Below are 287,193 nucleotides of genomic sequence, written 5' to 3'. Positions count from 1 at the left end.
CCACCACAAGATGGCCAGCAGGGGAGGGCAGTTGGGAGCCAGCGGGCCTGCAGGGAAGGGAAGTTGGGGGGTGGGGGGCCGGACCCAGGCCTGCAGGGGAGAGCAATTGGATTTCCACTTGGTCTGGGATGTGTTTCTGTGTGTGTGTGTGGGGGGGGGGGGGGGGGGGGCGCGTTTCCAGTGTGGGGCATGTGCCTCTGATGATGCGTTTTGTCTGGTTCAATCTGTTTAGAGGTTGCAGGAATTGGTGGTGTGTTGTGGTCATGGTCAGTCCCCATGTTTGGGGCCTCCTTAGAGCTCCTCCCTCTGTCTCTCCATCCCTCCTCGCCCCCACACCCACCTGACTGCTGCTCCTCTCTCCTCTTCTCTAGGCCCTGAGACTTGCTGACTTATGACCATGGGTGCTGCCCGTGGCCACCATCGAACCCTTCCGGCTCCACATGTGGACTTTGATGTCTCTCTGGCGGGTTTCCAGGCCACGTGTCAACCTGGCCTGTACCTTGGCCCGGCTTTGAACAAAGGGCGGATTTTGTGTGATCTTTGATTTGCTTTTCTATTTTTAAAAATGTATTTATCAGTAGCATAAGGTAATACATGCTAAATCTAAATGTGGAAAACATGACCCTCCTTTTACTGAGTCATACCTCGCAGGTCACCGGGACACGTGACTCACAGAGAAGCATGTCACATGGCATTAAGTACAGGTGCTTGTGTTCCTGGGCAGGGTCAGAGGGGAAACGAAACTCTTGATCACAAAAGACTGGGTCCTGAGGCAGCAGCACGCAGACACTCCTGCATGGAAGGATGGCTCTGGTAAGACCCCAGAAAGCTTTCATTTCAAACCCCGCAGTCCTGTCAGTGGTGATAACATGGGTCTCCTTGCTGGTCCGCAGCTCTGGCACTGAGGGAATGCATGCTTGCCGAGGCCTGGGGTCCCTATTCCTGGGGTGGGAGGGCTCCCCAGAGCTTCCTGAGGAGGCAGGAATGGTGGGCTCAGGGGGGCAGCCTCTGCCCACTGCCTAGTCCTACTCCTCGGTCACACTGGCCTATGTGGCTGGGAGGAGCTGGGAGGGGAGGGACCAGGAGAATGGCTCCCAGTGGGTGGGCCAAGGGGGGGGCTGCAGGCAGGCCTTCTTGTCCACCCTCATCTCCAAGCAGCTTAGCTGTTCCCTCTGCTTCTCTTTCCGCCCTCTCTTCCCCATCAATATGTTCCTCCTTCCTCTGGCTCCAGGACAGTCATGTTTCCGAATGCTCGCCGCACCATGCAAAAAGCTTTTATTTAGTCTCTGCTACAAATATGTGAGCACATTTTCCTTGTCAGCCCCCCAAACCCAAATGGAAACCTAACATTGAGGCAGAAGTCCCCTGCACCGTCCCCCCTCCCTACCTTACATCCTCCCCCCCCCTCCTTGTCACAGTCCCTCCTGTGTGGCTCGGTAAGTGCCCTGCCAGGTGATTTCCAGTCCTTTGCACATGGAAGTGTAGCCACCTTTTAGTGCTGTTTTGTGGCTTTTGGTCATTCTTAACTTGGTTGCCTGAGTACAGCTTACGTAGGAAATGCTTGGATCTTTTCCTTTATTTACCAGCTTTCGAAATAATATGGCGATTCTTTGGCATCCTCCAAAGGTGACTAATGCATTTTAAATGTCATTATGAACACTTTGGTATCATTATTCACAATCTGCTGTGTTTCTTTTTGTTGCTCAAATTGTTCCATCTTCGGTCCGATTGTTGCATGATGCCGCTAGTCAAGAGCGTTCTCTCAACCGTCTCTCCCCAGCTGGCTTCTGGTTGGCAGCCATCCTCACGTCACCCAGCGACAGCCACCCACCCTGCTCATGGTGGTCGGGCCCTGGGACCCTGCTCAGCTGTGTCAGGGGAGGAGAGGTGCTGGCCAGCCTCTGAGTAATCCTAAAATAGAACTTGTATGATAAGGGCATTCTCTCATTTCCAGTGGGATGAGGGCAACATACTTCCTGCTCATGCAAACTCCAGAAGTCCACTGCCCTGTCACCAACTCCAGTTACGCCCTGGGTCCCCAGCTGGGTGTTGGCCTGGAGCCCAGATTTGAGCACCGCCCGCCCTGCCCCTGCCTGGGATGCTCTGAGATTGTTAAGGATGAAACGTTGGCAACATGCAGACCTAGTCTCAATCTTTCTCTTCTATTCACTAGATAAGGATCTATCATTCAGAAACACATAGGCTAGCGAAGGTGGCGACATTTATGAGGCATTTGAGACTTCCTGGGAGTCATATACTCACTCACTGACACCAACATGCTGTGGCATAACTTGTGTCTGCATGCTCATGTCTGCATACCTCTCGGCCACACCCTGTGCTGCACCCTGGCCCACATCTCCCCTCCGGACACCCAGTCTATCTCTCCTTTGTCCCTGGAGAGCTCAGGTCCAGCTCAGCAGCCCCAGCAAAGGAGGCCTTTCCGTCTGCGCGAGGAGAGCACCCTCTCCCGCTTCCTGCAGCAGCTGGTCAGAGGGAGCTCGCAGGCTGGTCTGGGCTCCTTCCAGGCCAGGTTCTAGAATGTTCCATGAGGACTAACCTCAGCCTCTCTCTGGTTTTTCAGTCACAGGCCGAACCGAAACCTGGAGACCTGATTGAGATTCTCCACGTTGGTTACCAGCACTGGGCCCTCTACGTGGGGGACGGCTACGTGGTGCACCTGCCTGCTCCAGGCAAGCTGCTTCCCCGCCAACCCCGGGGCAGAGGGGGTGTTAGCAACTGCACACTCTGGGCTGTCCGGCCCGGTGCCCGGCCTGGGGGCTCTCTGTGGCGGCTGCTCCTCTTCCTCAGCAGTGAGTTCGTGGAGAGGCGGGCTGCTGGCCTTTGTTCCAGGCGATGCTGGGGTTCACTTCCAGCCAACACTGTCCCAGGGAAGCACCATGATCAGGACACAGCGCATAGCGGGCTGCAGCGGCATGGAAGGAGGGTGGGCCTCCCGCCAGGAGATCCGTTTGGGATCCTGGGGCCTCCGTTTGCCTGCCTCTGACTTGCCCGTGTGACTTGCCCCCTGAGTTCAGCTGCACCCTCTGTAGAGCAGATGAGAACCCCACCTCCCAGTCGTGCAGGAGAGCATGGCGGGCGCAGGCAGGGCCTGGTGGGTGTTGGCCCAACCTCCCTTCCCTTCCAGAGCATCGTGGCATTAAAGCAAATGTTGAAGCTTGGGAACCACCAACAGCAGGGAACTGACCAAATAAAGACATGCATTTCATGTCTGATGGTGCGACCATTACAAGCAGCTTCAGCATGTGTGTGCATACACATGTGAATTTTAAAGCCAAGTGCAGGCTTTAAAAAAATTAGGCTTATTGAGGAATAACTTACTGTTTTATTTTTTTGTAATCCTCATCTGAGGATATTTTTTCCATTGATTTTTAGAAAAGAGGGTAGGAAAAGAGAGAGACAGAGACAGAGACAGAGAGAGACAGACAGACAGATAGACTCACACACACACACACACAGAGAGAGAGAGAAAGAGAGAGAGAGAGAGAGAGAGAGAGAGAGAGAGAGAGAGAGAGAGAGAGAGCAATGTGAGACGGTTCTCTCTCTCACACTCTCTATAGGATGATGCTCCAACCAACTGAGCCACACTGGCCAGGGTCAAATGCCCTTTTAAAAAGAAAATGAGGGAAAATAAGAATTGGTGAACTAACTAACGTGTACACACACACACACACACAGTCAGTGACTATGGAAGCTGGTCATTGGATGAACTGGCTGTTTTGGTATAATTGACATTATACCAACAGGCTTCCTGTGAGCCCAGCTCTATCTGGCAGATCCACCGGCCCCTCCCTGTGGGTTCCAGGGTCCATCACTTGCCTTCTCATTTCAGTTTTCCCAGAAGCCTGGGTGAAGCAGGAGGGTGGCATCCTGTTAGGGGCAAACCCGAGGATTTAGAGCTGGGAGAGTGTGGCAGTCACCTGACCCAGGCCCTTCAATACGTGAGTGAGGAAACCCACCAAGAAAAGAAGGGACTTGCCTGAGGCCACTCGGTGGGTCAGGCTCTGGGTGTGGTGTGCAGGTCAGGCCTGGGCTTGCTCAAAGCTACTATTTGAAAATTAGTAAAATTTCCTACTATGACCACATGTCCCCCTGGCTGCTACGGTCCCCCTCCCGCTCTGGCGGGCAGGCACCTGGCGTCTTGGTGCTGTACCACTCTGCCCATCCTGCATCTTTCACAGGCATCTGTGCTCACATGGGCCTTTAGGAGAACCCATGTCCTTTGCTTTAGAAACGAGGCAGCCAGACTTCTCCAAGGCCACCCGGTGTGGGTCAGCCTGTGTCTGAGTTTGAAGCCAGGCAGGGGGCTGGCCTTCCCACAGCTCATCCTCATGTGACGCCCAGGCAGTGGGGCTGCCTGCTTGCCCGCTCTTAGCCCCAACCATTGCCCTCTTTCCTCTTTGGGAACCACAGATGGAGTCACAGGCCCGGGGGCGGACAGCTTCATGTTAGTCCGTTCTGAGAAGACCCGAGTGAAGAAGGAGCTGCTGTCCGTGGTGGCCGGGAACGACCAATACCGTGTCAATAACAAGCATGACCAGAAGCGCTCCGTGCGGCCTCCCAATGAGATCAGGGGGCTGGCTCTGTCCCTGGTGGGACAGGAGAGGCTCTACAATGTGACCAGCGCCAACTGTGAGCACTTCGTGATCGAGCTGCGCTACAGAGTCCCCAGCAGTGACCAGGTGCGTCCTCAGCCTGTGTCCCTGCCCCCAGGAGCCAGACCACTTGCCCCGCTGACAAGTGGCTGGGCATCCATGTAGGCGGCCTGGGTGGAGGCGGAGGCATAAACGAGACAAAATAGCAGGGACAGAATCCCTGCCCTCGAGGGAGTGACAGTCGGGGTATGGATGAGAGTGGGAGATGTGTTGCTATGCAGACCAGTGAGGTTAAGGGGTGATGTCGCAGCCATGACAGTCACCCCTGGCCCCTCCCATAGCTCCAGAGGAGGGTTGTTTCATCCCCACTTTACAGATGGAGAAACTGAGGCTCATGGGCTTTACTAGCTTACCCAAACTCATTCAACCACTCGGCACTGTCTGGAGCACCTGACAGCCCTTGTGCAGAGGTGGGATTTGAATCCAGGTGCCTGATCCAGGAAGGCATCACAGAAGAGGCAGCGCCCACTGAATCTGATTTAATTCTTTTTTTAAATTGAAGCTGGAGATGACCAAGGAGTAGGGACAACAAGACGACAGCCCAAGGGAGGAGAAAAAGTGGGAGCCAGGAGGAGGAAGAGAAAGGTGACAGACGTTTTCTGCAAAAGGCTGGGGGGAGGGAGGCACACCTTTCGGGCTCTGGCCCACGGATCTCTGTCTCTCCACCCGACTCCGCAGCTCTGTCACAGAAACGCAGTCGTAGACGATCCCTAGTGGAGTGGTAAGGCCGTTCCTAAAGAAGTGTTTTATGAAAACAGCTGGTGGGTGTTAGAACTGCCCAAGGAAGAATGCACGAGGCCTGAGGAGTAAAGAATTATGACTTTATTCGGTCCCCTGGAAACCAGACGGGCTGAGCCCCAAATGGCACCAGCATCCAGAGACTGGGGGTCAGAGGTTTTCAAGGGCTCCAGGCAGGCTTTTTCTGGGCAGAGAACTCTCTAGGCGAGTCCTGAGAGGAAGGAGAATGGTCTTAGCAAGTGGAATGTGGTCTAAGCAAAAGGGAACGTCCATTGTGATGTGGCCTAAAGGTCAGTGCCCAGGGGAAGGGGTATCCGCTCACTCATTTGATCGGACCTGGCAGGGGGCTTCCTTGGGCCCCTGTGCCATAGTTTGCTGACTCCCGCTCTCAGATCATTTGAATCTTAAGTATGATTGTTTCTTCTGGGCTTGTTGGGTCAAGACTGGTGTATTTCCTCGTGGCCTTGGAAGACTGGAGAGGAAGACCGCTGGATTTCCATGTTTTTTTTTGGGTGACCTCTGCTAATATTTTAAACAATTAACTTATTTTAAATATTTGTGGGCTGCATTTCCCAGTCCTTTTAGGCAGAGAATGGTGTGGTCTTGAGACCTGCGACCTGCCTGCCCTTCCTGATAGTTCCATTGTGGGTCCCTCTTAGGGACACACCCGCTCTGTCTGGGAGGGCAGGGGCCTGCTGGCCCAGGGTATCTGCGTGGCCCTGGGCATGAAGCCAAATTGGCACAGGCAATCTCTCTAAGGCGCACTTTAAGACTAGTGCAGAAATCGGGAGGAAGAGAGCTGAAAGCTGCTCCAGAGCGGGTGTGAGATGGGGTGGTGGCGGTGGGATCCGCTGGGGAGGGTGGTGGGCTCTCAGGCTGCCTGAGGAGTCTTAGCTGGGGCTTGGGGGGATGGTTGGTGAGATCAAAGTGGTGAAGGAGGAGGAGGATTTGGGATCCTCTGAGGGCTCAGTGGAGAAGGAAAAGCTGTTGGGGGAGCAGCTGTCACAGAGAGAAGGATGTGAGTGTGGAAAAGCCTGGACATACAGGCCCTCAGACCACTTGCCTGCCTGTGGGGACTGTCAAGGTCGGTTGGGGTTCGGAAGTTGAAAGCGTTTACTGAGGCCAGAAGTCCTGCGTGAACTCCAGGGTCTGAGGCGTTCAGGTTGACAGCCTGGGTGTGGTGCGGGGATGGTCGACTGCCAGTTCCCCATGGTGACGGGTAGTGGCTTAAGGTCTGCTTCCATGAAGTTATGGCCGAGAAAGGCACCCCTGCCTCCCCCTAATGTTCACCAAAACGGATGGAGCCCCCCTCCATGACAGGTGTCCCGTGAGGAGAGGGGGCGAGGGAACCTGGTCCCCGGGACTTGTCCTGACCAGCGCTGGATTTCCATGAGGCTTGCTGAACAGTATCAGCCCAGAGCCTGGCTCCAAACCCAAATGACAGGTCAATCCCAACAGGAAAACAGACTGAAGCCACTTACCCGTGACCTTACATGTGTGTCCGGTGCTGATGTGGGAGGAGGCAAGGCAAGGAGAGGTCCAATCCCCAGTCACGGGCAGGACCCAGGCCTCTCCGGAGGGAGGCTAGGGGGGCCCACGTCAGTGTCGTGAGTTCAGCAGAAGTTCAGCAGAGCAGGAGCGTGGCTGGGGCCTTCCCAGGACACAAGGGTAGCTCAGAAGCCGGACGATCATGTCTCTGGGTGCCAAGTGCCAGGTTGCTGGAACCCTGCGATGGCTCTTATCAGACCCTCACTAACCCCCCCCCCCCCAGGTTTTCGCACCAAATGAAAGGTTCGAGGGGGCCGGGGTCACACTCTATGACATGAGGCCATCATGTATTAAGAGATTTTATTCCGGGCACCTGAGTACAGGTGGGCTGAGACCGAGAAAGGCATCCGCGAAGAGAGCAGGGAGAGAGAGGTTTTTATTCCTCCTTGCTGGCTGCAAGCCGCTCTGCTGACGTAAGGGTCCGGTCTGTCCTTGGTTCCTCCCATGCCAGGTGTCTCCTGGTTATCTGAGCTATGCTGTGCTCAAGGCCGCAAGCTTTCTGCAAGGTATCTGCGAAGCACAGTAAGTCTTTCTCTGCCCGTTTTATTCTCTTTGACCCTTCCATTCCCACTGCAAACATCTATGTCTTGGTTTCAATTCAAACCTCTGCAAACTTATTGTTCCAGGATGTGGGTTTGCACAGTGCATCAGCGAGGGCTACACTGATTATAGAGCAGCAGCCTCCTATCCCTGCTGGGGGTTGGCTTAAGCTGCCTTCACACTGTTCCTATAGTCACACATGCTGTCCCTATCCATTACAATGCGGTGTCAGGAGGGCCGGGCCTCTGCCTCCACTCCCGTGGGAGCCATGGAGCCTGGCTTCCCTCCATCCAGCTGCACTGATGCTGACCGGCCCTTTCCAAATCTTCATTTCACGGACTTCCGAGCCCCCGAGTGTCCCCTCCTTTGCACACCCTTTAAAACACCAGTCACCGCTGTGCCAGACAGAGTGGAGCTGAGGGAAGTCTGCTTATCGCTGGCATGTGGGAGCGTTTGAGTGAACGGGGCAGTGCGGGCTGTTCCTTTCCCAGCCGCTCAACAGCGCCAAGTCCCGATCCTCCACAGAAACCTGCCACGTGGTCTGGTTTGCATATTTTTTCTGTAGGCGGTGGAGGCTTAGGTAGGCTGGTAAGGACATCAGGCATCCTGGTCCCTGCCACTTGGCCGAGTGTGGGGTGGCTTTGCGGGAGTTCTCCCCACTGTCCCTGCTCAGTCTCCTCCTCTGTGCAGTGGGATCTAATACGGTTATGAGTGGGGGAGGGGGGTAGATTGAGACCATTGAGTGCCTGCGAAGTCCCGCCCAGTGTGCCAGCACAGCGCTGTGGGAGCGGGTGGCTCACAAGGCGTTGCCAAGTGCACGACCCTCAGGGATCATCCTGGCGTCTCCCCCACCTCATCCCTGTTTTCTGAGTATCCACTTCTTTGTCCAGAACCTCCCCGGTCAGCGCAGAGTGAGGTGATCTCACTCCATAAGCCGCTGCCCAGTCACAACACGAGATCCGCAGCTTCTCCACCGGAGCCCACGCCATGCCCAGGCCACGCTCAGCCCCTGGGCCCCCAGAACCATCCCAGCCCAGCCCTGGTCGTGGGAGCTCACAGAGTGGTTCCCTAACTCTGAACTGAACTTGCTCCGGCTCCCAGTAGCCAGCCCTAACCTATAGCGTCCGGCACTGCCTGTGTTCTTCCCACGCCCACCCCCACCCCCACCGCCCGCGGCTTCCTGAGCCTCTCAGTACCTATAGGGCCGCTATCTCCCTCACACTTACAGCTCCTTCCCTGGCCTCGTTCTCTCCCTGCCTCCTCTCCGCTCTCCTGGTGGCCTGTTGCCCTGCCCTGTGGTTCCACTGCAGGGGACATGGGTCTCTCCTGAGTGAAGGCTCTTGGTGAGTGTGCCCATGGCCAGGCCCTGACGTGGAGCCTGACGCCCCCTCTCTTGTACTGCAGTTCACCTTTTCGTTCCGGCTGACGGACATGAGGGTACTCGGCACGGTACTTGGCCTGGCAGCAGGTGTCGTAGGATCGGGCCGAACCATCGGGAACCTCATCGGGGCTCTATGGAAATGAGGCAAGCAGGAAAGGCAGTGAGGTCAAGGAATCATCCCAGCAGCAACCAGGTAGTGTGGAGAGGACTTGCTTAGCCAGCGGGGGGGAGGGGGGGGGGGGAGGGTGTAATATTGATTTCACTCTGTTTTATACTCATTTAGGCTAATGTTTTTAAAAATATGCCTTTATTAACTTTTTTTTTTTTCTGTTTTAGAAACAGAGGACGGGCAGGGAATAGAGAGAAACATCAATGGGAGAAATTCATCAGTGGCTGCCTCCTGCACGCTTCCTACTGGAGATCGAGCCTCCAGGAATTGACCCAGAGACCCCTTGGTTCATGGATCAACACTCAATCACTGATCCACACCAGCCAGGCCAGTGAGGCTGGTTTCCATGGGGCTATAGAAGCACAGGAAGATTTTATTTGGGGAAATACGGCCTGGTGCTATTAAAGACACAGTTGGGCTCTCTCTTGGACTCAATGCTTGTGTCCCCCTCATCCCTCCCCACTTCCCCCTCCGTTCTCATTGAGGCCCTAACCCCCAATGTGCTGGCATTTGGAGCTGGGCCTAAGGGAGGTCATTAGGTTCAGAGGAGGTAAGAAGGTAGTGGTGAGGGCCCGGGAGGCTCTCTCTCCATGTGAGGACATAGCGAGAGGGTCGCCACTTGCAAGCCAGGAAGAGGGTTCCACCAGGAACTGCCTCTGCCAGCACCTTTGCTGTGAACTTGTCAGCTTCCAGGCTGTGAGAAATAAGTGCCTGTCCCGGAAGCCCCCCAGCCGGTGGTATGTTGCCATGGCAGCCCGAGCTCAGGGACGGGGCTCTTCCCCAGCTGTCTGAGATGTGTCCTGGCCGTTCTCTGCTCTCCTCAGGTTTCGTCTTGGAGGGCGGGGTTACATGAGGGCAGGGAGACACACCTGTGAGGGACAAGAGCAGGGCCCATTGGCCTGCCAGGGTCAGGGCTCAGCAGCTGGAATCGTGTTGAGGATTCTCGGCCATGCATGTGACGTAGCCCCAGTGGCCGAGGCTTCTTTCCTCCTGATATTCTCTACTCCTCTTGGTTCTGGAATAATTCGTACCGTGATCTCCCCACTGTCACTAGTCCCTTGGCACCTCACTCCATGGCTTTTCTTTCTGCATCCGCTCAGCAGCATCTCTCCTCAATGCCTGCAACACTTGGGTTCCCTGTTCCAGCTCCTGAGAGAGAATCTGATTGGCTCAGCCTACCCCATCTCAGCTCAGCCTCCTAATGGGCTGCTGTGGAGTCAGGGGAGCACACTGAGCCTCTCGGTTCTGACTGATGGGGCCAGTCACATGGTTTGAACCTGACCCTGGAGGCAGAGGCAGTTTCACTTGGAGGGGACTGTGGGTGAGTCAAACTCCATGCTTTGGCACCCCTGGTCCAGGGGCACCCAGGGGAGGGGACAGAGCTGGCACCAACCTTGGGCCCCTCTAGAGCCGCTGGGAGTCTGGGTCTGGTTCCTGGTGAGATTTACTACCTAGAATTAGAGCCTGGAGCTCACATCTCTCAAAAGACCCCAGTCCCGGGATCCCCATCTCCCACTGCTATTGTCCTGTATGGAGGCTGACATTTCAGCCTGGGAATCTGAGCAAGGCCCTCTTTGGCTGCAAGTACAAGTCATTCTCTTTCTTCTTCAACCTTCTGATGGCCCTGACTTCATCCCAGCCTGGTCTTATGCACAGAGGGGATCGAGGGCCCCCAGCTTTCTCACCCACTCCTCCTCTCCTCCCCCCCAGACAGACACCTCCTCTGAGGAGCTGCCCTGAAGGCCCTGCCTGGCTCAGCTGCCACGCTCAGGGTCCCCAGCCCCTGGGATGCCACATCTCCCCACGTGACCCTGCTCTGCTGCGGTCCCTGTGCCTGTCCCACTCCCTCTGGGCTTTGAGCTCCATCAGGGGGTCCTGCGTGCTCCGTCCTCCCTCCCTGCACCTCCTAGGTCCTGAGAGGGACCTGGTTTGGAACAGGAGGGAAGGGCCTGTGGGAGCAGGAGGGCTGGAGGTCCAGGGGCCAGGCTCAGGCCAGGCAGGCCCAGAGTTGGTGTCCATCTTCAGGAGAACAAGAGCATTTCTCACTCGGAAATGAAATGATGGATTAAGGTAAGGCCTGGGCACCGTCCCAGAAGCAAGGCAGTGAGCTGGGGCTTGGTCTGGGGGAGGCAGTGATGCTGGTGGACTGAGCTCAGGAGTATGCAGGCACCTTCCCAGAATCACCCTAATTCCCTAGGAGCTCAGCACAGCTAGCTGCTTTTCCCCCACACACCAAGCGCTGGGCCGGCCCCTCCTGGGACTCAGTCTGGACTCCAGGGCTAGGGTGCAGGGGAGCTGTCCCCATCTGCCACCAAGAACCAGGCAGACACAGGCCTGGGCGGAAGAAGGAGGAGAACGGAGGGGCAGCCGCTAAGGCCCACGGCTAAATGTCCTAAAGGCACAGCCCGCAACTAAGATGGATCTGGACCAAGACGGCCTTGGTGCTGAGGCCGAGGTCTCTGCCCGAAGCCATCACTGAAGCACAGAAGAGGAGGCACGCTGATGAGTCCAGAACTGGGGTGAAATGGAAACAAACAATACTCAGTTACGACCAAAGGCAGAAGTAGAAAGAAAAGGGAATAGAGGAATCATGGGACACGTAGAAACCAGCACAGAAAACAACGAATTTCTAAATAATCCCGGGGTCACAAGAAAGCCCAAAAAAAGTGTTAAATTGAGGTGAGTAAATAAATATATACAAATATAATAAATACACAATAGGTAAAAACCCGTGGTGCAGGAACAGCAGCAGTGCGGGGAAAGGTGAATGCCACGCTGGAGAAGAGGAAGTCTCCAGTTAATATCCCAGCTCCCACCTCCAGAAACAGGAAAGGGAAGGATAAAACCGAGGCAAGCGCGAGGAAGGAAATAACGACCCAAAAACCAGTGAAATGTGAAACACAGAAAGAATAGAGAAAACCCAACAAACAAAAGCTGGATCTTTGAAAACATGGATCATGTCCACAAACTCTTTGGAAGATGAGAAAGGAAGAGAGAAGACGCTGGTGACCGGACTGGGAGCGGACGCGGCTGTGACTGCAGGGCCTGCGGCACCACAGGCACACGGGGGCTCCTGGGCGGAGCGTGGCACACCTGACATTCTGGGAGAAACGGACCAATTTCTTGAAAAAGCACAAGTACTCGCTCGCCTCCAAAAGAAACAGAAACCTCCCCTCTCTCCAGGGTGTGTCCACGCAAAGAAGTGTTCAGGCGCTGATCAAACCCACAGCGGAGGCCTCGAGGGGGACAGGCAGGAAGGTGGGCGAGAGCCAGGCCCACAGGCCAGGCCACAGGGGGGCAGCTGCGGGAGAGGGAGACCACAGCCGCAGGACCACCTGCCACGTGGAACCTGGGCCCGGGCCTCAGAGGCGGAGTCCACGGCCCAGCAGCTGCAGCCGGCCTGGGAGGAGCAGGCAGAGCCGTGTGGGTGCTCGGCCCACACTCACGGCCTCCGGGCTGGCACAGCAAGGCCCTCACCCTGAGAAGGAGGGGTGAGAGGAGGGCAGGGCAGGCAGAGGCCCAGGGCGACACTCCTGAAAGGCAGGTGGGCGCTCTGTGCCTCTTAGATGCCTTTCTGAGTGAGACTCCTGGAAACAGAGGACGCTGCCCGGAGGCCATTCTGCCTTCTCGGCCAGAGGATCCGTGGCCGTTGGACCCGGAGTCCGGAGCCTGCATGGCCCAGAGAAGAGGGAGCCGGGGCCATGGGGGTCATGCTGGGAGAGGGGGCTCCTTCCCGCGCCCCTGCACCCCTACACACAGCGCTCCCTGATGGAGAGAGGGCTCTGCCACATCCTCTGGCTGCGTCCCCTCCTCTGCAGGGAGGATCCCGCTCCGCTGCCCCTGCTGCCTGAGAGCTGGGTGGCCTCCTTGCAGCCTCCAGCAAAGCTGTGCCTGACAGCGAGGGAGGGGTGAGTGCAGCTCAGGTGCTGGCTGCCTGGCCAATAGCCACCTCCCCTGCCCACTCCACCTCCACGCACACGCAACACAAATGTGCACACACGTGCACCTTCATACACGCACATGCAACCACATCACTTACCTTCTCTGGGGTGCGCACAGCCCTGCCCTTCATTGGGCACCACGGGCCCCTCCACAGGCCTGGCTGGGCCCCGAGTGGCTGAGCCCACCAGGGGAGCCCCTGCCCGTTGCCCATGATGGGTTTTCATGGAAACAGGACGCAGCCGTGGACGGGGAAGGGTGGGGCAAGGCCCCAGGAGGCTGAGGGAGAGGCTTCCCTGCGCAGAGGAGAGGAGGAATGAAGAGCACCGCTTACTGCCCTGGGACCCCTGGAGGCTGCAGCCACAGCGACCAGCGCAGCGGACACCGGACCCGCAGGAGGGAAAAGCCTGGGCCCTGGTGCCTCCGGAGCTGTGGGACGGAGCCTGCGCCCTGCCTCCGCCTCCTGCTCCAGGGACAGCGGACGGCCAGGCTGCGGAAGCCGCTCTCTGGGAAGTTCTGTTTCTGCCACCCACATGCACCCCGTGCCAATGGGCCCTGGGATCCCCGGGGTCCAGGCACCCGCCTGCTGAGGCCTTCCCGTGGGGACCCACCCCGGAAGCTGCCCAGGGTTCCTGGCCTTCGTGGGGTGGGTGTCAGTTAAGGGCCCACGTGGGCCTGGGGCTGGCAGCGGGGCCTCTCAGGGCCGGCCGGCAGCGGGAGCACGTGGCCAGGGCAGGGCAGGTGTAAGGCTTCCCTCTGACCCTGACTGCTTCCAGGCCCGGCCATTCCCGGCCTTGAGGTCGGAAATCATGGCCTCTCCACATAGAGAAATGCTGACAGCCCTTTACGCCATTCAGTATTCAGTCCTTCTGAACAACAAGGGAAAGTGTCCACTTGGATACAAAACCGGTTGCACTTGGAGCAGAAAGCCAGACTCCACCTGGCTAACAAGGGCTTCGGCAAGTCCCAGCTCTCTCCAGAACCGGCTCCACAGGGGAGGGCAGCCCCTGTTATAAATGAGGACCTCAGGCTGTGTTCCTCGGGCTGGTCTGGCTCTCTAGGAAACAAGCAACCACTGAAGCCAGTCCACGTGAAGCAGGTGTAGTTTGAGGACTTCTGTTGAAAGGGAAGGGGATTCTGGGAAAACCCAACATCAGGAGCTATCATGAGTCTGAGCCTGCCAAGGCCTAGAGCTGAGAGGTAGCAGGGTCAAGGCAGTTGGGGAGACCAGGCCTGCAGGAAAGGACAGTTGGTGGCAACTAGGCTTGCAGGGGAAGACAGTTAGGGGTGACCAAGCCTGCAGGGGAGGACAATTAGGGGTGACCAAGCAGCAGGGGAGGGCCATTGGGGGCAACCAGGCTGGCAAGGGAGGACAGTTAGGCATCGATCAGGCTGGCAAGGGAGTGGTTAGGGGCAATCAGGCAGGCAGGCAGAAGTGGTTAGGGACAATCAGGCAGGCAGGCAGGCAGGTGAATGGTTGGGAACCAGCCTACTAGATTCAGGCCTAAACAGGTAGTCAAACATTCCTTGTGGGGTCCCAGATTGGAGAGGGTGCAGGCTGGGCTGAGGGACATACACCCCCGTGCATGAATTTATTGCACCAGGCCTCTAGTCTACCTAATAAAAGAGTAACATGCTAATTGACAGTACCTTTGCAACACCAGGTATGGTCAATTAGTCAGGTGCATGAATTTGTGCATGGGTGAAGTCTGGCCAACCTGGCCAGGGGGAGGGGACATGGGCAGTTGGCCGGTCTGCCTGCTGGTCAAACTCCTGGTTGAGGGGACAGTTTCTATATTAGCCTTTTATTATATAGGATATACACTGAGTGGCAAGATTATTATGTGTTCAGAGATCATAGATTTTGATTTCAGAGAGGAAGGAAGAGGGAGGGAGTGAGAAAAACATCAATGATGAGAGAATTATGGATCAGCTGCCTCCTGTACAGCCCACCCTGGGAATTGAGCCCACAACCTGGGTATGTGCCCTGACTGGGAATTGAACCGTGACCTCCTGGTTTGTAGGTCGGGTCCCCCTCCTCTGGGCTTGCCTTTGCCCAGCAGCCTGCGTGTGCCCTTCAGTATCTATTCCCTCCAGAGGGGCACCAGGACAGCAGGGCTCTGCTGCCCTCTGTGCTGGGCACAGCACCTCCAGGCTGTGGGAGAGGGGGGACACATCAGACAGGATGCCAGGAACCTGAGCCCAGAGGGGAGTCCCAGGAGATGGTGGGTGACCGGGAGGGACACAGCCCTGGCTGCCAGGCCCCACCAGGGAGAGAACGCGGGGGCTGGTGAAGGCCGGCGTGGTGCCCGTGGCAAACACCTCCTTCCACCCTGCGTGGGAAGATGAGCTCCCGGCTGGCTCCTGGGTGCACCGGGGTCGGGGGCGCGGGCTGGGTGGCGAGGGTGCGGGCAGCCTCAGCTGGGGTGGCATCCTGCCAGCTCTGGTACATAGGTGTCAGGGAGCCCAGAGGAGGGAAGGTGGTGGGGCTTTGTGAGGCCTCCAGGGATGAGCAGGGGGAGGTCCCCACAGGTACGCCCACCAGCCCACACAGCCCCCACAACCACATGGCCCACACAGCCCACACAACCCACACGGCCCACATGGCCCACACGGACCACACTGCCCAAACAGCCCACACAGCCCACACGGACCACACTGCCCAAACAGCCCACATGGCCCACACTGCCCACACGGACCACACTGCCCAAACAGCCCACATGGCCCACACTGCCCACACGGATCACATGGCCCACACGGCCCACACGGATCATATGGATGGCCACCCTGGGGCTCCCTAGAGGGCCTGACCAGAGCCTCCCAGCTAAAGACAGGAACCCCGCACCACATCACCCTCACCCCATGTTACCCAACCCCACAGGGGTTAAAGTCCAGGCTCCTCCTCATCCGCACTGTCCACACCCCAAACCCTCCAGCCTCCAGCCCCTGCCCTGGCCTCAGAACCCCCATCAGATCAACCCTACCCAGCTCCAGGGCCACTCCCTGAGGAGTCAGCCACACAGGCCACCTGGACCACAGCCCTGCCCCCACTTTCGTGCCCCACATCCCTGCCCCCCACAGCCCTGCCCCCCACAGCCCTGTTCCCCATAGCCTTGTTCCCCACAGCCCTGACCCCCACAGCCCTGCCCCCATACCCCTGCCCCCCACAGCCCTGCTCCCCACTGCCCTGCCCCCCACATCCCTGCCCCCCACTGCCCTGCCCCCCATAACCCTGCCCCCCACAGCCCTGCCCCCTACAGCCCTGCCCCCCACAGCCCTGCTCCCCACTGCCCTGCTCCCCACTGCCCTGCCCCCCACTGCCCTGCCCCCACAGCCCTACCCTCCACAGCCCTGACCCCCACAGCCCTGCCCCCTACAGCCCTGCCCTCCACAGCCCTGTTCCCCATAGCCCTGTTCCCCATAGCCCTGCTCCCCACAGCCCTGACCCCCACAGCCCTGCCCCCCACAGCCCTGCTCCCCACAGCCCTACCCTCCACAGCCCTGCCCCCCACTGCCCTGCCCCCCACTGCCCTGCCCCCCATAACCCTGCCACACACAGCCCTGCCCCCTACAGCCCTGCCCTCCACAGCCCTGTTCCCCATAGCCCTGCTCCCCACTGCCCTGCCCCCCACATCCCTGCTCCCCACTACCCTGCTCCCCACAGCCCTGACCCCCACAGCCCTACCCTCCACAGTTCTGCCCCTCACAGCCCTGCCCCCCACTGCCCTGCTCCACACTGCCCTGTCCCCCATAACCCTGCCCCCCACAGCCCTGCCACACACAGCCCTGCCCCCCACTGTCCTGTCCTCCACTGTCCTGTCCTCCACAGCCCTGCCCCCCACAGCCATGCTCCCCACTGCCCTGCCCCCATAGTCCTGCCCCCCATATCCCTGCCACACACAGCCCTGCCCCCCACTGTCCTGTCCTCCACAGCCCTGCCCCCCATAGCCCTGCCCCCCACAGCCATGCTCCCCACTGCCCTGCCCCCCACAGCCATGCCCCCCACAGCCATGCTCCCCACTGCCCTGCCCCCCACAGCCCTGCCCACCATATCCCTGCCACACACAGCCCTGCCCCCCACTGTCCTTCCCCCCACTGCCCTGCCCCCAACAGCCTTGCCACACACAGCCTTGCCACACACAGCCCTGTCCTCCACTGTCCTTCCTCCCACAACCCTTCCTCCCATATCCCTGCCCCCCCATATTCCTGCCCCCCAAAGCCCTGCCCCCTATATCCCTGCCCCCCACAACCCTGCCCCCACAGCCCTGTCCCCCACTGTCCTTACCCCCACTCTCCTTACCCCCACAGCCCTGTCCCCTACAGCCCTGCCCCCCAGATTCCTGCCCCGACAGCCCTGCTCCCCATAGCCCTGACCCCCAAAGACCTGTCCCCACAGCCCTGCCCCCCATATCCCTGCCCTCACAGCTTTGCCCCCACAGCCCTGTCCCCACTGTCCCCTTCGCCCCAGGGCTGGCCCCTCAACCTGGAGTCCCCACCTCAGGGTATCAGTGGTCATGCTGTGTGGCCGCTTCCCTGTGCTGACAGAGCCCTGTGCTGACAGAGCCCATCCAGAAAAGAGAGATCATGAGGAGCCTGCAGCCTGTCACTATCTGCAGGCGGCCTTGGTGTGTGAGGCTCACTCCCATGGGAGAGCTGTGGAATGAATGAATGACTCCCAACTCAGATGGAATGTAGCTGAGAGCAGGGGTGTCAGGCATGGGTGGTGGGCCCAGCTGAGCCCATGGCCCAGAGACCCACAGCCAACAGGGCTTGGCCTACCCAGAGTCCTACCCACCCACGGTCTGAGCCGGTGGGAATTTAGGGCTGCACATTGAGCACCTGGCTGAGAGTCACAAAAAGGCAGAAGACTAGATGGACAGGTTCTGAGCCTTATCCCGAAGCAGAAAGAGAGAGCAGTTGAAGGTGTGCTGCGAGTGTTTGTTAGCAAGCTAAGAGACAGGTGAACTCCAGAAGAAGGTGGGGGGCTGTTGATCAGGGTGTCCCTGACAGAGAAGCACCCACTGCAGGGCTGGGTCCCCTCCCAGAGCTACCTACGAGCTCGGATGGGGAAATCTAGCCATCTTTAATGGAAAAGTGGATCTTGGCAGAGGCCTGAATATCCACAGCCACAGTGACCACCAAGCAGCTGTGAGCCCCAGAAAACCAGTCCCAGGCAGCACTAACACTTGGACTCAAAAGAGTGCACCATCACATGGCGAAAAGGAGAGAGAACTACATAACTAGACATCCTGAAAAGAGAGATCATGAGGAAACAAAGAAACATCCGCATATGAAAGAAAAGCAGGCATCACCAGAAAAGGAAGTAAATGAGTTAGAAGCAAGCAACCTACCAGAGCAAGAATTCAGAGTAATGATCATAAGATGGCTAAAAGGAATGGAAGACAAATTTGACAATATGAGTAAGAACCAAGTGGAAATGAAGAAGAACCAAGAGGAAAGGAAGATGAACCAAGAAGAAATGCAAAATGACATCGCTACTGTAAAGAACTCAATAGAAAGCATCAAAAGTAGACTAGAAGAAGCAGAGGACCAAATCAGTGAGCTAGAAGACAAGATGGAAAAAAATACCCAATTAGAGCAGCTTCTAGAAAAAAAAAAAATTTAACTGCAAAAGGAGAGCCTACAGGAAATTTGGGACAATATTAAACAAAACAACATTAGAAGGGGTTCCAGAAGGAAAGGAAACTGAGGAAGGTATAGAAAACCTGTTTCAAGAAATAATGACAGAAAACTCCTGAGATAAAGAAGAAAAAACCCACACAAATCCAAGATGCTTGCAGAGTCCCAAGCAAAATTAATCCCAAAAGACCGACGCCAAGGCACATTATAATTAAATTGGCAAACACCACCAACAAAGTAAGAATCTTAAAAACAGCCAGAGAGAGACAGAAAGTTACATATAAAGGAACCCCCATCAGACTAGCAACTGATTTCTCCACAGAAACTCATCATGCCAGAAGGGAATGGGATGAAATATACAAAGTCATGCAAAGGAAGGACCTGAATCCAAGAATACTGTACCCAGCAAGGCTATCAATCAAAATGGAAGGTGAAATCAGGAGCTTCACAGACAAAAATAGACTAAAGGAATTTATCACCACCAAAGCAGCAATGCAAAAAATGCTAAAGGGTCTACTGTAAAAATAAAGAAATAGGAAGCAAAGAAGGAACACATGGGTATAGAATAAAAATGGTGTCAAATAAGTACCTATCAATAATAACTGTAAATGTAAATGGATTAAATGCTCCAATCAAAAGACATAGGGTAACAGATTGGATAAGAAAACAAGACCCATATTTCTGTTGTCTACAAGAAACCCACTTCAGAAAAAAAGACACACACAGACTGAGGGTGAAGGGATGGAAAAAAGTTTTCCAGGCGAACAGAAATGAAAAAAAAACCAAAACAAAACAAAAAAAAAACTGGGGTAGCAATACTTATATCTGACAAATTAGATCTCAAAGTGAAGGACATAACAAGAGATAATAAAGGCCACTTCATAATACTAAAGGGAGTAATCCAACAAGAAGAAATAACCCTGGTAAACATATATGCACCCAATACAGGAGCACCCAAATACATTAAAAAAAACAACTGCTGTAGGACATTAAGGGAGAGATTAATATCAATACAATCATAGTAGGAGATTTTAATACTCCACTGTCACCTTTGGACAAATCATCTAAACAAAAAAATCAGCAAAGAAATATCAATCCTAAATGACTCACTAGACCAGATGGAATTAATTGACATTTTCAGAACATTCCACCCCAAAACCACAGAATATACTTTCTTCTCAAGTGCATATGGGACATTCTCAAAGATAGACCACATGTTGGGACATAGGAAAAGTCTCTTCAAATTCAAGAAGATAGAAATCATATCAAGCATCTTCTCAGACCATAGTGGCATTAAGCTGGAAATTAACTACAATAAAAATAACACCAAGAAATCAAACACATGGAGACTAAACAGCATGTTATTAAACAAGGACTGGGTTTTGAGAGGGAAGTTCATATCTCTACAAGCCTATTGAAAAAAAACAAGAAAAAAATGGTAACAAATTATCTAACTCTACAACTCAAAGAGTTAGAAAAAGAGCAACAAGAAAAACCCAGTGTAAGCAGAAGGAAGGAAATAATTAAAATCAGAGCAGAGATAAATGACATAGAGACCAAAGAAACAATACATAAGATCAACAAAACCAAGAGATGGTTCTTTGAAAGGATAAACAAGATTGATGAACCTCTAGCCAGGCTAACCAAGAAACAAAGAGAGAGGACCCAAATAAACAAAATCAGAAATGAAAGAGGTGAAATAACAACAGACCCCGCCGAAATACAAAGGATTATAACAAAATGCTATGAACAACTCTATTCCAACAACCTGGACAACCTGGAGGAAACATACATATTCCTAGAAAAATACAACCTTCCAAAACTCAATCAGGAAGAATCTAAGAACATCAATAGACCAGTGACTTGGGAAGAAATTGAAACAGTCATCAAAAATCTTCCAGCAAACAAAAGCCCAGGGCCAGATGGCTTCACAGGAGAGTTTTACCAAACATTCAAGGAAGACCTAAAACCTATCCTCCTCAAAAAATTCAAGAGGAAGGAACACTTCCAAACTTGTTCTATGAATCCAGCATCACCCTAATACCAAAACCAGATAAAGACAACTCAATGAAAGAGAATTATAGGCCAATATCCCTCATGAACTTAGATGTCAAAATCCTCAACAAAATTCTAGCAAATTGGCTCCAGCAGAACATCAGAAAGATCATACACCATGACCAAGTAGGATTTATTCCAGGAATGCAAGGATGGTACAATATCTGCAAATCAATAAACGTGATACATCACATAAACAAATTGAGAGATAAAAATCATATAGTCATATCAATTGATGCAGAAAAAGCATTTGATAAAATCCAACACTCTTTCCTGATAAAAACTCTCAACAAGGTGGGAGTACAAGGATCATATCTCAACATAATCAAAGCTATACATGATAAACCCACAGACAACATCATACTCAATGGGCAAAAACTAAAACCATTCCCTCTAAGAACAGGAACAAGACAGGGATGCCCACTCTTACCACTCCTGTTTGACACAGTACTGGAAGTACTAGCCATAATCCCACTCCTAGGAATATATCCCAAGAAACTAGAAACACCAATCAGAAAGGATATATGCACCCCTATGTTCATAGCAGCACAAGTTACAATAGCTAGGATTTGTAAACAGCCTAGGTGCCCATCAGCAGATGATTGGATCAAAAAGCTATGGTACATCTACACAATGGAATATTATGCTGCCATAAAAAAGAAGGAATTCTCATCATTTGCAGCAACCTGGATAGAATTGGAGAACATCATGCTGAATGAAATAAGCCAGTCAATGAAAGAGAAACACCACATCACCTCACTCATTTATGGATAATAAAGAACATTATAAACTGATGAAACAAAAGATAGATATAGAGACAGTAAAGCAACAAGCGGACTGTTGCTTTACTGTCCGCTTGTTGCTTGTGGGGAGGGGAGGGAGATCTGGGGGAGATAAGAGATCAACCGAAGGACTTGTATACATGCATATAAGTACAACCAATGGACACAAAATTCTGGGGAGGGAGGGCATATATGGAGTGGGGGAATGGTATATGTAGACAGATAATAATTTAAATTAAAAAATTAAAAAAAAAATATGAAGAGAATGTAAGCAGCCTCTGGGACAACTTCAAGCTTACCAACATCCAAATTATGAGGGTTCCAGAGGAAGAGAGAGAGCAAGATACTGAAAACCTATTTGAAGAAATAATGACGAAAACTTACCCCACTTGATGAAAGAAATAGACTTACAAGTCCAGGAATTGCACAGAACCTCAAACAAGAAATCCAAAGAGGACCACACCAAGACACATCATAATTAAAATGCAAAGAGCAAAAGACAAAGAGAGAATATTAAAAGCAGCAAGAGAAAAACAGTTAATTACCTTCAAGGGAGCACCCATATAATTGTCAGCTGATTTCTCAGCAGAAACTATGGAGGCCAGCTGGGAGTGGCAAAAAAATATTCAAAGTGATGAATAGCAAGAACCTACAACCAAGATAGTGCTACCCAGAAAAACTATCATTCAGAATTGAAGGTCAGATAAAGAGCTTCACAGATAAGAAAAAGCTAATAGAATTCATCACTACCAAGCCAGTATTATATGAAATGTTGAAAAGTATTCTTTAATAAGAGGAAGAAGAAAAAGGTAAAGAGAAAAAATTATGAACAACAGATATGTGTCTATCAACAAGTGAATCTAAAAATAGAGTTAATAAAAAATCGAACAGAATAAATTGGTGAATATAATAGAATCAGGGGCATAGAAATGGAGTGGACTGACAATTCTCAGGGGGTGTGGGAAGAGACTGGACAAAATGCATACACCTATGGATGAGGACAGTGGAGGAGACATAAGGGCAGCGGATGGGGTGGGAACCGGGTGGAGAGGAGCTATGGTGGAGAAGGGGGAACAATTGTAATAATCTGAACAATAAATATTTATTAAATTTAAAAAAAAATCTCTCTTTGTCTTTTGCCCTTTGCATTTTAATTATGATGTGTCTTGGTGTGGCCCTCTTTGGGTTTCTCTTGCATGGGACTCTCTGTGCTTCCTGGACTTGTAAGTCAATTTCTTTCCCTGAGTAGGGGAAGTGTTCTGTCATTATTTCTGCAAGTAGGTTTTCAGTATCTTGCTCTCTCTTCTTCTGGCACCCTTATAATTCGGATATTGGTATGCTTGAGGTTGTCCCAGAGACTCCTTACACTACTTTTATATTTTTGGATTCTTTTTTATTTTTCAGTTGGGTGTTTGTTGCTTTCTCATATTTCAGATCTTTGACTTGATTCTTGGGGTCCTCTAGTCTATTGTTGAATCTCCACATATTATTCTTCATTTTAGTCCATTTATACATAATTTCTAACTGGTCCTTTAGCATTTTTTTTTTTTTTTTTTTTTTGGCATTCTCACTAAGATCTTTGAAGATCTCAATAATTTCCTTGATGTTTCTAGAATATTTATGAAAAACCTTACAACTGTGGTTTTGAACTCTATATCTAGTATTTTGCTTTCTTCCATTACTTTTTAGTGCCATGTTTCTTTGTCTCTGCATTTTGATTGCTATCGCATGTTTGTTTCTATGTATTGGGTAGCTGCTAAGTTTCCCTGAGTTAATAGAGTGCCCTTGGGTGGTCGGTGTCCTCTAGGGCCTAGTGGCTCAGCCTCCCCAGTCACCTGAAATGGACACTCTTGGTGCACCCCTTTGTGGGTTGTGTGCTCTTGGTATTATTGGGAGGAATTGCCTTCCAGGCCTATTGGCTGTGTGGACTAGCTGTGTCTACAGTGGAAAAGCTGCTGTGCAGGAGACATCCTTATGGGACAGCACTTGCTTCAGTGGAGCCTTGGTGCTCACTGAGTCTGCCCCTTGAGTGTGTCACTTATGCATGTGAAGGGTTATAATCTGGTCTGGTCTCACACTGACCACTGGGTACACTGACTCTTGGATCTCCATGGAGGTGTAAAGTCAGCCACTGCCTGAGGTCACGCAATAGGAGCTACAGAGAGATCTGCTGATTCCTCCTCTTTGAAAAGGGTTTAGACGTGCCCAGTCGAGGCCCCACTGTGAAGCAAGGCAGGCTGGTGCTGGTGCCAGCCTTAGGACTTGTATTGATAGTTTTGAGGTTTCCTATTCTAGCTGTAGCTTGTTAGACAAGTTTTAGGCTGAAAAAGGAAAGGCCATTTATATATAATAGCCATTGCTCACAGCTTGGTTGGGGTTGTAAATTGGGTGAGGAGAGGTCTAAGGGAATATTCAGGGTAGAGCAAACAGAAATAGCTGTCAGTCAGCCCTGCACCAGGGAGGTTCCAGCAAAGGAATAATGACCACTACTAGCATCTCCATGTGGAAGAAAGCTGCCCCCGCATTCTTGCCCCGATGCCAGACAGTCCAGTTTCTCCCTGTATTTTCCTGGGTCCGCAGAGCTTTGTGAGGCACTGGAGCTCAGCGCAAGTGGGAGCTTGTAAATTCAGTTGTGGTGCTGGCTTTTTAAGAGGAGCAGCTGGGTCTCTAGCAACCTGTGTGTCACTCAGCCCCAATCCACACTGTTTGTTTTTTCTTTTTTTTCCTTGCATTTTTTATAAAGGTATTATATGTGTACATACCTTACCAATCCCCCCCACTCCCATACATTCCCATTATCTCCAGAGTTTTGCGTCCATGTGTACATATCTTACCAATTCCCCCCGCCACTCTCATACCTACCCTCCCTCCCCAGAGTTTTGTGTCCATTGGTTATGCTTATATGCATGCATACGAGTCCTTTGGTTGATCTCTTATCTCCCCCATATCTCCCTACCTTCCCCACTGTAATTTGACTGTCTTGTTTGTTTCTTTACTGTCTCTGTATCTATCTTTTTATTCGTCAGTTTATAATGTTCCTTATTATCCATAAGTGAGTGAGATCATGTGTTGTTTTTCTTTCATTGCCTAGCTTATTTCACTCAGCATAATCTTCTCCAATTTTATCCAGGTTGCTGCAAATGATGAGAATTCCTTCTTTTTTATGGCAGCATAGTATTCCATTGTGTAGATGTACCATTGCTTTTTGATCCAATCATCTGCTGACTGGCACCTAGGCTGTTTCTAAATCCTAGCTATTGTAACTTGTGCTGCTATGAACATAGGGGTGCATATATGCTTTTTTATTGGTGTTTCTGGTTTCTTAGGATATATTCCTAGGAGTGGGATTATTGGATCAAATGGGAGTTCCATTTTCAGTTTTTTTAGGAAACTCCACACTGTTCTCCGCAGTGGTTGCAGCAGTCTGCATTCCCACCAGCAGTGCACGAGGGTTCCTTTTTCTCTGCATCCTCGCCAGCACTTGTCATTTGCTGATTTGTTGATGCTAGCCATTCTGATAGGTGTGAGCTGGTACCGCATTGTCGTTTTGATTTGCATCTCTTGGATAATTAGAGACTTTGAGCATGTTTTCATGTGCCTCTTGGCCTTCCTTATGTCTTCTTTTGAAAAGATTCTATTTAGGTCCATTGCCCATTTTTTAATTGGATCATTTGTCTTCTTTTTATTAAGTTGTATAAGCTGTCTCTAGCCGTTGGAGATTAAATCTTTATCAGTGATAACATTTGCAAATATGTTCTCTAATACAGTGGGCTTTCTTGTTGTTTTGTTGATGGTTTCTTTTACTGTAAAAAAGCTTTTAATTTTGATGTAGTCCCATTTGTTTATTTTCTTTTTAGCTTCCATTGCCCTAGGGGCAGTATCAGTGAAGAAGTTCTGTAAGCATCTGTCTGAGATTTTGCTGCCTGTGGATGCCTCTAGTATTTTTATGGTTTCCCTTCTTATGTTTATGTCCTGTATCCATTTGAGTTTATTTTTTGTATATGGTGTAAGTTGGTGATCTAATTTCATTCTTTTGCATGTATCTGTCCAATTTTGCCAACACCATTTATTGAAGAGACTGTCTTGACTCCATTGTATGTTTGTGACTCCTTTGTCAAATATTAATTGAGCATAGTGATTCTGGTTGATATGTGGATTCTGTATTCTATTCCATTGATCTATATGTCTGTTCTTGTGCCAGTACCAGGCTGTTTTGAGAACAGTGGCTTTGTAATACAGTTTGAAGTCTGGTATTGAGATACCTCCTACTTTATGGTTCTTTCTCAGAATTGCTATGGCTATTCGGTGTCTTTTTTTGTTGCAGATGAATTTTTCGGGAGTTCTTTCTAGGTCCGCAACGGTTTTTACAGTCCTAGTTCTTATGGCCTGGCCCATAGGGACTTCTTTTCCTAGCTATGGGACCCTGGGCTGGGGGATGGGGGAATCTGGGGCTACTTGCTCCTCTAGGTGGCCTCCCAAGAGGCGCTCTGCCTCAATTAAAAAAGCAGCACACCCGGGTACCAACCAGCCCATTCCATGCCTCTGCACATCCTACCAGTCCCAATGTGCTTTGTTCTTGACCTCTCTTGTTGTAGTACTTCCACCTAGCCACCTTACCCCGTGGTTCTGGATGATAGTTGTTCTGTATTTTATTTTATTTTTGGGGGGGGGGGTGGTGGTGGGGGTTTTGATATTTTCCCCTTCCCACAACCAGTTTTTTGGGGGGTTTTTTTTGTTGTTTTTTTTTTAAATATACTTTCCTATTCTGTATTTTAGTTGTAATTTTGATGTGGTTTTGGCAGGCAGCACATACTAGTACAGGTGTTTACCTATGCCGCCATGTTAGTTCCCAACTTAAGGCATGGCCTGTTTCCTTTTTGCAGGTTGGGGCTCCCTGTCTGGAGGACGTGGTGAGGAAGTTTGATGATGTTTACAGAAAGGGAAGCGAGGACAAGGGGAGTAGCAGCCTGTTCACCATCCTGGCCCTTTTGTATGATTTTCACCAGGTACAGTCTCTCCGCATCTTCAACATTTTGAGAAAACGTACCGGAACTTTCACAGAGAAAGATAAGGAACTGATCCTGTTAAGGCTGAGAAATGGGATTTTCATTGAGAAAAGACAATGCTGTGTCCCTGGCAGTGATCACGGAGACCAGGGCCAAAGCCAGCAGGGCAGACACCACAATCCAGGACCAGACCAGGGGACGATGGATCCCTTGACCTGCCTCCTAAGTGCTAAGTGCTCAGAAGCTGACCAGCACTTAAAAATAAGTGGGTGAATGTTATGTTTCATGTCCCAGCAATCTGTGTAGTCTGCTCTAGCGGTTAAGATATTTTTATTGTTAATAGGTGAACAAACCTTTTCCTTTACTGAGAACACGGACATTTTGTGAGTTTAAGAATTGATTCATTTAACACTCATCTATTAAAAAAAAAGTTCACTGAGGAAGGCCATGTGCTCGAGCTGAGGTGTCAGCCAGCTTGGACTTCTGGCACAGCCCCTGGACAGCCATGTGACCTGAGTAGTCCAAGCCTCAGTTTCCCCTTCTAGAACACAGGGCTGAGCAGAGCTCCTACCTCATCTCCTTTTCTGCAGATCAGAGATAGGGGATGGAGAGGAAGCTCCTAGAGGTGTGTGAGGAGCAAGAAGAGAGGTCGTGTGGGGCCCACAGGGGAGCAGGGCTGAGGCGGTTGCAAGGAGTTGGGCTTTGACTCTGGAGGCACCTGAAGGATTCTGAGTGGGGAAATGGCCTGGGAAGGGTTCATGCTAATGGTCGCCTTGTCTACAATGTAGAAGACAGAAATGGTCAGGCAGGGAGAGCCCCATTCAGAGCTCAGAGAAGTCTGGTGTAGGTCCAGTGCCGGGTTCATGTTAAAAGATTTCAGAGAATGGAGTCAGGATGGTCAGCCTGAGACCATCGGCGTTATCAGCAGTGATGGCCACATGCAGAGTTGGTTTGTTTCTTCCCAAGTTGAAGTGATGACAATTAGAAATGATGCTCTCTCCTTCTTCTGTTTACGTTTTTAAGATTCGCTATATTCTGGAAAGGCTGCTGGTCTTTAAGAACAGTGTCATGCAGAGGATTCTGGACCGTGAGCCTGAGCCGGTAGAGAAACAGAGGAAATTGCTAAGATCAGAGGTGAGTCACGTTGACTCCTAACTGCTTCAAGTTCCCTGTGGACGTGGCCCCACAGTGGAAGTGCGGGAGGTAGCTGGAGCTGTGGGTCAGGTGCCCGGCCTGCTCAGCAAGCGTCCGGAGGGATCCAATGGCAGCTGTGTTTCTGTGGTGAGACCCTGTGAGTGGCCCCTCTGCAGGGGGAAGCTTCTATGAGATAAGCACCCCCACACGTAGCCTGAGGGACTGGACTCAGCTAGGCAGCAGCATCATCATAGAGTCTTCTGATGCCTTTGGAAGAAGCCCTACCAGGACCAGAGGCGTTAGCCTATCAGGAGAGGAGCTTGTCTGCGTCACCTCCCCAGGTATTTTCACGTGGGGCAGTAGGGTAAACCACAGCCCTCTCCAGTCAGGCGAGGCCTCTGTCCTTCCTTTAAAAAAACTTTTAAGGGAATTTATATATATTGAGTTCAGAGAGGAGGGGAGACGGAGAAGGTCGATGATGAGAATCATTGATTCACTGCCCCCTGCACACCCCACCCTAGGGATGGGTGCCACACGCAGGGCATGTGCCCTGACCTGGAATCAAACCATGACTGCCTGGTTCACAGGTCACCGCTCAACCACTAAGCCAGGCCTACGAGGCTAACGTGGTGGTAAAAATGCTTGTATAAATAAAAGAATGGTATTGCAGGTTTACTTTGTTTAAGATATTCTTTGAAACTATTGGGGAATTTGTTAAGAATTTATAACTAAAAATTTGAAAATTACCTTCTAAGACATAATAGGCCCATTTTTTTAAAATCCTATTCCGAGGCTATGCTTACTGATTGGAGAGAGAGAGAAAATCATTGATGTGGGAGAGAAACATCAGTTGATTGCCTCTCATACACACACCTATTGGGGAGTGAATGCCCAGCCTCGGTATGTGCCCTGACAGGAAATTGAACCCACAGCCTTTCCTTGTAGAGATGATGCTCCAACAAACTGAGCTACACCGGCCAGGTTATGGGACCAAATTTAGGAAACAAAACCTTATATGACTCCAAAGATTTGTGCGTATCCGAGGTCCAACAGACAGCTCAGCCAGTGGGAGTTCATGGAACCCCTTGGTGACTGAATGAGATGCAATGTGTGCAAAGCGCTCATCGCTGTGCCAGGCTTGCACTCATTCTTGTGGTTTCTGTCGGCCTCATCCCGTTTTCTGTGTTGCTGTTAGGTCTTTTCCTTAACCTGTTAACCGGGGAATTCCCTTTTTAATTACGCAACATATAATGGGCATGTACTCTTTCACTAGCACGTGTTAGTACGTCACGCCCGGAGTATATAATTTCATATTATTTTTTTATACTTAAAATAAATGGAAAGACTATGAAATATATATATTTTTGTTTATTTATATATAAAGCAGAAAAGGAAATACAAAATTACAAACAAATAGAAAAGAATAGCAACAAAAAAATGGAAACATCGAATTAAAAAATATAAATTTTACAAACAATTATAAAGATTACAAAAATTATATATTTTTATTTAGATACACAATAGAAAACATTAAAAAGTTAACAATTATAGAACAATAAACAAAAGCACACAAGTAAAATAGAAATTTTGAGTTTAAAAAATTAAAATATAGATGTAAAAATTCAAAACTCAACTTCCCTGTGATATATTTTAAAACAATTGTTGATACATAGTGCTACCTTATAATCCAGACTCCAGTATGTACATTCTTTCCTAACTCGTTTTTTGTAGCAAATTTGGCATTTCCTGGATTTAGTTTTTCCTATAACGCTTTTCATTTGTTCTGGAAAATGCCTTTCAACTAAGTGTGGTGGTTTAGATGTTGAGCTACTTGTTGATGTCTTTGAGTGGGTTTTCACTATGTTGTTATCTACCAATTTCTCTACACACTCTATCAAAAAGTGTAATCAATCCAAATGACCTTTATCTTTTTTTATAAAATATATGCATTGAAGCAGCACATATCACTTAATCTTAGAAAATTTTTTCTTATAATTTTTTTTTTATCCTATTACAGACAGCGGTGTAGGCCACCATAACTCCATCTCCCAAATCTACACCGCCCATATTCTTGTTATATAATCCAGGACAACATTCGGTTTTTCTTGCCTTCTTCCTCTCTTTTCAATCATTGTCTTTTCGTCATTATGAATAGAACTGAGCATCCTTCTTTTTATCCTTCCATTTTAAAACCATAAGTTTGTCTTTGAATCTTACTATATGTTCATTTTTCTGTAATTTTTTTGTTTTTATTTCACTGGGGATCCCGACTCTGTTTATGCTCATTGTTCCAACAATGTCTGTATTGTTTTGACACAAGAGTTCAGCCAAATAAATTGACGTATAGAAATTATCAAAGTAAATCCTATACCCTTTATTCAGTAAGTCATGTGTTAACTCCAAAACAATTCTTGTTGAATACGTCCACCACTCTCACTAGCGAAATTATACTGATTCCCTCCGTGTCTTAAATTCATGTGGAGACATGTATGGATGACTAATACCTTTGTTGTTCGGAAATATATGTCCTGCCCGTTTCAGGGCACAACATATATTTCAAGGACGTATTCCTATGTCCTACCTGTACCCGATATTGTTTACTATTGATGTATTTATACGTCCCGTGAGGTTAACAGGTTAAAATAGGTCTACATTGATAAATTTTGCATCATTTCTCCAAAATGTTGGCCCTGAAAATTGGGAGCAAACAGTTTAAACTTTTATCATCCAGTTACTGTCTCATTGGTGTAAGCTCAACAATTCAACTGTTCTTGAAATTGTTACTTGCATAATATAAGAAAAATACTTTTTAATATATAAAGATTCTTTAAATTATATGTTATTTACTGTGTTCTCTGTTCACTACACCTACAAATTTGTTTTCAGGTTAGCTCTCATTTTCTTGGACATTAATTTAAATCTCATCATGCTTTCCACAAATGAAGGCTGTTAGATTTTTGCAATAGATTCTACACAAGGAATGGATTGAGGTAGTTATGAAACAGTAACCCCTCTAGGTGGATTTTTGTTGTTGTTCTTTTGTTAGAGGCAGGAGTAGAATATTGGGGATGAGCTATAATTATAAGGAATATTAATGGTGCTCTGCTAACCATGATTGTTCTGTTCTGATTAGAGAAAGCACGCTCTAATCTGGGGGAGAGTTGCAAACCCTGGGACCTGGGAGCTAATTAGGGAATGCAGACAGCCTGGTTTCTGAGAAAGACCTAGTTTAGCAACCTCATTGCCTGTCATCTGGTCCCTGAGCCACCCGCCCTCTGCCAATTCCCCAGCCTGGTTGCCTGTAATCTGTAACCACTATACTGTACCTACTTCCCCAGGGGATCTTTGTACTTCTACTTTCCCGTGGGATCTTTGTCCTTCTACCCAAGATAAGCAGCTGGATTATGGAGAGGGAGGTGTCCGGGGGAGAGTGAAAGAAGGGGGTACAACAGATGTTTGTGGTTGACCTGCTGTTCTCTCATTCTGCTGCATTAATGGAATAAATGCTCATACAGTGGTGCCTCGCATAAAGAACGCCTCGCACAGCGAACGCTGCACACAACAAACTTCATTTCATGATTCATACAACAAACTTCGTTTCACACAACGAAGTCGCCCAAGCTTCCACGACCGCTTTGCCCGAGCTTCCACAACTGCTTCGCCCGAGGAACACGAAGAAGAGCTGACAGCTGAAGAGCTCCAAGCACTTCTGGTCCAGCAACAGGACAATGCTCAAAGGGAAGCGTCATCTGATAACGAGGAGCAACAATCAAACAATCAACCAATCCCAACTGCTGACATCAAGAACATCCTGGTCAAATGGAAAGCAGTTCAGGAGTTTACCAATGCCCACTATCCGGATTCAGCTGAAGCAAACAGGATCAACGATCTTTACTCCGATACTCTTGTCCGTTATTTCCGGCAGATGTTGGAGAAAAGAGAAAAACGAACGACTTTGGACAGGTTTTTCATGAAACCATCGGCCAAAAAGCAGAAAATGGATGAAGATGTGCAAGATTCGGTAGACTCTACTTAGTCTGTCTTAAAATTAAAAAAATGTGTGTTTTTTTAAAAAAAAAAAAAATTATGTTTTTAGATGTATCTAAATAAAAAAAATTTATCTTTTTTATGTCATCTTAGCATATTTTATGCTACAGAACGAATTATTTTTTTTAACATGTATTGTTATGGGAAAACCCGTTTCACATAACGAACTTTTTGCATAACAAACTTGCTCCTGGAACGAATTAAGTTCGTTGTGTGAGGCACCACTGTATATGAGTCAATCCTATCTCTCCTTCATTGGCTCAAGTAGTGACCAGCAGCCTGGACCCATTGGTTGTCAGTTTCACTGTCAGCAGGTTCATAACAGTTATTGGAGCGGAATAATTAATACAAATGATAATTGGTACTCATCCCCACATCCATCATAAGTCGAAAGATTTCATCTACATAAAACAATTTAAATTCATCTTAAATTAAGGAGTTTAGAAATAATTAAAACACTTTTAGCTCATTGATTGGCAGCCTAAATGTTTAAATTCTGTTCTGAGTATACCTGTATATTTGTTCTCTAAATGTCTTTCTTGCATGGGCTAATTCAGTACTCCTTCCACAGAAAGTTATATACAAAATCCTACTGTTAAACTAATTTTCAGTCTGGCCAGCATGGTTCAGTGATTGAGCATCAAACTATGAACCAGTAGATCACAGATCCATACAGTCAGGGCAGATGCCCGGGTTGGGGGCTGGATCCCCATTATGGGGCTTGCAGGAGGCAGTAGATCAATGCTTCTCTCTTCATTGATGTCTCGCTCTCTCTCCCCCTTTCCTTTCTTCTCTGAAATATATATATTTGATATTTTATAGAGAGGAAGAGAGAGGGATAGAGAGTTAGAAACATCGATTAGAGAGAATCATTGATCAGCTGCTTCTTGCACACCTATTGGGGATGTGCCTGCAACCAAAGTACATGCCCTAGACCGGAATGGAACCTGGGACCTTTCAGTCCACAGGCCGACACTCTATCCACTGAGCCAAACCGGTTTCGGCTAAAGATATATTTTTTAATAAATACAGTATTTTCCAAATATGCAGCATTACTTTGTTCATTTTTGGTATAAAATACATATTGGTTAGTGATCTGTCAAATTGTTTTTTAGGCAGTTGACTGGTGGACTTCAGGGTTATATGTCTGAACACTTCACAGTGGATGAGGAGAAGAATTCCCGAGCTGTGCTCTCTGGGTAAGACTTTACAAAATAAAGTGAATGTGTTGCTCCCTTAAAGCAGTGTTTCCCAAACTTTTGACATACGTGTACTTCTTCTATAATTTTCATAACGCTGAGTACCCCTCGTACTCGTGAGAACGTAGAAATAGGCGCAGCGAAGCATGGTGCAGTGCATATCCCCACCAAACTCTTCCCGTACCCCTGGGGGGACTGGTACCACACTTTGGAAAACACTGCCTTAAAGGAATGTGTCAAATCTTTGTAATTTGGCTGATGGGGAAAAAGTAATTTTTCAAAACGTGGGTAGACATATTATAATAGAATGAAGTGGTTAGTTTCCATTTATAATGATATAGGATGTATAAATTAACCTTTAAGTTTCTTTATGTTTTATGTGGCCAGCTAGATCTGAAGTTTTATAGGGAGCTTGGCATAATTTTTGTGTATTCCAAAGCAGTTAGCATGGGGCGTGAGCCGCTGGCAGAGCCGTTTAGAATGCGGGGCTGGTGCCGTTTGACATGGTGGGCATGGAGACAGTGGAATGTTCGGTGCGTTGTGGAGTGGGTAGGAGTGGAGTTAGTTGGTGTGGAGTCAGTGGTGAGGAGTTGGTGGGAGCGGAGAGGGTTTTTGCGGAGTTGGAGGGTGCGGAGTAGTTTGGTGAACTGTCAGTTTGTGGAGAGCAGGTGTGAAAAGTCGGTGTGAGAAGAGCCGGTGGACATACAGTCGGTGAGTGCAGAGCCTCTTCCTGGGTGAGAAGGGACTCTCCCTGCCTCCCCCTTGGGGCTCTTGTGAAGACTGAATGAGCAAGGACAGAGGGCACCGAGCGCGGGGCTGGGGATGGGCAGAGAGACGGGGCTCAGGCGACTCCAGAGTCTGTGAGCTGACCCTTCCCTATGCCAGGCATTGATCAGAACCATACCCACTGGCAGTAGGTCCACGGCTTCCCTTCCACCAAGAAACTTGGGTTCTGGATCGTGGGGGTAAAATGAACACGAGGTGGAAAGGCAGGAGCTAATGCCCCCTCCAAGCTGATAGAACCGTGTGTGGGGCCAGGCTTGGAAAGCTGCCCACCGAGAGCAACGGACACATCCCGTGTATGTGTGTTCCCAAACTGAGAAGGCAGACTGGGGAGACTCAGCCCCCGAGGACACCCAGTGGTTCCGGGAGGGATCTGGGCGGGAGCAGAGATGAGGGAAAGAGCTGAAATGCTTCCCCATGTGTGCTGAGCCCTGGGACAGGAATATGCCCTAGGGCCTCCTCCCGTGAGGGGGCCTGTGAAGGGCCAGCCTTGGCGTCCCACACCAGATGTGCCTGACACGCTGAGGCCCACAGTCCTGTCTGCTGTGTCTCAGCCCTCATTTCCGGGACACTGTCCAGAGCTGTTGGTTTTCCAAGAGGACATGTATGACCTGTTCAGAAGGGAACTGTGTATTTAACAACAACTCGCCTGAATAGCCATTTATTTCCAGCTCCCAGATGAGTGGAGTGAGCGTGGAATTGAGAGGCCAAGGCTCAACCCTCAAACCGGGATAGCTCTTAGCCCCACCCCTTCCTGGTTAAGGAAATGGACTCAGTGAAGTCCCATACCTATCAGCAGGTCACTCATCCAAGCAGGCGAGGCTGTACACCTCAGACATTCTCACATCAGGGTACCAGAGATGGGGCAGTGTTAGGTTTATGTGGTGTGCTTCCCTGATTTTCTGCTCCTGCGGACACAGGGGCCTGCTGCCAGCCAAGAATCATTGGCTAAGCTCAGCGGCTTAAGTGGGCACCACAGAGGCCCTCAAAGCAGACAGGGCCTGCTGAAGGTGTGATGCCCAGGTTGTGGCTCCATGCCAAGGGGTGTCCTGTGGGAGGCAGGTGGTCAGTGATTCTCTCCTCATTGATGTGTCTATCTCTCTGTCTCCTTTGCTCTCTCTGATCAATACAAATATATTTAAAAGAAATACATTGGAGGTTCAGTGCATGAAATTCATGCTTTGGGGTTGGGGGCCGCCAGCCTGGCCTCCTGCACCTCTCCAATCTGGGTTTGCACCTCTCCAATCTGAGGCTCCCTGATCTGCAGGGATCAGGCCTATTATGGCAGTCAGCCATCCCTCTCTCAATCCAGGACTGACGGATCCTAACTGTTCCCCTGACTGCCTGCCTGCCTGACCACCCTTAACTACTCCTCTGCCAGCCTGATCCCTCCCTTACTCCTCTCCCCTGCTGCTGGTTTGATCACTCCTACCTTCTCTCCCCTGCTGGCCTGATACCCCAAACACCTGTGCTTTGGTCCCCTCCACCTTGGCTTTATCTAGAAGGACGTCCGGAAGACTACTGGTCTAGTTAGCATATTACCCTTTTATTAGTATAGATATAAAAACAAAAACATAACAAACAAACAAAAAAACCAAAAAAAAAAAAAACCATAGATAAGGCCTGGCTGCTGTATTGCTTTTCTGAAAGGATGGATGTAGGTGGCTGATGTGGCAAAAAGGGTCTCTGCCGGCATCTAGGATGTGCATTGAGCTGTGATTGGGGTCCCCATGGCCTTTCCAAGACATGTTAAACCAGCTAAGGGCCTCAGAGCTGCCCGTCTTCCTATCCTTGCTTTACAGCTCTGTGCTGTGCGTCACTTTGTTCAGACATCACTGACCTCGGGGTCTTCATCACCTACCACTGGGGCAGCATGTCTTAGTGGCTGTAGGTGTCCCAGCTGGGCCCGTGTTGGAGTCACTTCTGTGCAGCTGTGCGTTAGGAAGTGAGCAGGTGCATAGAAGCACTGTATCCAGGGGGAAGGAAGGCAGCTGCAAGGGGCAGGTCCTGCCCAAAGGGTGCCCTGCTGTGCATCCTCACCGACCCCTCTTGTTGTCCTAGGAGCCTGGAAGCAGCCCCCAGCCCTTCCTTGAGGAGCTGCTGGGGGACAACATGGCCCTGGAGGCGGTGCAGGGCCTAAGGATCAACGAGTCCGACCACCTGAGCGCAGAGCTGGGCCAGGTGTCAGAAGGTAGGCAGCAGCCCCTGGCGCTGGGGAGCCGGCCTGGCCGCAGCTTCTCCCTCAGCCAGGGAGCTGAGCCCTTGGCTCTGAATCTCCTGGGTCAGTCCATCCTCAGCCCAAGTCCATGGGGTTTGATTCAAGGGCCGGTTGGAGCTGTCAACTTCCTTCTCCCCATGGAAAACATGAAGGGTCTGGCAGCCTTGAAGTCAGGACATGGACTAAAAAGTCAGTGCTCCCAGTGTTCTCAGCTCCCATGCGAACAGTCCCAGGAGCCTTCAGAGGACAGCACGCTGACCCCAGAGGCTGTCTTACATCTGTCCGTGGGGGACTGAGCGCCCTGTATGGCAGGCACCCTCCCCAGCATTCACTAACCTGAACTATCACAGCAGGCTGGTCTGATTTCCTCAGTTCCTGTCCTCATCGCGCAGATGGGTGCAGTCTGCTCTGTCTCCCTGGGCCGGGGCTGGCTGCTCAGGGACCCCTCCTCCCCAAGGGCCTTACCCAGGTGTGGCAGGCTCTGGGCACACTCGCCCTAGAGGCTCTACCCTCCACAGACATAGTGGTCAATTTTCGTGGCCCCCACACTCCCAGCTGAGCTACCCAACACCTCACTCTGAGGGTTGGCAGAGACCATGCCATGTGTTTGCCTTCTCTGTTAGTGTCTGAAATCCTGACTTTGACAGTCAGGTTGGAACTTGGCAAAAAGTGGTTCCAGCAGTTCCAGCAGTCTTGAACTTTTCTATTGGCCTGTCCATGGTCACCTGCTCTCTTCTTAAACTCTGGGTGGCTCCCCAATGCACCCAAGAGGAGCCAGCAGAGGGGCCACAACCCACAGCGACAGCACCCTGCGAACAACAGAGGGAATCCAGCTGGCCGTCTCTGGTCTTTAGACCTAGGCTTCAGGAGGATGACCCTCTTGGGATGACCGTCCCGAGGCGGAGACAGAGAGGGGAGCGGAGGCCCTGGGATCGGGGCTCTCACACCACTTTGCTCTTCAGCCTCCAGGGCGACCTTGGCATTGGGGCAAAATTCCCAGGCCCCTCAGGACACAGTCCTGGAGCTGCAGGGCGACACCCAGGCCCCGCAGGAAAGCAACAGCAAGTGTGAGGAGCTGATGAAAGAGAACCGGCAGCTCAGGGAGCAGGTAACAGAGTGTGTGTGTTTGTTTGTCCGCAACATATGGGCCAGCCGGTGGCTGGGTGTGCAGTGGGGTAACAGGCTTGCGGGTTGCTTTAAAGCCAAGTTCACTTTGTGACCTGACTGGCACGAGCTGGGTCTTTGGCTCTGCAGGTGGCAAAGTTGGGGATCCAACTACAGATTGAGAAGGACACCAGCGAGCACTTGAGGAGCCTGAAAGAAAAGCTGGAGGGAGATCTGGAGCAGATGTTAAACCTCGTAGAAAGCCAGACGCTGCCCAGGTCACCGCAGGTAGGCCCTCCAAGCGCAGGGCCCCAGTGCCCCTGCATGCCAAAGAGAGCATCCAGGATCACAGCGTGTCCTGGTCATTGATCAGTGATTCCCGGTGACCAGTTCCCTCGCTCAGCTGCAGCTCAGACCTGCAATTCTCAGCCGTGGCAGGGCCCCAGGGCAGCTATTGCCTCCCTGGGACACTGGCCATCATGTTGTTGATGGACAGGACTGGGGAGCCGAGAAGGAAGTGCTGCTGGCTGTAAGGGCGGACGGTGGTTCTGTCAATATCAGGGTCAATTAGATGTTAGTGTTGTCCAGGTATTCTGCATCCTTACTGAGGTTCCATGTGCTGTAAAAAATACGGTTTTAAATGAGGTCAAAGAGGGCAGCCAAGGAGCTGATCCAGAGAGCTGGCTTCATGTGCCCTAAAGTTCCCATGTGTGGAGTTGACCCGGGACTCAGGTAGCCCATGTGATGGTCCGTTCATGCCCTGGGCCGTCCCAGCGCAGTTCCTTAAGCGCTGGGAGAACCGCACTCAGCACGGCTGGGTGTTGCCTGCCCCGAGGGTCCCTGCTTTTTTGGGGTCCACACTTGCCCTGCTCTTGGCCCCTCACTGGGCTTGTGTGTGCAGGGATGGGGAGTGTGTGGCTCCCCGGGGACTGTACCCAGTGAGGCATCCTCACCTTTTCCCTGTGAACCAGCAGGGGGCCGAGGTGAAGCAGCTTGAGGAGCTGGGGGAGCAGCAGAAGCAGCTGACTGAAGTCCAGAAGGCTGTGCTGCGGGAGCAGGCGACCAAGGCCTGCAGCAGGCTGCGGCAGGAGGTGACCAGGTAACAACCTCCGCCCTACAGTGGCATCTGCCGGGTTTCATTCCCACCAGCTCTCTTGAACACCTGCTGAGCTCAGCTCCAGTGAGGCCCCTGGTTAGGGTGCACTCTTACTCCCCCGCATCCTCCTTAACCCCCCCACACCCCCCCTCTACCTCCCGTTATGGTCACAGCTGATGGTCTCGGAGGAAGGGCCTCCAGCTGGTGGCTGGGAAGGAAGGACTTAGTGACAGCTGGGATGGAGCGTGGTTCAGTGTTGGAGGACCCCCCACACACACACGACGATGGTGATGACTGTGTCAGGCATGGGCACCTTCATCCTCTCACACCTGCGATCCCGGGAAGGACGTGTGCTTGCTCTATTTCATTCCCGCGTTCCCTGTGGGTGAATTCTCCTCCTGGCTGACATGCATTGTTGCCCCCACATCGGTCCCCGTGGCCTCTCAGGGGCCTGTCCAGAGGGGGAGACATGGGAGTCGCCTCATGTGCACATTTGCAGCTGCGGTTGCACAGAGGCCTCTGACTCCTGCCTGTTTCAGCTCTAACACTGCAAACGAGCGTCCCTTCGCAGTCCATTGAGGGCCATGGGTTCTATTTTCGTGCTTTTCGGTGGCGATGTTGCTGTGTGAAATGGCCCCGAATGGAGTGCCCAAATGCTGTCTAGTGTCCCCAATTGCAAGTTTCGCTGGGCCTTGTGGAAAATAGCCGAGTGGCACCTGAGGGTCCTTCTGGCCCGAGGTATGGTGCTGTTAGCTATGAGCATAGTAACCAAAGTGTAATTAGGTCTTGATTGATCGACAAAAATGTGCACAGAGACTCCAGGAACTGTTGGGACAGTTGCAGTTACACTGACTCAGTGCTCACAGTGGCTTCATAGGACATTATCCCGTGAATCGTGAGAATTGACTGCGTTATTATCCTTCCCCCCCCCCCCCCCCATAAAGATGAGGAAAGGGCTCAGAGAGAGTAAGTAAGATGTTCGGGTCAATCCTCAGTGTAGTGGCCAGTCAGGATTCAAATCCAGGTCTTATCTCCTCCCAGAGGCCTGACCACAGAAAGCCCTCCTTTGTGCAGCCTTGTTTGAGTAGATATTGGGGCTACAAACTCAGGTGCCTGCTGGGGCAAGCAGGTCCAGCAGGTGAGGGAGGAGTGTCAGCCGGAGGCCAGGCCTCCTGGAGAATGCACACCCTCTGAAGGCTGTCAGCTGGGAGGTAGGCCTGTGCTGCCGGGTTATCCTTTTATTTCTGCTTTTTAACAAAAATTAATCCTCATCTCAGGATAATTTTTGCACTGCCCTTCAGAGTGAGTGAAAGGAAGGGAGGGAGCGGGTGAAAGAAAAACAGCAAAGCGAGAGACACATCTCCTGGATGCTTATAGCACACACCCCTCTATGCCACAGAGCAAGCCCACAGTCACGTGCATGGCCCTGACTGGGAATCCAACCCGAGGTGGTTCCATACACACGCTGACGCTGACTCTATGGAGCCACACCTGCCAGGGACTTTGCTTTATGCTTTCTCACCAACCTCTGAGAATGGTGATAGCTGAGAGTTGATGTGAAACTTGACATTTTAAAATATTGAATAACTGCCAAAACCAGTTTGGCTCAGTGGATATAGTGGAAGCCTGAGGACTGAAAGGTCCCGGATTCGATTCTGGTCAAGGGCATGTACCTGGGTTGCAGATAGGAGGTGTGTAAGAGGCAGCTGATTGATGATTCTCTCTCATTGATGTTTCTAATCCTCTATCCCTCTCCTTTCCTCTCTGTAAAAACTCAATAAAATATATTTTTAAAAAATTAAAAAAACATATTGAATAACTAATTAATTCAAATTAAATAACAAAGTTGTGTGGGCCAATCAGGGGCCCTCTGTGTTCACATTGAGTCCGTGAACCTCTGGTCATTGAGATTTCAGGTATAAGCCTTACCCTCAGAAAGCCAGTCGGGTAATTATGACGATGATGTTGATGATGATGATGACGCTGTTGTCAGTGGCTTTACATAATGCTCCAGAATCTCACATTTTATTTGTGTCAGGAGTTGAAATCAGAAAGGGACTTGGCCTGGGGAGAAAAGCTGGGCAAAGACAGAGTTTCAGTGCAAAGATGTTCTGATTCCATGTTTTCCAAAAGTGTTTCAGTGCAAGAACCGTTTTATAAGGAGGAGGCTCTGCAAAGCCTTCCATGGGAAGGGCTGTCACAGGCTGCTCTGTTGAAGTGTCCGAGCCTGCCTGTCCTGTGTCCCCAGCCCACAGAGGGCAGCTGGGTGGCCACATAGAACCCCAGCAGACACAGTTGGAGAAGTGCTGACTGTGCTGAGCCCACATTTACATTGGACACCCTGAGGCCCAGAGAGGCGGTGGGTGTCATGGAGGGGCACACCTGGGACCGAGGCTGGGAGTCCTCCTCAGCCCTGGGCCCTGTGGCTCTCCACCCACAGACTGACCTCCTGGACCGAGCAGCTGCAGGCGGAGCAGGAGGAGCTGGTCACCAAAAACCAGGAACTACAGGCCTCCCTAGAGAACAAGCAGCAGAATTTTCAGATCTTACAGAACTTGTACCACATGATGATGGAGGAGCAACGGTCCAAGGAAATCGCTCTGACAAAGCTCAGTGTTCAGTGCGAGGTGAGAACTGGGGCTGGTGGGTCTCAGGACACCAGGACTGAGCCCTGCGCTGACGCAGGGGGCTCAGCCAGGTCCAAATGGGTCCTCATTGGCGTCTGTGCCCGAACACTGTGTGTGACTGTCACCCAGAGGCCGGGAGGCAGCCAGAGGCGTTTAACAGGCACAAGCACCTTGACTGGTGGGGATGTGTCAGAAAAGACCTTTCACCGGACCTTTGCTGTTTTGTTTTTTAAGCACATTTTTATTGATTTGAGAGAGAACAAGGGAGAGGGAGAAAGAGATAGAAACATAAATGATGACAAAGAAGCATCCTTCAGCTTCCTCCTACACCACCCCAGCGGTGGATATCACCCAAACTGGGCATATGCCCTTGACCGGAAAGGAACCCAGGGCTCTTTAGTCCGAGGTCCAATGCTCTATCCACTGCACTAAACCGGTTAGGTCCTGACCTTTGCTTTTGCAGAGTCAAGGCGGTGCATGAAGACAGCCAAGTGCAGTTTTCTCTGTGTCCTTTGGGCTAGGCTCTGTGCTCTGTGCTCCCCCAGTCATCACATTGAATTCTCGCGATGCCTTTGTGAGCTTCAAAGGGGCCTGTCCTCAGACCTCTAGGCAGTGCGTCTGGACTCTGATTGAAGCCAAAGTTTGGGCTTTCCTGCACCTCCCACCGGGTGATATTCGGAATCAGGAGTTGAAATACCTCAGCCCGAAATTCCTATCCAGCCCGTATTTTCTTTCCTTGATGTCAGAGACAGGAAGGAACAGGGTAAGAGGGATGGAAACATCAATGATGAGAGAATCTGTGATGGCTTCCTCCTAGGGATTGACCGCTCCTCGTGGGCGTGCTGCTTGAATAGGCACATCACCAGTGAACTCCTGGTGCTGGGAGGCCACTCCACCCACTGACCCACACCTGCCGGGCAGCTCATTAATGAGATTGATTACATTTCTTTTGAAAAATGGCTGTGAAGTCCCCAGAACCTGCTGTACACTTTGTACTTAGGGCACCTCTGAGCTCAGATGCTGCATTTCAGTGCTCAGCAGGCACACGTGGGTAAGTGGCTTCGGATTGGCCGGTGCACTTGGCCTCCTCATGTCATTGGCTGTGTTGGTCCTGCCGACGGGTGTGGTTCCTGCCAAAAAGGCCCTCTTGTGCACGTGGCCTTTCTTCTCTGGGAGCACTTTCCCAGCAGTGGAGCCACAGCGGCCTTGGTGTGGGACACATTGTTGATCTCTGTTTCAGTCGCTCACCCGCTATAGGAAGGACTTGGAAGAGGAGAGAAGGCAACTGTGGCGACAAATTGACTCCTTGAAAGAGCTGAACCAGACCCTCCTGGAAGAGCCTGCGGGGACCTGGCCTCAGAATAAGTAAGGGGGTGGGGTGACCGACACCTGTCCCCACGGCTCCGGGCTTCCCACTCCATGCCCAGCCTCCACATTCAAGGCAGAAAGCCCCCTGGCGCACTGGCATCCCCAGGGCAGGGCAAGGGGACAGACCATCTTCCCAGCAGCCCCGCCTCGCCTTTCCCAGGAATGGTCTAGATTTCTGCAAGGAGGGTGGTTACATTTTTCTGGTTTCCAAGACACGGCCCACTGCCAGCCCCTTCTTCCTCTGCTTTTGAGTTAAGCTCCTTTTAAAAAATAGGAGAGGTGAAAAGAGGCACCTAGGGAAGAGTTCCAGGTCACGGGCTGAGCCCTATCTGTGTCTCATTTCCCTCGAATGAGCTGGAAAGAGGGTTGTGGGTGCACCGTGATTGTCCTCCCTCTGCTGATATGACACGGACCTGGCTATAGGCCCTGCGAGGGGCACAGGACCTGAGACACAGTGGCCACGCACCAGCAGGGGTGATGGGATGTGAGCAGAGTGTGTGCACTGCAGACATATGGTGAGGAGCTCCATGGAGGTGTATTATCGAAGGAAGTGTGGTGGTGAGCGTCGGGGTTCTGCTGCTGACCCGCATGGGGCCAGGGCCAACCAGTGGGGCGGGAGGTGGGAAGGTGTGAAGATGGAGCAGAATGTCTGGTTGCAGGGAAGGCACACACAGTGGCAGGAGGGAAGGTGGGAGCAGGGGGCACTGAGATGTGGAAGGCGTCCATGCCTCGCTAAGGAGTAGGATTCACTGGGAGTTAGTTTTATGGGAGGCTGGTCTATCCTTTCATTTATTTACTTTTATTTCATTTTACTTATCCTCTATAATAAAAGGCTGGTATTGCAACTTGTGCCTCAACCAGGAGTTTGACCAGGGAACAGGGCCAGCCAGCCAACTGCCTGCGTTCCCTCCCCCAGATAGGGAAGGACAGGCCAAATGGGGCCCACTGTCGGTTTGGGCTGGCCAAACCCCACCCATGCACCAATTCGTGCACTGAGTCTCTAGTATATATATTTAGAAAAACATTTTTATTGTTTTCAGAGAGGAAGGGAGAGAGAGAAACATCAATGATGAGAGAGAATCATTAATGGGCTGCCTCCTGCACATCCCACATAGGGTATTAAGCTCACAACCCGGGCATGTGCCCTTGACCAGAATGGAACCCAGAACCCTTCTGTTCAGAGACCATCATCACTCTATCCACTGAGCCTAACTGGCTAGGGCTATTTTAATTTTTCTTAAACCTCACCTGGGGGTGGGAAAGAGAGAGAGAGAGAGAGACCTCAATATGCGAGAGAAACATTGATTCTTTGCCAGCCCACACACACCCCCACTTGGGCCCAGGGATAAATCTTCAACCCAGGTACATGCCCTTGACCCAGAATCAAACCATTGACCCTTAGGTGCTTGGGCCAGTACTCTAACCCCTGAGGCACGCTGGTCAGTGTTCACTCCTTTTCATCCAAATGGCCCACTGGGTCCTGCCCACTTGCCCCTCACCCCAATTCCTCACTGCCGGGAAGGGGCAAAGTCTGCCCGCCTGACCCCACCTACTATTAGCTCTTGCCGGAAATGAGGAGGTCCTGATCGTCCGGAAATGGGCCTTGGATGCACAATTGCCAGCACACATAGATGAGCATGGCACCTGTTCCGGTGCCTCCCAGGGACCCAGAGTGGAGGCTGCATGTGAAGTTCTGGTTCCCGAGAGGCTAGTGTGGTTTCTGCCACAGGGATCGCTTCTCCCCTCCCTGGGTCTGTGCGAATGAACTGCAAATGGTGTCCCATGCCCTGCGGCCACATGCGTTGATCATGGTGCTGGTGACACACGTTCCTGGGAACCTGGTGCAGAAGCCCTGGTTAATGGCCACTTTTCCGGCTGGAGGGGCAGTGAGGGTTGGCATGTCCTGAACCTCTCCTTCTAATAGGAGAAAGCCTGGGAGTCGAGGCGTAGGCTTCCTCAGATTCTTCCAACGCCAGAGACAAGGCTCAAGAGGACAAGCCAAGTCACCCCCAGAGAGCACTCCCGGGTCCCAGGAGGCCACCACAGCATTCTCAGGCAGGCAGGAAGACAGAGTCGCCCGCAGTGAGCCCCAGCCAAAAGGTAGGAGGCGCTGGCCTGGCTGCAGGAGTGCAGTGAAGGGGAGGATGGCAGGCCTCCCTCATGGGCAGGGCAGAAACATTGAGAAGCCAGCCGAGTGCGCACACGTGTGCTTAGAGCCTGAAGAGGGTGCTCTGCACACACCCACATCGGCCCCATTACGTGTGTGGACAGCCAAGTAGAGAATGTTTATGTGGTGGATCCTGGAATATCCAAAGCGGATCTCCCGACAGTTACGGCAGAGACAAGCTCAGGAGAGTATGTTTATGGGGTTTCTGGTCTCTGCCAGGCCTCAGATTAGCCATTTCTGCAGGGAGGTCCCGTGCATGTAACACGTCATGGGCATCCACCAGGTCTTCAGCAAGGCTCGGGCTCTGCTTTTTCCATCCCTCTAAAAGCATGTGTGGTGCTCCTCTCCCCCGGACCTGGCCCTGAGTCCTCCCATCAGGGGTTGCACATTTAGGGCTGTGGTGGGCGTAAGCCAGAGGTTCCAGAGGATTTCTAGCTGCATGTGCTGCTTGCATTTCCTGGGACCTAAGAGGCTGGCAGCTGTGAGCTGCCCGATTTCGTGTTCATAAAAAGAAAATGAATGGGCGATGGCAGTGACGGTTTGGTCAGCATTGCCAGCTTGCTGACAGTGACTGGGAGAGTGCCCTGAGCTGCATCCTGGATTCAGAGAAGTGCGGTGTGGTGGTGGTGGTGGTGGGGGGTGTTCATCTTACAACCAACTTAACGGAGCCATTACCGTAAACATGGTTTAGTTTTGAAATCCACTTGGAAATATCATTTTATTGGTAATTCTTTCCAATTAAAGAATAATATGCAAATTGAGTGTATCTCTGCTACACCCGCCAGACACACACACCAGCCTATGTGGTCCAAGTATGCAAATTAACCCAACCAAGGTTGCTGTGGCCTCAGAGAGAGCAGAAGTCCTGGGTTTCTCTGGAAATGGAGGAAACCAAGCTTTCTGCCTGCCTTGGCTTCTGCTAATGCCTACAAAATTTCAATTATAGAAGATGCATAAATCCCAACAAAACTGGTTGCAGCCACAGAGTGAGCAGTAGTCTTGGCTGTGCTGAAGGCTACAAAGTTTCAATTATAGAGGATAAATAGATGGGAGATACCAGGACCTCCTCTTGGGTTGATGAGGGGCGTGGCCAGCATGCAAACCACAAAAGGCCCCTGGCCCAGGCCACCTCACACCCAAGGGAACCACGACCCTGATCCGGGGCACCCTTCAGGGAAAACCAGCTGGCCCCCAGTGGTTCACCAGGCCTCTATCCTATCTAATCCTCTTATCTAAGAAATCAATTATATGCCAATTGACCATTACTCCAACACCCAAAATGGCTCCCCCATTGTGGTCAAAGATAACTGACCCCATGTGGACACAAGATGGCCACCACAAGATGGCCAGCTGGGAGGGCAGTTGGGAGGGACCATGTCTGAAAGGGAGGGCATTTGTGGGCAATGAAGCCTGTAGGGGAGGGCAGGTAGGTGTGACCAGGCCAGCAGAGGAGGGAAGTTGAGGGCAACTGGGCCTGCAGGGAAGGGCAGTAAGAGGTGACCAGGCTGGCTGGGGTGCGGTTAGGCTTCAATCTGGCTCACAGGGGAGTGATTAGGGGGTGATCAGGATGGCAGGCAGAAGCAGTTAGGGGCAATCAGTAAGGAAGGCAGGCAAGCAGTAGGAGTCAGCTGTCCTGGATTGTGAGAGGGATGTCCGACTGCCCATTAGGGCTGATCCCGGTAGGCAGTTGAACATCTTCAGATTGGAGAGGGTGCAGGCTGGGCTGGGGGACACACAACCCCTGTGCACGAATTTGCTGCACCAGGCCTCTAGTTCACCTGTAAACCCGCTAAACGTGCTCCCTGGGAAAGTTCAATTTGCTGAAGGACATTAGGACTTTGTGAAGATGGGGCCAGGCCTGAGACTCGTGCTCTCCCAGGGGCTGGGGTTACAAGACCTGACAGGACCCAGGGCCTGGGACAAGCCGCCCTGTGAGTGTGACTGGCGCACCAGCCTTTCCGGGGCAGTCACCACTTCAAGTCCTGCTGTGTGGCTCAAGATGCAGCAATGAAGTGTTTGGTCCCAGACCCACTGTCTGGGGACTGGTGCTTGCATTCCCAGCCTCTCAGGAGGCGAATTAGGTAAAATGCTCACATGCAGATAAATGATCATGAAGCTTATTGACGTATTGACATTGTTTTATCTAGAGGGTTCTGTAGCCTTAGGTTTTCATACTGGCCCTTCAAACTTTTTGACATGTTTCATGTCAACTTCTGTGATTGGCTAAATTGATTAGTGAGCTATAATCAGCCTAATTGAGTTAGCAACACTTTCTGAGAAAGAACTGCTTGACAGATCCTTCTGTGGTTGGATCCATGATGAGCAGGTCTGTGGTTGATGTTAGTAACAGCAATGGTGCTTTCTGGGCTCAGCGGCCTTTCTGTAGGTGGCCTGCCTAATCCCTCTCCTTGAGACTAGCTGCCAGGTGAGCTGGGCACGCTTCCTGTCCCCTGTTCAGAGCCGGGAAGGTGAGGCTAGACAAACGTGAGCACTGGCCCAGAGGACAAGTGTTGGAGCTGGGTTCTGAACTGGGTCTGACAGATTAGGGCCCGAACTCTTAACCTCTGTGAGCAGAGCCTGCACGTCAAGCTGCATTGGTCCCTGAAGATGCTACATCATCTTGGGGCACCAGCGCTGAATAGTGGGTTCCTTCTCCTTTGGTGTGAGCTGTGGCCAGCAGGTGGTGCTGTGGTGGCAGAAATAAAAGGGGCACAACCTTGCCCTTGAATCCTCAGTCAGAACAGGGATAAATCCCTTCTATTCATTCATGTACATGACGAGTTGGGGAAGTCAGACCCCTTGCCTGCTCTCATGAGACTATGATGTGAAGGTTGTGAAGGGCAAACCTACAGGAGAGGATGCGTCAGGATCTAAACTACGATAATCCTTGATTTTGTGGGTGTTTGGGCATAAAATATAGACATTTTTATTATGTTCCAGTTATCCTGCCATAGAGGCTTAGATGTTTAAGAATCATCAGTGAGCCGAAATGGGTTTGGCTCAGTGGATAGAGCGTCGGTCTGTGGACTGAAAGGTCCTGGGTTTGATTCTGGTTAAGGGAATGTACGTGGTTGCAGGCACATCCCGGGAGGGGGTGTACAGGAGGCAGCTGGTCAATGTTTCTCTCTCATCAACATTTCTAGCTCTATATCCCTCTCCCTTCCTCTCTGTGGAAAATCAATACAATATATTTTTTAAATAAAATTGAAAAAAAAATAAAAAGAATCATGAGTGAGCCCTGCCCGTGTGGCTCAGTGCTGATACTAGCATCTCAGGACCAAAGGGGCACAACTTTGATTTTCAGTCAGGCGCACATACCTCAGTTGCAGGATTGATCCACAACCACGATTGGGGTTTGTGAAAGAGGCAACCAGTGGATGTTCCTCTCTCACATCCATGTTTCCCTCTCTCTCTCCCTCCTTCCACCTATGCCCTCCCTTCCACGCTCTCTCTTAAAGATCAATGAAAACAATACCTTCCCGTGAGGTCTTTTTAAAAAAAAGTATTATGATTGAGTAGTTCGGGTGGACTACGTCACTGCATGCTGCAGGCCAGAAACATGCCCTAAGTGTCCCAAGGTCTTTGCAGAGGAGCAGGAGTTGGTTGTGTGTGAGCCAAGTTGTCAGGGACCCTGTCTCTAAAATGGATGAGTAAGCCCAGCTGGCGAGGCTGTGTTGGTTGAGCATCGTCCGGTGAACCAGGAGAACACCTTCTGATTCCCGGTCAGGGCGCATGCCCGGGATGCGGGCTCCATCCCCAGTATGGGGCGTGCAGAAGACAGTCAATCCATCTTTCTCATCATTGATGTTTCTATCTCCCTCTCCCTCCCCCTCTCTGACAATCAATAAAAACACATTGGACCAAAACATGGATGAGTAAGAAAAGCCGCTCCCTCAATCCATAAACACCTTGTTCAATAACGTTACCAGGTGACATGGGAAAGTGGTCGAACTCGTCATCTCCTCCAGCAACACAGAGTTCTCCTCTCGAGCTCCGCAGAGCACCAGCTCCAGGCGGCACTCCGTGAGCTCGGTGGAGTCAGAGCACAAGGGACAAAGCCAGTCCTGGTCGGAGTTGGGCCCTAGGGAACGTGGCATCTCTCCTGGGCCGGACAGGATTCTGATTGTCCAAGTACATTTAGCGAATTAGCGAACGTAGCGTCATTTGTCATTATTCAATTCATTCATTTGCTGTTTTCTGTGTTTTTTTTCTTTCCTCCCTTGGCTTAACAATTTAGCAACCGGACAACAAAAGAGTGCCTTTTGGAGCAGGAAGAAGAAGGACAAAGTCAAAGACCAGCCTCCCAGGGCCGGCTCCACTTTGTCTAATCTTCTATGTTTCTGCAAGAAATAAGAATCCCCCAACCTCCTAACTAGCCTCTCCCTTTTTTCTGACCCCGAAGATTTATAATCCTTCCCCTTTATCCCTGTCTTGACCATATACTCTTAATTTCTGAAACTTAAAAAAAAGAACAAAATCAACAACAACAACAAACAAACAAGCCCAAAGAAAATCAGTACTTATGGAAAAGAAAAAAGATCCTGTAGCAAATGGAAACCTCTATCGCCATGACTACAAGGCCATATCAAAGCAAAGGAGCCCCCATCGCTCTGTCTCCATCACTTCTGTGTCCTCTACTTGGACTCCAGCACTGGCCCTGCTTCTTGGGCTACCTCGGCCTGTTCCTCCCTCCGCCGGGTCCCGTGGGCGCACTGGGAAACTCGAAGTGTCTCTGGCTTGGCTGCTATCTGTCCAACTCCTCCTCGCTCTCCTCATGGTGAGTTGAGGCACTGGATGCCCGATTTCAAGTAGTAACACAAGGTGCTTCCGACCTCACGGTGGGTGTACACCTGGAGGAGCTGAGGGGCAGGGGCAGGTCCTGACAGAGTGAGGAGAGGGCCTGCAATCCGGACAGTGGGAGGGCTCTGGGCCCACAGCCCCCCAGGCTGCCTGGAGCCTGACGCTGTGCAAAACAGCCTTGTCCTCCTGCTCCTGGAACTCCAGCCACATGCATTAGCCACGTGTGTTCGGAGAGCCCATCCCGTCCCATTGTGAGGTAGCTGGAGGTCTTTAAGGGTTTTTTCCCTCAGGGTTTCTTAAAATTAGGGTTCTGTTTACCTTTGATAAGAGTATTGTTCAGAGCACTAAATGCACAGATTGCAGAAAAGCACAAAACACAAGGTGAGCTCCTTGTGCAGTAAAGGCACCACGCGGACATGAGGACTTCTTAAACCAAAGGCTGTTGGGGTGGCCACAGACTTGGTTGTCAAGTCCTAAGGGTGCCGTCCTGGCCCGTGAGGGCCCGGCCCACAGGTCTCAGTGGTCCTGAGCGGACACGGGTCAGGGTGCCATTAGGTCAGGGATCTGAGGACACAGCGTCACACAGCAGCTGTGCCCAGGACTTCATGTGCTGGCCTTGTGCCGACATTTGGTGGAGCCTCGTGAGTTGTTCCTTCACGTTCTCCCAGCTGCTCAGGGCCCGTGCTGTGAGCGAGGGTAAGAGTGAGGGCCGGCCTCCAGGGGCCTCGGCTCATGTCTGTGGCCAGGGCCTCCCGCTCAGACCACAGCTGCGAGGCACAGCCCCACTTTTGTCCCGGGCTCCGTGTACCCTACTGCCTTTGCTCTAGGCCTTTGTGTGGTCGCCCACCTTGGCATGGGATGTGGCAGCCCATTTTTCACTGTCCTTCTCTGCCCCAGGCCCTGGGCACCTAATACTGATGGGAACCCCCCGCCCCCCGGGGAGGCAGCCTGGACTGCACAGATGCCTCTGCTGACCCAGCCCCAGCCCTGGCGTCCTGACCAAGGTGCTGTGAGTGTTGGGGCCATGCTGGGCTGTGAGCAGGCCCAGCAGGAGAGGGAAGTTTGGGTGTGACCATTTGGACTGTGCAGGGGCGGTCCTAGGGGGGGTGGGGAGGCTCTCCAAGGACACTCCTGTCCTCACTCACTCCCGCCTCTCTGTCCTGCTCTCTTCTCTCTAGGAAACTCCCAGTTGCCTGATGACCTGCTAAGGTGCCTGGTCAGAACCACCACGCTCTCCCGACCACTGACCACCGGAGGCCAGCAGGCCCAGCTGCCAGGAGAGCAGGGAGGACGCCTCCAGCTCTGGGCCGGCAGGAGGACTGCCGGCCCCTCCGTGAAGCTGCTGGAGGAAGGGCAGTATGTGAAGCCTACCTTGAGACCTGCCTAGGCCCAGACCCACCCAGTGCACCTGAGGCAACCCCGCCTCCCAGAGCCTGTCTCAGGGCAGAGCCATAGGCCACGCAGCTGCCCGACCGCCCACACAGCTGCCCGCGGGCGCCTCCCTGAACAGGTTCTTCAGCCTGGCCTCCGCCCGGCTGCTTGGGGCCCGCGGGCCAGAGGCCTGCAAACAGGAGTCTCGCTTCAGCCGGAGGTTCTGAGGCCTCAGAGGACAGAGAACCAGCCAGCCACCCCCTGCCTCTCCTCCCCCAGGTCCTTCAGGGCCTGGGCCCCAATGCTGACACTTGGACCGGAGGCCCTTCTCACTGGCTCCCCAAAGGAAGAGAGGCTGGCTCCCCTGCTGCCCTCTGCCACAGCCCGCCATGGCCACAGGAGGCGGCGGCTCCAGCCCAGCACCGCACAGCCCCGGATTCCAGGACCGGCCCCAGCCCCAACACTCAGGGCAAGTGGCCCGGTGGCCCCTTTCCAGCGGACTTCAGCCTCTCCAAGTGTGACGGGTCCAGGGCAGGACCACAGAGAGGGCTCGTGGCAGGGCTTCCCGCCAAGGGTCCCTAAGAACACAGAGAGCAGGAGGCAATCCCACAGCAGCGTGGGCCCAGCAGACAGTGTCTGAGGATGGAGCGTGGCCATAGTGACTCATTTCCTGGGCCTGCAGCTCCTGAACCTTCGAAGCCCTGACCAGCCTTCTTTTTTTAAAAAAATTTATTTTATTTATTTATTAATTTATTTATTCTTATTTTAAATCAATTTTATTTTAAATAAATAAATTTATCATTCATATTATTCCAAAAGTTCCTCATTTTTATCCCCCTCTACCAGGTTCCCACCCCACCCTCTGCCCTTTCCCCACCCCCCATTGTCCTCATCCATAGGTGCACAGTTTATGTTTAGTCTCTTCCCACATCCAGCACTCCCCTTTTCCCTGAGAATTGTCAGTCCACTCCCCTCCCATACCTCTGATTCTATTATAATCAACATTTAATATTGTTCATCAGGTTTTTTAATTTCCTTTGTTTTTTTAATTAATGAACTTTTATATTTTTAAGAATAAATTTTAAAATCTAATAATTTTAAACCTTATTTTTTCTGCCCAAGAAACTGAGAAGCAAACTTGTTTACATGTAAACTCGCCCTTGGGCTATCAAAGGGTGTAGCCATTCAAATGTAAATAAACACATTGTTTAAAGATAGCTGCTGGCTGGAGTTGGATTACCTGTTCTGGGTGGGAAGGGCATGTCCTCCCCTTTCTCCATTAAAATTAAGGTGTTAGCTTTAAAACCTCTTTTTGGCAAGAGACCTTAAACTTTCAGAACTTTAAATTTTTCAGGTAGCAAATCAATTACTTAGCATTTTCTCAAATCAATAATACCTCCACATTCCCAAGGATACACTTCAAACAAAAGACACATCCAAATAGATCAACCAACCTCATCCAGACCCCACACAAGGCACTCAAAGATCAATACCCCAGCACTACAACAACTCAACACATCCAGATCTAAGCCTTCATCCTTGATTCAGCAGACCCTCAAGTTCCCCCAAAAGTTTCCAGCCATGTCTGAGAAGCAGCCCTGTGACATGGGCAGGTGAGGAGCGCGGTGATCCGGGCCCGGCTGCTCCGGGCCTGGCTGCTGTTGCTCGGGGCCTGCCTCTGTTGCTCCACGCCAACTACTGCCACTCCGGGTATGGCTGCCACTGCTCCTGGCCTGGCTGCTCCCAACCGACCAGCCTTCTGACCACCTGGGCCCCCTCTCCCATCCACCTCAGGGGCTGGGAGCGCCTTGGGAAGGAGGAAGGGTCCCTGCTGCTTCCATCTGCCTGGTAGTGACAGCGCTGTGCCACCCCAGGGTCACGCTCCCACCATGGCAGCACGCACCTGCCCCTCAGACACTGGTCTCTTTGGATCAAATCCACATTGGCCTGGGGCTGCATGCAGGACAATGACTATCCCACTTCTCCGAGGCAGACACTGTGAGCGTGCCCCTTAGACCACGTGTCAGGCACCGGACCTCCATGAAAGCGTGTGTGCGTGGCCGCAAGTGAGCAGATAAACATGCACGCATGCTCTCAGGGCTGGGCCCTCGTGGTCCTTAAGATTTACTCTGTCCCCAGAAGCATGTAATCCAGGGGAAGCCTAGACCGGCCAAACTACAAAGACCCGGGGTGGCCCTGGATCAGGCTCGCTGTGACCCCAGAGCATCGCCCAGCCAGGCCTGGCCCCATGCCCCTCAGCCGAGGCCCAGGCGCCTGCCAGGCAGGTGGTCTCAGGCCCTGCCTCTCTCCAGCTGGCTCCTGGGCCTCCCGGGACCTGCACCCTTCTCACTTTTCTACAAGCATTGGCTCTGCCAGGCCTGTGTCAGAGAAGCCCGCCCCTCCGTGCAGTGGCCACAGTGCCCAGGGGGAACGTGAACGGGAGGCAGGTACGGCATGACAGGTATGGGAGCTGAGTGCCCAGTGTCCCCATCGAGGGTGAGACTGTGGTTCATTATTTCTGAGTGACTTCCTGGAAGAAAACCAAACTTAATATGACATATTACACACTCATATAGGCACTCATGAAATTATGTGTTTTGAGGTGTCCCCCCCAAATGTATGTACCACAGGGTGTCCCCCAAATGTATGTACCCAGCATGTGCCCCCAAATGTACACACAGTTTAACAGCTGATACCTCCATTTTCACTCCTTTTCAGGTTAACGGATTTGACGGGATGGGTGGGGCCTGACAAAACTTTGAACAAAGAAGATGTATCCTCTGGACTTTCTTTTGGGGACACATACAGGGTGAAGGGTCTGGTCCCGCCCAGACCACAGTCCAGGCATCCAGGGCCGCTGTGGACAGAGGATGCACAGAAATACGAAAGCAGCAATTCTCACTGTTTGCGGTTCCATTGCTTCCTTAACAGCATCGCGTGGACCAGACTACCGGGGCCATGGAGGACAAACATCAAGAATCCTCCTTCGGTTCCGGGTTTGTGCGCATCTCTTTCAGCAGCTGCCCTCGATTCCTCGCCTGCTGGGCATTGGGTCCCTAAACTTTAACTCATATGTGTCCCCGTAGAAAGCCTCTTGGAAAATTGTTCTTCATCCAAATCTTAGTCTGTCTTCACCCATTTCTTCAAGTTGGTTAAACTTGAAAAGGAGTGAAAATTAAGTGCTTTAGCGGTTGTTAAAGTGTGTACATTTTGGGGGGACACTATATGTGTCCTTTCCACTCAGTGGGAGGCAATTTCCACCATGTGTCTAACCTTGGTATACCTTTTTGGGGGGACACCCTATATTTACATCCTGTGAGTGTCCTTTTCCATCTGACCTCTGTACCTGTTTTGGGGGACAGCCTGAATTTACATTGAGTGGGGACTCATTGTCCAGCAGCAGTCTCATCGCTTTCTAGTGTTTTGGGGGACAGCCTGTATTTACATCAGTTCCCGTCAGTCTTTGCCATGGGGAATCGCACCTGCTGTGTGCCTGTGGCCGGGTGCCTGCACGTTCGGGTCCTGTTGTTTCTGAGGTGCTCTTCCTGGGATGGGGTCGGCACGGTGAGGGGCTTCTGGAAGGAGGTTTCCTTTGGAGCTCATGTGCTGAGCACTGGACGTGCTCACAGGCTTTTCTTCCGAGTGCATGGAGATTGTACTGAGCAGCCATTAGTGCTAATGTCAGGATGGGTTGTAATAAAGTGAGTTGGAGTAGAATTGAGTTTTTAATAAAGTGAGTTGGAGTAGAATTGAGTCCTCATTTTCCTCTCCACTCATCACTGGCAGCGATGTCGGGGCTCCGGGCTCCCCGAGTCAGCCCCCAGGTTCCTGGGCCCTGGAATGCAGACCTCCCGGGGCCAGGCGGTCAGAGGATGAGGAAGGAGGCTTCCTGTTCACCAGGCAGCAGCCGTCCCAGTCCTGGGTGTGTTGTAAGTCAAATGAGTTTAATCCATTTTGATTTAGGGTTTATAGCACAGCAGGAGCTCAGCTCCAGACCATCCTTTGGATTTTCCAAGGCTACTCCACTGGGAAGAGGCAGAGGAGGGAGGGAGGCACCTGAGATCCCCCAGACCCACTCTCATGGTGGGCTGTCCAGCTGCCACCTGCGTGACCCTTCCTTCCTTACCAGCCTCTGCTGGCAGGTGCCTCCTCGCCCTCCTTCCCGTTCTTTCCCGTGGCCCAGCTCCTGTGGGAGCCACACTCAGTGCGCCGCCCTCCCCGTGCTGGACCCAAACTGAGCGCAGGCCCTGCAGGCCTCCTCCCCTGGCCTTGGGCTGCTGCAAGGTCTGACCCTTGCCAGGCCCCCCTGGGAGCACTCAGCCTCTGTCCCCGACAATCTCCCACCTGGGACAGCTCTCCAGCTCCCACTGGCCAGCCCCTGGGGCACTCCCCATCCCATCCACAGACACTCACTGAAAGCTTCCTGGGTGCTGGCTCCCGGGTTCCACCCTGGAGGCATTTCCCCTCCCACCCCCCCTGCAGGGATGACCACCTGCTCCCCTGGCACTGACCACTCCTGAGCTTTAGGCCTGAGGTTGGCTGCCTCAGACCCCCTGCCAGAGCTACCCCCTCTTCCCCTGACTCCTCTGGGCTCCCTGCTTACTCAAGGCACCAGTTGTCCATCACAGAAGCCCAAAGCTTGTGGTGCAGGAGGTGGGGGGTGGGGCCTCCTCTCTCTGCTTCCCACAGGTGGTAGCTCCCCTGAACTGGGAATGGGTCTGGAATCTGCCACCCTCTTAGCTGACTGTTCTCATCCCAGGTACGCCGACACTCCTGTCCCTGGGTCTTGGCAGGGACTTGCCAACTGGTCTGCCTGCCTCCCACAGCTCCTCAGCCCCATGGCACCTCTGGGCATCCACCGGTGACCTTCCTCTTTGAACTTCCCTCCCTCAGCCTCCACACTAGCTACTCCCATCCCTCTGGAGACTAAGTATTCCATGGGGCTCACCAATGAGTGCACCTCATCTGCTATCACCCCTCCCCCAGCCCCAGACCAGCTGGTGCACTCCCACAGCTTTCCCTGCAATCTTCCTGAGGCTGGGAGCACCTCTAGCCCAGGCCTCCCTGGGAGCCTCCAGACCTGTTCCAGCTTGGATGTCCCAAGTCACCCCCAACCCTAAATACTCAGCACACCGTTTCCCATCCTCCCACTAAAGCCTCTGTGAGCCTCCTCTCTCACCTAGTCCCCCGCACCCAGACCCTGCTGGGCAACACCCCCCCTCTTCCCCATGTCCCATCCATCACTCCCTCAGCTGCTTCCAATTCTGACGTCTCACTCATAGATCACCGAACCCAGGTGCTGGGCCCCTGGGCGGTACCACAGGGTCCTCTTGCTGAGAGGACACCCTAACCACCCCCCATGACCTCCATGCCCCCCCACCCTGCACTGGCTGGGAGCTGTGTGGTCTGGGGGTGGGAAACATCCAGGTGATGCTCAGGGCTGAGGTCTGCCTGCAGAGAGGGTGGGGTCACCTGTGGCCCCAGAGGGGCTCCCCTGGGAGAGCAGGACAGTGAGAAAATGGGAACAGGTCGGGCAAACCTCGAGAAGGAAGGATCCAGCCAAATGTTTACCAAACAACTAGAGGAAGAGGAGAAAATACCTTCATATGTACACACACACACACACACACACACACACACACACGCACACACACGTATATAAACATATGCGCAGCCCATTGATCCCCTTAGAAAGCTCTCATTGATTTTCACCAAATAGATGTACTTACAGCCAAGCTGTGCTTGCCCTCCTCTGACGGGTGAGTGTCGTTCCCACGAGAAGGTTGGGTGATGCTTTCTCTCCCGTTGGCAGGTAAGACAAGCGGAAGGTGTGTGTGGGATCCTCACTCTTTTGTTCACGATGTGAGTGACCGCTCAGTGGCGTAGTGCTTTTCTGGGTGCAATCCCGAGTCCCTCCATTCCTGTGATGTGTTTGCCCTGGAATGCCTACAGACATCTTTTTAAAACCAGGGAGACCATTTACGTGCCATAACATTCACTCAGGACACACTTGTAGGTTTAATCTTTACTATGAACATTTTCTTCATCACTTTCTCACATCTAGAGACAATAGGCACAGCAGAAAACAAATCAAGTCCTGGTTTGGTAACATTGGCCGATTCCTATGGTGTAAACATTTCCACCAGTGTCCACTTCAACCTGGTGACACGGTGTCCCTAAGCAGGGAGATGGGAATAGGTGTGCGGTGCAACCCTGCTCTATGATATCACCCCCACGTAGGTACAATAGGTCTGAGTAACCCCAAGAGTGTGGGTAACATGGAAACAATGGCAAGTGGAAAGCTTTAGGGTTTCTTTGTAAAAATATTTATTTTTATTGATTTCAGAGAGGATGGGAGAGAGACAGAGAGAGAAAGGCAGAAAAAGACAGAGAGAAAGACAGAGAGAAAGACAGAGAGAGAGAGACAGAGAGGGAGACAGAGAGACAGAAACATCAATGATGAAAGAATCATCGATTTGCTGCCCCCTGCAAACCTCCCCTTTCTGCCCCCAGCGCCCACTCCCCACGCCCCACCCACCAACTTCCACCCCCAGGGATCAAGCCTGCAATCCAGGCATGTGCCCTTGACTGAGAATCAAACCGTGATGATCAACCACTGTGCCATGCCAACTGGGCCAAGGGCAAGTTTTGAGAATTTATAACCTTTGTTTCCTTATTATGTTTTGATTGATTTTAGAAAGAGGAATACAGAGAGTAAGAGAGAGAGAGACTTGACCAGTCGCCTCATGCCCACACCCCTACCAGGGACTGAACACACAACCTGGGCCTGTTCCCTGCCTGGGAATGGACCTAATAACCTTTTGGGGCACGGGACAATCAATTCCCAACCCCCTGAGGGACACCAGCCAGGTTTACTACCTTTGTTTTTAATATAAATTATTCAAGCCCACATTCACATAAGCAGATTTTTAGCCACGTGGGATGTATCACGTGGCCCGTGAAGTCCCTGGAAACATGCATGGCTCTCCCAAGCCAGCACAGTCTGGTTCCAGCACAGCCAGGGGCACTGCCTGGCTGGGTGAGCTGAAGGGAAGGGGCCTGCGAGGGTGAGGGTGAGCCCTCTGCTGGGCGCACACCAAAGAGGACCTGCCAGAGGCACTGGGGAAGGGCTGCAGGGGGCCCAGGTCAGGAGGATGGGAGAAGAGCTGGCAGCTCCCAGACCTTCCGGAATGTTCTGTCGCAGGCTCAGTGGGTGGAGACCAGGGAAGACAGAACATTGGTGGCTGGCTGGTGAAAGGAGCTGGAAAAGAGGGTCAGGGTGACCTTGCAGCTTATAGTCCCCCATTATCCTTCCTTTCTCATGGGGCATCTCCATGCTGATTTCTCACCTACCAGATGGGCAATGAAAACCCTGGAAGGAGTCAATGAAGGAGGTGGGGGTGGCGAACAGGCGTCCTCTCTCAATTTGAGTGTGAGCTGGCACAGAAGTAGCTGGGAAACTTGCACTCACCCTTTCATTAAAATAGATCTATACATTTTCACTCAGCTATTTCTAGGATGACAGCCTATGAAAATCTGGCATGTCCTGCAAACTCTCTCTTTCTTTCTCTCTCTGTTCTCCTCTCTCTCTCTTCCTCTCTCTCTCTCTCTCTCTCTCTCTCTCTCTCTCTCTCTCTCTCTCTCTCTCTTCCTCTTTCATGCACACATGCATACACTCCTGCATCCTGTCCATACCACTTGCCCTGTATACACCCATCAGCCTGTGTGTCATTCATGGACTGTCTCATGTTTGTGACCAGGCCTCTCACCAGAAGCAGAGAAACAGAACTTCCTGCCCACCAAGGGCCCTGAGTACCTGTGGAGGGTGCTGGCATTCATTCAGGGAGCAGCTACTGTGTGCTACACCCCTTCTAAACACCTCGTGGGAATAAATGGTTTCATTATTTAGTTCCTGTTAAATGGGGTGAATGGCTCCTTCTTCCCAATTGGCCAGAGAGAAATCATTGCATGAGGAAGAGGCATGGGCGCCAGGGTGGAGGATAGAAGGGAGAAGCTGTAGAGACTTGGGTGGGGGCAGTGAGGTGCCCAGGGAGCCAGGGATGAGCCAGCTTTGCAGGCACCCCGCCTCCTGCTCCTCAACCCCAGCCTGGAGGCTGCAGCTGGGAGTCCCTTCCTCTCCTCTGGCTTCTCTCCAGGAGTGAAGGACACAGTGACCAGGCAGCTGGGCAGAAACCAGTGCTGCCCACTCTGCCTGTGAGATGCTCCCCCTGGAGATCAGGGCAAGGCTGGTCCTTCTGGGGCTGCAAGGGAAAGTCTCTCCCAGCTTCTGGTTCCTTGGCTTGGAGACCCATCCTCCGCACCCATCTCTGCACGTGTCCAAGTCACATGACCTTCTCTCTGCTAGTGACTCTCATTTCCCTCTTTCTTTTTTGTTTTCCTTTTTCTTTTTTTTTAATTTTCTTTTTTTTAAAGAATTTTAGTGAGTTTATTTGAGCCAAACTGTCAACATATGTCAGGAAGAAGAACCTCAATGGATTCAGAGAATGCTCCAAAGAATGGCAGGTTACATTTCTATGTCTACATTGCAATCAAAGGAGGGACATAGGTGGGTTACATGAAATTCATTGGTGATGGACTAAGCAGTGGGAAACCTCTGGGATTGGATAAAAAGTAAAACGATGGACTCTTAGGTAGGTGAGTGCAGGAACAATTAACATGATAAAGACGGAATTTGAGGAATCTGTCCTGGTGCCCACCACATTTGGTTGTGCTCCAGGGGTCATTTCCCTCTTTGGAGGACACCTGTCACTGCAGCGATGGCCCACCGATCCCAGATCTTGAAACACACTCTGACCTTGACATCTGCCAAGGCCCTATTCGCAATATGGCCACGCTCACTCTGTCCCATCCGCTTGGATTAGGGGACACAGCACACAGCCCAGAAGAGGTACCACACGGCACAGGGAGACACTGAGGCACGGGGCTGAGTGGAAACACCAATCTCAGAGCAGCAAGCCCAGTAGGAATTTCCCATAAATGCTGGCAAAGGCACGCCCAGGCACAAGGCACGTTTCCCTATGGGCCTGTTCTCTCCCTGTCCATGTGCCTATGCATGTCAAGATGTACGCCCTGCCACCAGCGTGGCCCCTTCCGTGCAGGGCGGGAAGAGGCCTGTGAGCCAGGAAACATTAGGGCTTTCCTGTAGGAAGGGGGAGCGCATCTCTGCATCACCCCTACTCCTTCCACACTGCTCTAACAGGAGACTCTTTGGGGCAGCACAGCATTTTGTGCTGCCCCCTCCAGCCAGCAGGGGTGAAAAGGGGCTCCTTGCAGTGCAAGGCCCACTGCCCTCTGAGTTCTGCCCGGAAGTCCCGCCCCTCCAGGAAGTCAGCTGCAGGCTCTCAGAGACTGCAGCTTCCTTGGGCTGGAACTGTGTGACCTCAGGGCCCTCAGGCCCTGCTGGGCCAGGAAGCCTGCAGGCAGATGTGGGCTTGGGGTCTGGTGGCTGAGCCCAGGGAGGAGCTGTGCCAGTGGCCTCGGAGGGCAGTCCTGGGGAGAGAAGCACTCACTGGGGAGTAGGTCAGCTTCTGGGGGAAGATGGGGAGCTGGAGCAGCTGGGCCCTGGGGCCAGGGCTGAGCACTGCCCAGCTCGGGCGCCCAGTTCTCCTGTCTTCAGGCCCTGCTCTGCTGCTCCAGAGGCCAAGGGGGCGCCCTCTGAGTCGGGGTTTGTTTGTGAGGAAGATGCCTCCGCACCAGGCCACCCTCCCAGCAGAGGCTGATGGAGCCTGTGCTGCTCTGCCAGTGTGGGCTGCTCAGGGCGCTGCTCCGGGGCGTTCCCGGCCCAGGGCCTCGGTGTGGGACCAGATCCTCCTCAGCCCGGGGCCTCGGTGAGGGACAGGATCCTCCTCAGCCCAGGGCCTCGGTGTGGGACCGGGTCCTCCTCAGCCCAGGGCCTCGGTGTGGGACCGGATCCTCCTCAGCCCAGGGCCTCTGTGTGGGACCTGATCCTCCTCAGCCCAGGGCCTCTGTGTGGGACCTGATCCTCCTCAGCCCAGGGCCTCGGTGTGGGACCTGATCCTCCTCAGCCCAGGGCCTCGGTGTGGGACCTGATCCTCCTCAGCCCAGGGCCTCGGTGTGGGACAGGATCCTCCTCAGCCCGGGGCCTCGGTGTGGGACCGGGTCCTCCTCAGCCCGGGGCCTCGGTGTGGGACCGGGTCCTCCTCAGCCCGGGGCCTCGGTGTGGGACCGGGTCCTCCTCAGCCCGGGGCCTCGGTGTGGGACCGGGTCCTCCTCAGCCCGGGGCCTCGGTGTGGGACCGGGTCCTCCTCAGCCCGGGGCCTCGGTGTGGGACCGGGTCCTCCTCAGCCCGGGGCCTCGGTGTGGGACCGGGTCCTCCTCAGCCCGGGGCCTCGGTGTGGGACCGGGTCCTCCTCAGCCCGGGGCCTCGGTGTGGGACCGGGTCCTCCTCAGCCCGGGGCCTCGGTGTGGGACCGGGTCCTCCTCAGCCCGGGGCCTCGGTGTGGAACCGGGTCCTCCTCAGCCCAAGGCCTCGGTGTGGGACCTGATCCTCCTCAGCCCGGGGCCTCGGTGTGGGACCGGCTCCTCCTCGGCCCGGGGCCTCGGTGTGGGACAGGATCCTCCTCGGCCCGGGGCCTCGGTGTGGGACCTGATCCTCCTCGGCCCCGGGCCTCGGTGTGGGACCGGATCCTCCTCAGCCCGGGGCCTCGGTGAGGGACCGGGTCCTCCTCAGCCCGGGGCCTCGGTGTGGGACCGGGTCCTCCTCAGCCCGGGGCCTCGGTGTGGGACCGGGTCCTCCTCAGCCCGGGGCCTCGGTGTGGGACCGGGTCCTCCTCAGCCCGGGGCCTCGGTGTGGGACCGGGTCCTCCTCAGCCCGGGGCCTCGGTGTGGGACCGGGTCCTCCTCAGCCCGGGGCCTCGGTGTGGGACCGGATCCTCCTCAGCCCGGGGCCTCGGTGTGGGACCTGATCCTCCTCAGCCCGGGGCCTCGGTGTGGGACCTGATCCTCCTCAGCCCGGGGCCTCGGTGTGGGACCGGATCCTCCTCAGCCCGGGGCCTCGGTGAGGGACCGGGTCCTCCTCAGCCCGGGGCCTCGGTGTGGGACCGGGTCCTCCTCAGCCCGGGGCCTCGGTGTGGGACCGGGTCCTCCTCAGCCCGGGGCCTCGGTGTGGGACCGGGTCCTCCTCAGCCCGGGGCCTCGGTGTGGGACCGGGTCCTCCTCAGCCCGGGGCCTCGGTGTGGGACCGGGTCCTCCTCAGCCCGGGGCCTCGGTGTGGGACCGGGTCCTCCTCAGCCCGGGGCCTCGGTGTGGGACCGGGTCCTCCTCAGCCCGGGGCCTCGGTGTGGGACCGGGTCCTCCTCAGCCCGGGGCCTCGGTGTGGGACCGGGTCCTCCTCAGCCCGGGGCCTCGGTGTGGGACCGGGTCCTCCTCAGCCCGGGGCCTCGGTGTGGGACCGGGTCCTCCTCAGCCCGGGGCCTCGGTGTGGGACCGGGTCCTCCTCAGCCCGGGGCCTCGGTGTGGGACCGGGTCCTCCTCAGCCCGGGGCCTCGGTGTGGGACCGGGTCCTCCTCAGCCCGGGGCCTCGGTGTGGGACCGGGTCCTCCTCAGCCCGGGGCCTCGGTGAGGGACCGGATCCTCCTCAGCCCGGGGCCTCGGTTTGGGACCGGGTCCTCCTCAGCCCGGGGCCTCGGTGTGGGACCGGGTCCTCCTCAGCCCGGGGCCTCGGTGTGGGACCGGATCCTCCTCAGCCCAAGGCCTCGGTGTGGGACCTGATCCTCCTCAGCCCAGGGCCTCGGTGTGGGACCGGCTCCTCCTCAGCCCGGGGCCTCGGTGTGGGACAGGATCCTCCTCGGCCCAGGGCCTCGGTGTGGGACCTGATCCTCCTCAGCCCAAGGGTTCAGCTCTCACAGAAAGTCACCGACGGGGATTAAAAGCCACAGACCTGACCACCTGCTGCAGGTCAGGCGTCCCCTGGACGTGTGCCCAGGAGGTCACTGCCCCCTGGGCCCTTCAGCCTTCCTCGTGGCAGGACGAACACCGGATGTGACGCCAGGGGCGCCATGAGCTCCAGGTCTGTGGTGCCAGGATCGGCCTGGTGGGACCCACAGTGTGTCCCAAGCCCTCACGGAGCTGCTGCTGCTCATGGATCCATCAGCCATCAGGTCTCTGCAGATCTGGGAGTCCCGCCGGAATTACCGTGTGTGCTCATGCAACTCCAGCAACATGGATGGTATTGCTCCTTTTCAATGCTCTGCTAAGTTATATTTTATATGAACACATCCAATACATTTGAGGAAATTTGATGGACTTGAGTCAGTCCATTCCAGTGTTGAAAACATTCCACCACAGCATTTTATACGTGAATTTTTCTTGGTGACTACAGCATTCTAATTTGTTTTTTAAAACTATTTCTATTGATTTCAGAGAAGAAGAGAGAAGGAGAGAAAGAAACATCAATGATGAGAGAATCATGGACCATCTGCCTCCAGCACACCCCACATTGGGGACTGAACCTGCAAACTGGGCATGAGCCCTGATCAGGAATGGAACCCCCACTTCCTGGTTCCTTGGTTGATGTTCCACAATTGAGTCATGCCCCTGGGCTAATGTCTCTTTTTTAAGTTACATTTGAACATAACGTCGTGGTTATAGTTTGCTGTTCAGGTTGATCGTTAGTGAGGGGCTCCAATAGGGAGTTCACAGATTACATTTATTATTTATTAAATAAAGAACATACCCTATCTACAGGCATTGGCCTCTGGGAGGTCATGGTTCCCTCCTGCCCATCTGTGCTTTCTCTGCAGGTTTCTAGCACTTAGTGTTTGCCCTTCAGCAGTGGCACGTGCATATGACACTCTGACCTTTGTGGCGGGGCTCCCTTGCCCCCACAATTGTAGAAGCTCCTGTAATCCACTCTTCTCCCATGCCCCTCCCTCCGGGTTCCTCTTCCTGCTCCTGTTCCTCAGAGTTTGATTTTTTCCATTTAGTGGCTGCATTACTTTTCCACCTAGGGCACAGCTGTTGGTCCTGCAGGTCTGCCTTTGGCAGGTCTCTCTTCCCGACTGCCCCTCCCCAGGGCTCCATGCCCGCACCTGGCCCTGCTCCTACCTCCTCCTCCAGGCTCAGCATTCACATCAGAATGAATGCTGTTGGATGTGCAGCGTTGCACACAGACATGTGCGGTGCTCTGTCTCCAAGGAGCCAGGTGGGTGCTGGCCAAGGCAGTCCACCTTGACTTAGGAAGTGAGAGGGTGTGCTTAGAGGCAGGTGCCAGTGCTGGGGTACGTTGCTCTGTGCTGCTTCCACCAGTCCCTGTGGCCCGATAGCAGTACTGCACACTCAGATGGGGTCTTAAAGTGTGTGCCCTGTGGGGGTGTGTATTCTACCGTGTGCATGTTGATGCGCTGATTTGAAAAGTACTGACTCTTCCAGCATAAACACTTCAGCTGGCTGGAAAAAAGGGTCCCTGACAGGAACTCGCTGCCACGAATGTCAAGTGTTTATGATTACTTATGGACTGTTTTCTTTTCCATATAAATATATAGTCATTATTGTTAAGATTATTACAGATATCCCTCTGATTCCCCCCATAGCTTCACTCCACCTTGGTCCCACCCCACCGTAGGCCCTTGCCACCTTACTGTCTGTGTCCATAGTTATTACATCTGAGAGTGCAGGGTGGGGCAAGGCAAACTCCTGACTCCATTTTGTACTGTGAGGCAGGGCAGAGCTATCCTCCATTTTGTAACTGGACCCTAGCCCTCACCCAGCCAATCAAGGTCAGCCAAAGCAGTGAGAGCACCAACCCAGGGAATGGGATGAAATATACAAAGTCATGCAAAGAAAGGGTCTGAATCCAAGAATACTGTACCCAGCAAGGCTATCAATCAAAATTGTAGGTGAAATCAGGAGCTTCACAGATAAAAAAAAAAAAGACTAAAGGAATTTATCACCACCAAAGCAGCAATGCAAAAAACGGTAAAGGGTCTACTGTGAAGATAAAAAAAGAAATAGGAAGCGAAGAAGGAGCACAGGGGGATAGAATAGAAATGGTGTCAAATAAGTTCCTATCAATAATAACTTTAAATGTAAATGGATTAAATGCTCCAATCAAAAGACATAGGGTAACAGATTGGATAAGAAAACAAGACCCATGTATCTGCTGTCTACAAGAAACCCATTTCAGAAAAAAAAGATGCACACAGACTGAGGGTGAAGGGATGGAAAAAGGTTTTCCAGGTGAATGGAAATGAAAAAAAAAAAAGCTGGGGTAGCAATACTTATATCTGACAAATTAGATCTCAGAGTGAAGGACATAAGGGATAATGAAGGCCACTTCATAATACTAAAGGGAGCAATCCAACAAGAAGAAATAACCCTGGTAAACATATATGCACCCAATACAGGAGCACCCAAATACATTTAAAAAAAAAACTGCTGGAGGACATTAAGGGAGAGATTAATAGGGCTGCACATTTTTCATAAGTTTTGGTATGTGATATTATCATTCAGTTCAACTTATTGTCTAACTTGAATTGTGATGTATTGGGGAGTTAGAAGTATATTTCATAACTTAAAATATAAGGAGTCTAGCTCTCTTCTGTTCCTGATTTCTGGATTAATTACAATGACAACAGGAAACATACTGTATATAGTTTCCATTCTTCCAAGTTTCTTGAAACTTGCCTCAGAGTACAGCATGGGCACTTAAAAATAACTGAAGTGTGCTCATCTGCTGCCATCTGGTGTGTATCTTGGGAATTGCACCTTAGTGCATGTCAGCAGGACAGGGTGGCTGAAAGAAATGTTATTTGGGAGTATATTACAGGACTTTTTTAAAAACTAAGACTTTCCTTTCATCAACAAACACAAGTGCTGGTGAGGACGTGAAGAAAAAGGGACTCCTGTGCTCTTCTCAAGGTGCAGGCACTGTGGAGAACAGTATGGTGTTTCCTCAAAAAATTAAAAAGCTACCATTTGACCCAATGATTCCACTTCTAGGAATATATCCCAAGAAACTAGAAACACCAATCAGAAAGGGTATATGCATCCTTATGTTCATAGCAGCACAATTCACAACAGCCCAGGTGCCCATCAGCAGATGAGTGGATTAACAAACTATGGTACATCTACACAATGGAATACTACACTGCTGGTGGGGGTGGGGGGAGGGCGCAGGGGGAAAAAAGCCCTAGCTGATTTGGCTCAGTGGATAGAGCATCCACCTGCAGAATGAAGGCTGCTGGGTTCGATTCTGGCCAACAGCACATGCCCAGGTTGCAGACTTGATCCCCAGTAGGGGGCATGCAGGAGGCAGCCGATCAATGAGTCTCTCTCACCATTGATGTTTCAGTCTCTCTCTCCCTCTCCCTCCCTCTCTGAAATCAATAAAGATATATATTTTTTTAAAGTCCTCACTGCTGTGAGGATTTTTTTTTTTTTTTTTTAAGAACTCCTACCATTTGCAACAGCATGGCTGGACCTGGAAAGCATTATGCTAAGCGAAATAAGCCAGTTGGAGAAAGATAAATACTATATAATAAAAGCCTAATATTTTAAGTGTTCGGTTGTCTGATTGCCCATTCAACCAATCAAAGCGTAATATGCTAATGATATGCTAAGGCCTCTCAATCAATCACTATGATGTTCATTGACCACCAGGGGGCAGACACTCCAGGTTAGCTTACTGGTAGGGTCCGGCTGATGGGGACTGTGTGAGATGGGCTGGACATGCCCACAAGCTTACCCCTGACGCCTCCCTGGCTGGCCAACTTCCTATGTCCCTCCCCAGCCCCAATCGTGCACAAGTGGGGTCCCTCAGCCTGGCCTGTGCCCTCTCAAAATCTGGGATCCCTCAGGGGATATCAGAGAGCCAGTTTCAGCCCAATCCTGAAGGTCAGATCGAGGGACTCCACTGGTGCATGAATTTATGCACTGGGTCTCTAGTCTCACATAATTTCACTCACGTGTGGAATATAATGAACAACATAAAGTGATGAACAAAACAGATCCAGAGATAGAGAAGCATCAAACAGACCACCAAACTGCAGAAGAAGGAAGGAAGGGAAGGGAGCTAAGAGGTCAACCAAAGGCATGCATATAAAGCATCACCAATGGGCACAGACAATAGGGGGGTGAGGGCCTGTGCTGGGGGTGGGAGCAGCCGGGGAGAGGTCAATGGGGGAAAAGGAGACATATGTAATACTTTCAACAATAAAGAATTTCTAAAAATCTAAGAACTTTCTACTTACCTTTTGTTACTGATTAATTGCTATTAGAACAAGAAATACCTATAATAATAAAAACATAATATGCTAATTAGACCAGACACCCTTCCGGATGTCCTTCCAGACCTTCCAAATAAAGCTGTGGTGGGCAGGAGCTGAGGCAGAGGCGGCCACCATGGTGGCGGGGACCGAGGCCAAGCCAGCTGCTGCCGCGGGGGGGGGGGGGGGGGGGGGCCAAGCCCCTTGCGCAGATTTCATGCATCAGGCTTCTAGTAACTTATATAATTTAAATTCTTTGAAATTTATGTGATCACTTAAAAAACATTTCCAAATGTGGTGTTTTGCTGCCTTCTTGTGTGCAACTTGGGAACAACATGTGGGTATCTTTCAGCAGGAAAGGTTGTTGGTTATCTGAGTGTTGAATCCAGTTTGTTGAAGTGTTTGACATCTTTGCTGAGTGTTTGTGGGTGGCTGCTGTTCTCACAGAGGTATGCTCTGTCTCTGAATGAGAGTGTTAAATTTATTCTGATTATAAAAGTGTCCAGTTTCCCTTGTAGCTCTGCTCTGTATACTGAGCAGATATGAAATGATCTCACATATGTACTGATCTCACATATGTACTGATCTCACATATGAAATGCTTGTGAATGTGGATCTTCCTGGTGAAATGGAGCTACTGATAGGAAGTGTTCTTTATTTAGAGTCATGCTTTTTGCCTTCATTTCTCCAGTGCTGTCATCTATTGTAATTGACATTTGGTTTACCAATTGCTTAATATAGTCTTCTTCCATTCTTTCACTTTTGATCTCTTTGTACCCATACATTTCAGTAGCTTTCAGTTTTATAATAGTTATGAGTGAAATGAATTTTTTCCCATTCAGTTGTCCCATCACCTTTTATTCTATAAAGCACTAGAAGCCAATGCAGGAGATCTGTGCACAGGCAGGGTCCCTAGGCCTGGCCAGCGATCCCTGCCAATCTGTTGGGCAACCAGTGGGGGGTCAGGGGTCCCTGATGGCACCTGCCTTGGCTGGCCTGGTGGCTGGGGCCAACTCCTGCATTGAGTGTCTGCCCTCTGGTGGTCAGTGTGCATCATAGCGATCAGATGTTCCATGGGTCATTTTGCTGTTTGGTCAATTTGCCTATTAGGCTTTTATTATATAAGATATTTTCCCACTGTTCTAAGGAGACATTTTTATTATACTAAATTTCCATATGTATTTGAGTCTATTCCTGGACTTTGTATTTTGTTCCATCAATTTATCATTTTTTTAAATTACTGTAGCTTTATAACACTATACACAATTCTATCTGGCCGGGGTATCATTTATTTATTAATTTTCTTTTTCAAAATTTTCTTTTTTTAAATATATTGTTATTGATTTTAGAGAAGGAGAGAAAGAAACATCAATGATGAGAGAGAATCATAGATCAGCTGCCTCCTGCACACACCCCACTGGGGATCAAACCCACAACCAAGGCATGTGCCCTGACCAGGAATCAAACTGTGACCTCCTGGTACATAGCTCAATACTTAACCACTGAGCCACGCTGGCCAGGCCAGAATTTTCTTTTTTGTTATTCATTTTAACATGTGAACTTAAATGAGCTTATTTTGGTCTTTAAAATATTGCTGATATTTTAATCAAATCATAATAAATTTATAATCAACGTTAGGAGAATTCTATCCAAGAATACAATACTGTCCAGTTGTTCAAGTGTCCGTTATTGGGGAGCATTGTAAAGTTTTCTTATACAGATTGTGCATTTTTGTTAAGATCATTCCCAGGCATTTATGTGTTTTGTTTCCATTGTATATTTTCTTTGATTATATACTTCATGTGCTGTTTTATTTTTATTTTAAAATATATTTTATTGATTTTTTTTTTTTAAGAGAGGAAGGGAGAGGGATAAAGAGCTAGAAACGTCGATGAGAGAGAAACATCAACCAGCTGCCTCTTGCACACCCCCTACCAGGGATGTGCCCGAAATCAATGTACATGCCCTCGACCGGAATCGAACCTGGGACCTTTCAGTCTGCAGACCGACGCTCTATCCACTGAGCCAAACAGGTTTCGGCACATCATGTGCTGTTTTAAAGCATATGTATTTATCTGCATGTTATCTCTCCCTTCTTCTCTGAAATCAATAAAAATATATTAAAAGAGTAAGATTATTGATTATTACTAAAAAATCAATCTAAACTTTTGTTTCTTCACCACATAAGCAAGTAATCAGACATTTTAGAAATACATTTCCATCATCATTTCCTGAACTAAGATTTTAAAAAATATATGGTAGCAATAATTTTTAAAGAGAGAGGAAGGGAAAGGAGAGAGAAGGAAACATCAATGAGAGAGGTATCACATCAACTGGCTGCCTCCTGCAAGCCCCCTTCTGGGGACTGAACCCACAGCCCGGCATACGCCCTGACCGGGAATCCAACAGCGCCCTCTTGGTGCCTGGGATAACACTCAGTCTACAGAGCCACACCGATGGGCTGAACTAAGATTTAACAATTGAAGTAAAGTAATTCATTCTCAATGAATATGTCAGTGAAATGTGGAACAGTCTACTCATTTGTCTTGTGGATGTAAACTTGTATTTAAAATTTTTAAAGTGGGGATGAAAAGGACCAAAATTTTGCATGGGGTACACTAATTTTAAGCTCATTGTTAAAAAATAAAAATGACAAAGAACTTATGATCTCCCATTTCTTTCTAAAAGATTTACTTGAAAAAATACGTATAGGAAGAGAACTTCACCAGGAGTTTCTTTTTTTAAAATTTTTTTTATTGATTTCAGAGAGAAAGGGAGAGGGAGAGATAGAAACATCAATGAGGAGAGAGAATCAGTGATCGGCTGCCTCCTGCACGCCCCATCTGGGGATCAAGCCTGACACTTGGGCAGGTGCCCTGACTAGAAACTGAACCATGACCTCCTGGTTCATGGGTCAACACTTAACCACTGAGCCACACTGGTCAGGCCACCAGGAGTTTCTTGAAGTTCCTATCTTACCGCTCCCTTCACCCCCATCCTATAGTTTTTGGGATTACTCAACAAAAATTAAAATGCCACATATCCTGTACTTTTTCTAAATATCACCCATTTCACCTCTACAATCTAAGACCCTGTTTCCCCAATTTCCAACATTACCTCATTGTCTTTGGCATTCATTTGTATGTGAGTTTTCTCTCTGCGTGTATTGACATACACATCTCTTGTTCATTTGATCATGTAAACTTGGTGGTTAGCCCAGGTGTTAGATTTACAAGGTACGAGGTAAATAGTTACTTTTAAATCCCCTACAGTTGTGAAGAGCCACCCGTGTGACCCCTCCAACTTTGTTCTTCTTTCTCAGGATTGCTGCAGCTATTCAGGGTCTTTTTTTTAATTTTTATTCCAAGTGAATTTTGGGAGAGTTTGTTCTAGATCTGTGAAATATGCCGTTAGTATTTTAATGGGGAGTGCATTGAATCTATAGATTGCTTAGGGTGGTATGGACATTTTAATGTTGATTCTACCAATCCATGAACATGATATGTTCTTCCATTTATTTATGTCTTCCTCTGTCTCCTTTTCAGTGCACCATAGTTTTCCCGTGTACAGGTCTTGTACCTCCTTTGTTAAGTGTGTTCTTAGGTATCTTAATTTTTTTGGTGCAGTGGTAAATAGGATTTTTTTTTAATTTCTCTTTCTGTGAGTTCATTATTGATGTATTTTTAAAAATCCATAGATTTCTGGGTGTTAATTTTGTATCCTGATACATTGCAGAATTCATTTATTAAGTGTAGTAGTTTTTTTATGGAGTCTTTGGAATTTTCTATGTACAATATCATGTCATCTATAGATAATGACAGTTTTACTTCTTCATTTCACATTTGGATGCCTCTTATTTCTTCTTATTGTCTGTTTGCTATGGCAAGCACTTCCAGCACTATGTTGAACAGGAGTAATGAGAGTGGGCATCTCTGTCTTGTTCCTGTTCTTAGGGGAAATGGTTTTAGTTTTTGCCCATTGAGTATGATTTGGCTGTGGGTTTGTCATATATAGCCTTTATCATGTTGATATATGCTTCCTCTATTCCCACTTTGTTGAAAGTCTTTATCAAGAAAGGGTGTTAGATTTTGTCAAATGCTTTTTCTGTATCAGTTGATATGGTCATGTGATTTTTATCTCTCTATTTATGCGATGTATCATGTTTATTGATTTGTGAATATTGTATCAGCCTTGCTTCCCTGGAATAAATCCTACTTGATCATGGAGTATGATCTTTCTGATGTATTGCTGGACCTGATTTGCTAGAATTTTGTTGAGGGTTTTAGCATCTATGTTCATCAGCTATATTGGTCTGCAATTCTCTTTCTTTGGGTGTCTTTATCTGGTTTTGGTATTAGGGTGATGCTGGCTTCATATAAAGAGCTTAAAAAGGCTCTTCCTCTTGAATATTTTGGAATAGTCTGAGGAGGGTAGGTTTTAGTTCTTTGAATGTTTGGTGTCTGGCCCCTGTGAAGCTGTCTGGCCCTTAAGACATGACTGCCTCCCCTTTACCTGCCTTTCATTTTGGAGGAGAAAATCAGCCTTCACTTCCATCCGAAGTTATGATATTCGTTTAACTGGAATGGCCCCATTGCTTAGCAAGGCAAATGCTAACTGAGACTTCCCAGAAATAAGCCTTTCTAGCAGCGTGGCACCTCAATACCAAACCGACAGGTTGGCCATCTCTTCCTTTTTTGGATTAATTTATTACCAAAAGGGAAATATATGCATGAAAAGGGGGCCCAATAGTAACCTGACAAACTCAGGGCAGGACTGCATGACAGCCTTGCTAACTCAGAGACCGAAAATAACCACTGAGAATGGACTCAAATTAAAATCTTATAACTAAAAGCAGCTTATAGGATAGAAACTTAGCTGACAAAGTTAACCTTTGCCTTAGATGACCCTGTCTACTTTCCTTTACACCTATGATAACATGTTCATTATAGTGAGAGAGAGAGAGAGAGAGAGAGAGAGAGAGAGAGAGAGAGAGAGAGAGAGAGACAGACATTGATCGGTTGCCTCCTGTATGTGCCCTTTCCTGTAATCAGACCTGCCACCGTTTTGTATGTCTGTGGTGTGTCTTTTCTGGAGAAAAGATTATTCAAGATCACCTAAAAAATTCAGTAGTTTGTTATTTTGTTCATGCATTTTATAAATTCTTGATTTGGAATAACAAGTGTTATTGGAGATTATTGTAATTATTTTCGTGCATTTCATAGGCTCTCTTTTTTGTTCTTTGGGTAGCTTCTTTTAGTGCATAGAGGATCCTAATATCAAAGAAAAACCATTAGTGTATCAATTTGTTATTGTTTTGGCTTTGGAAGAGATTGCTCTGATTCGCCAACATGAGCATCTCCTCATGTGTAAAATGTGTCATCATTACATAATTTTATAGTTAATTTATTCTGATGATATTATTTATCCCCATTTAGGTTAAGTTGGAATTTTAGAGGGAGAGAGTGAGTTGGTCATGGTCAGGGTCAAAAGTCAGGGGTCAGAGTTCAAGGTTCAAGGGTCAAAGATTAAGGTTCAGATGTCAAAGCTGATGGTTAAAACGTCAATGGTCAAGATGCAAGGCTTGATTGAGCATCAGGGTTCAAGAGTCATATCAGGGTTCAAAACCAAGGCACAAGTCTTGGGCACCAGCTGTCAGAGCTTAAGGGTCAGAGGTCAAAGTTCAAAATTCAAGAGTCAATGGTCAAGGATAAAAGTGAAATTCAGTCAGAGGTCAAAGGTCAAGAGTGATAGGTCAAAGGGAAGGTCAACATTTAAATGCACTAAGGCTTGAGATTTAGGCTCAATGTATGAAGGTTAAAGGTCAGACTTCATGGCTTGGTATTAAGGGTCAAGGGCCAGAGCTCAAATTTCAAGACTGATGATAGTAGCTTAGGGTTAAAGGTCAAAGCTTAGTCATCAAAGTCAAAGGCCAGAGATAGAAGTTCAGAGCTCATGGATCAGAGGTTAGAAGTCTAGGATAGGAAGTCAAAGTTCACATGATAAAGGTCAGAGGTTAAATTCCAGGAGAAAAGCTCCAGATCTGAGAGAACAGAAATCCCGGAGATAAGCAAAAGACCACAGAAAACAAAGAGATTAAGGAAGGAAGTGAGAGATACGAGGAAATGGCAAAATTTTGGAGAGAAGTGAGAGTTCAGAGAAAATGGAGAGAACAAGAAAAGAAGTAAGTGATCACAGAAAACAGAGAGAATGAGGAGATAAGTGAGCCATCAGAGAAAGTGGAGACAATGAGGCAAGAAGCTGGAGATCAGAGAAAACAGATTTAGGGTCAAAGTGAGACATCAGAGAAAATGGAGAAATTCTGGAGAAGAGCAGTAAGAAGCCGGAGTTCAGTGAAAATGGAGAGATTCGTGGGGAAGTGATATTTCAGAGGAAACAGAGATTCAGGAGGGAAGCACGAATTCAGAGGTAATGGAGAGAATACGGAAAGATTGAGAGATCAGAGAAAACAGAGATTTATGAGAAAAACAAGAAATCAGAAAAAACAGATTCCGGAAAGAAGCAAGAGACCTCAGGAAATGGAGAGGTTCTGGAATGAAGCGAGGGCTTAGAGGAAATGGATGACTCAGGAAAACCCGCTGGCATGTCACCAGCACCACTCAGCAAAAACTCAGAACCAGGACTCAGCAAAAATTCAAAACCATGACTTAGCATAATAAGTAAGGGGTGGTGGGAGTCGCAACACCCTTACTAATTGTGGAGTTTCTGAGAACAGCTCCCTCCCCCTCGTAAGGGATCATCTGTGAACATGCTAAGAACATCATCCCAGTAAGGGAGGATTTGCAATTGCTCCCTCTTGTGGACGTTCTGAGAACAACACCCTAGTAAGGTATTACCGTAGTTGATGTAGATCCAGGGGTCCTCAAACTTTTTAAAGTGGGGGCCAGATCACGGTCCCTCAGAGAGCTGGAGGGCCGGACTATATGAACTACTAATTCCTACTGTAACACCTCGGCTGCGCTCACTGCCCAAAAAACCTGGCGGGCAGGATCAGACTCCTCTGCGGGCCGCATGTGGCCCGCGGGCCGTAGTTTGAAGACCCCTGATAGGCTATGCCTCCCAACCTCTAAAGCAGGACAGTGTCAATTGCTGTTTTTGCCTAATTAGTTCTGGCAAAGACTCAAAGCCTCCAGAAACCCACCTCTGCCTGAAGACTGATTGGATTCAGTCTTGAGTAGCCTCAGGCAATCGTGCACAGGTGCTGGTGGAGGTTTTCCAACTGGCTGGGCAAATTGCTTCTGCTTGGAGCCTAATTGTTATTCTCAGCTTCTCAATGGGCCTAACAAACTCCACACTGTGGAGCAAGGGGTTTTCCCATATGATGGGTCAACTGCCGTCCCTCCAGGCAAAAATCGCCTGGTAGCCAAAGTCTGTCTTAGAAAGATGACCTTTGAAGGGGATAGAGTGCCTCAGCACAGGAATCCGGGTGTCTACCTTCTGACCTCTAACCCCAGAACCCCCAAGCCTGGCTTCTGCTTACACTGTTCCAGTCCACTCTGCCCTCCCTCTGCTGGAGCCCAAGGTGAGTGGCTGCACACTGAATTTTGTGCATTGGCCCTTTAAGAGGGTCTTGCATTTCCAGACCTCTCTCTCCCTGGAGGGAAGCTACGGGGGGGGTGGGGGGGGGGTGCGCGGTAGGGGGTTCAAACCAGACCAGAGAGTGTCCATGGCTGGAGGGAGGCTGAGAGGGAGCACTGGGTGTCAGCGGGGGGCAGTGCTGGGGCCTGGGAGAGCAGAGGCCAGGGTCCTGTTCCATCCCTCCTGATGGAGGCCCCAGGTGCGCTGAGACAAATGCCCCCCAAACTGCCGTGGTTGCTGGCTAGGCCAGGCCTCGCCCCTGCCCTACAGAAAGTCTGGGAATGGTGGACCACATTTGGGGCCCAGGCAGGGAGGCCTGGCGCCACCCCCGCCCGCCCCCCCACCACAGGAGAGGGTATCAGGGAACCTGCACAGCCCTGCTCACCTCTCCTCCCCGGAGTAGTCCTGGAGAGGGGTTCAAGGCTGGGCAGGTGGCTTGAGCTCTGTCCTGGCCCAGCTCTGAGGGCAGGTCCATTGGGGGCCAGCATCCACGGGGGGCCAGGTCCACTGGAGGCCAGGTCCATGGGAGGCCAGGTCCATGGGAGGCCGGGTCCACAGGAGACCAGCATTCATGGGGACCAGATCCATGGGAAGCCAGGTTCACAGGAGGCCAGGTCCACGGGGGGCAGCATCCATGGGAGACCAGGTCCATAGGGGGCCAGGTCCACGGGGGCCCAGATACATGGTAGACCAGCATCCACGGGAGGCCAGGTCCACGGGGGGCCAGGTCCATGGGAGGCCGGGTCCACGGGAGACCAGCATCCATGGGGGCCAGCATCCATGGTAGACGAGCATCCATGGGAGGCTGGGACCACGGGAGGCCAGGTCCATGGGAGGCCAGGTCCATGGGGGGCCAGCATCTATGAAGGCCAGCATCCATGAGAGGCCAGGTCCATGGGGGGCCAGGTCCATGGGGGGCCAGGTCCATGGGAGGCCAGGTCCATGGGGGCCAGGTCCATGGGGGCCAGGTCCATGGGGGCCAGCATCCATGGGAGGCCAGGTCCATGGGAGGCCAGGTCCATGGGGGGCCAGCCAAGCTTGTTCTCCTGGCTGAAAGGCTCCAGCCGCCTGGTCTGGCTCTCCCGCCCCAGGATGCGGCCTGGAGCCTCGGCACCACAGCCAAGGCCCTGCAGGCGCATGCTTCCCGCAGCTCTGCCCCGGCCGGGCGCCGCCTCCTGAAGCAGAGCTCTGTCCCGCGGCCTCTCCACACGTGAGTCCTCTTGTGACACGGGAGCGCTGGCCTCCCCTCCCACCCGCTGGGCCTCTTGGCACGTGGGCCTGCCGGCTCCCCGGTCAGGGTCCTGCCACCTCACATCCATCTGAGCAGGCCTAGGCCACCAGGTGGAGGCCGGGCCCTGGGCACTGGACACTGGGCACTGCGGGCATGACCTTGTGCCTGCAGTGACCCCTCTGGGCGGGGTGAGTGTAGGGGAGAGGGCGCCCAGGGGCCTGAGGGGAGACATCCAGGTCAGGGCTGAGGTCACCTTGCTGGAGATGTGTGACTGCTATTCAAGCTCATGGTGGTAACACTGCCAACTTCCAGCTCCTGTGGAAAGGGGCGGGACCTGCAGGAATGGGACCAATGGGGCCTGCCCTGTCCAAGGGCTAACCATGTCTCCCCTGGAAGGAGGCCCTGGCGCCCCAGTGGCTTGTCCTGGAGCCGGGGAGGGGGGGGGGGGGATGCATCGGATGGGAGGGCTGGGCTTTGGACTAGTCCTCCCATGCTTTGGACTAGGCAGCTATTAGCCAAAGGTCAGCACGCCATGTGATGAAGGCACTGGCCACGAGGTGGCGCTCGCATCCCGGCCACGAGGCCAGCGCTGAAAGCTGGCATGCAACCTGGAGACCCAGGAGCTTGCAGGGCTGAGCACAGAAGAGAGGGCTTCAGCCCAGAGGCCTGGAGCCTGTGGAGCGTGGGGCTCCGTGAGCCCAGGGCGAGAAAGAAGCCTCAAAGTGGGAGCCACGCAAGAACCTGGAGGTGTGGGCATTTGAGAGCAGTTCCCAGCTCTGCCGGACCTAAACCCGACTTGTGAGCGAGGCCCCAGGGAGAACCATCTCGCACATCCCAATGCATCTGTTCAGAGACACTTGGCAGGGCCTGTGGGCGGAGCTGGAGGGAGAGGGTCCTGGGGAGGAGGCTGTTTAGCACAGAAAACCGCAGGAGACTCCGAAAGCCCCCCCTGCAGTGGAAGGTGGAGCAGGCCACAGGCGGGCCCAGGGGAGGAGCACGGCCTAGCAGAGCCCTGGGCACTGCGCAGGGCAGTGGGGCGGTGAGCAGAGACCCTGTGTGTGTCCTGCTCCTCACTGCTGCTCCACACCCTCCCGATGGTCACACAAGGACCCCTCCTCCCAAAGCAGTGCCCTGATACCCCCACACACTGCCAGTCCAAGGGCAGCCTCAGCAAACCCGTCTTTCAGAGCTGCCCAGAGAGCTGCTGAGCCTCCAGGTCACCGTGAGCCCCCGGGTCACCGTGACCTCCCGAGTCACCGTGACCTCCCGGGTCACCGTGAGCTCCGGGGTCACCGTGAGCCCCCGTCCAGGTCACCGTGAGCCCCCGGGTCACCGTGACCTCCCCGGTGACCGTGACCTCCCCGGTAACCGTGAGCCCCCGTCCGGGTCACCGTGAGCCCCCGGGTCACCGTAAGCCCCCGGGTCACCGTAAGCCCCCGGGTCACCGTGAGCCCTGGGGTCACCGTGAGCTCCGGGGTCACTGATGAGCATGCTGTGGCCACACAGCTCTATCTGGTAACAGCGCCCTTTTACCAGGACCCTCTGCACTCAGTTTCTTAGTCCAAAGGAGTGACTACCAGTGAACTCTTATGTCGGATGGCAGGCCAGCCATGGGGGTAGAAGACATGGCCCCACAGTCACAACCAGTAAATTCAGTTCCTTCGGCCCTCGGACTCTTCTCTGGTTCCAAGGCCAAATCCTGCTTAATCCGTGGTGACCACGCCTCCACCTGCTGGCTGGATGCTAGTGCTCACCTCTGTCCTGACCCAGATCCCGTTTGAAACCGGAGCCAGGGACCTGGTGTGGCCCAGGAGGCGAGGTCACTAGCCTCAGGCGCTGTGGCACGTCTGCATCAGAGCCCGAGTCCTATCTCTCCGGCACCAAGGCTGGTGATACAGGAAGTCCTGGTCATTGTTGGCCATGACATTTCAGGAAGAGCAGATTAGCTCAGTCCAGTCTGATCAGCATTTGGCAAAATCTAGTGAAGCAAGTGTTCTGATTGCTGAGGGTTTAACGGGGATGTGCTTAACGCTTAGCCAACTAACGCCTCAGACAGGGTCCAGATGCCACTCAAACTGATAAATCCAACTGCATAACCGTTTTCAGGACTATCTCCTGTTGTTTTCAATTCTACCTTAACGGTTGCCACTCGTAGGCGCCCCGACCAGGGGTCAAATCTGAAACCTAGGGATGTGCTCTGACTGGAAATTGAACTCACAACCTTTTGGTGTATGGAATGACACTCCAAACAACTGAGTCACACTCTTTCATGTATTTACTGATCCTTAGATAGCCTTTTGTAAAACAGCTCTTTAAGTCTTTTGCCTATTTTTAATTGGGTTATTATTTTTACTGATTTGTAGAAGTTTTTTATTTGTCATGAATATGTCTTTTGTTGAATATGTATATTGTGAATATGTTCTCCTAGTTTTTAGTTTACCTTACTAAAGTTCTTCATGTTAATGAAGTCCAGTGTAGCAATCTTTTATTCCATGGACAGTGCTTCTTTGTGAACTTTTTAAGAAATCTATCCTATCCCAATTCATAAAGATAGTTACCTATTTTTTTCCTAGACACTCTGTGGCTTTACTTACCACAAGTAGGTTTATGAGTTATTTCAAATTAATTTTGTGTATGGTGTGAGAAAGGAAAAGAAATATTTTTTTCATATGAATGCCCAATTCATATGATCAAGAATCATTTATTATAAAACAATCCTTTCCCCCACTGAATTTTTGTTGGGCCTTTCCTAGAAACACGTTATCTCATATTCTTTCTGGGTCAATTTCAGTGATCTTTTGGTCTATCTTTGCACCACACTATTTGTATTTGTTTGATTTGCTATCACTGTGTAATGTTAAACCAACTTTGCATTCCTATAATAAACCCAACTTGGTTTTGATTTATTATCTTATTTATATATTGCTGAATACAACAAAGGAGTTGTATTCAATTTGCTGATTTTTTTGTTTGGAACTTTCTGAGAGAAAATAGACTTGGGTAGAATTTATCAGCTCTATCCCACTTAAGATTGGGGTTTTCTTTGTGAGATGGTTTTTACTTACAGAGTTGATTCCTTAAGTAGATATAGGATTGTTCATATTTTCTATTTTTTTCTTACATACCTTTTAATAACGAGTTTTTCTGGAATTTATTTATCTCCTCAAAATTTTAAAATATTAGCCTAGTTATTGGCAAATTGTGTAGTGGTTAGTGGGCTCTGTGTCTGTCACTGGAGAAGTGTGGACTCTTGTGTATGTTAACTGCCTGGCCTCACAGGAGTGCTGGGGTCTTTGCTGTGGTTGGGTTCTCGTGCTGTTGGGCTTGAAGAGTCAAACAAATCTTCCCAATTTACAATCTTCCTTCAGATGTGCTAATGCCTTCAACCAGGCTCTGGTATTAAATTAAATCCTGGCTCAGAGCTCTTAATCCCTTAATCTGAGGGTTTATTATTTCTGTCCTAATTTTAGTTCCATGTTGTTTTCTTTTTGGGATTGCCTCAGTGTTACTCAACCATATCACCTGTAAGTAGCTGAATTGTTTTCCAGAAGTATTGCACATTGACTCTTACCTACAGCATCAGAGTTCACCTCCCGGAGCTCTCCTGCTCTGATCATGTCCATTAGACAAGAACCCTCCGCGCCAATCTAACAGGCCCCACATGGCAGGAGCTGAGTTGGAAGCAATACACACTACAGCTTCCCTCCTGGCTCAGTCCTCTGAGTCTTACAGTCTAAGAAGACATGTTCTTTGCTCATAACACTCAATTTCTTGTTAAGGAATGGCTGCAAAAACCCGACTCACTTCTGTGTGACCGCATGCCCAAAGTTTCAAATCAAAATATGTCACCTATTTAAAATATATTGCATCATAAAAATCTTACCAAGTCACTCACCCATTCAACAAATATTTATTGATCACAGCTTAGGAACTAAGAACTGTTCTACGCCCTAGGTTTATGGCAATAAACAATAAGGCACAATCCCTGCTGTCTGGAGCTCTTTGCGTTCAATGCACTAACTCAGTGGTCAGCAAACTCACTAATCAACAGAGCCAAATATCAACAGTACAACGATTGAATTTCTTTTGAGAGCCAAATATTTTAAACCTAAACTTCTTCTAATGCCAATTCTTCAAAATAGACTCGCCCAGGCCATGGTATTTTGTGGAAAAGCCACACTCAAGGGGCCAACGAGCCGCATGTGGCTCAAGAGCCATGGTTTGCTGACCACTGCTTGACTAACTCCTATTGAGTTGGACATTCAATACTGCCCCTTTATAATATTTCAATATTTAAAATCAGAGGTGGTGTAGAAAAGAAAAGGCTTATGATCAGCTGTTCATACGACAATCCTTGACGCTTTGAAGGTGGGTGAGGTGTTTTTGGAGAGTCTGCAGCTGCACAGAGCCACGCCTGTGAATGACAGGGGTGACGCCATTGGTGAAGAGCATCTATCTAGCGCCCGGATAAAATACTGAGGCTGACTGCTCTGTGGGACTGGGTGCCACCTGAAGGCAGGGACGCTGACCCGTTCACCCCTCATTTCCCAGCAGCTGGCACACTGCCTGGCATAAGTGGGTCTTTAATGTAATTAAAAGCCACTCCCTTGGGAATCTCATCTAGTGTCTTTGCGATCAAGACAGAAATAACTCCCAAATGTATAACTCCAATGCAGAATTTGCCTCTGATATTCAATTGCCTTCTCATCTTACCTGGCTGTCTTCTAGATATCATTAACTCAATATGTTCAAAATCAAGTTGTTTTTTTTCCTTCTCTACCCCACTCCCAAACTGTTGCACCCACAGTCTGCCCACAATCAGTCAATGACAGCTTCACCTTTCCCTGACAGTTGCTCATGGTCAAAATCTTGAAGTCATCCTTGACTCCTTTCTTTCTCTTACCTCCTCTTCCTCCTCTTTCTTCTAAACTATATTTTTATTGATTTTAGAGAGGAAGAGAAAGGGAGAGAGAAATACCAATGACTAGAGAGAATCATTGATTGGCTACCTCCTGCATGCTCCCTACTGGGGATCAAGCCCACAACCTGAGCACATGCCCTGACCAGGAACCATGACCTCCTTGTTCATAGGTTGACACTCAACCACTGAGCCATGCCAGCCAGCAGCACATATTACATTGGCAGCACATGTACTGAAATCGGAACAATACAGAGATTAGCATGGTCCCTGTGCGAGGATGACAGGTACATTTGTTATATGCCTAAGCAACTGTTACCACCAGCCAACTGGCGGACCAGCTGATAGCTATGACGCACACTGACCACCAGGGAGCAGGCACTCAACAATGGAGCTGCCCCCTAGTGGTCAGTGGACACCCACAGCCAACCTCCTGCAATTCCATCCTCCTCCCGCCCCCCCCACTGGCTTCAGTCCCTCCTCCCTGCCAGTCACCCCCAGTTGCCAATCAGGTGGAGGGACCCCATCTGTACATGAATTCGTGCACAGGCCTCTAGTATCCTATATAATAAAAGCCTAGCCCTAGCTGGTTTGGCTCAGTGGATAGAGCATCAGCCTGCGGACTGAAGGGTCCCAGGTTTAATTCCAGTCAAGGGCACATGCCCAGGTTGCAGGCTCGATCCCCAGTGGGGGCATGCATGAGGCAGCCAATCAATGATTCTCTCTCATCATTGATGTTTCTCTCTTTCTCCCTTCCTCTCTGAAATAAATTAAAAATATATGTAAAATAACAATAATAATAAAAGCCTAATATGCACATTGTTCTACCAGGAGTTCGTCTGCTTGCTATGCTGTGTGCTATGCTGTGTGCAGAACAACAACAGCGGGACCATGGCAGGATGGTGGAGCTGGTGAAGGGGCAGTGCCCGGATACAGCAGAGTGCTTGGTGGGGCTGGGGGACTACAAGGCTGAGGGTGCAAGCTGGGGCTATGAACCTGGGGGCCCAAGCTGGGGCCCAATCCCCACAGGCCACCCAGAGGGACCCCACCCATGCATGATTTCATGCACTGGGCCTGGTGCATGAAATCATACATGGGTGGGGTATCCCTCAGTCTGGCCTGCCCCCTCTCACAGTCCAGGAGCCCTCAGGGGCAGGAGGCGATCCGGTGATCAGGGGAAGTTGACACCCCATCACACCTCTGCTGCTGCCACTGCTGGCAGTGCAAGCCTCAGCCGGCCCTGGTTACTTGAGCTTTGGGTGGCCTTGGTCAGCTGGGGCACTGAGGGGACTGGAGGACTCTGAAGGCAGGTGCACAGAGCAGTTGCCTGCCACCCCAGCAGGGCTGAGGGGACTGGGTGCCGAAATCTTGTGGCTGTAGGCACTGCCATCTTTGAGTGTGTGGCAGTCAATTAGCATATTCCCTCCTTATTATATAGGATACACACACACACACACACACTGAGTGGCTAGATTATTATGTGTTTAGAGATCATAATAATCTGGCCACTCAGTGTATATTTTTATGGCTCTACCTTCAAAATCTGTATTTCCAGATATTGTCTACTTCTTGTCTCCACTACTTTTCCTGGGTTGAGGCCACCATTACAACTTGTTTGTATTTTTATAAGAGTCTCCTGACGTATCTTTCAACTTCTACTTTTGCCACAAAACAGAGGCTGGTCTGTTTCCCCACAACCGCCAGACAGATCATGTAACTTAAGCATAAGTCACATCATGTAACTCTTCCAATGGCTTCCCCAATTGCTCAGGGCAAATTCCTTAAAACATATTTTGTCCCAACCACATTTTCTTCCCTCCCTTCAGCTCATTGTTCCAGCCACTCACTGCCCTCCTGGCTGATCCTTAAATGACAGGGCATGAGGCTCAGGACTCAGGGCCTTAGCACTTACTGTTCCTTCTGCATGGAATGATGTTCCCAAAAGGGCTCTTGCTTAAGGTGACCAGACGTCCCGCTTTTGGAGGGACAGTCCCGATTTTTAACAATTTGTCCCAAGTCCTGCGGTGTTTTAAAAAAGTCTCGATGTGTTAAAAAAAAAAAAAAAAAAAAAAAAATCCCGATGTTTGACTTTACTCTTGCTTCCTTGCCTCAAAGGTCACCTTTCTTGACCATCCCATTAAAAACTGGACCACGGAATAGCTCTTATTCTTCAGGAAACAGGGAAGCCGTGATTAGAAACGCAGAGCTAAACCAACAACCTGCATTCTTTCCTCCAGAACCCAGTGCCTCCCCCGTGCAAGGGTAGCGTGGAGAGCTCCCTTGCGGCAATCTTCCTTGTAAGGGATTAAGAGCCATAAGAACAGAGTGTGATTGGCTCAGCTCCCTGGATTTGCGGCTTTGAGGCGGCTTTGCCTAGGGAAAGAGCACTGGCTCCCCGGTCGCTGCAGGCGCCCGGAACCCAAAGTCAGGGTCTCGGTTTCCGCCCGGAAGGCTGCTTGCGCTGCTCAGGCCGCTCCCGGAGGAAGCTGCGCTGGTGCCAGGGTGACTGCGCAGGCGGCGTGGGCGGGGCCGCAGTCCTGGCCGGAAACAAGGCGGGCGGGTACGGAAGCGGAGGAGAAGGGGCTGCGGGGAGGGGGCGGGAGGCTGCAGGCCGGGAAGGCACGGCCGCGGGCCTGGGAGCGTGTCTTTGGGAGAAAGTGGCCAGAAAGCGCGGCCCGAGGAGTTATGGGGGAGGGAGGGTGGGTGACCGCCCTGGGTGCGCTGTGGGGAGGGAGGGTGGGTGACCGCCCCTGGGTGCGCTGTGGGGAGGGAGGGTGGGTGACCGCCCCTGGGTGCGCTGTGGGGAGGGAGGGTGGGTGACCGCCCTGGGTGCGCTGTGGGGAGGGAGGGTGGGTGACCGCCCCTGGGTGCGCTGTGGGGAGGGAGGGTGGGTGACCGCCCTGGGTGCGCTGTGGGGAGGGAGGGTGGGTGACCGCCCTGGGTGCGCTGTGGGGAGGGAGGGTGGGTGACCGCCCTGGGTGCGCTGCGGGGGAGGATGGAGCTGTGGACTGCGTTCCTAACCCTGCCGGTCTCCCTGGGAGGCCTCGCCTCCGTCCCTCCGGCCCAGGGATCTTCTTTCCGGGGTGGGGACACTCCAGGTAATGTGTGTGGATATGGGTGAGAGAGACGTTACCAACTTGCCAAAATAAACGTGGCATTCTTTTTGTTTTTTAATCCTCATCCAAGGAGTGAGGATGTTTTTTCCATTGATTTTTAGAGAGTGGGAAGGGGAGGGGGGAGGGAGAGGAGAGAGAAGCATCCATTGGCCCCCTTCCACAGGCGCCCCCACCTGGCTGGGAATTGAACGTGCAAGGAAGGTACCTCACTTGACCTGGATCTGACCTGTCCACTGGCCCACGCTGTGACCATTGAGCAACTGGCCAGGGCTGTGACATTCTTTTTTTTACATAATGCACAAAATGCTGTATCCTTTGATGGTATTAAAGTATTCTATAATTAGATCAATGCTAATGTCAAACACCAAAGAGTTGGGGATCAGTAACTGACAGTCTGGGAATAGAAGGCCTTACGCAGTGTAGATGCAAATAATTGATCTATTTTTATTGCTCTTGCAATGCCCAAATTCCAAGAATGTAAGTAGTTTGCAAGCACTCACATTGAGTGAAGGGATTTGTAAATTAGATTTAGGATGAGTTTTTGAAATTATATTGGGCCATATATATAAATGATTTTCTGATTCAGACTCTACGGTCTGAGGGGAAATCATTGAAACTACTTAGAAGATGATGCATTTCTTTTCATTAGTAAACACTTAAGATTTTTTTTTTTTTTTTTTTTTTTTTTTTTTTTTTTTTTTTTTTTCCGAGACAGTTTGGCTCAATGGATAGAGTATTGGCTTGGGGACTGAAGGGTCCCGGGTTCGATTCCGGTAAAGGGCATGTACCTTGGTTGCGGGCATATCCCCAGTAGGGGGTGTGCAAGAGGCAGCTGATCGATGACTCTCTCTCATCGATGTTTCTAACTATCTCCCTTCCTCTCTATACAAAATCAATAAAAATAAAAATAAAATAAATTTTAAAAAGAGTTTTTAATGTGTTGTGATAGCTTAGAGCAGTGTTTCCTAACCTCATGATGAGAATCACCTGGTGGAGTTGTTAAAATACAGATTCCTGAATCCCAACTAAGAAGTGCTAAACTAGAATTTTTGGGAACATATAGGTAAAATTGTATACTTAACTAGTGCTCTAACACAGATGTTATATACAGAGCACTAAGTTAGGAATGCAATTTTACCTATATGTTCTCAAAAATTCTAGTTTAGCACTTCTTAGTTGGGATTCAGGAATCTGTGTTTTAACAACTCCACCAGGTGATTCTCATCATGAGAGAAGGTTGGGAAACACTGGCTTAGAGGTTTGGAAGAAGGAATGTTAGAAAGATTGAGGGCTCTTAGGAGTATTTGCCGGAGATTTGCTTCATTTGATCTTTGCACAGTACCTTACAGGTCGCCACGTGCTTCCTTGCCCAGTATGTGATCGCCTCCTGTACCAGCCTGTGCCTATCTAGGACGGGCATGAAGGCCCACTGATTGAGGTTGCCAAAGTCACACAGGTGTAAAGTGTTGAGCCAGGACTTGAACCTGAGTCTTCTGGCTCCGGTGCTGATTTTACCCCAACACACTTGCCCTTTAAAGTAGAGACTGCCATTCTGTCCTGCACGACCTTGATAAGTGAGGCCACCTTCCCACTGGGAGTGCTGGGCCTGCTCTAGTGACACGCCTTCCAGGCAATCTATATATATAAAAGCCTAAGCGACCGTTAGGGCCAGACGACGGGTCTGGCCAGTCTCTGATGCGCACTGACCACCAGAGGGCATATGCTCAGTCCGCAGGCCGATGCTCTATCCACTGAGCCAAACCGGTTTCGGCGCACACACACTTTTCTGGGTAAGTACCTAGAAGTGAGATTACTGACTCGCAGGGTTCACATATCCTCGCTAATGTCACACCCTTTTCCCAAGTGGCCGCACCCCCGCTCCCAGAAGCAGTGGAGGGTCTGCCCCCACCACCCCACCCCCCAGCCCCGGAGCCCAGCGCCCCACGCCCCTGCCCTCGGTGAGCGGAGTGGTACCCGGGGCTGTAACGCGTCCTCCCCGGTTTGTACGGCGTGCAGCGCCTTTACCATCAGCAGCCAGTGTTCGCTGGTCACTGGGTTTCTTTGTGAAGTCCCTGCGCAGTGTTCGCCCATTCTGGCGCCGGACTGTTTCCTTCACCTGCGGTTCTCACGGATCCCGGCATTGTTTGTCGCAAACGTCGCCTCCCGCGCGCCGGCCCGCTGTCTTGCGCGCCGGGGAAAGTCGGGGCGAGCAGCCGCCCCCACACCTGCGGGGCTGCCCTGCGGCCGCAGCGGCCCAGCCACCCGCCTCCCGGACGGCGGGGGTCAGGGCGGGGCGGCCGCGCGGGCCCCTCCCCGGAGCGCGTCTCCAGGGCAGCGGCGCGGGGCGCGGGGCGGGGCGCACGGTCTCCAGGGCAGCGGGGCGCGGGGCGCGGTCTCCAGGGCAGCGGGGCGCGGGGCGGGGCGGGGCGGGGCGCAGGGTCTCCTGGGCAGCGGCGCGGGATGCGGGGCGTGGCCGGGGCGGGACCGCAGGCGGCGCGGGAGGATGCGGCCGGAGCTGAGCGCCGGGCAGGTGACGGGCGGTTGCACCGGAACAGGCGGGCGGCGCGCCCCGGGAGGAGGGCGGCCACACGGGGCTGGGGTGGGACCCTGGGAAGCCCGGAGGGAGGGAACCGATGGGGTGAGAAGGGCTCAGAGCGTTAGGACCCCGCCCGCCCGAGGCTCCGGGGCCCTACTTCCGAGCCGCTCGTCCTGGCAGGTCACGGCCAGACCCGGCCCCAGGCCCCGGGCCGTATGCCGCCCTGGCCGCCCGCCGTGCCCATCAGAGGTGAAGGGAGCGCACAGACCCGAGCGCCGGTGGCCGCGTGGGCCTGTCCGGGGCAGAGCCACTCCCCTCCGCTCCCAGGGCGAGCGCAGCGGGCGTCTACCCCCCCCCCCCCCCCCAGCCTGGCCGGCCGGCGGGCTGCACCGCCTGAGGCCCGGAGCTGGCGGCTCCCAGGCGAGGCCCCGCGGCCTGGGTCCTCCGTTCCCTGGCCTCTGGGTCAGAAGGTCAGACACTCAGTGGGAACGTGCCCCGCTGGGAGCCACTGCCCTCCAGGGCCGCCCCTCCCCGGGGAGTCCCCGCCACCCGAGCGGGGCCAGGCACAGCCCTCCGCAGGCCAGCCTCTGGCTTTGCCTCCTCGTGTCTCCCAAACTTCACTAATCCCTTAACCAAAAAGTGCGGTCTTCCATGGACATTTTTTATTGATTAACTTCAGGAGACACTATCTCACTTAAGAAAAGAAGGGAAATTGGAGAGAATAATTTCATGAAGGAGCATTTCCAAGTTGAAATGTAACAATTATCTTAAGCTTCTTTAAGATCCCAAGTACAGTGACTTGAAGTCTTAGGGCAGCGTTTTTCAACCGCTGTTCCGCGGCACACTAGTGTGCCGCGAGATGTTGCCTGGTGTGCCGTAGGTGCAGACAAGACAAGAAATTTATAATTTTTCACTATTTTGTTTACTTAATATTTCATAATAAAGTAATTATAAAATACTTTCTTTGTGTTTATTTGATTCCTATTCAAGAGAATTACTTTATATATAGTCAATATAGGCACAGAGTTAAATTTTTTAACATTTTCTAATGGTGGTGTGCCTCGTGATTTTTTTCATGAAACAAGTGTGCCTTTGCCCAAAAAAGGTTGAAAAACACTGTCTTAGGGTAACACTGGAGTTTTAAAACTTCCAGTTACTTGATGCATTTGCTGCTTTGTAAAAATATCCTAAAAAGCAGCAGTTGATCGGCTTCCCAGCATTAAAATAATACAGTAGAATGAAATAGATGTGTTTTTAAAATAAGACTCAATACAGCAAACCAGTCTGCTGTTAGACAATAACGTGTAAATATGTGGCTTTGTCTGTTTTGTTAATGAGGTGCTTTCCTCCATGGAATAGATGGTGTTCCCTAGCAACAGAGTCAACAAAGCAGTGCTAGACTACGAATGAGGCCGTGTGTTTACATTAAAATTGGGATCTGCCAAAACACAAGAGCAAGCCCTTAAAACGACTTAGAGGGACCCTGATGCTGAAGGTGCCGCTCCCTGACCCGCAGGAAGCAATGTGGCCTCAGGCAGAGCTAGCAGCCGGGAGAAGTGCCAGGTGAGATGGGAGGAAGCACCTCCAAACTCTCCTCAATCTGATGGGAACTCAGAGCGCCTTCCCAGAGTGCCTCAGGGTCTGACAGCCCTGAGACAGGGAGGGCGCGGGGTGGGGGGAATGACCCTGCGCCCATTAGAGCAGATCCCAGTGCCATCCAGGCCGGTCCCCCAGCACTCCCAGGGCAGCCTCGAGCAGGCGGCCTCTGCCCCGCTGCACTACTCAGCGGTGGCATTCACACCTGCCACACTCCTGTTGAACAGTTTGAATCATATATATATATGTATATATATATATATATACATATATATATATACACACACATATATGCGCATAATATGCAAATCAACCAGATGGCAGAACGACCGGTCAGTATGATGCATACTGACCACCAGGGAGCAGACTCTCAATGCAGGAGCTGTCCCCAGTCCACAGGCCTCGATTGCCCTATAGGGACCTGCTGGCCAAGCTCTTGGTTCCTGCCCCTGGCCGGCAGGCTCTGATCGCCTGATGGGAAACGGAGAACGGAGGGGAGGTAGTAGCAGATGTGGTCGGTGGGGAGCGGGGCCAGCTCCTGGCAGCCAGGGAAGATTGGCCCCGATTGCAGGCCAGGCCTAGGGACCCTCCCCGTGCAGATTTTGTGCGCCGGGCCTCTAGTTTTTCTACTAAAGTCGCTGAGGTTGATCCCGTGGCTGACCTCACCTGGTTACACACGCCTGTCAGCAGCAGCCTGCGTACCAGCAGGTCTTCCACTGAGGCACCGGCGTGGGCCAGGGCCCCAGCATCCTTCCCTCCGGGCAGTGAGGGCTGTGGAAACACTCACCCCACCCCATGCTGTGCACATGCAGCCCGGGCCCTGTTTCTCTCTCCAGGCATACAACGGGATAGGGCACATTTGTATCTGTGCCCTGTGTATAGAAACAGGTGCCACAGTCCTGGCCAAGTTACCCCGTGGCCTGCCCAGGCCTGCCGGCCCCGGGCCCTGGAGCTGCCCCTGACCCTCGCTGGTTAGCCCAGCCTCAGACGTGCTCCTGGAGAGAGAGAGGGCTCCACAGACCCTCCTCACACACAGAGGGAGCACACCAAGCCTCGGCCATAGAACACAGTTCCTGTCCTGTCTGCAGGTTACTACCGTGGGGATTAAAGACTTGACTAGTCACAGAGTAACAGAAACATCACTATTTTAGGTAACGCTCTTGTGAACCACAGCTCGAAATATTCAGCCACAACGTGAAGCTGCCTGCCAACAAGAGTTTCCTGGTGATTTTTGTGTTTTTTCAAGATGAGCCATGGTAGGTTAATTCCCAGGCTGTCCATTCGATCTCCTGTGCATCGTGCCAGCCTGAAGGCCCAGGCCGCAGCATCACCTTTTAAGAAAGAAGACTTACCTCTGATTTCAAAGGATTCCCTGGAAGCCGACTCGGAGAGCCTCAGTCAGGAGGGCTCCTCTCAGGCCGAGCGTGGAGCGCAAATCCGGGACAGCGCCATGGAGCGGGACAGCCTGGAGGACAGCTCTCCGGGGGACAGCCTGAGCGAGACGGAGGAGGAAGCCAGCAGCAAGGCGGCCCAGGCGGCCAGCAAGGACAGCCGTGCCCAGGACAAGGGCGCAGGCGGCAGGTCAGCAACTGGCTTGTTAGCAGTGGGGTCTCCGAGGCATGTTGTTAAGTGGTGACAGGTACCGTGCCACCAGGGTGAGGAGGGCGCTCACAGGGAGCACCCTGCAGTGTGAGATGGGTCTAAGGACAATGGGGGCCAGGTTATCGGCCACAGTTTTTTTGTTGTTTTTTTTTTAATTAAAAAAAAAATGCAAAAGACAAGGAGCCTGGCAGGATAACTCAGTTGGTTAGTGCATCGTCCTGATTCACCAAGGTTGCGGGTTCGACCTCCAGTCAGGACACATACAAGAACCAATTAATGAGTGCATAAATAAGCGGAGCTATCACCTGCAAGAATAGCTGCATTTTTATTTATTTACTTTTAAATATATTTTATTGATTTTTTACAGAGAGGAAGGGAGAGGGATAGAGAGTTAGAAACATCGATGAGAGAGAAACATTGATCAGCTGCCTCCTGCACACCCCCCACTGGGGATGTGCCCGCAACCAAGGTACATGCCTTTGACTGGAATCGAACCCAGGACCATTGAGTCCCCAGGCTGATGCTCTATCCACTGAGCCAAACCAGTTAGGGCAATAACTGTATTTTTATTGTTGAAGGTTATATGCAAAAGACAAGGAAAAGTATTCATAGAGGCGTCTGCTTTCCTTATGCTCCTCATTTTCTGTCCATCTCCCAAGTGTCTCCCCTGCTGTGGCTTCACCCTGGAGACACCCAGAAGGTGGTACAGAAAAATGCCACCTTGGAGAGGGCGGTCTTGCTTCAGGCCAGGCACTGCTCTTTAGTGTACAATGTTGTGTACAGTGATTGGCTGTCTCCTGCATGCCTCCTACTGGGGATGGAGCTTGAAACCGGGCAGGTGCCCATGACTGGAATCGAACCTGGGACCTTTCAGTTCACAGACTGACGCTCTATCCACTGAGCCAAACCAGCCAGGGCGCATCTCACTTTTTCTCACCCGTTAAATAAACCAGCCTCTCTCTCACGATTGCTATAAATGTCAGTATCTCCCAGGGCTTACAGAATCATATAAAGATTCAATTTCTAATAATCAGTATTGATGGAGCATTAACTTTATGCTAGATGCTGCCAAAAAGTATAAGAATAAATTTGTGCATTACTCCATTGTAATGAAAATATAAATGATATCATAGAGAATAGAAGTTAAAAGGTATTGATTAGAAAGAGGTTTTAGTGTGGTGGTGAAGTGCATGGAGTCTAGAACAGACCATCCGGTTCACATTTGGCCAAGTCCACTTAATCTCTCTGGCCTCAGTTTCTCCATCAGTAACAATGGGATAATAATAATGGCTACCTTACAGAGTTATGATGCCAATATATATATATGCATTGAGTGGCCAGATTATTATGATCTCTGAATGCATAATAATCTGGCCACTCAGTGTGGTGCACGGGTGGGGGCCAGCTGGTTTGACCTGAAGGGTGTCCCCAGATCAGGGTGGGGGTTCCCTTGGGGCATGGGGCAGCCTGAGCAAGGAGCCTGTGGTGGTTTGCAGGCCAGCCACGCCCCCTGGCGACCAAAACGGAGGCTCTGGTATCTGGAATGTATTTACCTTCTACAATTGAAACTATAGCCTTGAGTGGAGGCCTAGACGGGCAAGGACAGGCAGAAAGCTTGGCTCTTCTATTGCCTGGGAAACCCAAGCCTCCCTCCTGCTCTCTGTGACTGTAGCCATCTTGGTTGGGGTTAATTTGCATATTCACTCTGATTGGATGGTGAGCATGGCTTGTGGGTGTGGCTTGTGAGTGTAATGGAGTGATGGGTAATTTGCATACTACTCTTTTATTAGGTAGGATAGAGGCTCAGTGCATGAATTAGTGTATGGGTGATTCTGGCCAGCCTGGCCAGGGGGAGGCGACATAGGCAGTTGGCTGGCCTGCCTGCTGGTCGAACTCCTGATCGAGGGGACAATTTGCATAGGGCATGGCTGACGGAAGCCAAGGCTGTAGGCTCCACCCTGAAACCGCCCCATCAGGGAAGCTGCAAAAATGCCAAGACAAGGAAATAGATCACAAATGGAAGAAATGGAGGACAAAAAGCAACTGGATATAGAGTTCAAAACCACACTTATAAGGTTGTTCAAGAATCTCCTAGAAAAGGCCGATAAAATAAACGAGACCTATGAGGATATGAAAAGGGATCAACTGGAAATAATAAGGGATCAACAAGAAATAAAGAATACATTGTCTGAAATAAAAAATATTATACAGAGTCCTAAAAACAGAATGGAAGATTGCAAGAATCAAGTCAAAGATTTGGAACATAAAGAGCCAGAGGAAACTCCTCCGCAGAAGCAAGAAGGCAAGAGAATCCAGAAAGTTGAAGATAATGTAAGAAACCTCTGGGACAACTTCAAGCGAACCAACATCAGAATTATGGGGGTCCCAGAAGATGAGAGAGAGCAAGATATTGAAAACATACTGAAAGAAATAGTGACAGAAAACTTCCCCCACCTGGTGAAAGAATTAGACTTACAAGTCCAGGAAGCGCACAGAACTCCAAACAAAAGGAATCCAAAGAAGACCACACCAAGACACATCATAATTAAAATTCCAAGAGCAAAAGACAAAGAGAGAATATTAAAAGCAGCAAGAGCAAAGCAGGTAGTTACCTATAAAGGAGCACCCATATGATTGTCAGCTGATTTCTCAACAGAAACCATGCAGGCCAGACTGGAATGGCAAGAAATATTCAAGGTGATGAATAGCAACAACCTACAGCCAAAAATACTCTATCTAGCAAAGCTATCACTCAGAATCGAAGGCCAGATAAAGAACTTCACCAATTAAAAAAAAGCTAGAGGAGTTCATCACCACCAAACCAGAATTATATGAATTGCTGAAGGGGGTTCTTTTGGAAGAGAAAGTAAATAAAGATAAAAACTATGAACAACAAATACGTAACTATCAACAAGTGAATCTAAAAACCAGAAAAATTAAAAAAAAAATCTGATGAACAATATTAACTGGTGAATATAATAGAATCAGAGGTATGGAAGGGGGGTGAACTGACGATTCTTGGGGAAAAGGGGAGAGGGGGATGTGGGAAGAGACTGAACATAAACTGTGCACCTATGGATGAGGACAATGGGGAGTGGGGAAAGGGCAAAGGGTGGGGTGGAAACCTGGTGGAAGGGAGCAACGGAGGGGGGGGAAAGGAACATCTGTAATAATATGAACAATAAAGATTTAAAAAAAAAAAAAAAGAAAAGAAAAGAAAAAGGAAAAAAAAGAAAAAAAGCAGCTCTAGCTAGTTCGGCTCAGTGGATAGAGCATCAGCCTGCGGACCAAAGGGTCCAGGGTTGGATTCTGATCAAGGGCATGTACCTCGGTTGCAGGCTCCTCCCCGAGTCCTGGTCCTGGTAGGGGCTCTTGCGGGGGCAACCAATCAATGTGTTTCTCTGACATCGCTGTTGCCCTCTGTCTCTTCTACTCTCCCTAAAAATCAATGGAAACACCCTCAGGTGAGGATTACAAAAGAAAAAGAGGGAAGAACAGAATTAGAGTGAGGTGTGCGGCATAGTAAGGAACACTGAGCAGGCTCAATGGCAGAGCATCTGGACGCGGTGTAGGGCGGGTGGGCTGAGTGGGCCTGAGCTGGGCCATCCAGGTGCGAGACCAGCTCCGGCCACCGACAGGGCCCTCGTCCGGCCGGGACAGGCACGGGGAGGCTCCTCTGAAAGACAGATCGAGCCGGCTCCTGAGTCTCCCGTCCTTTCCATCCTCTGTCTTCCTCTGGGAATATTGAGTGGATTCATGCTCATACGCTTTTTAAGGATCTCAAAGTACAGTGATAACGCTGTCAGAACGACGGGGCTGAGGGCATGGGGCTGGGGAAGGCTTCAGCTGACGCCCGGTGCTCTGGCGGGAGATTGCAGGTTCCGGGAAGGGCAGAGGGCGGAGGGCAGTGGGGAGCAGGGTGCTGCAGGCTGGCACGCTTTGCATTAGGAAGACCACACAGGGACAGAGATTGCCAGACAGTAAAATCTGACAGCCACGGCACCTGTAACAGCAGCAGCAGCTTCTCTGCAGGCTCATCCGTAGCTTCACCCCATTCTTCCCTGAGAGCCTGGCGCCTGCTCCCGCTGCACAGCCAAGGTCAGGCTCACGCTGACTGCATAGAGCTGGGGGGGACATCGGTTGTTTTGCTGTTGATCTTGTGCTTTTTAAAACCCTGACAAAATTCTAACCTACAGAACAGCACCGAGAAGAGTGTCAGAACCCTGACACCGCATTTGTGTCAAATACACTTTTTAAAGGCGTGCAATGTGGCAGGAAACGTTTTCATTTTCCTCCTCAGAGACAGCCGACACATATTCCGCTTGGCAGTCTTCGTTCGTCTCGGTCTCTTCCCCACAAGCTGCGGTTAGTGGGGAAACACATACAAAGCGGGAGAACCGATAGGGCTCGGAGACAGGCAGTGGACACGGCGACCGGCGCTCTAACAGCAGCTGGCGCCAGAGCGCTCGTGAGGGGCCGCGCTGAGGCCTCGCCTGTGCCACGCCCCTGGCCCGGGGCAGCCTGGCGGGGGCCACGCTCCCCACCGTTGGAAAGGTCGTAGATGAGGCTTAAAGAGGCCACGTTACACCCGTGTCTTACATCTGCTGAGTGTGGAGCAGAAAACGCAGGCAATCTGCCTCTGTGCTTTAAGCCTTCTTTTTATTTATTTTATTTGATTTTTCCATCACCATCGAGCCCCTAGGCCAGTGGTTGGCAAACTACAGCTCACGAGCCACAAGCGGCTTGTGAGCCGCGGTTGCTGCTCTGTTAACTAATGAGTTTGCTGACCACTGACCTAGACTCTCAAGTCCAATGATTACGGGCTGTTGTTGTTCCTTGTGATTGAGCACCTTTCCCAGTGGTCGGCAAACTCATTATTCAAGGGAGCGGTTTGCCGACCACGGCCCTCTTCCACCCCAAGGCCACATTTTCCTTTTTGCTCCAGCCGGAGGGAGGCCTGGCCTCCCGGTGAGAAACGGCGGTGGCGGCTTCGTTACAGGAAGGGGAGGCCTTTGCAGAGCCCAGCAACCTGCCTGCACTTTTAAGACGGAGAAACCAAGGCGAGGACCCAGTAAGGGACCTCATTTCCCCAGAGCTGCGTCTTTCCTGTTGGAGTCGATGTGCAGGGACCCAGCTCTCACCTTGCCCTTTACCCAGGGACAATGTGAATCCCACTCAGTACGTTTCAAAATCAAGAATAATATTTACAAAAGTGAAAATGGTGGTTAGGACCCTGGTCTTCTGAGTCAGAGATCCGTAAAGAATGCCGTGTTCCTGCGATGGCTTTGCCTTGGAGAATGGGTCATGGTTTGAACATCAGAGGACACTTCCCCACTAAAGGGAAACAGAAGGATGGCATTCAGCCGAAGAATGCCTCAAAAACAGGATCCGTGTGAGGGGGCAGCTATGCCCCTTCCTCTGCCTCCTGGCGTCTCGGGAAGCTTGGCCAGGTGCATTGTTGCTTGGATCTGGGAGTTTTTGAGCCACGAAGTAGACAAATTCCTACCAGTCTTTCAATATAAATTCAGGAATGCTTTCCTTCTGTAAGGTAGAAGGCATTCTGGGACTGGCAGTTCCAAACATCAGTCATAGTCTTGCCTTAAAACCAAGGGAAATCTCTTTCTTCCGGCTTTTAGACGCGTTTTTAAGCTGCTGATAAGTCACTCGAGCCTGACTCTTGTGTTTTGATGTTACTAGCACCTCCTCAAAGCAATTACTCCCTGTGTCTCACCAAAGCCAGTTCAATGTGAATGGATTAGAGGAGACACTTTTCTTAATGGAAATTGGAGCTGCATTGACTGCAGTGAATGAATCCTGAGCGGAGAGAGGATCTTCACACGATCATCCTTAAGCCCACTCCAGAGCCAGCCCCTGACCCGCGCGCTGACGCAGAGAGAGATCAGTGTCATTCCTAGCGCATTAGGAAGGACCTGCTGAACCTTCACAAAACCTTTGAGAACATCCGAGAGCTGCAGCACAGCCCTGAGGAAGTGTGCTTGTGTATGCATGTAGTCTTGTTTACAAGACCACTCAAATGTAATGTGCCATTTGTAAAACTGTTTGCTTTGTACCTACTATCTCATTTTCCTTTGAGATGCTGTTACCCCCATTTTGCTGCAGGAAGTGAAGCTTTGGCAGTCGGGCCAGTGTGGGTCCTGACTCAGCGGCAGAGCCTGAGCCTCTAAGTCACTAGACAGGTGGTCAAAGGCTGATCGGACAAAGGATTCGATTTACCATCTAATAAAGATACAATGAATTTAACGTGGACTAAACTGAGGCCCGAGTACAGACGCATGTAAAATCATATTTCATTAAAGCCATACAAATATTTACAGGATTCGGCGCCCTCGGAATATGTGAGCATGACTGATAGGTTATTAGGGCAGCGAGGTCAGAGTCCCTGCACGCCCCCCCTTCCCTCAGAGACAGAAACGCTCCCGTCCCTCGAGGTCTGCAAGTGCCTCCTCGGACCACTGGGGGCCGGAGCCTGTAGGGAAGACCCCGTGTCCTGTCGATAAGCCCCCTTGTCCGGAAGTGACCGGGCAGGAGAGGCACAATGAGGAACTATTATAGAAATAAGTGGACTCCTCAGGCTTGTCTGATGTAAGAAAGGGGCTCAGCAATAAGTGCATTTTTACTGTTTGGGGTGGCATGTAATTTTCCCTCTCAAATGCTTCCCTATATGTTGTTTCGGATTAATAACACATGAACCGGTGCAGTAGGGAGTGAGGATTTCTGGGTCTTAAATAGCAGCACTGGCCAGCCCAAATAGATCTGGTAAAGACCAACCACAGCGCTTTCCTCGCCCCTCGGTCCCAGGCGGGTGGCGCTGTGCAGCGCGTGGGGAGCACGGAGCTGGGGCGGGCTGCTCCCCGGAGGCGGAGGCGCAGGGATGGCTGCTGCGCCGCTGGGAAGCACGGTGTTGTCAGGACCACAGGGGCCTTCTAGGGCCGCTTTCCTTTCCCTGGTTTCTGGCAGGGTTCCTCCCCGCTGACTTCTCTTGTCTCCGAGGTGGATTGGAATGCTGGCCGCTCACACATGGCACTCTGTTCCAGGTGACACAGTGTCAGGGGGATGGCCACAGCGTTTTAGTTATTTATTTCAGGTCACGTGGGCATCATTATGTCGGAGACGTGACTTTTGGTTACAGGCCGCAGCCATTTCTGCTTTACAGACCTTCCCTGGCTCGGAAGTTCTGCAGTGGCTAAGCCTGGGGTGCTCCCACTCCTCCCCCAAACAGGCCCGGTGCCATCGGCAGAGGAGTGGCGGGGAGGACCAGCTGTGCCAGGCGGAGTTGTGTCTGATGAAGGCAGGTCCATGGCCCTGGAGGCCACCAGCTCTTTCTGGCTGTTCCAGCAGCGCAGGGACGCAGCACCGGGCTGAAACAAGCAAAGAAATAGTGATTTTGAAACTCTACCAAGAAGAATATAAATTTACATCACCTGCCAGCCAGTCAGTTACCAAGAGGGCTGGGAAGGTTGCTGCCGAGTTCCTAAAGGGACAGTTGAGTTCATGCCTTTCCTGCTTTCAAATGTAGTTCTACTCCGGGACGAGTTGGAAGATATAGAGGCTTTAATAACAAGAATCACCAATGAATTGAATTTAAAGAAAATGCTTTCCCAGCACTTCCTGTGGACTGGAAGAAAGGAAGGCCTGGCCCGGGACTATGTGGGGGGCTTAAGAGCCGCTGAGGCTCCTCAGCCGGCCCCAGCTGATGGAGGAGGAGGAGCCAGAGGCCTGGAGCCGCACACTCCGCCCCCCGTTCCCACAGAGGCCGGCCTGCGTGTCCCAGGACATCTCAGCTCCCCTGAAACCCAGAGTGCGTGTCTGACATTGAAAATACAGCCGAAACCTGTTTGGCTCAATGGATAGAGCGTCGGCTTGGGGACTGAAAAGTCCCGGGTTCAATTCCGGTCAAGGGCATGTACCTTGGTTGCAGGCATATCCCCAGTAGGGGGTGTGCAAGAGGCGGCTGATCGATGACTCTCTCTCATCGATGTTTCTAACTCTCTATCCCTCTCTCTTCCTCTCTGTACAAAATTAATAAAATATATATATATATATATATATATATATATATATATATATATATATAAAGAAGAAAAAAAAAGAAAATACAGGAAGTCCTCCCTGGGGAAAGTGAAACACACGGAGTGTTACTAAGCCCCCACTCTGGACTCATCTCTAGGGAATGGGACGCGCAGGAGCCCCTGCTGGCGGCCCGGGGTCTCCCACCAGGTGAGCCACAGCAGGTCCTGGTGGGCAGTCCTTGCTCCCCAAAAGGCACACCTGCCAGAAGGGGGGTGCTCAAGGTGACATTGCAGCCACACCTGCCCTCTCAGACCATTTGTTTTCATGTAATCACATGTCGTTCTCATGTAACTCACAGGTTGTCCTTGAGCCACGGCTGTTACTGACAATTCTAATAATTGGGGGCAAATATCTGGTTATTTTAAGAAAGGACTTCAGTTGGAATTATCCAAGTTATATGTTTGCTATAAATAACATCCACCAGATAGCAGGCAGCCCCTCTAGTTTAGTGTGTTTCTGTAGACAGTCTTTGGCCTTCGGTTCATAAAACCATCTTTTTTTTCTATTAAAATGTGGTTGTTTTTGGCAGAATAAGTGCCTACATTCAGTGAAATTTCTGGGTTGTAGATAACCTTCCCAAAGCATTCCGGTGTATTTGAGGAGCCATTTTATTTCATACTTGCAAAAGTGATATTTCAGTCCTTTGGTGTTTTTATTTACTTAAAAGCTGTTGATAAAAGATTAAGATGAGCATACAATTCAGAAATCCTTGGAAACAATTGCCAATTTTATAGTTCTTAAAGAGCCATTAAAAACTTTACACTTAAATAAAAATTGAATTTGCTGTTCATATGCATGAAAGATTTAATGGCATATAAATTGGCAATAATTGTTCTGTTTAAAAGGATTAAATTAAACCTCAATCAATAATAACATGTGCAGTTTCAATTTAACCGGCTACTTAAAATAAAGTAGCAAATAAATAACTGCTCAGTGATTAGCAGCAATGCTTTCCTTCGCCTCATCAACAGGCAAAGTGGCCAGTTATTGAATATTTTATTATGTGTGCAAAGCATGTTAATTGTGCTAGAAATATGCTCTGATTTTAGCGATTTTTTTTATTGAATACTATGCTGAAGATGAGGCTCTTCATTAAATGGGGATTTTATTTTATTTTGTGTGAAGTTGTCACAGTCAGTAACCAAATGGGGTCCATTGGGGCCAGCAGATACCCTGGCACAGGCTCCAGGACGCCCATTCCCCGCCTGGCACCTGAGGGGCACCTGAGGGGCACCTGAGGGGCACCTGGCGCCTGGGGCCTGAGCAGGGACAAAGGGGTGGCGGCCTCACTGTCCTCATGCAGGGAGGGCGCTGCGCGCAGATGGCGCTGGTGAAGGAGCACTCCTCGCTCTCTCTGCTCGCCGACCTGGCCACAGACAATCAGCTGCTTCCGCACAAGCCCGCACAATGGCTCTTCAGGCTCAGCCATCGGGTCTGCTTCTGCAAAGGGCTTCGGCTCCATGCTCGTGGTTTGGCAAAACATAACCCCCGTTTGTTTCAACATACGACTTCCACCCAGAAAGGGTTGGGGGGGAGTGGTATTGTGGGGGGTCTCTGTAGGTTGGGGGGGCGCCCTGCCATCAGTGCTCGCAGAGCCCCGCGTTGGACAGCCGGTTCAGAGGCGTTTTCTTAGCCGAGGCCCCATGTTGTCTGGTCTGTGTCACAGCGTCTGCATTCCCCTGGCCGCTCCGCCCTGTCTTCCCTGCGTGATGTGCTCCTGTGCATTCAGAGCAGCTCTGCGGAGGCGAGGAGTCCGCTCCTTCGGAAGGTCTGAAGCGGGTGATTCTGCCAGTCTACCCTCTTCAGTGTTCCGAGTTATTGAGGTGTTTCATTGGGGAAGGGAGAGGGGGGACGCGGACCTGTCCTGCTCTCATTTCCCGAACCACAGTTCACACAGGTTCTCCTGGTGCCCGCGTCCTGGCAGACCACAGGCTGCTGGCAGATGTGCGCTCGGTGCCTCGGAGGCCACCGTGTGCCCTGGGAGAGAGCCCTGTGCGGGCCCAGCAGGAAGCGCGGCCCGAGCAGTGTCACTCGTCACGGCAGCGGGAGGGAGCAGGCAGCCCCAAGCAGGGAGCCTCCTGGCGATGCTCACTGTGTGTGAAGGGCATAGTTCTAAGCGTGCACAGGGTGTCCCCAAAAATGTATGCACAGTTCAATAGCTCAATTTTGAAAATGAAATGCTCTGTATAATAAAAGGATATGTGCAAATTGACCCTAATGGCAGAACCAGGTCGCTATGACACACACTGACCACCAGGGGCCAGATGCTCAGTGCAGGAGCTGCGGCCTGGTGGTCAGTGCGCTCCCACAGCGGAGCTCTGCTCAGCCACAAGCCCCGCGGACAGCGAAAGTGGTGGAGCCTCTCCCGCCTCCTCCGCAGCTAAGGATGTTGGACTGTGGCTTAGGCCCGATTCCCGTGGTGGACATCCCTCGAGGGGTCCCAGACTGCAAGAGGGTGCAGGCCAGGCTGAGGAGGACTCCCCCGACCGCCCCCGAGAGTGCACGAATTTTCATGCACTGGGCCTCTAGTATTTTATGAACACTGCCTTTATAATTATTCAGGATGTGTGTATACATTTTTTGGGATACCCTCTCTATATAAATTTGCTTAATTCGCTCACACCGTGAGGTAGCTGCTGTTGTTACCCATCCCTCTTTGTTGACGAGGAAGCTGAGGCACAGACAGTAAATAATGTGCCCACACAACTCAGTCCTGGGAGCATCAGGCACGAGCCAGGCAGTGGGTTGCAGACCCTCATCCTTAGACACTCTGCCATCCCGTTTCTCAGAACCCGAGCACTCCAGATTACTACTCAGAAGCAAAGCACCATGGGCTTCCCTGTGGCCGCAGACATTGCTCCAGTCCTCGTTAGTGCTGGTTAAATGTGACGACCAATCTGAGCGCCAGTGTTTTAGTATTCCTGCAGCGATGGGGGTCAGGCAGCCATTTCTGTCAGTCACTGAAGACTGCCTAATTTTTAAAAATATATTTTTACTGATTTCAGAGAGAAAGGGAGAGGGAGAGAGAGAGAGAGAGAGAGAAACAGCAGTGATGAAAGAGAATCATTGATTGGCTGCTTCCTGCATGCCCCCCACTGGGGATCAGCCTGCAACCCAGGTATGTACCGTTACCAGAATGGAACCTGGGACCCTATGGTCCCCAGGCCAACACTCTATCCACTGAGCCAAACCGGCCAGGGCCAGTTTTTGTAATGTAGACACTCCTCAGGTATGGAGTCTCTTGTGAGTTTATAATAGGATACTAGAGCTAGAGCGTTAGAATGGACTTCGTGATATCTTTTAGCAAGTGAATCTGGGGATCAGAAGCTAACACATTTCCAGTGACACATCCTCCTGTTTTAAATACCCATAATGCCCTGTATCTCTTCATGTTTCTCACTTGTCAGCTGGTTATCACCGTTGGTAGAACAGGCCTATCTCCACTGGCAGGGAAGGTCCCGCGGCCTGCGTCTGTTTTGCTCGCACCTCAGTCTGCAGTGCCAGCGCTGGGGAGCTGCTCAGTGTTGTTTGTTTCCTGGCCACGTGCCTGAGCAGGCAGCTCACTAGCTGCCATGAGGCAGGCCCGTGGACAGCGTGCGCTTCACCGCCCGTGGGAACAGCCGCCTGAGAAAGGGCAACTGGGTGGACGCGGAGCCCGGTGCCGGGACAGACGGCCAGGCCTGTGTCCCAGCCCCTCCGCTCGTTAGCTCTGCAACTTGTCAAAGTTACACGCGCTCTGTCAGGTTGATCTATTAAATGGGGATAAAATAGCACCTCCCTCATAGGGTTGTTCTAAGGAAAACCCAGCGACTGGCTGGAAGCATTCCCTAGGTCGGCATGCCATGGGATACGCCGTCTCCCCGGTCCAGCCAGCTCCGCGTCCTGCCGGAGCCTACGGAGCAGGCAGGGATCTCCAACGACCCGCCACTTCGGAAGGCTGCCAGCGCCTGCTTCAAACAGCGCGAGGACTGCCTGCTCCCAAACCCTCCCGGCCCTGTGGATACTGCCTTCCCAGCACCAGGAGCATTTGCGTTACTAGCACTTTGCTCTCCGTGAATTATTTTTGCTGATCAAATTCTCATAGGAGCTTGGCCAAGCCAAACCCCTCACAGAGTTTACAGCCCCTCAAGTTATCACCTCTCCTCCATTCCGAGTCTGCTCCTCCCTCCCCCTCCGCCGCCATCCCCGGGCCGGCCTTGTCCCTGGGAAGTGCCCTGGCCTCCTCCCCGTGCCTTTCACACGCTGTTCGCTCAGGCTGGCCCTCCGCGCCTCAGGCCTCCGCTGCCTCCCGGAGTCCGGCCTCCCAGGGGGTTGGGTGCCGCCCGAGCCCCAGGCCCTCATCGGGGCTCCCTCGCTCTCGGTTGCACCCCCTGTGGCTATGAGTCACCACTGCACCCCCCTAGCCCGGTGTGCACCCCGGAAACAGCTGTGGAACCGCTGAGTGAGCAAATGGATGAGGCACCTTCTGCCGCGTCCAGCAAACCACGGAGGAGGGTGAAGTCCACTCCTGCCTTCCTTTCAGCACCGGGTCTGAGGGACAGCGCCTTCTCCCCAGGAATGGTCTCTGGCAGCGTTCCTTGCCTTTCCCCCTGTACACACACACACACACACACACACACACGCACCATCACACACCATCACTCACACACGCACGCACGCACGCACGCATGTACACACGCACACCGTCTCTCTCTCTCTCACACACACACACACACACACACACGCACACACACACTGTCTCTCTCACACACACACACACACACACACACCATCACACACACATGCACACACACGCACACACCGTCACTGAGTGCGAGAGGGACCCTCACTTCCCAGGCGCTCCTTGCCTTTTCACCTGAACCACCCCGTACACACACACACACACACACACACACACACACACCGTCTCTCACACACACACACCGTCACACGCGCACACACACACATGCACACACACACACACACACACACACACCCTGTCACTGAGCGCCAGAGGAGCCCTCAGCCAGTCACTAATGCCTGACACTTTCCTGCGCGTTTAGGTTCTCGGTCACTACCACCGGCTTTTAAAGAAAGAATGCCTAATGCCACAGGGAGAGGCTCGATCATTTGAGAAACACGTACGCTTCGTCTACAGCCCTGCCGAATGGCAGGCAGGCCAGGGAGGGTGACGCCAGTCCTGGTGCCCAGCCCGCCTGGGCGAGGAGACCGGTCCCCACAGGGCGGTGGGAAGGAGCGGAGCACCGAGGAGGGACATGGACACTGAGCCCTGGGTGCCGTCCGGGCCATCCACAGAGCACATGTGACACACCCTGAGGGAAGCTGGCTCGGGGGTGGCATGCTCTGCCCGCGGAGGGACAGACCAGAACTCAGCCCCTGCCTGTCCGCTGTGCCCTGCTGGGCCGCTCCACCCCCTAGCACATGCCCAGGGGCCCTTGGACAGGCGAGTGGCAGCGCCCCAAACTGCTGTGAGCTCGGGTCCCGGGAAGCCACAGGGGACCCTCCCGGGCGCCCCAGGGACGTGGACGTCGAGGTGCCCAGCGAGGGGAGTCACACACCTGGACGGCAGCGCCCTGAGAGGGGAGAGGCATGTCGTCCTGGCGCGTGGCTGAGGAGAGTGCCCACCCCCTCCCCCGATGGCAGAGGAGAGCAGCGGGCCCTCCCCTCCCCCGATGGCAGAGGAGAGCAGCGGGCCCCCCCCCCCTCCCCCGATGGCAGCAAATCAAAGAAGTCTGGGGCACATGAAGGAGAGGCAATTAGCATCCGGGGCTCCATCGTTTGTTTACCCAGCATACATTACGTCCTCTGTGACGGGAGCACCGAATGGCATAAAAGCTGGCTGATTTGCATTTTCTTTTGGATTAGAGAATCGCAGGCACTGAGCTCGCGGGAGGAAAATCTCTCCGTCCCCAGCTTTTGAAGATCAAAGGGCCCATTACACATGCCCTGTCCCCAGCGTGCCTCTCCCTCTCGGTGAGACGGAGGAGCTTTCCGCACTGAGATGGCCCGGGGGCAGGGGAGGCCGTGGGGTCGGGTGGGCTGGGTGGCCTCCCCTCCAGGTCACTTCCCTCGGCCGGGCCGCCTGCTGGCCCTTCTGCTGGAACAGCGCTGCCTGCAGCATCCGGCTCAGCCGCCCGTCGGCCGAGGGCTCCGTGCTCAGACCTGACGGCCTGAGTGTGGCCCCAGCGCTTTGCAGTGAGTCGCCTTCTGGCTCCAGGGCTGGGGCTCTCTGTACGTGGTACATTTGACAAACTCTACCAACACAAGGTGCACTGTGAGGTAAAATCCTCGGCCTGGCCAGGGTGGCTCGGGCTGAGCATCGACCTATGCACCAGGAGGTCACGGTTCGATTCCTGGCCAGGGCTGGATCCCCGGAGGCAGTGCGCAGGAGGCAGCCTATCAGTGATTATTTCTCATCACTGATGTTTCTGTTTCTCTCCCCCTCTTCCTTCCTCTCTGAAAGCATTTTTTAAAAGCAGTCACTGAACAGGGGCTGGATCTGAGTAGGATCTCGGTGGGGATACATCTGGCTTTGCCCTGAAAGGGAGCAGACAGAGACGGGTGCCCAGGGGACCACCACCCTGGATAAGCAGCCAAATGCCTGCCTGGCCCACGGGAGCGAGAAGTCAGTGTATCTGCAGGAAGTCCTCGGCGGGCACAGCGAGAGGGTCCTGAGCCTCAGGCGCTGCTGGTTTAGTGTTAGAGACGCTTGTTCCGTTAGAGACTGACCGGCCTGGTTTCATCCCCCGTTTCTTAAAAAAATATATTTTATTGATTTTTCACAGAGAGAAAGGAAGAGGAATAGAGAGTTAGAAACATCGATGAGAGAGAAACATCGATCAGCTGCCTCCTGCACACCCCTCACTGGGGATGTGCCCGCAACCAAGGTACATGCCCTTGACCAGAATCGAACCCAGGACCCTTCAGTCTGCAGGCCGACGCTCTATCCACTGAGCCACACCGGTTCCGGCTCACCCCCTGTTTTAATAAACCGTGATAGTGAAGACCTTTCCACCCTCATGTGCAGCTTGGAGGCCTCGTGTGAGCCTGGGCGAGGTCTTCACCATGCCGACAGTAAGAGGAAAGTTATAGCCGAAACCGGTGTGGCTCAGTGGATAGAGCATCAGACTGAAAGGTCCCAGGTTTGATTCAGGTCAAGGGCATGTACCTTGGTTGTGGGCACATCCCCAGTGGAGGGTGTGCAGGAGGCAGCTGATCAATGTTTCTCTCTCATCGATGTTTCTAACTCTCTATCCCTCTCTCTTCCTCTCTGTAAAAAACCAATAAAATATATATTAAAAAAAAAGAGGAAAGTTATAGGAGGAAGGCTGAGGTTGATTTCACATTAAATGATCAACTGAACATAATGCATAGTGCGCACATTTATCTTGATCCAGTGTTGACACTTCTTTCTGCTCCGGGCAGCCCACCGTCCAAAGAAGACAAGTACTCGGACCTCCGCTACGACCCCAACTGGAGGAGCAAGCGAGGGGGCGGGCACTCGCCGGCCGCGGAGGCGTCGCCGTCGCCGGAGTCCGCGGGCGGCTCTGCCCACGGGCGCCCGCTCCTCCCCTCGGAGACGTCCCCGGGCCCGCCGGCGGGGGGCGGCCCGCAGGACCCCAGCCCGCCCAGCGACGCCTCTCTGCTCGGGAGTGAGTTCGTGAGTCCGAGCCTCGAGCACGGGGCCCAGCACAGCACGCGGGCCTCGGGGCTGAGCGGCCGGGGCCTGGCAGGGACGTCCAGCAACCTCTCCCAGTGCGTGCGCAGTTCAAGCTCACACAACGAGGTTTTCTGGCCCAGGTCACGGGGCCCGCGGCGAAGGAAGGCCAAACAGTTTTTTGTGGAAAAAAACAAGCTGACCTTGGGGTTACCCACCCCTAAAGTGGACTCTTATCTTCAGCTTCACAGTAAGAGAAGGGAGGAGAGTCACACGGAACAGGTACGTAGCTCCTTTCAGTGTCATCTGACACGCTAACTGGCATCCCTGTGTTGAATGGCTGAGAGCACTTCTCTGGGGCGGTGGTGTCACTGTGAACCCCTGGCGGGGGAACTCAGACGCCCTGCCCCTTGCCCCTCTTTGGGGAATGAAGGCAATCATCCCACAAGTTCCTGAGAGCAAAATGAAAGTTATGAATGGTTACAGCCTGTAACTGCTGTAATTCTATTATCATCATCTCCAAAATGCTTTTATTCCAGGGCCTGCAGGCATTTAAACGCATGCTCCAGGAGATGAACTGGACTAAGGTTTGACTCCATGTCGGTTGCCTTGGTTTCCGAGATAGCCCTGGGTCCCAGCCCTGCCCCAGCCCTCAGCACACTGGAGGGCAGGACACACTCACCCACAGCAGCTCACACTAGAAGTGACTGGTCAGAGCTGACGCCGGTCGGGTGGCCGTGGGGAGGTGGCAGACACAGCCTCTCTAACCCCCACGGATACCCACAGCACTGCCCTTTACTGTTAGCCTTCGTCTCCCCGTCTGTAAAGTTAGAACAATAGTCCATGTTCTCCCTTTCTCCTCTGACCGTTTGAAGATAAATTCTATCCCAGATGACGGATGTGAAATCTATTGAAGCCAGTAAGCTTTTAAGATGTATCTTTATTGTTGAGAGCATTCAGATGTCCCCCTTTTTTGCTCCATTGACCCCCTCTACCCCTCTCCCCCCTCCCCACTCCCAAGGCCTTCGCCGAATTATTGTCTGTACCCAGGGGTTATGCATGTGAGTTCTTCAGTCAGTCTCTCCCCACTCCCCACTCCCCACTCCCCCTTCCCCTGAGGCCCATCCGTCTGTCCCGGGCCTCCGCGTCTCTGGATCCGTTTCGTTCACCCCCATATACACCAGATCATGTGAAACTTGTTTTTCTCAGACGGAAGCCAGTAAACAGTGTTGTCTGATGGGCACTCAGAAAGACCCATCAGCCCTCCTCCTATTGAGTGTGTCTGTGGACTAAGAGAAGAGTGTGGCTGGATTGGTGTATCCACCACCCTTATTGGGGGTCATTCTCAAATACGAAGGAGAGGTTACTACATTAGATGGGGTTCCCTTAGGCCTCCAGGTCTAAGTTGGTGTCATTGAAGGTGCTGTACCCCATTTAATCTGTACTTCCTAATGGAACAGGAGAGAGGGGATGAACGTTTGTGATTGTTTTCTTGATTCAGAAATTCCTAAGGGAACACCTTTCCGTTGCTAGATGGATCTGCCCAACTCACGAATCACTGAAAACAGCCAATGAGATGCCCATATTTAAAGAAAGAAAAAGAAATCCTTTTATAGTCTTAAAGCATATGTCACATCCCTGTCTTTGTAGCTAATAATAAACTGAAGGCGTGGGTGTAGTATATTTAGCTGAATTATCAAAACAAGTAGCTGAATTCAAATAGAGTCTTCAACATTTTGACCCCGTTTTAGATGTGTAATGAACTTTTTGTTTCATAAAACATACATGAAATTTTGAGTTTTGACTGCTCACTTAAAATTATAAATACATTTTATAGTCCAATATATGTGAAAAATGTTTATAGCTCGTTATTTCTCCCAGACTAGGATACTTTTCATTATTTTTTAATGTGTTCTCAAAAGAAGCTGGTATAGGAGAGGCCAAAATAAATAGTTGTATTTCTAATGATAAAAGAGAAAATGTTTAATATAAGCTGTTTAATTGATGATATCTTAATTGCTATTTATCTTAGTAGTTATTGTCTGTGTCCAAGGGTTATGCATATATGCATCTAAGTTCTTTGCAAACCATTTCATTTACTAAACACTGTTGGGTCGCGTTGACTGTTGGTGGTGCCATAGCACAGTGTTCATTGTGCCAAGGAGGAGACTCTAACGCATCCTGGCTTTGAGCTCGTGAATTATTCTTTGGCCATTGACCTTGTCCATTGCTTTTTTCAGGTTCAAATATCTAAGGGCTGATTGCTAATTGTATTCAAAATTGCTTCATAACCATTTCTAACATATATTTCTTTCATCTTTACTCCTATTCTTTTAAAAATTAATTTGACCTAACAGTGATATAAGGATATATGTAACTTTTAAAATTATGTTACAGTCAGTAGCATAGAATATATTACCTTTAAATAATTATTTACATGTGACATGCATAGTCTTTTCTGCTAATACAGGTTGTTTATTCTCTTATAGGCAAGGAGCTATGCTTTGCACTTATTTTTAACTAAGTAACTAGCCTAAGGCACTGCACAGACGCCGTAAATATATGAGAATTGGAAAATGCCTCTCTTCCAATGCATCCAAACTTTGTTTTCCTTGGTGTGACTGGAAGTTTGTGGTGGAAAACGGTATTTCCAGAGCAGTGGTTTGAAATCCTGGCTGGATATGAGAATCACCCAAGAAACCACATTTTTAAAAAGTGATTCTCTGCTTTATCCAGACCAACTTCCATCTCTGAAGGAGACCTTCAGCATCAGTACTTCTTATTTATTATTATTATTTTAAATTTATCTTTATTGGTTTCAAAGAGGAAGGAATAGGGAGAGAGAGATAGAAACATCAATGATGACAGAGAATCACCAATGGGCTGCCTCCTGCACACCCCTCACTGAGACTGAACTTGCAACCCTGGCATGTGCCCTTGACCGGAATCGAACCCGGGACCCTTCAGCCCTCAGGCAGATGCTCTAGGCTAGGGCCGCATCAGTGCTTTTGAAAGAAGACCCCCGGCGATTCTGAGAGCCAGGGGCGAGAATATTGTTCAAGGCAGAGCAGAGCCCTCACCCTGGCCTTCACGTTGGAATCACCTGGGAAACTAAAAATACTGACTCCGTGGCCTGAGCCCTGAAATTCTGATGTGGTTTATTAGGGGTGCATGGGGGGTGTGTGTCAGAGCTCCCCAGGTGACCCCAGCGGCTGGCCAGGACCGCATCCCCGACCTGGAGCATGGGCCTCGGTCACTGCACCAGGAGGGGCATGTGAGGGCTGCTCAGACCAGACTCCTGGGCAGAACCCGGGCACTGCTGCCTTAGGGGGTGAGGGTGGGCCCAAGAGTTTGAATTTGCTCCTGGTTCTAGATCAGCGGTTCCCAATGCGGGGCACACGCCCCACAAGGGGGCAATTTGCTCTTCAGGGGGGCAACTTGAGAATGAGTTATTAACAGTGAATTTTTTAGCATTTCTTATGGTTCTAGCGGCCTCATATATAGTATACAGCTATATAGTGTGACATATTTGTGCATTTCAGTTCTCTATTTTATGTTTTGAAACTTTAGTTGCTGTTTTTTTATATCATTTCATATTATTATTATTATTTTAACAATTTCTTAGTGATTTCTTCCTCAGTACTTCAACTTTTCTTTCGTTCTTTTATTTTTCTCTTCATGGATGCCATATTCTTTGGAAGCTTGTTGAGACCAAGTTAATGGCCTTTTAGGCTTCCTCTACATGAATAGGAGTCACTTTTTGAATGATAAGAATTCTGTGTCACGGGGGTGCGTGGGGGGGTGCGTGGGAGAGGGCATCAGGATTTTAGCGATGCTTCGGCGGGGCATGGCCAAAACAAGGCTGGGACCACTGTTCTAGAACGTGCCGCTTCTGCAGTTAGGCCCACACTTTAAGAACCACGAGTCTTTTGCTTCTCAAACTTGAAAATGATTATGAGCTCCCCAGGGTCTTCCTGAAATACAGACTTTTCGGCTGAGACAAGAGTGCATCTCTGTAAGAGGAGCAAGGGCTGGATATAAAGAACATGACGCGTTTATCAGAGCCCTGAAGCCACCTGGGGCAGTGATGCACGAAGCGTGGGGACTTCTGTGCGTGGAGGCAGGAGGAATGGCTTGGAGGCTGCTGTTTCCAATGAGGCAGCATTCCTCCTGGAGGTTCTTCCCGTTCCAACGATCTGTTTCCCCTTCTAGTCTTTGAAAGAGATGACAGATGTCTTACAACTAGGGACATTGAGAGGATAAATAGCATCTATTGTGAACTGAATGAATACAGAAATCCCAATTACCATGCACACAACCAAAACACCCAGCTTTTTAATACTTGGTTTTGTTGCAAGCACCAGGCCAGGCTGCAGCAGACTAAGGCTCTTCAGGAGTGTATCGTGTTCAGGAAGATTTGAAAGTAAATCTAAGAAGTTAATATCCCAATAAAAATACTAATAGTTATTTTTAAAATAAAACTTGACAGGCTGATTATGAAGTTCATAAGACAAATTGGCTTGGATAATAAAAGAGCGCTCTGGAATTAAGAGTCATCATTAGAGAAAATAGCCCTACTAGGTAATATAGTATAGCATAAAGCCTGGTAATATTTTGTATATATACAGACAGAAAATGGAAGAACAGAATAGAAAATATAGAAAACCCAGTTACATATGGGAATGTAAGGTCTGAAACTGGATTTGATAAAGGCAGTATCTCAAGTCAAGGGTAACAATGGGTAAGCCACCTGGAGAAAAATGAAGTCATATCCATATCTCATATCATTTAACAATATAATTCTAAGTGGATCAGATATTTAATTTTTAAAAAGTAAACCATAAAAAAACTATGAAAAAATGGGAAATGTATCCTATTATCTTCAAATTATTTGAAATCTATAATCTATAGAAGACTGGTAAATTTGACTACAACATCAAATACTGCTATAGGAAGAAAGCTTATGAAAGTCAAAATATAAAGAACAAGCTAGGGAAAATATTTTAAACTTATATCACAGACAATTCACTGATATCTCAAATATCTAAAGAGCTCCTATAAATCAATAAGGAGACCAATACTCCAGGATAAAAATACACAAAATAAGCATATGAAAATATATCCAATCTCAGGGTATTATAAGAGAAATTCAAATTAATACCACATTGGCATTCCATTTTTCACCGATAACTAAACAACAAAATCCTCCAAGTTTGATGAACCGATAGGCAAAGAGTACAGTCAAGCTGGTGAGAGAATAAATAGTATACCAGTATGGGCCATGTATTAATATCTATTTAAAATACAAACACATACACCCCTTGAGAAAATAAGGTATAATGGCTGAGAGTATAAGCTTTGGAGACAGGTTGGATGACGCTAATGCCTGCTAGCTGTCTGTCTGTGGGCAGGTTCACTCACCTCTCAGTGCTTCCATTTTCTCATCTCTAAAACGGGATAATAGCTCTTAATAATCCTATTAAGGTTAAATAAAGGGGTGGGATATAAGATCTACACATTTTTATATCAAAATCTAGCTTATAAAAAGCACTATATACATGTTAGCAATTATTATTTTGTTTTACCCAACACATCCCACTCCTAGGAATTTAATCTTAGTTATATGTGTGCAGTTTTGAAATAACTTTTGTGTCAGATCATTTATTTCATCCTTATTTGTAATAACAAAAGATTAGAAATCACCCAAATGTCTACCATTTGGGGAGTACTAAGTAAATGATAGTGTCTCCACACAATAGAATACAACTGTAGCTGTTAAAAAATAAGTGATGATCTTTATGAACTGTTATGGACAACATACCAGGCTTTATTATTAAGAGAGAAATTAAAGGTGCAGGATAGTTTATACTGTATATACTATATTTTGTATATAGTATATACAGTATAAAGAAGTGGGGAGGAGAAAATATGTGTCATATTTGGTGGGTATACATAAAAAAAACTTGGGGAGGATAATTGATGGTTAGTGTATAGGGTGAAGAGGAACAGGTGGGGCACTCTGTACACTTCAATATCTCTTCGTTTAAAACATGCCTGTGTATTTACAGTTTACAACATTCGTAGGAATCCTTGTAACTTCATACCACTTGATTGCTCAGTTACCAAAATTGCAGTTTTTTTGCCTGTAAATAATGGCTCCTACGAATTAGAGAGAGAAACATTGATTTTTAAATTCAATTGCTCCACAATCCTTTGGCCATTTTTCATAGATCTATCGACTGCACACTAAAATGCACCGGGAAAGTCACCTTTGAAGACATGACAGGATCTTAGTCACGTGATGTGTGAAGCAAGGAGCTGCTGCACAAACCAGCACACACTAGAGGGCACCTGAGCATCGCACTGGACAGTCGCTCTGCTGGTGAATGCTCGTGCTGGCTCTCCTTTAGGATTTGTTCAATCGCCACAAGTCTTTGTCTGAAACCCCTTAGAATTTGAGTCAATTTATGGTCACCATTACAGGAGACAGTGTCTTGAAAAATGTCCTTCCTCTCCATCTGGATTCCAATGTGACTGCAGACTGAGGAGGATGAATTTAGTGCGGGCTCAAAAAAGGGCAGGCAGCCCTTACTCGAGTTATTCTTCTCTTTCCTGGTAATTTCTTGGGAAGAAATTACAGATACTTTGCAAATGTGGATATAGAAGACCTTAGCCTTCAAGGCAATAGGAAGCCATAGGTAGACTCCACTTCCCGTTCTGAGGATCAACCCACCTTTGAGGCTGTTACTGAGGCACCAGGTGGGTCAGCGAACAAGCTCTCCCCAGGGCAGGGGATGTAACTGAAAACAAGACGTATAGAGCCCTTTCATTTTTCTCTCTTCCTTTTTCTTAACGACTCAATTGGTTTCTTTGAATATATTTCAGAACTTAAAACCTAAACAAGGAACAGCCCTGGGCAGTGTGGCTCACTCAGCTGGTTGAACAACATTCCATGCACCAAAAAGTCAATGGTTTGATTCAGAGTCAGGGCACGTGCCTAGATTGCAGGCTCGATCCCCAGTAAGGGATGTGCAAGAGGCAGCTGATCGATGCTTCTCTCTCATCGATGTTTCTCTCATCCATCTCTCTCTCTCCCTCATCCATCTCTCTCTCTCTCTCTCTCTCCTTTTCTCCCTCCCTCTTTCCTCTTTCCCTTCTTCTCTCCCTCCCTTCCTATCTTTCTTAAAAAAATCAATAAAAAATTTGTAGTGTTCAGGAGTACAATTATATAATACTTCATCTGTATATTGTGTTGTCTCCTTCTGTCACCATTTACCCCCCCTTTACCCTCGCCTACCTACCCCACCTCTTTCACTCCGGTAATCACCATACTGTTTTCTGTCTATGCGGTTTTGTTCTTGTTTTTGCTTAATCTTTTCACCTTTTTACCCAACCCTTTATCATTTCCCCACTGACAGCTATCAGTCTGTTCTCTGTATCTATGAGTCAGTTTGCATTTTGTTAGTTCATTTTGTTCATTAGATTCCACATATAAGTGAAATCATATGCTATTTGTCTTTCTCTGACTGGCTTATTTCACTTAGCATAATCCTCTCCAGGAACTTCCATGCTGTTGCAAAGGTTAAGATTTCTTTCTTTCTTTCTTCCTTTCTTTCTTTCTTTCTTTCTTTTTTTTAATGACCGACTAGTATTCCATTCTGCTTTTTTATCCATTCATCTCCTGATGGGCACTTGAGCTGCTTCCAAATCTTGGCTTTTGTAAATAGCACTGCAATGAACATATGGGTGCATATATTCTTTTGAATCAATGGTTCAGGTTTTTTCAGATATATTTCCAGAAGTGCAATCTCTGGGTCAGAAGACAGTTTTTAATTTTTTGAGGTAATTTCATGTTGCTTTTCACAGTGGCTGCACCAGCCTGCATTCCCACCAACAGTGCATATGAATTCTCTTTTCTTCACATCCTTACCAACACTTGTTTTTATTTATTGATGAAAGCCATTCTGACGGTCATGAGATGATGTCTCATTGTAATTTCAATTTGAATTTCTCTGATGATTAGTGTCATTGAGCATCTTTTCATATGTCTATTGAGCATCTATCTGTATTTCCTCTATGGAGAAATGTCTATTCAGATACTTTGCCCATTTTAAAATTGATTTTAGAGAGAAGAAAGGGGGGGAGGAGAGAGAGAGAGAGAGAGAGAGAGAGAGAGAGAGAGAGAGAGAGAGAGAGAGAACATGGATGTGAGAAAGAAACATTGAGCATTGTCTCCCACACCTTGAATGAGAATCAAACCCACCACCGTTTGGTGTACAGGATGACACTCCAAATGATGTGTCATCCAGGATGACACTGAGCCACACCAGCCAGGGATGGCCCATTTTTTAATTGGATTGTTTGGTTTTCTTTGGTGTTGAGTTGTAGAAGTTCTTTATAAAATTTGATATTAACCCCTTATTAGATGTACGTTCTTCCATTTAATAGGTTGTCTTTTCATTATGTTGATGGTTCCCTTTGCTGTTGCAAAAACTTTTTAGTTTGATATAGTCCCCTTTGTTTATTTTTTCTTTTGTTTCCCTTGTCCAAGGTGGTGTAAAAGGAGGTCTAGTTCCAATTTTCCCAATACCATTTACTGAATAGATTGTCTTTACCCCATTGTATAATCTTGCCTCCTTTGTCAACAATTAATTGATGATAAAGATGTGGGTTTATTTCTGGGCTTTATATTCTCTTCAATTGATATGTATGTTTGTTTTTATGCCAGCACCATACTGTTTTGATTACTATGCCATTGTAGTATAGTTTGATATCAGGTACCATAATACCTCCAACTTTGTTCTTATTTCTCAAGTTTTTATTAAGAAAGGGTGTTGGATTTTGTCAAATGCATCAATTGATATGATTATGTGATTTTTGCCTCTCAGTTTGTTTATGTGATGTATCACATTTATTGATTTGTGGATATTGTACCATCCTTGCATCTCCAGAATCAATCCCACTTGGTCATGGTGTATGATCTTTCTAATGTATTTCTAAATCCAATTTGCTAGAATTTTGTTGAGGATTTTAGCAACTATGTTCATCAAGGATATTGGCCTATAGTTCTATTTTCTTGTGGTGTCTATCTGGTTTTGGGATGAGGGTAATGCTGGCTTCATAGAAAGAGCTTGGAAGTGTGCCTTCCTCTTGAGTTTTTTGAATGGTCTGGGGAGGATGGGTTTTAGTTCTTTGAATGCTTGGTAGAACTCCCCTATAAAGCCATCTGGACTAGGGCTTTTGCTTGCTGGAAGATTTTTTATCGCTGTTTCAATTTATTTGGTAGTTATTAGTGTATTCAGGGGTGTTTTTGTTGTTGTTGTTGTTGTTGTTGTTGTTTAGAGGATTTGTCCAGTGGTGTTAGTGGGGTATTAAAGTCCCTACTATGACTGTATTATTGTCAATCTCTCCCTTGATATCCTCCAGAAGTTTTTTTAAATCTATATTGGGTGTGTATATGTTTATCAGAGTTATTCATGTTGGATTGCTCCCTGTAGTATTATGAAGTGGCTTTCCTTATCTCTTGTTATACTGTATCCTTTACTTTGAGATCTAATTTGTCAGATATAAGTATTGCTACCTCAGCTTTTTTTTTTTTAATTTTTTTAAATTTTATTTCCACTTGCCTGAAATACCTTTTCCCAGCCCTTCACCATCAGTTTATGTGAGTCCTTTTTTCTGAGGTGGGTTTTCTGTAGTCAGCAGCTAAATGGTTCATGTTTTCTTATCCACTCAGCTATCATATGTCTTTTGATTGGGGCATTTAATCCATTTACATTTAAAGTTTTTATTTCCCTAGCTGATTTAGCTCAGTGGATAGAACATAGCCTGTGGAATGAAGGGTCCCAGGTTTGATTCCAGCCAAGGCCACATGCCTGGGTTATAGGCTAAATCCCCAATAGGGGATGTGCAGGAGGCAGTCGATCAATGATTCTCTCTCATCATTGATGTTTCTATCTCTCTCTTTCCTCTCTGAAATCAATAAAGAAATATATTTTTAAAATAAATAAAGTTATTATTGATAGGCCTGTGTTTCTTCTACCCTTCCTGTTTCTTCTTTTTACAGCAGCCCTTTAGCATTTCTTGCATTGCTAGTTTGGTGGTAATAAACTCCCCTGGTCATTTTTTTCTGTGAAGCTCCTGATTTCACCCTCAGTTTTGATTGATAGCCTTGCTGGGTACAGTATTCTTGGATTAAGACCATTGTTTTGCATGACTTTGTATATTTCATTCCATTCCCTTCTGGCCTGATGTGTTCCTGTTGAGAAATCAGTCACTAGTCTGATGGGGGATCCTTTATAGGTAACTTTCTGTCTCTCTCTGGCTGCTTTTAAGATTCTTACTTTGTTGTTGGTGTTTCCCAGTTTAATTGTAATGTGCCTTGGCATTGGTCTTTTGGGGATCATTGTGTTTGGAACTCTGTGAGCTTGGACTTGCGTGGGTTTTTTCTTCCCAATATCAGGGAAATTTTCTGTCATTACTTCTTCAAACAAGTTTTCTATTCCTTGCTCATTTTCCTCTCCTTCTGGCACCCCTATTTTGCAAATGTTGTTTTGTTTTGTGTTACCCGAAGGTTCTCTTAGGTTCTCTTCCTGTTTTTCAAGTTTTTTTCCTAGATGCTGCTCTGCTTGGGTATTTTTTCCTACCTTGTCTTCTAGCTCACTGTGCAGTCCTCCGCTTATTCTAGTCTACTGTTGATGCTTTTTATTGAGTTCTTTATTGCAGTGATGTCATTTTTCACTTCTTGGTTCTTCTTCATTCCTCTTGGTTCTTACACATACTGTTGAATTTGTTTTCCAACCTTTTCAGCGACCTTATAACCATTTCTCTGAAATCTCTATCTGACTTATTGCTTGCCTCCATTTAGTGATGATGCCTCCTATTCTTTCATATGTGGATTGTTTCTTTGTCTCCCCATGATCTCTTCTCTCTGGGTATCTGGTTATGTAGCTTTCTCTCTCCTGCGTTGACATAAAGGAACAAAATACAACACAACAAGGCAAAATGCAGAAGACACTGAACACAAATGTATTCATGATATTAATAATCCCAAATAAATGTGATCACCAAAGAAAAGAGAATTATGAGATAAAAAACAAAACAACAAAACAAAAGAGACTGCAAAAATGATACTGAGTAAAGGGGGGGGGGGAAGTAAGAGAAAAAAAATAAAGAGAATAAAAAAGAGGGGGAAAAAACTATTTATATATGGAGAAAACTCAGTAGAACAACTAATGAAAAAAAAAACTGCAAACAACTAACACCAGAGATGAATGCAAACTATAAACAACAACTAATACCAAGTGAGGAGAGGAAAAACAGAAGGAAAAAAAAAAAAAAAGAGGAACAATCAGACATACAACAAAAAAATCTAATTAACAATCAAATAAACAGCAACAATAGGATAGAGAGAAAGAAGGGCAAAACCAAACAAAATAAAACAAAAAACATTTTAAAAAAGCAAAACAAAAAAATGGAAGAGAGAGAGAAAATTGGATAGTGAAGAAAGAGAAGAGAGAAGTATGTATAGACTTGGAGCAGAGGATTTGAAATTAGATATGTTAGTAGGATGAATTTTTAATGGGGTAAAAAGAAGGAATAGGGAAAATCTTATAGGGTAAGAGAAATAGGACAACAAAGGGGAAAAGTGAGGGAGAGAGCATTGGCATAAAGGTAAAGTTGAGATAGAGTAAAATGATGCTAAAGGAAAAATGAAAATAGAATATAGAACATTAATCCCAAAAGAAAAGAAAAGAAAAGAAAATGAAACTTTAAAAAAGGTAAAATAATAGTAGTAATAATACTTATTAAAAATAAAAATATAGTCATTAAAAGGGTAAAATCAAGTAAGAAAAAAATTTAGTTTCTTAAGTAAAAAATAAAAAATGAAAATGTGCAGTAGTGAAGGTCACTCATTTCCTCCATTGTTATGTTTGGCACACCTGTTTCCTGTCAGGTAGTCAGGACAGTATTGAAGTTCCCTGCATTCCACTGTTCCTCTGTGTTGTAAACCACAATACTATTTTCAAGCAGGTAGTATTTCTTTGTTTCTCAGCCTGCCGTTAGTTAAATTTACACAAGAGTCAATTTGTGATTTAATCCCTGGGTTGCAGTGTGTCTGTATTGACATCCAGGGCTATAAGTTCCTCTCTACCCAGTATTTAGAATTTATTTTCCCTGCCGCACATAATACTGGTTTGGGGGAATGGACTTACCCAGAGCTGGTTTTCTGATAGTTTCTTCCCGCTCTGATCCCCAGGTTCCACAAAACAGCTTTCCCCTGCAGTCTCTGAGAGTGTTTTTAACTGGGTGATCCTACGCACTGGGCTTAGTAATCAAAAGCAAGGATTTAAAGAGAAAAAAGAGCCAGAGTAAGCCAGCAAATTTGTGATTTTTTTCGACCCGGCACAGCACGCAACTCTGCTCATGTCTCTGCCCAAGTCTTTTTCCCCTGGCACAACGCAGGCGGTTTACTGCCAGAACTTCAGGCTGCCTTTTTGTGCCCCACCCAGTTATGGGTTGATTTCTGGAGTTCCCCTCTGTCAGCAGCCTTATAGACCTCCTTCCACATTCGTGGACTATCCTGGCCCCAACGGCCGTGGATTTTGTGGGCACAGACTTGCTCTGAATCTCCAGATCTCGCTGTGCACATTTCTCCCTCCAGCCTGGATCATAGACCTCACCTCTCTCTGGGCGGAATCTGACCTTTCTGTGAGAAGGTGCAGAGCTTGTTGGAGTCCGAATATTTGGGCTGCTTGAGACCAGGTGTTCATGGATTCACAGCTGGTCCCTTGGTGTTGTGGTTGTAGGGTCCCAGGAGGTATCTGATTCTTCCTGGTTGAAGGTAAGGCTAGGCTTCTGATCACAGCCACTCTCCCCTTCAAGATGATGACGCGGTCTCTGCGGCAGAGCCGGTAGCTCTGGGAGAGATTTCAGCAGCAATGGAGGCTGCCCAGTCAGGGGAGCCCGGTCCAGCAATCCCCAACAGTCCCTTGGAATATAACTCACAAATAGACACACCCCTCTCCTTTCGTCCTCTCATTCACATACTGTCTTACAGCCTGCCTTCCCATCAGCAGCCATCTTCAATTGAAGCCTTCTTAAATTTATTGACACTTGTTATGTGTCCTAACATGTTATCGATCCTAGAAAATGTTTCTTGTGTGCTTGAAAGGAATGTATATTCCCCTGCTCTGGGGTGAAATGCTCTAAAGATATCAATCAAATCCATCTGGTCTAGTATGTCATTTAAGGCCACTCTTTCCTTGTTGATTTTCTGTCTGGAAGATCTACCCATTGATGTCAATATGATATTAAAGTCTCCTACTGTATTACTGTCAATCTCTCTATCAAGATTTGCTTTACATATTTAGGTGTCTCTAAATATATTTACAAGAGTTATATCCTCTTTTGGCTTATTTTATCATTGTGTTGTGTCCTTCTACTATAAAGCCTTTGTCTTAAAGTCTTTTTTGTCAGACATAGTATTGCTATCTCAGCTTGTTGTTGTTCTCATTTGCATTAAATATCACTTTTCATCTCTTTATTTTTAGTCTGTGAGTATCTTTCTTTTTTTAATATATATATTTTATTGATTTTTTTACAGAGAGGAAGGGAGAGGGATAGAGAGTTAGAAACATCGATGAGAGAGAAACATCGACCAGCTGCCTCTTGCACACCCCCTACCAGGGATGTGCCCGAAACCAATGTACATGCCCTTGACTGGAATCGAACCTTTCAGTCTGCAGACCTACGCTCTACCACTGAGCCAAACCGGTTTCGGCTGGTCTGTGAGTATCTTTCATTCTCAGGTAGGTCTCTTGTAGAGAGTATATATATAGGTCTTGTTTTCTTATTTATTCAGCTGCCCTATGTCTTTTGATTTGAGCATTTAAGCTACTTAAACTTAAAGTGATTATTGATAGATACGTATTTATTGGCATTTTATTCTTTAAACTAAGTAGCTATGTTTCCCTTTCTTCTTCTCCTTCTTCAATAAGATCTTTTAATTGTTCTAATATTGATTGGGTGCTAATAAATTGGGTGCCTTTAGCTTTTTCTTATCTGAAAAAGTCTTTATTTTTCTTTCAATTTTAAATGATAGCCTTGCTGGGTAAAGTAGTCTTGGTGGTAGGTCCTTGGTTTTCATCACTTTGAATATTTCATGTCAATCACTATGGCATGAATGTTTACATTTAGAAATCAGTTGACAGTCTTGTGGGAACTCCCTTGTAGTTAACTGTTTTTCTCTTGCTGCTTTTAAGATTTTCTCCTTGTCTTTTACCTGTGTGACTTTAATTCTGATGGCCTTGGTTTTGACCACTTTGAGTTCATCTTGTTTGGGACTATCTACACTTCCTGGACTTGTGTTCCTTTTTTCTTACCAGGTTAGAGAAGTTTTCAGTCAGTATTTCTTCAAATAGTTTCTTGATCCCTTGCTCTCTCTCTCTTCTCTTTATGAATTAGGAATTTATATTTTCCCTAAATTCCCTTAAACTGACCTCATTTTTTAGAATTATTTTTCCTTCTTGCTGCTATGATTGGGTGTTTTCTGCTACTTTGTCTTCCAAATCTCTGATTTTATCTTCTGCTTCATTCACCCAACTTTATTTCTTCTAGTGTATTCTTCATTTCAAATATTGTATTCTTTACTTCTGACTGGTTCTTTTTTTATGGTTTTATATCCTTTTTATGTGTACTATCTATCTCTTTTTTTAAGTTCTCATTGATTTCATCCATTTTCACTTAAGTTTCTTAAGCATCCTTAAAACCATTGTTTTGAATTCTATATCTGTTAGATTGCTTGCCTCCATTTCATTTAGCTTTTTTCTGGAGTTTTCTCCTATTTTTTCATTCGGAGCATGTTTCTTTGTCTCTCCATTTTGACTGTTTTTTTGTGTGTGTTTGTTTCGATGTAGTAAATAGATCTGCTATGACTACCAGTCTTGGTAGGATGGACTATGAAATAGGAGTCCTGTGGGACCCATTGGAAGTCTCCTGGGTCACCTGTGCTGGGTGCTCCATGAATAACCCTTGTGTGGTTATGTGGGACCTTCTGCTACAGTTGAGTGTTGATTGCTATTGGCCCATTAAGGCATGGCTGACTGTGAGGATCTATCTCAGGCTGGCTGACTGTGAGGATCTATCCCGAGCACAGTGTACAAGTGCTGTGCAGATGCTGACCACACAGAGCAGCTTTCGCCTCAGCAGGGTCTTGTTCCTCCCGCAGTTTCCCTGTGGATGTGCTGCTTGTGATCCTAATTGGATCCTGCTCTGATGTTGTCTGATGCTGGACACAGGTGTGTTTGTCTGGGGCTCCTTGGGAGAGACTCTGATGCCGTCCAATGGCAGTCACTGCCTGTGACTGGTGCTGGACAACCTGTTTGGAGCTACAAAGCTATCCATAGTTTGTGGCCTTCCCTGCAAGAGGTTTCCATCAGATCTATACAGGTTTAGACTGGATGCCAGTGGTGGGCAGCTCAGGCAGGGTACACCAAGTCTAGCTGCCACCCACTGGGTGCTTGCATGTCTTTGTGGTGAGTTGGGGTCTCAGGGAGTGGTCAGGGTGAGTCCAGTTTATCTGGCTCAAACAGACCAAGATTTGACATGTGAGGGAAGGCTGTCCACCATGTGGTTGTGCAAGGGAAGAATTTCCCCATCCTACAGCCACACAATTCATTCTGTCCCAGATTTTGCCAGAGCCTATCTCAGCCGGGCAGAGCCAGTGGGAATCAGGAAAGGGGGAGGTGCCTGTCAGATTTCATAGAAGTTGGGGGTGGGGGGGACTGGAGTGACCGTCCACACCCAAGAGCCACTTAACCCATTCTGGCCTGGATTCTTCCCAGACCTCAGCAGGGCAAGGCCACCAAGAGTCAAGAAGGTGGGGCCACCAAACACCCGCAGGGTGAGGCTAGCGCATCTCCCACAGGGGAGAGACACCAGTTGGTGCGTAGGGATGTGGGGGAATAGCCCCACCCCAGAGCCACACAGCTCCGTCACTGACACCCAGGAGACCGCCCAGGCAGCTGCTCCTCGGCAGGCTGCAGCCCCACAGGGTGAGGCCACAGGGGTGCCGAGGGTGCACTATCGCCTCCCCAGGCTGATGTGCAGGAGGGAGTGCTCCACCCAAGAAAGATGGTGTCTGTGGAGAGGGAGGATGGTTCCGTCTGCGGGATCTCGGCTGTGTCCCCTCAGCTCTCTCCCCAGAGCCACAAACCCCGTCTCTCCTCTGCCAGCCCTCTGTGGAGCCCAGGGTGAGTGGCTGTGAATGAGATTGTGTGCACTGGCCCTTTAAAAGGGTGCCCTTGTCTCTCGCAGACTCCCCTCTCTCCCTGGCAGAGAGGCGCCTGCAGATTTTCACAGCCAGATGTTATGTGGGTGCCTCACCCCGGCTCTGGGGCTCTGGGCGGGGAGCCTGGCATGGGGGGGGCTCTGGGGCTCTGGGCGGGGAGCCTGGCATGGGGGGGGGCTCTGGGCGGGGAGCCTGGCAGGGGGGGGGCTCTGGGCGGGGAGCCTGGCATGGGGGGGGGCTCTGGGCGGGGAGCCTGGCACGGGGGGCGCTGGGCTCTGGGCGGGGAGCCTGGCACGGGGGGGGCTCTAGGCGGGGAGCCTGGCAGGGGGGGGGGCTCTGGGGCTCTGAGCGGGGAGCCTGGCACAGGGCGGGGGGCTCTGGGGCTCTGGGCGGGGAGCCTGGCACGAGGGGGGGGGCTCTGGGTGGGGAGCCTGGCAAGGGGGGGGCTCTGGGGCTCTGGGTGGGGAGCCTGGCACGGGGGGGGGCTCTGGGCGGGGAGCCTGGCACGGGGGGGGGGCTCTGGGGCTCTGGGCGGGGAGCCTGGCACGGGGGGCTCTGGGGCTCTGGGCGGGGAGCCTGGCACTGGGGGGGGGGCTCTGGGGGGGGAGCCTGGCACGGGGGGCTCTGGGGCTCTGGGCGGGGAGCCTGGCACTGGGGGGGGGCTCTGGGCGGGGAGCCTGGCACGGGGGGCTCTGGGGCTCTGGGCGGGGAGCCTGGCACTGGGGGGGGGCTCTGGGCGGGGAGCCTGGCACGGGGGGGGGCTCTGGGCGGGGAGCCTGGCAGTGGGGGGGCTCTGGGGCTCTGGGCGGGGAGCCTGGCACGGGGGGCTCTGGGGCTCTGGGCGGGGAGCCTGGCACGGGGGGCGCTGGGCTCTGGGCGGGGAGCCTGGCACGGGGGGCTCTGGGCTCTGGGCGGGGAGCCTGGCACGGGGGGCTCTGGGCTCTGGGCGGGGAGCCTGGCACGGGGGGCGCTGGGCTCTGGGCGGGGAGCCTGGCACGGAGGGGGGGGCTCTGGGGCTCTGGGCGGGGAGCCTGGCATGGGGGGGGGGGAGCGGCTCTGGGCGGGGAGCCTGGCACGGGGGTGGGGGGGCGCTGGGGCTCTGGGCGGGGAGCCTGGCACGGGGTTGCGACCCACGCTCCTCGGGGGGACGTTTGCACCGGAGACGCCCCTCAGAGTCTCGGCCCCTGCCCGTGGGAGCGGGCCAGCCCTTTATGTGTCGTCTTTCCCACTATCTCAGTGCGGCTTCTGTACATCCTTGGCTATGAGATTTGCGTTCAGCTGGTCTTCTGCAGGGTGTTCTGGTTGGTTATTCCATATTTCAGTTTAATTCACGTTTGGTCCTGGACTGAGCAAGGTCTACCTACTCCACCGCCGTCTTGGATCTCCTCCCGCTGTGGAAGCCTGCGGGGCCGGGCCGCGGGGAGCTGTGCAGGCGCCAGGCCTCCCGGAGCTCTCCCTCCGCCAGGCGCTCAGGGCCCAGAGGCGCTCACCTCCAGCCGCTGACCAGCAGCCTGCCTGGGCGGAGGGAGGGCAGGCGCACAGGGGCCGGAGGAACCATTAACAGTGAGCGGGGCACCTGGTGGCCAGGGCAGGGAGGCTGCTCGCTGACGTTATTTGAGGTGACACGGAATGGAGCCGAGAAGGGAAGCTTCCGGGCGGGCTCTGGGGGGGCCGGGTGTGCCCAGAGGGGGGCGGGCTCTGGGGGAGCCGGGTGTGGCCCAGAGGGGGGCCAGGTCCGGGAGGAGCAGGCGGCCGTGGGGGGGCAGCCCGGGCTCAGCGGCCGGAGACGGCCGCACAGACCTGGGGCAGGTGGCCTCGGCCGTGCTCGGCGTCATCTCTCACGGGCAGTGTCCCCTGGGGGTTCCCGATCCCGACCACGGCGCCCCGACACCCAGAGGGAACCGGAGAGGGACCCACTCTGGGAACGGCCCCTCTCAAAGGGCCTCATTTCTAGGCCCCAGTGTCTTCGGGGAAAGAAATGGGCCCCCAGGGAGAATGAGAACCAGTGTCGCCCAAAGGGCAGCACCGACGTGTCCAGTGCCCATTCCAGGGGAGACTCCCAAAAGGCTGCCTGCTAACGGCACACACTGTGCGCCTCACATGCCAGGACCCTCACATGCCAGTCCCCTCACATGCCAGTCCCCTCACATGCCAGTCCCCTCACATGCCAGGACCCTCACATGCCAGTCCCCTCACATGCCAGTCCCCTCACATGCCAGTCCCCTCACATGCCAGTCCCCCTCACCTGGGCCAGTCCCCCTCACATGCCAGTCCCCCTCACATGCCAGTCCCCCTCACATGCCAGTCCCCCTCACATGCCAGTCCCCTCGCATGCTGTCTTTCAGACTCACACCTCAGAGTGGAGCTCGGGCCCTTCCTGCTGACAGCCTCACTCCCCGGCCCCGCCGGCCCCTGGCCTGGGTGGACCCTTCTTGCCGGCTTGTTCGGTGCCGCCCAGAGGCTCTGCCTTCTGAAGATGCTCTGTCCTCCCTGCCCACCTCCCTCCTCCCTCCTCACCACAGACCCCAGGGCACCGCATGGCACTGCTTGGTCCCCTGTCTGCCCGCTTCACGGCTCAGCTCCGCCGGCATGGACTGGCCCCCGGGTCCCAGCACACGGCTCGGCTTGCAGTAGGTGCTATTTCTGACAAAGAGGCGTCGTTTTTAACATTCTTTCTTTGACCCAGCACTTTATTATTTCCAAATAAAAAGATAAGAAGAGTTAACTGAGCTCGTGCCGTTGACGAAGTCCCGGGGTTTGTCACCGGAAGGCTGGCTGGGCCTGCGGTTGCTGATGTGGTTGTGACGGACGGACGGACGGACGGACGGAGTGAGTCCCAGACCCTCTGGGGCCTCCCTCCCCTCCAGAGCAGCCTGAGGCGCTGCCTCCACCAGAGGCAGGAGCCGGCGATGACCAAGCCAGACACCGTGTGGGAATGTACCGAGTGAGGCATTGCTCTCCTTCTCTATGATTTTGGATTCGGTGAAACTTTTTGTTGACTATAAAATTAAGCTTTACCTAAATTATGATTTTCTAATCACATTTGGTGGAAATATAGAATTCTCCCAGCGTGCTGGGGTTTTGAGTCCCGACTCTCCTATTCTACTTGTAAACATTGTTCTCCAGAGTGAGTGCGCTGTGTATGCTCATTGATTCCTGGGTTTGGTTTTCTCTGCCCTGCGCAGCTACAAGAGAGCTCACTTATGAAGCGTAATTTACATTGAACTTTATGGAATTTTCCATTCACGACTTGTTAAGGGTCTTTCTCGTCTGCGCCGTTCAGCACGTGGCGGCCTAGCTCCCGACTTGTGTGATCGATTAAGCGGTACTTGGTCACTGCGGCATCACTGGCCTGGGATCCATGAAAGAAAACTCTCCACATGACTAGTGCATGGCCTTTGCAGAATCACAACAACAACGTGCTTAATTGTCTGTAAGGATAGCTCTCAAAACTGTGCCCGGCGCCCTGCCGGCCGTGCTGCTCCCCGGCCTGGGCGCACTGTCCTGCAGCGGAGGCGGGCTCTTTCCTCTTCAGTGAGGGCCACTTTGCGCTGAGACTGAATCTGCTCTCCGGAGCTTCTGGCTCAGTGGGGAGCAGGCAGAAAGCAGTCGGTCCAAGTGATGCCTGCTGCGCTGGATGAACCCAGGATGAACCCAGGAGAGAAAGTGCCTCCATCCGTCAGGGGAGGCGAGAGGCCTTGACAAAGAGGCAGTCACTGAACTGTTTCTTTAAAAGAAGCAGGAGGTGCCCCGGCCGTGAGGCTCCATCGGTTGGACATCCTGTGCACCCAAAGGCCGCTGGTTTGATTCCTGGACAGGGTGCATGCCCGTGTGCGGGCTTGAATCGGGGAGGGAGGGAGTGAGCAGGAGGCAGCTGATGGATGTTTGGCTCTCACATCGATGTTTCTCTCTCCTTCTCCCTTCCTCTCTCTCTAAGAAAATTTATTTTAAAAATCTTTAAAAAAAGGAAGGAGAAGGCAACAGGTGTAGGTGGGCAGCAGAGGTGTTGTAGGCAAGGGGCGCAGGAGCGGGGTACAAAGACAGGAATGGGATACTGAGGAGCTAGAAGCACACAGACTGAGCACGAGCCTCTGTCGCACTGGTTAGGAACCGATAATCAATTACCCAAACAAAGTGTTTAAAGCAGAATGGTAACTATATGACTTAGAATACATCATATGTGCACTGGCCAGTTTCTTCCTGAGGAGGCAAGCCGTTCTGTCAGGGCAGACCCATGGCTCAGAGCCGGGCAGTCCTTCCTCCATCGGTCTGAGCACACCTAGATTCCCACACTGATTTCTCAAAGGAAAGTGAAACCTTAAAGAGCCATTGGAAACAATCTAAGAGCAGCATCTTTACAGGCTTTTGTGAATGTTCCCACCAATCTCTTACCGTTTTCCCCTCCACCTGTTATTTTGCCATTTGCTTCTGAGACATTCTAAATTATTTAACTTAGTTTTCATGAAAATAAAAACTCCATTCACATTAAAATTTCTCCACGTGATCTAATCTTTAAATAAGTTCCATAGTTTTAGTATATTCAATAGGAACAAACAGGTTCGGGAACAAAAGTGAAAGGCGCTTGGCAAACACAACTGGTGGAGACGGAAGCACAAAGGCATCCTATGACCAGCCAGGGGCACGCCGCTGGGGGTGTTTTCTGGGACATCTGAAGGAGGACTGGAAAGTATTGCTTAATCCAGTAAACTGCTTAAGGAGAAGACCAGAAGTCTACTTTCTCCACTCATTCAACAAAGCCCTGGAAGTCCTAGCCACAGCAATCAGACAAGAAAAAGAAGTAAAAGGCATCCAAATTGGAACGGAGGAAGTAAAACTGTCATTATTTTCAGATGATGTGGTGCTATGTATATAGAGAACCCTAAAGATTCCACCAAAAAAATCACTAGAACTGAAATTGGTGCATTTATATAAACCAGTAAGAAACTGTCAGAAAAGGAAACTAAGAAACAATCTCATTTACAATTGCATCAAAACAAAACAAAAAAAGACCTAACTACCTAGAAATAAAATTAACCAAGGAAGTAAAAGACCTCGACTCAGAAAACTAGACACCAAAGAATGAAATTGAAAAAGATACAAATAAATGGAAGCACATACTGTGCTCATGGATTGGTAGAATTTGCATAATTAAAATGTCCGTGATACCCAAAGCAATCTATAGATTCAACGCAATTTCTATCAAAATACCAATAACATATTTCACAGAACTAGAACAAAAACTCCAAAAATTTATATGGACCACGAAAGACCCCGATGGCCACAACAATCTTGAGAAAAAAGAACAAAGTTAGAGGTATCGCTCTATCGAACTATACTCCAAGGCCATGGTAATAGAACAGCACGCTACTGGCATAAAAACAGACATGTAGGTCAATGGAACAAAATGGAGAGCCCAGAAATAAATCCACGCCTATATGGTCAATTGATATTTGACAAAGGAAGCAAGAACATATAATGAGGTAAAAATAGTCTTTTCTATAAGTGGTGCTGGGAAAATTGGACAGAAACATGCAAAAAATGAAACTAGATCACGTTCTTACACTATATATAAGAATAAACAAAATAAAGACATAAAAGTAAGACTCGAAACCATAAAAATCCTAGAAGACAACATAGACAATAGCCCTAGTTGGTTTTGCTCAGTGGATAGAGTGTCAGCCTGTGGACTGAAGGACCTGAGTTTGATTTGATCAAGGGCACATGCCCGGGTTGCAGGCTCAATCCCCACTAGGGGGTGTGTAGGAGGCAGCTTATCAATGATTCTCTCACATCATTGATGTTTCTATTTCTCTCTTCCCTCTTCTTTCCTCTCTGAAATCAGTAAAAATATTTTTTTAAAAACCTCTGGCATTTAACTTAGCAGTATTGTATCTGATATGTCTCTCCTCAGGCAAGGAAAACAAAAGAAAAAAATTAACAAATGGGACTACATCAAACTAAAATGTTTTGCACAGCAAAGGAAACCATCAACAAAATGACAAGACAACCTACTGAACAGCATAACATATTTACCAATAATATATTCAATAAGGGGTTAATATCCAAAAATTTTTAAGAACTTATACAACTCTATACTAAAAAAACAAAACAAAAAAAATCCAATTTTAAAAATGGGCAAAGGATCTGAATAGACATTTCTTCAAAAAGGACATACAAGTGGCCAATAGATGTTTGAAAAGATTCTTGATGTCATTAATCATCAGAGAAATGCAAACTAAAACCCCCATGATATCACCTCATACCTGTCAAAATGGTGAGTAAAGTATATGATTATCTAACCACTCTGCTGTATACAAAGTCATATTTTTTAAAATATATTTTATTGATTTTCTACAGAGAGGAAAGGAGAGGGATAGAAGGCTAGAAACATCGACCAGCTGCCTCCTGCACACCCCGCACTGGGGATGTGCCCGCAACCAATGTACATGCCCTTGACCGGAATCGAACCTCGGACCCTTCAGTCCGCAGGCCAATGCTCTACCACTGAGCCAAACCGGTTTCGGCACAAAGTCATATTGAGTGAAAGAAGCCACAGCCCTGTGCTAAGGGTGGAGCCTCTCCTCGGCCTGATGTGGAATCCCCGGAGGATGTCCGCAACGGAGCAGGCCGAGTGCTGGGCCCACCCACGGGTCACACGTGGTCTTCACTGTGTCACAGGTTGCTGTAATCAACCTTCAGACAGGTTACCTGAGACATTCCGGAAACTCGCTCGTGTTTTTGAAAATGTTAATTTCTTCATCGTTAGCATTTATTTACTTAGAGTTTATTATGTGTCAGGCACTGCACGGGGACACATCATTAGAATGTGTCATTGGACAAAACAGACGAAAACCCCAGATCCTGTGGGGCTAGCCTTCCGTCGGGAGTTGGACGATAGGCACCCAGGAAAACCGGTGCGCTGGGATGTGATGGATCTGTAAGGAGAGAGATGAAGCCGAGCAGAGGGTAAGGCTGTTGGCGTAGGGGAAAATAAAAAGGAGGCGAGAGAGCTTGCCACGCAAAGAACACTCTGGAAAAGGGAGCAGCAAATATGAAGAGCAAAGGGCCAGAGGGCCTGGGGCCAGTGAGCAAGGGGAGGAATGAGCCCTACGTTCCTTTTGTGTTGTTGACGGTTGGCTACCTGGCTGGAGTACAAACAAAAATCTAGCCAGATAAACAAGTGGATTGTATGCACTCTGAGTTCAGTGAGCAACTCGCATGGATTTTTTTTCACTCAATAATACTTACTGAGCACGTATGTGCCCGGCATACACAGCCCCTGTGTAGCGTGTGCGGAGCATGCCTGCTGCTGTAGGCGCAGCAGCCGCCACAGAGTCCGTCCCTTCTTCTACTTCCTGGGCTCAGGCCAGAGGGGACACGAGCAGGATGACTGGGCGGCCCTGGTTACGGAAGGGAAAGCACAAACCTGTAAGGCAGGGGCTCAGGCGCATCCACGTTAACCTCCGGGCATCAGGGAGGAAGTTCTATTCCAGCCAAACCTGGACCGGGGGACGAGACTGGTCAGAGTCAGTGGGGGAGGGGGTTCCAGACTAAGATCAGCCTGAGCTTAGAGCACCGAGGACCACAGAACCTGGGGGGGGGGGGGGGGAGGCTGGAGAGCAGAGGGGGCAGGGCCTGATGCACTTTTAATTTTAAGTGTTTGCTGTGTGAGGGGGGCTTTCTAAATCTTTAAAGACGAGCGCCGTGGAAAAGCAATGAAGTTTTAAGTCGGTGACTGCATAATTAACTTTAGGTGGTACATCTCGACAGTCTCATGTAGAAAATGAGTGTAAGACATAATATAGCCAAAGGTTTCCCTGCCGTCCAGTTTTTATGGAGCACTTGCCTGCGAGGACCCTAGTACGTGTTCTATAGGATGAAGAACGTGGCCAACTGCAGAACCCACTATTTCATGTGCTTTGCCTCTGCACGGCTGAGGAAGTCATGGAAACTCCAGCGAAGCCAAAGGGCTGCCACATAGCACACGGAGCCTCACACATCCACCCTGCCCGGCCCCGCCTGGCCTCCTGCCGCTGGGCCCCGCCTGGCCTCCTGCTGCCCTGGGGACCAGCCAACATGCATCATGTGTTAGAAATCAAGCAGAGAGTGCACACTGCAGACCCTCGTTCGGCAAGTTAACAAGGAAGCCCTGAAGAGGGGGTTAAAGAACAGGTGTGTTCGTCCTGGCCCGTCTGGCTCAGTGGCTGGAGTGTTGGCCTGCGGACTGAAGGGCCCCAGGTTTGACTCAGATCAAGGGCACGTACCTCGGTTCCTGGCTCGTGCAACCAATCTACGTGTTTCTCTCACATCGATGTTTCTGTCTTTCCCTCTCTCTCTCCCAATCTCTAAAAAAAAATCAATGGAAAAATATCCCCAATGAAGATTAAAATAATCATAAGAGGTGTGTTGGAGTCATGGTAAGCAAACACCACATTTTAAAAACCAGAATCTGGCCTGTCTTTATTTGGAGATGTGCCAGTAGTTCGCGCCATCAAGGAATGAGAATCGTAAGGAACCTCGATTACCAATGTGTGGCTCCTCACGACATCGGAGTGAAGGTCAGTAACAACACTGAACAGGAAAGAAGGGGCCAGCTCTCTGGTGACGGCGGACCCCAGTGGCAACATACTATTAGACATGTTTCCGCGTGTGTCCATGCAGACACACCGGTTCACATGCAGCTCCCGGCGAAGCACCCACTCCCTGCGCGGTGCTGATTCCCGGGAGCCGAGAGCTCCTCTGAGAGAGCAGCAGCCAATCTAGCTCAGCTGTGCTCACTCTGAGTTGCTTTCCTACCTACAAACCCTCACATCAAAGTGAGGAACATAATGTACAATTTTTTAATGGCTCTAGACCCAGGCTCTCAGGCTCTGCTCCTGCCTTGCCTGGGTGTAAACACCTCATCGAGATTGCCTGCGCTTCGACAATAGCAGCCAAATGCAATTCGAGAACCACGAGCCTTTGAAGTCCTCCCAGCAAAGGCCGTTTTCCAGTCTGGGATAATGACATGCCATGATTGCTGTCTTTGTTGTATCTTTTCAGTAGAGAAGCAATTATAGGCCCCAATTTAACAGAATAGACATTACACAGCTTATGATGCTCAAAATGCAATTTCATTTGATCATTTTCTCAATTTGATTGGTATTAATAGAATGGTTCGCAAAAAAAAAAAAAAATAGCCGGCAGAGGTTGTGTCCCCTCCGCTTCCAAAGGGATAATGTGGAAGCATGCTCTGCTTCCCAGACGGAGCTCCAACAAGACGGCGCCACCGAGGCGTCCTGCGTCCTCCCTTCTCTGGGGAGGAAGAGTCAGGCGGTGCATTTTCAGTTCGTAAACTTTTACCAAAGCTACGCGTAGACCCCATCCTGCCAGTCTGCCCCTGTCACCAGGGAACGCCGGGACAACGGACACGCCCTCCACAGCAGCCCAGGGTGACTGCCCAGCGCCCAGCTTGTCTCCGGGGCTCCGGGCAGCAGCTCTCCGGACCGGGTCCGGGGTCTGGAAAGTGTTGTGGGGTCGAACCCTGGGTTCAAAATAAGACCACCGGAGGCTGATGATTAATTTAAAAAAGCAGGCAAAGAATTTATTGAACTGGCCAGGGCAGCTGCAAGAGCACCACACGCAGGTGGACCCTACACGACTGCGAGGGTTTAGGGGCAGGTAGTTATTTTTAAAGGTTCTGAGAAGGAAAAACCCCCATTCTACAACAAAGTGTTGTTTGGAATTTTCTGCTGTTCTTCCTAGATAAAATGTTGCTTTCTAGTTTGCTTTAGCCCGTTTGAAGAATGATGAAGGTAAACTTAGCTGTCTGACCTTGCAGGCCAGAGACCAGATATGCCCACAGTCTCCATACCATGCCAGGTGCATTTTTTTAATTGGATAGAACAGCATTGTTTTCGAGGCCAGCATCGAGATAACCACTAAGTGCACATAGGACTGGCTCTTTAATGAAAAAAAGGAAGTTCTGCCTGTAACCTTGCTTAGAATTTGAATTCATCCTATTTCAGAAAGGGCTGTTTCCTTGTCCGTTCAGCCTGCCTGTGTCAGTGGGTTCTGTTTTTTCTCACAACCTTAGCCTTCCCTTCCCCAAGACAGAGGTGACTGTCCTGTTCAGTGAGCGGGCTTCCCTGTGACGCCGTGGCGATGAGGGGTTGGAACGCTGTCATCATGAGGACAAAGATGTAAAACTTGGTCCTTTCTAACGCGCCCGGAGTTTCCCCCAGGCCCTGCCCCGCGGGGGCCCGGGGCGGGAGCAGGAGAGGTGGGCAGACCTTCGGCAGCACCTGTCTTCCTAACTCTCCATCTCAGCACGCCTTCCACTTGTCACGTGACGTTTCCCATTTGCAGAGCAGGTGACCATTCAGAGCCTGTTGATGGCTCCCCTGGGAATCAGGAAAATGCTTCGTCAGCTAGTTCATGTCGAGCTGGGAGTGACCATGGAAACTCAAGCATGACCAAGTTTTATTTCTTCCACTTTCAAATTAATCTCTAAGTATCTAAACTTCCACACCTCCTATTTGTCCCCCACACACATGTGTGTATGCTTTACATACATGCGTGTATGTGAGTACAGTAATTGTGATAAGTAGACATTCAGGTAGAGAAGGTCGCATTAAAATAAAGGAAACAAAATGTTCCCTGTGAGCAGGAAGGAATGAGGTTATCTTCAATGTCAAATGCTTTCTAACACTTAATAAATGTGTTTGCTTCTTTTCATACCAAATACTAGTCTGCATAATGAGAGGTACAGAAAGCAGTAGAGGGAGAACTGAACACAGACACGACAGATTCTAAACCCCTTCTTCCCAGTGTTACTGCCGCTTCTCACGCCACAGCGCCAGTGCACCCCCACCCCCACCCCTGGGGAAAGCTCACAAAACCCGGATAAACTCCTGACTGGGAATTCTGAAGTCGATCACATCAGAAAGGGGAGGCCACATGGCAGGGGATGGGGCCCAGCGGCCAGGGCCCAGCGCGAGTGGTGGCCCAGGAATCCGAGGCCGCGGCTCAGGGCAGGTTCCCACGTGCTGGGCTGCTTTCTGCCGAAGAGATTGGCTTGTTCCACATGACCTGGAGGACAGAGGGACAGGAGGGAGAGGAAGATGGGTTTCTGCTCACAGGAGGACCCTTGTGGCATGTGGGCTGCTCACGGGCAGAATCAGTGCTCATCGCCTGAAGCGAGATTAAGAACCTAACATTTCACTCCAAGGGGCGGTGGAAAGTACCAAATTTCCAACCAAAAGGGGATACTTAAAAGCACCTTTTTCTCCTCCCTCCCTTCCTCCTTCCCTCCCTCTTTTCCTCCCTCCCTCCTTTCCTTCCTTTCTTCCTTCCTTCCTTCTTTCCTTCCTTCCTTCCTTCCTTCCTTCCTTCCTTCCTTCCTTCCTTCCTTCCTTCCTTCCTTCCTTTCCTCCTTCCTTTCTTCCCTCCTTCCTTCCTTCCCTGAGGATCCTTAAAGCTGTACTAACACTGACAAACAGGTAACTTCTGCCAGGAGAGGGCATGCGTTTAGCAGCAGATGGGTGAGCATTTACCAGGGGGCACAGAAGGGCCAGCGGTTCCTGGAGCCTCTGCAGAATCTTTCCCAATATGAAGGCTGTGTAACTGTAACTTTGCTTCTGAAATGCTCCCCGAGGCCCAACATTCCACAGGACAGAGGCAGGCCTATTCTCTAATTTACAACAGTAGCCTGAAGAATTTGGGGACCCACGTCTTATAAAGCTGCCTTTATCAGTGGTTCCCACTGGCTGCAGGTTAGACCTGCATAAGGGGTGGTGGTTAAGGCCTATTGCTGAGTGGGGCCACTCCAGAGGTTCTGGCTTCATTGGTTTGGGGTGGTGTTGCACTGATATATTTTTTTAAACTTCCTAGTTTATTCTAATATCTTACTAACGTTGAGAGCCGCTGACCTATGTCCTTCAAACTCACTGAGTGCCAAACCAAAGAATTCTGCCAGTCAGAGATGACATTTCTAATAAGTGAGTTAGTTTAGCCAAGCTTTTAGACTCTGGGCTTACATTGCCTTCACTACTTCCCAGCTGTTGATTCTGGGCAAGTTACTTACCTCTGTGTCCCTCAGTTTTTCTCTTTTCCAACAGGCACTAATAATAACACCTTCCTGATAAGGTTGTTTGAGGATTAAGTGATAGATGCAAAGTGTTTGGGGAAGCTTCTGGCATACTGTAGGCATTCACTGTATATTAAATACTATCGTCGTCGTTTCTATTGTTGTTACCATCTTGCAGGGTTGCTTCGTTATATTGTTTTTTCTCCCATGCTTAGACATCATGTGCAGTATCTGGTTCCGCTAACTGTTGTGAGACCTGGTCCTCTGAGTGAGGAGAGCATTTAAAGTAATTAGTAGTGTGGCCTCAGGGCACCAATCTTCAGATCATGCCTGAGAGAGAAAACCGCTTATTCCCCTTTCTCCTGGGAACAGTCAGGTCCTTGAAGATGAACATGAATCCTTAAAATAAACTGAAAATAAAACCAGCACTCTTCCTAGGAACCGGAGCCCCAAGGTTCTGTGACTAACCCGAGGCCAGTTTGCACACTACATGCTTCACCCTCCTGATCTCCCCAATCGGAGTCTATCCAGAGTGCCGAGGAGATGGGAAATGCTTCTGATCCATCGATCCTGAAAACAACTGGCACCAAGTGCCCAACAGCTAAAGTTACTGCCGAATTGCAGTTTAGATGTGTTTTCCGGGAGACTGCTGAATATAAGTCAAGTCTGTGACTGACTTCTAGGGTTTATTCTTATGCCTGACAACAGTCACCCACCCTCCAAGGGGTAACACTGGCATCTGCTCAGAGGAGCCAGTGCTTGCTCAGCCAGCCCACCAGACCCATTTTTCCTAAAGGAAAATCACCATGTCACTCTCTACACATTCAAAGTTATAACCCCTTAGAGAAGAAAAGCATGGAGAAAATGCAAGGAAAAAAACAGTTCCAAAATACGTCCACTTCTGTGCTGCTCCTCTGTCGGTTTCCTTTGGAAGGAGCAGTTCATCCCAGGTGAGAGGGAACGTCCTCTTTGGGTTCCTCTTGTTTGGGACTCTCTGTGCTTCCTGGACTTGTAAGTCTATTTCTTTCACCAGATAGGGGAAGTTTTCTGTCATTATTTCTTCAACTTGGTTTTCAATATCTTGCTCTCACTCTTCTTCTGGCACCCCCATAATGTGAATGTTATTACACTTGAAGTTGTCCCAGACAGTCCTTACACTAGCTTCATATTTTTAGATTCTTTTTCTTTTTGCTCTTCTTATTGGATGTTTTTTGCTTCCTTGTATTCCAAATTGTTGATTTGATTCTCAGAATTCTCTACTCTACTGTTGAATACCTGTAAACTATTTGTTACTTTAGTTAGTGTATGCTTAATTTCTGGCTGGTCTTTTTTTATGTCTTTGAAATTCTCACCAAGATCCTTGAAAGTTTCACTAAGTCCCTTGATGCTCTCATTAATTCCCTTGAAGCTTTCATGAAGATCCTTGAGTAACCTTATAACCATGGTTTTGAACTCTGTATTCAGTAGTTTGCTTGCTTCCATTTCTTTCATTTGTGATGTGTTCTTTGTCTCTGCTTTTTGGCTGCTTCCTTGTGTTTGTTTCTTGTATTGGGTTATGAGCTGTTATGTCTCCTGGAATCAGTAGAGTGGGCTTGTGTAGTAGGGGTCCTGTAGGGCCTAGAGGCTTAGCCTTCCAAATTACCTGAGATGGGCATTCTAGGTGTGCCCCTGTTTGGGCTGTGTGCACAGTCTTGTAGTTGAGCCTTGATTGCTGTTGGCATCACTGAGAGGAGTTGACCTCCAGGCCAATTGGCTGTGATGACCAGCTGAATCTACAATGGAAGAGCTGTTGTGCAGAAGACACCCTTATGGAATAGGACTTGCTTCAATGGGGCTTTGCTGCTCACTGAGTCTGCCTCTTGAGTGTGTCGCTTGTGAATGTGTAGAATTGTAATCTGCTATGTCTGAATCTGTCCACCTGGTGCACTGGCTTCCTGGGAGGTACGAAGTTGGCCACTGCCTGGGGCTACCTGAGAGGAGCTACAGAGGTATCTGCAGATGGATGCTATTTGTGTTGGGCTTGGATGTGCCCAGGTAAGCCGAGCTGTGATGCAAGGCAGGCTGATGCTAGTGCTGGGTCTTGGGCCTCTTATTGATAGGTTTGGGGTACAACATCACCAGCTGCAGCTTATTTAAGAGATTTTAGGAAAGTCTGAAGCCTAAGCCAGGACAGACCATTCAAAGCTGCTGCAAACAGCTTAGGTGGGGGTGCAAATTGGATGGGAAAGCATCTCAGGGAATCACCAGGGTAGAGCAACAATGTGGGCCACCTTGATGGAAATTCAGATATGGCTGCCAGTCAGCCCTGCAATAGGGGAGGTCCCAGCACAGGAACAATGACTCCTGAGAGCACCCCACCTGGTAAAAAGCTACCCTGAGTTCCTGCCCCGATGCCAGACAGTCCAGTTCATCCCTGTATTCCCCCAAAGCTGCTCGGTGCTGGAGCTCAGAGGGATTGAGTATGTTTGTGCACTGGCCCTTTAAAAGGAATGCCTGGGTCTCCAGCAGCCTCCGTGTCCCTGCTGGTTTTTACAGCCCATAGTTGTGGGCACTTCTCTTCCCAGCTCTGGAACCCTGGGCTGGGGGTCTCGTGTGGGGTTGGGAACCCTTGCTCTTCATGAGCAGCCTCTGTAGAGACCATCTCCCTCCCAATTAAAAAATACACCACACATGGCTGTCAGACCAGCCCATTCTGCACCCCCACCCCTCCTACCAGTCTTAGTGTGCTTTCTACTTTACTTCACTGGTTGTAGGACTTCCATTCATCCTTGTGATGGTGACACTTGGATAAAATGCAATTGCCATATCACAAATTGACCTATAAGGCAGTGGAGTGGTTTTCCATGGTTATATTCTGACAAATAGAGCATGTGTTACATACCGTATTTTCTGGCGTATAAGACGACCCCTAATTTTACAGTTAAAACATAGGTTTAGGCCTATATTCGCTGCATAAGACTACCCCCGACTTCCGAGGCAACACCAGTTCTTTTTTTAATAGACCGCCTCTCTGACTCTGGCCCATCTGAGCAGGCTTTTTACTAGAACACAGTGTACATGTTCTGTACCCAAAGCTACACTGTGTTCTAGTAAAAAGCCTGCTCAGGGGGCGGAGCTTGAAGATGGCGACCGAACAGTTGGACTTGTTCTGACTCTGGTCCCAGAACAGATAAAAGTGGCATCTGAGTCGCTCAGGGAGGGTTGATTAGCAGCTGAGGGGCAGCCGAGGTCTCTAGGAAGCTAGGGAGCGATCCTCTGGACAGAATTTCCTGGCCGGGGCGGTGGCGGCGGCGACGGCGGCGGCGGCGCTGCGAGAAAGGAGTGGCTTCTCTGAGGCCGGGAAAGCCCACAGCGGAGAGGTCCATCCAGTAGCTGAGACGCCCGAGTTGGCGCAGGCGCGTGGATTCAAAGGAGTTCTTCGGTCACCCACGGAAAGGTCAGAGTTTGCGGGGAAAGCCTGAGAGATCGTGGTCCTGCGGCACGGCCAGCTTTGGTAGCCTGAGAGTTCCGGCCCCGCCTCCATGGAGCGCCCGCAAAGCTGAGCCCTAAGAAGGCTGCAGCGACACCTAGTGCTGGGTTTGGCATAAGCTTCCCCAGAAGCGGGAATTTTTTATTTTATTTTTAAAAAAACGCCAGGGGACACGGGACAGAGTGTTAAGAATCACGGCTGTCCCGCCAAGGGCGGAACATCTGGACACCTCGGCGCCTGATCCCCTTCAACCCCTAGCTTCGGAATACTAGGGAAGGTCTGCCTAGTTGGGCATATCCGGGGAATTTGCAGGGAGAAATTCCCTTCCTGGAAACAAGGGATCGGAGCCAGAAGAGATAGTCTGGGAGCCAGCTAGCACCCTGCCAGCTAGAGCCATAGAGAAAGAAGGCCAGAGCAACCAAAAAGACTGGGAGATCAAACCAGAAACACTGACACCTAAGAGCTGAATTACAAACTGCCCTTCTTTTTTTTTTCTTTTTTTTTTCTTTTCTTTTCTTTTGTCTTTTAATTAATCAAAAATAAATGGACACAAATAACTAAGATATAGCCTACTTAAAATTAAGGATTACCTTACAAAACTGAGGTGCAGTGGAAAGCTGGGAACTGCAAGACTGTCTGGTCCAAGAATCAGAAGTGCCAAATACATTAACTGAGGAAGTAAGGGACCTCTACTGGTCATTTTTATGCTAATTTTGCTATTCTTTATTTTATTTTCATTTTTTACATCTTTTATTTAATTTTCATTTTTCATATCTTTTACTTAAGAAACAATTTTTTTTCTTTTTTCCTTACTTGATTTTACCTTTTCAATTATTACATTTTTCAATCTCTATCACCACTATTACTACTGCTATTTTGCAAATTTTTTTTAAAATTTTTATTTATTTTTTTTCTCTCTCTCTCTCTTACCATTTAATTTTTTCTTTATTTTACATTAGGAGTAACCTTCATTCTATTTTAATCTCTACTATAGCATCATTCAACCCTATCTCAACTCAACCTTTACACTATCACTCTCTTACTAAACTTTACCCTTTAGTCTACAGTTTATCCTATCCCATTCTGGTTTTAGTTTTTCCTCTATTTTCTCTGTATACCCCCTGCTAAAGCTCTCACTATACTTATAGACCTAAGTTCCAACCCCTGATCCAAGTGTATAAATACCAATCTCTGCACTATATTAACTAGTTAAAAAAAAAAAAAAATCTGTTCTCCCCTCTATCCTTTTTGCATTGTTTGTGTGAAGGTTGATTATTGTGAATTTTTATGCTTTTTAGTGAAATTGTTATGCTTATTCCTGTATTGTTATTGTTGCTTTGTATTTTTTTTTAAAATCCTCTGTTTTTGTTTGTTTCTTTTACTTCTGTATATCATAGCCTTACTTAATAATAGTGGATATAGTAGTTTGTATTAATCTCCAAATATTGTTACTGGCATTGGCGGGGTCCAGAGGTTGTTCTTTGGCAATTTTCTCCACATATATATAGTTTGTTTCACATTTCTCTTTTAGTTTGCTTCTTCTCTCTCTCTCTCTCTCTCTCTCTCTCTCTCTCTCTCTCTCTCCCTCCCTCCCTCCCTCCCTCCCTCCCTCCCTCTTCTTTTTTTCCCTGTTTTCCAACTTCATTTTGTCATTATTTTTTCCCTCTTCTTCTTTTTCTATCTCTTTATCCCTCTTTTTTTTTAATTTACTTAATTTTTTTTTTAATTTTAATTTTAATTTTTTTAAAATTTTTTCTTTATTTTATTTTTACCTCCATTCCTTCTCAACTATCCCCTAAGTTGCCTTTCTCTAGTGGTCACCTTTATTAGAGGTTATTAATATTGTAAATACATTCCTGTTAAGTGCCTCTTGTGTTGTACCTGGTAGTGTTGTATTTTGTACCTCAAAAATCAACGCAGGAGAAGGAATACCACATAACCAGACTTCCTGAAAAGATGAGGAGACAAAAACATAGTCCGCACGTGAAAGAAAAGCAGGCATCACCAGAAAAGGAAGTAAACGAGTCAGAGGTAAGCAGCCTACCAGAGCAAGAATTCAGAGTAATGATCATAGCATGGCTAAAAAGAATGGAAGAGAAATTTGACAATAGCCAAGAAGAAATGAGGAAGAACCATGAGGAAATGAAGAAGAGCCATGAGGAACTGAAGAAGAACCAAGAAGAAATGAAAAGTGACATCGCTACCATGAAGAACTCAATAGAAAGCATCAAGAGTAGACTAGATGAAGCAGAGGACCGCATCAGTGAGCTAGAAGATAAGATGGAAAAAAATACCCAAGTAGAGCAACTTCTAGAAAAAAAGATTAAAAAGCAGGAGGAGAGCCTACGGGAGCTTTGGGACATAACAAAACAAAATAATATTCGAATAATAGGGGTTCCAGAAGGAAAGGAAACTGAGGTAGACATGTAAAAAGTATTTCAAGAAATAATGACAGAAAACTTTCCTGAAATAGAAAAGAAAAAAACCACGCAAATCCAAGATGCCCGCAGAGTCCCAAGCAAAATGAATCCCAGAAGACAGACTCCAAGGCACATTATAATTAAATTGGCAAACAACAATGACAAAGTAAGAATTTTAAAAGCAGCCAGAGAGAGACAGAAAGTCACATACAAAGGAACCCCCATCAGACTAGCAACTGATTTCTCAACAGAAACTTATCATGCCAGAAGGGAATGGGACGAAATATACAAAGTCATGCAAAGGAAGGGTCTGAATCCAAGAATACTGTACCCAGCAAGGCTATCAATCAAAATTGAAGGGGAAATCAGGAGCTTCACAGACAAAAAAAGACTGAAGGAATTTATCTCCACCAAACCAGCAATGCAAGAAATGCTAAAGGGTCTACTGTAAAAATAAAGAAATAAGAAGTGAAGAAGGAACATGGGTATAGAATAAAAATGGCGTCAAATGAGTACCTATCAATAATAACCTTAAATGTAAATGTATTAAATGCTCCAATCAAAAGACATAGGGTAACAGATTGGATAAGAAAACAAGACCCATACATCTGTTGTCTACAAGAAACCCACCTCAGAAAAAGAGATGCACACAGACTGAGGGTGAAGGGATGGAAAAAAGTTTTCCAGGCAAATGGAAATGAAAAAAAAGCTGGGGTAGCAATACTTATATCTGACAAATTAGATCTCAGAGTGAAGGACATAACAAGAGATAATGATGGCCACTTCATAATAATAAAGGGAACAATCCAACAAGAAGAAATAACCCTGGTAAATATATATGCACCCAATACAGGAGTAACCAAATACATTAAAAAACTGCTGGAGGACATTAAGGGAGAGATTAATAGCAATACAATCATAGTAGGAGATTTTAATACTCCACTGTCACCCTTCGACAAATCATCTAAACAAAAAATCAGCAAAGAAATATCAATCCTAAATGACTCACTAGACCAGTTGGAATTAATTGACATCTTCAGGACACTCCACCCCAAAGCCACAGAATATACATTCTTCTCAAGTGCACATGGGACATTCTCAAAGATAGACCACATTTTGGGACATAAGCAAAGTCTCTTCAAATTCAAGAAGATAGAAATCATATCAAGTATCTTCTCAGACCACAATGGCATAAAACTGGAAATTAACTACAATAAAAATAATCCAAAGAAATCAAACACATGGAGACTAAACAGCTTGCTATTAAACAAGGACTGGGTTACCAGAGAAATCAAGGAAGAAATTAAAAACATCCTGGAAACAAATGACAATGAAAACACAACAATCCAAAATCTATGGGACACAGCAAAAGCAGTTTTGAGAGGGAAGTTCATATCCTTACAAGCCTATTGCAAAAAACTAGAAAAAATAGTAACAGATGATCTAACTCTACAACTCAAAGAGTTAGGAAAGGAGCAACAAGAAAAGCCCAGTGTAAGCAGAAGGAAGGAAATAACAAAAATCAGAGCGGAGATAAACGACATAGAGACCAAAGAAACAATACATAAGATCAACAAAACCAAGAGCTGGTTCTTTGAAAGAATAAACAAGATAGATGGACCTCTAGCCAGGCTAACCAAGAAACAAAGAGAGAGGACCCAAATAAACAAAATCAGAAATGAAAGAGGTGAAATAACAACAGACCCCACCGAAATACAACGGATTGTTACAAAATACTACAAACAACTCTATTCCAACAAACTGAACAACCTGGAGGAAATGGACATATTCCTAGAAAAATACAAACTTCCAAAACTCAATTAGGAAGAATCTAAAAATCTCAATAGACCAGTGACTTGGGAAGAAATTGAAACAGTCATCAAAAAGCTTCCAGCAAACAAAAGCCCAGGGCCAGATGGCTTCACAGGAGAGTTTTACCAAACATTCAAGGAAGAACTAAAACCTATTCTTCTCAGACTATTCCAAAAAATTCAAGAGGAAGGAACACTTCCAAACTCCTTCTATGAAGCCAGCATCACCCTAATACCAAAACCTGATAAAGACAACTCAATGAAAGAGAATTACGGACCAATATCCCTCATGAACATAGATGCCAAAATCCTCAACAAAATTCTAGCAAATCGGCTCCAGCAGAGCATCACAAAGATCATACACCATGACCAAGTAGGATTTATTCCAGGAATGCAAGGTTGGTACAATATCCGCAAATCATTAAACGTGATACATCACATAAACAAGTTGAAAGATAAAAATCATATAGTCATATCAATTGATGCAGAAAAAGCATTTGATAAAATCCAACACCCTTTCCTGATAAAAACTCTTAACAAGGTGGGAGTACAAGGATCATACCTCAACATAATAAAAGCTATATATGATAAACCCACAGCCAACATCATACTCAATGGGCAAAAACTAAAACCATTCCCTCTAAGAACAGGAACAAGACAGGGATGCCCACTATCGCCACTCCTCTTTGACATAGTACTGGAAGTACTAGCCATTGCAATTAGACAAGAGGAGGAAATAAAAGGCATCCAAATTGGAAAAGAAGAAGTAAAGTTATCCTTATTTGCAGACGACATGATATTGTATATAAAAAACCCAAAAGACTCCATTAAAAAACTAATTGGCTTAATAAATGAATTTGGCAATGTAGCAGGATACAAAATTAACACCAAGAAATCTATGGCATTTCTATACACCAACAGTGAGTTTATAGAAACAGAGACTAAAAAAGCAATTCCATTTACCATCGCACCAAAAAAATTAAGATACCTAGGAATAAACTTAACTAAGGAAGTAAAGGACCTATACGCGGAAAACTACACGACACTGAAAAAAGAAATAGAGGAAGATGTAAACAGATGGAAGAACATACCATGTTCATGGATTGGTAGAATCAACATCATCAAAATGTCCATACTTCCTAAAGCAATCTATAGGTTCAATGCACTCCCCATTAAAATACCAACGGCATATTTCACTGACCTAGAAAGAACTCTCCAAAAGTTCATTTGGAACAATAAAAGACCCCGAATAGCCACAGCAATCCTGAGAAAGAAGAGTAAAGTAGGAGGTATCTCAATACCAGACTTCAAACTGTATTACAAAGCCACTGTTCTCAAAACAGCCTGGTACTGGCACAAAAACAGACATATAGATCAATGGAATCGAATCGAGAACCCAGATATCAACCCAAATCACTATGCTCAATTAATATTTGACAAAGGAGGCACAAATATACAATGGAGTCAAGATAGTCTCTTCAATAAATGGTGTTGGGAAAATTGGACAGATACATGCAAAAGAATGAAACTAGGTCACCAACTTACACCATACACAAAAATAAACTCAAAATGGATACAGGACTTAAACATCAGACGGGAAACCATAAAAATACTAGAAGCATCCACAGGCAACAAAATCTCAGACGTATGCCAAAAGAACTTCTTCACTGATACTACCCCTAGCGCAATCGAAGCTAAAGAGAAAATAAACAAATGGGACTACATCAAAATAAAAAGCTTTTTTTACAGCAAAAGAAACCATCAACAAAACAACAAGAAAGCCCACTGTGTGGGAGAACATATTTGCAAATGTTACCACTGATAAAGGTTTAATCTCCAACATCTACAAACAGCTTATACAACTAAATAAAAGGAAGATGAATGATCCAATTAAAAAATGGGCAATGGACCTAAATAGAATATTTTCAAAAGAAGACAGAAGGAAGACCAAAAGGCACATGAAAACATGCTCAAAGTCACTAATTATCCGAGAGATGCAAATCAAAACAACAATGCGGTACCATCTCACACCTGTCAGAATGGCCAACATCAACAAATCAACAAATGACAAGTGTTGGCGAGGTTGCGGAGAAAAAGGAACCCTCGTGCACTGCTGGTGGGAGTGCAGACTGGTGCAACCACTGTGGAGAACAGTGTGGAGTTTCCTCAAAAGACTGAAAATGGAACTCCCATTCGACCCAGTAATTCCACTTCTAGGAATATATCCCAAGAAACTAGAAACACCAATCAGAAAGGATATATGCACCCCTATGTTCATAGCAGCACAATCTACAATAGCCAGAATTTGGAAACAACCGAAGTGTCCGTCAGCAGATGATTGGATCCAAAAACTATGGTACATCTACACAATGGAATACTATGCTGCCATAAAAAAGAAGGATTTCTCATCATTTGCAGCAACCTGGATGGAATTGGAGAACATCATGCTGAGTGAAACAAGCCAATCAATGAAAGAGAAACACCACATGACCTCACTCATTTGTGGATAATAAAGAACATTATAAACTGATGAACCATAAGATAGATATAGTGACAGTATATCAACAAGTAGACTGTCAAATTACAGCGGGGAGGGGAGGAAGATCTGGGGGAGAAAATAGATCAACGAAGGACTTGTATACATGCATATAAGTGCAACCAATGGACACAAAACTCTGGGGAGGGAGGGGATGTGTGGAAGGGAGGGAGGGGGTCAAAAAAAATCAATAAAATATATTAAAAAAAAAAAACTTTAAACACTGGGTTCATAGAAAACATAATTAAAAGGGAAAATGTGAGTTCCTAGTACTCTAATAGGTAGTGTATCATTAAGATTTTTGGTTGTATGGTGCTTTAGCACTTACAGTTCTTTGATTCTTATATCAAAATATGAACACAAATATCAGATTAGATTCTCTATTGAAACAATCTGGTTATCTAGTGACTTTTGGGAAGACAAGTCAACCAACTAGCAACCTGGCAAACCAGCTTGATTGGATAGTATGCAAATTTGTAGTAGCATTATATAAAAAATATGCCCAGAAATTAAATTAATATGAATTCCAAAAAAGTAGGAAATCTTAATGAATAATTTTCAAAGCTGGGGGCTGAGTATTTATAGGCCATGTGATTCCACTGCCACCTGGTAGCACCACTTGTGCTTCGCTACAGAACTATTTACCCTTCTTGGTCATGCTCATGTTTTTCACCTGCACGGGAACCTCTGTATATGGTTCTGATGACTATTATACTGTAATTTTAAAATGCACCATTATTATAATTTAAAATTTATTTTTTAGGACAACATAGTTGTTGCTCAATAAATACTGGTCAATGGATGAATAAAAAAAAAAAAAAAAAAAGCCTGCTCAGATTGGCCAGAGTCAGAGAGGCGGTCTATTAAAAAAAGAACTGGTGTTGCCTCGGAAGTGGGGGGTAGTCTTATGCAGCGAATATAGGCCTAAACCTATGTTTTAACTATAAAATTAGGGGGTCATCTTATACGCCAGAAAATACGGTACTTTATAAGCTACCGGTGCAGTAGGAGAAGGTTTCCAATAATATTGCATTCTCCATGACGTCATCTTTTCAGAACTCCAATTGTTAGCTCATGTCCATGTTAGAGCACAGGCCGTTGAGCCCCTGTGGATAAGATAGCCTTTTTATTGGGTCCAAACACTATTTGTTTGTCTGGGTCAAAGATCCCCCTTTTTGTTGCCATTTCTTCTTCTTCTGTTGCTCTCCTTTTGAACTATAAAAGATAGTGTTCCATTGATTTAATAGGGAGCAAGATACATTCCCGAGTTGGGACAATTTGATTGTTTAATACTGCCTGTCTAGCTGCATCCTCAGCTACGTGATTCCCTTTGTTTTCATGGTGGCGGCTTTAAAATGTCCTAGAATTCTGATAATTGCCAATTGTCTTGGTTAATGTGTACCATCTAATAATTCTGCAACCTGTTATCCATTCTTCGTAGGCTGCCCTGAGGACCTTAAGAAACCTCATTGTTCCCATAACATTCCAAAGTCATGAACTACACAAAAGGCATTGTGATTATCAGTGTAAATATTGGCTATTTTAAACAATGTAAGTCAGATGAGCCATATGATTTCACTCATATATGGGATATAAAACAGAAAGCCACAGATTAACAAACAAGTGAACAGACAACAGCATGAAAGTTATCAATGGGGAAAGGGAGTGGAGGAAGGAGGAAGAAGGTAAAGAGGGTCAAACATATAGCGGCAGGAAGAAACTGGACTTTTGACTGGTGAGCACACAGTGCAAGATATACATAATGCATTATAGAATTGTACACTTGAAACTTATATAATGTTATTAACTAATGTCACCCTAAAAAATTTAATTTTTAAAAGCCAGGCAGGAATATATATATATATGTGTGTGTGTGTTGGTGGGTGGGTGGGTGCGCGCTATTTTATCTTTGGTCAATCAGCAAACTTGAGTTAGAGCCTTTATTTCAACTTTTGGAGCAGATCTTCTTTGAGGTCAATAAGAACTCTACATTATATCCACCAGGAAAGTCATTGCATATCCAGCTTGTAGTATCCCCACTCATCTCTGAGATGAGACCTTTCTGCAAGCCGAATTAAGTCAGCATTGTCAGCAGGAGTTCCCTGCAAATCATTCCTAAGAGCAATTGTGGGTGTTCATTTTATAAAGAAAGAAGTGAAGTTGCTGAGTTAAGACTGTTACATCAAGCAAACGGAATATTAGATGCAGAAAGCAGTGCTTCATAAGAAGTCAGTCAGCTGACAGAACATTTCTGAGTGAGCTAAGAGCTTAGGAAAGACTCAACAGCATGAGGAAGGTAAATGGTTAAAGGGAGCCCATAACCATCTGTATTTTCTGCATAACTTGGCAGTAGCAGGGATGGCCCACATACAAGGAGGAGCTCTTTTGCTACTGAGTCTAATTGTTGTCTCTGATTCCTGAATGTCCATAATGATCTCCATGTTTCTGAGTTAAAGCTCCTAAAGCATTTCCTTTATTTTCATGGGTAAAAAAGGAAGAAAGGAAGTTTGTACTTAGAGTCTCCCTAGGGAGAGCTATAGATAATTCTTCCTTAGAGCTTCTATAGCTCATTTCCCTTGGTGAGTCTATTAGACTAGGCTGATCTGATTTTAATAATCCATATAGAGATTGAGTTATTAATGAAAACTTTAAGACCCAGTTGCAACCATGTCCAGTCAGCTCTAGAAATCCCCTAAGCTGTTCTTAGATTTTGGAAGAGGAAAGACTAGAACTGCTGTGAGTCTTGGAGGGTTGACTAGTAGTTAATTAGAAGATGGGGAGGATCCAAGATGACTGCTCGGGTATACACCTAGCCGCAGCAGCTCACAACAATTTCAAGGGAATACAACTAAAATGTAGAGTGGACATTGCCCAGAGCTACAGGTAGTCGACTGACTGAAAACTCTACAATAGGAAGGAGGGAGAAAACCAGAAGGAAAATTAGAGGAGCTGAAAAAAAGCCTAAGGTACGGAGACATGCTGCGCGCTCGCACGCACGCGCGCGCGGAGAGGTCGCAGCCGGAGAGGAGGAGAGGGCTGGGTGCTGCCTGGCGTTCCCTAGCAGGAAGGAAATAGAACCCCCAGCCTGGGCTGAACCCCCGAACCGGCAGCGCTGAGCCCCAAGTTATGTGCCAGACCCTGGGGACCCAGGCTCCGGCAGGGGGAGACAATCCCGGGGGATGGTGAAATGCGGGGCCCCCGGAGTCGCGCGCACATGGCGCGCAGAGGACTGAATGTTGACTCTGATGCTGGATTACCCTAGCCGGAAGAAACAAAGCCTCCGGCGGCAGCTCTGAGCCTCAGCCCAGACCGCCCCGAACTCCAGGTCTGGGCCAGTCCCTGGGGACCCAGGCTCAGGCAGGGGGAGACGGAGCTGTGAGGTGGAGTCCTGGGAGCGCGGCGAAAGGCCGAGCCCCCGGAGTCGCGCACACTGTGCGCAGAGGACAGTCTGTTGACTCTGAACCTGGACTCCCCTAGTGGGAGGGAGAAAGAAAGCTCCAGACTGGAGGAACGCCACAAGGAGCAGGAGCCCCTGCCGGACACCAGCCAGCCGGGCGCCAACAAGGAGCCGGGCGACGGGGCCCCCAGTGGGGGGGGTGCCCCTGAGCCTTCGACTGCTGAGCGCTGGCAACGGAGCCAAGGATGGGGGCTGCTTCCTGGGCGGCGCCGACCCCGGCAACAGGCTGGAGCAGCGCGGGAGCCCGCTGAGAACAAAGGGGTGCCACAGGCCAACCTGCTGAGCTCCCAGGACAAGGAGGAAGAAACCAAAGAAGTTCTCAATGTGAAGAAATCAAGTGAGAGCAAATGATAGTAAAATTACTTAAGAAAGAATACAAAGAAGATCTTGAAAAATCAAAGACTAAGTCAGAACTCAACGCACCAGCCAACATTGCAACATAAATGCGTTTTGTTTTTTTTTAAAAAAAGAAAAAAAAAAAGAGGAAAAAGGGACAGAATGTTGGAACAGCGGCGACCAGGCCTAGAGTGGCCAGGCACAAGGCAGTGGCAGCTGGGCCCGGAGCAGCAGTGGCCAGGCCCCAGAGCAGCAGCAGCCAGAACAAGAGCATCAACGGCCAGCACTGGAGCAGCCAGACCTGGGGCAGTGGCAGCCAGGCCTGAGGCAGAGGCGGCCAAGCCCAGGGTGGCCAGTCCAGGAACACCCAGACACGGAGTGGCTGGGCCCGGAGAAGCCCGGCCCAGAGCAGCCGGGTTGGGAGCAGCCAGGCCCAGAACAGCAGTAGCCAAGCACGGAGCATCCAGGCTGGGAGCGGCCAGGCTTGGAGCAGCTGGGTCGGGTGCGGCCAGGCCCAGAGCAGCGGCGGCCAGGCTGGGAGTGGCCAGGCCCGGAGCAGCTGGGTCTGGTGTGGCCAGACCTGGAGCAGTGGCTGCCAGGCTGGGAGCAGCCAGGTCCGGAGCAGCCGGGTCTGGTGTGGCCAGGCCCGGAGCAGCGGCTGCCAGGCTGGGAGCGGCCAGGCCCAGAGCAACAGCTGCCAGGCTGGGAGTGGCCAGGCCCGGAGCAGCCGGGTCTGGTGCGGCCAGGCCCGGAGCAGCGACTGCCAGGCTGGGAGCGGCCAGGCCCGGAGCAGCCAGGTCTGGTGCGGCCAGGCCCGGAGCAGCGGCTGCCAGGCTGGGAGCGGCCAGGCCCGGAGCAGCCGGGTTTGGTGCGGCCAGGCCAGGAGCAGCGGCTGCCAGGCTGGGAGCGGCCAGGCCCGGAGCAGCAGCTGCCAAGCTGGGAGCGGCCAGGCCCGGAGCAGCGGCTGCCAGGCTGGGAGCGGCCAGGCCCGGAGCAGCCGGGTCTGGTGCGGCCAGGCCCGGAGCAGCGGCTGCCAGGCTGGGAGCGGCCAGGCCCGGAGCAGCCGGGTCTGGTGCGGCCAGGCCCGGAGCAGCGGCTGCCAGGCTGGGAGCGGCCAGGCCCGGAGCAGCCGGGTCTGGTGCGGCCAGGCCCGGAGCAGCGGCTGCCAGGCTGGGAGCGGCCAGGCCCGGAGCAGCCGGGTCTGGTGCGGCCAGGCCCGGAGCAGCGGCTGCCAGGCTGGGAGCGGCCAGGCCCGGAGCAGCCGGGTCTGGTGCGGCCAGGCCCGGAGCAGCGGCTGCCAGGCTGGGAGCGGCCAGGCCCGGAGCAGCCGGGTCTGGTGCGGCCAGGCCCGGAGCAGCGGCTTCCAGGCTGGGAGCGGCCAGGCCCGGAGCAGCCGGGTCTGGTGCGGCCAGGCCCGGAGCAGTGGCTGCCAGGCTGGGAGTGGCCAGGCCTGGAGCAGCGGCTGCCAGGCTGGGAGCGGCCAGGCCTGGAGCAGCCGGGTCTGGTGCGGCCAGGCCCGGAGCAGCGGCTGCCAGGCTGGGAGTGGCCAGGCCCGGAGCAGCAGCTGCCAGGCTGGGAGCGGCTGACAGGCTGGGAGCGGCCAGGCCCGGAGCGGCCGGGACCGGAGCAACCGGTCCCAGAGCAGCCGGGTCGGGTGCGGCCAGGCCTGTAGCAGCAACAGCCAAGTCCAGAGCAACTAGGTCGGGAGCGGCAGTGACCAGACCCGGAGCAGCTGGTTGTGGAACGAACCAGAGCAACAGAGGCCAGGCCCGGAGCAGCCAGGCCTGAAACAGCTCGCTCCTCGCCTGTACCTGCCCACGGCTGCCTCTCAGACATGGCTGGAAACTTTTGCGGGAACTTGAGGGTCTGCTGAATCAAGTGATGAAGGCTTAGATCTGGATGTGTTGAGTTAGTATAGCGCTGGTGTGTTGATCTGTGAGTGCCTTGGGTGGGGCCTGGATGAGGCTGGTTGACCTATTTGAAAATGTCTTTTGTGTGAAGTGTATCATTGGGCATGTGGAGGTATTATTGATATGAGAAAATGCTAAGTAACAGATTTACTATCTGAAAAGGGATTTACTATCGGGGAAAGGGAGGGAGGAAGAGACTGAACATAAACTGTGCACCTATGGATGAGGACAATGGGGGATGGGGAGGGGTCAGAGGGTGGGGTGGGAACCTGGTGGAGGGGGGAAGAAATGAGGAACCTTTGTAATAATATGAACAATAAAGATTGATTTAAAAAAAATAAAAAAAATTAAAAAAAATAAAGTAAAGGTTAATAAAGTATGAGAATAAAAAAAAAAAAAAAAAAAAAAATTAGAAGATGGCCAAGGTATTTTCCTTGGGTGAGCAGAACTGAAGCTTTGTCCCGTTATCACCAGCTGTTGTAACAAGTTGATTGTGTCCTTTTGGAAATCTAATAATGTCTGGGAGCATAAGTCATCTACATATGGGCTCAGAGTGGAATCTCCGGGAAATTCAATATCATTTAAATCAACCTTTAGTTTCTGAGAGAAATATGTGGGACTGTCTATACATCCCTGGGGGCATTACAGTCCCAGTGAATTGCAAAAAGATATTGACTGTCCTTTTCCTCAGAAATGCTGGAAAGTCTCTACATTTATCTATTACTGAAACATGCTGGCAATCTGCAGGATGGCAGAAAGAGCCTGCATGGGTTTGGGGCCACTGGATGTCTAGGAATAACAATTTTGTTGTAGTTCTGAGATCTGGTACAGATTCCCATCCTTTCCCATTGGGGTTCTTTACTGGAGAGAGTTTCACAGGGACTTGTGCATGGAGGTATAAGCTCGCTATTTAATTAATCTTTTATAATGGGCTTACTATGGCCAGTGCATTGGGTCTTGAAGGATATTGACAAAAGGATATTAGGTAGAAGCAAGGTATTGTCAATAGTTAGGCTGATAGGAGTAGCCAACTTAATCTTGCCAATATCCAGAGTTGAAAGATCCCAGAGCTCATGGGGACATCCTGTGATAAATGTTCAGTCTCAAGATTAGTTTCCTCTTTAAAAAAAAAAAAATAATAATATATATATATATATATATATATATATATATATATATATATGATTATATATATATATATATATATATATATATATATGCTTTTATTGATTTGAGAGAGAGAAAAGGAGAGGAAGAGAGAAACCTCAACAGGCCACCTTCTGCATGCAGCCCAGCAGGAGCAGGAACTCACAACCCTGGCGCATGCCCTGACCTGGAATCAAACTGGCAATGCTTCAGTGCACGGGATGATGCTCAACCCACTGAACCACACTGGCCAGGGCAGTTTCCTCTTTTCGAGGTGCCTCTAAAAGCATTACTTTCTCAATTGGTCTGCTTACTTCTAAATACATTTGCCCTTCTGAGAGAAGGATATGTGGGTGTCATGAGCTTCAAGGAAGTCTTGTCCTACCAGGTGTATTGAGGCAGGTTTGACCAGTAAAAATGTATGTTGCCCCGTAACATTCCCGAGCTGAAAGGGAACAGATTCTGCCTTAAAAAGACTTAATTGGTTAGCTATCCCTGCCTTTGTTTAGAAGTTTTACTCTAGAGAGAGGGGATGTGACGGGGTAGGGCTGAAAACAGATAAAGCAGTCCCGGCATGGATAAGGGCCTCGGTAATTTCCCCCTTTGTGATAATTCCAGTTTCCTTTGAAGACTGGTAAGAAGGGGAAATGCCCTCTCAGGATTTTTGGAGCAGCCCTATGCTTGCTTCTGTTCCCCTTTTTTCTTTTCTTTTTTCTAAATGCCATTCCGGTTTTCCGCCATCTCTCTCCAGATGTCCTGGCTTGTTGGAGAAATGGGTTCTTTCCCCAGTGAGTCCTGTGGGAAGGTCTGCCCTGGTTGCTTCATTATTGGAGCTGTAAATTCATGATTTTAGTAGCTTCCTCCTTTTCCTTCTCTTGAATAGTTTTAGATAATTCATCAGCCAGAACTGCTAGCTTATTAGCATGCATAGTAGCCCAGTTTAATTTATGCTGTTCAAGCAGAATTACAAACTCTTCATCTAATCCTTCCAAAAATGGCAACTTGAGAAATGGGTAATTTCGGTGATTATTAAAGTTGTCTGGAGACAAAGCTGAATGTTGTTTGAAAGTTTTCTTAAAGTGTTCGGAGAACTCAGGCCTGGTTTCGTCAGGTCTCCCCTTACATTGCTGGCTTTCCTTCCAGTCTCTTTTGGGGGCACCTAAGAGGGGCTTTGGTAAAGCTAGCGGGCTGGTTCCCTGCGTTCATCCTGGTCTCTGTCTTAAAAAGCCTTCTGAAGGCTTTTCCCAACAAGCCTTCCGAAGGCTTTTCCCAACAAGCCTCATGTAGCGTCTGTGCTGCCTTCCTCTCAGAAACCAGCAGGTGAATCAGTTGGGACAGGTCTGAAGAGCCAGGGTCCTGTGTCCTAATTGTTCACCAAATTCCTCGCAATCTGAAGGTCGTGGAGGGGGCGGGGGAAGATCTCCAGCGAGATTTCTTAATTGTTTTCCACTCGAGGTCACACAAGTTATTGCTGGTCCTCCCCTTCCTGGGACTGGCCTTTCCCTAAAGGGAGCCACCAGAATGCCTGGTCTTTCTAGCTCATCGTGGCTCAGCTATTTGTAGTTTCTTTTGCAGTCAGGGAAGGTGAAGGTAGGAGAGAGGAAGAGAAGAAATGGGGGTGAGGGCGGGGGAGAAAATAAGTCTAAGTCCACACTGAAAAGCTCAGAGCATAAGGGACAGAGTGGCGTGGTTGGGAAAGAGCGAGGAGTAGGGTTGGAAGCCATTTTTAATTCAGAGACAGCCTCAAACTCTTTACCAACTTCCTGGGGGAAAGAGTTTATCTGTGCCTTGTCTTGAGACTCCTAATTTTCAGTCAAAGTACGCTTCCCATTCATTTTGTTTCATTTTAGAGCTGTTTTTTTCCAGTTGTGCATGCATACAAATCAATTTGAACATATCAAAAGTTCCCCCTTTTAGTCATCTTAACCTATGGTCATTTTTGAGTTAAATCTTTTCTTTTCTTTAAATACTTACAAATGAAGCTCTGCATGGATTGTATGCGAATCCTCCAGGAGGCTGCCCCTTTGGGGCTTGTTGACTGTGGAGGCACCATTTCCTGTTTCAAATTTGGTTTTTGAAATCTGTGAATCCGAATGGGCTTATAGAAATACCATGTTGTGGGTTACAGGGTGCTGCTTGTGGGTTGACTTCCTTGGGGCTTTCACCTCCTGAGTCTCTGGGCCCTCTCCTGTGCCTGGTGTCCCTCTGGCGGTCTAATACAGCTGGGGCTGGGAGCGCTGAGTGACAGTCCTATGTGTGCGACCTCAGACCAGTCAGTTATTGTTACACTGTCCTGGGTGTCCCTGTGAGGTCACTTCGTGCCTTGAGGTTTCCCAGACGCCCCCTGTGATGTCAGGTAAGGAAGACTGCCCAACATTGGGGCTGGAGGGAGTAGTTGTCCCTCTCATTTAACTGGCAAAGATTTTTTTTTTTTATTCAGACTCTTAAAAAGCAATCCCATTTGAAAGACCGAAACATAAAAACAAACACCCCTTTCTCCTTTCTCTGGGTTAATTTTAATTCAACCAACCCTTGTCTTCTGGTGCCACCTCGAGGATTTTCTAAGAGCGGCTAAAGCAAAGTGAGGACTGCAACCGAAAGCAGGAAGGTCTGGGATTCCAAGAGAGACCTCGCCCGAGGCCACCAATCTGAAGCCCGGAGCCAGTGAGCACAGCGGGCCCCTGTGGGACCGGCAGCAGGTCTGTGTCCGCAGGGCGGTCCTGGGGGGTTTCTTTGGAATCCTGCTCACATCATCAAACAGAGGAACGGTTTGGAGTTTATTTGAGTCCAGGCTGAGGGCTAGCCCCGAAAGCAAAAGCTAAGTTTCCAAGTGTCTGATGAGTGGGCTCAGTTCCCCTGAGGAGGAAAAGGCTTTGGTGCTGGTCTGAAGGGGGGAGGGCGTGAGGATGGGGGCTTGGTGTGGAGTTAGGAGTTGCTTGTATCTGGTGTAGGCACAGAACATGGGAGCTAGCAACGTTGTGTCATTAGAATTCACTGGTGCATTGAAGCCGCCGGAATTGCTATAATGCCCCCGGTGGGTAGTGGAAGAAGAGAGACATATGTGTGCCCCTTCTGTAATTTTCGTAACGCTGATTACCCCTCGTACTCATGAGAACATAGAATTAGGCGCAGCTAAGCACGGTGCAGTGCATATCCCCACCAAACTCCGGTGCAATGCGTACCCCCACCAAACTCTTCCCGTACCCCTGGGGGTGCGCGGACCACACTTTGGGAAACACTGGTCTAGAACAAGGCCCTATAAAGAACAGCAGACGTTTGGGAGTGAGCAGAGGTAGAGGTAGAGAGCAGAAGGTGAGACTACAAAGGAATTGCCAGAGAGGTCATAAGCTGACTAGGATAAAACATTGTCATAAAACAGGAGACATGGAAATTTCAAGAAAGAAAAATCAGTGAGCAAGGTCAAGGTTAAGGTCAAACTGCAGAGACGACAGGTAAACATGCCACGAAAAGGGGGTGATATGTGCACTTCATAGATTCGAGTTTCAAATGATTCAGAGAAAACTGAATACCAATAACACAAACAATAATATAAATAATATATGTAAATGTGTGTGTTTATCTATATTTGAAGAGACAGACAAGGAATGATGACATGTGGCAATATGTTAAAAATTGGTGAATCTTGGTAAAAATATTTAGGAGCTCTCTCTGCTATTCTTGCATGGTTTGATCTAACTTTTAAAATAACTCTGAAGTTTGAAAAATAAAGAGTTAAAGAAAAAGGTACCCATACTATTAACAACTAAGAGGCTAAAACCGGTTTGGCTCAGTGGATAGAGCGTCGGCCTGCGGACTGAAAGGTCCCAGGTTCGATTCCGGTCAAGGGCATGTACCTTGGTTGCAGGCACATCCTCTGTAGGGGTGTGCAAGAGGCAGCTGATTGATGATTCTCTCTCATCGATGTTTCTAACTCTCTATCCCTCTCTCTTCCTCTTTGTAAAAAAAAAAAAAAAAAAAAAAAAAAAATCAATAAAATACATTTTTTTTTTTTAAATGAGAGGTTACTGGAGGCCTGAGCAGCACAGCTCGGGTGGGAGGTGGGAATAGCAGAGTGGCTTCGGGTGCAGAAGGGAGATGTGAGATGAGGAATGGAGTGCCGACATTTTCAAGGTGCTGAACGGTGGGTTAAGAGGGAAGTTTTAGCGGAAAATGAGATCAAGTGAGAGATTCTTTCTTCTTTGTAACATGTAGATGCTGAAAAATAGGTGAGAAACTAGAGATAGGGCATGGGAAGAAAGAAGTCATGAAGGAATCAATGTCCTTGAGACCATTTAAGCCTCTGTATTTTCATTTTTAAAATACTGATAATTGGTGATCATTCTCATCTTTTTTTCTTTTTTCTTTTTTTTTTTTAAATAAATCTTTATTGTTCAGATTATTACAAATGTATTCCTCTTCCCTCCCTCAATTGCTCCCCTCCACCAGGTTCCCACCCTACCCTCTGCCCTTTCCCCACCCCCCATTGTCCTCATCCATAGGTGCACAGTTTTTGTTCAGTCTCTTCCCGCACCCCCACTCCCCTTTTCCCTGAGAATCGTTAGTCCACTCCCCTTCCATACCTCTGATTCTATTATATTTACCAGTTAATATTGTTCATCAGATTTTTTAATTCCCTTGGTTTTTAGATTCACTTGTTGATAGTTACGTATTTGTTATTCATAATTTTTATCTTTATCTTCTTCCTCTTCCTAAATAACCCCCTTCAGCAATTCATATAATTCTGGTTTGGTGGTGATGAACTCTTTAGCTTTTTTTTTATTTGTGAAGCTCTTTATCTGGCCTTCGATTCTGAGTGATAGCTTTGCTGGGTAGAGTATTTTTGGCTCTAGGTGCTTGCTATTCATCACCTTGAATATTTCTTGCCATTCCAGTCTGGCCTGCATGGTTTCTGTTGAGAAATCAGCTGACAATCATATGGGTGCTCCTTTATAGGTAATTACCTGCTTTGTTCTTGTTGCTTTTAAGATTCTCTCTTTGTCTTTTGCTCTTGGAATTTTAATTATGATGTGTCTTGGTGTGGTCCTCTTTGGATTCCTTTTGTTTGGGGTTCTGTGGGCTTCCTGGACTTATAAGTCTATTTCTTTCCCCAGGCGGGGGAAGTTTTCTGTCACTATTTCTTCCAGTATTCTTTCAGTATCTTGCTCTCTCTCTCTTCTTCTGGAATCCCCATAATTCTGATGTTGGTTCGCTTGAAGTTGTCCCAGAGGTTTCTTACACTATCTTCAACTTTCTGGATTCTCTTATCTTCTCGCTTCTGCAGAGGATTGTCCTCTGGCTCTTTGTTTTCTAAATCTTTGTCTTGATTCTTGCGATCTTCCAGTCTGTTTTTAGGACTTTGTATAATATTTCTTATTTCAGACAATGTTTTCTTCATTTCTAGTTGATCCCTTATTATTTCTAGTTGCTCCCTTTTCATATCCTCATAGGTCTCATTTATTTTATCGGCCTTTTTTAGGATATTGTTGAATAACCTTATAACTGTAGTTTTGAACTCAATGTCCAATCTTTTCTTTTCCTCCATCTCCTTCCTTTGTGTCCTCCCTCTTGTCTGCATTTTATTTGTTTCTCTGATTTGATGGAATAGATTTGTGTGCTAGGTGTTCTGGTAGAGCCCAGTAGCACAGCCTTCCCAGTTACCTGTGGTGGACAGTCTTGGTGTAGCCCTTTGTGGGCTGTGTGTGCAGTCTTGTTGTTAAGCCTTGCTTATTGTTGGTATTACTGGGAAGCGTTGATCTCCAAGCCAATTGGCTGTGAGGATCAGCAGTGTCTCAGCTAGGAGGGCTTCTGTACTCCGCTTGGATAGGGCGGTGTCTCGGGGTGCCGCAGACAATCTTTGGTTCCCTGTCAGTCTTGCCTTAGAAAAGTCCTGTTCCTGGAGAGTTTTGGAAGATTGGTTGCAGGCGCGAGCACCTCTTTGGTAAAGGCGCAGACAAGCTTTGGATTCCAGCCAGTCCCTCCTTAGAGAAAGCCAGCCTCTGGGAGAGCTTCTGTGCTCAGCCACAGATGGGGCGGAGTCTCGGGTTGGTGCAGACAAACTTTGTTTTCCCTTCGGCTCCTCCCCAACTCCGAAGGGGCAGTAATGGCCTCTGGCTTCACACACCTCCGAGAGATCTCTGCCCACTGCCTGACAGTCTGGCCTCTTCCTGTCTGGGGCCGTCTATCAGAGCAATAGGCTGATTCTGTTTTCCTCTCGAACAAGAAAGCCAGCCAAGCGTTAGCTGTCCGCCCTCTCCGCGCTGGGAGTAAGCCAGTAGCGAACTCAGCCAGCCCGCCCTCTCTGCACACCGGGAGTTAAGCCAGCAGCAATCTCTGTCCGGCCCTTCCTCTCCCCGCACTGGGAGTAAGCCATCGCCTTTTCGCGCACACAGTTCTCCGTACCTTCACAGTTCCTGAGGTTCAGCGTGCCTTCTCTCCTTCCCAGATGGCAGAGCCTCCTCTCAGCTAACCGTCCGGCACTTCAGGGCAATGGCTCCCCCGTTTTCTAGTTCTAAATTCAAATTTGTTATGGTAGGCTGCATTCAGGTGTCTAACCTATGCCGCCATCTTGGTTTCTCCTCATCTTCTTTTCTTATTTACAAGCCACGCAATCCCTCTGCACTCACCTTCCCATATAGATCTTGCTGTCCTGAGTCATTCTGTGTGTCCTGAGAATTGTCACAGACCTTCCAAATTCCACTTCTATGTGTATCCAGAACTAGACACAGTACTTAGCGAAGGGTCTGACCCTTGCAGGTCAGTGAAATGGAACACACTCCCACCAACAGATCCTTCCTAGGCAAAAAACATGTTGTCAACAAAGAAATAGGAAATTCTCCAATTAAGAAAAGCTTCAAAAAGATGAAATAAGCCCACCTGGTGTGGTTCAGTGGTTTGGGCATCAACCTATGAACACCATCAGTTAGATTCCCAGTCAGGGCACATGCCCGGATTGTGGGCTCGATCCCCAGTAGGGGGTGAAGAGGTGGCAGTTGATCAATTATTCTCTCTGATCATTGATGTTTTTATCTCTCTCTCCCTCTCCCTTCCTCTCTGAAATCAATAAAGATATTTTTTTAAAGTTAGAGAAAACCAGAGGATATTTTCCTTTATGCCACTCTTAAATTACTCTCGAGTTTGTAGGCAAGGAAAATGAATGGTAGTGTGAAAGGTGTGAAGGATCTTTGACTAATCTCAAAGTCTTTGGGATCATATCCTATGTAAGCATCCCACGTTTTCAAAGAGCTATTGTTTTGGTTTTGCCTCTAACACCACCTTCCTCTAAAATCTGAACAGATGCTGAATATTAGAGCCAGTTGATAAGTATGCTCTAAATTTTCTTAATATTATCAGGTGAACTTATAACCCAACTTCAAAGTACTCATGTATTTGTTTCTTTAATAATTTTTTTAAATTTATATTTATTGTTGAGAGGATCCAAGATGGCTGCTCGGGTAGACACATAACTGCAGCAGCACACAACAATTTCAATGGAATACAACTAAAATGTAGAGTGGACATCGCCCAGAGCTACAGGTAGTCGACTGACTGAAAATTCTACAACAAGAAGGAAAGAGAAAACCAGAAGGAAAATCAGAGGAGCTGAAAAAAAGCCTAAGGTACGGAGACATGCTGCGCGCTCACACGCACACGCGCGCGCGTGCGGAGAGGTCGCAGCCAGAGAGGAGGAGAGGGCTGGGTGCTGCCTGGCATTCCCTAGCAGGAAGGAAATAGAACCCCCAGCCTGGGCTGAACCCCCGAACCAGCAGTGCTGAGCCCCAAGTTATGGGCCAGACCCTGGGGACCCAGGCTCCGGCAGGAATCCCAGGGGAGTGGCGAAAAGCGGAGCCCCCAAAGTCGTGCGCACTGCACGCAGAGGACAGTCTGTTGACTCTGATCCTAGACTCCCCTAGCGGGAAGGAGGAAAAAAAAAAGCTCCAGACTGGAGGAATGCGACAGGGAGCAGGAGCCCCTGCCGGACACCAGCCAGCTGGGCGCCGACAGGGAGCCGGGTGACGGGGCCCCCAGGGGGGGGGGGTGCCCCTGAGCCTTCGACCTCTGAGCGCGGGCAACGGAGCCAAGGCCGGGGGCTGCTTCCTGGGCGGCGCCAACCCAGGCAACAGGCTGGAGCAGCGCGGGAGCCCGCGGAGAACAAAGGGATGCCACAGGCCAACCTGCTGAGCTCCCAGGACAAGAAGGAAGAAACCAAAGAAGTTCTCAATGTGAAGAAATCAAGGGAGAGCAAAAGATAGTAAAATAACTTAAGAAAGAATACAAAGAAGATCTTGAAAAATCAAAGACTAAGTCAGAACTCAACTCACCAGCCAACATTGCAACATAAATGCGTTTAAAAAAAAAAAAGGACAGAATGTTGGAACAGCGGCGGCCAGGCCTAGAGTGCCCAGGCAGAAGGCAGTGCCAACCGGGCCCGGAGCAGCAACGGCCAGGCCCCAGAGCAACAACAGCCAGCACTGGAGCAGCCAGACCTGGGGCAGTGGCAGCCAGGCCTGAGGCGGAGGCAGCCAAGCCCAGGGTGGCCAGTCCAGGAACACCCAGACCCGGAGTGGCCGGGCCCAGAGAAGCCAGGCCCAGAACAGCAGTAGCCAGGCCCGGAGCATCCAGGCTGGGAGCAGCCAGATTCGGAGCGGCCGGGCCCGGGGCAGCCGGGCCAGAGCAGCCAGGTCTGGTGCGGCCAGGCCCGGAGCAGCGGCTGCCAGGCTGGGAGCGGCCAGGCCCGGAGCAGCCGGGTCTGGTTCGGCCAGGCCCGGAGCAGCGGCTGCCAGGCTGGGAGCGGCCAGGCCTGGAGCAGCGGCTGCCAGGCTGGGAACGGCCAGGCCCGGAGCAGCCAGGTCAGGTGCGGCCAGGCCAGGAGCAGCAGCTGCCAGGCTGGGAGCGGCCAGGCCCGGAGCGGCCGGGCCTGGAGCAGCCGGGCCCAGAGCAGCCGGGTCGTGTGCGGCCAGGCCCGGAGCAGCAGCAGCCAGGTCCAGAGCAACTAGGTCGGGAGCGGCGGTGACCAGACCCGGAGCAGCTGGTTGTGGAACGACCCAGAGCAACAGAGGCCAGACCCGGAGCAGCCAGGCCCGGAACAGCTCGCTCCTCGCCTGCCCCTGCCCCACGGCTGCCTCTCAGACATGGCTGGAAACTTTTGTGGGAACTTGAGGGTCTGCTGAATCAAGTGATGAAGGCTTAGATCTGGATGTGTTGAATTAGTATAGCACTGGGGTGTTGATCTGTGAGTGCCTTGGGTGGGGCCTGGATGAGGCTGGTTGACCTATTTGGAAATGTCTTTTGTGTGAAATGTATCATTGGGCATGTGGTGGTATTATTAATATGAGAAAATGCTAAGTAACTGATTTAATATCTGAAAAGGGATTTACTGTCGGGGAAAGGGAGGGAGGTAGAGACTGAACATAAACTGCACCTATGGATGAGGACAATGGGGGAAGGGGAGGGGGCGGAGGGTGGGGTGGGAACCTGGTGGAGGGGGGAAGAAATGAGGAACCTTTGTAACAATATGAACAATAAAGATTGATTTAAAAAAATTTATATTTATTGTTGAAAATATTAAATTTTTTTTTGGCCACTGACCCCCTCCACCCTGCTCCTGCCCCACCACCATCATTTCCTTGGACCTTCACTGCACCGTGGGTTATGCACATAGGCATTTATGTTCTTCAGTCAATCTCTTCCAACCCCCACCCCAAACCCTGCCTTCCCTCTGAAAGTCTTTTTTCTTCACCAGATTAGGGAAGTGTTCCATGCTTCTATGTCCCTGCATCTATTTTGTCCATCAGTTCATTTTGTTCATTAGATTTTGCATATAATTGAGATCTTCTCTGACTGGCTTATTTTGCTTAGCATAATACTCTTCAGGTCCCTCCATGCTGTCTCAAATTACACTTGGCACACAATATTATATTATTTTCAGGTGTACAACCTAGTAATTACTTCAATAAACCTAGTCTCCATCTGATGCCACACATAGTTTTTACAATATTATCAACTACACTAGAGTGGGGGGGGCGTGTTTCTTTCACAATCTGGGACTGCTGGCTCCCAACTGCTAGCCTGCCTGCCTGCCTGATTGCCCCTAACTGCTTCTGCCTGCCTGCCTGATCACCCCCTAACTACTCCCCTGCCAGCCTGATTTGCCCCCAACTGCCCTCCTCTGCAGGCCTGGTCTCCCCTATCTGCCCTCCCCTGAAGGTTCAGTCACCCCTAACTGCCCTCCCCCACTGGCCGGATCACCCACAACTGCCCTTCCCTGCTGGCCGACTTGTGGCAGCCATCTTGTGACCACATGGGGGCAGACATCTTATGTGATGGTTTGACAGTCAATTTGCATATTGCCTCTTTATTATATAGGATTCCTTACACTGTACTTTACATATACCTATGAGTATCTTGTAACTATTAACCGATACTTCTTAATCCCTTCTCCTTTTTGACACCCCCCACCCCAATGCCCTCTTTCACCTGACATCCATCAAAATGTTATCTGTATCTATGAGTCTGTTCCTGTTTTGCATGTTTGTTTATTTTGTTTTTTTAGATTTCACATATAAGTAAAATCATATGGTATTTATTTTTATCTGTCTGATTTATTTCACTCAGCACAATGCCCTCTAGTCTATCCATGCAGATAGCAAGATATTATTTTTTATGGATGAATTATAGTCCATTGTATATAATGAACAACTTCTTTACCCATTCATCTATGATGGACACTTAGGTTGCTTCCATATCTTGACTATTATAAATAAACATATGGATGTCTTTTTAATTTAGTGTTCTGGGTTGTTTTGGGTTGTTTTGTTTTGTTTTTCAGATACATACCCAGAAGTGGATTTGCTGGAACTTTCTTTATCTTTTGTTATAATATCTTGTTTTAAAGTCTACTTTTCTGATATGTGTTGCTTCCCCAGCTTTTTAAAAATTTTTCATTCCCATTTCCATGAAATATCTTCTTTCATCCCTTGATTTTCATTCTATGTGTGTCTTTCAATCTGAAGTGGATCTCTTATAGACAACATATGTATGGGTGTTGTTTTGTTATCCATTCAATTCTTGTATATCTTTTAATTGGGCATTTAAGCTACTTGAATTTCAAGTAAATGTTGATAACTATGTATTTATTGCCATTTTATTATTCATACTAGAGGTCCGGTCCATGAAATTCATGCACAGGGGGAGGGGTGTCCCTCAGCTCAGCCTGCACCCTCTCCAATCTGGGACTCCTCGAGGGATGTCTGACTGCCTGTTTAGGCCAATCCTGGTTGGGCCTAAATGGGCATTTGAACATCCTACTCACAGTCCAGGACTGCTGGCTCCCAACTGCTCACCTGCCTGCCTTCCTGATTGCCCTAACCACTTCTGCCTGCCAGCCTGATCACCCCCCTAACCACTCCTATGACAGCCTGATTGATGCCTAACTGCTCCCCTGCCAGCCTGTTTGCCCTTAACTGCACTCCTCTGTAGGCCTGATCACACCCAACTTCCCTCCTCTGCCTGCCTGGTCACCCCCAACTGCCCTCCCCTGCTGGCCTGATTGCCCAAAACTGCCCTCCCTTGCAGGCCAGGTCCTTCCCAACTATTTTTCCCTGCTGGCCATGTTGTGACAGCCATCTTGTGTCCACATGGGGGCAGCCATCTTGTGTGTTGGAGTGGTGGTCAATTTGCATATTACTCTTTTATTAGATAGGATAGAGGCCTGGTGGATGGGTGGGGGTCAGCTGGTTTGCCCTGAAGGGTGTCCCAGATCAGGGTGGGGGTTCTCTTGGGGCGTGGGGCAGCCTGGGCAAGGGGCCTGTGGTGGTTTGCAGGCCAGCCACACCCCCTGGTGACCCAAGTAGAGGCACTGGTATCTGGTATTTATTTATCTTCTATAATTGAAACGTTGTAGCCTTGAGCTGAGGCCAACGCAGGCCAAGGCTGCAGAAATTTGGCATCCTCCATCACCAGGGGCAACTCAAGCCTTCTGCTCTCTCCAGTTCCATTGCTACTTCCATTTTTGTTGGGATTTATTTATCTTCTATAATTGAAACTTTGAAGCCTGGGCCCACCAAGGCAGGCGGAAAGCTTGGCTTCCTCCATTGCTGTGGAAACCCAAGCCTCCTGCTTGCTCCATGGCTGCAGCCATCTTGGTTGGTTAATTTGCATACTCACTCCTGATTGGATGGTGGGCGTGGCTTGTGGGTATAGCAGGGTGATGGTTAATTTGCATGTTACTCTTTTATTAGATAGGATTTTAATCTTTTTTTTCTTCTTCTTAAAGAAAACCATTTAACATTTCTTTTAATACTGTCTTAGTAGTGATTAACTTCTTTAGCTTTTTCTTGTATCGGAAGTTCTTTATCTGGCCTTTGATTCTAAATGATAGCTTTACAGGGTGCAGTATTCTTGGGTGTACAGTAGATTCTTGCTTTACATTACTTTGAATATTTCTTGTTAATCTCTTGTGGCCTGCAGAGTTTCTGTTGAGAAATCAGCTGGGTCTTTATGGGATCTCCTTTGTCAGTAACAATCTGCTGTTTTCTTGCTGCTTTTAAGATTCTCTCTGTCTTTAACCCTTGGCATTTTAATTATGATGTGGACTTTTTAAGGTTCATCTTGTTTTGGACACTCTGCCCTTCCTGGGCATGTGTGTCTTTTTCTTTACCAGGTGTGAGAAGTTTTCCATCATTATTTTTTCAAATATGTTTTCAATTTCTCTCTCTTTCTCTTTCTCTTTCTCTTTCTCTTTCTCTCTCTTCCTCTTCCCCTACTCTTCTCTTCTCTTCTCTTCTCTTCTCTTCTGCACTCCCATGATGCTCAAAGTTATCCCAAAGGCTTATAAAACTATCCTTGTTTTTTTGGATTATTTTTTCCTTTATGCTGTTCTGATTAGGTGTTTTCTGCTTTCTTATCTTCCAATCACTGATTTCATCTTCTGCTCCATCTACTCTATGGAGTAATATAGTCTTCATTTCAGTTATTGTACTCTTTTTTTCTGACTAATTCTTTTTTATATTTTCTGTCTCCATTTCCATGTTTTTTATCTTTGTTGAAGTTCTCACTAAGTTCATTTACTCTTACTATAAGTTCACTGAGCATCCTTATAACCAGTGTTTTGAACTCCGCATCTACTCAAGGCTTCCCATTTTGTTTATTTCTTTTTCTGGAGTTCTGTTCTTTCATTTGGGACAGGTTTCTTTGTCTCCTCATTTTGGCTGCCTCCTGTGTTTGCTTCTTTGTTTTAGGTAGAGGTGCTATATCTCCTGGTCTTGGTAGAGTGGCCTAATGTAGTAGGTGTCTTGTGAAGTCCAGTGGCACAGCCTCCCCAGTCACTCAGACTGGGCACTCCAGGTATGACCTCTCTGTGAGCTGTGTGCACCATCCTGTTGTAGTGGAGCGTTGATTGCTGTTGGCACACCAGTAGGAGGTGTTTACCTCCAGGCCTATTGGTTTTGAGGCCTAGTGAGACCACAATTAAGGATCAGCTGTGCAGGCCTCACCCCACATAGGAGGACTTGCTTCAGTTGAGTTCTATGTCTGGTGACACCTCCCCTTGAATGTGTTGCTTGGGAAGTGGTTGTGTAGTGCTTTGGCATAGTCTGAAGCTGTCCACCAGGTACATTGGCTCCTGGGAGGTGCAGGCCAAGGTAAGCCACCCAGCATGAGCCACAGTGTGATGTGCAGATGGCTGCTACTTGTGCTGGGCATGGAGGTGCTCAGGAGAGGCCAAGCCAAGCTGTGAGCGAAGGCTGGCTGCTGCTAGTGCTGGACCTGGGGCCACTTAACAAGATGTATGGGGCCACCTAGAAGCCAGGACCTACTTGTTTTGGGTGCGTGAACCTTAGAGATGGTTTAGGAAAAGTCCACACATGAGCCGATACAGGCTGTTTGTATGAAAAAGCCACTGGAGGTGGTTTTGGTGGGCCTACAGGGGGGATGGGGTGGGGTATCAGGGAATCACAAGGGCAAGGTCAACAGTGTGAGACATTGAGGGAGACTCAGTTTATGGCTCCTGCCTGCTGGTTCTGCTGGGGGAGACTCAGCACAGAAACAATAGCCTCTGCCAGCACTTCTGTCTGGAAGAACGCCACCTCCAGGTGTCTGCGGTGCCTTTCAAGCTGCTTCCCCAGCACAGAGCTCAGAGGGAGTGAGGCAGAATAAGGCCGTGTGCAGGCCCTTTAAGAGGGACTCCAGCATCCTCTGCCTCACTCAGCCAAAATCTCTACTGCCACCTTGAAACTGGTTTGTTTTTTTTATATATATTAATATATTAATTTTAAGCAATTTAAAATATATATATATATATATATATATATATATATATATATATATATATATATATATTAATTGATTTCAGAGAGGAAGGGAGAGGGAGCGAGAGATAGAAACATCAATGATGAGAGAGAAAATCATTGATCGGCTGCCTCCTGCACGCCCAACAATGGGGATCGAGCTCACAACCCGGACATGTGCCCGGACTGGAAATCAAACCGTGACCTCCTGTTTCATAGGTTGGTGCTCAATCACTGAGCCATACCGGCTGGGCTCCACTGATTTTACAGCCAGAAGTTATGGGGACTTCCCTTCCTGGAACTGGAGCCCAGGCTGGGGGACCTGGTGTGGGGTAAGACCCCTCGCTTCTCAGTGGGGACCTCCATATCCAAGACACCCCTCCTGATTTTTCAATCACCATATGTGGTTGTGGGGCCAGCCTGTTCCATGTTCCTACCGCTTTTACCAGCCTCCATGTAGTTCTTTTTTATACCCTTACTTGTAGGCCTTCCCCTCAGCTAGATTGCAGCCTGTTCTGAATGATGAACTTCCTGGTTGAGATCAGAGCATATATTCTCCGCTCAGCTTGTGCCATGCAAACATCAAAGCCACGAAAGATGAAACATCTGGGTCCGCCTTTCACAGGGTTGGGGGAACTTCTCTCAGATGGCCCAGTGGGAACAGACATTAACTAAGGTCGGGTCTCACCAAGAAATTATCATCCTGGCATTAGGCACCGGGATGCCCGGGCACTGACAGTGCAGCCGAAGGACCCTGCTCTGTGTGTGCCAGGAAAACCTCCAGCCATTAAGCAGTTGCTCTGAGTGCATGCAGCATGGGCTGGCTGTGCCTGCGGGCAACAAAAGAACCCCATCGAGAGCAGATGAAATGAGGATTTCAGTGCTGACGGAGATTAAATGGCCTGAGAATGGCTTCGTGTATTAACTTCAGGGAACGCAGGTCTTACCACCTAACGTGTGACACCTGATGCCTCCATTGTAGGTTAATAAGTCCTGGGTAAACCACAGATCTCAAGTAGGCTACGGGGAAGTAAGAGAAATCACATCAAGCCCATAAGTGTCTTCCTTCCTGGGGACTAAAATGCCACCTCTGGGCACTTACATTTACGTGAATAGCACATTTAACACTTGAGACGAAGTTCCGTGAAACGATGAGTCCTTGACCTGTTGACAGTGCACCCTGGGAGGAACACTGCTGTCACCTGAACTGTCAGCAAAGGTGTAGCGTCACTAAACCCAAGATTTCATGTCTGTACCCAGGAAAAACATTCCTAATAGGTTTATTTTTTCTTTTTTGGTGGAAATGAGGAAAGAGAACTAAAGCAAGTACAGTTGGATGGCAGCAAAAATAGAGTTTCTGGTCACTTATTTCTCTAGCAATTAAAAGACTGAGCAGGTATGACAAAGAACGACCTTATCAGCATCAGTACATGTTTATAGATCCCAGCACACGGTCTTCTTGCCTGTCGCGGATAGTGATGCCAGCTATGAAAAGAAGAGCCACGTGCTTCATGCACACGCCTGTGAAACTAAACAACGGTTTCTTTCGGATCCACTGCAAGGAAGGGTGCTCGCGGGCACCTTTAGAGCCTTCTCACCCACATTCCCACGCAGCTCAAGGCACTGCCTGGGAGGAAGGGCTTGTCTTTCCTTTTTAAATCATCTATTTGAGAGAGAGGGGTGAGAGATCAGTTTGTCATTCCACTTATTGATGTATTCCTTGGTTGATTCTTGTGTGTGCCCTGACGGAGCTCGAACCCACAACCTTTCTCTGTGTGTACCACGACAACCCTCTAACCAACTGAACTACCCAGCCAGGGCCACAGCCTGTCTTAACTGGAATACAGAAAAGGACGTTTCCTTTTTTGGAGCATCACAGGTTAAAAATTAATTAATTAATTAATTAATTAATTAATTAATTAATTGTTTAGAGGAGCTAATCAGAATTTGGCCAATCCTCCAGAAATCTCCAATTCCGAAGAGAACATACTCTCAACTTCAAATTATAAGCCATTCTTACTTTAAAAATCTGATAAGAAGTAAAACTCTCTACTATGTTTTAGTCTCCCCCTTATCATTATAATGAGATTTCATTCAAAATAGAATACCACCTAATATTATACAAGTATAGGAAGAGTCTTAGCAATTATACCAGGAAAGTGAAATAAAAGTTGAATTCATTGCAATACTTTGATCATTCTTCATAGCAGGGTAAACCTTTTAAGCAAAAACATGACTTACTTACTTTAAGCCTTTTTTCTCAAATGATCCTGGAAACGTGCATATTTGGATGAATATTTTGTGGACTCAGACAACAAGCTTTCACACGCGTGTTCAGGAAGGAGGCATGAGCGCAGGTAGGTGCCATGCGGATGCATATGGCCACCGACTGTCTCCAGTGAGCAGTTAATCATTCTTTGCAATGGCTTCTTAGCTCAGCGAATTTTTCACAAAGTAATGAGTGCTTTATTCCTTGAAAAATATTTCTAAATGACTTAGTATGTAGTGTACCTATTATATCAGGAGTACATTTTGTTGTTACAAGACTTTGAAAAGCATGAAGACTGTTGTGCAGTTGAAATATTTCCCCCAGACATTTGATTGCCTACGTACAGGCTACATTAAGGAACAGAAGCAAAACAGCCCTTGTGGTCTCACAGACGTCCTATCAGAGTGCAGACAAAATCCAATTTGTTCCATTTGGTGAAGAGGTCATTTCTACAATAGCTGCTGAACTGCATGAGTAAAAGATATGATAAGTGAAGTGTATTTCATACTAAACTTGTGCTTGCTTGGTAAAGCAAATCATGTTCTTTCTGGTTAATATTTTTAAAATATTCATATTCGTTAAAGTAAACTTGCCCTACCCGATCTGGAGCATCAGCCTGCAAACTGAATGGGTCCCGAGGTGAATTCTGATCAAGCGCATGTACCTTGGCTGCAGGCTCAATCCCCAGCCCCGTCAGGACTCGTGTGGGAGGCAACCATTGGATATGTCTCTCTCACAACAATGTTTCTCTCTGTGTCTCCCATTCCTGTCCACTCGCTCGAAAATTTGTTAATCCTCACCTGGAAAAATATCCCCAGTTGAGGATTAACAATAAATAAATAAACTTAAATATTTTGCTTTTTCTTTGTATGCAGCTCTTTAGAAGTAAAGCTTCTCTCCCCACCCAAACTTAGTAACATTTCATTTTATAAGATTTTAAGTCAAAGTCTTATCCTTGGTAGAAAGTCCATCCATTCTAAACTCTCTATTTCTCTAGAAAATGTATAATCTAAAATCGCCAGGAGGAGTCGCCGGCCGTCTCCTCTCATGGCCTGAGACAGGAAAGAGCCTCTGTAGTCTGTCCCCTGTCAACGCCACGGTCACCTCCCTGCGAGTCTCAGCTCCCAATGAAACAGTCATTTAACTGTGTGAAGAGGGCCGATCTTTTATTTATTTTTTAATTTTTTTTTATTTTTAATTTTTTTATTAAATTATTATCTTTGTACATATACCATTGCCCCCCATACATGCCCTCCCTCCCCAGAGTTTTGTGGCCATTGGTTGTACTTATATGCATGTATACAAGTCCTTCAGTTGATCTCTTATCTACCCCAGATCTCCCTACCCTCCCCGCTGTAATTTGACAGTCTGCTTGTTGTCTTTACTGTCTCTATATCTATCTTTTGGTTCTTCCGTTTATAATGTTCTTTATCATCCATAAATAAGTGAGGTCATGTGGTGTTTCTCTTTCATTGACTGGCTTATTTCACTCAGCATGATGTTCTCCAATTCCATCCAGGTTGCTGTAAATGATGAGAATTTCTTCTTTTTATGGCAGCATAATATTCCATTGTGTAGATGTACCATAGGTTTTGGATCCAATCATCTGCTGATGGAGGGCCAATCTTTTAACTTCACATTAACCAGAACTATCTTTTTGGCATTACCAGGAACACTGGTCTCAATATGAAAGTGCGACATCAAGTCAGGAACCCGGAGGGCCATCCCCTGAAGCCGCCCGTGGCCAGCAGCCTTCCAGAAGAGCCGCCGGGCACAGGGCCCGCACACGGCAGAAGCACAGGCACGGCCGGAAGTCTTCGGTGATGGAGGAGCTGGTTTTCAGTCAGGGGAACCCGAAAGACACTCCCAGACGACACTCTCAGAACAAGCCTGGGGAGGCGTCCAGAAGGTACGAGGCAGCTGCGGTCACGCTTGCCCCCCGCGGTGACTTGCAACACTCAGGGGCTCCTAGGGGCCAGGGCCCCCACGGAGCCGCCCACAGATTCACTCCACCGCAGCAGACTTTTGACAAGGTGTTATTATACAAAAATGCTCCTGGCTACCACTCGGTGATGAATTTTAACAAAAAAAGAGGACGCAAAGACCAAGAAGAGGACAGAATTTCATACCAGCAGCTACACGTGAACACTCTTGCCCATATGGACTTGAACTACCCTAATGGACTCACTAAGAGACAAGTGCCCCTGCGTCACAAAGGCTCTCAGTCTGCTTCTAAAGTAAATGTTAACAGAGCAACTGAAAATAAGAAGCAACCCAAAGCAACTCACCCAGAGGCCAGATATAAGAACTTGGAAATATTATGGTAAGAATGCTGTTTTCGCAAGTGAATTTCTAGAGGAGAAAGACATGAGCGGAAGGATGGGAAGTGGCGGAGGGGGTGAGGGGGGGGGTGTGGAAGGGTCATGGCATGGTCAGAGGAAAGGAAAAATTTACCTAACAACATCCTTGGCTCCAATTTCTGCCTAAAATAGTCCACTTTTGATGTATTTTTTCTTTTTCCCTGTCTCCTCCACTCTAGTTAAACCAGAGTTTGGAGGGAGGGGAGAAGGAGAGAAAGACGAAAGACCCAGGCTTAGAATTTCCCTATCTGCCACTGGCCCCATCTCCCGTGGATTATGAAGATATACCAGCCTTATAAAAGGAGTTGGGGAATATGCCCCTGTTTTGCATTCTTTGGGATTCTTCCATTACTTGAAGATTTAACAGAATTGTTTGTAAAACTATTCAAGTCATATGTACTTTTGGTTTCACTTTGTTCTATTGTTTGTAGGTAGATTTCAACTTTCACGACTTACATTGATTGTGATACTCATATATTTGAATTGATTTCTACCATTTTGACTGGTCCTTCTTTGCATCTTTTTTTTTTTTAACTGATAGAATATTTTTTGTTACTTTTTCCCTAGAAAAAGGGAAACACATATATATTTTTCTATTGGAAATATATATTCTCTTTCTATTATTTTACCTTACTTAACTACATTAGTGTAAAATTAATATTTCCATTCTCCTCTAGAATATATTTTAGTATATGTGCTGCCGAAGCGAGCTCCTCTAGAATATATTTAATATCAATGGATCATTATTACCAGGTCACTATTTATGCCACACATTATATTTTTGTTATATTATCCAAAACCTTATATCTCCAAAAGTAATCTTACTTTTATTGTTATTTAGAGTCAGTGATGTTTTTATTCTTTTTTTTATAGAATTTATTGGACTGATATTTCTATATATACAAGCCTAATATGTTAAGTGTCTCACTGAGCAGTCAACCAACTAGTGTCTGTGACATGCACTGACCACCAGGGACAGATGCTCCAACCAGTAGGTTAGCTTGCTGCTATGGTCCAGTGGATTGGGCCTGGGTGAGACAGGGCCAGACAAGCCCTGGAGCATTCCCATGGTCATTCCCATGGTCCCTCCCCGGCCACTGGCCCCTAGAGGCCCCAAATGGGACTGAGTGAGATGGCCCTGATCAGTCCCGATCTCTGGCCAGGCGGAAGGACCCCACTCGTGCACGAATTTGTGCATCACACCTCTAGTTCGTTAATAAAATTATATAGGTTTCAGGTGTACATTCTATATACAGCATCTTTATGTTGTACTAGAGGCCTGGTGCAAGAAATTTGTGCAGGGGGTGTGTGTCCCTCAGCCTAGCATGCACCCTCTCCTTGAGGGATGTCCAACTACCCATTTAGGCATAATCCCGATAGGATTAGGCCTAAATGGGAGTTGAACATCCCTCTCACAATCCAGAACTGCTGGCTACCTACTGCTCACCTGCCTGCCTTCCTGATTGCCCCTAATTGCCCTCCTCTGCCAGCCTGGTCACCCCTAACTGCCTTCCTTTGCAGGCATGGTCACTCCTAACTGCCCTCCCCTGCAGGCATGGTCACCCCTATCTCCCCTCCCCTGCAGGCCTGGTCCCCCCCAACTGCTCTCCCATGCAGGTCTGGGTCCCCTCCCAGCTGCCCTTTCCTGCAGGCCCAGTCATCCCTAACTTCACTCCTCTGCCAGCCTGATCACCCCTAACTGCCCTTCCCTGCAGGCCTGGTCCCTCCCAACTGCCCTCCCCTGCTGGCCATCTTGTGGCAGTCATCTTGTGTCCACATGGGGGCAACCATCTTTGACCACATGGAGGCAGCCATCTTGTGTGTTGGGATGATGGTCAATTTGCATATTATTCTTCTGTTAGATAAGATAGAGGCCTGCTGCATGGGTGTGGGGTGGCTGGTTTGCCCTGAAGAGAGAGGAAAAGATAGAGAGAAATATCAATGTGAGAGAAGCACATCAATTGGTTGCCTCCTGCACACATCCTGACCAGGGCCAGGGCCGAACCTGGAACCAAGGTACATGCCCTTGACCAGAATTGAACCTGGGGCCCTTTAGTGTGCAGACCAACACCCTTCCACAGAGCCATACAGGCTAGGACCAATTTGCATTTAAAATGAATATTGATAAGTACATATTTATTGCCATTTTATTCTTTTAACTGTAGTCTGTTTCTTTTTCTTTTCTTCCTCATACTCTTTGTCCTTCTCATCATTGTCATCCTACTTCTCATCCTCCTCATTTTTATTATCATCATTATTAAAGAAGGCTCTTTAACATTTCCTGTAATACTGTTTGGTGGTAACAAACTCCTTTAGCTGTTTTTGTCTGGGAGGCTCATTTCTTCGTCAATTTTAAATGATAGTCTTGCTGAGTAAAAGTAGTCTTTGTTGTAGGTTCTTGCTTTTTATCACTTTGAATATTTTATGCCAGTTCCTTCTGTTTCCATTGAGAGATCAGCTGATAGCCTTATGGGAGCTCCCTTATAGGTAACTGACTGTCTTTCTCTTGCAGCTTTTAAGATTCTCTCTTTGTCTTTAATCTTTGACATTTTTATTATGATGTGTCTTGGTGTGGGCCTCTTTGGGGTCATATTGTGTGAGACCCTTTACACTTCCTGGGTTGTATATCTTTTTCCTTCAACAAGTTTGGGAAGTTTTCGGTTATATTTCTACAAATAAGTTCTCAGTCCCTTCCTCTCTCTCTTCTTCCTGTACTCCCATGAAGAGGATGATGTAACACTTTCTGTTTTTCCAAGGTCCCTTAATCTATCTTCATTTTATTTAATTCATTTTGCTGTTCTGCTTAGGGGTTTTCTTCCACTTTGTTTTCCAAATCACTGATTAGATCCTCTGCTTCATCCAACCTACTGTTTATTTTTTCTACTGTGTTCTTCATTCCTGACTGGTTCTTTTTTTATGGTTTCATGCCCTCTTTCATACTGTGGTAAGTTCCTTGAGCATTCTTATAACCATTGTTTTGAACTCTATTTCTGATAAATGTTTCCCTTCATTTCTTTCATTTAGCTTTTTTCCTGGAGATTTATCCTATTTTTTTCATCTGGGGCCTGCTGCTTTGTCTCCCCATTTTGGCTGCCTCTTTGTGTTTGTTTCTATGTATGAGGTAGGTCTACTATTGCTACCAGTCTTGGTAACATGGGCCTTATGTAGTATGTGTCCTGTGGGATGCAGTGGCACAGTCTCCTTGGTCACCTGTGCTGGGTGCTCCATGAATAATCCTTGTGTGGTTATGTGGGACCTTCTGCTGCAGCTGAGTGTTGATTGCTATTGGCCCATTAAGGCATGGAGTTGACCCTCAGGCTGGCTGACTGTGAGGATCTATCCCGACCACAGTGTACAAGTGCTGTGCAGATGCTGACCACACAGAGCAGCTTTCGCCTCAGCAGGGTCTTGTTCCTCCCACAGTTTCCCTGTGGATGTGCTGCTTGTGATCCTAATTGGATCCTGCTCTGATGTTGTCTGATGCTGAACACAGGGTGTGTTGGTTCCGGGGCCTCTTGGGAGGAATTCTGATGCAGTCCAATGGCAGTCACTGCCTGTGACTGGCCCTGGGCAATCAGGTTGGAGCTACAAAGTGATCCACGATCTGGCTGCCTCTGCTGGGCCTGGGGGTGCATGCAAAGGACCAAGGCCTGTTTCCACCAGCACCATGCTTGGGGACAGGTCAGCAAAAGGCCTACCATACCCTGAGATCTGCCTCTGCCTCCCTCTGCCTGCAGCTTCCTGTTTGGCCAGGTCACTGAAAGAGCCTCTGGCAGTACTTGAGTTGCAGGAGGTAGGTTCTCAGTGAGTCACCAGGTAGTGGCTATTGCTTCTCCCCAGGCTGATGCAGTGTGGAGGTGACTGCTCTGCCCACGAAAGACAGTGTGTGCAGTGGGGAGAGGGACTCAGCACAGGCATCCTGGTGCCTTCCCTTCAGCTTCCCCCCAACAGCCCCAAACCCCAGTCTCTCCTCACATGGCTTGATTCTGCTCCACCCTCCCTTCCCCGGAGCCCAGGGTGAGTGGCTGCAAATGAGCTTTGTGTGTTGGCCCTCTCAGAAGGTGCCTGTATCTTCACTGGACTCCGTCACTCTCTGGCAGACAGAAACCCCACTGCTTTTCACACTAGATGTTATGTGGACGCTTCTTCATGGCTCTGATGCTCTGGGCTGGGGAGCCTTGCATTGGGTTGAGACCTCACTTTCCTGAGGGGAAACTTTTGCAGCTGAGATATCCTTCCAGACTCTGAGCCATCACCTGTAGGAACAGGGCCAGTTCTTTGCACTTCTCCACCCTTCCTACCAGTTTTGATGTGGCATCGTCTGCAAATCCTTTGTTGTAAGACTTCTATTCAGCTCATATCCATTGGTTATTTAGATTGATTGCTCTGTATTTTAGTTGTAATCCCAGTTTGATCCTGGGAGGAGGTAACTGTAGCTTCCATCTACTCCACTACCATCTTGGGTCCCCTCAAGTAAAAGATGGTTTACATTTAACTAATTGTTAATTAATGTGGAGATATATATATATATATATATATATATATATATATATATATATATATATGGATTTCAGGGAGAGAGACAGAGAAACATCAATGATGAGAGAGAATCATGGACCAGCTGCTTCCTGCATGCCTCCTACTAGGAATCAAGCCCACAAACCAGGCAGGTGCCCTGACCGGGAATGGAACTATGACCTCCTGGTTCATAGGTCAATGCTCAACCACTGAGTCATGCCCACCGGGCATTGATGGTTTTGCCTCATATTCTTCCTTCTATTTTATTCTTTTTTCCTGAAGTGGATTCTCTAGAGGTTCTTTCAGCAAGTATTGTGTCACTGGTATGCTGGAGTGTTATCTGCCTCTAGAAGGGTTCGGGAATCTGGAGAAGGGGCTTTGAGTAAATGAATAAAGAGACTAGACATGAAATATGAATTTGGGAGGCATTTTTGGGGAGCCAGGATGAGTTCTCTGAGTCTCTGGACCCCTTGCTTTATATTAACCCATTTGCCCTATAGCAAAGCAGATATACATATGAAAGGTAGATGATCAGATTGGGGGAACTGCCCTCAGCTGTCTGGCAGCAGGCAGTAAGACAAGCAGTCTTCAGGTTTGGGGAAATGCTTTCAGCTATTGCGGCAGCAGGTACTATGAGTCAGCCCTGCTAAAGCCCCGAGGTTCCTCAGCCTTTCGGTGAACTGCTTGCCTTTATGACCTGCTGGAATCAGCTCCAGCGCTGGTAAACTTACCTGCATCACTTTATCCTTCATCTTATAGTATAGTTTAACCTGATAGAGAATTAACCTCTTCAAAAACATTATTTTTCTCTCTCCTAGTTTGTGTTCTTTTAAAAGTCTTTTATCAATATAATTATTCATTTTGTTTATAATCTGTTTGTTTTCCTCTTGTTTGTTTTAAGGTCTCTCCTTTGCTTTTAGTATTCTGAAGTTTCACAGTGAATTATCTAGGTATGAAACTTTAAATCCTAATTGTTATTCTTCTATGATCCCTAAATATGAGGATTCATCTCTTTTATAAATTTTGAAAAATTACCACCAGTTTTCCCTTTGAATATTATGTCTTCCATATTTGCTTTATTTTTCCTCTGGAAACACCAAATACATGTATATTAGATTCTTTTATTCTAGACTGTGCATCTTTTTTAACTCTTTATTTTTCAGCTGTTATCTCTCTGTGCTTCTTTCTGAGAAGTTTCCTCTGATGAGTTTTGCAGTGCAGTAGCTCTCAGCTGGGTTAATTCTCATGAATGTACCCATTGAGTTATACATTTTAATGAGGGTATTTTTCTGTCGAGAATCTTTATGTGGTTCTGATTAGAACCTTCCTGTTCTTTTTTTCCAAATATATTTCTCAGAGTTTTGATTTCTTCTTTCATATCTTTAATGATTTTAAACATGCTTACTTTATGAATGTTATCTAACATTCTATTATCTGAAGTTCTTAGAAATATTCTACTGCTTTGTGTGTGTGCATATTTGTCTGCTAACTCTCATACTTGGTAGAATATATCCTCATCTATTCTAGGATTTGGGATTGTCAGCTTATGTTCAGCTATCTTGTCTGTAGACTGCTAGGCACCCTGGGGTGACATTGTATTCCTCCAGAGAACTTTTTTATTTGTTTCCCCCATTACTACAGAGGCACCCTGATTCCAGGATCATTTTTATGTTAATTTCTTTGTGTTAAGTTGCCATGATTATATAAAGTAAAATTTAACCTAAATATTTTCCCATGGAAATTCACAGAATTTTTTTTTTTTCCAATTCAGAGCCTAGACCGAGACAGGTAGGCTTGCCCTGTTGTTTGTCATGGCTGGCCAATGAGCTTCTCAGCACGCCGCCTCTGCGTTGAGGATGCAGCTCTTTGAGGGTTGCAGCTTCATACAGGCATCTCCGACCTGATTCCCCGCCGCACAGGGGGCCATGGTCTCCCATGTCCAGCTCGTGTCAAACGTTAAAACTCAGGAGACGTTTTGGACTAATAGCTTCAGTTTATGCAAAATCTGCTTTACTTTTAGGGTTTTGTTTTTGTTTGAGTTGTCTTTGAAGATTCCCTGCTTTTCATACTAATTCAACTACTTGTTTTATTTAATCCAGCATTATTAGGTATTTTGGAGTGGAAAATTCTTTGACTTTTCAAAATGGTGTGTTTTTTTTTTCTTTTTAAAGTGCAATAAATGAAAGTTATAAATAAAAGCTAGATTAATCTAAAGATAAAAATAGCCCTAGCTGGTTTTGCTCAGTGGATAGAGTATCAGCCTGTGTACTGAACGGTCCCAGGTTCAATTCTGGTCAAGGGCACATGCCTGGGTTACAGGCTTGATCCCCAGTAGGGGCCATGCAGGAGGCAGCTGATCAGTGATTCTCTCTCATCATTGATGTTTCTTTCTTCCATCTCCCTTCCTCTCTGAAATCAATAATAATCCTATATAATAAAGGGCTAATATGCAAATCGACTGAATGGCAGAACGACCAGTTGCTATGACGTGCACTGACCACCAGGGGTCAGACCATCAATGCAGGAGCTCAGTCAGAAGCTGAGCTTATGGCTGGAAAGCAAAACAGTGGTCGTGGGAGCCTCTCCCACCTCCATGGAAGTGCTAAGGATGTCTGACTGACAGCTTAGGCCCGCTAGCCAACTGGACATTCCTCAAGGGCTCCTGGACTGTGTAAGGGCGCAGGTCGAGCTGAGGGACCCCCCAACCTGAGTGTACGGATTTCATGCACCAGACGGGCCCCTAAAATATATATATATGTATGTATTTTGAGTTAAGAAATTAATGTATGAAAAGGTCGTTAAAGTGATTTATGGAGTAAAAAATACATCAAAATAATGGTTGCTAAAGAGTGTTGTGCCATGTGTGTATCAGGTCTTATTAATAGATCTGTGCTTTTTCCCCATAAGGAACTTCCATCCTTCCCCGGACAGCTCCCCTGAGGAGGCTCCAGGCTCGCGGCTGGGGCGGCTCATGGAGCAGCACCAGCAAGCCTTGGCACAGCTGGCCGAGGTGCAGCCCGGCGCAGGGGCCTCGGCCAGGGTCATATTCCCACCCATTCTGCCAAGAACAGAAAGTGAATCCCAACTCAACTCAGAGAAAAGCCGAAGGAACCAGCTGGAAATAAGCCGCACCAATTCCGAAGGCTATCTGCTTCAACTGGAGAAAGGAAAAAAGAATAGAAAGCGCAGCATTAAGGTATCACAGCCTTTGACCAAATAACCGTTAGCTTGAGCTCATACCTTGGTTTTCAGCCGCGTCCTTACGGCCTGGGGTGGGGATGGTCACCCCTGAGCAGAGTCTCCTCCCCGGAGCCCACTCCCCCGCGCCTTCCTGAGGCTGCTGCACAGAAATGCCCATGGCCAGCTCCTTTCCGCTCCATCCCGGGAAGGGCCGCACCTGCAGAGGCCATAGCCCTTTGGCACCCGCTTGCACATCACACCCTCAGAAAAGCCCCACACCCACACCCCGCCTCACCCCGAGTCAGGGCTGAGTCTCAGCCAAGAAGAGGAGGTGGTTGAGCGAGTGGAAGTGTGTGGCCACTGCGAGTCCCCTCCGCCCACGGTCTCCCCACCCCAGACCAGCGGGCCCTCCGCTCAGCGGCTCCGGAGCCCATGGCAGGGGGCATGCCGGGCTTCCCTCAGAAGACTCAGCAGCACTAGCAGCTCTGTGCACCACGTCTCTAAGGCTGCGTCTGTGTAAAGAAGGGGAATGGGGGGAGGGAACGGCAAAGTGCAATGTTTCGGAAGAAATGAGGCCTGGGAGGAGCTGTTTTACGGCCTTTATCCCGTTGGGAGCACCAAGAACCCTCAGGAAAGATCACGTGCTTCAGGGGACGCAGTCAGGAGGAGCTGGAGGGGTGCTTGTGTTAGGGGGTGCTCTCCCTGGAGAGGCCTGTGATGGGATGGAGATGTGGATGTAAGGTCACTGGGGAGGGAGTGGGCGGGGTCACTGAGGAGGGAGGAGGGTCACTGAGGAGGAAGTGGGCGGGGCGGGGTCACTAAGGAGGGAGTGGGCGGGGCGGGGTCACCGAGGAGGGAGTGGGCGGGGTCACTGAGGAGGGAGTGGGCGGTGGGTGGGGTCACTGAGGAGGGAGTGGGCGGGGCGGGGTCACTGAGGAGGGAGTGGGCGGGGTGGGGTCACTGAGGAGGGAAGAGGGTCACTGAGGAGGGATGGGCGGTGGGCGGGGTCACTGAGGAGGAAGTGGGCGGGGCAGGTCACTGAGGAGGGAGTGGGCGGGGTCACTGAGGAGGGAGTGGGCGGGGTCACTGAGGAGGGAGTGAGCAGTGGGTGGGGTCACTGAGGAGGGAGGGGGTCACTGAGGAGGGAGTGGGCGGGGGGGGGGGTCACTGAGGAGGAAGTGGGCGGGGCAGGTCACTGAGGAGGGAGTGGGCGGGGTCACTAAGGAGGGAGTGGGCGGGGTCACTGAGGAGGGAGTGGGCGGGGTCACTGAGGAGGGAGTGGGCGGGGTCACTGAGGAGGGAGTGGGCGGGGTCACTGAGGAGGGAGTGAGCAGTGGGTGGGGTCACTGAGGAGGGAGTGGGCGGGGCGGAGGGAGGTGCTCGGTGATGCGGGTACAGCAGAGGCTGCAGCCCCGCTGAGGGGTCTGAGTGGGGCTGACCCTCAAAGGCGAGGGGCCCTCAAAGGCCCCGGCTTTGGCGACCCACCCGGACCAGCATGGCTATTGAGTGGCCCTGGGAAGGCTGTGACTGTGGCACAGGGAGGCCCCAGCTGTGACCTCACCACAGCACCCCAGGGGGGCACCCTCCCAGCGTGGGGGGCGCTCCCTCACTCGGCTTGGACGCGCCTTTGTGGGGTCCCAGCGGGGAGCTGTGGGGTGCTGGTGAAAAGAGAGCGGCGTGACCGTCGCAGCAGGTTCAGTCACAGGGAAGGGGGGGCACCGTGTAAAGGGCTTCCGCACAATGTGGCAATTTAAATAATTTAAATGGGGGGAGATGCCTGGGGGTCTCAGCCTGAAGAGGAAGAGGACCCAAAGGCCGACACGCCCCGCTGGGGTGGGCAGGTTCAGGAGCCAGCTGTGAGCGAGTCCCAGGGTGATGGAGAATGGACAGGAGAGCCTGCCGGAGCGTTTGGGCGCAGGCCCAGCCGCAGGGAGCCCCGCAGGACGCGCCAGGCCCGCTGCCGCTGCCAGGCTGGCCCCGGGCTGAGGACGGGGGAAGCAGGTGGCCGCGCCCAGGGAGCTTGTTTGTCATTTGAAAAAGGAGGGCTTCAGCCCTGGCCGGCGTGGCCCAGTGGGTAAAGCGTCAGCCTATGGACCCAAGGGTCCCAGGTTCAGTTCCCGTCAGGGCACATGCCTGGGTTGCAGGCTTGATCCCCAGTAGGGGGCGTGAAGGGGGCAGCCGATCAATGATTCTCTCTCACCATTGATGTTTCTGGCTCTCTCTCCCTCTCCCTCTCTGAAATCAAGAAAAAAATTATTTAAAAAAAAAAAAGGGGGGGGGGGGGATGGACGGCACAGAGGAATGTTAACGTGACCAGAGCAGCCAGGAGATGCCCGCAGGGGGTTACAGTCAGTGCATCCTCGGGCGGGGCCTCCAGAGGAAAGGAAAGAGCTGCTCTGAAGAGCAGAGAGCTGGGCCAGGCAGACCGTGAGTCCGTTCCAGAGAGAAAGCCTGGCCTGGCTGCGGTGTGGCTGAGGTTGGGGCTATGAAACACCAGCCCATTCCTGCCTCCTCCCCCCACCCCCCAGGCCTGCGGTGCAGTCACCAGCTCGCCCAGCCCACTGCCCAGCAGGCCCCACCCGCGCCCTCACAGCCACTGGGGGCCTCCCTGCTCCTCATCCTGACTCCACTCCCTCCCACCCTCTGCTCAGCTGGGCCTGCTTCCTGCCTCGGCTGTGGAGGGTGGAGCTGGGTGACCCCGTTTCACTGTAAGAAATGTGTTTCTGGGATCAAAGTACCCCCCTCCCCCGCGGACACACAGAAGCATCGTTGCACGGTGGGCTCTGCGGTGCCATCGGCACGGGAAGCACCTCATAAACAGCACGGTGTTGTAGACCAGGAAGCCAGACGCTCATTCCTGGGGAGTGCACCCAGGGCTCGGCACCACGCCCTCCACGTGGGCATGGCCTGTGTCCCCCCGCAGTCCGCTGCCAGGCTAACGTAGCTCACACACCCGCATCGGAGGCTGCAGGCTGCTGAAAGCGGGCGCTTTTGCTGCAGGGAAGGTAGTGATGTCCTCCCGGGGGGGCCAGTCGGCTCACGTCAGGACAGATTCCCCTGCGCTCACCCGGATCGCGCAGGAGGGCCGGCCCGGAGGGTCCTCAGAGGGAAGAGGGAGGCAGATCCCGTCAGGGCACAGGCACGCCTGGGCAGGGGGGCAGGTTCAGGCCGCCCAATGGCCAAGAATCACCACCCTGCCGGCCGCAGGCCGCCTTTGGTTTCCTGTGCATGTGGAAGGCATGTCTACACTAGACTTAGGCCCTTCAGTGTCATCCAACACAGTGCACACACCTTCATTAAACATGCCTGCTGCGGAAAGTGCCGGCCTAAGAAAGAAAACCCATGCTGGCTGGGCGGGTGAGTGGGGTAAGGACTCGGCCACCAGAGTTCACATCTCCCGCCTCCCATCTCCTCTCCAGCACAGGGACTCTGGGGCTTGGGCGAGTGCCCCGTGCACCTAAGTGCCCGTTTCCTCACGTGCGCAGTGAGGACTGCCCTTTTTGTGGGGTCGGGGTGGTGATGAAGTTACATGATGGAAAGCCTTTGCTCGCGAGGACCAAACAGCAGCCAGACGTCCTTTCCTTCCTCAATGGTCTGAACTGTTCACTGCGCGGCCCGGCGCCAGCACAGCGCAGGGCCGGGGCTGGGGCGGGCAGGAGGGAGGCGGGAAGTGCCTGTGCTGCTTCCCCAGCCCGCTCCCCGCCTGGAAACCCCTCCCTCCTGCCTTCCTTCCGAGATGGTGCAACCCCTCCAGGTCCACCTCCTCCGCCCACGCCTTCCCCGGTTCTGCCAAATGCGCAAGCACCTTGGTCCGGAAGCAGCTCCAAAGCTGGGCTGGTGCAGAGGGAGCCCTGCGGACAGCAGGCGGCCAGGCACCGACAGAGGATCTGTCCAGGTCTTGCCCGTTTGCTGATCAGCAATCTGTGGTCTCCAAGGGAATCGGCCTGAATCCCATTAAAAATCTGAGGATGCGTAGATAATAGGCCTTCTCCTCACTTCCGTGTGAGTCCAGGCATTGTCCGCGCCATCCCGTCCAGACGCCAGTGGGAGAGATAACCACGCCGCCCAAAGCACCTGCCGCAGCCCCAGGCGCGCTGCCCCCTCCCCCAACCCTCCGCGCGCTGCTCCCCGGGGCACGCTGCTCCCCCCCCCCCAACCCTCCGCGCGCTGCTCCCCGGGGCAAGCTGCTCCCCGCCCCCCCCCCCCCCTCCGCGGCGCGCTGCCACCTGGGCAGCTGTGATGGGCCGGCTGCTGTCGCACAGCCTGGGCGTCGCTGCACCGCTGCTCCCGAGAAGGGGTTTCCGTGGATTGAGTGTAGCAGCCGCAGAGCAGCTTCCTTCCTGTGCCTCCCCACCACCACCACCCCCCCCCCCCCAGTGTTTGAGCCTGATCTGTTCTGTGTCTCTCCTCTGACTGAAGGTGTTTAGAAAGAGCCTGCTGCACACACCCCCTACCCCCCCCCCCCCCCCCCAAGCAGGGCCATGACCTCCTCAATCGTTTCCAGTCGGGCACACAGTTGCTCCTCCAGGGGGAGAAGTGGGCTGAGTTACTGGCAAACCTCAGGAGCCTCCGCAGGAGACCAGAGCGGAGCCGCCGGGAGCCAGGTGGGGGCAGAGACCAGCTGGGACTGTGGCTGCCTCTGGGAGTGGAACCTGACAGCGCAGTCTTTGCTGGTCTTTTGTGTGTGTGTGTGGGGGGGGGGGGGGTGTGCATCAAGCCATTGTGAACGTCCAGTCTTGTACAGCCAAGGAGAAGTAAATCAAAGTAAAGTCTAGGGATTATTTTGTTACAAAGGCCTTTGAAGAGGGGGAAAGCAGATTAGTGGGTGCCTGGGGCTGGATTCGTAGGGGAGAAGGGGAGCGACTGCTCCTGGCTGCGGGGTTTCCTTTCAGGGTGGTGAGTGTGTTCCACAATCGGATTGTGGGATGTTTGCACCACTCCGTGGTAGACTAAATGACCACCGAATTGGGCAACTTCAAATGGGTGAGTCTTGTGCTGCGTGAAATACCTCAGCGAAGCTGTTAAAAAGCCTCCGTGGAAAGAGATCAAACAAACGCGCAGTGCTGGGCGCCAGTCAAGGTCACTGGACCCAAAGTTAAGTAAATCCGGGCTTTTCATGGCCAGTCACCCGGAGCAAACTCTGTTAGCCGCCGCTCTCCCTCCAGACCGCTCTGCTGGCGGCTGCTCCTGGAAGGGCGAGGAGCTTTGGACAGAGTCCTGGGCCCACACTCTTCCTGCCTGTCAGCGAGGCGAGACCCCCAGCTCCGTTTCTCTGCACCAACCAAGGCCTGTGTGTTCCCGGCGAGAGCGGGAGCCGGGACTGGGGAGCAGCGAGCGATTATTCACGCCCCACGATGGACCTGTGAGTCTGGGCGATGATTAAAGCTGAGCTGCTCAGACGAAGAATGGATTATGGGCCCAACACTTCTTTCTCATCCGCTGGGACAAATTGGATCTAGGACTTGGATGCAAGTGGGGTTCTCTCCTCCTCTTTTGTTAGTGGTTTACTTTGGCAAATAGACAGCAACCTGGTGATTGCAAAACAATGGTTCAGAAGACATGTCAGAAAAAGAACACGTTTTCAGTTGCAAAGTATATGATACTAGGGGCCCAGTGCATGAATTCGTGCACCTTCACAGGCTGCGGTGGGCACTGGGGCAGGTCTTGGCTAGGCCCCTCCTGCCACAGTCTCCCCCTACCCCTCCCCATCATCCCCTGTCTGCCAGCAGCCCTGCTGATGGAACAGAGTGATTGGGGCAGGTGCCAGCAGCTGCTGCTCACACCCGCTGACAGCACCTAGGATCAGGGTCAGCACCGGGTACCAGCACCGGTGTAAATGTCGGTGGGACTCCGGCATGTGGAGCAAAGAATTTTCAGTAACCACCAGAGGCTTGCCCCAATGACAGTGACCGGTGACCCGTCTAGGTCTGGCACCCCCACTCACCTGCTCTGCCATCCCGCCATCCTGACACCTGCCATGTTCCACACTCTGCTGCCTGCTGCCAATACCAGCCATGTTCTGTGCATACCCCCTGGTGGTCAGTGCACATCATAGCAACCAGGTGTTCGGTTGTTCCGCCGTTTGATCTATTTGCATTTTAGCCTTTTATATAGGATAGGAGCTCACTCACCTATTAAAAATTAACAAAAGTTTTTAAATGTGATAGTACCCAGATAATCCAGGTTTAGACCAAAAGAGCATTAGGGTTTTGTTTTGTTTCATTTTTTGTCTTTTAAATACCATATGATTTGTATTACTTATTTTTTTATTTTTACATTTTTCAATTATAGATTACTTTTAGTATTATTTTGTACTAGGGGCCTGGTGTATGAATGTGTGTACCTTGAAAGGTACTGTGGGCCATGAGTCTAGGTTGGGCAAAGGGCCATATCTCCGCCCATCCTCCACACCCCTGGCCAGCCCCTCCCACTAAGGCCCCTGGTCCGCTGTCTGCCAACAGCCCCACTCCCACTGCTGCCACTCCCATGCACTAACAGCACTGGCCCTGCTCACCTGCTGACAGTGCAGAGTGATTGGGGCCAGCACCAGCAGCGGGTGCCAGTGGGGCTGGCGCCATCAGTGGGTGCAAGTGTGGGCTACTGGCCCCGATTGCCCCTGAGGGCTTCTCCACCTCCCCCTAACCCTGAGGGCTTCTCCCCCTCCCACTGACCTTGAGGGCTTCTTCACCTCTCCCTGCTCCTAAGGGGCGATCGGGGCAGCAGCCACCACTCACACACGCTGACAGTGCCAAGTGATTGGGACCCGCGCTGGGCACCAACAGTGGTGCAAGTGCAAGTGGGGCTGGCGCCAACAGCAGGTATGAAGGCCTGGTGGGACCACAGTGTATGGGAGCAAAGAATTTTCAGTGACCGCTAGAGGCTCACCCCAATGACAGCAGCCTTGGTTGGTGCCCCCACTCACCTGCTCCACCATCCCACCTCAGCCGATGCCTGCCATGTTCGGTGCTCTGCCACCTGCTGCCAACACCCACCATGTTCCATGCGCACCCCCTGGTGGTCAGCACACATCATAGTGACTGGTGGTTCAGTTGTTCTGCTGTTCAGTCTATTTGCATACTAGGGTTTTATATAGAGAGATTGGTTTCAGGTGTACATCATAGTGATAAAACATCATATCTTTTACAAAGTGTTCCCCTGATATTTCCAGTTCCCACCTAACACCATATATAGTTATTAAAATACTAGAGGCTCGGTGCACAAAATTCATGCACCCTCTCCAATCTGGGACCCCTCAAGGAATGTCCAACTGTCCTAAATGGGAGGTTGGACATCCCTCTAACAATCCAGAACTGCTGGCTCCCAAATACTCACCTGCCTTACTTCCTGATTGCCCCTAATTGCTTCTGCCTGCCAGCCAAATCACCCCCTAACCACTCCCCTGCTAGCCTGCTTGATGCCTAACTGCTCCCTTGCCAGCCTGATTGCCCCTAAATGCCCTCCCTTGCAAGCCTGGTCACCCCTAACTGCCCTCCCCTGCAGGCATGATCACCCCTAATTGCCTTCACCTACAGACCTTCCCCCGCCCACCCCAACTGCCCTTTCCTGCAGGCCCAGTTGCCCCCAACTTCCCTCCTCTGCTGGCCTGGTCACCCCTAATTGCCCTCCCCTGCAGGCTTGATTGCCCCCAACTGCCCTCTCTTGCAGGCCTGGTCCCTCCCAACTGCTCTCCCCTGCTGGCCATCTTGTGGTGGCCATCTTGTGTCCACATGGGGGCAGCCATCTTGTGTATTGGAGTGATGATCAATTTGCATATTTACAACTAAAAGGCAGAACTACTACCACCCAGAACTACAGAAAAGTTGGCTGAGTGGAAGTTCCACAACTAGAGAGGTGAAGAAAGCACAGTGAGACTGGTCAGAGGTGCACGGGCACAGAAAGTGCTGGCACCTGGATGTGCTGCTCTTTTCATTGGGAGGGAGATACAAGCTCCTGCTTGCTCTGAACTCCAGTTCCGGGTGAGACTCTGGGGGACCCAGCACATATGGGGAGAAACTGGACCATCTGGCATTGGGAACATGAGGGCGGCTTTCTCAGAAGTGCTCACGGTGATCATTGTTAGGTGCTGGACGTGGAGACCCGGGGACCTCTCTGATGCAGGGCTGACTGACAGCCATTGCTGTTTGCTCTGCCCCAGTGACTCCCAGAGACCCAACCCACCCAATTTACAACCCCACCCAAGCTGTGCACATCGGCTTTTGCATATGAATGGCCTGTCCTTTCTCTGTCTAAAACCTGTCAAACAGCAGCTGGGTCAGAGAGCCTCAGAGCTTCTAAAAGAAGGCCCAAGGCCCAGCAGCAGCAGCCGGCCTTGCTTCATAGCTGGGCCTCATCTGGGCACTTCTAAACCCAATACAAAGAGAAGGAATCTACAGATGTCTCTGTAGCTACTGCTGGGCAGCCCCAGACAGTGGCTGACCTTGCACCACCTTGGAGATCCAAGAGCCAGTGTACCCAGTGGTCAATGTGAGACCATTCAGATTACAACTCTTCACATCCATAAGAGAGACACTCAAGGGATAGATTCAGTGAGCACCAAAGTCCCACTGAAGCAAGTCCTGCCCCATAGGGGTGTCTCCTGCACAACAGATCTTCCAGTGTAGACACAGCTGGTCATCAAAGCCAATTGTCCTAGAGGTCAATTCCTCCCAGTAATACCAACAGCAATCAAGGATTAACCACAATAAGACTGTGCATACAGCCCACAAAGGGGTGCACCATGAGTGTCCACCTCAGATGACTGGGAAGTCTGAGCCACTGGTCCCTATAGGACACCTACCACCAAGGCCACTCTATAATTCAAGGAGACTTAGCAGCTACTCAGTACATAGAAACAAACACAGGGAAGCAGCCAAAATGAGGAGACAAAGAAACAAGTCACAAATGAAAAAAATGGATGAAAAACTGGATATAGAGTTCAAAACCATGATTATAAGTTTACTCAAGAATCTTCTAGAAAACTCTGAAAAATTTAGTGAGACCTTCAAGGATATGAAAAAAGACCAACTAGAAATTAAGCATACACTGACTGAAATAAAGAATAATATATAGAGATCCAACAGAAGACTAGAGGATCATAAGAATCAAGTCAAAGATTTGAAATACAAAGAAGCAAAAAACACCCAACTGGAAAAGAATAAAGAATCCAAAAATATGAAGATAGTGGAAGGAGCCCTCTGGGACAACTTCAAGTGTACCAACATCCAACTTATGGGGGTGCCAGAAGAAGCGTGGAAGAAAGAGGGACAGAGAGAAATATCAATGTGAGAGAAGCACACTGATTGGCTGCCTCCCGCATGAGTTCTGACCAGGGCCCAGGCCGGGGAGGAGCCTGCAACCAAAGTACATACCCTTGACCAGAATTGAACCTGGGACCCTTCAGAATGCAGGCTCATGCTCTAACCACAGAGCCAAACTGGCTAGGGCTATGTGTGGAATCTTAAAGCAAAACAACAACAACAAAAAAAAAAAACACTCATAGAAACAGATCAAAGGGATGGTAAGCAGAAGGGAGGGGGTTGAGGATGGGTGAAAAGGGGAAGGGAATATAGTCAATAATATTATGATAAGTTGGCATGGTGACAGATAAATACTAAAATTAATGGGTGATCACTTTGTAAGGTATAAAAATGTCCAATCGCTAAAACCAATATAACCAATATAAGATTATATACCGACTATACTTAAATTTTTGTAAATGTCTTTTGTAGGCAACAACAAAAAAGGCACATTTTCAAAAACATAGTGATAGCAAAATACAGTGTAATGCCAAACTGCTTAGTGAAAAGAAAATTAAATAAATGGTATCATGGTGACAATTTTATAAAAATATGAACAAATAGATCTAAAGGGCAGAAACAACTGTGGTGGTTTTGCTGGGGGGTGACTCTCTTTAAGGAGAGTGTGGTTTTGAGATGCAGTCAATGAGTAATATTCACCTCAATGTTGTTGGTTTTTAATGATTTTACGGTGGTCCGAAGGCTTCTTTAGGAAAGTATCTTCTCTCACCTTTTAGAATTCTGTGCACGGAAAGAGTTTTGACTAAATGTTTGTCATTCTCGTTGGGCAGGCTCCATTTCAGAGCTTTCACCCCTGGCAGTGTAGAAGTGTTGCCCATGAGGCACATGCTGCTGGCTCCCCAGCATGGAGGGTCCATGGACATGTTGTGGTACCATAGAAACTTGGCCTTCAGCTACGAGTCTCAGAATTAACATGTACGGCAACTTCAAATACATGGGTTTATTTTTCTTACGACTAACCTGCAAGGAAGTAGTTGCTAGCATAGCGGTTCTACGTCTCAAAACATCAGAACGAGTGTTTGTATAATTCTTTTTCCTTTTCCTGGCTGCAAGATTGCCTCTGAAGCTCCAGCCGCAGAAGTCACATCACATGTCACCGGAGATGAAGGGAAAAGGGGTGGACTGCCCCAGGCCACATAAAAGCTTTCTCAGATGTCCCCTCTACCCAGCCCAGAAAATTGTCACTCATACTTCATGGGCCAGAGCTCAGTGCTCGGTGTCTTTGTGAAAAGAGTATTTGGCTCTGAGCCTCCAAAATGGGAAATGGCAGCAGAGACACGAATGGGTATGACCTCCAGGTAGTCCGCCAAGAGGCCTGTGTGGATGAGTTCACTGCCGAGGTCTGAGAGTTGTGCACGGTGACTGTATCTGACGTGATGACATGGAGGTGGTGTTGGTTACGCCTCTGGACTATCTGCCAAATTCCGTCTAAGGAAAGGCACACTGGGTGTTTGTGTGCCTTAGGACTTTATTCACAAGAGCATTTAAAATGAGAAGAGCACCATGCTGGGTCCCGAGATACAGACAGTGCCCTCCCGGCCCCGCAGCACCGCCGCCTCCGTGGGCTGTTCTTCCCTCTCCCACCAAACGCAGCACCAGCCCGGACGGGCCCTGAGAGAAGAACTGCCATCCAAGCCATCTCTGGGCATTGTCCTCTACCCTCCCCAAGGAAGGAAGCCAAATAAACTCACAAACTAAAAAAGAAAGATTTAGTTTCCCCACAAGGGCATCTGCTATAAGCAGCATGTCAATTTTTTGTTTGTTTTTAAAAAATATATATTTTTTATTGATTTCTGAAAGGAAGGGAGAGGGAGAGAGAAATAGAAATATCCTATATAATAAAAGAGTAATATTCAAATTGTCCTTTTGAGTTCAACAAGGGGGTGGGGCTGGCTGGCCAACCACCCACAGCCCCTCCCCTGGCTGGCCCTACCCACCCCAATCAGGGGCAGGCCAGCCAGACCCCACCTGTGCATGAATTCGGGCACCGGGCCTCTAGTGATGTTATAATATTCAAAAAACAGTAAGAGTCTAGGCATGACCTACACAGAAACTCCTTTGATTTAATGTGAGTTGGATATTTTAAAGGGTTTGATTAATTTTACCTAACTCTTATTAGTGTTTTTATCTTTGAAGGCACGAAGTAACATGAGGCAATTGATGATGACACTTGAACACAGTAACAGGCAGGAACAACTCAAATACTCTCCTGACTGTAGACTAGATTAAGATATTCTTCAAACTGATGCTTTTGACAAAATCGACTTGCTGCCCTAGCTGGTTTGGCTCAGTGGATAGGGCATTGGTTTGCGAACTGAAGGGTTCTAGGTTCGATTCTGGTCAAGGGCACATGTCTGGGTTACGGGCTCAATCCCCAGTAGGGGGCATGCAGGAGGCAGCCAATCGGTCATTTTCATCATTGGTGTTTCTATCTCTCCCTCCCTTCTTTTTTTTTTTTTTTTTTAAATATATTTTATTGATTTTGTACAGAGAGGAAGGGAGAGAGATAGCGAGTTAGAAACATCGACAAGAGAGAGTCATCGATCAGCTGCCTCTTGCACACCCCCTACTGGAGATGTGCCCGCAACCAAGGTACATGCCCTTGACCGGAATCGAACCCGGGACCTTTCAGTCCCCAAGCCGACGCTCTATCCATTGAGCCAAACCGGTTTCGGCTCTCCTTCCCTTCTATCTGAAATAAAAAATATATATATATTTAAAAGACTATACATAAATTAATATGTACATGTTACCAGTATATTAAACATGTTAACACCAAAATAGCACTTTGCTCACTTGAAATTTTTTATTAAAGACGTTCAGATTTCAAATATTTTAGAAGTGGACAGGTGAAAACATGTTAGCTAGCCAGCTACAAAACACCAACGAAACTATTTCCATAACTCCCATCGGAGCGGAAGGTTGTCAGGAAATACACCCCTCCCCCTCCCCTGCGTGCTGTGGTGGCTGTGAGGACTGTGAGGGCGGACAAGTCCTTAAAAGAAACTGTCTCTGTGAATGTGTTCCAGAGTCCCAAGCTGAAGGGTTATCAGAAAGGAGATGTGAAGCTTGGAGGCCTTGGACCTGACCTTGAGTCCATCAGAGACAAAGTGAGTGTGGCGTGCATATAGTGTGTCTTCAGGCTGGGATTTGCCCATCTGTCTTTTAGCAAAAATTGTATAAGATGCCCTCCCAGAACCGAGCCCTCGTTCGAGTGTGTCACTCTGAATAGAGACACTTCTGAAATATCAGCGGTAACAGAGACCCGGGCGTTCCTCTCGCTGTAAAATAAAATCACTCAGCAAGGTTGTGTTCGTATCCGTCCACCGTTCGGTTTTGAAGGCCCGGGCAGAAAAGGGGGGCGCCTGGAGAGAGCCGTGCGTGCACGCGTGCGGGGCTTTCCCCCGAGTCGGCTGGTAATTGTGCGAGCGGCTGCAGGGAGACACTTAGGGTGAGAGTGCCCCAGCCCAGGAAGTGCACCCACTTTATTCTCTCCGCAGTGAAAGGAGATCTTCATTTAATGTGTTTTAACTGCAGTTGCACTCAAGGCATAAAAAGAGAGTACAGTTCAAAGTTGGAAGCAAAAATGAAAATAAATTGGGTAAATGCAACAAAGAAGAGGCTGAATGTGATTTAGCCGCTATGAAGGGACCCCTGGGTGTGCTATGCAGCCACGTGCCCCCCTTCACACACACACACACACACACACACACACACACACACACACACCCTTACCCAGAGAGGCTGCTTCTGGGAGAAACATCAGCTTGACCGGCAGCTCACTGTGTGGCTGAGACAATGCCAGGGACGCTTTAATAGCAAACAGGGAGCTGGCAGGAGCAGCCATCACTGTCACTCTGTTTCTCTGAAAGATGCAGAAACTAAGACAGCAGAAGGAATACGCGAAGCAGGTGAAGGAGTACAACATGAAGACCCTCTCCCTCCTGTCCCACCCGCCGGCGGCAAAGCCCGAGAACAGCCCCGGCCTCTCCCGGCAGAAGGTGAGACCGCGGAGGCAGCGCCCTCGCCCTCTCCACTAGAGTGAAAGGAAACCTTTGTTGCCTCACAGCTCAGTGGGCCCCGCGCTCCTGGGCACAGGGCGTGTTTTAGCTGCTGCCGTTCCTGCGGCTGCCCGTCACACAGCGTGGATGGAGCGTGATAGCCACACACAGGGCGCGGCAAGGTTAGCCTTCTCCTCTTCCCGTGCTCATTGCCTTCACTCACTAGCTTCCTTCTCACTATAGTGCTCCGGGGTTGCCGCATGATGAAGATCAAACAGGGGTTTGGTTTCTTTTCTTTTTTTTTAAAATAAATTTCATTTTTACTTTATTTTTTAATATATTTTTTTGATTTTCACAGAGAGGAAGAGAGAGGGACAGAGAGTTAGAAACATCGATGAGAAAGAATCATCGATCAGCTGCCTCTTGCACATTCCCTACTGGGGATGTGCCCACAACCAAGGTACATGCCCTTGCCCGGAATGGAACCCGTGACCTTTCAGTCCACAGACCGATGCTCTATCCACTGAGCCAAACCAGTCCCGGCAGGGGTTTGGTTTCTCAGTGAACCGGGATTGGTGGTTTCTGCTGTCGGTTTTTTCTCTGCAGTGAAGTGAGCCTTCAGGCAGTGGTGTTTTCGTGCTCTTGATGGGGCCCGTGTCCAAACGAAGTCCTTCATTGTTTCTCTCAAGCTCATTCTCCTACATTCTCCCCGGGGGTGGTCACATACAGCTCCCTCTATCCAAGGAAAATGATTTCATGAAATGCAGATGCTCTCTCTCGCAGCCATAGTCCTCCAACCGGGCACCACGTGCAGGGAGGGTTCCGTGGAGACAGCTCTGCCCACAGGCCCTGCTCAGGCCTGGGAAGGCCGGCCCGGTGCCTGCAGGAGTGCGCGCATGTTCTCTCTCACCAACCAGCTCCTGTCTTATTCACCGCCTGCCTTCCTCAGGCCTGCGCCTCCTCCTCCTCCTCCTCCTCGGAGTCATCCTGCTGCCCCTTTTTCTCTCCTTCCCCACCCCGTTAATGCCCGCACACGGGATTCCAGGCAGCCCGTCTGTCCTGAGGAGCTCACGGGCGCTGCCGCACAGCGAGGACTGCAGCTTCTCTCTCCTGAGGGCGTTTGATCCCTTCTAGGGCTCCGTCCCATCCCTTCCTGGGGTAGCCACCAACAAACTCTGGTGAAAATAGAAAACTGACATAAAGGCAGATTTAGAAATCACATTTAGAGATAACATTTTATTGAAATGCCTTTCAGAACTGACATCGCTCAGAAAAGAAAAGAAAGAAAACCTGCCTTTTCCAGTATCCATGTTTAGACAGTATACGAAAAAAGAAAAATAACAATTTCTAACCTCTAATAAGTGCTTGCCAGACTTCTGAGAGGCCAGGGGCAGGAGCAGCTGGTGTCACAATGGCAGTGCGATTTTCAGAGTAAATCTTGGTCTACATTGGTAGCAAGTCCTCTTTGGGCAGAAAGGTCTGTAACATCTCCTTTGACAAGTTTGGCTTTATCGGGACTGCTGGAGCTAACTCGGTCAAACGCACGGCAAATCTATTTTCAAGCACTGAATAAGGCTCTGCTTTATAAATAACGACAGAAGGTACTTTAAATCGCTAATTCTTGTGTGGCTGGTTTATGTTGCTTAAGCTGTAAGTTAATTTTTCTGCATTATTTGCATTTTCCATTTGATCTCCAAGTCCATACACATCTTACTACATTATTGTAGCAATAGCCTCCCCTTATATTATCAATAAATATTCCCTAAGACCACATTTAATTTAAGGAATCCAGGGCTTCCGTTTCAAATAAAATTTCACCTGTATGCTTTCAGGCTTTGGAATACGCTAAGACCATCCCCAAACCCAAACCTTCAAATCTGGCTGACCAGGCATCAAAGGAAAAGAAAAATCCAACCTCTGCTGGAGAAGACACGTTACCGGAGATCTCCCTGCTGGGCCTCCTGCAGAGCAGGCACGAGCGGGAGAAGCAGGCCGTGGCCGCCTTCAAAGTCCTGCACATCGTGTAGCGCCGGAGGGACCCCAGGGCTGGCCCGGGCCAGGACGCTCAGCCAGCCTCTCCGCTCCGTGGTGACCCGTCTCATCAGGCGCAGTCCGTGTGTGTGCTGCGTAGGATTTAAAATGTGGACCCTATTCTATTGTGGCGCCAGAGTGCACTTTCTAGGAAGAAATTTTTTAATTATTTATTTTCAAATCAGTTGAACTTTGGGCCTAATAAGAACCAGAGAATAAAGCCTTTGGGTTTTATGTGGGATCTTTTTATTTCTTAAACAATCTGTACCCTTCCTTAGCAATGAAAACCATGAAGTTACCCAAAAATAAATTTATCAACTTGAGTTTCTCTCTTTTACATCCCTGGTAATAAAGAAAAAGCAGAAACTCTTCAGTTTCTATAAGATGTACTCAAATTGGACTAATGACCAGTATATTCTGAGATACCATTTCCAAAACATTTACAACATGTTTAAATTTAGCCAAGGTCTCACACATGAGACTGGGAGAGCCCTGGCCTGGGTGGCTTGCTTGGTTGCAGTGTCATCCCACACAACAAGAGAAGGCAGTTCGATTCCCGGTCAGGGCACAAACCCAGTATCCGGTTCAATCCAGTCAGAGCGCATGTGGGAGGCAAACAATCAATGTTTCTCTCTCTCTCTCTCTCTCTCTCTCTCTCTCTCTCTCTCTCTCTCTCTCTCTCTGTGTGTGTGTGTGTGTGTGTGTGTGTGTGTGTGTGTCCTCCTTTCTCTAAAAATTATCCCAATGAAAAATAAATAAATATAAAAATAAGTAAGTAAAATTAGAAGTGCAGATACATGGAGATGTGCCCACTCAAGTTGAACAATCCCTTGTTGTTCCAAAGAGCATCACTATAATTAGAAATCCTCCAAGTCCAGAGAGACCAACTCAGGCAGTTTGAGCCGCACTTTGTCAAAGCTACTTACTCCAGACTTCTAGTGAAGACAATGGCATAGATACATGTGGTACCTGAATCATCCCACAGCCACATCAAAACTACAAGTAAACTACGGAACAAGCATCATTCAGAACCACCTGGAATCTAGCTACATGGAAGTCATACATCTAGGGATTTAAAGAAGAAGCCACATTGAGACTGGTAGGAGCGGCAGAGATGTGGGACAGGCGGGTCCCACACACATGTGTGGTGGTTTAAAATCGAGAGGGCTTTGGCCAGGTAGCTCAATTGGTTAGAGCATTGTCTTCGTATGCCAAAGTTGCAGGCTCCTTTCCCAGTCAGCATATACAAGAATCAACCAATGAATGCATAAATAAGTGGAATAACAAATTGATGATTCTCTCTCTCTCTCTCTCTCTCTCTCTCTATCTATCTATCTATCTCTATCTCTATCTCTCTCCTCTGCCCACATGCACACTCTAACTCTTGCTCACTCTCACTCTGTAAAAAAATCAGTAAGATTTTTTAAATAAAATAAAATTGGGAGGGATGTCTCAGCTACAGAGGTCCCCCCTGAGGAGTGAGGGTTCCCAGAGCCAGGAAGAGAGGTCCCCATAACTTCTGGCTGTGAAAACCAGCAGGGATCGTGGCTGAGTGAGACAGAGGCTGCTGGAGTCCCACGCAGTTCCCCTTAAGGGCTCACACAGGGACTTACTCAGACTCACTCCCTCTGAGCTCCAGTGCTGAGCAGCAGCTTGAAAGGAACCAGGGACATAAAGGGAGAAACTGAATTGTCTGACATCAGAGCAAGTACTGAGGGGAAATTTTCTGCCAGAAAAATGTCCTGGCAGTGACCATTGTTCCTTTTTGGAGACCCCACCCCCCATAGAGCTGGCAGATGGGCACTATGTGTGGATCTCCATCAATCAGGTTCACACTCTTTGCCCAGATTCCCTGAGATCCTGCCCTGCCCAAGCCATTTCCAAGTGGCTTTCCCATACAAATGGCCTTTCGTGTCTCATGATTTGAACTTTTCTAAAATCTCTCAAATAAATAGATCTGGTGTCTGTGTATCCCATACCTCTCAATAAGTTACCCCAAGCCTGACACAGTGGCAGCTTAGCATCTCCTGGGTACCTCCCAGCCCAGCATAGGTGGCTATCTGCATATCACTCTATAGCTGTGCCGGCTGGCCCCAGGGAGGGCACAGGCCATGGGCAGACCTCGCACCTGGTAGACAGCTTCAAACCACACCAGATATTAACCCTTTACCTCCACAAGTGACACACTCAAGGGGGCAGACTTGGTGGGCACCAAAGCCCCACTGAAGCTAGTCCTGCTCTACAGGCTCAACTCCTGAACAGAAGTTCCTCTGCTGTAGTTGTAGCTGGTAACTTATGGGCCTGGGCCTCAATCCCTCCCAATGACGCCAACAGCACTCAAGGCTCAACTACAACAGGACAGTCCACACAGTCCATACAGGAGCGCCCCACTCAAGTGACTGGGGAGGCTGCACCACTGGACCCTATAGGACACTTGTTACACAGACCACTCTAACAAGACTGGGAGATGCAGCAGGTCTACCTAACACATAGAAAACAGACAAAATGCAGAGACAAAGAATCAGGTCCTAAATGGGGGGGGGGGGGGGAGGGGGGAGAAAGAAAAGAGAAATTTCCAGAAAAAAGAACTAAATGAAATGAAGGCAAGCAAACAGATCCAGAGTTCAAAACAATGGTTATAATGATGCTCATGGAACTTAGTGAGAACTTCAAAGGCTTGAAAAAGGACATAGAAACCATTAAAAAAAAAATGAGGTTGGTTTGGTTCAGTGGTTTGGTTATGGACCAAAAAGTCCCAGTTTCTATTACAGTCAAGGGCACATACCTCAGTTGCAGACTCCTCCCAAGCCCATGCCCTGGCTGGGGCATGTGCAGGAAGCAACCAATCAATGTGCTTCTCTCACATCAATGTTTCTCTCTGTCTTTCCCTCTTTTTCCACTCTCTTTAAAATAAAAACAATGCAAAAATATCCACAGATGAAGAATTAAAAAAAAAAAAAGAAAGAAAGACCATGTCAGAAATAAAGGATACACTAATACACTGACAGATGAATAATTTATAGGGAATTAACAGTAGAGTGTATGAAAATGAGAACCAAATCAGCTATTTGGAATATAAGCAAAAACAAGCAAACAAACAAAAAGCCACCCAATCAAAACAGCACACATACACACACACACACACACACACACACACACACACACACACAAAAAAAAAAAAAAAAAAAAAAAAAAAAGAAAAAAGAAACCAGAAAATATTAAGGATAGTGTAAGTAGCCTCTGGAACAACTTCAAGTGTACTAACATTTATATCATGGGGTGTGGAGGAAGAAGAGAGAAAACAAGAAATTGAAAAATAATGACAGTAAACTTCTCTAACCTGTGAAGGAAATATATATATAAACCTAAGTGACTGTTTGACCACTTGACCATTTGACTGGTAGCTATGATGCAACTGACCACTAGGGGGCAGACACTCAATGCACAAGCATAGAAACATGGAACAGACTGATGAATCTCAGAGGGAAGGGGGCACAGGGAGGGCCGGAAGAGAGTAACCAAAGATCTTATATGCACACTAGAGGTCCGGTGCACAGATTTGTGCATTAGTGGGGTCCCTCGGCCTGGTCTGTGGGGATCAGGCTGAAACTGTCAGTCTGACATTCCCCAAGGAGTTCTGGATTGTGAGAAGCCACAGGCCAGGCCAAGGGACCCACTGGTGCATGGGCCTCTAGGAGGCATATAAGTCCAGGAAGCACAGAGAGTCCCAAACAAGATGAACCTAGAGAGGTCCACACCAAGACACATCATAAGTAAGGTACAAATGGTTAAAGACAAAGACAGAGTCTTAAAAGCAACAAGAGAAAGCAGTTAGTTACTGATTTCTCAACAAAAACTCTGCAGGGTAGAAGGGAGTGGCAAGAAATATTCAAAGTGATGAACAGCAAAGAACTACAACCAAGAATCCTCCACCCAAGGAAGCGATCATTTATTGTAGAATCAAAGGATATATAAAGAACTTTCCAGGCAATAAAAAGTTAAAGGAGTTCATCACCATCAAACCAGTATTATATGAAATGTTAAAGGCTCTTCTTTAATAAGAAGAAAACAATTAAAAATATGAACAATAAAATGGTAATAAAGACATGTATCAACAACTTAAATTTTAAAATTGCCCTGGCTGGTGTTCTCAGTGATTAGAGCATCAGCTGACACACCAAAAGGTCATGGGTGCAATTCCTGATCAAGGGCACATACCTGGGTTGCAGGTTCAATTCCCAGCCCCTGTCTGGGCACATGCAGGAGGCAACCAATCAATGTCTCTCACATAGATCTCTCTCTCTCTCTCTCTCTCTCTCTCTCTCTCTCTCTCTTTCTCCCCCCCCCCCAACCCTCCTTTCACTCTCTCTAAAAAAGTCAATGGAAAAAATATCCTCATGCCTTAACTGGTTTGGCTCAGTGGATAGAGCATCAGCCTGGATCATGAAGGGTCCCAGGATAAATTCCAGTCAAGGGCACAAACCCATGTTGCAGTCTTGATCCACAGTAGGGGGCATACAGGAGGCAGCCAATCGATGATTCTCTATCATCATTGATGTTTCTATCTCTTTCTTCCTCTTCCTTCCTCTCTGAAAGCATATATGTATATGTATATTTAATATATATTTTTAAAAGAAAAAATATCCTCAGATGGTGATTAACAACAACAACAACAAAAACAAACCACACAAACAAAACAAAAACAAACAAAATAAATGAAAAGGCAAAACAGAAACCAACTCATAGATCCAGAGAACATTTTGACAGTTGACAGATGGAAGGGGTTAAGGGTTATGAAGTACAAATTGATTGTTACAATATAGCCATGGGGATATAAAGTAGAGCGTAGGGAATACAGTCAATAATATTGTAATAACTATGTATGGTGTCCGATGGGTATAAGATTTATCTGGATGATCACTTAGTAAGTTATATAAGGCCTAATAACCTAAAACTAATGTAATATTGCATATCAATTATAATTAAAAAATTAAAATGGCCCATCCAGTGTTGCTCAGTGGTTGAGCATCAACCTAGGAACCAGGAGATCACAGTTCCATTCCAAGTCAGGGCACATTCCTGGATTTTAGGCTCAATCCCCAGTAGGGGACATGCAAGAGGCAGATGTTGGAAGATTCTCTCCCATCATTGATGTTTCTATCTCTCTTTTCCTTCCTCTTTCTGAAATCAATAAAAACGTATTTCAAAAAAATAAATAACAAAAAAAATTTTTTTTAAAGCTACTTATTCCAAGTATATAAATTTGCTAGGCATTTTGCCATCACAAATATCTTAAAATATTATCAAATATGTGCTTTTACACAAAAAATTAGATAAGACAAAAGCATTCCAAAGTTTACTACTGAATGTCAATGAATATTTTGTACTTTTTTTTAATCTTTTGAAATTGAATGACCATTATAAAATTCCCAGATCTTAAATAATTCTAGATTATTTAAGTTTTTTTCTTATTTGCTTGTATTAGATTGTCATTACATCATTAGATGACCATATCCAGAAATGGACAATTTTAACAATGATTTAAGACAGACCTACTATGTGCACTGGTAGCATAGGACTAGCTTTGGAGATTTACTCCTATGTTGTATACGGTTTACATAAGCCATGATGTGGTATAAAATCTGCCTGTACTTAACCTTCTCTTAAAACTGGAAGCAATTAGAATTGCAAATATGGAAAGAAAACAAGTATCCAAAGATAAACACCAAAGTGACAACTCATGTTTCATTGGTGTCATACATGAAGAGTTATTTCAGAAAAATCAAAGCTCAAGCGGCTTCAGAATATATTTGTATTTTGAAGGAATACATAGGAACCTTCAGGGTACATAGTAAAGACTTCTTAGAAAGGTAACATAAAATGATTTTTACAGCCTTAAATTTAAAGTTATTCTGGAAGATAATATAAAGCCCATAGAGACACTTCTATATTTCTATATTAAAAAGACAGGGTAAATTTTTAAAATACTTCATTTCTATTAGAGTATCTTAAAATAATTTAGAGCTTGAAACAGGTTTTTTGTTGTTGTTGTTTTGTTTTGTGTTTTTTTTTTTGTTTTTTTTTTTATCAATTGTCCATTTTTCAGAAGAGAAAATGGAGACCCAGAAAGGACACATGACTGAGGGCGGTCAGTCCCTGTGCTAGTCATGGAGGAGCAATCAGGTCTAAATTCCCATCTTTCAACACCAAGGACAGCACAGCTGGGTTATTTGTCCATGGGAAGAGTAGGTTCTTGTTTTACATGTGGGCAAGGAGTATGTAGCTAATATGGATTCATTTTCAGACCTGAACGTCTGTAATTAATTCCATAGTCAGAAATCTGCATTACTACGCACGTTATCATAGTCTTAACATGTACAATCTGGCAACTTAGTTAGTTACTACACTGATAAAGTTTAAGAGACATGTATAAAGCAACTCAGCTTTTAACCATTTAAAGAGATACTATTTCAATTTTTTCCCAGAACTTTAAAAACCTTTCCTTAACTATATCTCTCTTAGCCTAAGCATTGTTAAGTCCTTCCAGCATTTTCACACATTACCCCACACTTAGGTAGAGCAGGTTATATATTATAATTCAGTTCATGGGCAAGCAACATTTCAAAGGATCTTTACTCCCAATGCAAGTTTTTAACGAAAGACTATAAAACATCAAAGTTCTTTGTAAATAAATAGTGACAAATGGCATCTAAAATGACTTTGGCTAGAAAAAAAAGAAATAGGGCATATTCATTAAATGTTTGCGGTTGAAATCACAGAATGGAACAAAATACCCCTTCATCTGGCCTCCAGTCACCTCACAGAGATACAATCCAGCAGGAAGAGAGTCCGCAAAACCAGTGAATGACAAACAATGTTTGCCGCTTCTTTGAAGTCAATTGTATCAGTGACAATAACATTGATCTTGCATCAACCCGAGTGGACCAGTGACCAATTTCTATAGTATTTCTGTTCCAGATATTTAAGAAGTAAAAACAATATGCCTACTGGAAAGCAAGGGACTTTACACTTAAGAGATACCATGATGGAGGGCCTGTATTTTACCAGACGTTATATATGGCAGTGCCTAGTCTGCCTAATCACCATGAACGGGGACCGTTAAACTACATATCATCTCACTATAGCACCTTTTTGTTTCAGCTTGAGTTTCCACTGAGCACATCCTCTTTCAGGGGCCTTTTCGACAAGTAGTGAATTGAATGACAGCTGTCTTCATGGTATTGTTTTTTACCGAACTGAGACTCTTGGGAGTTATCTAGAAACCAACTCAAGAAAAGACAATGTTGAGGAGTGAATAAAAGGTAAGCCTAGCAGAGGCGCCAATGCCTGACGCTTCCAACCGGGGCCTTATTACTGGCTAGTGGACTATCGTCAGAACGTCAGAGCAGCCGAAGCCGGTTTGGCTCAGTGGATAGAGCGTCGGTCTGCGGACTGAAAGGTCCCAGGTTCGATTCCGGTCAGGGGCATGTACCTTGGTTGCGGGCACATCCCCGGTAGGGGGTGTGCAAGAGGCAGCTGATTGATGTTTCTCTCTCATCGACGTTTCTAGCTCTCTCTCCCTCTCCCTTCCTCTCTGTAAAAAATCAATAAAACATATTTTTTAAAAAAAACACATCAGAGCAAGCATGCACGTGCACAGCCTCGCCTTAGTGAGAAAGTGGCCCTTCCCCGGGGGGCTATTATCTGGGAGTTGTTTGAAACACATGCAGTAATTATAAAAGCACTAGACCTCACTGAGAACTTTAGTTTACAGCAAATGGTCTACAATAGCAGACTAGATAAATTCAGGGGGGATTCTATTTAATTACTTATTGAAAAACAGCAGAAAAGGAATTAAATTTGTATGACAGTCTGCAGATATCAGGGCTAGTTTGGCTCATTCCAAGATGTACTTCAAAACATCTATAACCATTATATTAGAAGCAGCATTTGAAAATATAAAGTTCTTAAGGAAAAAGCAAAATTGCTCTCCTAAAAGCATCTTTTTAAATGATTCCCTTTTCTTTTAGAGTAAGAACCTTGAATGATACATATTTCATCTAATTCTCAAGAATCCATAGGCTCACTACAGGACGTCTCCTACTGCTAAGTGTGTTTTCATAACTTCTATTCCTAATGGGTAAGAACAGAGACAAAAAGATGCATGAATACTCCATTTCCCTCTTTAGTTGTTTTCCCAGGGAAGAAAGATTTAGCACAGTAGCACAAAGTGAAATTCCTTCAATATTGTGGGTTTTGTTTATCCATAGTGGCTCATTCCCTGCTCTATCCCTGATTATAAGGAGTTGTCTATATTGCCAGACAAAACTTGTATACTATAAAAGCAAAATAAAGGAGAAATATGTATCCCAATAAAATTTTTATTTAGACATTTATTCCACTTTTTAAAATATATTGAAGTGGGATCTCAGAATAGCTAAAAATCTGATAATCAGAGTTGTCCCTTCACCCCATTGCCTCCAGACTAAGTACATTTTTCTCTACTCTCCCTGTAGAGCGAGTACGCAGAGTATGAAGCAAAACCCCAGCTTTCTCACAAAGGTATAAGAAAACAAAACATACCCACTTTCCAAGCAAACATTCGGTCAATGAAAAGCAAAAGGTTTTGGAGAGCAGATTTTTTCATTCCTTTGTTTATTTCATTCCCCGTCTTAAGATTCCGATTCCTCAGGTTTGGTTACTAAATTTCAGCTTAGTGAAATAACTGGGAAAGTGGGTTTTCCCCGAATGGAGGAAAGAATCACATACCAGCTTTTTCAGCTCTCTGCTCCTCAGCACAGGGGCTCTCTGGGTATGCGGGGGCGGGGGGGGGGGGGGGGGGCTGGCTTTGTCTCCCTGCTGCCTCTCCATTGCCCTTTCCCTCTCCCTTTGCAACGTAAGTAATTAATTTTCAATAAGCTACATAAATGGTCTTCTGCATTTCAATAGTCTAACAGGTTGAGAGGATCGCAATGATATGAGCATTTCCCACAAACATATTCAGCGAAGCCTTGGAGATATCTGACAAGATTGCAGAAATGGCCTTTACTGAGCTGACAGCCTGAGCCCAGCCTGGTGCCGGGCTGCTCAGGGGGGTCCCGGCTCCTGTGGGAGATGTCCACATAGCAGACCCCCTCATGGGGCACATCTGACAGTGAAGGAAGGAACCTTCAGGAAGTCAGCATCCGACAAGCTCACAGGCTCTGCACGGGGTAATTTGGGCGCCAATGGACTGTTTCCTGGATGGTGCATTTGTCTCACAGAATAAACCTTATGCTTCTGCTTTTTCCAAACATCCACCGAAGTCACTCCCTGGAGCCTGGGTGGCCTTGCTGAGACAGGCAGCGTTCGGAAGCGGGGCTGATGGAGTCCCTAATTTGTTGTCTCTACGTAACATGGACGATCTCCATCACACAAACCTCAAGCACCAATTTCTAATGAAACCTTTAGATGAATATCAAAGAACAATTTAGCCGTGTCTAATATTTTAATTAGATTATATTCTCAATTTAACCCATTAAACTTCCTTTGATGATCCCCATATTTAGTGTTTAGCCTCAGATGCATGAGGTAATGAATACTGGACCTTTTGACTTAATGAGAATTTCGGCTCTTTCAGCCTGGGCCTCTTTGTATACCTTTTATTTTGCTGGCTATAGAGCTCAGTTAATTGGAGGAGTCTCTTGCCATCGCACATTAAGAGTATAAATTAGCATCCCCATTCTGATTGGAAAATGCAGGCAGGCAGCATTTCTTTGATCTGCGGATGGAGCTGAAGAAGACAGCAGCCCTTGAAAATGAGCTGATGGCCTAGTTATCATGGCAAAATGCAGACGTGCCCATGTGTCACAAAACACTTAATGTCTTAATTGATCACCTTCCAGCTCTCCCTGTCCTGTTCGTAACATTCTCATTAGAAGCATGTGTGATGTGTATGTGCGTGTGTGTGTGTGTGTGTGTGTGGTGTGTGTGTGTGATGTGTGTGTGTGTGCTTGTGTTTCTGTAGTTCTGTCTTACTTTCTTTGAGCATTCTTTCTGTTTCTTTACTCAGAGAATTAGGAACCTAGGTTTGAAATTAATCTGAACCAAGGGAAATGAAATAATATAAATTCCCTCACCTTGAAATTTTAAAGAATATCCTGCCGAAACCGGTTTGGCTCAGTGGTAGAGCGTTGGTCTGCGGATTGAAAGGTCCCAGGTTCGATTCCGGTCAAGGGCATGTACATTGGTTGCGGGCACATCCCCGGTAGGGGGTGTGCAAGAGGCAGCTGGTCGATGTTTCTAGCTCTCTATCCCTCTCTCCTCCTCTCTGTAAAAAATCAATAAAAAAAAAATTTTTTTTAAAGAAATTTTAAAGAATATCCTGTAAAATTACTGGGACCTTCCACAGAGATCCTTAGGGACTAACGCTAACTTCCAATGCCCGCTAACGCAGAGGTCCCAGCCACTGTGCTGCATCGCTGACGGCGGGGTAGGCAGGATGGTTTTGTGTTTGGCAATGAAGTCAGCCGTTTTTATCTCCTCTAACTGTGCAATCCTCCTGAACCTCAACGAGTCCAGTTTCAGAAAAGAAACATCGAGGTAAAAGATCAACACCTCCCTCACTCAAAGTAAAAGCCAGAGCAAAACAATCAGGAAATTCAAATGATGAGGTTTCTGGATAAATACAGTAGACTGAACACACATGCGTGCATGTGCGCGCGCACGCGCGCGCACACACACACACACCCACACACACACACACACAAAATCTGTTTCACTCTCTTGGCAAGCTCCCGCTAAAATCATAGTAAACAGTGTTTGTAAGGCATAAGCACATAAAAAAACAAAACAAAACAAAACAAAACAAAAAAACAGGAAAAGGGACACCAGATTTTGAAAACTGGAAAACAGATAAATGGGTTGTTTTAAAAAAAAAATTGGCAGACTTCAAAAATACTAAATTCTAACCTTGCAAAAGGGACACCCAAGAATCAATCTGATTTACACCAAAGAATACCCCCAAATGCTCAGGCTCTGATGGTGTCAGTTATCGCTAGAAGTGGGGGTAAGAGGAGGAGAGCGGAGCTAAATGAATGGCAGCTCCTGCACCCTGAGGGGACCTTGCAGGAGTGAGGCACAGGGGCTCTGAGGAGGCCAGTGTGGAACAGGTCAATGGCGATCTCTGCCGCTGCCTCAGAATGCCTTCAGCCTACAAAGAGGAATTTGGAAAATTCTTCTCCGGGAATCTGACCAGCCTGAGAGAAAACACCTAGAACTTCTGACCCCAGAGGTCCTCCAGGAAAGCTCAGAGTCAGCGAGTCCCACCACGTAACCACTGCTTCCTGCTAGCTTTTCTGCTTCTCCCACTGAAACACAAGCATGCACCCAGAGATTCCTGAGCGTCTCAGAATATTAGACAAAACATGACTAAAAAGAAGCAGGAGGAAAAAGAAATTAGAAGAGATCTTGTGAATTAGAGATATGGTAGCAGAAATTTAATAAAAACCCAAAGCTTAGAACATACCGTTGAGGAATTTTCCCAGAAAGCAAAATAGTAATAAATTTAAGAAATACATCCAGGGGGTAAAATCCAAATAATAGGAGTTCCATAAAGAACAAACATAGAAAAAGAAAAATAGAAATCATCGAAGAGTTAATTTGAGAAATCTTTCCATAACTGAAATAAATTAGTTTTCAGAATGAAAGGGCATATTGAGTATCCAGTGAATAAAAATAGACCTCCAACCAAGACACATAATTATAAAATTTCAGTACAATAGCTATAGAGTATTCTACAGACCTCAATACAATCCATAATAATAAAAGCATAATATGCTAATTAGACCGAACACCCTTCCGGACAAAGCTGCAGTGGGCGGGGACCGAGGCAGAGGCGGCCACAATGGCGGCAGTGGGGACCAAGGCCCTTGCACAAACTTTGTGCATCGGGCCTCTAAGTGAGTAAATAAAACAAGACACACAGAGAATCAAGAATCAAAATGGCTTTAGACTTCACAACAGCAACTGAAAGCTAAAAATCAAGTGAATGATGCCTTCAAATTTATTCAAAAGTATTCAAAAATTATTCCCCATTTAGAATTCTATACTTAGCCAAATAATAATAAAGCGTGAAACTAGAATAAAGAAAATTTTAGAGAAGGGTGGTCTCAAAGCACCTGCCTTTCACACACCAATTGGGAAACTACAGACTGCTCATCACCAAAATGAGGGGTTAAACCAAGAATGAGGAAATCAAAGGGAACTGTGATAAAGTGAAAGACACCCCCAGGATGGAGGGACGGGAGATGCACTGACACAAGAACCCAGAAGGAAGCAGACCAGAGGCTTTGGGAGATATTTATTCAGGTAAACAGAATGTTAACCACACATGAATATCTTTTTCTTTTATAAACAGAGCCTTTTTTATTTATTTTTATTATTGTTGTTTAATCCTCACCCAAGGATATTTGTCGATTGACATTTAGAGAGAGTAGAAGAGAGCAGGAAAGAGAGAGAAACACCGATGTGAGAGAAACACATCGATTGGTTGCCTCCTGCATGCTCCCTGACCAGGCTCTGTCCGGGGAGGAGCCTGCAACTGAAGTTCATGCCCTTGACTGGAATCTGAGGCTCTGTCCACTGAGCCAGACTGGCTAGGGCAACACAGGAATATCTTGGGGGGTGGAGGGTATAGACAAATGTGAAGAGCTTGGAGTTAAATTAGTAGCAGGTACACTAAAATTTAAGAATAAAACAGGACAAGTATCAACTCCAAGAAAAACAAAAAGTCTTGCAGAACAAGAAAACTAACCATAATTGATTACCTCATTTCGCTGAGGATTACACTTACATGTCATAATTATGATCTGACTAAAATTACAATATTGAGAGCATGGGGAAAAGAGAACTAAATCTTTATTTTTATGACATAAAGTACTAGATAATTCCTAAAATAAAAATACCAAAAAGCATCAGTTCAGCAAAATAATTTGGAAACATAAAGTAGATACCAAAATAATCAGACACTAGTGAGACCAGTTGCCTGTGTGGAGAGAATAGGGAGGGACAGGGGACTGCTTCCCTGTTGCAATAGCCCTTGCAGAATTCTGTGACTCTTCAAGCATTACACATCAATGCACAAACGCAAGTGTATGATAAAACTCACATATTTTAAAGTTAAAACTAGAGAACTTAGGAATTGAAGGAGAAAAAATAGATGGGAAAAGATCAGAGCAAGCATAACATATTCGCTTTTTGCTTTTAGCCTGTAAATTATGGAGCTCCTTCTATCTCTTACTCCCACTGCTTCCTACAGTCCATTTCCCATCCCAGGTCAGGTGCTGAGGAAGAAGACAGTCTAGTTAGCTGTTCTTTCACTTCTGGCTGGGATATTGGCAGGTGCACTTAATTACCCCATTATGAGTAGCCATGGAGTCTGGGGAGAGAATGGACGCACCAAATATTCAGATAATCCCCAAGGGTTAAATTAGTCAATATTTTTAAACAACTCTTTTGCTTACTCTTGTTTCAGAGGTATATAAGCTGTGTCTTTTTAAACTAAAATTTTTTAATGGAAGCTTAAAACCTGGATTTCCCTGGTAGATTCTGTACAGGAACAGGCAATGGAAGGTTCCCATGAGTTCTCACTTCCCTCCCTCCACGGGACCATGTCTGTCAGGGATAACAACATGCTGGGCAGGGTGTGGGTGGGCGAGGTGAGGGGCAGTAACAGGAGTTCCTCAATGACACCTCTGACTCCTGCTTCATCCAGCGCCCGCATGTCCTCTTTTAGTCCACACAGGAGGACAATGACAAAGGAAATAAGATGAACTTCCAAAAAACATTCCTTGGAAAGAGACAAGTAACCCTTTTTGTAGCACTGGTAATGGAGCACAAGACCAATACCTTTTGGTTAACCATGTTCTTACAATAGTCCTATGAAGTATCATGTCAAGAACCAAACTGGCCAAGGCTGGTTTGGCTCAGTGGTGGAGCGTCGGTCTGCGGACTGAAGGGTCCCAGGTTCGATTCCGGTCAGGGGCATGTACATTGGTTGCAGGCACATCCCCGGTGGGGGGTGTGCAGGAGGCAGCTGTTCGATGTTTCTCTCTCATCGATGTTTCTAGCTCTCTATCTCTCTCCCTTCCTCTCTGTAGAAAATCGATAAAATATATTTAAAAAAAAAAAAAAAAAGAACCAAACTGATATGTTCAGATGCATATTGTATTTCATGATCTTCCTCTAGCACTTTCACCTAAAATCTCACAGGAGGTACTTTCATATCTCTTATCTCTCATCCCCTCTCCACTTTTTTAAAAATGTTTTTATTTATTTCAGAGAGGAAGAGAGAGGGGAGAGATAGAAACATCAATGATGAGGGAGAATCATTGGTTGGCTGCCTCCTACATGCCCCCTACTGGAGATCAAGCATGTGCCCTTGACCTGAATGGAACCCAGGACCCTTTAGTCCACAGGCGAGTGCTCTATCCGCTGAGCCAAACCAGCTAGGGCTCCCCTCTCTATTCTGTATTGACTTATAAGGCACTCTCTTTGTTTTTCAGATGCCAAGTAAGAGATGTAATTCAATCATTAACAAAAGTAAGATTAGAATTTAAGACTCTAAGCTAAGCCATCTAGCCAGTGGCTGTGATGCCAGATCCGATTGTGGCTACACAATATTATAAAGAGGGTAATAAGAAAAGGATTTTATAAACACAATCACGGAGGAAAGACTGTCTGGTATGCACACTGGGAATTCTAAGAGAGAAGAGACATCTGTGATAGTGTCAACAATGAAAATAAAGTTTTTTTAAAAACTGATCTCTTGGTTTCTAATAAATATAACCTTTATTTTTAAAAACACAAAAAATAGAACAGAGAGAATATGACTGGAGAGAAAACATGAGAATCATTTCAGATTTTCATCTCACTCCTAAATACTTATTAAAAGTCACTTTTCTGACCTCTACATGTATTAATTCTATAACTCACCAAACTAGTAGGTTGTATGACATTGGACAAGTCAACATCTCTGCCCTTGGTTGTCTCGTCTGCAATTAAAGGAGAGTAGGCCAACATTTTGGAAATATAAAAATGTCAAGATTTGAAATAGCTTAGAGATCATCTAGCTTATCCTTCTGAATGTATGAAGCTCTCTGAAACAGTCCACTGGTTTCTCACCTTGGCTTGAGAGAAAACAGGGCTCATGTACTCAGTGCCTTCTAGGAAAGCCATTCAAGTTTCAGGTTTTTCTTAATCAGATGGTTTTTTCATAAACTGATCCAAGATCTCACCAGATAATTTCAAGCTAAATCTTTTTAAATTTTACATTTAAAATTGCTATGCAAAATCCTCTTCTCTACATAATACAAGGACAATAGTCCTACTGTCACTTTTATCAAAACATGAATTAGTTATAAGGTGTGATCATTAAAATTGGCCATTAGTTTTAATTCTGCCCCTGTCTATTGGACCTTGGCAAGATATTCATTATATCTGAATCTTAATTTCTTTGCTCATAGAATGAAGGGCTCAGAGTTTGTTAAATGTCTCTTCTAACATTTACGATGTCTTCCTGACTATATCTTTGTCCTGAACTCAGTGGAAAGTCACTTTGTTTTATTTTCAAGAATGGAGTTTTTTAGATTTCTTTAATGAAGAATATACTTTTCTTCTTTGTGTGTGTGTGTGTGTGTGTCTCTTGACTTTTCTAAATGTTCTGGATATAGTTATTTAAATTAGAGTGTATAACCTAAAATCTTATTCTTAGTGAGATGACAAGTAATTTTGATAAGTTGGAAATGATATTTCCTTTCCAATAAAAAGATGGTAGAATACTGGGATCTTAAAGGTCAGAAGGGACCACACAAGGTATTCAGCCCCGTCTCCCCCTAAGGAAGCAGTCCATAATAGGACATCCCGAATGTTTTGCCTTCCAACTTCTGCTCAAGCTTTCCTAGTGAAAGGAGTGCAGAGCTTTGCGGCGTTAGCTGGTTTCAGAGAAGAAGACATTCAAACGTCATTCAGAAGCTTGCTTTCCTAGAACGACCCATTGGTTCTGGTTCTGCTCTCTCAGCAGGCCAACACAGATATGCCCCTTCATACTTAAGCCTGCAACCATTGGAATACAATACCACAGCTACTCCTCTCCCCCCATCCTCTCCAAGGCTTTGCTTCTCCAAGCTAAAAGCTCGTGCTCCTTCATTTGTTGTTTTCCACGCCTTTTACTATCCAGCTTCCTGAACCTTGGATGAATTTTAGCTTATCAACGTCCTCTTTAAAAATGCGATTCCAAGAATATAACAAACATAATATAAAGTATTTTAATTAACTTATTATTTTTGCACATATATTGAGCCCACTTCAAGAAAACAGGAGTCATTGCTTCAGCTAAATATGTTTATTGCATGATTCTCTTAGCACCAGGAAGCATTCTCTTTGCTCTTTTTTCGTATCTCTTTGTTTCTAGTTATCAAATACATCCACATGAGTGGTGTCATGGATTCCAATTAATATTTCTTAGTGCCACTATCAGCTTAATACTGGGCTAAATGGTGTGTTGTTCATTTTTTATATTATTATGTCATGTGAGTAGAAATATTATCAAGAGCCCCTCTCTGAAATCTATGAAATGAAATCCATCACAAACAATATTAAGAACAAATATGAAAGAAATTATTTACTAAAATTGAGATTACATATAGAATGATTTTCCCTCCTTGGCTATTTTAAGGTATTTTTGCTCCTTCAGAATCAGACTTAACTATGTATTTCTTTCTTTGGTGTATCTTAATGAACACGATTTTGTCAGATCTTCATCACCAAGTGAAACTGAGTTTAGGCAAAATGCTGGATAATTCAGGCAAAACACCTTTTCAGCCTATAGAGGCTTAATCGGTATTGAAGGCCAAAAATAAAAATGTGATCATGTTACATTAAATTGTGTCTAGCCCCTACTGTCACTAACCCCCTGTGTATAGGAAACAAAAAGGGAAGGAAGAAGTAAGGAAGAAAAGGAGGGAGGGAGGGAGGGAGGGAGGAAGGAGGGAGGGAGGGAGGAAGGAAAGAGAAGAGAATAGGAAAAAGAAGAAAAGAAAAAAGAAGAACCATTAAGAGAACTTTGCAGTTGAACAGCTAGCCGACCATCTCAGGGAATCTGGTGAGAAAGCGATGCTCCAGGTCACAGCTCTTCGCTTCCCACTGAATCTCACCAGGAACAGCCGCAAAGGGCGGACCGGGTGGGGGAGTGAGCATCTTTCTGGTCAGTGCTCCTGACAAGGACGGACAGCCACTTCCTGGGCTCCAGGGCTCCTGCCCGTCAGCAGAGCTGTGCCCCCCCCCCCCCCCCCCCCCCCCCCCCCGTGCTCACAAAGCTTCCTGGCCACCTGCCCGCTCCTTAGACCCAAAGCCAGTCCTGCCCTTCTTGTGAGGACAGAAGGAAACAAGGAATTTCTGATTTTTTTTTTTTTTGCGGGGGGGGGGGGGGTGTTAACCATCTAATTTAATTTTGTAAAATTTCCCTCAAAACATAAAAATTATTTAATGTTCACTTTAAAAATTCTCCCCAAATCCCTTTTAGTAGCTGTTCTTCCTGGGATTGGAAGAATTTGAGGTCCCCCTGCCCCGATGTAACAGTATTTATTTTCCTTTCAGGAACATTCTTATTCACAAACCACTTTTTCCTCAGACCAAGTTGTTTGTGTTATTATAAAGCGCTTGTCAAAACCCCTGCTTTAAGACAGTACTGTCATTCTCTGCACAGAAGAGAAAAGAGAAATCTGAGCCTACATTTCTTTTAATAACGCATCTACCCAATCTAAATAAACGACAGAGGTGTTCCCATAAGTGATAGAGGCAAAATGCCAATCAATGCGTCGTTACTAGGAAACAAATGGACTGGGCAGGGGGATGAACAGGAGTCAGAATATACAGCTGGTCCTGACTTCGTGGGCAAATCCTCCCATCTTGCCGAGCCTTCACTCCCTCACCAAGGAAAGGGGAAAATGATGTTTGCGGCCTGTGACTCACAAGGTTGTTAACTGCTAGGAAGAACTTTGGGAAATAGAAGCAGCTATACGATGCTTATGTTTTTAAAGCAACAGTTTTACCTCCTAAGTGATGCAGAACGAATAAAGGTCTCACTCTGAGACTTATCTCTGCCTAAGATAATGATTCCCCAACAAGCCTACAGGAAGAAAAAGAAAAAAAGAAAAAAAAAAAAAAAAAAAAAAAAACCCTGCTCCTACACTCATGAGCTCACAGAACTTCTAGAAGGATCTTTAGGATTCACCCTGTTTTAGAGACATGAGGACCCAAAAGAGATTAAATGCAATGTAAACTCACACCGCTGTTGTCTACGGACAGGCACGCCCCATTTTATTGCGCTTCAGGGTCCTGGCGTTTTTTACAAACGGAAGCCAAGGCCTCGCAGCGGCCGGCGGGTCCCACGCGCTGCGCTCCTGTGACTCCCGCGGCCGGACCGCCGCCGCGTCTCCGGGGCATCCCCCGCGGAGCCCGGCCCCGCGGAGCCGCCCGCAGCGCCGCTCCGGCCCCGGCTCACATCCCCGCTCCGGCCCGGCTCACTTCCCCGCACGCGCACCCCGGGGAGCGGGAGGCGGAGGCGGCTGCTCCCGGGGCAGAGGAACCGGGTGGGGAATCCCCAGCCCAGCTCCAAACTCCGGAGACCGTCCTGTCTCCAGCCTTCCAGTCCACAAAGCTCCCCGGCCGCCCCGGCCGCGCGGGCGGAGCGGAGACCAGTACCCGATGGAATGGGAACCGGGCGGGCGGGCTGCTGGGGGCTCGGGACGGCGCCTCCCCGGCGGCGGGGCGGCGGCCCCGGGGCGGCCCCGGGGGGGCGAGCGGCTCCCAGACCTCCCGGTCTCCCGCGAGCCCCAGAGCCCGGAGGAGCCGACGTCCGGGGCGGGAAGGGGGCGGCAGGAGACCCCACGGGCAGCCCCCGCGGCCTCAGTGTCCCTGAAGCTCCGCGTGCCCTCAGACGAAGGAGAAGGAGCGGGCGTCCCCCGCACCGACGGGCACTCGCTAGGAGTGCGGGAGCCGGGGGCGCGGGAAGTGGCGGGACCGGCGCGCAGCAAAGTCAGGGAGCAAACCCGCTCGATGCGTTTTTCCTGCTCAATGTCCTGCGGCTCCCGGTGGGGCCGCTCACCGCGGAGCCGCGGGGCCGGCGCAGCGCGCGGGGAGGACCAGGGGGTCGGGGCGCAGCGGGTGGGGAGGTCCAGGGGGTTGGGGCCCAGCGGGTGGGGAGGACCAGGGGGTCGGGGCCCAGCGGGTGGGGAGGGCACGGGGAGCTCCGGCGCCCGACCCCGAGCCGGGAAGGCCGGGCAGACCCCCATGCTCGAGGAGACGGCGGCAGGAAGGACGCGCCTCGCTGGAAGGAGGAGCCGCTTTGGGGTTTGGGTTGGAGACGGCGGGGCCCGATGAGGCCGGTGGCGAGCATCCTGCGTCCGCCCCGTCCGGACCGGGAAGGAGCCGGTCGCGACTCCGCGGTTCCCCGTGGAGCGGAGGCCCGCCCGCCGGCCGACGCTCTGCCCGCGGGGCCGGGAGGAGGAGGGCGCGGGGCTGGGGCGGGGGCTGGAGGGGCCGGGGCCGCGTCCGGGGGAGAACCGCCCGCCGGGAGAGCCCAGCTGGCCGGTGAGCGCGCGGACGGCGCGGAGGAGCCGCCGGAGGACGCACCGCGGGGCAGAGCGGGAGGAGGTCGTGGTGGCGGGGCCACAGGGGCGAATGTTTGCCTTCGGAGCCGCCGCCGGGCCGCCGAGCCTTCGGGCGGAGGGAGCGCGCCGGCCCGGCCGCCCGCGCCTCCGCCGCTCAGAGCGCCCGCGGCGCCGCGCCCTCGTCCCCGATGTCCAGCTCGTCCTCCGGCTCCGCGGGCACCAAGGGGCCGGCGGGCGCGGCGTCGGGGCCGCGGGGGCTGCCCGCGGGGCTTTCGGGCCCGCCGGGCGCTTTGGGCTCATCCTGGCTCTTCCTCAGCTGCTTTTTGTGCTTCATCCGCCGGTTCTGGAACCACGTCTTCACCTGGTTTCCGGGAGAACACAGAGCCGTCACTCCCTCCCGCGGCGGCCGGAGCTCTGGGCGTGCGGGTCGGGTAGCCCCGGGGGACGCGGCCCCGAAGAACGAACCCGGGCGCGGGGCGCTGGGCGCGGGGGCGGCGTCGCCCAGCGCGGGGCCCTCTCTGCCCGCCCTGAGCGGGAGGCCGGCCCGGCCAGCGGCTCCCGGACGGCGGGAGGACCCAACGCGGTTGCCGCCGGAGGAAGCGCCGCGGACGGGCCAGCGGCGGCCCCGCACGTGGGTGCAGGTGCGGGGTGAGCGCGTGCGGAGGGTGCTGAGGAGGGTGCGGAGGGGAGGAGGGAAGCGGAGGGGAGGGGAGGGGAGCGGAGGGAAGCGGAGGGGAGCGGAGGGAAGCGGAGGGGAGGGGAGCGGAGCGGAGGGGAGCGGAGCGGAGCGGAGGGAAGCAGAGGGGAGCGGAGAGGAGGGGAGGGGAGCGGAGGGGAGGAGAGGGGAGGAGAAGGAAGCGGAGGGGAATGGAGGGGAGCGGAGGGGATGGGGCAGCCCCCCCCCCCCCCCCGCCCACCTGCGTCTCGGACAGGCTGAGCGCCGTGGCCAGCTCCACCCGCTCGGGCGTGGACAGGTAGCGCTGGATCTCGAACCTCTTCTCCAGGCCGGACAGCTGCGAGTCGGAGAAGACGGTGCGGGCTTTGCGGCGGCGGCAGTGCTTCCCGGGCAGCTCGGCGGGCGGCGGGTGCGGGAACAGCGCGGGCACTGGCACCCCTACGGGGAGAGGGGAGTCAGAGAGAGCACCCCACACACACCCCGCCCGCCCCCAGCACCCTGCGGCCCCAGCCCCCTGCGGCCGCGGGGCAGGGGGGTGCCCTCGGAGACTGTTAGTGGGGGGCCAGCTAGAAACCCCAACAGCGGCGGCGGGACGGAAACGGGCGTGTGGGCAGCCGAGGACTTGCTACTGGGCTCTCCTAGCCCGCGCTCCAGTCCTCTGCCGCCGCACCCGAGTTTTCTGGCAAACATCAAGTTTTCTGGCAAACATCAGGCGGCGCGGAGCCGTTTCCCTCCGCATCCCGGTCCCCCTGGCCTCCGCGGGGGTTCCAGGCCGGCGGGTCGCGGCCGCCGTGTCGCCCCAGACTCACCGCGCCGCCCCGGAGCCGCGGGCCCCCCGCTGCGGCCGAGGCCCGGCCCGCGGAGAGCAGCCCGGCCTCGCGCGTTCCGTGGTCAGACTCCGGGCGCCGGGGCCCCTCTTTCTAACGTGCTCGCTGCTTTCTCACTCTTTCCCGGACCCCAGCGAAGGCTGGCGCTTTCCCGGGCCCAGGCTCCTGGGCGGAGAGGCTCCCAGCGGGGCCGGCCCAGGCGCCGGGGGCCCGGGCTCGGGGACAAACGGAGAGGCAGCCGCCCGGCACTGGCCGCCTATGGGGGACACTGGCCGCCTATGGGGGGCACGGGCCGCCTATGGGGGGCACGGGTGCCGGCGGGGGGACACCGGCTGCCTATGGGGGACACGGGCCGCCTATGGGGGGGCACTGGTGCTGGCGGTGGGGGGCGGGGGCGCGGACGCCGCTGGGGCTTGGATGCGGGCTTTCCTCCTTCTGACCTGGGCCCGCGCCGGGTCCCGCTTCGCACACACGTTGAGCTGTGGTTGCGCTTCACAGCGGCCTGGTCTCCCCGGCCCCGGTCCCCGGGCGCAGGAAGGCCTGTCTGGGGCCCCGGGCTCAGGAAGGACTGTCTGCGGCAGCGGGTGCGGCCTTCCTCCCGGAGAGAGGCCGCACAACGTGGGCACCGGCCGGAGCGCTGGGCCTGCGGCTCCCGGCCCAGGATGCTTCGAAGCCCGGCTCCCCGGCCACAGCGCGGAGGGAGCTGAGCTAAGACCCCGAAAGGCAGCCGTGGGGAGTAAGAGAGTTAACGAGCAGCCGGATCAAGATGAACCCGACCCCGGCAGCCTCGCTCCCTCTTTTTTCCTTCCCTTTCTCCCTTATTCGGGCGCCCAGACCTCGGTCCTCAGAATCCCACCCTCCTTCCCTCCGCGGCGGCCTGCGTGGTGAGCGCCCAGCACCGAGGGGCCTTCGAGCGTCCGATGACAAAGTTGAGGTCTGTGCTAGGGTGACGGGCCTGGTCTCCCTCGGAGCAGGCAGGCACGGGGCGGGACTGAGAGCTGGACCCGGTGGCCAGGAAGACCCTGGCACCGCCTGCCACCAAGAGCAGCACCCCTTCCCGCCCCCCTCGCCCGCTGTTCCCCCATCATCCTGAAGAGCACGGTGAGAGGAGTCACCGCGGTGGGCAGGCCTCCCGGAGCTCTGCTGGCCCCAGCCTCGGCCCTCGCCGCTGCCTCTCTCTCCGGGAGGGAGGCGAGGGCCAGGCTGCCCGCTCGGGCCTTCTCTGGGCTCCCCCGGCTAGGGTCTGCGCCAGGAGGCCCGCCCTCTTGCTCCCCACACGCGGGACCCCCTGTCACTTACCCGAAGTGGTGAGGAAGTAAGGGTGGTGGTGGTCTCCCTTGTGCAGAGGGTGATGCGGGTGAGGGGCCAGGAGGGTGGGGGTGGGCATGAGAGGGTAACCATAGTCTAGCAGAGGCACCCGGGAGGCCAGGGAGCTGGCAAAAGGGTCGGCGGGCACCTCCCTGAGCGGCTTGGGCTTGTGCAGCAGGATGTCCTCGATGAAGAAGGACGTGGGCCTCTGAGAGGATGCCGGGTGCAGCGGGGAGGTGAAGTTGAGGTTCATCTTGATCCGAGCCCCCCAACACAGAGAGAAGGCCCAGGAGGAGGTGCAGGCAGCAGGCAGCGGCTCAGCACGCCTGGCCGGAGCCGACAGCCACCCCTCGAGGCTCGGATCTCCAGGCTCTCTCCGTCCCAGTCCCGGGCTACCCCTGCGCTGGAGGCGAGAGGACTAGCTCCTGGGTAGGTTGGGTCTGAGAGGAGGAGAATTGGCAGCTTGGAGAGGGAGCCAGGAGAGCCAATGGCGAGGCTGGCAGCAGCGGAGGGGCGGCGCTGGCGCGGGGCGTGGCGGGGAGCTGTCCGCGGTGCTGAATCCGGCCTTCCAGACCCGGGAGGGCCAAGGGGACCAGGTTCTTGCTCCTATTAAATTTCCCACCTTAATTTCTGGCCCTCCAACTGCAGGAGCTGTTTGCTCCCAGCTGTTTTTAAAGAAAGCTAAAAAGACAAAGTCTCTGTCCTCGGACAACTCCTCTTAAAAGCACTTAAAAGGCCCAAAGCAATAGAGATAAGGCACTTATTTTGGCATTCGGGTCTGAGTTGTAAAAATGTAGAAAAATGGCTCTGCATGGTGTGACTAAGCAGATGAGCTCATGGTTTGATTCCTGGTCAGGGCACATGCCCAGGTTGTGATCCCTAGTAGGGGGCATGCAGGAGGCAGCCAATTCTCTCTCATCATTGATGTTTCTCTCTCTCCCTCTCCCTTCTTCTCTGAAATCAATAAAAATGTATTTTTAAAAAATAAATATTTAGAAAAATGAAAGCAAAGGAGAAGTGAGAAGACAGTCCACATCTGATAGACCCAACTTAAATGGATGGCTGAGGGATGACTAGATTATTGAGGTAGATAAATAAAATGATGATCATAATATTCTTTGCCTCAGTTACAGAGAGTGGTGTGAGGTAAGTTATATCTGCATCAGTCAAGTAATATGGTCTGTGTAAATCTGTCCATGGCTACTCTTTTTTTTTTTTAATCTTGACATTTTGATCAATGTGGAGAAGGGAGGGATTCTTTTTTTAAATATATTTTATTGATTTTTTACAGAGAGAAAGAGAGAGAGAAAGAGAGTTAGAAACATCAATGAGAGAGAATCATCAATCAGCTGCCTCTTGCACACCCCCTACTGGGGATGTGCCCGCAACCAAGGTACATGCCCTTGACCGGAATCAAACCTGGGACCTTTCAGTCAGCAGACCGATGCTCTATCCACTGAGCCAAACCGGCCTTAGCTGTCCATAGCTACTCTTATCGCCAGTCTCCACCTCCTATCAAATTTTCATTATCTTCTCCTCCCTCCACTTGCAGGGCTTGCTATTTCTGCTAGACTTACCCTTTTCAACTTCCCCTCCCTCCCACATACACACATCCTATATAATAAAGAGGTGATATGCAAATTGACCCTCACACTGTAATGCCATCACAAGATGGTGGCACGTACAGCGGAGGAAAGGTTCCTATAATACAAGATGGCTGCACTCACAGTGGAGGCAGGGTTCCTGTATCGAGTGATCAGCAGGGACCTGCGGCTGTGTGGTGCCAGGCTGGGCCAGAGAACCTTAGGCCATGCCCCGCCCGGCGTGGTTTGATGGGGGACCTCAAGGAGTGCCCCCATCTCAGCCTGGGCTGGGGCACCTCGGGCCATGCCCCCACCCCAGCACCGGGCTGGGAGAGTTCAGGCCATGCCCCCATGCAGCAGGGCTTGACGGGGGACCTCAAGGCACACCTCTTGCCCCGGTGCCAGGCTGGGGGACCTCAGGCAACAACTCTGCTTGGTGTGTATTGGGGGACCTGAGGCTGCACCCCCTGCCTGGTGGGGCTTGAGGGGGTTGGGCCAGCCGGGTCAGGGTCTGGGTATTGCTCGATTTCTAGGAGCATGTGGGTGAGTGGGAACATGACTCTGAGTCCCACAGAATGCCCCAGACTCTGACAGGAGAGAGATTTTCATATACATTTTACTAATTTTCTTTCATCTCTGACACTTCTATTATAGAAAAAGGCAAATAGCAATATTAAAATATTTCCTCTAATTAATTCCCTTTTAATGTGCATGAATTTTGTGCAGCAGGCCACTAGTACTAGTATAATTATTCTAGGGTTTTTTGTCTCCCATTCCCTTTCCAGCCTTTCTTTTCATTTCCCTCCCTCCCGATATTTGTTTTCCTGTTTGTCTTTTTCTAATCTGTCACATTTATTTCCCTTGAGTCAATTTGCTAAAATGAAGTTGATCATCTACAGCACAGCCGGGCTAACTTTGGCTTCCATCTCCAAAAATTGCTCTAATTATTGGTGTTAAACTCAAGGAAATTAAAAGAAGCCACTTCTCTTCCATCTCCCCATTTTTTAAGCTCTAATTTGTTGAAATCTAGTTGTCATCACAATTCCAATCACCACTGCTAATAGCAAAAGTGTCTTAATAGACACCGAGTCCTCACAACCCATGCTATTAGATAATTAGAGGAGGTGTTAGGAAGCCAAGTGCTAATCCTTGGGCGCCTGGGTAGAATTTTCATCTGATCTAGCAGGTAAAACAAATTAATTACCAGAATCAATTAGGCCCCAAACTACAGTGCCGCAGGAAGCTCTGTGTTCCATATGGATGACCTGGTAAAAATGGTAAACAGACGAGAAGAGCCAGAGGAAGGAGAAAGAAGTGGGAAATAACTTTAAAATGAGATCTTAGCATGGAGGCATTTAAATAAAGTCAGAGTGCTTTGTCCTGAAGTCTGAAATGTGATTTTTGTTTTAAGTTCATCATGGTAAGAGCCGACGATGGAGAGCAGGCCACCGAGAGGGAAAATGCAGGCTCCAGCAGTTGCGCTGTAGTCCTTAGCCATGGTCCCGTCCAGTCATCCCCTTCAGCACTAGAGAGAAGCTGAGGAGGCTCAGACTCCTGTCTCCTAAGACCCTGAAGGCTGAGGGTTATTGAGGACCTACCTGCTCGCCCTCTTCTCTGTGCCAGCGCAGAGGAAGAGCACGGCTTTGCATTCAGCCTTGGAGATGGGAACTGAGCCTCATTGGGGTGGGGATGAACTTCTGCTCGGATGGTGCAAAGGAAGACTGTTAAGTGTCTGTTTGGGAGCAGGGCCAGTAAACACGTCTTTGTGAGACAGTTACCTTTGACCCAAGGCACTGCAGACGTTTTCTCAGTTTTCTCAGAATTTAGCCTTGAGCAGTGGCTGGCAGACTCATTAGTCAACAGAGCCAAATATCATCAGTACAAGGACTGAAATTTCTTGAGAGCCAAATTTTTTAAACTTCAACTTCTTCCAACACCACTTCTTCAAAATAGACTCGCCCAGGCCGTGGTATTTTGTGGAAGAGCCACATTCAATGGACTAAAGAGCCACATGAGGCTCTTGAGCCGCAGTTTGCTGATCCGGGGACTAAAGCATTTCAGAGTGTTCACCGTATCGGAGGAGGGAGGAGAAGGGAGGGGAGGGGATAGACCGCCTCTGGGTCCTTTTCTTTCCCCTATTTCACCCACCGGGGACTCAGCTCCCCGGTCTCCCCCAAGCTGAGGCTATTTCCCGCCCTGCGCTGCCCACCGCAGGGGAGGGGGCGGCTGCTCCTCACTCTCCCTCTCTGGGTCCTGCTTTTTCCGGGACTGGATTCCGAAGCCCAGCACCGCCCGCTCAGCAGGAACCTGAGAATGAGAACTAGACAGCTCTGGGAAGGGGCAGGGCCTGAGGACTGCAGGGGAGTTCTACTTCCCCTTTCCCTTTCCTGGCTGAGTGTGGGGGCTGCCAGAGGGAGGAGATAGGGGAGAAGGGGGTCCTAATATGTGACAGGACATGTGACTTTGGGTGGTGGGCACACAGTGCAATACACAGGATTTGCAACAGAAACCCACCCCTGAAACCTCTACATTCATGTTGACCAATGTCACCCCAATAAATTTAATTTTTAAAAAAGCTCCATAGGCTCACTGGTTGAACATGGACCTATGAACCAGGTCACAGTTTAATTCCTGGGCTGTGGGCTCAATCCCCAGTGTGGGGCCTGCAGGAGGCAGCCAATCAATGATTCTCTCTCATCATTGATGTTTCTATTTCTCTTTCACTCTTCCTTCCTCTCTGAAATCAATAAAAATATACTTAATAAATAAACAAATAAATTCTATATAATAAAAAAATATGCAAATCTACTGAACATTGAAATGAATGATTGCTATGATGCACACTGACTACCAGGGGACAGATGCTCAATGCAGGAGCTTCCCACAGCCCACAGGCCCCAGGCCAGCCAAGACGGGTGCGGGGGGCTGGGGGAGGTTTGATCATCTCATTGGTCACCCCACAGATAGGCCCTGATTGCCAGCCAAGCCTAGGAACCCTACCCAGCACAGATTTTGTGCACCAGGCTCCTAGTGAATGAATGAATGAATGAATGAATGAATGAATGAATCTCATGGCTGAGAAGGTAAACAGCCACCAGCACCAAAGCAGGCCTCTGGAGGGGACTGAGGTGAGAATAGGGGATCCATGGGAAGTGGAGGCAGACAGGAATTCCTAAGTCTACACCCTACTGGATGAGGGAGACCCCCTCCGCCCAGGTGCTCCAGTAACCACAGCCGGGCTTGCCACAGCACTCAGGTGGGCAGGTGTCCAGGCAAGTCCTGTCCCTGGAGAAGGTCCTTTGGGGTTGAGCCTCACATTCCTCTCAGAGCGCTCAGGGAAATCTTGAGGTCCAAGGAGCCGGGAAGTGTCCTTATGGTGCTGGGGCTTCTGAGCAGAAGCAGGGGAAGCTCCAGGATGCACAGAGCCCAGCCTCGCCTTCTCACGGGACTCATGTCGGGCCTCCTACTTCTGAGTGGGTGGCAGAGGCCGCCAGGAGGCCAGACCCTGCTTGAGATGCAATCCTGTTTGTCCAAGGTTTGGAGAAGAGGCATTCCAGAGCCCACAGGCCTTCCTCTGCCCACCTCCCTCAGGCCCTAGGGCCATTCAGGTAAGAGGTAAATGTCACATTTTTAGATAGCTTGTAACTGCTCAGTAGCCCCAACACCATAAGGACACTTCCTGGCTTTTTGGACCTCAATTTGCCCCTTAAAAGCAGAAGTGTTTCATTGCCTGGATTGTCTGTAAAGTCTAGAGCAGCACCGTTCAATAAAAATATGAGCCACATAGGTAATTTTACATTTTCTACTAGTCACATTTAAAAAGTAAGAAGAAATAGCCCTAGCTGGCTTGGCTCAGTGCCTAAAGCATAGGCTGGGGACCTAAGGGTCTCAGGTTTGATTCTGGTCAAGAGCATGTGCCTTGTTTATAGGCTCGATCCCCTAGGGCTGCATTAGGGAGGCAACCCATTGGCTTTTTTCTGTCTTTCCCCCTCCCTCCCACCCTCACAAACAAATAAATAAAAAATAAATAAATAAATAAATAAATAAATAAATAAATAAATAAATGTAAGAAGAAACAGGAAACAGGTGGAATATTGATATACTAGTGGCCCTGTGCACAAATCTGTGCGCCAGTAGCTCTCTGTGGGGCCTGGCCGCTCCGCACCCGCTTCCCAGAGGCTCTTTGTGGCCCAGAGGCCCATCCACAGCCGGTGCCTCCTCTCCACTTGGCAGCTCCATGCCCGCCCGCTGCCCAGAGGCCCTCTGCAGCCAGGGTGAAATGCTTGCCTTGTCACCGTGACAACGAAGCAAGTATTCCACCAGGCTGCTCACACTGCCCGCTCTCAGTGGCTGCCCCCCTGGGACTGGGGGACTCCAGCAGGGCTGAGAGGATTGGGTGCTGCCATCTTGTGGCTATAGGTGCTGCCTCTTTGTGACAGAATGACGGTTAGTTTGCATATTACCCTTTTATTAGATAGGATTTTATTTAATCCTAATATATCAAAAAAAATGTTATTATTCAACATGTAATCAATATAAATATTACTAATGAGATTCTTTTGCATTTCTTTTTAATAATAAATCTCCAAACTCCAGTGTGTATTTCACATTTTCTGCACATCTCAGTTCAGACCAGCCAGATTTCAAGTGCTCAATAGCCACCTGTGGCTCTTGGTTACCTGTTGGACAGCCCATGGCCAGTTAACTGTCACAATCCCTTCTATCCCTCTCCATGCAGATCGACATACACAGGGAAAATGGAAAGCAGTTCTGAAGCTAGTCCAGACATTGTCAATGCTTGCCATTCCTCCGTCCATTATATTAGATAATTACAAGCATTTATTGAACATCTACTATATTCAGGCTACTCACCACGCATCTTCCCAACCTCAGGAGATTCAATAAATTCACTCACATTACATTAATCTTTTATTCTCATTGGACTAAAAGTCTGTCACCCAGGACCGGCTGTCGCTGACACATAAAATCAGATTCTGTTCACTGCTCTGAGCAAAAAGAAAAGATCAAATAACTCCTCTCCCACCCCAATCTGCAAGACATGATAGAACTGCTTATGGTTTCAGCTGAGGAATTACTAATTAATTTAAAGAGAAGAAAGATGTTTCTCAGGGATGAAATAATTAAGCAACACTACTCTCTTTCATGTCAGTCTCGTCTGAAACTGTCCTCTGAGCTGGGACTTGGTTTCCCGAAGAGATAACCCTATTGATGATCAAAGGAAAAGACTGGTTCCATTAGCCAAGTTGCCTACACTGTGGCCTTCAAAATAAAGGGAGAAATGTATTTTAGAAGCAGCTGAGTAACACACTTTACTCGTAACATTTTTGTATTATATTGCTTGTTGTCTGTTTCAACTTACCTTCTATCTGAGTACTTTACTTAAGCACTACCAAAGTGGATGACATGTATAGAGAAGGAATGGAGTCATGAATGCTTCCTGCAAATGCATCTTCTTTTACACTGAGGAATGGGATGTGAGCTCACATGAGAACACATTCAAGGAGAGGGCACTTAAGTCACGGCATTCCTCAGATAAGGAGGACTAAGCCCGTCCAGTTTGCTCATTCAGGACTGGGCCAATCTTTAAGATCAAAAACTTTCTCTCTTTCCCTCCCCCCCCCTATTGAAATTTTCTATACTGCCTTTGGCATCTCAATTCAAAACATGCTTCATTAAGTTTAAGTAATTAAAGGTTTGAAATATGAGAGATCATATAGCATCATTTCTTTCTATTTTTTATTATTTTTGTTTTATTTTCATTGATTTCAGAGGGAAAGAGAGAGGGAGAGAGAAATAGAAACTTCAGTGATGAGAATCATTGACCAGCTGCCTCCTGCACGCCCCCTACTGGAGATCGAACCCGAAACCCGGGCATGTGCCCTTGACCAGAATGGAACCAGGATCTCTCAGTAGGCAGGCCAATGCTCTAGCCACTGAGCCAAGTTGGCCAAGGCCGTATAGCAGCATTAATCCTCTATGAGGTATATAGTAGAGTCTGAATGACCTTTAAATCAGTTTCCTATTAGAATTCTATCATTTTCCTATAGTCTCAGAAGAGTAGCCAAATACATTTACCAGGAAAAAACAAACAATAAGCTAACACAAATGCTTTTTAAATATTCTTTTCTTCCATGCTAAAGCAAATTCTATTATCAGAGTTAAAAATTAGCACTTAATGATACAATGTACTTTTAACAGTAATACCAAACTAGTATGCATAGTTTTGAAAGTAAAGGGGCAACTCTCGCCATTAATGTTTCTATCTCCCCCTCTCCCTTTCTCTCTGAAATCAATCAAAGTACTTAAAAAAAAAAAAAAAAGAAAGTAAAGGGGTATACCTTGCTACCACTATATACTGTAAATTTCTGATATAAGAGATTGTAAGACCTTTTCAAACTCTATTTTTAGGTACAAAGATAAGCTGGTAAACATTCCCAAAAAGGACCTCATGTGCAGAACTAAATTTTTGGTATGTTTTTGTTTAAATGCTAGATCATTTATATTTTGTTTGAAAATACTGTTCATGAGGTCAAATTGATTTTTATTCTTCTAACTCTCATTTTTTTTTAAATATATATTTTATTGATTTTGTACAGAGAGGAAGGGAGAGAGATAGAAAGCTAGAAACATCGATGAGAGAGAGTCATCGATCAGCTGCCTCCTGCACACCCCCCACTGGGGATATGCCCGCAACCGAGGTACATGCCCCTGACCGGAATCGAACCCGGGTCCCTTCAGTCCCCAAGCCGACGCTCTACCATTGAGCCAAACCGGTCTCGGCCTAACTCTCATTTTTAACACAGTGGAGTTAGTGGACCAAAAATATATGTAATAATGGAAGGTATAAATGTTGTCACTATTAGAGTATAATGTTGAATTTGTCTTACAATGATCAAGATGGTAGCTAATTTTAAAAGGAAGCAGAAGAAAAATATTGGAGAGATTTTCTTAAAAAATTTAAAATAGGAAAAGCCATTTTTGTATAACATATAAACCTAGATGCCATAGAAGAAAATATTAATAAAATTAACTATATTAACTTAAAAAATTCTTTATGGCAAAGCTATTAATAGCAAAGAAAAAAAGATGAACAATAAACTGGGAGAAAATATATGCAACTCATATCCCAGGCACAGGAATAATCCGTTGTACATAAAATGTTACTGCAGCCCTAGCCAGTGTGGCTCAATTGGTTGAACATCATCCCCGTTGGATTGCCCAACAGGGCACATACCTGGGTTGCAGGTTTGATCGCCAGTAGGGGGTGTGCAGGAGGCAGCCTATCAATGTTTATATATCAATGTTTCTCTCTCTCTACCCTTTCTCTCTATAAAAAATAAATAAAAACATTTTTAAAAATTACTACAAATCAGTAAGGAAAAAGATCAAGAGCACAGTTTAAAAATGGGCAAAGTATAAACCAAAACAACAACAAAAACACAAAACAGTTCGCACAAAAAAGAAAATATGACCCTAGCTGGTTTGGCTCAGTGGATAGAGTATCAGCCTACAGATACTGGTTCAAGGGCACATGCCCAGTTTGTGGGCTCAGTCCCCACCCAGTAGTTCAGGAGGCAGCTGATCAATAATTCTCTCATCATTGATATTTTGATCTCTCTCTCCCTCTCCCTTCCTCTCTGAAATCAATAAAAATACATTTAAAAGGAACGAAAATATAAATGGCCATTAAACATTTTTAAAGTGCTACTAATACTAAAAGTAAGACTAATAAAAGTTTAATTACACTCAGCATCATTAAGTACTGAATTAAATTTTTTAATCTGATTGATTTAAAATCCACTCTGTTAGCAAATGTTTTGGGGAAAGAATAACTCTCATACATTGATGCAAAGAATGGAAATTTATGTACTCTCTGTGAAGAACGATTTGCTTTAATTTTTATAAAATTTTATTGAAATCATCCATCAATTATAAGGAATGGGTGAAGGCTCCGTGCAAGACGCAGTATTAGAGCGGGGCCGTTGAGGGCGGTGGAGTTTGTAGGGTGAAATGGAGGCGATGGAACTGTTCTGCTCAGGGAGCGGCACACGTACTCAGGGGGGTGAGAGGAAGAACACACTGTTTTCAGCCCCTGAGCTTGCATCCCGGGCGTGGATTTGGAGCCATGTTTTGAAATGTAGCTGTGGTCTTGCTGGTAAGTACTTTGAAAGAGAGTCAGAGGCTTTCTTTTTACTTCCGAGGACAGGGAGTGAGCAGAGGGGCCAGTGAAGGGTGTGTGAGCAGAGGTGGAGTCTAGGAAATTTCAGCTCACGTCTCTATGCGTGAGGACAGGAAAGGACCTGGAAAGTCCAGAAAGAACGTTTTTGGTGTTTTCAGAAGTAAGTCCATTCAGCCAACAAAAAACCAACAAATATCTCTGTTATTCTGTGCACGACAGCAGCTCAGAAGGTACAAACCGCTTTAAGACGTTCCCGCCCGTGACAATGGCACGGTCTTAACTGCTAACTGTCTCTGTTCCCTCTGTCACCCAGTCCTTTCTTTGGACCAGGGTGGTGATTCAAATGCAGATCTGGTTACGTTGGTCCGGGCTTAACATCCTCTGATAGTATTTATGCGTATTTTACCGCAACAAAAAACGTTTTAAAAACTCATTGCTCTAGCCGAAACCCGGTTTGGCTCAGTGGTAGAGCGTCTGCCTGCGGACTGAAAGGTCCCGGGTTTGATTCCGGTCAAGGGCATGTACCTGAGTTGCGGGCACATCCCCAGTAGGGAATGTGCAAGAGGCAGCTGATCGATGATTCTCTCTCATCGATGTTTCTAACTCTCTATCCCTCTCTCTTCCTATCTGTAAAAAATCAATTAAAAAAATATTTTAAAATAAATAAATAAATAAAAATAAAAATTCATTGCTCTAAGCTCTTTAACATGCCATATTCTCTCTCATCCCCGAGTCCCAGTACATGCTACCCTCTCTGCCAGGAACACTTATTATCTAGCCATACTCACTCTTCTCTGCTTGTCTATACAATCCTCCGTGGAAAGAAACCGCTTCCTCCTGGAGGCCCCCAAAGGCCCCGGTGTGTCAGGGGCCCTGTCTCTATGCCACCATCTACTTCTGACATCATAATGTTTCTCTCTGCACGGCAACTGCCTCTTCTCATTTCCTTTCTTTTTTAATCCTTATCCAAAAAGTGAGGAAAGTTTTCCATTGATTTTTTTAGAGAGAGTGGAAGAGAGGGGGAAAAACAGAGAAGAACATCCATGTGAGAGAGACACATCAATCGGTTGCCTTCCACTTCTGTCCCAATTGGGGGGGTCAGGGGGTGGGGGGTGCGGGTAGAAGAGAGACGAATCTACAACCCAGGTATGTGCTCTTGACCCGGAATTGAATCCAAGGCCCTCTAGTATGCAGGCCGATGCTCTAACCATTTGGCACGCTGGCCAGGGCAACTGCCTCTAAGAACTTCTCTTCCTCAGTAGATCAAACCGCATACCCCAAGCACCTAGCTCAATGTCTGGCACATGGTAAGAGCTCACAGATGGACTCACTGACTGAATAAGTGGATAAGAAAGTGAACGCATCAGTGACAGAACCACTCAGGTGATCCAGCGGCAGACTTTGCTGGCAAAGAAGCAAGAGTTTCCTATTGTTTATAAAATGGCACAAATATGAAATGGGGCGAAGACCCCAGCTGGTAATGGCTGAGATGGCTGGTTATTAGATAACAAGCTGTGGGGAGGGTGGTTACTGTGACAACCTGTAAGCTTGTTAAACACCACGAGCCTAGAATGCACAAGGAAACCCAGACTCAAGTGAGTGCAAGACCTGTCAGCTCCATCTACCGTCCCTGGCCTATATAGTTCTTTGTATTTATTTAGAATTCTAGAATACTTAGGCTGGTAGAACCTTACAGGTTTGTTTTTGTTTGTTTCTTGTATTCCTTGTTATACAAAAAAGTTCCAGAAAAGGTAAGCGATTTGTCACGTGGCAAAGTAGTTGCAAAGCTGAGGCGAGGCCCTGAGCACTCCGCAGGCAGCCCAGCATTTCCGCCCCCGCACAGCGTGGCAGCCCTTCACCGCCCCCACAGGCAGGTTTACAGTTTCTCGCTCGGTTAAAATTGTCATCTGTTCACTCTGAACCTCATTCTGTTCACTCTGAACCTCATTCTGTTCACTCTGAACCTCATTCTGTTCACTCTGAACCTCATTCTGTTCACTCTGAACCTCATGCGTGCATTGTTCACTCACCCCTTCGGCGAGCACTCAGTGTTACCACAGGAGCACTGCGAGGAGCCGCCCAGAGCAGTAACTGTCCGGGGCCGGGCCGGCCCTCGCAGGGCCACGGCTGTGGAAGGAGAGGAGCTGGGGACGCAGAATGACAAAGTGTCACCTGTACATTACTTGCTGCTCCCAAACAAGGAAGTGCCGCTTTATATAAAGTGAGCAGGAGGCCACCACTGGCCCGGTGACCAACGTGAGCGTCCCTGAGAGGACAGCCAGACATCAGGGTGCCCTGGCGTGGTGCGAGCTGCAGGGCACACCAGCACCTAGGAAGCCCCCGCCAGTGTTCAGCCAGCATCCAATCAGGTTCACCCACTGCAAGTTACAGAAAATGCAAAGGACGGAAAAGCAATCTGAAGCCAGACTGCAGCCCTAGCCGGTGTTGCCCAGTGGATAGAGCGTCGTCCTGCAGACTGAAGGGTCCCAGGTTCGATTCTGGTCAAGGGCACATGCCCAGGTTGCAGGCTTGATTCCCAGTAGGGGGCATGCAGGAGGCAGCCAATCAACAATTCTCTCTCATCACTGATGTTTCTCTCTCCCTCTCCCTCTCTGAAATCATTTTTTTTTTAATTTTGAAAAAAGAGTGAAAATGCCATTCAACCATAAAAAGAAAGTTGAACAATAATAAAAGTTAGTGTCTGCTCAGTACCCAGGGTCGAGAAACCGGCACAGAAACATAGGTCAGAAGCTTTCTAGGAGTTTAATTGAGAAAAAAGGTCTCTTGGCAAGGAATACTTCCTGGAGGAGGGGCCTCGAGGGAATCAAACTGAGCGTGCCCTGGCAGGGCCAGCATCGGTAACCCTGGCAGAGGCAGCATCGGTAACCCTGGCAGGGCTGCCAGCGGCCAGTTAAGGCACACTTTCACCGACTCCCCCTGCGGCTGCAGGGGGGCCTGTCACTCAAACCCTCAGGGGTCCCAGCCTCATGGGCTGACTTAGCGGTAAAAGTTCTCTCACTGTTGTTGTATAGCATGAACCACAGCCTGACCTTCCACCCCGCCTGTGAGCTCCCAGCCAAACGATCAAAGCTAATGGCAAACACAGAGAGATGCTCATTTACGAAGGAAGGGCCTCCCTCCACTTGTTGCACCAGCTCAGGGGTCACCGCAGTCCAACCCAATTAGTGCTTTCTGAGCGATCCCGGGGACAGCGGCCCCAGGCCTGGCCCCGCAAAGCCACCCGGAGGCCCCTGAGAGCCGGAGCGCAGGCTTCTCTCCAGCTCATGGCGCCCATTCACCTCGCCCTCGTCCCTCAGAACAAGTGCAGCGGGCCCTCGGCAAACAAAACAGCAGCCGAACGGGTGGTGCTGCCATTTATATGCTCTGACTAATGCAGTTCCTGATTTCCCTTCCAAATTAAAAGCATTTCGCTTAGTACATTTTCAACAGACGTTGCTCATCTGCTCGATTAATGAGCTGGCTGTGAAAGCGGACTTGGGAAGCAATTTGAAACAAAAGGAGCTCGGCGTGCAGAGGCTGCGCCCGCCCTCCCTCTGCATCCTCCCTCTCCATCCTCCCGGGGCCTCGCTCGGCGGGCGGGCGGGGCTGGGACTGGCTGCGGGCGCTCTTCTGTGTCACCGCACTACATTAGGAATAAAACCTTCCACTTAAACACTTAAATGAAAACATCGAGAAACTAATTTACTGTTTGCAATCACATGATTTAAGCCGAAGCTGCCTTAATTTCCTTCCCATTTTGCTTCATATTCACGGTGAGCGCACACTAGATTGGTCTATGAAAAGGCTGTCTTCGCATCACAACACTTAAGACCTCTTTCATTTTCTTTCTGATTAAATAATTGAAATTCCTGTCAGGGCCTGCACTTTGCTGCTGCACAGACTTGGTGCGCGAGGAGAAAGCGCGGCCGCTTTTTGTCTGCTGTGGGGCCTGGGCAGCCGGCTCCGTGGAGGGCGGGGAGGGGCCCACGCCGCCCATTTCCAGACATTTCCTGCGCCCGCTGCCCTGAGCTGACAAAGCCGGCCAGCTCCGCTCCAACCGCCCTCGTCCACCTGGAGGCTCTGGCCCGCCGAGAGGAGCCAGCCACCTGGTGCCACGCCACCCCGGGAGAGGAAGCCGGCGGCCACGAGCGCAGACGGTGGAAATGACACACACCGATTCCAAACGAAGTGATCAGCCAGAAAACTCCATTTGCTTCCACGACAGACCCCTGCGGCTGCTTACGGGCGTGGCAGGGCCCTGCAGATCAACTCGGTCACCTGCAGTTCCTTCCCCTTGCAGGGCCTTGAGCCTCTGAGCTCCTTAGGGCCCCACACTGGTGACCGAGCCCGCAACCTGGGCATGTGCCCTGACCGGGAATCGAACTGTGTCCTCCTGGTTCATAGGTGGATGCTCAACCACCAAGCGACGCCGGCCAGGCATAAAAAACCCTCTGCCATTTCTCTGAGCACCCTCTTCCAAGACTAACGGTCCCAGAACCTGTCTTAGCCCTCTCACACTGAGCTCTGAGCTTAAGGAGTTGCCTGCCTTGAACTGAACATAAAATTCCAAATGCGGTCTGAAAAATGCTGGATAGAAATATGTACTGTATGCATGCACTGATTAACTCATCAACCCAACATTTATTGGTAGCAGAAACTAAGCTAGCCACATAGATGGGCAAATATATTAAACTAGTGACCCGGTGCATGAAATTTGTGCATGGGGGGGTGGGGGGGTGTCCCTCAGCCGGGCCTGCACCCTCTCCAATCTGGGACCCCTCGGGGGATGTGGGATCAGGCCTAAACTGGCAGTAAGACATCGCTCTCACAATCCGGGACTGCTGGCTCCCAACCATTCACCTGCCTGCCTGATTGCCCCTAACCATTTCTGCCTGCCAGCCTGATCAACACCTAGCTGCTCCCCTGCCAGTCCAATCACCCCCTACTGCCCTCCCTGCCAGCCTGGTCCCCCCACCCAACTGCCCTCTCCTGCAGTCCTGCTTGCCCCTTACTGCCCTCTCCTCCTGGCCTGATCGCACCTAACCGCCTCTGCCTCGGCCCTGCCACCATGGCTTTGTCCAAAAGGACATCTGGAAGGGCTCCCGGTCTAATTAGCATATTACCCTTTTATTAGTATAGATAGCACAATAAATGCCATGTAGAAAAATTACCTCTTCAGTAAAAGCACTATAGTTAATACTTCTTCATTGTACACTTGAAAGTTGCTAAGAGAGTAGATCTTAAAAGTTCTAAAAAAAACAATTTGTAACTATGTGAGGTGATGCATGTTATCCAGGCTTTTGTGGTCATTTTACAGTACATTCCTATGCGAAATCATCATGTTGTAACCTGAAACCAATGTACTATTAATGTGTCAGATCTCAATATAAAAGTAATTTTAAAATTCTACAATTAAAAAAAACAAAAAACCTACCTCTTGATTGTACATGTTGAAGGTTCTGCATGGCCAGCATTAATTCCAAGAGTCTTGCTTTCATCCCAGCCATGCTTTCTAGGGCTCTTCATCTTTTTTAAAAATATATTTGTGTTGGTGCCAAAACCGGTTTGGCTCAGTGGTAGAGCGTCGGTCTGCGGACTGAAAGGTCCCAGGTTCAAATCCGGTCAGGGGCATGTACCTTGGTTGCGGGCACATCCCCGGTGGGGGGTGTGCAAGAGGCAGCTGGTCGATGTTTCTCTCTCATCAACGTTTCTAGCTCTCTATCTCTCTCCCTTCCTCTCTGTAAAAAATCAATAAAAATATGTTTATAAAAAAAATTAAAAATAAATAAATAAAAATAAAAATAAAAAATATGTATTTGTGTTGGTTTCAGAGAAGGGAGAGGGAGAGATTGAAACGTGAACGATGAGAATCATCGATCAGCTGCCTCCTGCACACCTCCCTCTGGGGATCGGCTCTGCACCCCAGGCATGCGCCCTGACTGGAAACTGAACGGTGACCTCCTGGTTCAGAGGCCGACGCTCAGCCACGGGGCCACCCCAGCCAGGAGCGGCTTCTTCCTCTGTGCCTTGCTGTTACGGGTTTAGGGCCACAAATTCATTTTGCACCTTTGCCTGAGGAATTAAACAAAAGGTGAGGCAACTCCTTCAAAAAGCAACGGACACTTCTCTGTGCGGAACAGAAAGATCTCGGTGGGGCACTAACCCAGGCCCAGCACCAGGGCGGGGAGGGCATCTCAGGTGATGACGACAGTGAAGGGAGAGGAACAAGGTGAGGCCGGTGAGGGCGCGCCCTCCGGCCAGCGAGGAAGGCTTCTGGGGGGTGGCTGGGCAGAGCCTGCGCGGGAGTGGCGTTTGGCCCAGGGAGAGAAGCGCCCAAAGGCGGCCACGGGGGCGTGCAGAGGGCCTGCCCGAGGCCCAGGGAGGCCTGCTGTCACATGAAGACCCCACAGCCGGACGCCTCTCTCAGGCAGCGTGGAGGACACCGGCACTTCTTGTCCAGCTGTCAGGCTGTCCGGCTGTCAGGCTGTCCGGCTGTCAGGCTGTGGCCAGGCCCAGGCCTCCTCACCACACATCCGGGACTCCGTGGCCTTGGGGAGCTGAGCGAGCAGCCTCCCGCCTCAGACCTCCCGTCTGCTTCTCCTCTCTCTTCCTTGTGCTCCAGGGTCACTTTTCAGTGTTTGAGTCCTTTTGTCGCCATTTCTGAGCCTGCTGGACAGCTCAGCGAGTAGCATATTAGCCACACAGACCTGTCTCCCTGACGCTGCCACTGCTTCGCGCCGTGGGGAGGGTGATGGTGAAGAGGCACCACCAGGACGGCAGGGACAGGAACAAGCCAGGCGGCGGGACAGCGGCCGGGAGGACGGGCCCCTGGCCTGCTCCGTCCCACGGGCCGGCTCTCGCCTGTCCACACACAGAGCCACGGAGGGGAATCAGATCGAAGGTGGGTCCTGGCACCATTTCTGCTTTGCCAGGTGACCTCTCCCAGGGCCTGAGTCCCCCTAAGTGTGAAATGGACCTGCCTCCCAGGCTGCTAGTGAGCTCTGAGAGCTGAGGAGGCTGCTCAGACGCTGGGGTTACCAAAGGGTGTGGAAAACGCAGCAAAGAGTGAGGCGGGATATGTCCCCTCACTGGCTGAGCCACATGCCCAAAATTGCCTGCACAGAACTCCGGCTTCTGCTACCTGTGGTGTAGTGCCGGCCCCACCCACCTGTGGTGCATGGCACTGGCCCCGCCCACCTGTGGTGCAGTGCCAGGTCCCGCCCACCTGTGGTGCAGTGCCAGCCCCGCCCACCTGTGGTGCAGTGCCAGCCCCGCCCACCTGTGGTGCAGTGCCGGCCCCACCCACCACCTGAGCCACGGACCCAGGCCCAGGAGGGCTCAGACTGCAGCTCTATTGGATCTGGGTTCCTCCATGGGAGGGAACTCCGGGCTCTCTCCTTGGAGTGGACCAATGTGTTAGACTCAGTTTCCCAATGCTGGCCTGGGGGCCGGGGACGACACGTGACAAGGTTGTTAACGGAGATGAAGAGACCACGAAGGCCACTCCAGGCACCTTTCGTCGAGGTCAGTTTCTCTTGCTGAAAGGAGCTCTTTGTAGAGATGTGCTATTGGAGTGTATGTTCCCACCGCATGGCTGGTTTTCTTGTTCTGTCTTCCACCGGCACCCAGCGGCCACCGGCACCCAGAGGCCACCAGCACCTAGAGGCCACCAGCACCCAGCGGCCCCGGCACCCAGCGGCCACCTGATGAATGGCTAGTGAAGGAATGAACTATTTCCTTCTTTCCTAGTCTTGACATGGCCTTTCTCCTATGGAATGGTATTAACGGTGTCAGAGGTTTTTAAAAAACATTTTCCAGAGAAAAAGATTAAAGTATATAATTACTTTTCAGGAGGTTGATTGATCTGTTGTGTTTAAGTTGGGGAATCCCGGACTGGATGATCCATTAATTTGCTCCCAGTCCTTTAGCCAGAGAGGCAGCCGCATCTCACACCCGAGGTCTCAGAGGCAGGGCGGTCTGGCCGGACCTGGGACCACACGTTAGCCATACGTCACTGGAGCCCACTGTCTCCTCTGTCCCGTGGGGGTCCTGCCACCCCACCCCAAGGGAGGGGCTCGGACCACTTGCGATTCCCCAGCTCCAGAAGGCGGGGCTCGGGAGCTGTCCGGGCGGCGCCTGGAGAACTCCTCGCCGTCTGGGCAAAGATGCCAAGAGCAGCACTTGCCTCTGGGTTGGGCCGGTGCGTCGGGGTGAGGGGCCTGGACCACACCAGGCTGCGGAGGCTGAGCGGAGTGAGTCTTACTAGTAAAGCTAAACGTGTTTTATGTAAAGGATGTTCTTTAACATGTCTTTGGTATTAAATCTTTTTATTCTGTTATTATATGATGTGATAGTAGATGGTAATAATTTCTTTTCAAAGTTAGGAATTAGCAAAATCCCCGGATAAATCACTGAGAATCTACACCATTCCCAGGTGTATGTTCTCCCTGGTAGATGTGTAATCTCCAGCCACTGAGAGAGGACCTGTGTTCTCCCCGCCACAGCGCGTCAGGTGGGCGTGACAGTGAGGGGAGCACTGGCCGTGGGATGTGGGTCAGGGAGGAGAGCACTGGCCGTGGGATGTGGGTCGGAGAGGAGAGCATTGGCCGTGGGATGTGGGTCGGAGAGGAGAGCACTGGCCGTGGGATGTGGGTCGGGGAGGGGAGCACTGGCTGTGGGATGTGGGTCGGGGAGGGGAGCACTGGCTGTGGGATGTGGGTCGGGGAGGGGAGCACTGGCTGTGGGATGTGGGTCGGGGAGGGGAGCACTGGCTGTGGGATGTGGGTCGGGGAGGGGAGCACTGGCTGTGGGATGTGGGTTGGGGAGGGGAGCACTGGCCGTGGGCTGTGGGTCGGGGAGGAGAGCACTGGGTGTGGGCTGTGGGTCAGGGAGGGGAGCACTGGCCGTTGGACGTGGGTTGGGATGGGAGCACTGGCCGTGGGCTGAGGGTCGGGGAGGGGAGCACTGGATGTGGGATGTGGGTTGGGGAGGGGAGCACTGGCTGTGGGCTATGGGTCAGGGAGGAGAGCACTGGCCGTGAGACATGGAAGCTGGCACAGCCGTCCTGGGAGCTCGGGGAAGGGACGCTCTGTCCTCCCGCGGGACGGTGGGGTGGGCCGTGCTTTGCTGTCCGGGGGGCTGGCTGTGCGCTGTGGGCTGTTTAGCAGCATCTCTGGCTCTGCTCACTAGAGTGAGTAGCACCCCAGCCCGCCCCCCTCACAGCCTGGGGTGAGCGGGACATCATCCCGGGCTGAGGACCACTCCTCCAGCAAGCACCTCGCAAGCCACCCCTCACCCTCCTACCCCCCCTCACTCAGAGGCCCTCCTGCGGCTGCCCGGAGCCAGGCTGAGCCGGGTACGGGGTGCCCACTCTGAGGCCCTGCCTTGCCCCCTGGGCTCTCCTGCCGTCCGCCGTGGGCCCCCGGGGGCAGAGCTGCGTGCTCCGGCTGGAGGGTGGAGGGGCCCTGGCACCCACCACATTGGCTCAGGGGGAGGCCTCCCCTCACTCCTCCCCACCCCGGCCACGGGCGGGCCTGGCAGGGCACGGAGAGGTCAGGCCACTGGGCTTCCCGCTCCCCTCCTCCGTCTCCCGCCCTCTCTCCTCAGTGCTCCCTCTCTCGGCCGCCCCTGGAGAGGCCCTGGTGGGTGGTGCCCCCCTCCCACAGGCTCGGCCAGAGGTGACAGTCCAGGCTCAGGAAGTCCGAGCTGCAGGAGCTCCCAGCGTCCCGGGGAGAAGGACACGGAGCGTCACTCCTGAAGCTGCGGAGCCGCTGGGCACACAGGCCGCGAGGGGGACTGGCGGGAGCACCTTCCTCCGCATCGCATGCAGCGCACCGAGCTCTGGGGCTTCCCCGGCGCAGTCCTCCTGGGGCTGCCAGCTGGGCTCTTCCCGGGCATTGGGCACAGGGCCTCGCCCGGCTCCTGCAGGGTGTGCAGGCCGCGGAGCAAGTTCAGTACAGTTTCCTGGAAGCTGGAAGCAAATACCCTGTTTCCCCGAAAATAAGACAGTGCCTTATATTCATTTTTTCTCCCAAAGTTGCGCTAGGTCTTATTTTCAGGGGATGTCTTATCTTTCCACGCACTAGGTCTTATTTTCGGAGGATGTCTTATTTTCGGGGAAACACGGTAGGTAAATACATACATACATACACATACATACTAAACGTTCAATCCACAGTTACAGCTGATGTACCAGAGCAGATCTGTTTCAGGTGTACAACCCAGGGATCAGGCGTTCACGAAGTGAACACCCGGGAAACCTGTACCCATCGGGCAGCACGCGCAGCCATCGCAGTACTGCGGCCTCTGCCCGCTGACGAGAGCCCAGCAGCCAGATCCGCACAAACTTCCCAAACACCGCGGCACAGCGCTCCGCTCGGCCGTGTCTGAGCAGCAGCTCCCGGGCCTGCTCACCGCTCACTCCGCCTGCCGGGGAGAAGCGCCGAGATTCCTCACCCACCCCCAGCGCTCACACCGCGTGTTTCACCGAGATCGTCGCGGACACCCGCTGTGGGTGGTCACAAAGCTCCGAGGTCAGCCAGAGACAAGCTCACTAGAGCAGCTGGATGGCCACTACGGGGATGGGCTCCTGATCAGACTTCCACATGCTGCTGGCCAACCACAAAGTGCGGGCTGCCCTCGCTCTGCCTCCGAGGCCATTCTAAGCAAAGGCTGTGACAGCAGCTCGGAGCCCCGGCCTCTGCTATGGCTGCTGTCTTACAGGAGTGACTGAGCCACCGCCTCATCCAGCTGCTCCTCCGAAGGCCTTTCCTTCCCTGCACAGGGAAAAGGGGCTCTCGCCCTCGGCCTGCTCCTGCGCGTAGTTTGCACCAAATTTTAATGCGAACCACACTCCCCAGCCACTTCCTCCCGCAGAGAGGACAGCTCACCGCACACTCAGCCTGGATGCCGTCGCGGGGGCAAGCGGCGAGAGTGCCAGCGAGTTGGTGCCTCGTGAGTTTGTGTGTAGAAGAATGCACACGCTGCAATTAACTCCCAGCGAAGTCACTCCTCAAGTTAATTAGAAATGCAAAGTGTGAGTCTCAATGTTATGAGATTATAAAATGGCTTAATAATGGGAACAATGAGATTGGAGCATATGCATGCTGGCCATGTAAATATTTCATAACAGCGCCAATCTGCTTTCATTTGCCTAATCATGCCATTGATATGCAGCCACCAGCCTGCAAATAGAAAGGCTGAATTGCAACAGATCACCCTTCTAATGTCATAATTATTAATATTCGAGGGAAATGGAGCTCTGCACTCCGGATGGAAACGGCTGGGCCTTTTGAGTTGAGAAGGGATGGCACTGGGCGTGGGGGGAGAGCGTGGGGGGAGGGGGAAAGGAAGGTGACGGCTACACCAGCCCCAACGCCCCCACTCAGTTTACTGGCCCGGAGTGTTTAGGTAATTAGGCAGCTCAGCAAATAACCGTGATGAGAACGCTGGGAGAAGGGGCAGGGCACCAATGCCCCAGCCCCAATCAAGTGAAGCCGAGGAGGACGGAGAAGAAGCGCCCTGTGGCAGGAAGGGGTCCGTGCAGGAGGGTCAGTCAGTGCGGCCTGGGCTGTGAGCTGCGCAGGCGGCAGCCTCTGCTCCAGCTTCCTCTGCTCAGCACGGCCATCTCTGTGCACAAGCGTCTCCCGCACACAGAGCCGACCGCCCCGGGCCTCTGGGACGCGGTCCCTACATCCTCAGGGGATGCTTCGCGATGTCTGCTCTGTCACCGTCTCCCTTACCGGTCTGCTTCTCCGCTGCGTGAGGCATGTATGGTCCAGGCGCTCTCATCTCTGTGGCGTCGCGCAGCGCCACACGTGGCGGCTGGCGGTGGCACGGGCTCTGTGCCCAGGGAGCGAGAGGCTGCTGGGTGGGCATCGATAAGGCCGGGGTTTGAGTTTGGCCTGCACTGAACTTGGGCAAGTCACCTAACCCCGGGGTCTGCACCCCATTGTAACGGCTGTGGGCACTGTTGTAACGGCTGTGGGCACTGTTGAAGAAAGGCACGTCACTATGTATTATTCACACAGCGCCTTGTTTCAAAAGGACCTGGGCCAACCAGCAAACACTTAATAAAATATCCAATGCTACGCAGGAGTTTAAAGTGAACACGCTCAGCCTTAAGTTTCTGGGCTTCCTTCCGCTCCAAGCAGACCCTCCCTGCAGACCCTCCCTCGCCAGACAGGGCTGCCTGGAGGCAAATGCCAGACAGGCTTCCTGTTAAAGAAACTTTCTTTTTTTAATCCTCACCAGAGATTAACTTTTCCATTGGTTTTTAGAGCGAGTAGAAAGGAGGGAGGGAGGGAGAGAGAGAGAGAAAAAAAGAGAGAGAGAAGGTGCGAGAGAGGGGGGGGGAAGAGAGAGAGGGAGAGAGAGAGAAGTGAGAGAGAGAGAGAGAGGGAGAGAGAGAGAGAGAGAGAGAGAGAGAGGTGAAAGAGAGAGGGAGAGAGGTGAGGGAGAGAGAGAGAGAGAGAGAGAGAGAGAGAGAGAGAGAGAGAGAGAAAGAGAGAGGTGAGAGAGAGAGAGGTGAGAGAGACAGGGAGGGAGAGAGAGAGGGGGGGAGAGAGAGAGAGAGAGAGGGAGAGAGAGAGAGAGAGAGAGAGAGGTGAGAGAGACAGGAAGAGAGAGAGAGAGAGAGATGAGACTGGTTGCCTTCCACACTTGACCCCGGCTATAAACTGAGTGAGCAAGTTACTTACCGTCTCTAACCGTGAGTTATGAGTGTAGGCCGAAGCCCTGGCTGGTGTGGCTCAGTGGGTTGGGCGTCTCCCGGGCACCGTAGGGTTTCTGGTTCTATTCTGCTCGTGGGCTTGGTCCCTGGTAGCGGGTGTGCAGGGAGTAGTTGATCGATGCTATGCTCTCACAGCCAAGTTTCTCTCTTCTCCCTTCCTCTCTCTCTAAAAACCAATCAGCTATTGAAACTGAAGAGTTAGGCTGAGGAGCCAGACTGCCGTGGTTCAGGACCTGCTCTCCTGCTGACTGGCAGTACAGCTCTGCGTAAGTCCCCTAACCTGAGACTCTATTTCCTCATCTTTAAAAGGGACCGATGCTGACAATGGACTCCCTCTTCAGGGGACACTGTGAGCCTCAAATAGGCGAACAGATGTGAAAACGGCACCTGACACACAGTGAACGCTCAGTTACTGTCAGAATTGATGGCACGGCCGCCCACACCCCATTTCCACGGGTGTGTTACTGTGTGCACCGGGAACGGCAGCCGCTTTGCTCCGGTCTGTCACTCACCACCGTGAGGACAACACCCCGTGCCTCCGGCACAGACAAGGTCCCGGGAACTGAGAGCAAGGGTGACCGCGCCAGGCGCCTGCCTCCAGGCTCTGCCCTCGGCCGGGGCTGGTCCACGCTGGCTACTAATCATGCGGCCGCTGGCAGTTTGAAAAGCACTTTCTATTCTTTTTTTAATATATTTTTAATATTTTTAGGGAGGACGGGAGAGGGATAGAGAGGTGGAAACTGTTACGCTCCTGTGCTTGTTCACGGGAACACAATGTTATCAGTCCATTTGCAACTGAGGAAACGGGGTCACAAGGTCACGCCTCTGGCGGTGTTGGCAGCCCCAGGAATGGGTTTGGGGGGAGGGGGGGCTCAGGACCCCGGAGGGCACCCAGAAGGAGCTCAGAGAGTGGAGGGAGCGCAGGGTGCAGCAGCAAGTCGGTCCCCTTCCTCTGCCTCCCTCTGCCTCCCTCCGCCTCCCTCCGCCTCCCTCCGCCTCCCTCCTCCTCCCACCGCCTCCCACCGCCTCCCTCCAGGCTCCAGGAGATGCTGGGGGGGGGGGGGGTGCCCTGAGGGCTCCACCTGCCCCTCCCCCGCCGGCGCCGCTGTTCTGTCAGAGGGAAGGCGGTGAAGCGCTCTCCGCTCGCGCTGTCTGAGGAAGCTGCCTTTGTCACTCGGGCTTTTCATTCCTGCCACCGCTCTCCCCTCATTTAGTGGGAACGAGTCCCCCCTAATTAGGGTTTATAGTCCCCTGCAATTAGGCCCACTGGTGCTTTTGAATAAGCGACTTTTTAAACCTGTTTATCTTGTTATTGGGGCATCGGCCCAGGTGTGCCCACATATGAAGCAGGCACGGGTGTGGGTAGAGGGTCAAGGAGCTATGCTTGTTGGGTACACGCATGCGACGTCTGTGAGCACACAAGATGCACCTGCCTTTGTGTGCACACGCGGGCCGCGTGGTAATAAGGGACAGCACGTTAGGTGTGCATGTGAAGGAGGGCATGTGTGCGCAGGGAGTTCTAGTTGTGTGTGTGCCAGTGTGTGCGTTACGGGGAGGGAGTAGGGGGACAGCAAACTGTTGCTAAGCTCCTACCATCTCTCTCCAAAGAGTATTAATTTATGGTATTTCATGTCCGTGGGTTGAAAAAGTACAAAGATTTACCGTGAAACAGTCTCCCCCGCCATCCCCTTCTCCCCCAAAGCCAGTTGCTGTTCCAGAAACATTCCTCCCTCCACTCTCTGAGCTCACGGACTCTCCATGGCAGAGCAGGCAGGTGGCAGCTGCTCTGGCCTTGCCCTTGTCTGCTGTGAATGACCTTGGTCTGCCCCACATCTGCAGAGAGCATCCCCCGTATCCTTGTTGTTGATGATTTCAGAGAGGAAGGGAGAGGGAGCGAGAGGTAGAAACATCAATGATGAGAGAATCATCGATCGGCTGCCTCCTGCACGCCCCCCACTGGGGATCGAGCCCTGGACCTGGGCATGTGCCCTGATCAGGAGTCAAACCTGGGCCACGCTCTATCCGCGGAGCCAAACCGGCTAGGCCCCCCTATCTTTTCAATTTCTACGTGTGTTTGCTTCCCTACCGTTACCACCTAACAATACTCTTGTGAAGTACATACGTGTCTTCCCATTTGAAAAAATACACTTTTCTCTCACCTTTCCCTGAGGAAGCTCAGCTCGCCCAGGAGCACACTCACCAGAGCCATCGGCCACTTCGCGCCCTGAGCACTGCAGCCAGGCTCACCTCCGGGCCGCGGGGGCAGCGGGCGGGCAGCGGGGGCAGCGGGGGCAGGGCGGGAGCACAGGATCTGCCCGGGGAGTGAGGCCGCCGCGAGGTGTGAAGTCTGGCTGCCAGCAGCTGCCATGGGGGCCATGGCAGCTCCCCGGGTGGAAGCAGCCCAGCAGGATGCTGGGCACTGGCCCCAGTGGTGCCAGGCTGGGCATGACAAGCCCCCAAGCTCGGGGCTCACCTCAGCGGCCACTGCTCTTCTCACAGTCGGCAAGTCAGGGGTGGGGGGAGTGGGGGTGCTGGCTCCGATTGCGAAGCTGCCCTCAGCATGTTGCCCAGGCCGCACCCTCAGAAAGCAACTGGGTGGGAGGAGCCGCTGAACGCTCACCCAGGGCTGGCCACGGGGTCCTGGCTTGTACGAGAGTCCGTTATTCTTCATGGGGGTCTCTCTGAAGTGCTAGCTGAGTGCTTGTGTTCACTTATTTTATTTTATTTTTATTACTGCACTAGAGGCCCGGTGCACAAAATTTGTGCACAGGGGTGGAGGGGAGGGTGTCCCTCAGCCCAGCCTGCACCCTCTCCAATCTGGGACCCCTCGAGGGATGTCCAACGGGCAGTCGGACATCCCTCTCACCATCCAGGACTGCTGGCTCCCAACTGCTTGCCTGCTTGCCTTCCTGATTGCCCCTAACAGCTTCTGCCTGCCAGCCTGATCACCCCCCTAACCACTCCCCTGCTAGCCTGATTGATGCCTAACTGTTCCCCTGACAGCCTGTTTGCCCCTAACTGCCCTCCCCTGCAGGCATGGTCACCCCTAATTGCCCTCTCCTACAGGCCTGATGCCTCCCCCCAACTGCTTTCCCCTGTAGGCCTGGGTCCCCCCAACTGCCCTTCCCTGCAGGCCCAGTCACCCCCAACTTCCCTCCTCTGCTGGCCTGGTCACTCCTAACTGCCCTCCCTGCAGGCTTGATCACCCCCAACTGCCCTCCTTTGCAGACCTGGTCCCTCCCAACTGCCCTCCCCTGCAGGCCATCTTGTGGTAGCCATCTTGTGTCCACCTGGGGGCAGGATCTTTGACCACATGGGGGCAGCCATCTTGTTTGTTGGAGTAATGGTCAATCTGCATATTACTCCTATTAGATAGGATAGACGCCTGGTGCATGGGTGGGGGCCGGCTGGTTTGCCCTGAAGGGTGTCCTAGATCAGGATGTGGATTCCCTTGGGGTGTGGGGTGGCCTGGGAGAGGGGCCTGTGGGGTTTACAGGCTGGCCATCCCCCCCAGTGACCCAAACAGAGGCCCTGGTATCTAGGATTTGTTTATCTTCTATAACTGCAACTTTGTAGCTTGAGTGGAGGGCTGTCCAGGGTGTGTGGAAAGCTTGGCTTCCTCCATCTCCAGGGAAACTCAAGCCTCCCTCCTGCTCACTCCGTGGCCACAGCCATCTTGGTTGGGGTTAATTTGCATACTCGCTCCTGATTTGGCTGGTGAGCGTGGCTGGTAGGTGTAGCAGAGTGATGGTTAATTTGCATATTAATCTTTTAGTAGACAGGATAACAAATGGCCACAAACTCAGTAGCTAAAACAGCACTCATTTCTTATCTCCTAGCTCTGGAGGTCAAAGCCCAGGCAGACACACTGGCTGCTCTTAAGTTGTTTCAAATCAAAACTAAGATGCCAGGGGCCTGGGCTCGGACCTGCAGTCTCTGGGGAAGATCTGCCTCCAACCCCATTCAGTTTTGGCAGAGTCGTTCCTGTGGCCACTTGAGACTGAGCTTCCATCCGTGAGGGCCATGCGCTGAGGGGGGCTCTTGCTTCTAGGTTCCACTTTCAGGCAGCAGCAATGCATGAGTCCTCCTCCTGCTTTGCATACCTCCCACTCCCTCTTCTCTCACCAGCTGAAGAAACTGCTTTTAAAGGGCTCCTAGGATTAAACTGGAGCCTCTCAGACAATTTCCCAATCTCAAAGTCAGCTGATTAGCAACCGTAATTAATCTGAAAAATCTCTCTTGCCAGGCAACATAAGTTGATAGTGGGAAGTTCTGTGCTACGGAGGCAGCAGAGTGTGAGAGTTGCTAACTTGGTGTTGTCTGCCTCTTTCTGTTTTAATCCTCACCCGATGATATGTTTTGTTTTGTTTTTAAGATTTTTTAAAATTGATTTTTAGAGAGAGAGGGAGAGAGAGATTAGAAACATCAATGATGAGAAACATTAATCAGATGCCTCCTGTACGCCCCCTACTGGGGATCGAGCTCACAACCCAGGCATGTGCACTAACTGAGAATCAAACCAGTAACCTGAGCCACATTGGAGGATATGTTTTTATTGATTACATTTAGAAATTTAGGGGGAGAGAGAGAGAGAGAGAGAGAGAGAGAGAGAGAGAGAGATTGATGGTGAGAGGGAAACATTGATTGGTTGCCCCCATACCCGCCCAACCAGGAATAAAATCTGCAACTTTCTGTTATACAGGATGACACTCCAGCCAAAGGAACACCCAGCCAGGGATGTCTTTTTTGTTTTCGTTATTCTGGTTGGCCATCTAACACCATTCATTCAGCAAACATTTAGCAAGTCCTCTCTACTATGGACTGAATGTAGTGCACAGAGTAGGCATTCAATAATAAATATTTTTAAACTGATTTTCCAGATGGTAAAAATACAAAGCTCAATTACACATGAAATCTACCCACAGGAGCTTAAAAACATATGTGTAGAAAAAGACCGGTGGCCAGCATGTAAATAACACTCCACAATAGAAAAAGCAATAAGGCCATGAAGAGCTGCATGAGACTGCTAGACAAATTCAGAGAAGAGATAAAATGCTTTTTTATTTAGAGAAACATCAGGGAACACTGCCTGGACTGGGCGGCATTTAAATGGGCTCTGTAAGAATGCACTGGGACTTAGATGGAGAGCAATGGTGACAGCAACACTCCAAGCAGACAGAGAACATGAACAGATGACAGAGCATTCACAGAAGAAATCCAAGAACTGGAAACTAGCAGCTTTCTGGACACATTCAATGCCCACAAGTATTTTGTTTGGTCAACTTGAAGTTTTTTCACAGGGACCCAAAATATCAACCCAAGCCATGATGCTTAATTAATATTTGACAAAGGAAGCAAGAGTATTCAATGGAGTCAAGACAGTCTCTTCAACAAATGGTTTTGGGAAAATTGGGCATTTTCATGCAAATAAATGAAACTAGACCACCAACTTACACCATACACAAAAATAAATAGATAAAAGACTTAAACATAAGATGGGAAACCTTAAAAATTTTAGAAGAATCTATAGGCAGCAAAATATCAGACATATGTCATAGCAATATCTTTACTGATACACTCCGAGGACAATGGACTAAGGAGAAAATAAATGGGACGACATAAAAATAAAAAGCTTCTGCACACAAAAAAAAAACCATCAAGAAAGCCCACTGCCTGGGAGACCGTATTTGCCAATGTTACATCCAATAAGGGTTTAATCTCCAAAATTTATAGGGAACTCGTACAACTTAACAAAAGGAAGATTAAACCAATCAAAAAATGGGCAAAGGACCTAATTAGACACTTTTCAAAAATGGACATACAGAAATCCAAGAGACATATGAAAACATGCTCAAAGTCACTGGTCATCGGAGAGATGCAAATCAAACTGACAATGAGGTACCGTCTCACACCTGTCAGAATGACTAGCATCCACAAATCAACAAATGACAAGTGCTGGCAAGGATGTGGAGAAAAAGGAACCCTTGAGTGGTTGAGGAGGGAGGAAGCTTGCAGTCCCTGTTTCTGCTGACAGCCACAAGAAATTGAAGCAGTGCTCACTATATCCTAGATGCTTGAAATTTACATCATCTTCATCTCTGACCACAACTGAACAACAACACAGGCCAACAAGACATTCCTATGGATTATGCCTTTCTTTCCTCTTGATCTTGAAGCTATCCCCTGAAGTTCTAACACAGTACTCCAGACACTGGGAGGAATTAGAAATTGCAGGAGAAGGAACACCACATAACCAGACATCCTGAAAAGAGAGACCCTGGGGAGACAAAAAAATAGCCCGCACATGAAAGAAAAGCAGGCATCACCAGAAAAGGAAGTAAACGAGTTAGAGGCAAGCAACCTACCAGAGCAAGAATTCAGAGTAATGATCATAGGATGGCTAAAAAGAATGGAGGGGAAATTTGACAATAACCAAGAAGATATGAGAAAGAACCATGAGGAATTGAAGAAGAACCAAGAGGAATTGAAAAAGAACCAAGAAGAAATGAAAAATGGTATTGCTACCATGAAGCACTCAATAGAAAGCATCAAGAGTAGACTAGATGAAGCAGAGGACTGCATCAGTGAGCTAGAAGACAAGATGGAAAAAAATACCCAATTAGAGCAGCTTCTAGAAAAAAAATTAAAAAGCAGGAGGAGAGCCTACGGGAGCTTTGGGACAATACAAAACAAAACAATATTTGAATAATAGGGGTGCCAGAAAGAAAGGAAACTGAGGTAGACATGGAAAAAGTATTTCAAGAAATAATGACAGAAAACTTTCCTGAGATAGAGAAGAAAAAAACCACACAAATCCAAGATGCTCACAGAGTCCCAAGCAAAATGAATCCCAGAAGACCGACCCCAAGGCACATTATAATTAAATTGGCAAACACCAACGACAAAGTAAGAATCTTAAAAGCAGCCAGAGAGAGACAGAAAGTTACATACAAAGGAACCCCCATCAGACTAGCAACTGATTTCTCAACAGAAACTTATCAGGCCAGAAGGGAATGGGATGAAATATACAAAGTCATGCAAAGGAAGGATCTGAATCCAAGAATACTGTACCCAGCAAGGCTACCAATCAAAATTGAAGGGGAAATCAGGAGCTTCACAGACAAAAAAAAAGACTGAAGGAATTTATCTCCACCAAACGAGCAATGCAAGAAATGCTTAAGGGTCTACTGTAAAAATAAAGAAATAGAAAGCAAAGAAGGAACATGGGTATAGAATAAAAATGGCGTCAAATAACCTTAAATGTAAATGGATTAAATGCCCCAATCAAAAGACATAAGGTAACAGATTGGGTAAGAAAACAAGACCCATACATCTGTTGTCTACAAGAAACCCACCTCAAAAAAAAAAAAAAAAAAAAAAGACGCACACAGACTGAGGGAGAAGGGATGGAAAAAAGTTTTCCAGGCAAATGGAAATGAAAAAAAAGCTGGGGTAGCAATACTTATATCTGACAAATTAGGTCTCAGAGTGAAGGACATAACAAGAGATAATGAAGGCCACTTCATAATACTAAAGGGAACAATCCAACAAGAAGAAATAACCCTGGTAAATATATATGCACCCAATACGGGAGCACCCAAATACATAAAAATAAAAAATAAAAAAATAAACTGCTGGAGGACATTAAGGGAGAGATTAATAGCAATAAAATCATAGTAGGAGATTTTAATACCCCACTGTCACCCTTGGACAAATGATCTAAACAAAAAATCAGCAAAGAAATATAAATCCTAAATGACTCACTAGACCAGATGGAATTAATCGACATCTTCAGAACATTCCACCCCAAAGCCACAGAATATACATTCTTCTCAAGTGCACATGGGACATTCTCAAAGATAGACCACATTTTGGGACATAGGCAAAGTCTCTTTAAGTTCAAGAAGATAGAAATCATATCAAGCATCTTCTCAGATCATAGTGGCATAAAACTGGAAATTTTAACTACAATAAAAGTAACCCAAAAAAATCAAACACATGGAGACTAAACAGCATGTTATTAAACAAGGATTGGGTTACCAGAGAAATCAAGGAAGAAATTAAAAACATCCTGGAAACAAATGACAATGAAAACACAATAATCCAAAATCTATGGGACACAGCAAAAGCAGTTTTGAGAGGGAAATTCATATCCCTACAAGCCTATTGCAAAAAACAAGAAAAAATGGTAACAAATTATCTAACTCTACAACTCAAAGAGTTAGAAAAAGAGCAACAAGAAAAGCCTAGTGTAAGCAGAAGGAAGGAAATAACAAATATCAGAGTACAGATAAACGACATAGAGACCAAAGAAACAATACATAAGATCAACAAAACCAAGAGCTGGTTCTTTGAAAGGATAAACAAGATAGATGAACCTCTAGCCAGGCTAACCAAGAAACAAAGAGAAAGGATGCAAATAAATAAAATCAGAAATGAAAGAGCTGAAATAACAACAGACCCCACTGAAATACAACAGATTGTTACAAAATACTATGAACAACTCTATTCCAACAAACTGAACAACCTGGAGGAAATGGACATATTCCTAGAAAAATACAAACTTCCAAAACTCAATCAGGAAGAATCTAAAAATCTCAATAGACCAGTGACTTGGGAAGAAATTGAAACAGTCATCAAAAAGCTTCCAGCAAACAAAAGCCCAGGGCCAGATGGCTTTACAGGAGAGTTTTACCAAACATTCAAGGAAGAACTAAAACCTATCCTCCTCAGACTATTCCAAAAAATTCAAGAGGAAGGAACACTTCCAAAATCCTTCTATGAAGCCAGCATCACCCTAATACCAAAACCAGATAAAGACAATTCAATGAAAGAGAATTACAGGCCAATATCCCTCATGAACATAGATGCCAAAATCCTCAACAAAATTCTAGCAAATCGGCTCTAGCAGAACATCACAAAGATCATACACCATGACCAAGTAGGATTTATTCCAGAAATGCAAGGATGGTACAATATCCGCAAATCAATAAACGTGATACATCACATAAACAAATTGAGAGATAAAAATCATATAGTCATATCAATTGATGCAGAAAAAGCATTTGATAAAATCCAACACCCTTTCCTGATAAAAACTCTCAACAAGGTGGGAGTACAAGGATCATATCTCAACATAATAAAAGCTATATATGATAAACCCACAGCCAACATCATACTCAATGGGCAAAAACTAAAACCATTCCCTCTAAGAACAGGAACAAGACAGGGATGCCCACTATCGCCACTCCTGTTTGACATAGTACTGGAAGTACTAGCCATTGCACTTAGACAAGAAGAGGAAATAAAAGGCATCCAAATTGAAAAAGAACAAGTAAAGTTATCCTTATTTGCAGATGACATGATATTGTACCTAAAAAACCCAAAAGACTCCATTAAAAAACTAATTGACTTAATAAATGAATTTGGCAATGTAGCAGGATACAAAATTAACGCCAAGAAATCCATGGCATTTCTATACACCAACAGTGAAATTACAGAAACAGAGACTAAAAAAGCAATTCCATTTACCATTGCACCAAAAAAATTAAGATACCTAGGAATAAATTTAACTAAGGAAGTAAAGGACCTATATGCGGAAAGCTACACAACACTGAAAAAAGAGATAGAGGAAGATGTAAACAGATGGAAGAACATACCATGTTCATGGATTGGTAGAATCAACATCATCAAAATGTCCATACTTCCTAAAGCAATCTATAGGTTCAAGGCACTCCCCATTAAAATACCAACGGCATATTTCACTGACCTAGAAAGAACTCTCCAAAAGTTCATTTGGAACAATAAAAGACCCTGAATAGCCACAGCAATCCTGAGAAAGAAGAGTAAAGTAGGAGGGATCTCAATACCAGACTTCAAACTGTATTACAAAGCCACTGTTCTCAAAACAGCCTGGTACTGGCACAAGAACAGACATATAGATATCAATGGTATCGAATCGAGAACCCAGATATCAACCCAAATCACTATGCTCAATTAATATTTGACAAAGGAGGCACGAATATACAATGGAGTCAAGACAGTCTCTTCAATAAATGGTGTTGGGAAAATTGGACAGATACATGCAAAAGAATGAAACTAGATCACCAACTTACACCATACACAAAAATAAACTCAAAATGGATACAGGTCTTAAACATCAGACGGGAAACCATAAAAATACTAGAAGCATCCACAGGCAGCAAAATCTCAGACATATGCCAAAAGAACTTCTTCACTGATACTGCCCCTAGGGCAATGGAAGCTAAAAAGAAAATAAACAAATGGGACTACATCAAAATAAAAAGCTTTTTTACAGCAAAAGAAACCATCAACAAAACAATAAGAAAGCCCACTGTGTAGGAGAACATATTTGCAAATGTTACCACTGATAAAGGTTTAATCTCCAACATCTACAGACAGCTTATACAACTAAATAAAAGGAAGATGAATGATCCAATAAAAAATGGGCAATGGACCTAAACAGAATATTTTCAAAAGAAGACAGAAGAAAGGCCAAAAGGCACATGAAAACATGCTCAAAGTCACTAATTATCCAAGAGATGCAAATCAAAACAACAATGCGGTACCTGTCAGAATGGCCAACATCAACAAATCAACAAACGACAAGTGTTGGTGAGGTTGCGGAGAAAAAGGAACCCTCGTGCACTGCTGGTGGGAATGCAGACTGGTGCAACCACTGTGGAGAACAGTGTGGAGTTTCTTCAAAAAACTGAAAATGGAACTCCCATTTGACCCAGTAATCCCACTCCTAGGAATATATCCCAAGAAACTAGAAACACCAATCAGAAAGGATATATGCCCCCCTATGTTCATAGCAGCACAATCTACAATAGCCAGAATTTGGAAACAGCCTAGGTGCCCATCAGCAGATGATTGGATCAAAAAACTTTGGTACATCTACACAATGGAATACTATGCTGCCATAAAAAAGAAGGAATTCTCATCATTTGCAGCAACCTGGATGGAATTGGAGAACATCATGCTGAATGAAATAAGCCAATCAATGAAAGAGAAACACCATATGACCTCACTCATTTATGGATAATAGAGAACATTATAAACTGATGAACCAAGAGATAGATATAGAGACAGTAAAGCAATAAGCAGACTGTCAAATTACAGCAGGTAGGGTAGGGAAGGACTTGTATACATGCATATAAGTACAACCAATGGACATAAAACTCTGGGGAGGGAGGGTATGTATGGGGGGGGGCAATGTTAAAATATGTACACAGATAATAATTTAATTAAAAAAATTAAAAAAAGAAAAAGGAACCCTCATGCACTGCTGGTGAGAATGCAGATTGGTGCAGCCACTGTGGAAACCTTATGGAGTTTCCTCAAAAAATTAAAAATGGAACTGCCATTTGACCCAGTGATCCCTCTTCTAGGAATATATCCCAAAATCTCAGAAACACCAATCAGAAAGGATATATGCACCCCTATGTTCATAGCAGCACAATTCACCATAGATAAGATTTGGAAACATCCTAGAGTCCATCAGCAGATGAGTGGATTAAAAAAGCTGTGGTGCATCTACACAATGGAATACTACACTGCTGTAAAAAAGAAAGAACTCTTACAATTTGCAACAGCATGGATGAACCTGGAAAGCATTATGCTAAGGGAAGTATGCCAGTTGGAGAAAGATAAGTATCACATGATCTCACTCATTTGTGGAATATAATGAACAATATAAACTGATGAACAAAAATAGATCCAGAGACAGAGAAGCATTGAACATACCATTAGACCTCAGAGGGAAGCCAGGGCTGGGTGAGGGGTGGGTGGGTAACAGATCAATCAAAGGGCTTGTATGCATGCATATAAGCCCAACCCATGGACACAGACAGTAGGGGGCTGAGGCCTGTGCTGGGGGGAGGGAGCAGGCGGGGAAAGGTCAATGGGGGGGGGGGAGGAGGAAACATATGTAATACTTTAAACAATAAAAAATAAAATAGAAGACACAAATGGCCAATAGTTATTTTAAAACGTTTAAATTTTAATGCATTTTAGCAGGGCGTGCACTTCCCAGTGCTGTCTAGTCAACACCTCTTCCTGTTGTCTTGACCCAGCTCTTCAACCTCTTCATAGGCTTAGCTCCTGCCCGGCCCGGGCCTTGGTGTGGGAGCCCTGGGATTCACTGTCCTCAAGACTGCGCACAGGAAACCACAGTCCGGGCGGCCACGGGGCCCTCCGGGGAGGCCTCGCGAGAACCAGCTCTGTGTTCTCTCCAGGCTCCTCGCGGAGGCTGGTGCCCACGCAGCAGCTTATTGCGAAGACTGCCCACTGCGCTGCCAACAAATGTGGTCTTTGTTTTCCTCTGGGCTAGTTTTAGTGAAACGAAAAGGAGAGGTGCCTAAGGCTTGTAGGCAAAGACAAAGACAGAGACTAAATGGGTATTTATTGAGAGCTGAGCCGAAGACATAAATGGCAAAAATTTTCTTAACTAATTAAAAAATGCAAGTAGAACGTCTCTCCCCTTCTCAGAAATGCGATTGGTTCCTAAAGCCCACTTAACCACTGGAGAAGCTGACTTACAAAAAAAAAAAAAAAAAAAAATATAAGGTACAACGGGATGGCAGTAGACTCGGGGGCGCCACCTGGTGGCCTCTTTCAACCCAAGAGACAGGCAAAAGGATTGATAAGATGCTTGATCCCGGTAGGACTGACATTGGCATAGAAAACTCCCGCATGCGAAAATAATATTTACCAAAGGTTTTATTTGGGCTGAGACCACGCAGTGGGGAGCTCAGTGCAGTGGGACAGATGGGGATTCGGGCCTTTTAAAGCACCTGTGAGGCTCTCCCCAGAGCCCGGAGGGAAGAGGTGCTAGCGGGAGGGCTGCGGGAAGGAGCGATCAGAGCTCCAGTCTCCCTCCAGCCTCTGCTGGGCCCGCTGGGAACCCTTCTCCAAGGCTAGTGAGCGGGAGGGAGACTATTCCATATCCACGATGTTTCCCAAAATATTTGTACCAATATGGTTTACTTTTTAAAAACATGCATTGACTTTATTACAAATTAATAACGTAACCACAAAAAAAGGGTGTGGGGGGGGACTTTGGAAAGTAATCTAAACTATATGAAGAGAACAACTGGAGAGAACACAGTATTGTGCTCTAGTAAGTTTATCTTTCAAATAAGTTATAGTTTAGCAATTCTGAAACTGCTTTGCGTGTAATCTAAGATTGAGCAAATAAGTAAATATATTGTTAATAATAAGCACCAGGTGTTTTCACTGTTGGAAGAAGGAATTATAAATACAAAAGGGAAAGACTAGAATGAACTCTGAGTGTTTGGATTGAATTCAACGCATCAGTATAAACTCAAGGTATTCAATAGACAGACTGATGTGGAAGTAAAGATGTGTGTGTGTGTGTGTGTGTGTGTGTGTGTGTGTGTGTGTGTCACACATGAATATATTTCCTAGCTCTGCCCACTGAGTGAAGACAATGACCCCTGGTAGCAGTGAGCACCTAGTGCTAAGATTTTTGTTTCTAAGTATTATTCTCCAGTAAAAAGGAAGCAGGCCTTCTTTAAAAGACGGCTGACTACATCAGGGGGCAGGGCGTACAGAGTGAGCCTGGAACAGCGTGTGGCCCCCACCAGGAAGGAGGTACTCAAACATGATGGGTTGCAATAACACAAGCTAACTTGGTGGAGCTTCACAATCTGGGACAATTTGGGCAACAAAATAAAAATGATAATGATTGCCCAAACCGGTTTGGCTCAGTGGTAGAGCGTCGGTCTGCAGACTGAAAGGTCCCAGGTTCGATTCCGGTCAGGGGCATGTACGTTGGTTGCGGGCACATCCCCAGTAGGGGGTGTGCAAGAGGCAGCTGGTCGATGTTTCTCTCTCATCGACGTTTCTAGCTCTCTATCTCTCTCCCTTCCTCTCTGTAAAAAATCAATAAAATATATTTTTTTAAAAAATGATAATGATTAATTATAATCAACAGAATAAAACAAATATTTAAGTGTCTATATTGATATCAATATGATTTAATCTAAAAGTAGATAAATGTAAGAAAAGGAAAAGTTCTTTCTTACACTCCAATTAATAAATGTAGAAAGGATGATGGCAATAGAAAATCATCAATTGCAAATATCACAGTAATAATTGTTTTTAGAGAAGCATTATCAAAAGATGTTACAATTTGCCCAAGCTGATTTGGCTCATTGGATAGATTTGGCTCATTGGATTTGGCTCATTGGATAGCCTGCGGACCGAAGGGTCCCAGGTTCAATTCCTGTCAAGGGCACATGCCTGGGTTGTGGGCTTGATCCCCAGTGGGGGTCTACAGGAGGCAGCCAATCAATGATTCTCTCTCATCATTGATGTTTCTATCTCTCCCTCTCCCTTCCTCTGTGAAATCAATAAAAATGTTTAAAATTTTTAAAAATGTTAAAATTTATGGTTAAAAATATGACCAAAAACAGGATATTCATGTAGTTTCAGAGTATCTCTCTATAATATACTTATTAATTACCATGAGAAATATAATAAGTTCACAGTAAGAAAAAAACTGGCATATATCTCCTGAACCAAGGAGTGAAGTTACTGTCACCAGTGATGAAGCATACAAACAGCATGGTATATGAGAAGGACATGCCATGTATGACGTATCCTTACCAAAATGCAGAACCAAACGTTAATCCTGAGGAAACTCATACAAACCCAAACAGAGGGATAGTCTGCAGCTTAACTGACCAGTGCTCTTTAGAAGCATCAAAGATATGAATCAGTTTTTTAAAAAACTAAAGAGGCATGACAAATAAATGCAATGGGTAATCCTGCATTGAGGCCTAGAGACCATTAATGAAAATCAGATAATTTCTGTAATTGGTTAATGGAATAATAGTTAATTCCTGGCTTTATCATTGCATTATGGTTATTAATATGCTAACATTTGGAGAGGTTAGGTAAAGAATATATGGGAGTTCTTTGTAACCATTTTTATGATGTTTCAAAAATCTTACATTAGCCGAAACCGGTTTGGCTCAGTGGTAGAGCGTCGGTCTGCGGACTGAAAGGTCCTGGGTTCGATTCCGGTCAGGAGCATGTGCATTGGTTGCAGGCACAGCCCCGGTAGGGGGTGTGCAAGAGGCAGCTGGTCAATGTTTCTCTGTCATTGACGTTTCTAGCTATCTCTCTCTCCCTTCCTCCTCTCTGTAAAATATCAATAAAATATATATATATATATATATATATATATATATATATATATATATATATTTTAATATATTTTATTGTTTTTTACAGAGAGGAAGGGAAAGAGATAGAGAGCTAGAAACATCAATGAGAGAGAGTCATCAATCAGCTGCCTCTTGCACACCCCCTACTGGGGATATGCCCGCAACCAAGGTACATGCCCTTGACCGGAATCGAACCCGGGACCCTTCAGTCCCCAAGCCGACGCTCTATCCATTGAGCCAAACCGGTTTTGGCTATATTTTTAAAAAATCTTACATTAGTTCAAAAATGAAAAGTTTAAAAATCAAAGAAGGATTATTGATCAACTACTATATAAAAGGCACTTGCCCAGAGCACCAGTTCTCATTATATATAACCTGTAAATTAGAGATCTTTCAACAGAGTGTCAGGCAGCTATCAGGGCATTGTTCTATTAGGTAGAAACCCTATAACTTTGTTCAGGCATTGATTTTTTTTTTTTTACATTAAAAGTCTATGTGCTACTCTTCCCACTGGGAATACAACCATGAATAAACCTGACATAAGCCTTACTTTCAATGGACTAAAAATCACAAGGAAATATAATTAAATAGTCATATATAATGCATACGAATCTGCAGGCAGCATAACATAATATGACAAACTCTAACACCATGTTGTCAATTCAAATCCAAGCTCTACTAGCTGTGTGACTTTGGGAAAGTGCTAGGCCTCTCTGTGCCTCCATTGTTTCATTTGTATAATGAAGATGATAAAATAGCATCTACACCTATGGTTTCTGTGAAATTTAAGTCAGTTAATTTTATAGAACACATGGAGCGGTGCCTGGCATGCAGGAAGCATTAGACAATGAACGGGGCACGTGGTGAGTGGCATCTGGCCCCCTGTGCGGAGAGGAGAGCACGTAAGAAAAACGTCCCAGAGCAAGTGACGTAAAAAGTGAGCTTCAGAATGATCAGCCCTGGCAAAGGCCAGGATGAGGCTGAGCAGAGAGACTCACAATACTGAAAAAAGATGCAGTGTCTGGGGTGGGGAGTGGGGAGAAAGCGATCAGATAAGCCGGGAACAGATCCTGGGTTAAGTTTGAACTTCACCTTTAAGGCTTTGTGACCATTTTGCCTTTCAGAGAGATCTCCAAGGCAGCGAATTCACAGGGGACCGTGCTGGAACCACAGTTAGGAAGTGCCACCCTGCCCAGCCCTCCGCCCTGGCAGAGCCACTCTGGACGCTGGCAGTGGGAGCAGCAGGAGCAGTGGGGAGGGCCCGGCCCTCCAATGCTACCACATCCATACTCTAGCTATGGGGGCCTCCTCGGCCTGGGCAGCCCGGGCCTGGCTTCCGCCAGCTTCATGGAGCAACAGATGCAGGGACAACTGAAGTCCAATCCTGAGATGCAGATCATGGAGAAGGCCTGGTCCAGGACGTGATGTCCAACCCTGACCTGATGGGCCGCATGACCACGGCCAACCCCCAGATGTGGCAGCTGATGGAGCGGAGCCACATGCTCACCAACCCCGAGCTCAGGAGGCAGACGACGCGGCTTGCTTGAAATCCTGCCATGGTGCAGGGATGGTGCAGACCCAGGACCCGGCCCTCAGCAACCTGGAGAGCATCCCACCCCCAGAGGTGCGGCGCCCGCGCACTGACACCCAGGAGCCCGTGTTCAGGGCTGCCCGGGAACAGTCTGGCAGCAATCCCTCCTCTTCCTGGCCGGGGACTCTGACAGCTTGTCTTCCAGCCACTGAGGACTGAGATCGGGAGCCCCCCAAGCCCCTGGCGCCCTCACCCACCACCTCCCAGGCCCCGGGCCGGTGGGAAGGACATCGGAGGATCGGGGGCCAGCCAGGGGCAGCCTCGAACCCCTTGGGGATCAATACGCTAGCCTGGGGTCCGGGGCGTTCAACAGCCCGGAAAGGCAGGCCCGGCTCCGGCAGATCCAGGGAGCCCGGCGGGTGCAGAGCGTGATCGCTGCCCCCACACGCTCAGCGTGATGCAGACCCTCGCCCAGAACTGGCCGCTATTCACGGGGACCCCCAGCTCCAGGAGCGGCTCCCAGGCTCCCTCTCCATCCTCACCAATCCCGTGCCAGGCAGGCGCTGCTGCAGGTCCAGCAGGGATGGCAGGCCTTGCAGGCTGAGGCCCCCAGGCTGACACCCATCCTCGGCTCCTTCCGGATGCCCCGGACCCTCGCACTCTCAGCAAGCAGCAATGCCGGGCCTGCACCCGAGGCCCCCACCTCCTCAGCAGCCCCGCCAGCCACTTCTCCTGGGGCTGCAGTGCTCGGCAGCAGCTCGTGCAGCAGATGATCCAGCTTTTGGCAGGAAGTGGAAACTCACAGGTGCAGACGCCGGAAGTGAGATTCCAGCAGCAGCTAGCCCAGCACAAGGTCATGGCAAACCTGCAGACACTAATTGCCACAGGAGGGGACATCAGGGCGGCCATTGAGAGACTCCTGGGCTCTCGGCTCTCCTGATCCTGTGGCCATCCCTCCCGCTTCTCCCTTCCCTGATGCCAGCTGGCGGTTCCTGCCAGCTCCTGCCTCTGCAGCTTGTCATCCCTGTCCTCTCCAGACACAGGATGGCTTCACAGGCGTGGACCCCAGCCCCGAAGCTCTGCCTGAGAATTTTGGTTCTACTACCTCTCTCACAGAACCTCCTCTCCTGCTCCTGTCTGAGCAGAACTATTGAACTGTCCTCACGGTTCTGTCGATTGGCCTTTGCAATCCTCACGCTTCTCAGCGGCAGCACAGAGCTGGAGGAGCCGACTCTGGTTTATTGGAACATGGTCTTCCGCCTGCTCCACTCTGGCTCTGCCTGTCCATGTTACTCTTCTTTCTTTCCCCTCCCCTCCCCCTCCAGCCTGACCAGGGCTGCACCTTCATCCGCCGAAGGAGGGGCCGGGAGCCGGCTGAGGTTTTCCTCCTCGCCCCCTGGCGAGCTTTCTGATGGGCCTGTTGGGCCTCCAGGGGAGGAACGCACCTGTTCTTCCGGTCTGGAGGAGGAGCTAGGACACATCCTTTGAACTAGGAATTAAGCAGCCCTGGACCCGCCCCGCAGAGCCTGGTGCCAGGAGAAGGGCCTGGGGTTTCTGGAGAAAGGGAGTGGGCAAGCAGCCGGAGGAAGAGGCTTGGAATAGAACTGACAGGAATGGAAGCACTAATTGCTCTGTGAGGCAGGAGAGTCCTGCTTCAGGCAGAGGAGACTTGGAGATGCTCATGGAGCTTGAGTTGAAAGGGGCTCAGTGAAGCTAAGGGAGATGGCTCACAGGGGCCATATTGGCTCCATCTCCTCAAACACACATGCTTATGTACACACACACACACACACACACACACACACACACACACACGTGCGCGCGCGCACACACGCACATTTCCATGAACCCAGGACCTGTCTGTGTTCCCAGGTACCAGTGATTTGAGTCCTCCTGGAAAGACATGGTGTGGATTGGGATCTGGCTCAGCAGGGACGGGGGAGGGGGGTGGGGGGTGGGGGGTGGTGGTGGTGGTGGTGGTGGTGGTAGTGGGGTGCATGTGGGTTGAGGAGAAGTGAATTCTTTGCTGATTTCTGGTTCAGAGCTCCCCCACCAGAGAAAGAGGCTAAAGGGCTAGGAGTATGCACAGCCAGGGAGCTGGGTCCCTTGGCCTACGGATGCTGTGGATACCCCTTCTGCCAGGGCTGTGACCCACACCCTGACACTCCTCCCTGATTGCTTCCAGGGAAGCAACCACTGAGCCACACCTTCCAGGCCTTCTCTTTGTTTCTGATGAACCTGGCAAAAGGTTTGTCAACCTTGTTTATCTTTTCAAAGAACCAGCCCTTAGTTTCATTGATCGTTTGTATTGTGTTTCCAGTCTCTATGTCATTTATTTCCACTCTGATCTTTATTATTTCCTTCCTTCTACTTACTCTGGGATTTTCTTGTTGTTTCCTTCCATCCTTCCTTCCTTCCTTTTTAAATGCTATTGACTGATTTTAGAAAGAAAGGAAGGGAAGAAGGGGGAGAAAGAGAGAAACATCAGTTTTTTGCTCTACTCCTCCATACATGTATTGGTTGATCTTGTATGTGGCCTGACTGGGGATCAAACCCACAACCCTGGCATTATTGAGACAATTCTCTAACCAACTGAGCTCCTTGGCCAGAGCTGCCGTTCTCTTTCTAATTCTTTTAGCTGTAGGGTTACATTGTTTATTTGAGTATCTCTCTTGTTTGTTGAGGTAGGGCTCTAAAGCTATGAACCTCCCTCTCAGGACTGCTTTTGCTGAGTCCCATACATTTTGGGTTGTTGTGTGTTCATTTTCATTTCTTTCCAGGAAGTTTTTGATTTCTTACTTGATCTAATTGGTAATCCATTCATTGTTTACTAACATACTATTTAGCCTCCATGTATTTCAATGTTTTTGAGTTTTTAAGGGAAATTGATTTTTAGTTTCATGCCATTGTATCCAGAAACTTTTCGATATGATTTCAATCTTCTTGGATTTGTTCATACTGGGTTTGTGTCCTAACGTGGGATCTACCTTTGAGAAGGTTCCATATGCACTTGAGAAGAAAGTATATTCTGCAGCTTCAGAATGCAGTGTCCTATAAATATCAACTAAAGCCGACTCATACAGTGTGTTGTTTAAGGCCTCTGCTTCCTTGTTGATTTTTTTTTGTCTCGAAGATTCATCCAGTGATATCAGTGGGGTGTTAACACTATGTTTGTATTGCTGTCAATCTCTTCCTTAAAGTTCGCTAAGAGTTTTTTATTTTTTCCCATATGTAGGTGCTCTTATATTGGGTGCAAATATGTTTACACAGGTTATATTTTCTTGTTGGATTGTCAGTCTGTCCCAGGCATCCAGGACTCTAGACCTATTTTGTTTGTCAGTTTATGTTGTTCACTAGATTCCACATATAAGTGAGATCATGTGGTATTTGTCTTGGTCTGACTTACCTTGCTTATCTTAATACTCTCCATGTCCTTCCATGGTGTTGCAAAGGATAAGAAATCCTTCTTTTCTAAGGCCACATGGTATTACATTGTGTAAATGTACCACAGCTTTTTATCCACTCATCTATTGGTGGGAAAACATACTTTCCAATGATAAGGGTATAATTTCCAAAATATACAAAGAACTCGTACAACTCAACACCAGGAAGACAAACAGTCCTAGTAAAATGTGGACAAAGGGAGCCCTCACTGGTTTGGCTCAGTGGATAGAGGGTCGGCCTGCGGAAGGTCCCAGGTTCAATTCTGGTCAAGGACATGTACCTAGGTTACAGGCTCCTCCCCAGCCCAGGCACTGGTCAGGGCATGTAAGGAGGCAACCAATTGATATGTTTCTCAGTCTTTCCCTCTCTCTTCCACTCTTCCTAAAAATCAATGGAAAATATCCTCAGGTGAGGATTAAGAACTATATATATATATATATATATATATATATATATATATATATATATATATACTACAAGCCTGGTGCACCGATTCATGCACACTGAAAGGAAATTAATTGGAAGAAATATATTAGAGGCTGGGGAGGGACAGCAGGAAATTGGCCAGCAGTGGAGGGACCACAGCAGGGTTCCAGGGCATGTCCAGCCTTTCTCGTCCAGTCCCAATCAGCCAGACCCCAGCAGCAAGCTAACCTACCAATTGGAACGTCTGCCCCCTGGTGGTCAGTACATGTCATAGTGACTCGTCAAATGTCAACCGACAGTCAGATAATTAGCATATTAGGCTTTTATTATACAGGACTAGAGTCCTGGTGCATGAAATTCATTCAGGGAGAGGGGTGTGTCCCTCAGCCCAGCCTGCACGCTCCAATCTGGGACCCCCTTGAGCGATGTCCGACTTCCCACTGGTATTGGGCTTCAATGAGCAGTTGGACATCCCTCTCACAATCCAGGACATCTAACTCCAACTGCTCCCCTGCATGCCTGATTGCCCCTAACCACTCAGCCAGCCATCTCGATCACTTCCTCACCACTTCCCTGACAGCCTGATCCATGCCTAACTGCTCCCCTGCTGGCCTGGTCACCCCTAACTGCCCTCCTCTGCTGGCCTGGTCTCCCCTAACTGCCCTCTCTTGCCAGCCTGGTTGCCTGCCCCCAACTGCCCTCCCTTGCTGGCCATCTTGTGGTGGCCATCTTGTGTATTGGAGTGATGGTCAATTAGCATATTATATCTTTATTATATAGAATGGGCAAAGGGGGAAGGGTGGGAGCAGAATAGAGGGAGTCAATGGGGTAGGACATCTGTAATACTTTCAACAATAAAGATTTTTTAAAAATTTTAATGAGCAAAGGACCTGAATAGACACTTCTCCAAAGAGGACATATAGATGGCTAACAGACATATGAAAAAATACTCAATGTCACGAATCATCAGAGAGATGCATATTAAAATTACAATCTGGTATCACCTCACATCTGCCAGAAAGTCTACCATCAATAAAACAACAAATAGCCCAGCCAGTGTTGCTCAGTGGTTAAGCATTGACCTGTGAACCAGAATGTCACAGTTCAATTTTCAGCCAGGTTGTGGGCTCGATCCCCAGTAGGAGGCATGCCAATCAATCTCTCTCTCTCACTGGTGCAAATCGAACACTGTGTTTCCATTGTGATTGTCGATTGTGAATTTGGTTGACACTTCTATTATAGAGTGATATTAAATATTTCTTCTAATTAATTTCCTTTCAAAGTGCATAAATCCGTGCACCGGGCCACTAGTTTTTCCATAACTCTTTAGCCAGGACGGACACTTTGTTTATGATTAAGTGAACTCAAGTGTAAGATGTGGAAAACAAAGGAAGACAGGGGTATTTATTCCAGGTCTTGTGTGTTCCTTTCTGAAACCTTACACTTGGATTTCAGAAAGAAATGCACGAGACCTAGAATAAATACCCCTGTCTCCCTTTGCTCCCTCGTCTGTAACTTCACACCCCCTGCTCCCCAGTAGCTCAAAACACACCAGTGCCACTCCCCACAGCTCTTACAGAGGCTCCAGCTCCCCGCTCGGGCGTTCAGCACGGCTGGACGTGAAGCCAAAGGAAGCTGGGAAGATATCTCCGGGCTCTGGAATGAGGCCAGCTCTGACTGTCCAGAAGATGGTCTCCTTCTTCTTAATGTTATGGGTTTCACTAGAGCAGCATCATCTGATTGTACAGCGCTTAGGAGTTCTGAAGCCTGTTAACATAAATCCCATACGTGCCTTTAATTAGTAACAGATAGCCGATATACATAACGTAATCTTAAACATGTCTAAGCGCTGGTTTTCTGAACTTGTTCTCAGCACAATAGACCATCCTCACATCAAACTAAAAGGCCCGCCATGCCGCCTCACCTGCTCGCGATGCGCGGCCCAGCTCCTAAAAGCTCCGCTCCCACAAAGCGCCGCACCAGCAGATGCGAGCCGTCAATACGGAGGCCGGACCCCGGGGTGAGGAGTGGCCGGAGGCGAGTCTTGGTAAACAGCTCAAATTGGCTCTTACTCCACAGGTGACCCCTAGTTTATCTGGGTAATTGTAAAGGGCATTTTACAGCAAATCAATTAAATGAAAATCTTTTAAACCCTTTTTAAATGGAGGGTCCGCGGGAGGGCGGACAGGGCCAACCTTTGTAAGCTAACAGGTGATTTTAATTGGAACCAGCAGCGTGACACCACGTTTCCGACCCGTTCGGCAGAGGCAGGGAGAGAAATCAATACATTTCCATCAGAGCGGGCCTCCTGCGGCCCTGTAAGTAGAAAGGAGACACGAACCCCACTTAACGGCTTCATCAAGCACCTCACTGATTCCCTAACAGAATTAAACAGGTTGCAGGCCTCTCACTGTTCTCCTCCAAACGCCCGGGGTGCTGGCTGCCGCGGCGACGTGGGTGCCACCCCGTCTCTGTGAGGACAGGCTTCTCTCCCCGCCCCCCTACCCCCCCCACCCCCCCTTCCACCCCAGACTGACAAACCCCTGAGCCGGTCCTAAGTCAGCGATGGCAGCCACACCCTGACCCTCTTGGAATCCAAGCAGAGCTCCAGCTCCACTCGGGACGCAGGCCTCCGGGGGCAGCGGCTCCGGCTCTGACTGGCTGTGTGACCTTGGGTAAGTCACCTACACCCCGATGTGCCTGCCATTTCTCCGCTTTGGAGGGGGCAAAGCGATACCAGCCGCCCACCTCACTGGGTTGCTGTGAGACTCGAGGTTGTTGTGTAGCAACATACACGTTCCCGCCAGGATGGGCACAGGAAGCACTGCCGCGGCCGCCGGGCACCGGGAAGAGGCACCAGCTCCCGCAAAGCGAAGGCGGCTCAGAAGCAGCTGCCGAGGTGCTGCTTTCCACCTGGGGTGGCCGGAACCCGCAGTCTGTGAGAATAGTGTTACCGGGGGGGGGGGGGGGGGGGGGGGGGGGGCAGACACGCATTCTGTGTTTGTTTTATTAAAATCTTTATTGTTGAAAGTATGGCATAGCCCTCCTGCTCCCCCATTAGCCTCTCCGCCCGCTCCCCCTCCTGCCCCCCCCCCAGGCCACCCTCATTCTGGGGATTCCTGTTAGCGCAGGCTTTACAAAAGCACCGGCTCCTAACCCCCCAGGAGTGTGTGCATGGACTGTTTGACCAGGAAACCTCTCTGGGAACAGTCCACCCTAAGATCACAGGCCAGCATCCCAACGACCCGCACGCAGTTCATGGTGGCGGCGGTAGCTGCAGGTGCGAAGGCGAGGACACAAGGCCGGTGCCCCGGGGACTCGCTGGGTGCCCCGGGGACTCGCTGGGTGCCCCGGGGACTCGCGGGGTGAGAGGGCTGCCGCCTGCCGGGGTGAGGCTGTAGGGCGGAGGCGGGACTGAGCGCTGGCGGGCGGCACTCCAGGACACGCAAAGTGGGAAAAGCAAGAATGGAGCACACGTGTATAGGAAATGGCACCTTTTTCAAAAAGTAAAAGAGGAAACAAGTGAAAATACACATATGTAGTTGCTTATATTTGCAAAAACAAACCCTGGGAAAGTAGGTCAAAAGCTGACAAAAGCAGGGGAGGCTGGCAGGGGCATAGCTGCAGGTGAGATCTCTGTCAACATCCCCGTAAAAATGCGACTTTAGAAACAAATATTTCATCTACTAAAAAAGTGTTTTTATGGGGTTTTTTTTGTATAAAAATATAATGCCCCAAATTAAAAATGAACAAAACTGTAAGTCAGTTTGGTGAATAAACACTCAGCAAAAGTAATTATTCCAGGTGGTTTTAGATCACGGCAACAGAGGAGCATATTCTAACGACGGATAAAGCTGGAGAGAAATGGTTAGTAACAACACTGGTTTGGTTATTCTAAAACTATTTTATTTGTTGTAGAATAATGCTAACAAGTAATTATTATACTAAAGTTTTCAGGAACCAAGATTTTCAATATATGGAAGAAGGATTAAAGAGTGAAATTTAAAAGCTAGTTAGGAGCGTGGCAAGTAGAGGTCATGCAAGGCCTTCTAATCTCTGCCTTCCTCTCCTTCGGGGGCACGAGCACACACTCCAGGGGGGCCAGTGGCTCACACACAGCAAGCCTTCCCTTCGCTCCGGGTTCTCGCTCACTGAATGTCTGACAAGCAGCAGAAGCACCCTCCGCTGAGGGAAAGGACCGCTTAGGCAAGAGTCCCGAGATCAAAATCCTCGGGGGAGGGCCCTGAGCAGAGCCTGGGCCTAGCAACCAGGCAGTTTCCGGATTCCTTGCTCCCGGGCTCCCTCCTGCGGCGGCAGCGGCTGAGGACCCGGCTCCCCCGGAGGCCAGGCCAGGCCCCTTCAGGGCGGGAGCGGGGCGTGAGGGCGGAGCCGGGCCCCCGGCTGTCTGGGCGGGAGCACCTCACTTCTGCTGGACTCTGCTGGTCCAGGAATAGCGCCCGGATGTCCCAGGTGCCAGGGCTGAGGCGGTCTCCACCGCTCACAGGGAAGGCCCGCGATCCTCTGTGTCTCCTTTGCATTCGTCCAGTCCACCATCTGGCCACCTCGCTTGCAGCTCCTCTCGTCCAGGAACGGAGTCTCTGCCCCTCACTCCGGCCTGGCGGGGCAGGTGTCCTGAGTGGGCGCCAGGCGACGCTGGGCTGCAGTCTGAGCAAGGCCTGGCCTCGCCCTCTTGGCACTGCCTTTGCCGGGAAAGCCTGGTAGACGCCAGGACGACCAAGACCGCAAGAAAGAAACCCGCAGGCCCACCAGAGCTCAGAGCCGGACAGCCCCGGGAGCCGCTGCAGAGGCAGGAGAGGCGGGAGCTGGTCAGACACACAGAGGAGGCTGCGGGCGCTCCGCACAGAAGCTGCACAGCCAGGACCACGCAGGCTCCAAGGCTGGTGTCCAGGCCTCTGGCCGCACCGTCCAGGCAGTCTGAGGGCCACTTCCGAGTGCAGCCAGGGACACCTCTCGTCCTCTCTGGGTGTGCTCCAAGGACTTGCTCTCTCTGCTTTTATTTTATTTTATTTTTAACTAGAAACCTGGTGCATGATATTCGTACCCGGGGCAGGGGGGGGGGCGGTGCGGGAATGTCCCTCAGCCCAGCCTGCACCCTCTCCAATCTGGGACCCCTTGAGGGATGTCCGACTGCCTGTTTAGGCCCGATCCCACCAGGATCACAATCCTGGACTGCTGGTTCCCAACCACTCGCCTTCCTCTGCCTGATTGCCCTAACCACTTCTGCCTGCCAGCCTGATCACCCCCTAACCACTCCATTGCCAGCCTGAGCAACACTTAACTGCTTCCTAGTTGGCCTGATTGTCCCTAACTGCATTCCCCTGATGGCCTGGTCACCCCTAACTGTCCTCCCCTGCAGGCCTGATCACCCCCAAATGCCCTCCCCTGCTGGCCTGGTCCCCCCAACTGCCCTCCCCTGCTGTCCTAGTTCCCCTCAACTGCCCTCCCCTGTAGGCCTGGTCTCCCCCAACTGACCTCCCCTGCAGGGATGGGTCCCTCCCAACAGCCCTCCCCTGCAGGGCTGGGCCCCCCATACTGACCTCTCTTGCTGGCTGGTCTCCCCCAACTGCCCTCCTCTGTTGGCCTTGTTGTCACCCCCAACTGCCCACAACTGCCCACAACTGCCCTCCCCTGCCAGCTATCTTGTGATGGCCATCTTGTGTCCACATGGAGGCAGCCATCTTGTGTCTTGGAGTGATGGTCAATTTGCATATTACTATTTTATTAGATAGGATTTTAATTTTTTAAAATATATTTTTATTGATTTCAGAGAGGAAGGGAGAGGGGGGATAAAAACATCAATGATGAGAGAGAATCATTGATCAGCTGTCCCCTGCAGGTCTCACACTGAGAATCCAGCTCACAACCTAGGGATATGCCTTTGACAGGAATCGAACCCAGAACCCTTCAGTCTGCAAGCCAAAGCTCTATCCATTGAGCCAAACTGGCTAAGACTGTCTCTGCTTTAAACCTTCAAACCCAAGCCCAGGTAGAATAGTTCTCCTTTCTTGCTTCCTGTTAACACGTCTGAGGAACCCTGAAATAAACAAACAAACAACATTGCCAAAACCTCCAGAGGAACCAAAGAGACTAAAATAAAGAAAAACAAGAACATAATCATCTGTCTTATCTGGCTTGGCCCGAGGGACTGAAGGGTCCTGGATGCAATTCTGGTCAGGGCACATGCCCAGATTTCGGGCTCAATCCCCAGTAGGGGGCGTGCAGGAGGCAGCCCATCAAAGATGCTCTCTCATCATTGATGTTTCCCTCTCCCGTCCTCTCTGAAATCAATAAAAATATATTGGGGGAAAAACACACACAAGACTGTAATCATCTAAATGACAGGAGTTCCCTCCGTCCTTCCTCTCCTACGCTGGGAACTCTGCTCCTGCTGCAGACGCACGTGCGCATTGAGCACGGTCCTCGCCCGGAACCTCACATTTAGACATTTCTCCGGGGAAGTCTGATTTGGGGAGACAGCGCTGCACGGTGTTAAATATTATAAATTAAAGAGTTGCACAGTTGAGCCTCTTCGTTTGCAATGTAGATGATGGTGTGGATTAAATGCAAAAACGCGCGAATAGTATTTAGCATAGTTGGCACATAATAAGAGCTCAATACATGTTCATTGTTAATAACAAACTGAGAACAGCACCATGCCCACAGAGCCTGCCACGCTGCCTGGCAGATGTGAGGCGTTCAGTACGTGTGCTCTGAGACCGTACCCGGGGGCCAAGGAGCTCGAGGACACCAGCCATGAAGTCACCTGCCGAGGTCACCTGCCACCCTGCCACCTCCAAGCAGAGCTATACGTTTCACCGTGTGCCTGTCCCTTTAAGTCTTTCTCCCTAAGTGTTGCCGTCGTACCTGACTGAGCATAAGTCTTGGGGAGAAATATTCAATCAAAGCTCCCCGTCTGACTCCCATTCCAGCCAGAGATTGGTGAGCGGCTGCCTGCCTTCCCAGGGCCTGTGACAATCTCAGCAAACAGGCTTTTAAATTAGGCAGTGATTTGGAATGTAAGTGAGTGCATTTAAGATGATAAGAGACAGAGAGACCCTAATGGCTGAAATAGTTGTCATATCACAAGTAAACGGAGTGTTTCGGGGAGTCGCTAATATAACTAATTCTGTCCAAATCCTCTCCGCTCTGCGCGGAGATGAGGTCAGCGCGGGTTCAGCCAGCCCTCGGGGAGCAGCCACCGGGGACTGGAGAGAATACTGATGGAGGCGGCCCGGCTGCCTTCCTCGGGAACCAGGCCCCGTTGTTCACAGGAGGCTGCGGCTGCCCAGCGACAGAGGCGGCGCTGCCCGCGGGGAGGCGGAGAAGCGTGTGCGGCCCAGACAGGTCTCCCAGACAGGGGAGCGCGCTGGCCGCGCTGGCCCAGTGCTGCGGGGCCGGAGAGAAGCTGGAAATGATCTGAGGCAGCTCCCTCCCCCCACGCCCACCCCCAGGCTTTTATTTTTGTTTGTTTGTTTGTTTGTTTGTTTTCAGAGAGGAAGGGAGAGGGAGAGAGGGAAACATCAATGATGAGAATCATCAATCAGCTGCCTCCTTCACGCCCCCTACTGGGGATCAAGCCTGCAACCCAGGCATGTGCCCTGACGGAATCAAACCATGACCTGGTTCTAAAGCTGATGCTCAACCACTGAGCCACGCCGGGTTACCTCCCAGGCTTGAAACTCCTCTGCAGCGAACCCAAATTATGTCAGTCAAACCTCTTCTTGACTGCTCCCGGAGGCGGGCCTCACCACCCGAAGGCAGCCGTTTCCATCAGCAGCCCCGCCCTGGGCCGAGCTGGCATGGGCTGTCAGCGGCGGGCCTGGCGGATGGCGGCGGTGCTGCGAGTGCCCCGGCTTCAGGCTGAACCTGACTGCAGCTCGACCGCCATCCAATCTGCGCTCAGATCTCCTGCGGGAACAATGCCGCTGAGACTCCTGGGCTGACGGTGGAGTGCTGTCTGCCCAGGGCCTCTCACCACCAAGGGTGAAAGGTCAGCTCGCCTGAAGCTCACCGTAATGACGGCCAGCAAAGTTGGATTTTGGCATGATCTCAAAATAAATACCCACCAGCCACAGAGAAATGCCAGCCAGGCGGAGGGGATGTTATCGTTCCGTCTGAAACGGCGGGCAGCATGGGGGCCACGCCTTCTCCAGCACACCCTGAGGCATTCGTAAACGAATGTGTCTGTGATGGCTGGCGTGAATTTCATTCTTCATCAGATATGAGGAGAAATCTGCGATGACCCTAGCTTCCTTCTATAAAAGCAATTCTCCTTGAAGTTTTCTTTTGAAAATATGCTCTTAAAAAAAAAGAAATAGCCGAAGCGGGTCTGGCTCAGTGGTAGAGCGTCAGTCTGCAGACTGAAGGGTCCCGGGTTCGATTCCGGTCAAGGGCATGTACCTGAGTTGTGGGCACATCCCCAGTAGGGGGTGTGCAAGAGGCAGCTGACATTTCTATCTCTTTATATCTCTCCCTTACTCTCTGTGAAAAATAAATAAAAATATATTTTTAAAAAAAAGAAAGAAAGAAAGAAAAGCGAAAAAAGCATAACATTAAATGACATAAATTTTAAAAAATTGTCTAGAGCCAAAACCGGTTTGGCTCAGCAGTAGAGTGTCGGTCTGCGGACTGAAAGGTCCCGGGTTCGATTCCGGTCAAGGGCATGTACATTGGTTGCGGGCACATCCCCGGAAGGGGGTGTGCAAGAGGCAGCTGGTCGATATTTCTCTCTCATTGACGTTTCTAGCTCTCTATCTTTCTCCCTTGCTCTCTGTAAAAAATCAATAAAATATATATATTTTTTAAATTGTCTAGAACAAGTATATGACATTGCATTTTCAAAGCACTCATTCATTCGATTTAAAATTTTAAATATGCCACAATTTTTGTGATCTCAGTTTGGCATTTCTTAGCATCTTGAGGGCCTCTAAGAGGCTCTGTCCTGCCTGCGTATGTGATTACTAGTGGCCCGGTGCACGGATTCATGCACATTGAAAGGAAGTTAACTAGAAGGAATATTTTAATATCGCTGTTCACCCTCTATAATAGTGTCAGAAATGAAAGAAATTAGTAAAATGAATATGAAACTTGTCTCTGGTTCCAGGGTGTGTCACCAGAGAACCGCCGCTGTCAAGTCACGGCAGCTCCTGTGTTGAGTGTCTGCCCCCTGGTGGTCAGTGCACATCATCTGTACTGGCCTGTGGGACAGTCGGATGGTCACTTAGCCTTTTATATATATAGATTGTTGTGATAAAACTGTGACTGTTATAGAAGGTTTTATGGATTATGCGAGGTATCTAGAGTAGTCAAGCTTTTAGAAACAGGAAGTGGGTGGTGGTGCCAGCCGCTGGGAGGAGGGCGGGTTGGAGCAGCTGTTGGTTCATGGACACAGAGCTCCAGTCTCTCCCCCTCCCTCCCACTCTCTCAAAAAATTGGTGGGAAAATATCCTCGGGTGAGGGTTAAAAAAAAGAATCCCAGACCAAACACCAAAAAGCAGAGTCTAAAGGAATGGGTTTGGAGCTAGAGACAATAACTTAATAACTGGCACAATGGCCCCAAAATTACTTTATGCCACTTCAATTCAGCTATGGATGCCAGTTCTGACCTCCAGACAAATACTGAAATATTCACATGCTTCAGTCATTCAGACACCGCTGTCCTCCCCCTCCTGCTTTCCTTGCCCACCCTCACCTCACAGAGACTTCTGTGGGTCTCTCCACCGCGGGCTCCGGAGGACAGGAAGTCTGTGAGGTCCCCCGGCCTCACCCCCCCGGAGTCAGCGTCACTCCATGACACCCGGGTGCCTCCTCAGCACTGATGTGAATGGATAGATTGCGCTAAATGTGTTGAGTTCAAATCAAGTGGCCTATCCAGTTCAGCAAATTGCCTCACCCATTCCTTGACATGATAACACGCCTCCCCACCCCCCGGCCTGGCCGCCCCCGCCCCCACATACTCCCACCCCCGGAGAACTCTCGATCCCTCACTCAAGGGAGTAAGTAGAACCTGGTACTTGCTCTTAGGAGGGAATTATATTTTAAATCAAGCATGTCAAACTCTCGGCCTGCGGGCTGCATGCGGCCCACAATGAATATTTTTGCGGCTCAGCCAATATAACGGTATGTAAGAAATGTCTTTTTTTTTTTAATTTTTTTTTTTTTATTGATTTTCCACAGAGAAGAAGGGAGAGGGAGAGAGAGCTAGAAATGTCGATGAGAGAGAAACATCGACCAGCTGCCTCCTGCACACCCCCTACCAGGGATGTGGCCGCAAACCAACGTACATGCCCTTGACCGGAATCAAACCTGGGACCTTTCAGTCCACAGATTGACACTCTATCCACTGAGCCAAACAGGTTTCGGCTGTAAGAAATGTCTTAATAAAAATTTTCTAACTTAATTTTTGCAATGTCCTATCATACATAATTATTAATAACAAACTACAACATTCGCTAACGACTGGTTACTATCATCCTGTTGCATTCATTTCCCTTACCTGCCTTAAGTGCAGGCGCACCATCTCTCTCCACTAACACCAGCAGCGGATATTTTAGCAGCCGATGGCCATGTCATTAGTTGTGGACTGACTTGTTTGGTGTGCGAAACAGGAAATATTTCACTTTCATAGAACAAGAAAAATAGGTTTATTTGCGTTACTCATTAATTTGTGCAGTTGTTCGGTGTCTGGTAAGTTAATGTTCAAGAAAAAAATATTAACTTTTATTAAAATGTTCTATTTTATGTTAACCGTTACTCATTTATTTCAGCCCTTTGTATTCTGCATGTCTCTATCGAAATAAACCTACGTTTCTCTGAAAATGGAAGCTTTTGTTGTTGCTTCTTGCGGCCCACAGAAACTTAAACCTTGTTTATTTGGCCCGTGTCAGCCTTTGAGTTTGACATGCTTGTTGTAAATCAAAGCGCTTTTCAGAAGAAAAACTTGTTGAGGTTTGCACAGCCAGGGAATATGGTGCCTACACCCCGAGCTCTGACTCCCATTTCCTGATCCCCAGACAGCAAGCCCGAGAGGCCACGTGAAAGTGCAGAGACACGGTGCCAATCTCGGAGGATCCGCTGACAAGTGGAGGGGACAGCCAGGCACACAAACTTCTCCAGAATGTTTGAAACGTGCTACTAACGGGGAAATTGTGTAGGGAGCCTGAGCCAGGGAGTCACCAGCTTTACCTAAGAAAGTTCTGGAGAGAAAAGATTTCAGCTGGCTTCTGAGGAATGAATGTATTACCGGGTGGAGAGGAAAAAGGCAGGCATTCTAACTCCCCGGGATTTTATCTCTCTTGGCTCTAACTATCCATTCTTCCCAGGCTCTCAGATAACCACATCTTGCAGCACTTCTTACTACTTCAGGTTCTCTCATTCCTAAGCGGTGAGGCCACACTCCTGGTTCATTCGCACTAGTTCCCGCCTTCGTCCTGGCCTCTGCTGGAAGTTCTGTTGTGGGTCCCAGCACGGACCACCAGCTGAGGGCAGTGTTCCTCTCTGTACCACACTCAACAAATGGATCCTTAATGGGATCACAATACCAAACCCAACCTATAGGCATTTATGAAAAACTCAAAGTTAGTATCATACTCAATGGTGAAATATTAAATGCTTTTCTCCTAAGATCATAAGCAAGGCACGGTTGTCCATTCTCACCATTCTAACCAACAGTTTCCTGGAGATCCCAGCCAAAGCAATAAGGAAAGAAAAAGGAGTAAAAGGTGGAGAGGTGTACAGATTGGAAAGGAAGAGATAAACCATCCTTACTCACAGACAACGATTATTGCTTAAAGAAAAATAATCGTAACTCCACAAAATCATTACTAGAATTAATAAGTGAATTGAGCAAAATCACACAATTCATGGTCAGTATTTAAGTTCAATTGTATTCCTACAAAGTAGAAGCAATTAATAGGAAAGTAAAATTTAAAAAACAGTACTATATACAATAGCACAAAAATGTAATTAGATACCAATATATCAAAAGATGCAAGATTTCTTCATTCTAAACTATAAGACATTGCTGACAGAAATTTTAAAAGACCTAAACAAATGAAGAGGTTTATACTATGTTCATATGTCAACTTTACCCCATTTAGTCTATAGTCATTAAAATCCCAATTATAATTCAAACAGGCTATTTTTTTATTTTTTAGAAATTTAGGTAATTTTTAAAATTTACATGGAAAAGCAAAAGATCTAGAAGATTCAAAACAAACTTAAAAAAAGAAAAACAAAGTTTTAAGACTCATTATAAAGCTATAGTAATCAAACGGAATCAAACACAACCTAGCCAAATATAACTTTCCAGTTATTTATTACTGTGTGACAAATCACCCTAAAATAGTAAATTAAAACGATAATAATAATTTGATTTGCTCTGGAACTGGGAGTTGACAGGTCTCAGCGTCTCTCCTGCAGGGCAGCTGAAGGCTCCTTCGGCGAATGTCAGAGGGCCAGATGGAAGCAGCATGGATTTAATTATCCGAATCTTGGAAGTCACCCAGGGTTACTCACCCCACATTCTCCCCATTTGAAGATAGACCCTGAAGACCGCCCACATTCAAGGGAGAGGAATTCGACTCCATTCCTTGAGGACAGCAGTGTCAGGAAAAATTGTGACTGTGTTTTAAACCACCACACACACCAGACCAGGGAAGGACCTGAGATAGAAATCACTCCTGACCTAAAAGGAAGTGTTTGGAGACAAGAGGGCACCTGATAAAACCGTGGGAAACGCCACGCGGGACCCTGAGCTCCCGGGTCTCCGGAGGAGGTTCTCCGCAATGGCAGGGGGGGGCGCTGAGGAGCTCGGGCCGAGAGCGGACTTCCTTTCCTCCTGGTACGCTTTGGCTTCCGTGGCTCGCTGAGGCCCGTACTTCCTGTGCCTTCTCTCTTTCCCTGCCCGGTCTTTGAGCACGCTGCTCCCAGGGAGAGGGAGCCCTTCCTCTGGACTGTGACCGGCTCCTGAGCCTGCAGGTCAGTCCAGCAGCTGCCTCTGAGGGAAGCCCAGCTCCCTGCATTGCCGCTTCCCAAGGCTCAGCGGGGTCTTGCTGCTGCTGTTCACCGGCCGGTCCGTCTGCCCTTAGCAGAGAAGAGGCAACCCGAAGGCACAAGGCAGGGCTCCGCACTCCTTCTACGCACGGCTCCCCGGAGGACTGATGGATGGCACGGTGAGGGTGTGGGATGTTCTGAGCTACAACAGGACTCCAGCCTCCCAGGGGAGTGGCTGCCAGCTCTCTCCCTTTGTCCCGGGGCCCGGGCCTCACCTCCTGCGCAGGCAACCAGAACGGGGTGGGGCAGACCTGACCCAGCGATTAGCTAGTCCTCGGTGCGAACAGCCAGCCGTGCAATCTGCTCAACCGTAGCCTCCCCTCCAACCTCCCCAAGTCAGCCAGCGTCCCTCCCAGCTCCTCCCCGAGAGCAGATCGACCTGCTTCCCGCTAAAGCTATAGACGCAGGAATAGGAGGGGGAACGGGTCAAGGGTGGAACAATTGGTGGCAACGAGACCACCACATTAAAGCTGCAGACCTTGCCCTGGCCGCCCGGCCCAGGCTGGGGAAGGTTCATGGTTGATACCCATTAAAGAGCTTAATGAAATAATTACAATTCACACCCAGAGCATCAGAGAATCAATCGCGGGAACTCTGGGCCACTCTGGTGGTGCCATCCCGCTGGCCTCACAGTTCAGCACAGCAGGCGGAGCGGCGGAAGCAAATGCAGCGGACAAGAAAGTTGCATTAAAAAGGGGCAATAATAGATTAAAAGCTGCCAGGGTCCTGGCGACTGGCCGTTATCCTTTATTCCCTGCCTCACCCGCCACCGCCCCCCTCGGTGCACTATTAGCCCAGATCGATGGGCTGTCGATCGGCATCACCAGCTCCCCCATTAATGCGAGCTCACAAAGGAAGCCTGGCCCCATGTCCTCACTTCTCTCGCTTCCAAATGACCACATAATGCAGGCGCGGGCAGCCTGTGCCCTGTTAATACACACCATTTGCCGGGATTGGACTAAACATTTCACAGATAAAGATTTCATCAGAGACTTGATGACAGAAATAAACGGCTGCCCACGGGGAAATCACGGCAATAATAGAATTAGGCAGTGCTTGGCAGCCCCGAGGGACGGCGCTGGTGAAGGCAGAGAGGAGCAGGCCGCAGCTGGCGGTCTGTGCGGGACCGCTCCCGGGAAGGGGCCGGTCTCCTCGGCCCCTGGGAAGAACAGGTGCTGGCGTGTGGTCTGGGGCTCGCGGTCTGTGTCTGTGCAGAGCCGGGAGGGTCTGTGTCCCCGGGAATGTGACCGTGTGGGCTGAGCTGTGTCCCCCCTCCCGGGAAAGACAGCGGAAGTACTGGCCCCAGGAGCTCACAATGGCTTCACCTCATTTGAAACAGGGTTTTCGCAGAGGCCGTCATATCTGACAATGAGGTCATTCGGGTGGGCCTCATCCAGCACCACTGGTGTCCTTACAAAAGGGAAATGGCAGAGACAGACGCACAAAGGGAAAGCCACGTGAAAACACGGGGAAGAAGGCGGTCATGTGACTGCAAAGCCGCCTCGGAGCCCAGGAGCAGCTAGCTGAGGCCAGGCACTGGCTCTCAGGTCCCTGGTGCTGTGAGGCAGCGCATTGCTATGGTTTTAAGCTACACAGTCTTTGGTGCTTTGTCATGGTAGTCTTAGGAAATTTTAAAATAATTATGTAATTAATAGTTAATGAATAGTTCATAATAGCCTTTACTGAGCACTTAGGCAGATAAAGAGCTTCACAGATAAGGAAAAGCTAAAGAAGTTAATTACCGCCAAACCAGTATTATATGAAATGCTGAAAGGTATTCTTTAATAAGAGGAAGAAGAAAAAAGATAAAAATTATGATCAACAAATACATATATACCAACAAGTGAATCTAAAGATCAAGTGAATTAAAAATCTGAGGAACAGAATAAGCTGGTGAATATAATAGAATCAGGGGCAAAGAAAGGGAATGGGTTGATAATTATCAGGGGGAAAGGGGTGTGGGGGTGCAGGAAGAGACTGGATTATAGGTCAGGTACAGAGCAAATGCTCCACATATACTGGCTCACTAGGTCCTCAAAACAAATCAAATGGTTGAGTATCATAATCCCATTTCATAAGTAAAGAAACTCAGTTTCAGAAGGAATAATTTAAGGTCACACACCTAGTAAACAGTGGAGTAGACAGAATATGAGAAGCACTAAATCAACAAACAAGAGATTTCTAAATATTTTCTAAATATTTTCAAGTGGTTACTTGCCTGTAGCCTGCTTTCTTTTCAATCCAATCTAAGTTTTTCAACCCCTCGATATAAAACCTGAATCTACTTGGTTTGAGAGATCAGTATCTCAAATGACATAGATAGGAGCAGCGCAAGGGGTGGGGGAAGTGGGGGGATGTTGATCAATGGGTACAAAAGTCCAGCTAAAAGATGAACGAATCACTTCTGGGGATCTAATGTGGAGCACGGTGGTCATGGTTAACGACACTATTATATTCCTAAAAGCTGCTACAACAGCAAATCTTACATGTTTTCACCACAAAAAGGAAATGGCAACTTTGTGAGGTGATGGAGGTGCTAACCAACCCTGCTGTGGTCACCATTCCACAATAGGTAAGTGTATCAAATAAAAACTAAACTTATACAATATTATATATGTCAATTATATGTCAATCAAGCTGAGATAAAGAAGACAACACAGCCATGATCACTCCATTCCTTGAGAGTAAGAATCTTATATCTTGCCGAGACTGGTTTGGCTCAGTGGATAGAGCATCGGCTTGGGGACTGAAGGGTCCCGGGTTCGATTCCAGTCAAGGGCATGTGCCTTGGTTGCGGGCATATCCCCAGTAGGGGGTGTGCAAGAGGCAGCTGATTGATGACTCTCATCGATGTTTCTGGCTCTCTGTCTCTCTCCCTTCCTCTCTGTACAAAATCAATAAAAAATATTAAAAAAAAAAAAAAAAAAAAAAAAGAATCTTATATCTCATCTCACATTCCTATTGTTCCTCCTCCTCCATCTTCCCAATTACCACAGCAGGACATACTCATATCATTTCCATTCCCCCTCTCTCTCTCCCTCCTACTCTCTCCCCCTCCCTCCTCTCTTCTCTCCCCCACCCCCCCACTCTCTTGGAGAAGTCAGCTCTGCAGCCTCTTTCTTTTCTTACCTTAAAAATATCTTCCCACTGAGCTTTATCTTTTTCCCCTCCATGTTTCAAAGTCTGTCTGTGTCCCCTCCACACCACACCTAACAGGTTTGGGAATAAAAGGCAACCCCCCAAGCAGGGCACGTGCTCAGCTCCCTGGGAATGCCTGGAGTGGACGGTGAATGTCTGGGGCTGACTTCCTTCCTCAGTGTTTGCTCTCCTTCCAGTTAGGAAACTTGTGAAGCAAACAAAAAGCACAAAGCTTGGGTGTGGGGCAGGTAGAAGACAGTAAAAGGGGGATAAATGTGATGGAAGGGGTGAACACACAATACAATACAGGGAGGGGCAAAATTAGGTTTACAGTTGTGAGTACATACTCAAAACAGAGTTTATTCTTGTACTGTTATTTTTTAACTAGAGGCCTTGTGCACAAAATTCATGCAGAGGGGGGCTGTCCCCTCAGCCTGGCCTGCACCCCCTTCAACCTGGGACCTCTCGGGGGATGTCAGAGTACCGGCAGTTAGACATCTCTTTTACAATCCTGGACTGCTGGCTCCTAATCGCTCACCTGCCTGCCTGTCTGCCAGGTTGCCCCCAACTGCCCCCTCCCTGCTGGCCTGGTCGCTCCTAACTGCCCCCTTCCCCTCACCAACTTGGTCACCCCTTACTGCCCCCCATCCCGTGCTGACCTGGTCACCCCCAGCTGGCCCCCTCTGCCGGCCTGGTCGCCCCTAAGTGCCCTCCCCTGCCAGCCTAATTGCCCTCAACTGCCCCTTGCCATCTGTCTAGTCACCCTTCACTACCCCCCTGCCAGCCTGGTTACCCCCAACTGCACTTCCCCTCTTCCCCCACCAGCCTGGTTGCCCCTAATTGCCCCCACCCATGCCAGCCTGGTCGCCTCTTACTGACCTCCCTGCCAACCTGATCACCCCCAACTGCCCCCTCTGCTGGTCTGATTACCCCATGCAGCCTGCTTGTTCAGTTGTTTGGTCATCCCTCACTAACCCCCCTGCTGACCTGGTCATAGGCAGCCATCTTCTGAGGGGTTAATTTGCATATTAACTCTTTATTATATAGGATTACTGTATTATTTTCCATACTTATTTTTGCCCCATCTGTATACAGATTACAGATGATGTATTATAAAGTGTACACCTGAAACCCATAATTTTATTAACGAATGTCACCTCATAAATTCAATACAAGTTTGGGAGAAAAAAATAAAAGCATAAACCTTTGTTAAAAAAACAAACAGCTGAGACCGGTTTGGCTCAGTGGATAGAGCGTCGGCCTGCGGACTGAAAGGTCCCAGGTTCGATTCTGGTCAAGGGCATGTACCTTGGTTGTGGGCACATCCCCGGTAAGGGGTGTGCAAGAGGCAGCTGATGGATGATTCTCTCTCATCGATGTTTCTAACTCTCTATCCCTCTCTCTAAAATATCAATAAAATGTATTTAAAAAAACAAAACAAAACACTGGCAACTTTCCCCATCTGCCCTAGTAGCAATTTTATAAATAGCTACTGCCATCTAGTGGACAAGGTGTCCTTACAGTCACATACAGACCTCAAATGAAAATTGTCCCAATTTAATCCTCACCAGTCACTCCATGCTCTCCTAACAAATTCCAAAACACCATTTTTTCACACCATTTTTTTACTATGAAAGCTAAGTCTTAGAACATTGTAGGTACTCAATAAATATTGTTTGAGAAAAGGATTGACGGCATCATTTTAGTTCTTTAAATGACATTTTAAGTACATAAATATTACAGTAGTTAGTAGTAACTTTATTGTACCTTTAAAGATAAAAGTTATTTCTTGCTCTGGCCGGTGTGCACAGTGGTTAGAGTTTCAACCCATGGACCAAAGGGTTGCAGGTTTGATCCTGGCCAGGTCAAGGCTTCTGCAGGAGGCAACCAATCAATGTGTCTTTCTCACCTCTCCTCCCTTCCTTCCCTCCCTCCTTCCACTCTCTAAATAAAAAAAAATAAAAATAAAAAGCAATGGAAAAACATCAAGTGAGGATTAACAAGTTGTTTCCTTAGTAGTTTAAAAGTGTAATGATTACTGTTGGGTAACCCAAGCTACAATATGAAAAATACATTTGAAAGTCAGCCATGTTGCCGAAACCGGTGTGGCTCAATGGATAGAGAGGCAGCCTGCGGACTAAAAGGTCCCAGGTTCGATTCCCGTCAAGGGCATGTACCTTGCTCGGGGGCACATCTCCAGTAGGGGTTGTGCAAGAGGCAGCCGATGGATGATTCTCTCTCATTGATGTTTCTAACTGTCCCTCTCTCTTCCTCTCTGTAAAAAATCAATAAAATATATATTTTTTAAAGTCTTTATAAAAAAAAAAAGTCAGCCATGTTATTGCTCATTCAGCTGAAACCAGCCTGTAACTGGGCGTGAAGGCCGAGGGCACGCAAGTTTTTGCTCCCTCTTCCCAACCCAGTAGCCCTGTGCAAATTCAGAACCAGGCACCTAGGCCACACATTCCCTTACAACCACCGCCTTACAAGAATTCATGCAAAAGTAACATTGTTCTTGCCACCTTCCATACTTATGCACACAGAGCTAGACTATCCAGCTGATCTTCCCATGGAAGATGGTTAGAATCGAAAGTGGAAGCCATTTGCTGACACTAACCTGAATGGAAAATGGTAGACATTGGTGTTCCTATGGCCACCTTCTCTGCGTCTTTTAAGCTTTCTCCGGTGAACAACTTATATACCGTATTTCCCAGCCTATAAGATGATCCCCTAATTTTACAGTTAGAACAGGTGTAGGCCTATATTTGCTGTATAAGACTATCCCCCCACTTCAAAGAAAAGACTTACCTTGCCATCAAGATCTGCAGGTAATTTTTGTGCAATTTTGGTCTTTTGCCCCCGATTTTCGGTTGAGTTTTTTTCGTTTCAAAAGTCGTCTTACACGCCGAGAAATACAGTAATAATCTCTCCAGGGTCTGCCCACAATCATCGGCTATCTTGTACACTGTAATGTCACTGTTGGGGTCTTTTTTTATATATATATTTTGATTTTTTTTTTTTTACAGAGAAAAAGGAGATAGACAGCTAGATGAGAAACATGAATCAGCTGCCTCCTACACAGCTCCTACTGGAGATGTGTCCACAACCAAGGTACATGCCCTTGACTGGAATCGAACCTAGGACCTTTCAGTCCGCAGGCTGACACTCTATCCACTGAGCAAACCAGTTAGAGATGTAATGTCACTTTGTAATTGTCCGTAATTCATCTTGTGCCCGTCAGTCTCTCCTGCTACCCTGTAGGCACTTACGACTGGAACTGATCTTCACTAGCTTTGTGTCTATTCCCCCAAACAGGCTCAGCCGCCACAGAAGCCCGATTAAAGGAAAACAAAGCTCTTTTGAATCACTTGTATCCTCAAAACCCAGCTGCTTAGCTGTCTGCTTGCAAAGGTAAGTCTGTAATTGTGAATCCCAAGGTACTGGGAAAGTGTAAAAGTGAACTCAGTCTGGCTAAGGTCACAGTTCAGGGCACATACCAAGCCAGGATGCAGGCTTGAGCCCCAGCAGGGGGCATGCAGGAGGCAGCCAATCCGATTCTTAGCATTGACATTTCTATTCTCTCTGTCTCCCTTCCTCTCTGAAATCAATAAAAACATAAAAAATGAACTCACAAATGCTGAGACTAAGTTAAGTACATAATTGCATGTATATACTTCACTTTTCCCCCCAGTAAGCATGAAGCCCGAATAAAAATACAGGTTTTGGAGTAAAGTTCTGTATTGAGATGAGCTGGGCACTTTTATAAACTACACTACTGTGCAGGGACAAACATGTTTTTGTTTTTAAACCTTTAAATATAATCTTTAATAAAAAAAGGGGGGGTCATAATGGATGAGGAAGTGGCAACATGCTTTTTTACGAGCCCTACATCTCTGACTATACCCATCTCAGCTCATTTTTGGCTCTTCATATGAGCGTCTTGAGAGTATTAGTTCATCAGCATAGTAAGGCAACAGCTATTAAAATAATTTACCTATGCCAAAACTGTTTGGCTCAGTGGATAGAGAATCGGCCTGTGGACTGAAGGGTCCCGGGTTCAATTCCGGTCAAGGGCATGTACCTTGGTTGCGAGCACATCCCCAGTAGGGGGTGTGCAAGAGGCAGCTAGCTGATCGATGACTCTCATTGATGTTTGTCTCTCTCGTTTCCTCTGTAAAAAATCAATATAAAAAATAATTTCCCTAATATAGTCAAAGGCTTTTCATTTACATAATTACAAGCAAGTTAATTACCAAAGGACACATATAGCTATTTTTATGTTTTTCTAACAAAAATGTTTGAAGTTTTTTAAGGAACCTCAATGCCTTAATCTCCTCCCCCAGGGTAACTGGTTAACTCCTCTCAGCAGCTGTGTACTCGTCTTATTTGGATTAACTAGTAATTTCCACCCTCCTCCCCAGCCCTTTTCTACTCCAGGATTACCAATGTGTTTCCTCCTGTCCACATGAAGGAAACTGCCATTTTTCTCTCCCACTTGTTTCACAGATGCAACAGCAGCTTTTACGAATGGCAAGCAGCCTCTTGGTTATGCTCACTGAACTAGGCTAATGGTGAGAATTATGGTTATTGGGTTAGATCAGATTATAGCCTATAAAACTTGTTTTACATTTTACCCAAGAACTGTAAGAGGAGCAGATAGGTGGGTTACTCAACTAGAACCTTGCTTGTGACGCCTAAACTTCTAAACTGACCACCTGAGTGGGCACCACCAGACCATGAATAACAAGTATCACCTTGTTCAGGCTCGAGTAAATGGAGGTCCATCTGGACAGATTCACAGAAACTTTGCTAACATACAACTCAGTGAATAAAAAACCATGAAGGCTTCTGCTCCTAAGCAGGATTGTCCACTGTAAACTAATTCGACTCCGACTCCTCCTCTCAGCCTATGAACTTGAGTGTTAGGCCGACTGATCAAAACCTATTAGCTACTCAACACCTTTCCAAGTTAGATTCCAAGGTGAGAAGACTTACCACAGCCAGCTTAGCCCTTGACTAAGAAAAACCAGTAAAACCTGCCCCGAGCAGGGTTTCTGGTGGGAGAACCCCTTTTTACTACCCAGGTTCAGAATTAACATTGAACTTCCACTCAGGCACAAATGACCATGTGTCTGCTCAAACTGGCTGTCCTCAAAACTTCAAAATTTCCTGGGGCGGTGAACACACAACATGCAGGTGGTATTATCCACCTGAACCTGTTTTAAGTTTTATATTAACCATTTGTCACTCCCAAAAAATTAAAAGTGGGAAAACCTTTAGGAATTGTTCAGTGTTCAATTTTATTCCAACTTTGAATTCCAATTTTATTCACTTTTTAACACTCATTTCCCAAGAACTTAATCCTGAAAGGAATTACCATATTTTTGTGTTGACAGCACCATTTACTAAATGAGGCCAAAACTCAAAGTTCTCCCCATTTCATTTAAACCTTCCTTAGGAATTTAACCAGAGTAATCTATACTTACCCCAGGTACTGTGTATAAATACTTCGGCCAGAGGGAAATCACACCCTAGAAGTGAGTGCTGCCTTTATAAAACATGAGCCAGGCAGTTGTATGTTGCCAATTTTAAATAGTTTTATTTAAGACATCGCATTTTCCACTTTACAATACAGTTATAAAGTGCATTATGTTTCCTTTCCCTGTGCACAGTCCGTATTCAAGTATCAAGAATGCCCAGTTATTTACTATAGCAGCTTAACTTTTAAAACTGCCAAGGAATTTACTACAAATTTGGGTCCTTCAATATTTTGTGTGGAACAATGCTAGATCTATGCTCAAAGCTGGCTTAGTCAACCTCTTCAATGGTGGGCCCAGAGGAGGCACCGCCAGAGGGAGGCGCTCCGCCACCGGGGAAGCCCCCAGGCATTCCTCCTGGCATGCCCCCTGCACTCTGGTACAGCTTGGTAATGATGGGGTTGCAGACCTTTTCCAACTCTTTCTGCTGGTGTTCAAATTCTTCCTTTTCTGCAGTCTGGGAAAAGGAGAACAAGATATTTTACCATCAAAACTTAAGGAACCTTTATGCACCCAATGCAATCTGATAAGCTACCAGATACAGAAGCCTGCCATCACTCAATCTCAGGCCACTCAGACATCCAAGGAAGGAAGCTAGTTGCCAACACAACTGAATTCTGGTGGAAACCGCGAATGTTTGGACCATTCATCATTGTGACCTCTCTGAATTTACTGAAGCTCTAGGCCCACCCACAGTTTCAAAAAACTACATACCTGGTTCTTATCAAGCCAGTTAATGATTTCATTGCACTTGTCAAGAATCTTCTGTTTGTCCTCATCATTGATCTTGCCTTGAAGTTTCTCATCCTCAACAGTTGCTTTCATGTTGAATGCATAGGATTCAAGTGAATTCTTGGAAGACACCTTGTCCCGCTGCTTCTCATCTTCTGCCTTGTACTTCTCAGCTTCTTGGACCATGCGCTCAATGTCTTCCTTGCTCAGACGACCTGTGGCATTTGGACATGGTCTCCATTTGAAAACTAGTCTACAATCCCCATCTGACTAAATATGCCCTCCCGCTGAACACTGCATATCCCTAATATTGAATTGCAAGTCCAGGTGGCTTTGACACACTCAACATTGTGGTTTAACTTACCCTTGTCGTTGGTGATGGTAATCTTGTTCTCCTTTCCTGTACTCTTATCCACAGCAGAGACGTTGAGGATGCCGTTGGCATCAATATCAAAAGTGACTTCAATCTGAGGAACACCACGAGGTGCAGGAGGTATGCCTGTGAGCTCAAACTTGCCAAGCAGGTTGTTGTCCTTGGTCATGGCACGCTCACCTTCATAAACCTTGGTAGGAAATAGAAATTATTAGAAAATTACTAACTTTCTATGTCATTTCCAAGTATAACTTCAATTAGGAAAGACTGGCCCGCTCAGACATCCAAGGAAGGAATTGGCCAACACAAGATTTCTGGTGGAAACTACGAATGGTTTTGGAATCCATCATCACAGCGGGCCCACTCATCCCCCACCCCACCCACCCTTATACCCAGGGCGAGGTAAGAGGGACACACACCTGGATGAGCACGCCCGGCTGGTTGTCGGAGTAGGTGGTGAAGGTCTGTGTCTGCTTGGTGGGGATGGTGGTGTTGCGCTTGATCAGGACCGTCATGACGCCGCCAGCCGTCTCAATGCCGAGGGAGAGAGGGGTGACATCCAACAGCAGCAGATCTTGAACATTCTCAGATTTGTCTCCGGAGAGAATGGCTGCCTGGACAGCTAGGTTAAAAAGTAGTTAGTTTTAAAAAAGTGCTGCACAATTCATTTCCCCATTAACTAATCCCTCTATCGCTCAGACATCCAAGGAAGTTAGGCTATCATTAGCGAAGCTTTTAGTGGAAACTACGAATGTTTAAAAATCCTTCATCACAGCGAGTCAGTTTGAGCTATTAGAACTGTTCAACTGGGATAGCTGGATTACCTGCACCGTAAGCGACAGCCTCATCAGGGTTGATGCTCTTATTCAACTCCTTTCCATTGAAGAAGTCCTGGAGGAGTTTCTGAATCTTGGGGATACGAGTAGAGCCACCCACCAGGACAATATCATGGATCTGGGACTTGTCAAGCTTGGCATCCCGAAGGGCTTTCTCTACAGGGTCCAGGGTGCCACGGAAAAGGTCAGCATTCAATTCTTCAAATCGGGCACGTGTGATAGAGGTATAGAAGTCGATTCCTTCATAGAGTGAATCAATCTCAATACTGGCCTGGGTGCTGGAAGAGAGGGTACGCTTAGCGCGTTCACAAGCAGTACGAAGGCGACGGACAGCCCTCTTGTTCTCACTGATATCCTTCTTGTGCTTGCGTTTGAACTCGGCAATGAAATGGTTGACCATTCGGTTGTCGAAGTCTTCTCCACCTAAGTGGGTGTCCCCAGCTGTAGATTTGACCTCAAAGATGCCATCTTCAATTGTGAGGATTGACACATCAAAGGTGCCACCTCCCAAGTCAAAGATCAGCACGTTTCTTTCAGCTCCAACCTGTCATTAGAAGACATTGTTACCTATATTTCTGCTGCGTCTCAACTTTTTATTAAGGTTCAAATTTAACGTTAAAGTAATGCAGATATGCAGCACAAATGGTACACACCTTTTTGTCTAGACCGTAAGCAATAGCAGCGGCAGTTGGCTCATTGATGATTCTAAGTACATTGAGACCAGCAATAGTTCCAGCATCTTTGGTGGCCTGACGCTGAGAGTCATTGAAGTAAGCAGGAACTGTGACAACAGCATTGGTAACAGTCTAATAGGAAAAAACAAAGGCCATTAGTTCATACACACTGATAGTCCTGTGATCACCTCCTCAGGCATGCACACAAAATAAGAGCAAATTACACAAGACATTCTAGTGAAATAATAACTAATGCAGTTTCTGTATATTCTTGGTCAGTCAAAACTCAAGTCATCCACCCAGAGAACCCAAGTATCTGGTGTTCCATCTCCACACGGCGCTACTCACCTTGCCAAGGTAGGCTTCCGCAATTTCCTTCATCTTTGTCAAAACCATGGATGACACCTCCTCTGGATAAAAGCTTTTTGTCTCTCCCTTGTATTCCACTTGGACCTTAGGCCTGCCAGCATCATTCACCACCATGAAAGGCCAGTGCTTCATGTCAGACTGCACAACTGCATCATCAAACCTACGTCCAATCAAGCGCTTGGCATCTGCAAAGATTTGAAATGCAAAACCAAATTAACCTCTTTATACTTTCCCAAACATCCTAGGCTCTCGTCTACTGAAAATCTGATGTCTAGGAGCCCACGTTCATAATTATTCCAACTTTTATATGGCCAAAAAATTGTTGTTTTCCTTGAGATGCCGATACCTCAAAATTTCGGCCCGAGGAGCCATAAACTGCTGCTCACATCTATTTAAGCTTTTTAAATGACTTTTCCAATTCTTAAAGCTTTCCACCCCCCATAATAGGTGTCTCTGCCCAGCTTGATTCCTGCTATGTTTTTAATGCTAGAGACTTACCAAAGACCGTGTTGGTAGGATTCATTGCTACTTGATTCTTTGCAGCATCACCGATCAATCGTTCAGTGTCAGTAAAGGCAACATAACTCGGGGTGGTTCGGTTTCCCTGATCGTTGGCAATTATTTCCACTTTTCCATGCTGGAATACACCCACACATGAGTAGGTGGTGCCAAGATCAATGCCAACTGCAGGTCCCTTCGACATGGTTGCTGGAAAAAATGTTTAAGCTTTTAGAAATGCTTCCTTCGTTAAATGGGAAGTCAGGCTATTAGGTATGACCACTTTATATTTTTATTCCTGAATTAATAAGAATAGAATGAATTTTGAGAACCATTGATCAGCTCGCCTCACACTGGGGCTCGACCCCACAACCCAGAGCACGTGGCTTGACCGGAATCGAATGACCTGGTTCCTAGGTCGGGTGGGCCCGGCACAGGTACGACCCCTCAGCGCTGCCGGCGGGAACATTTGGAAGGCTTACTAAAGCCCCTGCAGCCAGGGCCTGTGCCCGCCTCCGGCTGGAGAAAACGCCGGCTGGGAAAGCCTGCGCCACTGGCGACCACGTGGTCTCAGGCCGGATCCGGACTCTACTCCCCTTCTCCGCTTCCGCACCACGCGGCCCTGCCGCGCCCCGGGGCCCCCTCCCCCGCCTTGGGCGCCCGCCAGCAATGGCTGCCAGGGAACCCGGGTGAACCTGCCCAGCCCGGCAGCCGGGAGACGCAGGGCGGCTGGACGGCGCTCCACTTTCACTTCCACTTCCGCGCCCGAACCCTTCCCCTTTCATGCGCGCGGGCGGGACACCGCCTGCTCCCCCGGACGGCCGCCCCGCGCCCGCTTCTCCGCCCGCGCCCCGCGCCCGCGCCCCCGGCCCGCTCCTCCGCCCGCGCCCGCGCCCGCGCCCGCTCGGAGCCCGGCGAGGGGCGCACGCCGCCCCTCACTTCTCGGAGGAGCTCCCGAGGGCTGGAGGCCCCGAGGCCTTACCTGGTGTGTGCGTCCGGCTGGCACAGACCGACCAGAGCTGGTGTCCCCGCGTTCAATGAGGCCGGGTTCCGCCGCCACCCTGCCTCTTATACCCTCCCTCAGAACCTTCCAGAAGGGGCCCGCCCTGCCCGCTGCCCATCAAGGCTTCTCGACCAATGGGCGCGCGACCGCTCCTACAAGCCCCAATGAGCGCGCTGGCCCCGCCCCGGGCCGCGCCCCTTCGCCCCGCCTCGCGATGACGCACTCTCCGCAGCGTTCTGGAACTTTCATTCTCGCCCCCGCGCTCGGAACGGCCCCGGGGAGCGGGCGGGGAAGATAGAGGCGGGGCCAAAGCCCGCGCGCGGGAGCCCTCGTCACCCGGGAAGGGCGTCCGCTTCTGCGCATGCGCCCCGGAGCGCGGGCGGGCGGGGGGGGCGGGCGCACTTGGCGCCGACCAATGGCGGCCGCGCTGGCCGCGCCCTGCAGCCGCCCCGGGAGGAGCGCGGGACGCGGAGGCGCCGGGAGGAGACGGAAGTGGGGCCAGGACAAAATGGCCGCGGCTGTCCCCTCCCCCACGGCCTGCCCCTCCCCCACGGCCTGCCCTCCCCCAGGGCCCCCTCAGGTGCGCGAACCCCCAGACCTCCCAGGGTCCTCGGACCCCGCTTCGCCACGGCCTGCCTTCGGGCTGGGGCTGGCCGCAAGGCGCGGGCGCCGGTGCCGGCCGGGGCGCCGCTCGGTGACTTCTCGGGCACCCAGGCCTGCGGTTTGGGGCGCCGCCTGCGCAGGGGGCCGGCTAGCCAGGCGGCCCGGCGCCCTCGCTTCCCGGCGGCAGTCCGAGGCCGAGCCCCACCGCAGGGTTTGAGGGGCCTCGCGGGTCGCGCCCGCCCAGTCCGGATCCTGGCCCGGACCCCCGAGTCCTCCCCCCCCCCCCCCCCCCCGCCCCGGGAACGTTCGCGGCCGGGCCAGCCCCTCCCCCCGCGCCGGGCCCGCGCTTCGGGGTGGAAACGTGCCGGAGGGGTGGGGGACTCCGCGGGCGGGGGCCTGGCTCTTAAGCGGACACCGAGGGCGCGGCGGGGGCGGGGGCGGGAGCGGCCCGGGGTCCCCCGTTTGCTTCCGGCCGAGCGCTGGCGGCGCCCTCCGCTCTAGAGGTTAAACGTGCACCTTGTTGGACAAGATGATGCTCCGTTTGCTTCCTCACTCACTCAAACAGCTTCTGAGAGCGCCCCGGGGTTCACTGTGCGGGGAGGGGAGCGTCCCGGGGTTCACTGTGCGGGGAGGGGAGCGCCCCGGGGTTCACTGTGCGGGGAGGGGAGCGCCCCGGGGTTCACTGTGCGGGGAGGGGAGGGAGTGCCCCGGGGTTCACTGTACGGGGGGGGGAGGGAGTGCCCCGGGGGGTTCACTGTGGGGGGGGCGCCCCGGGGTTCACTGTGCGGTGGGGGGGGGGCGCCCCGGGGTTCACTGTGCTGGGGGAGGGCGGAGCTCCCCGGGGTTCACTGTGCTGGGGGAGGCGGAGGAGAGCAGGAGAGCGCCCTGGGGTTCACTTTTTGGTTAGTCCTCTGATAGCTACAGGGGTTCACTGTGCTGGGGGGGGGTGGGGGGGGGGGGAGGAGAGCTCCCCGGGGTGTCTCCAGCAGGACCTGGCACCTTGCCTTGTGAGAGAAAGGTTGTTGGCATGTTTGTGACTGAAATCAATAAGTAACAGATATATTCCGTCTGAGTTCTGTTCTCCAGTTGGCAGACAGCTAATAATCAAATTCCCAGTGTAGGTTGTATGAGCTTCAGTCTCCTACAGTATCACCTTTAGTTATTTATTTTTTAATTGCAGATACAGATCCATCTGTAATAAATATTTGTTTTTGTGATCACAGTCCCGATTACAAGGCAACTTAGATGTTAAGATTGAAATATAAACGGCTTAACAGAAATGAGGCAAAATTAGTGTGTTTTTGCAACAGTGATTCTGAAATTGTTTTTATACAGTCTAATAACAAAGGCATCAGCTTCATTTTTTTCAGTTTTAAGTTCAGTTTATATATTTTATTGAAATGGTTATTCTCTAAACATTCATATCATTCTGTCTGTATCTTCTTCCGGGCATTTTTTCTTCTAACGTTTAGTGATTGTATCCTTTGTTTCATATTCAAGCATCAAATTTATCTGACTTGCAAAATTAATGGAATGTGATTTGAAAACAGTAACAGTTCAAACTTTATCTTAAGCCTGGAACCTGTTATATCTGAACTCAAAGACTTGACTCAAAGAGGAAGTGCACTACCATTACTAAGATCTCATCACCTTCTCTCAGAATCTCCAAGCCCTAGAATTTCTCAGATTTTAGGTAATTATCAGTTTTGTGACTTCTTTTGTAGATTTCCAGTGTGTTGATTTCCAAAAGAATCTGGATTATTTAACTGGTATTTAGTCCTCTGATAGCTACAGGTTTAAATAACCTAAACGTCCTTTTCAAGCAAAGGGGCCTAAGTCCTACTTCCCAAGGCATGGCCCTGGTGTTAGCAGAATTGCTAACGATGCAGAGTCCGCAGGCCCTTGTTTGGCTCAGGTTCTCTGGGAAAGAGAATTCCCAGTATTGCCCAGCAGAAATGATAAGTTGCTGGATACCACTACAAGAGGAATGAATAAGGAAAGTGGGGGACTTTTTATCTTACAATGAGGCGATGTTAGTACAAGAAACATTCCAAATTTGCTAGCCCTTTTATTTTTTTGTTTTTTTAAATATACTTTATTGATTTTTTACAGAAAGGAAGAGAGAGGGATAGAGAGTTGGAAACATCGAGAGAGAAACATAGATCAGTTGCCTCTTGCACCTCCCTACTGGGGATGTGCCTGCAACCAAGATACATGCCCTTGACCGGAATCGAACCTGGGACCTTTCAGTTCTTAGGCTGATACTCTATCCACTGAGCCAAACTGGTTTTGGCAATAGCCCTTTTAAATTAAACTAACATCAGCCATTCTTTATACTACTTCCTCAATGTCTCTTACTTCTCAATTTATTAAGAGTAAGAAACTCAGATG

The 287,193-nt window shown here is 49.1% G+C and overlaps 4 protein-coding genes and 1 pseudogene across 10 annotated transcripts; 3 read left to right on the top strand and 2 right to left on the bottom strand.

Annotated features, from left to right (window-relative positions):
- Positions 1 to 247: 247 nt before the first annotated feature.
- LOC311613407 (phospholipase A and acyltransferase 2-like) lies at positions 248 to 9,472 on the top strand. 2 transcript variants are annotated; one of them, XM_084867305.1, is made up of 5 exons: positions 248 to 813; positions 2,582 to 2,690; positions 4,432 to 4,700; positions 8,904 to 9,073; positions 9,217 to 9,472. In XM_084867305.1, exons 1-4 carry the CDS (start codon positions 805 to 807, stop codon positions 9,021 to 9,023), a joined length of 507 nt encoding a protein of 168 aa, XP_084723431.1. In that variant the 5' UTR covers positions 248 to 804; the 3' UTR covers positions 9,024 to 9,073; positions 9,217 to 9,472. The 2 variants fall into 2 exon arrangements, with proteins under 2 accessions (XP_084723431.1, XP_084723432.1); XM_084867306.1 differs by having other exon boundaries at positions 8,904 to 9,076; positions 9,225 to 9,337.
- Positions 9,473 to 87,296: 77,824 nt separating this feature from the next.
- On the top strand, positions 87,297 to 192,670 carry JHY (junctional cadherin complex regulator). 5 transcript variants are annotated; one of them, XM_084868427.1, is made up of 8 exons: positions 87,297 to 87,589; positions 88,895 to 89,203; positions 104,741 to 105,254; positions 168,637 to 169,289; positions 176,752 to 177,040; positions 189,371 to 189,451; positions 190,214 to 190,342; positions 192,175 to 192,670. In XM_084868427.1, the coding sequence occupies exons 1-8, from the start codon at positions 87,513 to 87,515 to the stop codon at positions 192,367 to 192,369; spliced, it is 2,247 nt and encodes a 748-aa protein (XP_084724553.1). In that variant the 5' UTR covers positions 87,297 to 87,512; the 3' UTR covers positions 192,370 to 192,670. The 5 variants fall into 5 exon arrangements, with proteins under 5 accessions (XP_084724553.1, XP_084724555.1, XP_084724554.1 ...); XM_084868429.1 differs by having other exon boundaries at positions 88,796 to 89,203; XM_084868428.1 differs by having other exon boundaries at positions 88,774 to 89,203.
- A 19,506-nt stretch (positions 192,671 to 212,176) lies between these two features.
- BSX (brain specific homeobox) lies at positions 212,177 to 215,086 on the bottom strand (the record flags this gene model as incomplete). Its single annotated transcript, XM_084868479.1, has 3 exons — positions 212,177 to 212,383; positions 212,940 to 213,136; positions 214,825 to 215,086. The coding sequence occupies 3 exons, from the start codon at positions 215,084 to 215,086 to the stop codon at positions 212,177 to 212,179; spliced, it is 666 nt and encodes a 221-aa protein (XP_084724605.1).
- Positions 215,087 to 253,911: 38,825 nt separating this feature from the next.
- On the top strand, positions 253,912 to 255,035 carry LOC311613996 (ubiquilin-4-like; annotated as a pseudogene). The gene has a single exon. The product of its transcript is annotated as a ubiquilin-4-like (transcript).
- Positions 255,036 to 277,204: 22,169 nt separating this feature from the next.
- On the bottom strand, positions 277,205 to 284,571 carry HSPA8 (heat shock protein family A (Hsp70) member 8). The gene is made up of 9 exons (XM_084867343.1): positions 284,179 to 284,571; positions 283,197 to 283,406; positions 282,678 to 282,883; positions 282,309 to 282,461; positions 281,644 to 282,199; positions 281,239 to 281,441; positions 280,811 to 281,009; positions 280,429 to 280,661; positions 277,205 to 280,171 (listed from the first exon to the last, which is right to left on the bottom strand). Exons 2-9 carry the CDS (start codon positions 283,399 to 283,401, stop codon positions 279,986 to 279,988), a joined length of 1,941 nt encoding a protein of 646 aa, XP_084723469.1. The 5' UTR covers positions 283,402 to 283,406; positions 284,179 to 284,571; the 3' UTR covers positions 277,205 to 279,985.
- Between the last annotated feature and the right edge of the window lie 2,622 nt (positions 284,572 to 287,193).

This window comes from Pipistrellus hanaki (assembly GCF_964339955.1).
Source record: "Pipistrellus hanaki genome assembly, chromosome: 19".
Classification (NCBI taxonomy): Eukaryota; Metazoa; Chordata; class Mammalia; order Chiroptera; family Vespertilionidae; genus Pipistrellus; species Pipistrellus hanaki.
This window is presented reverse-complemented; position numbering and strand designations above follow the sequence as displayed.

Excerpts from the sequence above, each read along its gene's own strand:
- JHY (XM_084868427.1), top strand. The coding sequence starts at position 87,513 with ATGCTGAAGGTGCCGCTCCCTGACCCGCAGGAAGCAATGTGGCCTCAG. Across the intron at positions 87,590-88,894 it reads GCAGCCGGGAGAAGTGCCAG|GCTGTCCATTCGATCTCCTG; the intron begins GTGAGATGGGAG and ends GTTAATTCCCAG. Across the intron at positions 189,452-190,213 it reads TTGAGTCCATCAGAGACAAA|ATGCAGAAACTAAGACAGCA; the intron begins GTGAGTGTGGCG and ends TTTCTCTGAAAG.
- HSPA8 (XM_084867343.1), bottom strand. The coding sequence starts at position 283,401 with ATGTCGAAGGGACCTGCAGTTGGCATTGATCTTGGCACCACCTACTCA. Across the intron at positions 282,200-282,308 it reads CTTACGGTCTAGACAAAAAG|GTTGGAGCTGAAAGAAACGT; the intron begins GTGTGTACCATT and ends TTCTAATGACAG. Across the intron at positions 280,662-280,810 it reads TACCATCACCAACGACAAGG|GTCGTCTGAGCAAGGAAGAC; the intron begins GTAAGTTAAACC and ends CAAATGCCACAG.
- LOC311613407 (XM_084867305.1), top strand. Across the intron at positions 2,691-4,431 it reads GGTGCACCTGCCTGCTCCAG|ATGGAGTCACAGGCCCGGGG; the intron begins GCAAGCTGCTTC and ends TGGGAACCACAG. Across the intron at positions 4,701-8,903 it reads GAGTCCCCAGCAGTGACCAG|TTCACCTTTTCGTTCCGGCT; the intron begins GTGCGTCCTCAG and ends CTTGTACTGCAG.